General features: G+C 47.7%; 1 long non-coding RNA gene across 2 annotated transcripts; it reads left to right on the forward strand.

Annotated features, from left to right (window-relative positions):
- The first annotated feature begins 132,500 nt into the window (after positions 1-132,500).
- Positions 132,501-243,443, forward strand: LOC138292287 (uncharacterized). 2 transcript variants are annotated; one of them, XR_011202637.1, is made up of 4 exons: positions 132,508-132,565; positions 133,218-133,253; positions 166,634-166,737; positions 243,274-243,443. It is a non-coding gene; the product is annotated as an uncharacterized lncRNA (long non-coding RNA). The 2 variants fall into 2 exon arrangements; XR_011202638.1 differs by lacking the exons at positions 166,634-166,737; positions 243,274-243,443 and adding an exon at positions 156,024-160,216 and having other exon boundaries at positions 132,501-132,565.
- The last annotated feature ends 44,915 nt before the right edge of the window (positions 243,444-288,358 follow it).

Raw genomic sequence — 288,358 nt, forward strand, 5'->3', positions numbered from 1 at the left:
CACACACATTCAATCAACGTGCAGGCCATAGTCGATCACCAAGGACTGATCAGCAACATCGTGGCTAAATATCCTGGGAGTGTACATGACGCATTCATCTTCCGCCACAGCACCATCAACCAACACTTCCAGGATGGACGGTATGGCAATGGACTACTTGTTGGTAAGGACAAAAATCAAACTCATATACACACTGCACAGCAACCCTCTAGGACAAACGACACATACACCACATTAGCAACACCTAGCCAGGAACACACTGAGGTCCTCACATCACTAGCCATGTGTCATAAGTCACCATTGAACCTGTCGCACATTGAAATGTACTCCACAGCTTAATGTGAAGACATTAATGAGTGTGGTTGCCTAAATGTCACCTTGCAAATTGGAAGTGTCACAATAACCTGTACATTAACACATTGCATAAGTCTTAAGGTATGGGCTGTCCAGGGTACTTTCATATGAACGTCTTAACTACACTTTCATGTTTTAACTCTGTATGGAACTATCATCTCACCCCCAGTGAAGACACACGGACACGTGTATCACAAGTCACAATGCAAGGGAGGGCACTGATATGAAAATCAAAATACAGACTGCTGACAAACGGTTAGCTAACAAACACTTGCTCAGCCAAGGAAAAAACTCAATGCAAAACTTTTCCCCTACAAATATAGGTTGTCACATTAGTACACAAAAGAGTCACAGACAACACAAGACAACTACTGCCATCAAAGGTCTGTACAAGAGTGCTTTCTACATCTAATTGATCCCATTCTGTGTTTCTATTTCAGCTGATCAGGGGTATGGCATCCAGGCTTGGCTAATGACACCATTTGGGAACCCCACTACTGCTTCAGAGCGGGCATACAACGACGTCCATAAGAGGACACGCAGCATTGTTGAGCGGACCTTTGGGATCCTAAAGTCAAGGTTCCGCTGCCTTGACATCACAGGCGGTAGCCTACTCTATTCCCCAGAGATGGTCTGTAGGATCATACTCACTTGTGCCATATTGCACAACATTTGTGTAAAAAGGAACATTCCCCTCCTTGAACCAGACCCAGACATGCCTGAAGATGACGAAGAGGAGGATGCTGGCCTGCAACAGGAGGGGGAACAACCAAACACGGAAGCTGGAGTGCGTAGGCGCCAACAGCTTGTAAATAATTATTTTTCATAATTTCTTATATCAACACTTATTGCACAATTGTAAATAAACACAGATAACAAACACCACATCATGCTTTGGCCTATTCATTTCTGCCCACCTTTAGTTTGAAATTGCTGAAGAAGAATGTCGTCTCATTGAGCAATAATGACATAACACTCATCACACAAAAAATATACACCACAAATGTCTGCACAGAGGGTAGGATGTTACATGATACATTACCATCCACAGAGGCCAACAGGAGTACAAATGTGGCAATGACACATGCCTGATCCAGACACCTGAGACAGTCTCTCACTCAGCCCAAAAATGTAGATCATTTGAAAGTCTCATTACACGTGTTCAGTGACAGGGTGGGACCATCCATGTGTACGTGACCATGTCCTCAATGGCTTCTCTCAATATTTGATATAAACAATACCCAATTGGAACAACATTAGCTGCCACTAACTCATGAGGAGACCTTGAAGTTACAGTGACAACATACACCCAGACAGTTGATAGTGGATCCACATTCGCACACACATATAAACATATGTCATCCAATCAACCAAATATTTGCAAGCAGCCCATCACAGTAGTGTCCCAGTTCGAACCTAGCAGGAAGAATGTAACATGCCACTAAACCAGGTAATGCATAAAGGGCCACATACATCAACAACCTATTTGTCATCAGCACATGAGGAACGCTGAGATTTAGCAAACATAGTCAGTGCAAAATGGTATGTCAGATTGCTCCAAATAATCAATAGGGCAAACGTCAAATGGGCTAATGAGATGAATGAATGGCTAACAGTGATTCATACCCTATGGCCTTCCATTAGCCTGCTGCTGCAGGTTTTGCATAACAGAATAAATGAAAGCCATGGATAAATTAGCAAATCTGGAAGGGCAAACCCTAGGGTGCTGCGGGCCTAAGTCCACCTCTACCGCCCCCCAAATATACAAGAATCATGTACTTGTGAAGTAAACACATGCATAAGGCGCATGTGTGGCCTACATGTCAAAAGTCAAACACAAATCAGATACACAAAATCATAATAGGACATGGTTAGCCCCATAAAAAGTGTAAGTGACTATTGCGCTCCCTGTTTGGACTATAAATAAATGCATTACCATGATAAATGTGGACACATTTTTGAGAAGGAATACATCATGGTATCCCATTCATCATTTCAAAATAGCCATCAGCAATTACCCAAAATATGTGTACAAATATGGTTAATACATTTTTTGAGGTATCATAAATATTACAGTGTGAATGCCTTCTATACATCCAATAAGGGACATGTGTCATAGCTAACCACAAATGTGTATCACATAGCACCGTTTGGTCATGACAAAGTTATTTTCTCAACTTTAAAAAATGAAGACATAATTTAAAAATGCGTCAAATTTCCACGAATACAGCATAGGCGTCATAATTTTTTCACGTACAGGAGTGCACAGAATGCAGTCAAAAAATATGATATGAAAAATAATAAATTAATAAGGTACATGACATGTCCACCATATTGTCCATGTAGCGTCAAATTTCCACGCATACAGCATGGGCGTCATAATTTTTTCACGTACAGGAGTGCACAGAATGCAGAGTCAAAAAATATGATATGAAAAATAATAAATTAATAAGGTACATGACATGTCCACCATATTGTCCATGTAGCGTCAAATTTCCACGCATACAGCATGGGCGTCATAATTTTTTCACGTACAGGAGTGCACAGAATGGAGAGTCAAAAAATATGATATGAAAAATAATAAATTAATAAGGTACATGACATGTCCACCATATTGTCCATGTAGCGTCAAATTTCCACGCATACAGCATGGGCGTCATAATTGTTTCACGTACAGGAGTGCACAGAATGCAGAGTCAAATATAAATTTTCATATATGTTTCTCATATTTGCCAGGAAATTATAATTCTACACTAGAACTGTAAACTCAGCCTCACATTAATGTAAGGGAACAATGAAGAAATTACTTTTGACTCTGCATTATGTGCAATGTTATGCGTCAAAAAATATGACGCACAATCTGTATGCGTGAAAATATGACGCATAACGGAAAAATAAAAACGGCAGCCATTTTATGCAGGAAGTGATGTAATAGTATATCCTGTTTACAAAATCTGTACTGTGAGTTTACTTTCACTTTCACTTTGCAGTCTCAGATTTATCTAGACTTTGTGGTTGTGTGAAAAGTGTAGTCCTGTGTTTAACTGCTTTTGTGTCCTGTGTACCTTGTATTTTGTGTTTTTGTGATCATAGTCTTGTTGTCTAATATTGTCTTAGTCTGTTTAGTATACTTTTGTCCAATCCTGTTTTTGTTTGTATTGTCTGTGGGAGTCTGTTCTGGGTAGTTTAACTTTGGGGTTAGTTGGGCTATTTTTCTTAAATTTTCTTTTTCCTTCACTACTCTACCTTTCCCCATTTCCCACTTTTACTTGTTTGTTTCATTTTTCACCTTTCAATTTGTTAATATGTCAGGTAGGCCTCGGCTTGGCAGGATGGGTGAGGAGGAATTGGGGGGATTCATTTGGCTTGTTTGCCATTTCCTCCCACTCATGCTGGAGGCTGGGGGCCGTGTGATACAGGGGTATCACACGGAGGCACGTAAAGTCCGGTGGGGGAAGGTGCGCCATCACCTGGTCCGGGTGTACAGTAGCATTAGGAATGAGAATTAACTAAAGCACCGCTGGGCTGATCTCATATCCAGGGAGCAGGACCTGCTGGACCACCTGGGAATCAGGATTGGTGGCCATGTTGGTGAGTACAAATCAATTACATGTGAATAATTGAAAGCTGTGTGGGGACATGTGATGATTGTTACCCAATCTGCTAGATAAGTAGCTGACTGTGTGTAATGCTAGGGAAACCTAATGTGTATTTGTTGCACAATGTGTAGGAAGACCAATGCTAGCAGTCAGATGGCTCATGTTTTCAACACATAACGGATGCCTGTAGCTGTATGTAATGTAGTGTTGCCTTTGTGTCAGACAAGCGACACGTTAATGCCTCTATTTGAACTCTACAGGTCATATTTGCCAGTGAGAAAGTTATGTTGAAACAACATACCTACATATGTAGGCGCCATAGCTAGACAGAAAATTGTAAACCCATGATGATGCTATAAATGTGTGGTGCCTTCACGTCACATGAAGTTAGCTATGTTGTCCACACATATGTCACATGTGTGTCTGGTTGCTGTGTGTTGAAAATGTCCACATAGCCTGTTTGTGTTTGAGGGGTCATGCAGTCGTCAAGTAACCAGGTTTTGGATGTCTCTCTGGGATGCACATGATGAGATGAATGCAAGCCATTATTGTTGGGGCATACTAATGGAGGTGTATCTTTGACAACACATGACTGTCCTGGCCACTGCATGTGTGTAGTAGGGTGTGTAACTGTAGCAGGAGACTCATCCAATGTTAATGTTGATTAAAAATTCATCCATGCAGTATGAGCATGTGTGAAAGTGTATCATTACCATGTCATATTCACACAGTGTCATAGTAACTGCAATTATTTGTCAGTGCACGGAGTCTGAGTATATTCTTCCTTTCATGCTTTACAGGTGGACCAGCACCGTACACTGTGGGAGAGGTGGCACATTTTGAGGACCCCGATACCTACAGTGAGTGTGGCCTGAGTGCTATTTTTATTGTTTGCTAGTGATGCATGATGGACTACTGTGTGTTCAACAGAATTCATGATTTGATGCGCTGCCCGTTCATTGGCATTGTTGCTTTAGTGGGATTTCAAATATCACTTCTGTTTCTGTAGACCAATACTTAGCCATCTCTCAGATTTTGGGGCTGTAGGTCATTCCAGTCGGCCCGCTATGGGGAATGGGATGAGTCATGTGGAATACACTGGTTAATGTAAGAGTTGCTCTGGGACTTGGCTTGAACTGAGTCTGCATATCAGACTGACATTCTCCCAGATAAATTTGGCAAATGGCTTGTATGAAATATGCAGCTTCCTAGTTGAGGATGCACTGTGTACACTGTAGGTTGGATCTTCCAGGGGCATGTACTTCCACAAGTTGAACTAGAAGTGTGTGTGACTAGAGTGCAATGGCCTAGGTGTTCAGTCGACTCATGATCATGGGTGTTCTTGCTCCTCTGTGTGTGTGGTAAAACATGCCTCACTGATAGTATGTGATGTTGGCCTGAGTCAGAGCATTTTGACATGTGTGGACCTTGGATATGACAATGTTTGGCTGACTCCAATGTGTTGCTAGCCCTTCATTGGTGTTGTGTGTGGAGGCAAATACTTGTTGACCTTTCTATACACTCCTGGGTGTGCATTGAACCTGGGATTGTTGGTTGTTCTTCCCACCCCACCCTCAAAGACTGCCATGTGATTGGGAATAGCGTACCTAGGACTGTAGCAACCAGTATGTTACACGTACTTGTGACCTTTTGCAACTTTGTTTAGAACCTAGTGTACACATTCGGTTATGGCCCATGGGTTCAATATTTGCAAACAACAAATTACAAATGGCATTGAGTGAGGGTTGTGATAGTTATCACATAGAGTGACATATGTAGTGAAGTCAGTATGCGGAAGAGGTTCAGCCATAATGTCAGCTGTATTAGGCATTATTTGGATGAGTAGTTTAGGCTGATGTCATCCATCATGTAGAGACATGGATATGCTAGGTGTGAGATGGCCTTATGTATGCAGGCTTCACATGTACTTCCTCTGAGACTTTAAATGAACTATGTTGTGACAATTGCTGTAACAAATACAGTACAAGTAATGTACAAATAACCCATTGTGCTATTCCACCCAATGCAATTCCCATGGTAAATATTTGCCATATCTCTTCACAGCTGCAAACATGAGTGCCGCAGATAGACACCAATTTGAGAGGCGTGCCATGCGATACCGGCACATCCTGCAGGTGCAGTCGGGGTACAGGAGGATGGCCTGAAAATACCAATCAGATCGGGCCTCCGGGGCATGGTGGGCCTCACCACAGGGTGGCCCTACATTGCCCACAACAGCCACCACCACATCCACCAGGTCTCCCCAAGTGGCCCCAGCAACGTCGGGCACAGTTGACCCTGGCTCCTCATCAAGACCTGGACCCAGCCATGTTCAACAACCAGGACAGTCCAGTGGGCATTCAACTGCTGGCACAAGGTCCACCTCGGCCGGCACACAGACTGCATCAGCCCCTCCTGTGGACCCAGCCGCATTCCTGGCATTGAGCCGTAAATTGGACAAGGTGTTTACAAAGGTGGACAAGCTAAGCCAGGATGTGGCATATATAAAAAAAGGGTTCGGTCCATAAGGCGGACCCTACGGAGGGCCAACCTCCAGGACATTTGCCATGTTTAACTTTTACCCCTCCCCTCTTTCCTCTTTCCTATTTTGTACTGATAGTTGGGTTTTGGGGATTAGTATTAGGTTAGTATAGGTAGTTAGCTTAGTTAGTGTTACCGAAGAGGGTGGGGGGTCCTTATTCTTTCTATCTTTATTTTTTGTGTGGGTGGGTGGGTGGGGGTCAATGTTGGGATTCCTGTTTGTTTAAAAAAAAATATTTAAAAAATATTTTTAAAAAAAACACTAAAAAATATGATTGTTTAGGATAGTATAGTATGTGTGTAGGTTAGTAAGTGTTGTCCTGCATGTGTCCTGTCTCATAATGGTGGGTGGGGGGTTGATGTTTAGATCGTTTAGTTATATGTGTAGAGTAAGTTTAGCTTAGGTTAGTTAGAGACAGTTGTGGGTTAGTAGTAGTCAGGTTAGATTAGTGTAGGTATTACTTTTCCCTTAGTTGCCTCTTGTGTGAATAAATAGTAATAAATATATAGTTAACCCTTTACATGATGCGTTAGGTGCTACTTTATCATGGCCTTGACATCAGTGTAGGTGAATGTTTTTGTATGACATTAGTGTCCTATGCTAGCCATCCCCAGAAAATGGAGGTTTAACATGCCAGCTACCCGTGTGATAACATGGTAAGTATCCACCATTTGGGAGACCCACCATTGGTAGTTTGCATCGATCACCAAGGTTTTGTGTTGGTGAGTATGTATTCTACTTCACAAAGTGTGCTTCCAGACTTGTTATTGTGGGCAATTTTATAGGTCGGACTGCAGTGTGATGTTCAGGGAGATCTTTGTAGATGAGGTGTTGTTAACGCTCTTGTCTTGTTGCCTTCATTGCTGACCTACATCATATGTGTACTAAATCAGCATGACTTTCCTTCATGGAAGTATACTCAGAAAGGGTGATTGATGCAGTGTTATTTTTTTATGTTTGCTTACATTTTGCAGCATAATTTCATGTTTTAGTATTGCATGGTGCCTACATATCTCAGCCACCATTAGTTGACTAGAATTGCTATAGATGGTGCATTATTCTGTACAACACAGCATGACTGTGTGTGGTTTGTCCCTTCATCAGTTATTCTCCTCAGTATGGTAAGGCTATGATGCAATCCTGGCCACTGCACAGATGTATCAGACTACATGATGTCAGGACAGTTGTATTGACAAGCTACATGGTTGCCACACAGGCACTTTGGAGTTATGTACTGCACAGTTGACGTGTGAAATAACACAGAGACATATTAGGTGTGCAAGTGCTATTTATTGATAGGTGCTGTAGTGCAAAATGTCCATTGTCCATGTTTGCTGGGTCCGTTCTGGTGCATTCTTACATGCTGATCCTACAGAAGGGGTGTGGATGAGGCTCCTGACATGCTGGGGTGATGTCACAGACAGTGCAGAGGGACAGGAATTGGCAAATAGTAGGAGAGAGACATTCACTGGCAATGGTGACAAGTCATACAGTGGATAGCAGAACAGTCATTGAGTGTAGTTGTAGTGAGACTGGCATTTGACAAAACGTAGGACCTTGGTCAAAGTAGGCCATGGTGCAGGGACTAGTGCTTCCGGGTACTCTTCCGTGAGAATGTGATCTGTTCCATGTCTTCTTCTTCTGATGTGTGTGTTGCCTGGTTTGTCCTTGTTGTTGTTGGTTGTGAAGGGGCAACACACACCTCAGTGTAAGAAAACGAGGAGGCAGACATCCCGGGGGCTGCTCCCTGTCGAGTTATTAAGGGCAGTACTGCAGCAAGGAGGGCCTGCTGGTTTTTGAGAATAGCAGCCACATCACGATGGTAGGCAGCCAGGTCTGCCCTGAGGGGTTCAATGTTGCATTCGTGCACACGTTGACTGGATTGCAGTTGTAGGTGTTGTGTCAACTGGATGACAGCTGTGCTAATTTCCTTCAGTGTTTTGGCAAGTTCCTGCAAGAGAGATGTTCGGGCTTCCATAGCAGCTGCCTGATCTGCAAATGACGTCATGCACGAACGCACCCCCTCAAGGCTGGCTGCCATGTTTTGCATCCCCACCCGCACCTCCTTGGCCAGCTCCCGCTGTACCCTAACTACAGTTCTTTCAAAGCTGGTGCCAGTGTCGTCAGAGTCCTCAGCTGTGTTGGTGCTGGCAGGTCTTACAATTGGGTGGGTGGTTCTTCTGTGATGGCTGCTTGTTCTGTGCTCCTCCTTGTGACTGAAGGTGGGGTCTGGAGGGTTTCAAGGACGTTTTGGATGGTCTCCTGGGAAATATTTATGGGCTCGTCATCCATGTCATCAGGGAAATCAGGGACAGGCATATCGGCAGGAGATCCATGTTCCTCTGCAATGAAACAGGGTACAATTAGTGTGTCTGTGTTGTGACAATTTTGCCATAACATGCAAGCCTTTGGATGACTTAACTTTGTGCTCTGGTTTGGTATTGGTATCTGCTGTCCTTCATATGGGCATTGTTATAGGCCTATGGGCCACCTGTGTGTCACATGTATGATATAGAGTTATCAGACTTGTCTGCCTAATTGCCTCTAGGTGTTGCTTTGTACCAATTTGGGAATAGCCATCTTTTTGTCCTACTCGTCCCTCCGTGTATATCTATTCTTATGGAGAGACATTTTGTCGCGTGGGCTCTCATTATCCTACATGAGATTACTGGCTTTCTAGGCAGCAGGATAGCTAATGGTGTGGGGGACTGAGTCTGACCCACTTGTAAATGACTCTGTCACCCTAATTCTTTCTTTTTGCTCTGGCTAACTAACAGTGCCTCATGTCTCCCACGGCAAAGAAATGATTAGACAGCCGAGCGCATGACATCTTTGAAACTTCACAGGGAAGTCGTGGTCACTCAGATCCAAACTAATTCTCTCTTTTCCAGTATGATCTCATATACAAATGACAAAGACAGTATTTGTTTTATATGATGATTTCATAAAACAACTGACTTTTAGATAATTAGGTGTGAGCCACAATAACCCAAACAATACAACATGGTAGGAGTGTAAAACATTTGAACAAAGCTATCATGGTGCTTAACTGTTTCTACTCTCCCTCTGCTTGTTCTATTTAGAGCACAGCATGTTAAGCTTCGAGCTTGCCTGTCTGAATCACTGGGGAGACATCAGCCCTCATATCTGAGCAATGGCCTGTGATCTGGTTCAGCATCTGCAGCAAGGCAGGCAGCGTCTAGTTGTGGTTCTCTGTTCGGAAACTCCCTCTTGCGTGTATTGGGACAAGGAAGTGATTTTAAAACTAACATGTCATCGTGATGACAAAATCTCCCTACGCAGGAATGCCAAATCTGAACTCCTACCACGTCTATCGGCAATGTACCAGACTGTATCCTTGACTGGAGCACAGAGTGAATATGTTATGGAGAACTCCAGTGCTGAAGTAGGCAAAACAGTGTGATATGAATAAAAAACAACACCGTAGAACTGGCTATTTGCAAAATAACTGATACGAAGCCTAATAAAAAGCATTTAGTGCAAAGTGCACAGAGGCTCTAAGCTGTTAGCAAATGAATAAAAGTACATTCATGGCAAAGTGCACAAAGGCATAAAGCCTGAAGCTAATGCGCAAAGTATACGTAAAACATACCACACTACACTTTGACTGGCTGGGGGTGTTGTGAATGTCCTGTCAGCACACTTGCCTCTCAGGACCTGCCCCAAACACTTTTTATTCACATTGACCTAAAAGTACATGTTATGTGGCATATCCTATGCATGGCAATGTTAGGATGTGGTATGGATGTAAACATTGTTGATGTTTCCAGATGATGTTGGGTAATGTGTGTTTAATTGGATTGCCCTGTTTATCGTATCAAAGTCCTATTTGGGTCTCAGACTGTGCAGGTGTGTTTCAGTGACCAGTTGCATGTGTCCCCTCCTCAATGTTGTTGTCTGAGCAGTATGACATTAGTGATGTTGCCTTGTTAGCCAGGCACGTGAGGGACCCTGACGTATGCAGCATGTGTGTGTCCTTAGTGCTGTGTGGCTCCTATTGCTGTTTACTTTGGCCGATGTATGTGTCAACTATGGGCATTGGCATTTGAGTGTACTGGTGCCTTTGTCTTATTTCTAGAAATAATTGCAGATGTCATCCTCACCCCCTAATTTAGGTATGTATGTTCCATGGGGAGGTTCCTGCCATTTGCTACTATAGCTGCACAGAGATCAGAGGTGTTATTGTCAACTGTTGTCACAGTTACATTGCAGTTGTTGTTTTGGCTACTGGATTACTGATAGAGACCTAGTTGATGTAGGATACATTTTGACTGACGAGTGCCTGGATGTAAGTTTGACGTAGTGGCCTTCCCACCTGTCGCTGCTTTCCCTTGGCTCCATTGTTGTAATTACAGGATGGCCCCATGGGACTGTTGTTGGTGCTGTATTTTGTCGTGCCCCAGCTTCAGTCTGTGCTGGCCATGCCCCCCTGCCGTGCCCCTTTACCCATGCCACTTCATATATATGCTGAGTTACATGCGTTGTGTAGTAGGTATTCCCGCCCCCGGTTGCAGTTATCATTAGTGCATTATTATTCCCCATGCAACTTACCATGCATATGCGTTGTGTCATGGTAGTCTGCGCTGTCCTGTCCTTGAATCCCTGTGACGATCTCCTCAGGGATGACGGCTGCGACCATCTCCTCCATGTGGTCCAGGGCCTCCTGGTGTGCTCGACTCCCCCCGCACAGCGCATCGAAATGGCGTTAGCCGGCATTAAAAATTTTGCCGCAAAGCTGCGCCGGCGCAGCTTTGCGTCAAAAAGTATAAATATGGCCTTTGGTTTTTGTTGTAATTTGTCTATTTAGTAGGCCATTCGGTGTGGTTGGTAAGTCAAGTAAGTGAGTTAAATTGAGTGTTTGGGAATTTTCGACTGAGATTTGGTGAGTTCTATGTGCACCAGGACTGTCTCCATTGATCAGTTGAGGGTGAAATTTGCAGGTCGAATTTTGCTCGCGAATCTGGGGAACCGAGGAAAAAGAATAACTGCAAGAGCGAAAACCGACAGTGAAATTTAGAAGGTTCCTGAAATGACTGTGTTATCCTACCTTTAGTAAGTAGACAAATTAGTTTTTCTTGGTTTTGAAGAAGTGCTTGCAATGAATTTTTGCATTAAGTTTGAGTGCTTGTGAGTTTAGGAGGACAAGCTGCAAGACTTTGTCAATCGCTGTGTGTAAGTGGGATGTTAGTTTTGTGCCGTGCTGGGACAGGTTGGTTAGTGAGAAAGGTTGCGCACGGATTGGTGGACAACCGTGAAGTGTAATTGGATGAGAAGGGAGTTGAAGAGGATTGTGGGATTGTAGTCACTTCCTGATTATCGATTTTTTAAATAGATTTTGTGGAAAATTAAGTTTTTCAGAGCTTTAAAGAGTGCTCTTAGAGGAGATGAGTATATTCCAGCAAGAGAAGAAGAAATTTGCCCAACTGAAGGTACTCTGGCACATATCGTAATTGAGGAGAAAGGTACTGGAGCATGTCTTTAATTGTACATTTAATTTGAGAATTTTGGAGAATTTGAGACAGAAGATGTATGGTCTGAGACCTCCACCAAGACCAGCTCAGTTCGAAGCATTAGCGATCTGGGAGCTAGTAGCTAAACAACAACAGTCTCTGATATTTTAGAAAAGAATGAGAGGGCAGAAAAGTCACTAGCAGAAGCTAGATGGGACAGTGAGCAGAGACAGTGGAGACACGATACTTTACAGGGGGTTTGATTGTTTCCAGCAATGTCAAAAGACAATTAAAAGGAGACAAATAAGACTTTAAAGAAGTCAAGAAGTCTAAAAAGAGTTCTACAGCAATCGAAGAGCAGACATTAAAAGAGCCTAAAAGGGTTAATGATACAGGATTGCCGCCCAGAATAGACCCCCTGGTATCTTAATTAGGGAGACTTCCCCGACAAGCTACGCAAAGGGACTAAGAGATATTTTGATGAAAACCTGGGAAGTGTGACCTCGGCAGGAATACTCTGGGAGGCCTGCAAGGCAGTCATTAGAGGACAAGCACAGCCATTAATAGGAGGTCTCAAGAAGGAGTGTTGTCTCAAATGTGAGACAATAGAGGGCGAGGTCAGTACGTTGGAGGCAGAAATTCTACCCTGGGGCCCGATATAGCCGCACCACTGTCATAGTCTCTTATTTAAGCAGCAGGAGTTGAGGGACCTAGCGAACAATAAGGCATGCGGGCACGCTCTGGCCACGCAGCGACATCTCTACAACTTAGGGGAAAAGGCAAATAGGCTATTGGCCTGGCTGGGAAAATGAGACCGGGGTAGGAATTGGGTGATGGAGATTAGAGATGAAGTAGGCGGGCGACGTACCACAGAGGATGATATAGCCGAGGCTTTTGCCACATATTATGAGCAAGTCTATTTTGCAAAGACAGACTAACCATATGAAAACTGTATTAAACTCCTTGGTGACCTGCCGATGACGGAGCTCTGAGCAGACAATAGGGAGGTGCTTGACCAGGATATAACGGTAGAGGAGGTACAAGGGGTAATCATGGAGACAAGGTCAGGGAAAGCAGTGGGCCCCAAGGGGCTACCGGTACAGCTCTACAAGAGTATGCCAAATACCGTAGCGCCGCATATGTTGACAATGTTCCAGGCAGCTAAGGCAGAAGGTGTATTGCCTCTGGATCAAAGGATAGCAACTACTGTTGTTATACATAGGGAGGGCAAGCCACCCACCGAGTGTGGCTCATATAGACCTATATCGCAGTTAAACCTAGAGGCTAAAGTATTGGCTAAAATTATAGTGAAAAGACTTTGACCAGTAATGAATTACATGATGAATCGGGACCAAACGGGTTTTATGCAGCACAGGAATACTGGACTAAATCTGAGGCGCGTATACGGGACCCTGCATGAGACAGCTACCCCGGAGGTGGAGGAGGCAGCATTGCTCGCGATTGACACAGAGATGGCCTTAGGGCTAACAAGACTGGGCTTTGGCCCACAAGTATATGCATGGATCCAAGTGCTGTGCAGCGACCCGCAAGCACGGGTGAGAGTCAATAGGGTGACATCCCACGCTTTTGCCCTCCACAGGGGCAGAAGACAGGGCTGCCCACTGCCCCGTGGCTGTTTGCTTTGCCATTAGAGCTATGGGCCACCTGGGTGCGACAGGACCCTATTGTATGGGGTATTCCAGAAGGTGGATGGTGGGAAGCGAGGATCTCCCTGTATGCAGATGATATCCTTCTACATGTAATGAAACCCTGCTGCTCCATAGCCAGATTGTTGCACATTTTCCATCTTTTTAGAACATATTTGGGGTATCAAATAAACTGGGAGAAATTGAAAATATATCCATTGACAGACGGAGAGTTGAGCATCCTGGTAGGATGTGTGGCCTCACTGGAGAGGGAGGGATTCTTCTACTTGGGAATATAGGTAACAAGGCACCCAGAAGAATTTCATAAAAGGAACCTGTACCCACAACTTGATTGACTCCACAGAGATGTGTCGCATTGGCAGAGGCTGCCTCAATCACAGATGGGCCATGCCGCTCTTTTTAAAATGATGTTCCTACCGCGGCTACTGTACGTGCTCCAGAATACACTGTATAAAATGCCGCCGACCTTTTTTGCCCAGGTCAATAGGGAATTGCGCACGCTCCTGTGGAATGGGGACAGCCCCTAAATAGCACTAGGTAAATTGCAGAGGGGGGATTTGAAGGGGGCCTGGTGATACCTAACATCCAAGCATACCACTGGGCGGCTCAATTGATCTCAGTGAACGAGAGGGCATTCGCGGACAGGGAAGAACCGGCCTATAGAGTAGACCGAGCAGCCATAGAAGTGGGAGGGCACCTAACTGTGCTGCATGAGAAAAACAAAGAGGGCCAACGCCTGAGACACATGGAGTTAGTGGCACAAGCGTGGATAGAGGCCTCCAGGCTTCTGGGATGGGAGGGCAGACTAACAGACATGACCCCTCTCTGGACTAGTGATCAGCTTAGCGAACTCCATAGTTTAAAAGCTCTGCCGCTAGGGTCTTATCAGAATAGACATCTGGGGACATATGGAGAGCTGGGAGTCTAATCTGCCTTGAGGACCTACAACAGGAATACACAATGGTGGCGAAGATAGACTCCCAGTACCTTCAACTGAAGCATGCACTAAAGAAACATATAAAGGTGTATGAACAGCTCCCAGAGTCGGCTGCGCTCAAAGACCGACTGTTATCGGAGCCGCAGCCAGAAAAGGCAATCTCCCATACCTATAAAAAATGTACGAACAACGCCCCGGACCCCGGACGGTTTCTGCAGGAGGCTTGGGAGGGTGACTTAGGAGACATAGAAGAGGAGGACTGGAAGGAGTCCACGAGAAGTGGGAATTAGGGCTCGATTCCACCTAATACAATTTAGAATCCTCTATAGATATGGGCTGAAGTGTGTAGGCATTGTGCAAGAGGGTGTGTGGCATGGAGGGTTTCTTTTTTCATGTCCTGTGGAGCTGACCGTGCATACAAGACTTCCGGCAGTGAATAGTCTACCTCATGACTCGGGTCATGGGCCTGAGGATTCCGCTGGAGGCCCGTTGGTTAATATGGCATATAGCGGGCGAAGAGAGGTGGCAGCAATATCAGCGGATGTGGCTAATACTAGGGGCAGCTAAAAGAGACAAAGCGAGGGCGTGGGGAGCGGCCTAGCTACCAGAGATACAGGACTGGGAAAATATATTGGATTGGTGCCAGCGAGCAGAATAGGTGATTTACTTGAGCCGGGCGTGTCCCCAGAAGTATAATAAAGTTTGGTCTCAATGGGAGGGCTATTGGAATAGGTAAGGGCCGGAGCCAACGGGAAGGGCGTGGAGAAAAGAAACATGGACCTAGTATTCATCATCATGGATATGGGACGCAGCATATAATGTAGATTGTTGATGGGGAGAGGGGCATAAATTCAAAATGAGATATTGTATTGATGATACAGTGACTACTGTTATGTAACTAAGAAACACAACGCAATCCTGTGCAAACCCTTTGTGTAGAAGGTACTGTTGTGAGCAACTGTTGATACCAATAAAAAGAATTATAAAAAAAAGAGCCTAAAATGTTTTTGTTTAATGATGATGAATCAGACAATGATGAGTTTATTACACAGATATTGAGAAATTGTCCACCACCATATGTGGCTCAAGAAGGTTCTAGTATCAGTGGTATAAATCCTACTGCACAATATCAGCTGTAGTGTCACAGACCCAGTTCAGAGTGATCATAACACAGCTGAGAGTTCTGTATGGGTTAATTCTAATACAAACCAAAGTTCAGGATAGAGTTCACAGAGCTCAGGACAGACTAATCATTTAGTACAAATACCAATGCAGGATAGCTTTAATCAGTCAACAGACAATAGACAGCTACCAGAGATTAATGTTCCTGTGATTTATCCAGATGTTCCGATTGTGAAAACAACTACTAATTTAGTGTTATCTTCAATTCAGATTCCACAGGAGCTGAGATTGATACAGAAAAAGATGTACTCCGATATTATTTCCACAGATACAGAATATGGGAATAATGCAGTCTCATAATGTAGAAACCAGGATCCCAGATGCGATTTCAGTACCAATTACATTTGGTTCACCTATGCCTTTATGTGTTCAGGGCAACAGGGGTTTAGCGAATCAAGGAGTTTAAAGTCAGAATGGAAAAATTGGATTAATATCATCCATAGGATAGACTCTAAACAAGATGAGATCTTTAATAGATTTGACTCCTGTTAGAAAGTCTGAAATAACTGGATCATGCAGTGACCAGGAGAGGAGACTATTGACACCCCAATGTGTGAGTCAAATGCAGCAGCAGTTACAGAGTGTTCAGCCTGATATTTTATTGAAGGGTCTGACTGCACAGGAAATAACAAAATGGTTAGAAAATGTGAGTGTTTCAAAAGTCCCAGAGAATCAACGTAAGGGAAATTAAGTTTTAAACAAAACAAGATTGTCAATGGAAGCAGGTGAACTTCTTGAAGGAACAATGGGAGTAAATAGACTTGAATCATATAGTGAAGCTCAGTTGTGATAGTTGTGTCCATTAGTTAAAGAGGGTGCAGCTGAAATGCATCAGCAATTACAAGAACTATCAGAGAAATACGAAATAGATCTTACAAAAAAAAGAACCTGAAGAGAAGTTATAGATTACATTTTGAGACTGAAGATATTGAACACATGAGGTCTCCAGGGACGAAAACATATCTTAGAGGGTTACTTGAAAGAGTGCAAATTTGGAGAGCATTAGAAAAATGGGAAGGCAGATGGGTCAAGAAAAGAGAAAGGCAGAGGAAAGGTTCAGATATTCCTCTTGTAGATATATCACAGAATAAAGAGCTTGTAAAAATGTTGCCAATGAGAGAGACTCTGGAAGGGAATTTTGTACGTGTACCTTGGAGCAGAAGTGATATTTTGTCTTTTACAAATGATTATCCCAGGTTGAGAGAGAAACCAGTGAAATGGTATCAGCAGACAGATAGGTTTGAGAAACTTGCAAAATGCCTGTGGGAGGGCTTGAATACTCTTTTTGAGATAGTTGTTCCAGCAGATTTGTGGACTGAGTTTTAACAGAGTGTAGATTGGCCTACAAGTGTACCGCAAAGAGATCAGAAAACAGGTGCACCATCTCCTGAAGTAATAAAATATGACTATAAAGTCATTGAGTTTCAAGAATTTCACCGAAAAATATTGGTTGGTGTGAGAAAACAGGGCTGATTGCAGAGGCCCCATAACTTTTTGCCCCCATTTTCCTCTTTTTGCTGGTGTTTTCCTGACTTTGATGGTGCCCTGGGTACTGCTAACCAGTCCCAGGGCCTGTGCTCTGTGTAAAATGGATATGCAAATTAGCCTAATTATAATTGGCTAAGTTAACCTACCTATAAGTCCCTAGTATATGGTAGGGCATGTAGGTTTAGAGACCACAGCATAGGTGGTGCACACCTAGGTGCACTGCTGAGGTGCCCAGTGTCATTTTAAAAGCAAGCCTGCCTTGCTGGCTGCTTTTAAATTAAAGTTATATGCAAATTCGACTTTGGAATTAAAGGTACTTCCAAAGTCTTAAACTACCTTATTTTTACATATAAGTCACCCCTAAGGTGTGCCCTATGTGCCCCTAGGGCTGGGTGCCATGTAACTATAAGCAGGGACTTTATAAAAATAGATTTATAAGCCCTGGTGAGGTAAAAACAGCCAAATTTGTTTTTCCCTCATTGAAGTAAATGGCCTTCATAGGCTAGAATGGGCAGACTTTATTTTAAATTTTAAAGTCTCCTTAAATGTTACATACCAAGAATTTGGTATCAAATTGATTGTTATAATAAATCCCACAACTTCCAGTTGTTGGATTTAATATAACTAGTTCAGGTAAAAAGTTTAGACTTTACCTAAAAAGTTGCCAATTTCAGCTCTGCATTGTTTTTGCTGCTGTGCTCTGATTGGCCAGCCTGCAGCAGCTTCTGCCAGGCTGCCTTGATGAGGTGTGAAGTGGCCAGGCTTCACACAAAGGAATGTGCTTGGGGGAGAGAATCTCCCCTCAGCAGATGGTGAGGCAGGAAGGGGGAGGGCTGCCAAACTGGTCTTCAAAGGCAGAGAAGGACATTTGCAGCACCCAGCAACACCCCCACATTCTGCAACCCCAGACAATTAGGTGCCCCCTTGATTAGATTAGGAGAGGGCAGGAGAGGGGTGTGTTTATGATTTTTAGCCACACCAGTGGGTGGGCTCAGCCAGATGTAACCTCCAAAAATCAGATTCATCCATGTTGGATTTTTAGAGACTGTTGCCTTCTGGGATGGATTTTTGCCACACTTCCCAGGAAGTGGTCATCACAGGGGGACGACCCTGTCCCTGATTGGAGAACCAGGGCCCCCCTGCTTTTCACCCAGGAGCAAGGATAAAACTGGCAGACCTGCACCCACGCCTCAGATCCCCTCCAGAATTCAACAAGAAAGGAACTAAAGAAGAAGAAGGACTGCCCTGCTGGACCCCTGGCCTGCACCTGGACCCTGCACTCAGAAGGACTGCACCAGCTGCACACTTGGGCTTCACCACAAGAAGGACTTTGCCTGGCTTCAACTGGTTCAAGGAGGGACTCCCTGTTTGCTACAGGTGAAAAATTGCTAAACCAGAGTCCCCTGCACCAACTCCTGAAGAAAGCGACCAGCTGACCACCTTCCAGTGGCCAAAAAGGAGTTTGCGCCAGGTGCATTCTGGGAGTTGAAGTCCGTACCCCCCAAGGACCATCACAGAACTTCTGGACCCTTGGGGTGAGCTGTGGACCCCAAAAGAACCTTAAAAGAACATCTGGGTGAAGCCCCAGAAGTTTGGAAAAGATTTGAGAATTTTTGGAAAAAAGCTCCAGAGAGGGACCGACCCGCCGCGGAAATTCTAGCCGGCTTGCCTCAACCGCGACCCGGCCTGACTTCGTGGTTTGTCCCGGTAAAGAAAAACATCAAAAAAAGAGACTAAGTCCGAACGTAAAAAGTTGACCGGGACCTCCCAGCCATCGTATCCGAGAAGGGCTCCATGGACGTCGGATCAAGATCCAGGTTTACCCCGGTCGAAGGATTTTCATCTCGAAAAAACGACTAAGTCCGAAGGTAAAAGTCTCCACCGAGGAAACCCACATCGCGTATCTGGACAAGGGCTCCAGGAGGTCGGATTCAACTGGCAGGTTCGTCCCGGTGAAGAAAAACTTCAAAATAAAGACTAAGTCAGAAGGTAACTTTTTAACCGAGGCCTCCCGCGACCTGTAGCCGAGCAGGGCTCCATCGCGGTCGGCCTGAAAGTTTGACTTTGCCCCGGTCGAGGTGCAACCAGATGACCCGATTGGCGCTTTTTGTTTCTAAGCACTAGAAAGGTAATAATTCTTTAAAAATTCATATCTCCGGTTCCCCTGAACCGATTTTAATAGTTTTTGTGTCATTTTAAAGATAAAAATATAAACTATTTTTATAAATTGGTTTTGGATTTTTGAACTGTTTCCTGTGTTTTATTTAATTACTGTTTTGTGATATTTGAATGCTTTACACTTTGTCTCCTAAGTTAAGCCTTGACGCTCGTTGCCAAGCTACCAAGGGTTGAGCTGGGATTAATTTACTGAGACCTAACTGTACCTATGTGGAGGTTAGTGGCTTGTTGCTAGGTGTAGGTACCTACCTGCCCTACCAATAACCCATTTTCCAACATAATTGGAAGCAGCGACGGGATCCTGTACTTGTGTTCAATATCACGTTACAGTTTTAGGTAAAACAAATTAAAAATCCTTTAAATTGTCCTAGTGCAAAAATTGTTTTTAATTTTTAATTTGGATTAATTTCAATTATTGAATTTTTGTAATTTTTCTAAATTCTTGTTTCCAATTTTTGCAAAAAGTTTTTGTTGACACAAAACTAGAGAACCATGGAGCTTGATCTGGCTAGCCTACCCACACTGACAGTAGTCCAGCTTAGGGGGTTGTGTGTTGAAAGAGGGTTGCCTGCAACCACTGATCTCAGGAAGCAAATCCTGATCACATCCCTGACAGCATGGGCTGAGGCCCAAGAGGTAGAGTCAGAAGAAGCTCCAGAGGAGGGAGAAAGAAGGGAGGATGCAAGCTCTAACCACTCAGGGGAGGGAAGGCATCTGAGCCTAAGTGAGGATGAGGAAGAACGGTCCTCAGTAAACACAGTCACTAGGGGCAGATCCAAAGCTAGTGGTGGGAAGGGGGTCCTTTCAGGAGGAGAGAATCCAACTATCAGAGAAAGAGAGCTGGAAGCCCAGCTAGCATACATAGCTTTGGAAGCAGAGAAGCTGGCCCTAGAAAAGAAAAAGTGGGCATACAAAGAGAAAAGAGATGGAAGCAGCGATAAAGAAGCTGAGGTGTCCATGGGTGGGGGAGTTTGCCCCAGATTACCCAAAGGGGTGGTTCCTGCCTATGTAGAGGGGGATGACATAGATAAGTGGCTGGGGGCCTTTGAGAGGGCACTCCAAATGAGAAGGGTTAGGCCTCAATACTGGGGTTCCCTTTTGTGGGAGTTGGTCCCCAACTCAGGGAGGGATAGGCTTCTGACCTTAAGGGGGGAGGAGGCAGATTCATACCCTAGTATGAAGAGGTGCTTAGCCAAGAAGTTTGGTCTGACCCCAGAGCAATATAGAATGAAGTTCAGGGACACCCAGAAGGTCAGTACCCAGTCTTGGGTTGACTTTGTGGACATTTCACTAAAGGCACTAGAGGGCTGGATTATTGGTAACAAAGTAGATACTTATGAGGGGTTATACAATCTGATCATGAGAGAGCACATCTTGACCAATTGTACCCAAGAAAGGTTACGCCAGCATCTAGTGGACTCTAAGCAGACCAACCCTAGAGAACTAGGGGAGGCAGCTGATGAGTGGTTGAGAACCAGGGTGGTTGTCAAGTCCCAGGGGGGAGACTCCAAGAAGTGGGGGACAGGTCCCCAAAAACCTAAGGAGGGAGGTGGTAAGCCCACCACAGAGACTCCCTCTGTACCCCAGAACCCTAAGAAGGAGGAGAGTAAATCCCACTCCCACTCTGACATGCAGAGACAGGGAGACCCAGGGTTAAAAAAGCTCTTGGACAGTAGGGCTTGCTTTGACTGTCAGCAGACAGGTCACTTCAGAGGAGATGCAGCCTGTCCAAGGAAGGTGGTTAGCACTGGGCTGTCCAGTGTAGCCATAGAGGAGGATTCCTCAGATGATGAAGTCCTCCTAGCATTGAGCTGGGAGACAGGACCAGATGGTAAGCTGGTGATCCCTGAGGGTGGGAGTAGGCACTTCCACCACATTCAAGTGAATGGGATCCCTACCACTGGCCTGAGAGACACCTGTGCCAGTCACACTATAGTGAGTGACCGGTTAGTGACCCCAGACATGTATGTCCCAGGAAAGACAAAGAAAGTCAGCATAGCCACAGGGGAGGTCACCTCCAAACCTGTAGCCATAGTGCCCCTAGAGAGGGAGGGTATCCTTGACTGGATTAGGGTGGTAGTCAGTGCTGACCTCCCCCTAGATTGTATCCTGGGCAATGACCTCCCAGAGGTGAGTCTGGTCACAGATGGGGTGGTCGCCCAGGGCGCCCCCCCAACCCAAAGTCCTGGGGAGTCAGTCCCTACAGTTAGGAGACAGGGGTCCCCAAGAAAAGGAAAGAAGAAAAGGAAGGGTAGGCCACTCTTAAAGAGAGTTCCAGGGAGCCAAGGGCCCTCTGCCCCAGTAGGGGGGGAGCCCAGAGTTGGCACTGGTGAGGCCTCACCTGACCCCAAGGAAGTCCTGAGTAGTCAGGCAGCTGTCCAGATGCAAGGTGTTGCCCCTACACTGACAGAAGGGAGAGTGGAAGGAGGGTGTCTGCCACAGGAGGTGGTAGCCCCCCACTCTAGACAGCAAGAGGGGTGCCAGGACCCCAAAGATGCCCCTAAAGCAGCTCAGCCACCTGTCAGTGGAGAGCTTAGGGTGTGGTTCTGGGTACTGACAGCTGTCAGTAGCCTCTGCTGGGTGCTAGCCTTCCTGGCAGCACTGTACTTGGCCTGGGAGGCAGACCCCAGGGCCAATAGCAAAGTAGGCCCCCTGACCCTATTGGTCATGGTGGGGTTGCTCAAGTGTTGGGTGACCTCTTTGGGTAAGCTAGGTGTTGCCCTAGCAAAGTTTGGAGTAGGGGAGGTGGGCACCTCACTACCCAAGTTGGCAGAGAGAAAGGAGGAAGACCCCCCTAGAGGAAAGTTTCAGTTTGTGTTGGGTCCTTTTACTGTTGGGATGGCTTCACTACCCATAGGGAGTGACCCTGACAGGAGGAGATAAGGCAGAGTAGGCCCTGCAAAGGGACAGCCAGTTTTCTTCACTGTCTTCCTCGCCTAACAAGCCAGGAAGACTCTCCCAGGGTTGGGCTGAGTCTCCTGGGCGTGTGGGCTGGGGGGGGTTGTGTGAGAAAACAGGGCTGATTGCAGAGGCCCCATAACTTTTTGCCCCCATTTTCCTCTTTTTGCTGGTGTTTTCCTGACTTTGATGGTGCCCTGGGTACTGCTAACCAGTCCCAGGGCCTGTGCTCTGTGTAAAATGGATATGCAAATTAGGCTAATTGTAATTGGCTAAGTTAACCTACCTATAAGTCCCTAGTATATGGTAGGGCATGTAGGTTTAGGGACCACAGCATAGGTGGTGCACACCTAGGTGCACTGCTGAGGTGCCCAGTGTCATTTTAAAAGCAAGCCTGCCTTGCTGGCTGCTTTTAAATTAAAGTTATATGCAAATTCGACTTTGGAATTAAAGGTACTTCCAAAGTCTTAAACTACCTTATTTTTACATATAAGTCACCCCTAAGGTGTGCCCTATGTGCCCCTAGGGCTGGGTGCCATGTAACTATAAGCAGGGACTTTATAAAAATAGATTTATAAGCCCTGGTGAGGTAAAAACAGCCAAATTTGTTTTTCCCTCATTGAAGTAAATGGCCTTCATAGGCTAGAATGGGCAGACTTTATTTTAAATTTTAAAGTCTCCTTAAATGTTACATACCAAGAATTTGGTATCAAATTGATTGTTATAATAAATCCCACAACTTCCAGTTGTTGGATTTAATATAACTAGTTCAGGTAAAAAGTTTAGACTTTACCTAAAAAGTTGCCAATTTCAGCTCTGCATTGTTTTTGCTGCTGTGCTCTGATTGGCCAGCCTGCAGCAGCTTCTGCCAGGCTGCCTTGATGAGGTGTGAAGTGGCCAGGCTTCACACAAAGGAATGTGCTTGGGGGAGAGAATCTCCCCTCAGCAGATGGTGAGGCAGGAAGGGGGAGGGCTGCCAAACTGGTCTTCAAAGGCAGAGAAGGACATTTGCAGCACCCAGCAACACCCCCACATCCTGCAACCCCAGACAATTAGGTGCCCCCTTGATTAGATTAGGAGAGGGCAGGAGAGGGGTGTGTTTATGATTTTTAGCCACACCAGTGGGTGGGCTCAGCCAGATGTAACCTCCAAAAATCAGATTCATCCATGTTGGATTTTTAGAGACTGTTGCCTTCTGGGATGGATTTTTGCCACACTTCCCAGGAAGTGGTCATCAGAGGGGGACGACCCTGTCCCTGATTGGAGAACCAGGCCCCCCCTGCTTTTCACCCAGGAGCAAGGATAAAACTGGCAGACCTGCACCCACGCCTCAGATCCCCTCCAGAATTCAACAAGAAAGGAACTAAAGAAGAAGAAGGACTGCCCTGCTGGACCCCTGGCCTGCACCTGGACCCTGCACTCAGAAGGACTGCACCAGCTGCACACTTGGGCTTCACCACAAGAAGGACTTTGCCTGGCTTCAACTGGTTCAAGGAGGGACTCCCTGTTTGCTACAGGTGAAAAATTGCTAAACCAGAGTCCCCTGCACCAACTCCTGAAGAAAGCGACCAGCTGACCACTGTCCAGTGGCCAAAAAGGAGTTTGCGCCAGGTGCATTCTGGGAGTTGAAGTCCGCACCCCCCAAGGACCATCACAGAACTTCTGGACCCTTGGGGTGAGCTGTGGACCCCAAAAGAACCTTGAAAGAACATCTGGGTGAAGCCCCAGAAGTTTGGAAAAGATTTGAGAATTTTTGGAAAAAAGCTCCAGAGAGGGACCGCCCCGCCGCGGAAATTCTAGCCGGCTTGCCTCAACCGCGACCCGGCCTGACTTCGTGGTTCGTCCCGGTAAAGAAAAACATCCAAAAAAGAGACTAAGTCCGAACGTAAAAAGTTGACCGGGACCTCCCAGCCATCGTATCCGAGAAGGGCTCCATGGACGTCGGATCAAGATCCAGGTTTACCCCGGTCGAAGGATTTTCATCTCGAAAAAACGACTAAGTCCGAAGGTAAAAGTCTCCACCGAGGAAACCCACATCGCGTATCCGGACAAGGGCTCCAGGAGGTCGGATTCAACTGGCAGGTTCGTCCCGGTGAAGAAAAACTTCAAAATAAAGACTAAGTCAGAAGGTAACTTTTTAACCGAGGCCTCCCGCGACCTGTAGCCGAGCAGGGCTCCATCGCGGTCGGCCTGAAAGTTTGACTTTGCCCCGGTCGAGGTGCAACCAGATGACCCGATTGGCGCTTTTTGTTTCTAAGCGCTAGAAAAGTAATAATTCTTTAAAAATTCATATCTCCGGTTCCCCTGAACCGATTTTAATCGTTTTTGTGTCATTTTAAAGATACAAATATAAACTATTTTTATAAATTGGCTTTGGATTTTTAAATTGTTTCCTGTGTTTTATTTAATTACTGTTTTGTGATATTTGAATGCTTTACACTTTGTCTCCTAAGTTAAGCCTTGACGCTCGTTGCCAAGCTACCAAGGGTTGAGCTGGGATTAATTTACTGAGACCTAACTGTACCTATGTGGAGGTTAGTGGCTTGTTGCTAGGTGTAGGTACCTACCTGCCCTACCAATAACCCATTTTCCAACAGTTGGCAACGCATAGATAGAACAGCTCAGGAAGGGAAAGAATTGATTCATGTGTACTATCAAAGATTGCTAAAAGCGTTTAAACATTACAGTGGTACAGAAACAATCGAGCCGAAAGGCATGATTCCTTTTATGTTTAGGTTTGTTGAAGGATTGAGACTAGAGATTAGCCAGATGATTAAGGGGTCATTCCAACCCTGGCGGTCGGTGTTAAAGCGGCGGCCAACCCGCCAATAGGCAGGCGGTAAAAAAAATTGAATTCTGACCCTGGCGAGAACCGCCAACACAGCCCGCCACTTTAACACTCCGACCGCCACGGCGGGACAAACAAACAGCCCGGCGGTCACCGCCAACAGACAGGCGGCAGACAATGTACCGCCCACCCTATCACGACCCACCAATCCGCCACCTTTTCCAGGTCAGGAGCCCCGCCGATAAAAACACGGAGGAAACAGAGCACGAACGGGAAAACACTCACCTCTATACACTCCACGAGGAATCTGGACAGCATGGAACCCGAATTAAACATCCTACCAGCTATTGTCTACCTGCTCCTCTACCAGGAGCACGAACGCCGCCGCAGGAGACAACGGTGAGTACTGCACCTACGACACAGGGGAGGGGGGAGGAGAAAAGGTTACGGGCACACACATACGCGACACCCCCCCACCCCCAAATCCCTACACACCAATGCAGAGCAACAAGTCAGAGTGACACCCCCCAAACCCCCCGGAATAATGCAAAGACAAAATAAAAAGATCATTAAAATTGAAGTATATTATAGCATATTTGAAGTTAAGTGAAATATGAAATCTATAAAATAAATATATTACAACATGAACAATATACACATAGTCCAAAAGTCCGGTACATATTGGCAACATTCCATTGTTCGTGGGCCAATGTGCATAAACACATGGGCAAAGCCCATACACGAGACCCGATTCCATTGGAGAGAACACTGCTGGGGCATCAGATAATAAAACGACAGGCACCTCAGGGGGAAGGGAAGGGGGGGCACCTCAGCCACATGAGTCCACGACGCCAGATCCACGATGGGCCTCCATGCCCACTGTACCATCCTGGGGAGTGCAAAGCCACAGTCTCTCAAGTCTCTACAGTGGGTGGATTGCCCACTGTACCATCCTGGGGAGTGCAAAGCCACAGTCCATCAGGTGGATTACAGACTCCACTGGTTATGGAGGAGGCATGTTGGCCAGAGTGCTTCGTGAAGCCCTGCCCGACACAGATCCGGCCCTGCCAATGGGCCAGCGGTGCTTGAGATGAAGGGCCCAGCGGAGCGGTGCTTGAGATGAAGGGCCCAGCGGAGCGGTGCTGGAGTTGAAGGGCCCAGCGGAGCGGTGCTTGAGATGAAGGGCCCAGCGGAGCGGTGCTTGAGATGAAGGGCCCAGCGGAGCGGTGCTTGAGATGAAGGGCCCAGCGGAGCGGTGCTTGACAGGAAGGGCCCAGCGGAGCGGTGCTTGAGATGAAGGGCCCAACGGAGCGGTGCTTGACAGGAAGGGCCCAGCGGAGCGGTGCTTGAGATGAAGGGCCCAGCGGAGCCGTGCTTGACAGGAAGGGCCCAGCGGAGCGGTGCTTGAGATGAAGGGCCCAGCGGAGCGGTGCTTGAGATGAAGGGCCCAGCGGAGCGGTGCTTGAGATGAAGGGCCCAGCGGAGCGGTGCTTGACAGGAAGGGCCCTGTTCAGTGGTGCTTCTCACGGCGGGGCCCTGTTCTGCGGTGCTTCTCGCGGTGGGGCCCTGTTCAGCGGTGCTTGTCTTGGCGGGGCCCTGTTCAGCGGTGCTTCTCGCGGCGGGGCCCTGTTCAGAGGGGCTTCTCACGGCGGGGCCCTGTTCAGCGGTGCTTCTCACGGCGGGGCCCTGTTCAGCAGTGCTTGTCTTGTGTTCCTAGGGAACCAGATCTGGCCAATAATTCCCGCTCAGTCGCCATCCGACCTTTCGCTTGCGGGGCCCTCCTGTGCTGGAGTCCTGGGCCCGTGGGTGTCCTCCGTCACACCCCAAATGGGGCAGGTGGGGCCCTCCTGGGCAGCTCGCCTGCTGCCGGACTTCTTCGCCCTGCTGCCCTTGCCCTCCTTGGCAGAATCTCTGGGGCCCTTGCCTCCCTTTGTGGATGGGCCAGGTGACGGTGCAAGGCTGGTGTCCTTGGGGGCAGCTGTCTCAGGCCTGTCGCGCCGGCCCTTCCCTTTTTTGGTTCTTTTCCCAGGGGGTGGGCTGGCTGTCCCCTTGCTGCTGGACGATGTTCCTGCCCTAGGAGCTGGTGGACTCTAATAGCCCTGAACGATGGTCCTAGTAGGTGCAGGGCTTGTGGTGGCTGAGGTGGTGATTGGAGTCTTACGAGATGGAGGGGGTGGGTCAGTTGTTGGAAAGAGGTCAAGGTTGGAAAGGAAAATCCATTTAGAAAGACAGGGACGGGTAGTTGTAGTGGGTATGGGAGTGGAGGAAGAGGATGTGGTTGTAGGAGAGTCAAGTGTGCTGTCTTTGGGGCAGGTGCTTGTGACGGAGGCTGTCGTGAGGTGGATGGCTGTTGGGTGGGTGGCTGCCTGCGTTTGTGTGGTTTGGAAGAGGGGGTGACAGACACACTGGGAGAGGACACAGGGGACGTGTAAATGGCAGTGGGGGTGGTGACTGCACGTGTGCGGACTGTTCTGGTTGGTGTGGTGGTGATGGACGTACTGGCTGATGGTGGTGTGCATGCAGGTGTGAGTGGAGACGTCACAGGGAGGGAGGAGGGAGACGAGGAGGAGGGGGACACAGAGGAGGCAGTGGCTGTTGGCATGTCTGCATGTGGATGTTGCTTGTGTGAATGCTTGTGTGATCTGTGGTGCTCATGTCTGGATGAGCTGCCCTTGGGTGTTGAGGTGTGTGCAGGCTGGTCTGTAGGTGTGTCTGGGATAGGAAGAGGAACAGGGGAGTGGGACTGGGTTGAGGAAGTTGGAGGGGGGAGGCTAGACACAGGGACAATTGCTGCCGTTAGTGCTGAGGCCAGAGCGTTGAACGATCGCTGATGGGCAGCCTGACCCGAATGAATGCCCTCCAGGTATGCATTGCTCCGATGCACCTCCCTTTCTACCCCCTGGATGGCATTCAAAAGGGTAGACTGCCCAACAATGAGCGTCTGGAGGAGGTCAATGATCTCCGCTCTGAGGGCAGCAGGGGTAACTGGGGCAGGACCTGAGGTGCCAGGGGCGAAGGAGATGGCCGGCTTCCTGGCCCAGCGGGCACGGGGCGAAAGCTGAGGGGCTGCTGGGAGGGCGGAGATGGTGCGCTGGGTGGCGGCTGTACCTGTTGTTGCGGTGGGCACGGATGTTGCCGCCACCACAAGGGAGCTCCCTTCCGAGGACGTGTCGGTGTCGCTGACGTCTCCACGGGTCCCCGTTGTGGAGCTCCCCTCGCCCTCCGTTTCACTGGTTAAGTCCGAGTCGGTTGCAGGGCCCTCCGGGGCCATGTGAGATGAAGCTCCCTCGTGCGCCGATGCCACTTCTCCTCTGCCTGATGATGCTAATGCACACATGAACAGGAAAACCAAAAAAAAGGGGGGGGAGAAGAAAGAAAGACATGTTGAGTGCATGCATTGGCAGCACCGTTGGCGGAGAGGACAGACACAGAAGCCCCCTGCACTACGCCGCGCACTCGGGGTACACTACTCAATTATTGTGACTTGGCCTACAAGTCTAGGGACGACAAATGCACACATAGGTGAGCCCGGACCATGGATAGCTGTACTTAGCACCCTACAGAGGCGGGGGTGGGGGCACAGGGCCATGCCTAACGGAGGGCCTAGCCTAAAGAAACTGCCCTGGCCTAGAGATAGCCACAGCCCTCCTCCCCCACCCAGACACATCCACTGTGCGCTAATATAGCAGAATGTGCTGATACTCACCCCCTTGTGTCTGCTGTGATGTCCTCATGCGCCCATCCAAATCGGGGTAGGCCACCGCCAGGATCCGGGACATCAGGGGGGTCAATTGACGACTGGCACCCCTCCTGCGTTGGGAGGCCATCCCCAGCGAGCCTCGGAGGTCTTTCTGCTCCCGCGGCAGATGTCCTCCCACCTCTTGCGGCAGTGGGTGCCCCGTCTGTTGTGGACCCCCAGGGCCCGGACGTCCTTGGCGATGGCACGCCAAATGTCGATCTTCTGATGGGCGCTGACCTATGTGACATGTACAGGGTGGAAAAATAAATATCATCACTTTTCTGCATGGTCGATGTGAGTGGCCCCCCTCCCCAACCTTGCCATGTGGTACATGCTCTCATCTGTCGTGCGTTGCACTCCTCATTCGCTCCCCTCCCCACCATCTTACATCCACCCCACTCAACACAGGCATAGCCCATACTAAGTGCTCCCTGTGTACTTACCTGTTGGTCTGGAGGACCGTAGAGTAGCACATACTGGGGGGACCCCATCAACAAGTTTCTCCAATTCCTCAGATGTGAAGGCAGGGGCCCTTTCCCCAGTCGCAGCAGCCATTGTATCTTCCAGACCGAGGTCACAGCAGCACTTGCAGTATAGGTCCTCTCCTGTGGATGATCAGGTCTCGAGTGATTAAGCAGTTAGAAAATGGCGGTCACGCCCGCGGCTGTGCGTACCGCGGCGGTGCGGACCGCGACCGCCGGCGCTCATCGTCATTGGCTCCTGAGACCCATAGGGTTCAATGTTAACCAATGCTGCTTTGCGCCGCGGTCTTCGACCGCCTACCGCCACGGTGTGCCACGCCAGCGCATTGACCTCACATCCCATTGTCACACTTCACAGGTCAGGCAGCCACCATTTCAAGGGCCCACATGGCTTAATTTCTACTGCGTCACACAGGCCTAGGCCTTGCATTGCCACTCATACAAGCCATTCAATGGATAGCGAATCGTGCACTGTGCAAGCTGTGGTTACGTACCTGTGGGTTGCTTGACTCTGTGCTCCATGTTGTCCTTCCTAGGCACCGTCCGCTGGGACTTGCGAGGAGATGGAGAAATCCTCCCGTGTACAGACCGTTGGTGGACCTGTCGACAATGGAAGAAAGACATGTCATACTGACATACAGACTTGACCGAGCCACTATACAGGAACTGTGTGCCCAGCTGGAGCCAGACCTGATGTCCCCCATTCGCCAACCCACAGGGATTCCCCCTCTGGTGCAGGTTCTGTCAGTACTCCATTTTTTGGCAAGTGGATCATTCCAAACAACAGTGGCCATATCATCAGGGATGTCTCAGCTTATGTTTTCTAAGGTTTTGTCCAGAGTGTTGTCTGCCCTGATGAAATACATGCAGAGCTACATTGTTTTCCCTGAGGTGGGCGATTTGGCTACAGTGAAGGGTGATTTCTATGCCCTTGGACATATCCCCAACATCATTGGTGCCATTGATGGGACCCATGTGGCTTTGGTTCCCCCCAGTGGAAGTGAGCAGGTGTACAGGAACAGAAAAAGTTATCATTCGATGAATGTCCAGGTGGTCTGTTTGGCTGACCAGTACATCTCCCATGTAAATGCCAAGTTCCCTGGGTCAGTGCATGACGCGTACATCATGCGAAATAGCAGCATCCCTTATGTGATGGAACAGCTACAGAGACACCGTGTGTGGCTAAATGGTGACTCTGGTTACCCCAACCTGTCGTGGCTACTGAAACCAGTGAGAAATCCCCGGACCAGGGCAGAGGAACGGTACAATGAGGCCCATGGGCGAACTAGGAGGATTACAGAAAGAACCTTCGGCCTCCTGAAGGCCAGGTTTAGGTGCCTGCATATGACAGGTGGATCCCTAATGTACTCACCAAAGAAGGTGTGCCATATCATCGTGGCCTGCTGTATGCTTCACAACCTGGCTTTGCAACGCCAGGTGCCTTTCCTGCAGGAGGATGGTCCAGATGGTCGTGTTGTAGCAGCTGTGGAGCCTGTGGAGAGTGAAGAGGAGGAAGACGACGGGGACGACACAGACAACAGGGACACAGTGATACAACAGTATTTTCAGTAGCACACAGGTACGAATCAACCACGCCATTTTACATTTACTTAAAGTCTCCTGCCTCTCTACTGTCTGAGTTCCCCCCCAGTTCCTGTTAACTGAGTTGTGACTTTCCCTTCCGTTTTCAGAGCTGTGGGCCCCACTGCGTGACCTCTGCTTTGTTTGCCCATGGACTACAGCTGTGTGACAGTGGTATGTTGTCATCACAATGTAACTGAACATTTCTGCACCGTTATGTCTAATACATTTGTTCAAAATACAAGCAGACTCCAGATTTTTTAAGTGCAATAAGTGATTTAATTGAAGTGCTACATTTAGGAACATGATTGTAAAACGGTGATGGGTGATGGTGGAGTAATGTCCATGGCAGAGTCCAGTTCTCAGTCTCACAGGTGCATTGTCCATATGCCTGTGGAAGGATGGAGCAGGGGCAGTTCAAGGTTCGACAGGGTGACAATTTGGGACAGTGGGATGACATCAGGGGGTATCGTTTGCTGGCGGGGGTCTTGGCATCCTACTCTGTCTTCTTGTGAGATCTCAGGTTCCGCTTGCGGGGTGGTTCTTCTTCTGCAGGAGGTGGGGTTCTGGTGGCCTGTCGTTGTGTGGGGGCCTCCTGTCCACTAGCGCCGGCGGAGGTGGTAGGCTGTTCCTGGTCCAGGCTAGTGAAAGGGGCCCTTTGTGGTGCCACATGGTCCCACAATGTGGTGACTATCTGGTTAAGGGCCACTACGATGGTCCCCATTGCGGAACTAATGTTCCTCAGTTCCTCTCTGAACCCCATGTACTGTTCCTCCTGCAGTACCTGGATCTCCTGGAACCTGGCCAGTACCGTAGCCATCGTCTCCTGGGAGCGGTGGTATGCTCCCATGATGGAGGAGAGGGCCTCTTGGAGAGTCGGTTCCCTGGGCCTGTCCCCCCCCTGTCGCACAGCAGCCCTCCCAGTTCCCCTGTTTCCCTGGGCCTCTGTCCCCTGGACGGTGTGCCCACTACCACTGCCCCCAGGTCCCTGTTGTTGTTGGGGTGGTGGGTCAACCTGGGTGCCCTGTAGTGGTTAACACACCGCTGATTGACGTGTCCTGGAGACAGAGGCATGGGCCCGCTGGGTGAGAGCTGTGCTGGTGTTCCCAGAGGGGGTTGGGTCTGGTGTAGCCTGTGGCTGTCTGTGGGGAACCGACTGTCCCGAGGTCCCCGATGGGCCGGGCTGGTCATCTGGGTCCAGGGAGACAGAGCTGCTGTCATCACTGGGGGCCTCTTCTGGGGGTGGGATTCCCTTGTGGGGGCTTTTGTGACGGTGGCTTGTGGGGGTGATAGGTGTGTGCAGTGGGCATGCTTTGGGGATGGGTATCCATGCTTTGGGGACGCATGCAGGGCTAGGTTTTGGGATGGGTGGGATGTGATGGTGAGCCATTTGCAAGGAGTTGGTGTGATGGGGGTGGGGGTGAGGGTGGGGGTATGATTTGGCATGCAGGTGGGGTGGGGGCAATGAAGTAGTGGAGATTTGACTTACCAGAGTCCATTCCTCCGCCTACTCCTGCGAGGCCCTCAGGATGCAGGATGTGCAAGACTTCCTCCTCCCATGCTGTGAATTCTGGGGGAGTAGGTGGGGGTCCGCCGCCAGTCTTCTGCACCGCGATGTTGTGCCTTGATACCATGGAACACACCTTCCCCCGTAGGTCGTTCCACCGCTTCCTGATGTCGTCCTGATTGCATGGATGCTGTCCCACAGCGTTGACCCTGTCCACTATTCTTTGCCATAGCTCCATCTTCCTGGCAATGGTGGTGTGCTGCACCTGTGTCGCGAAGAGCTGGGGCTCTACACAAACTATTTCCTCCACCATGACCCTGAGTTCTGCGTCAGTGAACATGGGGTGTCTTTGGGGTGCCATGGGGTGGTGTGGATGAGGTGAGGGGTGGTGTATGTGTTGTAGAGTGTGGTGAGTGTGGTGGTGTATGGTGTTTTGTGCGTGGAAATTGTGTGGGTGATGTTGTGATTTGCCTCTGTGTGATGGTCTACTCTATGCTGTGCTCTCTCTCTCTGTCCTTCATTCGCAATTGTGGTCGTAAGGGTTTGTGGGTGATGTGGGTGTGTGTTTTATATTTAATTGGGTGTGTGGGAGTGGTGTGTGTATGTGTCTCAGGTGTGTGTATTTTGATTTGTCCAATGTGGTAGTGTTTTGTAAAGGTGTGTGTATTTTGAGCGCGGCGGTGTGTACCGCCAATGGAATACTGCGGTTGAAAGACCGCTGCGGGGATTTGTGGGTCGGAATGGTATGGGCGTATTTCTGTTGGCGTTACGGTGGAGGTTTGGTCATCGCCAGTTTCCCGCTGACCTTTGGTGTGGCGGACTTTTGTTGTTGTCGGGTTTTTGGCGGTTTGCCAGTTGCGGGTCAGAATGACCGTGGAGGTTTACCGCGACCACGGCGGTGTTATGGCGGTCTTCTGACCGGCGGTAAGCGCCTTTTACCGCCGAGGTCAGAATGACCCCCTAAGAGTCATTTGATTTGCTGGCAAGCAAAACCAATTGATGAAGTGCTGCAGTATGAAAAATACTGTAGTGATGAGATTGAATTGAAACAAAGAAAGTTAAAAGAGAAAGCGATAGTGATGCAGATTAAAGCTGCACAGACAGGGATTCAAGGAAATATTCAGCAGCAGCAGCTGCAGGGAAATGGTATGTTTCAGAATCAAGGCAGAGGTAGAGGTCGTGTTGGAATCACACTTCCGGTTGTTAATCGAAGTGTGGATTTGAATTCTGTGATGATGCAAGGAGAGCAGCAGGGAAAAAGGATGTTAACTTGTCACTTCTGTGGGGCAAATGGACATTGGAAACGGCAGTGCCTAATGGTAAGTCAAGGAGGTGTTGTTCAACAGACAAATGGTATCAATACTTTTCAGAGCATGAGAGGACCAAGAATGAGAGGTCAAATTCAAAATGTTCAGAATGATATAAATCCGTTGCAGGGTTTCCAACCCTTACAACCAATGCAGCAGGTGCAAAATGTACAACCAGAGGTACAACAAGTACAAATGCCCCAAGTACAGCAGATACAGCCACAAGTGCCAATGGTGCCTGCACAACAAATTCAAATGCCTAGACAATTACAAATACCGTAGAGCCATATGTATCACCAACAGGAGATGCTCTCGCAGGTGGTCACAAGTCAGAAATTAAACCAGAGTGACAAAACAGTACATCAATTTCCCATAGTGAGAATTAAATAAATGATGTATAGCTGTTGGATAGTTCAGATGAGGAGGCGTATGTGATGGCTGCATCATTAGAAGTGGATGAGAAAGGTCCTTATGTTGAAGGGAAAGTGCATGGTCACAAAGTTTCTTTTCTGGTTGATACTGGAGCTACACGCTCAACAATGAGATCTGCAGAGGTTCCAGATTTACCCTTGTCAAAGAAAACACTTTAGATTGTGGGAGTTGCAAACAAACATTTGATGAATCCCATTACAGAACCAGTTATAGTTAAGACTGGTAATTGTAGGGGTTTGCATAAGTTTGTGGTTTGTGACTCCTGGGTAGAGATCTTTTGTGTAAAACAAGATGTTCAATTACTTGTACAGATGAAGGAATTGAGATTCAGACACACAGTGATGATGAAGACCCAACACTTACTGTCAACAATGAGTCGGTGTCTGGGGAATTTCTTTTGGTTAGTTTCAATGAGCCAGAGGTTGAAGAAACACCTTTGATTAGTTTCTTTCTAGTTTTTGAAATAAAAGAACTTCTGGTTGATTTGCAGAAGACTGTTAAGTCTAAAGTTTGGGATCTTTCAGGAAAGGATATTGGGTTAATCAAAGGAGTATAACCAGTCAGAGTTGCAGTGAAGCTGAATGTGGTATTCCCTCAGACTCCACAATATCCGGTGACAATTGAGAGTGTAAGACCTTCAATAGAGCAGTCTATGGAAAAAGGAATTTTGAAAGAGGTGTTGAGTAGCCCATGTAATTCACATCTGAGAAAAACATGTGGGAAAATTCATCTTGTACAGGATCTGAGAAAAAAAAATGACATTGTGATTAAGTGTTGTCCAGTTGTGCCAAATCCAGATGTGATTATGTTTCAGATCCCATGTGATGCAGAATGGTTTACTGTGTTAGACTTGTGTCAAACATTTTTCCCCGTGCCTCTTTATGAGGACAGTAGATATATCTTTTGTTTTAAATTCTTGAGCAAAGTCTACTGTTGATATATAATTCCACAGGCGTTTTCAGAGTCACCATCAATTTTCAACCAAATTTTGAAAAATAATCTAGAGTCATTGTTGATGCCTTACCAATTGACATTGGTGCAATATATTGATGACCTATTGATTGCATCAAAGACAAAGGTAGGGTGTAAATATGATACGATTGCATTGTTGAATTTCCTGGGAGACAATGGTCATAAAGTGTCCCCTACTAAATTGCAGTATTGTCAGAGAGAGGTGAAACATATGGGTCATCTAATTGAGAAAGGAACTAGGAGAATTTCGAGAGAGATTTGCAACAATTTTGCAGATGAAAGTATCAAGTACACAAATGGATGTGAGGATGTTTTTGGGAATAGTTGGTTATTGTTGCCAGTGGATTGTGGATTTTTCAGTTCTTTCGAAGTCCTTACAGAGACTGACTCATAAAGATTTTTCCTATCCTATAATGATGGATGCAACTGGTATGAAAGCGTTTACTGATCTGAAGGACAGTTTGTGTCAAGTTCCAGCTTTAGGTCTGCCTGATTACACAAAGAGTTTTCTGTTGTTTTGCCATGAACGTGATGCATGTTCTTTGCCTGTTTTGACTCAGACACATGGTGGTGTCAATTGTCCAGTAGCATATTTTTCAGCTAGTTTGGATCTGGTCGCAGCAGCTTTAACAGGATGCTTGTGATCTGTTGCAGCAGTAGAACAGAACATCGCTCAAAGCAAAAACATAGTGATGGGTTATCCTCTTATTGTGATGGTTCCCCATTCAATAGAAATCCTACTGACCTGTTCAAAGACTCAGTATCTGACCAGTTCTAGATTGACCAGATATGAGACTGCAACCTTGGGGTCTCGGAACGTGATGATAACGAGATGTACTGTGCTTAACCAGCAACTTTACTTCCGATTGAAAATTTTGGTTCAGATAAATTGGATGATACTGAACATGATTGTTTGGAAATTACAGAATTATGCACAAAACCGAGAGCAGATATTAGAGACTCCTGCCTGGAAGACAATGATCAAATTATTTTTGTCGATGGTTCCTGCTTGAGAGATAATGTGGGCACTTTGAGAGCAGGATATGCAGTGTGTACTATCACTGGCATTCTGGAAGCTTCATGACTTCTGGGAGTGTTTTCTGCACAAGTAGCAGAATTGGTAACTCTTACCAGAGCATGGCAAATTTTGAGTCAGATGAAAGTGACAATTTACACAGATAGTCAATATGGATTCAGCATTGTGTATGATTTTGGCCAAATATGGTCACAGGGAGGTTTCTTAACTTACTTACTTCTTCTGGTTAATCAGTAAGAAATGGAGAGAAAATTCATGAGTTGTTGCAAGCTGTTATTGAAAGTTGAAGATGTTTTGAATTTTTTGTCTTTTGTTATTTGTTTGATTTTTGCTGCATAGCCATAATTTTGTTTACTTCTATTTTTTATTCTTTACAGACCATGGGAAACTTTAGTAAACAACACACTAAAAACAGTCGTTGTAATTGTATAGGTATTGGTTTGGCAATTGTTGGTGTGATAGTATGTTTGGTATTGATTGTGAGTGTGATTGTTTTTTAGATGAATGGAGCCAACCATACAATAGAAACACTCACAACTGTTAGTTCTACTACTACTTTTTCAGCAATAGATAGGTTTAGAATAGATGATACTTACACGGAGAGAAAGAACTTTCTTCTGTTTTCTATTGCTTATTGAGTGAGTATGTTGATTTATTGGATGCGAAAGATTGTTATGTCTGTAAGCAGATTCCAGCCTCTGTTGAGGAGGGAATTGCTTATCATAGTTTACTGCTTACTTATGCTTTTAGTTGTAGTCTTTTACTAACATGATACTATAACCAAGAATATATTCAATACTTTTATTCTAATATAGATGTTGTGCTTTCTTTTGTGCCTGTTATTAAAGATCACAACATAGAGATAGTGAAGGGTTTATTTGTACCTACATTAACATTTGAAACTGCTTTTGCGCACCGCAACAACCTTATCTGTTTAATAGAAAAGAGGTTTCGAGATAACAAAGAAGACGGGAGAAGAGCAATCAAGGCTTAGACAGATAAGGGAATAGTTCACCGTAGACCTGAGATTGATCATGCTTACACTGACATCAATAAACAAGGGAAGTTAGCATTAGATGCACAACTTGTAGGAAAGCTTTGTATATATAGGCCACAAAGTTACTTTGATAGAATATATGTGGGTACGAGTGAATGTAGACATGTGTTTTTGTTTCAGAGTGAATGGAATTTTATGTTAAATGGTCAGGATCCTCCTGTGCCTGGAGTATATTATGTTCGTGGGAAGAATGCTTATTATCGTCTTCCTAGAGGGTGGTATGGCACATGTTATTTAGGAATAGTCTTTCCGAAAATGTACTAGCTGGAAGTCTTAAGTAAGTTTCCTAACGTTACTGAAGTTCAAACAAGACACAAGCGAGAATCAGTTTCTAGCATTGTGGGAGACATATTTGGAGCTATAATTCCTTCAGTGGGAGTTGTTCTAAAATCAATAAAAATACAAAAGTTATCTACAGTTGTGGATAACATTTGAATGGATTATTCAGGAGCTATTCTTATCTTAGATACTGAAATGGCTACTACAAGAGCCGTGGCTCTTCAGAACCGCCTTGCGTTCGACATTCTTTTAGCAAAAGAGGGCGGAGTTTGTAAATTACTTGGTCCCTGTCACTGTTGTTCATACATACCGGACAATAGTAAATTAGTTACATGTTTGATTAACAATTTAACAAAAGATAAAACTGAACTAAAAGAATTAACTGAAACTACTATTTTGGAAAAAGCTGGCAAAGGAATTGCTTCAGTGGGAAATTGGCTTGGCAACTTGGGAGAAGATATTATATTAAAAATTAATCAAATGGATTTCGATTATTGTGTTTTGTCTAATTGGAATTTGGGAAATATATGCAATATTTCAAATAATTAAAAGAAGAAGATTTGAAAAGAATCAGAGAAGGATAGATGTTCAAATGGAAAAATTTTATGGGAGAAATTCAAGAAGAAAGAAAATGTATTTTAAAAAAGTGAATGAATCAAGATTCTGAATTATGAAATAAACACATTCATTTTGTGTATTTGTGTGATGACATTTATAGTCATCAGAGGAGGGATTGTGAGAGCTGAGATTTTCTTGATAAATGTTTAGTTTTTACGTAACTATACTTACAGATTAATGTGTTAATTAATTTAATAATATTATTGTGTTTATGAGAATTGTGACTAACTGAATTGCCACCATCTTTTGTAAGGCCTATAGTTTGTCCATACTAACGTAAGCTGATGAAATTATTTTGTCTTTACAAGAGAGTGTGTTTCTCAACTAAAATAAATGTTAGAATTAAATGTGTATTTAATGGCCTCTGCTGGACTGAAGTAGAAGCGGAAGCAAGGTCATTGTGCAATGCAAGCTGTATAAAATGTTTCTAGTGTGTTCCGTAGTTTGATTGACTTCATTGTGTGTAGTTATGTTTCTAACTTGTATGTCTTTCCTCAAGGGAAAATAAATGGTGTGGGAACTGTTGTAATTTATCATAAGTAATGTTTTGTATAAAATGTACATTCTCTATTTCCCCCTTCCTTTCATTGTGTACCCACCTGCCCGTAGGGATCCAAGTGTAACATTCCATTCCTCCCCATTTTCCCCTTGTCTTCCCAGTTGGTTCCTACCAGCATTCTATAACCGTTGCTGTGAGAGTTGACAGCTGTGAGGAGAAATGCTCGCTACCGGTTGTGGCTAGAGGCTGTTGTTAATTCATCTTGCCAATAAATTATTTCTTAAAGAAAATCATCTGAGTTAAAGAACATTTATAATACTGGTGACAAATTGCTGGTGGGGGACAGCAGTCACAGCCTCCTCCCCTACAATTTATAGCCACTCCTGTCACAGACGGACGCTGGGAAAAAACAAACAGGAGATCGAGAATAATTTCCCTGAGGTGAGCAGAACTTTCAGTCTGGAAATAATTTGAGAAAGTACTGTCTGTTTCTACATTTAACCTGCCACGCTGTCTAACGCAGGTTATTATTTTAAAATATACTCTCAGCATAAACACGTGAACCATCAAAACGAACCATTCTAGGGGTTTAGCTAAGCATTTTCAGTACAACATGACAATTAATACCTTCTAACGGCAAGTTTATATTTAACTTCAGAATTTCCTCTGTACTTTTTTCAAATTCAACCTGTCAGATCAGCAAATAAGGAAAATGTATAGCCCTTTGCTGGCAACAACCAGGGAACGTTATTAACCTTGCACTATCATCAGATATGACAGGCTCAGCTGATAAATGTGTCTTTCAAGGCTGAAATAATCTACTGATACACACTGCATTTCTCAACCGATTTTCAAGATTATAAACAGAATTGTATTCAGCTCAACTCTGGGAGCACAGACAAACAGAAACTACCGATTTGAATTGTTGCCTCTCAACATTTAATTAAAGGAGAAAGGCTCTTGTAAAACTTGTAAACCAATCCAAGAATCTTTCCATCTGCATGCTGACAGGCACAGCTTTAAAATAGCCTGTCAATGTTATCACCAATTGCATTTCTAGAAATAAATCCTTCTTTTACCTCACCTTCTGACTGGAATCCCTTCAGTTTTTGGAATCTTACATCGCAACTGAAGTCTTTTTCTTTATATGTCTGATTGGAGGGATGGGACAAGGAAAGCCAGCCCCTCCTGCAGGAAACTAGAGAATGAAGACTTGAGCGCACACCTTAAGAAACAACAACAAAATATAGTGCCATCTTTGATTTAGTACTATCGAGAGCCAGCACATAATCTTCACGCTGATGGGCACAGCTGTTAAACCTTCCTGAGCAAATCTGAATCTCATGTACATTCACTGGCAGACACAGCTTTTTTTTGCATAAGCTGATGGGAAAAGCTCCTTCATAAGCATCTTCTACCAACTTCACAAGAAGCCTGTCACGCTGATGGCACAGCTTATTTTAACAAGTTATAGTAGTTATTAATTGCATTTGTTTATGCATAAGTTTACTCTGTCTATTCCCTCCCATTTAAAAAGAGTATATGTCAACTGAGGGCACAGCTCAACAATGAACCCCTCCATTGTTATAGTAACATATTATAGATGATTTTATATGTCTTTCTATTGCTGAGGTAAACAGTGAACTTTAAACATTTACGAATATATGGCAGTGATACTAATTCTTTTCTGTGAGTATATTGAGTATATTGTTATCTGTTTACTTTATACATGTCAGCGACAAATATGTCTCAACCCCCACCCTTTTTGGATGAAGCAGGCGAAGCAACCATACCCTGGAAGGAATGGGAGAAAATATTCATCTCATATCTGATTGCAATAGGAGGAGGAAACAACACATATTACTTCACAACTTAGGTATTCAAGGGAGAAAAGTTTATGAGAATCTGCCAGATCCTGAAAGTGAGGATGAAGATGCAGATAGTGAAGCAGATGTTTACTATAAAACTTTCAACAAATTAGAGAAACATTTTGGTCAAAGAATAAACATTGTATTAGAAAGGCACAAGTTCTTTTGTAGAATACAAGGAAAAACAGAGAACATTTCTAGTTACATTGCTGTGTTAAGAGGTTTGGCTAGTATGTGTGACTTTGGCCCATTGTGTGATTCCTTAATTAGAGACCAGCTAGTTCGTTGCACAAACAACCACAAGATTCAAGAAAAACTATTAGCAGGAAATCCAGACTTAAAGGAAGCAATAGAAATAGCTAAAAGTATAGAACACACAGAAGAGTTCATTAGAGAAATGAAACAAAACAACAATTCAGAGACTATCCACTTAGTGAAAGATTACCCAGGCAAAGAAGGACAAGACACAGGAGAAAGGAAGAAAATTCCAGAGTCTCTCAATAAAAAGAAATTTGAAGAAGAGAGAAAAGACAAAATAAAATGTTTTCAATGTGGAAATTTTAATCATTTAGCAACAATATCAATTGTCCTGCACGTTCCATAGTCTGTAGGAAATGCAATAAGAGAGGGCATTATGCTAGACTATGTAAAAACCTAAAAGATGAAAGAAAAAGTGTACATGTTGTGGGAGATGTGGGGGAATGTACTAACAAATATGTTTTCCAAGTGGTAAGTGAAGTATCTACTACTGGGATTAGTTATCCCACTTGTGACGTAGTGTTGGATGGAGTATTGTTAAAAATGTATGCTGACTCATGCTCTCCCTACACGTTGATCAATGACAACAATTTTCAAGAAACATTTAAGGACAAAACGTATGTTATCCTACAACCTGATGTAGAACCTGGGGGGTACAACAATAATCCCATACCATTAGTAGGAATGGTGAATATGAATATAACCTTTAAGGACCATTCCATTGTGGAAAAGATCTATCTAACAAAAAAAGGATCTAATTTATTAGGTTGGGCTCACCAAAAAGCTTTAGGAATCAAACTTGATCCTAACAGCCAAGAACCTGTGTTATCAATTTTGGAAGGAAGAGAGAACTCAGGAGGGTATGAGAAACTATGTGAAGAGTTCTCTGAAGTATTTAATGATGATTTAGGCCATCTAAAAAATGTCCAACATAAAATCAAACTAAAAAACAACGCAGTACCAGTAATACATAAGGTAAGACCAATTCCCCATTTAATGCGTGACCCTTTACAAGAGGAATTGGATAAACTGGTCAAGCAGAAAATAATAGAACCTATAGAAATTTCTTTATGGCTTGCTCCAATTGTAGTCACCCAAAGGTCTGGAGGGAGGGGTCTTCGTCTCTGTGTCGACTTAAGAGATCTCAATGCAAATATTTGGGTGGATACATTTCCTCTACCCAGAATAAATGAAATGATCAGCGTAATTGGAGAGGCAAACCATTTTAGCGTAATTGATCTCTCCTCAGCATACCACCAGATAGAATTACACGAAGATTCCAAATCCTTAACCTCATTTATAACTCCATTCGGAGAGTACAGGTACTGCAGAATGCCATTCGGTCTTGCTTCAGCAGCTGCAGTGTTCCAGCGAGTCATGCAAAAATTTTGGGAGGGGAGAAAGAATGCTTTATGCTTCCAAGATGGCATACTTATATATGGCAATTCTACAACTAATCATGACAACTCATTAAGGGAAGTTCTGTCAGCACTCAAAAAAGCAGGTCTAGCCATAAGAAAAGACAAATGCCAGTTGGGAGTCCAATCAGTAGATTACCTAGGACATACGATTTCCAAACATGGAATTAAACCTAAAATTGATTTAGTCAACGCTGTAAAAGATGCTCCTCCTCCAACAAATAAGGAGGAATTAAAATCCTTTATAGGGTTGGTTGAATACATGACTAAATTCATCAAGAATTTTGAAGATATTTCTGCACCATTAAGAGCCCTCTTAAAAAAAATGTACTCATTTCAAATGGGACGGGGAATGCCATGAAGCCTTTGAGTCTATCAAAAAAGCCATTGTTAGCGCCCCTTCCTTGGGAAATTTTGAACACCAGACGTAAAACCATCCTAACTACTGACGCCAGTGAGAAAGGAATTGGAGCATCCCTAACTCAAATGGTGGAAGGCGAGGAAAAAATCATAGCATTTGCTTCCAGAGAATTAAAAGATACGGAATGTAATTACTCCACAGTAGAACGTGAAGCACTTGCATGTACTTGGGTTATTTCACACTTTAAATACTTCCTTTGGGGATTACCATTTACTGTACGCACTGACCATAAGCCTCTGATTTATATATTTTCAACGAAGGGGAGGGAGACCACCACTCCTCGAATAGCTAAATGGCTTGGTCCTATCACACAACCCCTAATTCAGTTACCCAGGTATGACCCTTCTTAGCGCTCAAAGGGAGGTTACCAGGCACCAAATTGACCCCCAACTGGCTGGGTGGAGGAGAGCCTAAATGGGTTCATAGAGATAAAATGAAGAATCAAGTCAAAACACATCAGGAAGGGTACAAGAAAAGATATGACCGAAAGCATGGTTCCATGTCAGGAGGATGGAATGTTGGCGATCGGGTAATGGTTAAACTACCAGACAATCGCCAAGGGTGTGAATCTAAATTCTCCAAACCTATAAATATAACAGAGGTGAAGAAAAATGTAGTAACATTAGATGATAGCAGAACGTGGAGCATGGATAGATTAACACCCCATTGTCTATCTCAAAAGTATTCAGGTATGGATGGAAAGGCAAAGGATGTATTGAAATATGATGGGAATAATCGCAGAGCTAGGGCTCGTGCAGTTCCTGTCTGGCACAAAGATTACATGCTCACTAGATTTCCCAACAGGGTATTACTTTCAAACATTCTATGAAAGCCTTTTATAGGAAGGAGAATGTTGTAATTTATCATAAGTAATGTTTTGTATAAAATGTACATTCTCTATTTCCCCCTTCCTTTCATTGTGTACCCACCTGCCCATAGGGATCCAAGTGTAACATTCCATTCCTCCCCATTTTCCCCTTGTCTTCCCAGCTGGTTCCTACCAGCATTCTATAACCATTGCTGTGACAGTTGACAGCTGTGAGGAGAAATGCTCGCTACCAGTTGTGGCTGGAGCCTGTTGTTAATTCATCTTGCCAATAAATTATTTCTTAAAGAACATCATCGGAGTTAAGGAACATTTATAATAGGAACATATTTTGTAATCGTTTACCTGTGACTTCGTATTCCGGTGGAGTGAAAACAATGGATCCACAGATTGAAGCAGGAGAAGAGGATATACAGGATACAAATGTATTAGTTTGGATTTTGTCAATGAAAAAACTGCAAATAGAAGAGCTTAAAGTAAACTAATAGTATAATTTTGATATCTGTTAATGTTCTGATTGGTCGTAACTTTCTCACCTCATGTTTTATCCAATCTTTTTCTTTTAACAAGTTTAATTTAATGTTCAGCCACCATTGATCGTGGGTCATTCTTCTTTGGGATTTTCGTGGATCTTGAGTTCTAGAGATTCTATTACTTTACGATCTGTCACTTTGACATTTCATGTTTTCCAGATAGTCTTTTGACATTCTGGTACTTCATTAGTTTACGTCTGTTTAATACTGAACCTATGCGTACATGGTTTAGTGTTTCATAGAGTCCAAATTCTAAACTATCAACCCCTACCTTTATACCTGTTCCTGTCTGATGTTGGTGCCTGATGTTGCTGTCCCACTGACAAAGCACATGTTGTTGCTGATTACCATAGTGATTTGGTAAATGTATGAGCTGCAAATTGTTATTTGTCTTTTGTTTTTCAGGTACCAGCATCAAATGTTTATTTATTGCTGCTTATTTTTGATAGCGCCATAGTTAGATGTTTTCTAAATTTGTGCTACTTAAACTTTTACATGAAGCCCACATGTTGATGCTAATTAGTGGTTAGTGAGGCGTTACTCACATACTCATGAATTGTCATTGATATTTTTGTCTTAGCATTATCAGATGTATTCAGTTACTTTTGCTCAGATTCTGTTGCTATGGTTTTGTGTAATAGCCATTGAGATAATTTGTCTGTTTGCATTGATTAAACTTAGATATATCCAGCGTTTGAATCAGCCTTTGTTGTTTCTCTATATGTATCATTTGTGTTTGAGAATTATTTATGTGACCTTAGCGTTGGTAATATAGGGAAATCAATTATTAACTTCTTAATAAACTGGTGTGGCTTTTAAAGTTGAATTGATCATCATATGTTATATGTGATGTTTATGACGTATTCTAAATGACATTTTTTCTAAACAGATTTGATTTGGTTCATCGACCTAGGGTGTGAAATCTAGACTTTTGTGACTAAAATACAACTAGGGTTTCTCCGCATTAACGTCGGCTTCTGTTATGTCCCGGGGTGCCCACCCCTGGGGCATAGCTGTTTCCAGTGGCTTGTATGCAGCTCTGAAGCTGTAGCCAAGCCACAGCAAACATTCCTCTGTTTGACAGCGGTAACCTGTAAAGCAGGTCTCGCTGTCAAACAGTGGTGCTTTAATCTCTGTTCCCTGCATGCATGCAGGAAACAGAGATGAAATTCTTCAGCAAGCAGGGAGCTGCTGTTAATGCAATGCTTGCTGAAACAATGGTACCACAAGGGAAGACTTAAGGCTTCCATCGCGGTGCCAGGTAGCCCATAAAGGGCATTTTCATAATTAATTAAAAAATAAATAAATGTGTAGGGACCAAGGGTGAGACCTTGTGGTCTCTCTCTTTGTCCCATTTAGCCCATAAAGGGTGAAAAAAAGAAGTAAGAATAGCTCAGTGTGAAGGTCGCAGACCTTCACACAAAGCATTCAGGATTCCAGTCCAGCCGGACTCGCTTCCCTCTTTTTTTTCAAAGTACAAATTATTTAAAAAAATTTAAAATGACAGATAATTTAATTTGTGCAGAAATATCTCATTCTAAGAATATCATACATCAAAGCCTAAAAACCTCTCTATCTCGCTCCCTCTCACTTTCTCTCTTTCTCCCTCTGCCTCTCTTTCAATCTATTTCTCCCACTCACACACCCACCCAGACACTTACGCACCCACTCACAGACCCACGGAGACACTCATGCACCCAGTCACAGACTTACTCAGACCCTCGTGCACCCACTCACAGACCCATTCAGACTCTCACAGACACACTCACGGACCTATTCACAGCCTCATGCACCCACTCACACACCTGCAAATACACTGACACACCCACTAAAACACTGATGTACGCAATCTCACACCCAGACAGACACTCTCACCCCCAGATACACCCTCTCACACCTATTCTTGAATGCAGAGAGGCTGCAGCCAACTCCTGCACCTGCAGTGCATGGCCAAAGGGCTGTGCACATTATAGGGTTGTGTGGTTATGGGGGTTGGCCGCAGGGTCTGGCTGCAGGCCACGTCTTACAGGCAACCTCCAGTGTGCACAGGTAAAGGCGCCACACGGTGCAAGGTTGGGTGCTTATAGCGGGTTGGCCAACTGCCGCCACACACGGCCGAAGGCCATGCGTGGCAGTGGTTGGATTAATGTGCAGTAATAAAAATTACTGTATGTTAAAAAAACCATAGTAATTCACTTAAAAACCAAAGGTTACAGGAAAGTTTAATTAGGCTCACATTTTAAACGTGCAAAACCATAGAAATTCACCAGTTATAGTTAACTCAAATAACTATAACTCGTGCCCTAAGGTAACTCTACGGTAACTATAACTTCCACCCTCGCCGTACACTTTTAATTAACCCACAAGATATGGCACTCATGACATCTTTGATAACATTATTGATAATATCAATGTATTATTTGCAGTACAAATTTTCATGAAAAAACTGTGCATGGTGGGGGCCCAAGTAACTGATATCTTAAGGCACGAGTTATAGTTATGTGAGGTAGCTCTAACTATAGCTTGGGAATTTCTATGGTTTTGTAAGTTGTGCTGAAAATAAGGAGGCAGCACCACTTCCTTGTGCAGTCTCACAGGGCTCTCCATTAGCAAAACTTGTCTGATCTTTTGCATTACAGGAGTCTTCTTATGCCGATGACACCCAGATCATCATTTCTACCATGGGATAAGGTGGCCGCTAGGTTTCGGGAAGCAGGAAGTGAGTGGTTGTATGGAGATGAATTGGCTGAAATTGAATGGTGAAAAAATTGATATTATGGTCCATCTGGAATGAGCAACGTTGGTCAGAGAGTTGTAGTACTTTACCTGTTCTGCTTACAGCAGTAAAAAATCTGGGGGGATTGTTTGATAATGACCAGTCATTTCATATTCATGTGAACAGAATGGTCAGCACATGTTTTTGGCTGATTTGCATCCTGATGAAAATTTTACAGCTGCTACCACAGGAATTCAGGGTTTCGGTGGTTCCAGCGCTTATAACACCTCAGCTAGACTATTCCAGTGCTCTTTATCTTAATATTAACAAACTCTCTTTGAATAAACTTGAAATGATCCAGAATGCAGTTGCTCGCCTAGTTCTCGGTTTGCCCAAAATATGCTTCCACGTCCATGCCAACTGCACTGGCTTCCGATTAGGAAACGTGTGTCTTTTAAAGCTCTTTGCTTGGTGCATAAAGCCCTTTACTCACATGGTTCTGGCTATCTGAAGGCCGCTATGAATTGGTATGGGCCCAAGCACTCACTGAGAGCAGCAGGCCATTTTATGGTAGGGATTCATTGGGCTAAAAAAGCCAGGTGGGGTGATTGGGCTTTCTCTGTGGTGGCGGTGAGGTTGTATAACTCTATCCCTGAAAGCATTGGTAGGATGGAGGGGCACTTATCGTGTTGTGAACAGCTTAAGACATGGCTGTTCACTTTTTAAGTGAGGTTTCTCCTTCCCCTTCCTCTTTTTAGGTGTCTTTAGGTCAGAGGTAGTCATTGTTCTGTGCAAGCCTGTATTTCCTCTTTGCTAGTGCTTCGATGCCTGTTGTTCTTGTGTGCTCTATAAATACTACGAATACAAATACTGTGTGAAGTACTGTCTTAAAAATGTACTGGGATTAAAGACTAAGGGCCTGATTTAGATCTTGAAGGGAGTTCTGTCATCCTGTTGCAATGCAGTTTCAAGTACTCCGTCAAGTTGACAGAGTTCCAACGCCATATTTAGATGTATGGCGGCTGAACCTCCATCCACTCCGACAGAATGGAGTCCGCCGTGTAAGCGGTCTCCCGCTGCTGACGTGGTGGACTCCAATGCTGGTTAACAATACTTCATCGCCATCAGGGTGGCAGAATTGTATTGACCATATTTAGGTATCACTTTTGTTCTGGTGTTGTTCTGGTGGGGATTCCTGACTGCTGGAGTTCGCAGTTTTGCGTCAAAAACTTTAACGTGGGCTAACGCCCTTTCTTAGCACCACAGTTGTGTCAAATTTATACTTTGATGCTCGGTGGCGTTGAGCAGGTGTTAGAGTCATTTTTTTTATGCTAACCATTACGCTGCGTCATAAAGCAAAATGACATTAACGCAGAGAAAATGACTCTAATCCAGTTTGCGATGTCACAAAACAGATATGCGCCATTTTCCACCGCAATAGCATCAAAAAGCAGCGCAAACGCAGCAAACAGTGCCAAGAAGCCCCAAAATGGATCCCAGAAGCCAGGAGAGACCCCAGGGAGATCCCAATCTACCAGGAACCGGCCAGGAGGAAACAGAAAGGACCCAGGGGAGAGACAAGAAGAAAAGGAAGTGTCATTTCAGCGCAGAGGAGCATGAAATACTGGTCAGAGAGGTGACAGAGTACCAGTATGAACTTTTCATTACCTCTAAAATGCCAATTGGGAGGAGAGAGGCAATGTGGCAAAATATTCTCGACAAGATGAACAGTGTGGCAGACGTCCGGAGAACTGTCCCGGAGTGCAAGAAATGCTGGCATGACTGCGAGCGCAGGACAAAGTAAAAAATGGCAAGGAACAGAAAGGCAGCACTGCTGACTGGAGGTGGGGTCCAGCACCGAAGGAGGCCCTGGATGAGATGGAGGAGATGGTTGCAGCCGTCATACCGGAGGAGATCGTCACAGGAATCGCAGGATAGGACAGCCCAGACTACCAGGAAACAATACATATGCAGGGTAAGTTGCACGGGGAACCAAAATGCCTAAATGTTAATTGCAAGCAGGGGGAGGTACATACATACTACACAATGCATGTCAGCCATGGAAATCAGGCAGTGGAAAGGGGAAAGGGGCACGACACAGGTGCATGAGCTGTGCAGGGGCATCCAGGGGCACAACACAACACCAACAACCTTTGAATGGGAGTACTCCGCCATGCCAAGGCTGCTGGAAATGCTGTAGCAGACCAGGAGGGTAGGGTAGAACGTAAAACTGGGCTGCTGTCACAGGACTGCTGGTATTGTCATAACGTGAACTAGTGGACAATGCCCAGTCTCAGGCCATTTCCTCAAGAGGTATTTACCACTGACAACAGTTGCCACTACCACCTTTGCTGTGTGTGCTGGTCAATTAGGAAATGGCAGTTAGGTGCCCATGGAACAAACACACACAAAATGAGGGTTCAGAATGATGACGTGATCAATCCCCTTCAATTCCTAACCAAGTGTAAATCCTGTCAAATGCTCATGTCTATAGGTGCAATAAACATCAGGTAGTGTTACTTACATTATGAAGTACACAGCAGTAATGTCATACCCATGCTGCCCATTCCAGGGTCTACCCCGTGCCTGTGTTACAATAGCTGCAATGCCACCTTGCAACATCTCAACTGTCATACTGCTAAGACAACAGCATTGAGGGGGAGGACATATGTGTCTAGCTAGTGAAAAACACCCGCACAGTCATAACAGGAAATGGAACATTTCCAGGCCCATCAGTGCAATCCAGTGTAGCACACATTGGCAAATATCAAAATGACACACTGCAAATGCTGACACCTGTATCGTGTCATGCCAATGGAATACATGGTATGTGCTAGGTCTCAACAATGTATAGGTGTATGTGAAATATCATAGACTGGGTCAGTCCCATATTGTTATGTGTGGTGCAAGTGGCATCAGAACACCAACAGTCATTGCAAGGCCTCACCATGCTGATGGAAGTAGAGGGAGAGTTGAGTAGGACAAGGTGGTGGCAAGACACAATTTGGACAGAACCTACACCTAGAGGATGTGACTCAGACAATTCCCCAAACTGCCCACACCACATGTGACATGCAGGTGGGGCATAGGCCTGTGAGAATGCTAATATCAATGACAGGAACAATGAACAGGAACCCAGATTACAATGTTCCACTAATAGGATTTTGGTCACATTACAAATGCTGCAAGTACTCAACATGTGCCAGGCCAACTAATCCCTATCTTTTGGATCAACTTCAAGGCACACAAGACCTGTGATTTGTGTATGGAACTGGCAGGATGGTATGCAGTTGGTAATCATAAGGGGTTATTGTAGTTTGGCACACATGAATGCTTGTATTACATGTCTGTCATCTACACTGTGGCCATCACACCTAGCTACATATATTTTCTCCTCCTAACCCTGTGCCTCAGGGTTATGGGCATGTAATACATTTTTCAAACGTCAAGGACAACCACAAAGCTTTGTCCAGCTGTACATGGATTTAGTCAGTGTGACACAGGTAAGGACACTTGCCATATAGGAGTGACTCAACCATTGGTCAATCACATCTACATTCATGTTTCCATTTGAGGACAACCATCAACATCAGATCTCACTGACACATTTCCTAAATCAACCACATTGATGCAAGCACACATCTAGCCTTGACCTACATGCACGCCTATAACATATCACTTAAGTGCCACGTAAATGGAGTACAACATGTGGGGCTAGATGCTGGGGGACAGTCACCCATACAGTCCTACATGTTCATTGCATTACAGGGATGCGCAAGTTTGTGTGTAAAACTGATGCATCACTGTTTTGTGTGAATTAGGGTATCACTTGCTGACTAAATTATGACACTGGCCATCTTCAAATCAATTGTGGGCATACATGTGGCTACAAATCACCATGTTCACCTGCCAATGCCTTTTACGCAGCACAAGACTCCCAATATATGACTCTCTGCCAGTGAATGTCTAACTCTTCCATGGAATACTATGGCAACCTCCTGTCAAGTCACATATCAGATCACGTGCCAGATCATTATATCTTGTAATGAGTCCAACACACAGGAGTCAATCACACAACAGCTTCAAACACAACACAGGACAAACATTTGCACACTTACTGGATACGTCTGGGTCCTTGAATCGAGCCACTTCACCTATAGTGTAGGGGGCTGGTCCACCTGTAAAACATGGAAGGGTGATATATGCTAAATGTCTGGTCACTGAACAAATGTGGGAACAACATATCACTGTGTATGACATTTTATATGATAGAGCTTTACATCAGGCATGTAGACACTCCAACAGATATACCACTGCAAACATGCATTGACTCTGTCATTCCAGTGAGTGATAGACACACATATCCACACATGCACTGGCCCTAACAATCATGTGGTGCCAAACCTGATTACACAATTTTGTGGATAATACATTCCATATGGTACTCCATTTCATCAAGTGTTATTGGGAGACAAATGCAATGCCACATTCCAGGTGCACTGCAATACCAGTGACTCAGGTATTGTGGCTTGTGCATCAAGAGACAATGATTAACTGTGTGATGGACATGTGGGTTGATTTGCTTTCAGGAATTATTGTGCTTTCAGTGGTCCATAATAGGTGTGCCAGTGTTGTATGTAGGTCACATGTGCCCCATTGGCAGTGTCCCCCAAGCCATATATGTCCCCTATGACAACATGATGGCAGGGATCCTGTGTATGAAATGATGACAATCTAGCGCTAAACATGGATTGGCCACTTTTCTGTTCCAAAACTGCAAATTAATGTATGCTGACAGTGTCTTAGTTGATCATTGTTGACAGAATGCATGGGCACAGGTGTAGTCTTTGCACCTGAAATGTGTCACTCAGGGCCATGTGTACATATATCAGATATTGTGAATCACACATTGAGAGATTCAGCAACTAGCAATTAGCAAGTTGGGCGATCAGAGGTAGTACACCCTAAATGACACTGATTGCAAATGAAATATGTTGTAGCAAATGTCCTACTTCTTCAATCATGATGAGGTAGGTCTCTATTTGAAAACCCCTTTCGGAATGGCAGCACTCACAGGAATGCTGGCCTTCTGAGCTCAGCAGACCACCATGTCTGTGACTGCCTTCATACTGAGATGTTTATATTTGTAGACATGCAGCAATATTTCTGCAGGGGTGTACAGAAAGTATTTTAACAACCTATTTCTTCACTAAAATAGTATTATGGAAGCAGTCAGTGGTCCCTTGCACAACTTCATGCTCGGAAATAGCTTGTGACCATGCAGTCACAAAGAGCAGGGATCCCATGCGGACCCTTTCACTTTTGAAAATGGGTTGGCACCAATGTGACAAAGATGGTAACTGCAATAGCTCAGTCCTGACAATTGTGCCCAAGCAAAAAATGTCGTAGGGGCAATGATAGGATTTCAACACCTAATCCGAAATGCCACTAGAAGACCCTGTTTTGTGATAGTGCAGTCTGGTAGCATTATGGCCCATTTGGGTTTGGCCATGTGAATGATTATTTGTCCTGACGTAAACACATGGAAACAGTGAACTTAGGCCCAGATGTATATTTTATTTACCGCTGAATTTGCTTCATTTTTTGACACAACAGCTGCGCAAATTTAAAAAAAAATGTGTATGTTGCAAGTGTGCGCTACTTTTGCATCCAGAAATAACACAAAAGCAGTGCAAAAATGTAGAAATATGGGCCAAGATAATAGTGAAGGTTATGAAGAGCTTGGTACGTATGGCCCTGAATACTGTTCGGACATGGTTCAACAAAACTGTGGACTGCATTGTTACCATGTATTACCATGTGTAATACATCACATTCCTAGTACACGTACAGTTTGTTAAAATTGCATTCCACATGCCCACAAACATTGCATGCAGCATGTCACAACATCTGCTACTGTCACTCCAGAGCATTGTACTGTACCCATTAGTCAATTTGGTACTCACCAACAGGGCCACCAATAACCACACCCAGGTGGTCCAGCAGGACCTGCTCTCGGGCCACCAGGTGAGCCCAGCGATGCTTCAGCTGGTGCTCATTCCGCTGCGTGTTGAAAATCCACCTCAGGTGGAACAGCACCTTTGCCCACCGCAGCGGTCTTGCCTCCGTGTGATGCCCCTGTATCACACGGCCCTCAGCCTCCAACATCATGGGGAAGAAGTGGCACACCAGCCACACAAATGACCCATGCTCCTCCTCACCCATGCGCCCCAGTCATGGCCTTCCCGACATCATACAAAACAGTATTTCCAAAGTAAAGAGGGAAAAACAGGGAAAGGAGGTAGAAAAAGGAAACTTATCTAACCCAAAAAAGCCTCAAACTCCCCTAACTAATCCTACCCACAAACAGTACAAATAGAAATCTAACTACAATTAAAGACACAGAAACACTTACACAGGATACAAAATACACTTACACCAAAAGACAAAATATAGACCACACAGGAGACAAAATCACAAAACCCACAGAGAAACAATCCAACACACAACCACACAGTCTAGAAAATTCACAGACTGCAAAGTGAAAGTGAAAGTACATCCACTGTACCATTTCTGTAAACAGGATATCCTATTACATCACTTCCTGTTTCATTTGCGGCCCGTTTTTGTCTTGTGTGTAAATTTTTGACGCATACGTAGTTTGCATCAACATTTTTTTACGCACATGCGTCAAAATCCCACGCATTCATGACTCAATACATTTTCAATTGATAGCCCCATGCCTGAGGTGCGCTGGTGGAATTACCGCTAGGGACCCATTGATGTATGTTGTGCGTTTGCGTCATTTTTTGAAGCGTTTGCGTCAATATTCCTGACTCAACCTTGTTTGTGTCATTTTGCAGCCTATAACTAGACAAAGATAGGATGGTATGACCTGCAGTGTGTGTTCTAGTGTTTGGGCACATGCGGCAGACCATGCTACTGTGGCCCATAATACGCATATCGTTGTGCAGGATTAGCTCTCTCAACTGACGCAACAGCAGCACAAACTTTGGAAATTAAAATTTAATTTTTAAGTTTGCACAGGTGTTGCATTAAGGCTATGCTACAAAAACATGAATCATCACCTGTGTGTTTTGTCTGTGAATTGACTATTAAACTATTTGTGTGCCTCTGTTGGAACTGTTGGAACGGCATGCAATACATTTGGCATATTGTTCATGTATGAACACCATCAGATGCAAATCAATTAGGTACAACAGTCATGATCTGTGTTTGTAATATCTGTTGGCTCTTTTGCTCTGTGTAGTTGCTTGACTTTGGGGACAATACATTTCCCATGACAAACAATACAGAGGAAAGATCGAGGACGGCTGATGAGGGCTATGTCAGATATGTTACCCCTCACATGTCATGAAATGTTGGCTACCACTTCATGGTCACTTGTGTGTATACTACCCATGAGTCAGGCATTTGAACATGTTAGGTAGCTACAGTGTTTGTGACACAGAGCCTCAAATCCAATCATAACATTGTTATGTATACCACAATTTGACTAATGTAAATGACCTATGTTCCTCCTGTGGCTGTGGTGGACCAGCAGCCCAGCTGCATGTGTTCACATATTTCCAGTGGTTCATTGCACAAAAGTGTCCAGTTCAAGTGTGTGGCCATGTGTACACTGTGTCAGTATTGGCCTCCATGGTGTAACGGTTATGTGCAGGTCAAGTCAGGAGTCTGTGGAGCCAACCCTTGAATTAACAGAGTATCCTTCAAAGCAGATTTGACCTAAAGCCAAAGATCAGCTAACGGCATACAAGGGGATAGGGCAGCTATGGTACAGCAGAAATCACAGAAGGGTGACGACAGAGCAACCTTGTTGTGGTCAAATATGTTATGGATCAGTAATAGACAAACAGGCAGGTTTCATCACTACATTTGTACACAGGGTAGGGCTCTGAACTTCCCACAGCAACAGGGAACATCAGTGCCTCTGTGCAGATTAATCTCACAGCTAGTCACCACGCAAGCCCCATCGAAAGGTGGCAGCAGAAGTGAATCAGTGTCTGGACCGTCAGAGCACAAACATGTATTGTCCTGACAGACAGATTAGCAGATCTTGTTGCTTGGGCTGGAGGCACAGTACCAAATCCAGGAATACAGCCATAGCACGCTGTCACTGTTTGGCACTAATGAATACATGCAAAACCAGACAAGGGATGGAGGCTGGATTCGCCCCCTGGAAAACATGTCCGGTACAAAAAAATAAGAAAACAAATTAAAGTATTCTATACAGTTGAGGACTGATCGTAAACTTACCAGACACAATACCCCAAGAGAAAACGGAGGGCATGGAAAACAATTGTAAGGCAAATGTAGGCACAGGTAATGTCTCTGGTTAACACAAAGACTGAAACCAGTCTGGCAAACAGGATGCAGGCTCTGTCAGGGACAAACATGAACAAGGCAGAAAAACAATGAGCAGAGTCTGACTGGAACAACACTGTGGTAACAAAGATCAGTTTCAGGTGTACTCAGCACTGTAACACAATCCAGCAAGGGCTCTGAAACACACATGAATTGTGCACCAATGCACAACAAGAAGCTTCAGGAAATGGCAGCTTCTAAGCAGTTCCAGGCAGCAGCAAGGGCAGGGCAGAGTTAAATGGCTGGGCTGCATGAGAGTGCTCACAGGTGTGTGCAGCTTCAGTCTCTCACAAGTCCTGGAGCTGAGAATCCAGTATAAGGGGCCAACTGGACTTTTCCCATGGGAAGTAATGGACAGCAGATTACAGGTCTTACCGACTACCAGGCAGTGCATCATGGTACCTGAAGTCCATGCAGGCTGATAAAGTAGAACTATGGCATGCCATACTGAAAAGGGAAGCACACAGGAGTCAGAATGGGAGTCTGGTGAGTGTAGATGATGTTTCCCAGGTTACAGATAGTCCATTTACAGTGCCCCTCCTAGAAAAGGGTGGGCAGAGACTTAAAACATGGCAGTGGCAGGACTTATTACCTCGGATGAACTGTGCAGGGCATGTCTTGTGAGCATTGCTTGTCATACTTGGAACACTCGTGCTATCCATTTACAGTATTGATGCTCCACTTGTCACCCAAGCTCCCTCACAGGTGTGTGCAGCTTCAGTCTGTCACAAGTCCTAGAGGTGAGAATGCAGTATAAGGGGTCAACTGGACTTTTCCCATGGGAAGCAATGGACAGCAGATTACAGGTCTTACCGACTACCAGGAAGTGCATTATGGGACCTGAAGTCCATGCAGGCTGATGAAGTAGAACTATGGCATGCCATACTGAAAAGGGAAGTACACAGGAGTCAGAATGGGAGTCTGGGTGAGTGAAGATGATGATTCCCGTGGTACAGATAGTCCATTTACAGCGCCTCCTAGAGCAGTGTGGGCAGAGACTTAAAACATGGAAGTGGCAGGACTTTATACCTGGGATGGACTGTGCAGGGCATGTCTTGTGAGCATTGCTTGTCATACCTGGGGCACTCGTGCTGTCCATTTTCAGGTTGGATGCACTTCCTGTCACACATTCTCCTTGCAAAGATAGCTGATGTCACACTCACTGCTGTCAAGGGTCTGGTCATACATTCCTGTTACCAGTGCAATTTCACATCCACTGCCTCATGTATGATGCAATGTTTTACCTTATGATTGATGGTGTCATAGTTGGGTGTCATAAGCTGCAATGGACCATGCTGGCAACATGGATGTGTCTCATAGCTGTGGTACTATGAATTTGCCCTTCAAATGTGAAATAGACAAGATGTATTTCATAGAAACTGTGTGTGATGTTTGCTGTACATTCATACCCATCAAATGTGATGTGGCATCAGAAGTATGCAAATTTGTCTTTCTGCAATGCTCCCAGAGGTAATATTCTGATTATGATTCCTAGAGATCATGTGATGCATAAATAATTACACAGAGCATGATTGAGTGATAAAGTAAGCTGCTTAATTCCATATCGTAACAAAGTGGTGATAGTGACTATTGTTGGAAAACATTTTGTACTATAGGTTGTCTGCGACGCAGTCCTACAGCTGTGTTAGGATGTTCCCCCTCATTTTCCCGGACAGCATCCTCCTCCTCTTCAGGCGATTGCTGTTCAGGTCCATATAGGGGAATGTTCCTCCTAACACAAATGTTGTGCATGACCATTTCTGGGGAATATAGGAGGCTGCCCCCGGTGATGTCCAGGTACCTGAATCTGGACTTCAGGATGCCAAAAGTCAGTTCAACTATGGTGCGTGTCCTCCGATGTGTCTCATTATAGGCACGCTCTGCTGCTGTGCTTGGGTTGGCAAATGGGGTCATGATGGCTGGATACCGTAACCCTGATCAGCTGAAACAAAAAATAGGAGTAAGTATTTTGTTGTTGCTTGCACCAGGAATGTAATTTTGCATGGCAGTTCTTATCTTGTGTCATCTGTGACTCATATGTGTTTGTGGTATTGTGTGGGATCCTAGGCTTCTGTGAGATTCTTTCTACAGTGGGTTGTTTGACTTGCAAAACTTGTGTTTTGTTAATTGACCTGATATCTCTGGTATATTTGAAAACTTGCTGTTCAGTGTGAATCTCCCATGCGTTATGTAGTGAGCAAGATGTTTTCGTGTGTATTCACTGGAGGTGGCATGATACTTCCACACACATAATAGATTCCATTGTGGTGGTAACATGGTTGCACTACATGGCCTGGGCATCCCATCCAATTAGACATATGTAATTGCAGATGAAATGCAACAGTGAGGCCCTTTGATTTGGCTGGGTGACAATGCACAACACATCTCCATAGGTTGGCAGCACTGAGGTGTTCAGTATTGACAATGCACAATTATCCCATGTCTGACTAGTTCTATGCAAACCTGTTTTTGTTCCCTCACCTGATAGGCTTGTGTGCAACGTTGCACCTACACTACTGAACTTGCTCCAGGTGAGCTGGCTAACTTGGTTATGGAGGTGGATGTATTTGTGTAAGAAGGTCCATATCCCAGTACATCTGTTATGTAGATGGGGAATTGTCTCTTTCAGTATGTGTAGCAGTGTGCACTTTGCATTAGTGTCACATCAACATGTTTTCATAGCACAGTCCACTTCCTTATTGCTAGCTGGCAATGTCACCCCAGGAGTGATGTGAGATGTTGGTACTGCCTCAATAATTCCATGTCACCTTCATTTGAGTCAGCGTCATCATGCTATGTGTCTCAGGGTGTTTGACCTGCAGCAACACACATTGCACACCCCATACACAGGACATATTGCTTGGAAGGGTGTGGGATTGACTACGTGGCCTTATGTGATATTGAATGGTTAATCTTCCAAGTAGTACTGCCAGTTATTGTCATTGTCACTGTGTGGTTTTAAATTGGTCCCTTGTGGCTCCAGAATGGCATCTATTGTTATTGGCAGCCGTCATTTGTCCATGGGTGTGAATCCCATTGAGTCAGGATATCAAACATAACTACCAGTGTCACACCTCAGTGTCTTCCTGCCCATGTGTCAATGTGGTGGTGTATGTCTTGTGTGTCCTACAGGGTTGCTGTGCTCTGTGTATATTACTAGGTTTCTGGACTTACCGACAAGAAGGCCATTGCCATATCGTCCATCCTGGAAGTGCTGATTGATGATGCATTGTCTGAAGATGAAGGAATCATGTACACTCCCAGGTTACTTTGCCATGATGTTGGTGAACAATCCCTGGTGATCAACAATGGCCTGGCCTGCACATTGATGGAGCGGGTGTACTTTCTGTTGCGGTATAGGTTCTCGGTTGCAGCAGGTGGCACAATCTGGATGTGTGTGCAGTCAATGGCACCAATCATATGCGGGCAGCCATTCATTTAGTAAAACCCCTGTTTGGTCTCCTGCTGCTTCTGCTGTGTTGGGGAAGCTGATGTGGTGGGGTGTGAGGGCGATATTGGCATCAAGTACCTTGGGAAGGAAGGTGGAGAATGAGGGCTGTGATACCCTAGCAACCGGGTCACCGGTAGTTTGAAATGACCCACTTGCCAACATGTGCAGGACAGCTAGCAGCTTGGTCTCTGGTGGAATAATGTGGGGTGTCTGCAGGCTGGCTGTTAACTGTGGCTCAATTTGGCACAGCAGCTGCTGTATGGCTTGCCAGTTGAGTCTGTACCTCTGGATGATATCATGTTCCCTGAGGCCCAGGAGGGTTGTCCTCTTCCTGAATAGCCTCTCCTGCCTTCTCCTTTGCCTTTGGGGTCCACGTTGGTGTTGTGGTAGCTGCTGCTGTTGGTCCTGTGCTCTGCGTCTTCTGGCTGCTGCATGAGTAGCACCTCCATGTCGTCCTTCTTGAGCAATGATGTTGCTTGTGTGAGTTTTCCTTAAGTAGTGGTGTGTTTGCCCATTTTAACCCCTGCCCTAAGCCAGGCATTAACATTTGACGCAAATCGGGATTTGCGTCATTTTCCGGGTCAGCTTCCCAGCTGTGCGTCATTTTTGCCCGGTTGGATAAATATGGCGCACAGGTGTTTGAGTCATTTTTTGGATGTGAACGCCTACCTCGCATCTCTTTGACGCAAGGTGGTTTCACACACCCAGAAAATGATGCAAAATCTGAAATTTTGACGCTAGACGGGTCTACCGACAAAATATAAATATGGTGTTAAGTTTGCGCCAGATTAGCATAAGAAAATGACGCTAATCTGGCGCAAAGGGAGTATAAATATGGGCGAAAATGTCTCAACCTTGAAATGACCAAATGAAGATGGCATAGCGAAGGATCCTAAAATAGAAAACCAAGAGCAATAACTTTATTTTACATGTCAAAATAGACTCAAATGATCAGTTCTGAGGACACATTCACCTCAAACAATCAGAGATAATCAATGTAAATGAACACAGTAGTCAATGTGTCAAAACCTTTATCAACAAAAATCTTTGCCCTGGAATTTCCTGAAAGCCTTACTTCTTCACAAATGTGTGTGTAAGCCAGTCTGTTTCAACAAACATGAATTTAGTAGGCAACCTTTATTAATTGAAACAGATCGGAATGTGTACATACTGGTGACAGAGTTCATTTACCCCAAACAACATTTTGTGTTCTTTGTTATGCTCAAATGACAAGTCAAAGTTGGAGCGGAGGAGTTTTTGAAAGGAACTTTTGCAGATGGACAATGTATGTCACAAAGTTTTTTCGCTAGATATTTATTTTTGTGACATGAGTTTGCTTTTCAAAACAACCAATCTGTAGCATTCAGATGTGTTAAACGATTTCAAGAGGAATAGGAAGTGTTTAAGTTAAATGATCTAAAATTAAATGGGACTACTGATGGTAATTTCCTGTGAGTAAATGGGTTTATAATATGCTCCTTACATGAATGGGGTAATGGTAAATTATGTTGACATTTTATAGCCTTTACACATGTGAAAAATTGAAATTAGGAAATGTTTTGTTAGACAACCTTGTTACCATTTTGATTTGCACAGATGTGATAAAAAATGTTGTATGTGTCTTTTCAGCATCTGCAGCAGCAGGTGAAGGAGACATTGGCCATGAAGGCGGGGAAGCAGCTAGCTACTGCGTAGCCAGCTGGAGAAACATCGGACACCGTATGTAGGACACAGTGGCATGGAGGGTGAGGGAACCTGTTCAATCTGCATCCTTGTCCACCACCTCTACCCTCCCTCTTGCCTAATCCATCTGGCCAAACCCACTCAGTAAAAGGGCTGGTGTCTCCTTTGCTGCAGGCACCCCCCCACCCCTATTACCCCCGGCTGAGCTCAGTGAAGAGGGTATTGTACTATTTGCGGCATCTATGTAAGCCAGACAGCAATTGTGAAAGGCATCCAGGGTCTTAGTTGCCAAATGCAACAGGTGGTTGCATTCCTGGATGCCGTTCATAGTTCAATGTCTGGCATGCAGAGATCGCTTGTGAAGATAGCCTCTTCACCCATCCCAGCTCCCAACCAGGTTACCCTTATTCCCGTACTCCTGTCATTTTCTCATCTCAAATGCCACCTCCCACCCCAATCCAAAGATCGCTGACTTTCTTGAACACATCCAATCCAACAGGCAAAAGCAGCATACCCACACACACACACATACCCATAAAAACAAACACTCCAAGAAACATAAACATACACCCATCCAACAGACACACACTACTGACACTACACCCACAGGCACCACAACAATTACCACCACAACCACAACACCCACAAACACAATCACCACACACAAAATTGGCACAACCACACCCTCAAGCACCACCACCACCACACCCACAACCACCACACCAACAGCCTCAACAGCCTTCACCAGACACATGCACCACCCCCACACCCACAACCACCACCACACCCACAAGCACCACAACCACAATATCCACCTGTACATCACACTCATCCAAACACACCCAATAACACACACACAAACCCACGCACACATCTACATGCACAACAACTTGCACATGCTCACAATCACCTCAATACACAACACCTAGAAAATCACACACATCCAAATATATACCAGACACACATACATATACAACACATACAGACACATGTACCACACCAACCACCTCAACAGCACACTCATCCAAACATACACACCCACAGAAAAGCACACATTAATATCCACCAAATGCACACAGTCACTCAAACACCACACACTATGAAAGACACACACACCCAAACATACACAATACACACCAGACCCACATGCACCATCACAACAGACACACACACAACACCCGATAAAGCTCCCTTACCTCCCAAACCCCATCCTCTCCCACCCATTCTACCCCTTTTCCTCCACCCACCTTTACTGCTTACCAGTCCCTCACTCCTGTGAAACCGAAACCCAGCACTCCCAAGCAAGATCATTGAGGTGCCTGCTCTGCCCACTAGATGCCCCTTACTGAGGAGGTTGTCCTTTACAGTGACATTAGGAGGCAAGTTCTGGGCCTGGAGCCCAAATTGGGTATCATTCTATTTGATGGACAATGTATTTCTTTTTAAATTGCAATGTTATTTATGAGAGCTGTATCTCATTATCTTGAATAAAATATCATGTATTTTCACAAACTTTATCCTGACATTATTTTTAATTTAACAGTAACTGATTGACAACAATGTTATCAATGCAACTGTGAGTAACGTACAATTAATTTCATTTATGACAGTGACAGACACAGATTTTTGTTTTGACATATTTGTATAATGTATACATTAGTGATGAAGATTTGTATGGACATGTTAATTTTGGTACAAGCATTCATCCTGATAATGGACATTTACACCAAAGATAGACATGTTTATATTTTTGATACGTGTAAATGCAGGTGTGTTCATTTAATCATGAAACGTGTTAATTACACTTGAAAAAAACATGAGTTTAATAAAATATGATGATTTATGGTAAATGCACTAGACAAGAGGAAATGTGACATTTATACATGTGTCTGACATGTTTTAACTTTAGAGGTGACTTTGCATGTACATTTCTTGTTCATTCACTTGTTGCATTGTGTAGTGCAATCACTACATTATATTGGATTTATGAAGTTCCAATATTGTGTAATGTTTATGTATCTGAAATGGTAGTTTAGGGTAAATGATTAGACACCCATGTATGGACACACTTTGAATTGGTATTAATGTGACGTTTTGTGTAAAGGCAGTTGGGACAAATTAGAAAATGTAAAAGTACTATTGCTTGCAAGTATTTTTTTTTAAATGTACAGGTCCAGAGATGAAGTATACAGGCAATTCTGAAGGTCAGGTAAAGCAGTCACTTACCTTCAGTTCTGGTGACAAAGGGGTTGATTTTCTTTGTGGTCCAGGAGCAGCAGCAAAGATAAGACTTGTACGATCAGGTTCATGGTGGAAAGGGAAGTGAGAAGTCAAAAAGGTAAGTTCTTGTGCTAATATGCCTTCTATTCTGCAAACTCAGGTGTGGAGGTTTAGCTGCTACAGTTACGTCAGCAGGAAGGCACATCTTGATGAGCCTTGTTGTTAAACTGGCTGGAGTCCTGCAGCCAGCTGCTTTTGCCTATGGTGCTGTCAACGTGGGTGAAAAATTATGCGGTTAAGGTGGTTCCCCAACGGACTTTCATCTATGGGCCTGCCAGCATCAAAATAGAGTGTGCAGACCGCCTAGTCGGCAGATGGATTGTCAAATGGAAAAACGACAGAGGGACCAATTCCGGCAAGATCTAAATCAGGCCCTAACTGCCAGTGACGACTACAGTCAAATGCTGGCAAACATTAAGCACTGGATCCATATGCTCTATGTCCTGAAGAGGTTTTTAAATAGAGCCCCACTGTGCAAACCAATCACACATAACCAGCGACCTACTCTATGCAAGGGTTTCCAGCTCATCATGTAATGGGCCTCTTTATAGGACTGCCTTGTGATGAGGTGTGAAACCATGTGTCACAAGCGGCACCGTTAGTTAAACAATTAAACAGAATCTGGTCTTAATAATCGTGCTTTCCGCATATTGTTTATCACAGCCACACCACAAAACATACATCACGTAATCAATGTTATACATAATCCCGTCCTTTATTGAGACCTCACTGCCCTAAAACGTGCAATATGTCCTCTGCTTTAATTCTTATCTGCAAGCTTGGCAAGAAGTGCACTTGGTAAAGCCCTTAGTATTCTGCTGTAATCAATTGTTACCCCCAGGGTCAAGATAACTACTCGCCAAGATGCCACCCAAGGATTTGTTTCTATTAGAGGTTATATGTGGGCCCACATGTGGTATACTCTTTAAGTGCTCATACTTACTCAACACAAGCCAATTTCTTTGAATTATCATTTTAGTACCCCTGAGTGTCCACTATTAACATGAAATATGGAGTTGGTGGCAGTCGGTTAGCTATGGATCCTAGTTATTAACTTCCCATCCAATCCACTTAATTCAACATCCAAGAAGTTGCGATGGGACTTCCTGTACTCACAGATAAAACAAATGTTGAAATCATTACAAATCAATTTATCAATGAAGCTGAGTAAATCTGTTTCATTTCCCTCCCATAGTATGAACAAGTCATCTATGAAGCGTGTCCATAGTGCCACCTTTACTATACAGTGTTCATTATGCTCAGCCCCGGCCACCTCTTCCTCCCACCACCCCATGAACAAATATATATATATATATATATATATATATATATATATATATATATATATATATATAAATATATATATATATATATATATATATATAAATATATATATATATATATATACGGTCGCCTGTAGTTAGTTATAGTTAGGACCTAGTTTCCATAGGAAAAATGTTTTTTGCTTTTCCAATAATGTTGCCCCCATTTGACAAATCTTGTCGAAAGAACTAGTACACCACTTACTTCAGCTACTGTCTTGAAAGTTTCAGTGTGATCCATCAAGTGGGGGCAGAGAAAGAGGGAGTTCTCAAATGCTTTTTCCACATGCAATTTCCATAGGGATTTTCAGACACAACTACAGCCCGAACCGCTGGACAGAATTACACCAAATTTGGCAGAAAGCTAGCTCTTGGTCCAGCAAGGGTGCCTTTTGTGATTTGGTGTAAATCTGTTCAGTAATTTTTGAGTCATTACAGAAAAAAAAAAATTGTACATCTAGGGCACAGATCCTCTATGATCCGACAGTCCCCATCCTGATATCTGATTGACTGCCAACAGTTCAACTAGGAGGTGTTGGCAGCCATTTGGGACTCAGGCTTAGCCGAGTCCCAAACATAAATGTAAAAAGAAAGAAAAGGGGCAGGCTAGGAATACCCTGATCCCCCTAGGCCTGGTGCTGGTGCCTCCAGGGAACCTGCTAAGGCTAAAAGGCATTTAAAAAAAAAATTCCTGTGAAACCTCATGGATTTGTAGATCCAGGAAAATGTTTTTTTTAAAAACAAGCGTGGTTTCTTGTGCTTGTTCTTCTTTCAGCCAGTGGGTTAGCCAGGTCCCAGGGGCATACTTAAATATTTTTAAAAAATGGCAGGGGGAGCACGCAGCCCCCTCCCCAAGGCCAGTTTGGGCCCTGGGGACCGCCACCTCCCCGGGGCTGTATGTGATCATAAAATAGGAGCCCCCCCTGCAAACCCTTAAAGGCCCCTGAGACCGCCACCTTCCTGGGGCTTGCCTTGAAAATAAGAGGAGGGGCGTGGGGACCCCCCTCGTGCTCTGAGGTAACTATAACTCGTGGTCCTGCCATGCACAGTTTTCTCATTGATAATTTGTCTACAAATATTGCAGTTATATTATCAATGATCATAGAAGATGTCATGACTGATGTAATATGTGGGGTAATTAGCAGGCCATGGCAAGGGCACGAGTTATAGTTACCTTAGGACATAAGTACTAGTTGCTTGAGATAACTCTAACTATAACTGCTGAATTTCTATGGTTTTGTGTGTGTAAATTCTGAACCTAACAATTATGTCCCAATAACGTTTGTTTTTTTAGTACATTTCTAAGGGTTTTAAAATTTTATTTCCAAACTATAAAATTCCCTGTAACCTTTGTTTTTAATGTTAAGTAATATTTAATTATCATATGGTAATAAACCCTCTGCTGTGCATGGTGGCCACAGGGTCTGGCCTGTGGCCAGGCCCTCCAGCCAACCCTCTGAATCCAGCCAATCACACACTGGGCATGGTGGCAAGAGAATGGCCCTGCAGCCAACAACCCTGAATGCAGCCAACACCATGCTGTGGGTCTGTGAGTAGGTGTGTGAGTGGCTCTATAGGCATGTGAGTGGCTGTGTGGGTCTGTGACTGGGTGTGCTAGTGGTTTTGTGGATCTGTGAGTGGGTGTATGAGTGTGTGAGTGGGTGTGTGAGTGGTGTTGTGGGTGTGTACGTGGGTATGTAAGTGGTTGTGTGGGTCTGTGAGTGGGTATGTGAGCCACTTTGTGGATGTGTGAATGTGTGGGCGAGTGTATGACTGGGTGTGTGAGTAGTTTTGTGGTATGTCCATGGGTGTGTGAGTGCTGGGTGGGCATGTAAGTGAGTTTGTGATTGGCTGTATCAGTGTGTGAGTGGGTGTGTGAGTAGTAGTGTAGGGTATATGAGTGTGTAAGTGGGTCTGTAAGTGTGTGTATTTTTTTCTATTGGGGCTGGATTTGTGGATCTCTTGCAGATTCACACTGGGGCCCCACTGAGCACTGCAATGGATCCAAGCATGTGGAAACAAATAGTTTTGAGCAATATCTTGCCCATCAAGGGTCCCACAGCAACCTCTCTATCACACCCATTAGTTCCAAGTACCTCTACCCTGACCTCTTCAATCACTGTATACTGTCATCTTGAGGCCCCAGGACCATGTCAGCCAGCCAATGATGGCATTGCGGTTGGTGGGTGGATCCACAGATCCACTGCAGTGGATCCATGACGGATCCGCGTCCATAGATATCTATATTTATTTTTCCTTTAATAACTCCAAAACTACTGAATGGATTTGCACCAAATTATGAAAAGTGTTCTTTCAGACCCAAGACCTAGCTTTCTGCTAAATTTGGTGTAATTCTGTTCAGTTGTTCGGGCTGTAGTTGTGTTCAAAGTCCCTATGGGAAATTGCATGTGAAACTGTGTTTTGGACCCCCCTTTTTCTCGAACCCCACTGGACGGATCACCTTGACACTTTCAGATAGCAGCTGAAGTAAATGGCAAACTAGTTTTGAAAATTTTGTGAAGATTCATTAAGCGGCACCACAGTTATTAGCAAAATAAATAATGCGTTGTCTATGGAAACTAGGTCATAATTCAATATGTGTATGTGTGTGTGTGTGAATCTTCCATAAACTTTCCAAAATGTCTCATCCACCTCAGCTCCTTCCTGGAAAGTTTCTGGGAAATCCATGAATTGGGGCAAAGAAAAAGGGGGCTCTCAAAATGTGTTTTGCTCATACAATTTTTCACAGGAAAATTGATCAGTGATACAGAATAAAAAATATGGAATTCCCCCAACTTTGGCAGAAAGTTAGATCTTTTAATTGTAGCTTCAGCAAAAACTGATGAACAGATTTACACCAAGCTTGACCTTAAAGTAGAACTTTACTGAAGAGATGTGCTTTTGTTTGATTGGTGTAAATTCGGTCAGTCATTTTTTGCAATATAAGCATTTGAAAAGATGCAGAATGGGCTTGAAAGGACTAACACTTCTGTATATCTTAGACATTTGAAATTTTTATTTTAAAAATTGCAGTTCCTGTTAATGACATTTGAATCTTTTGACAAATATGATTGACTGATGAAGAGGCTCAAAAATATTTATTTATCATTGTTGTGCTGTGGAAAACATTTCCAGAGTAAGGGGGCACTATTAGAGGTGCCTGGCCCCAGGGCACTGCTGGGGGAGGGGGTTTACTCAGAGGCATAGAAAATGGGGATCAAGAAACAAGAAAAACAGTCTGCTGTGGTATTCAGAAAACATCACACCATTTTGTCATATAAATCTTGATTTTCATGAAAAACATATATTTTTTTTAACAAAGAAAGGTACAGTTGAGCAAAGACCCTTGTATGATGCAACAGCAGGTGCTGCAGGTCCGGCCAATTTTGTGCACAGCATGAGTTCACTAGCCATGGTTGTTGGACACAGAGAACTTTTTCATGTGGTATATAGTAAAAACAAAAAAAAAAACACTGCGAACAAAATGGATAAAGAGAAGTCATGGTTACCTTTGGTGATAGCACCTTACATATATATAAAACAGCAGGCGGAAATTCAATAAAACACAGTTAAACAGAGTTAAAGTGTAGTTATGGTTGCAAATTAAAACTGAAAAAGAATGAAAATTCACAAGTTATAATTAGGACTTCATTCCATAACTTCCACAGCAGCCATGCAATCCATAATTCAGACACGAAATGCAATGATTATTACCTCACAATATTAATATCGATAATTTGACCCTGCTCTCTGCAAGAGCATGGTCAATAGGACATTCTGGTAGGAAACTGGGTTTTGGTTGCAGTAATCCCTCCACTTTTTGCCTGGTTTTAGTGCAACTTTGACTGAAGTGCACTGGGTTCCTGCTAACTCGGCCCCTAGTGCCAGTGTTCCTTCCCCAAAAACAAGACCACTGGTCACTTGATCCCCAAGTGACCAGACCTTTAGCACTTTTTGTAAGTCCATAGTAAATTGTACCTTTGGTGCCTAGGGCATAGGTACAAAAGGGGGTCCCTAAGAACTGCAGCATAATTTATGCCACTTTAAGGGACCCAACACTAAACTCATACAGACTGCCAATGCAGGCTGTATGACAAAGTGCTCCACAAAATGAAAAGACGACATGGCACACACTGGTGTGCCATGTCCCCTAACACTGTCTGTAATATTTGTAAGTCACCCCTACAGTAGGCATTACAGCCCTAAGGCAGGGTGCATTATATTACAGGCGAAGACAAATATGCATAAGCAAATATGCCCCTTCTATGTCTTTGTCGATTCACAGACTTAGTAAGTGAACAGGGAAGCCATTTTAAATATGTGATGGACACTGCTAAATAGTAGTTCCCCAGCTGCAGGATGACTTCACTAAACTTAGAGATGTTTGGTATCAAACATCTCGTATTAATAAACCCTTACTGACTCCAGTAATTGAATTATTAATACATGCGCCTAGAGGGTACTTTAGAGGTGCCCTTAAAACCTACCAACTGCTGGAGTGCTGACTGACTGGTTTCCACCAGTCTGCCACCAACAGACAAGTTTCTGACCCCCAAGGGTGACAGCCTTTGCTCTTGGGTGGTCAGGAACAAATCCTGGTCTGACAGGGGTGTTAATACACCCCTCCCATCAGGATGATTTTCAAATCTGCATTCCAAGGCAGGGGGCTTCAAGGAAGCCATCTGACTTCAGTATGCAGATCTGGCTTCCTTCAGAATGGAGATCCGACCTCCCTGACCCAGGGCCCATTTTCCACCTCGACAGGTGGGAAAATTTGGTATGCAGGAGGCCTTTGTACTGCCAGGCTGGACACACTGATATGAGACCAGTCTGACGTGAAGACAGTATTAAGAATTCCGTCATCTTGTGTGTGGTGGAATTGGAAATTCTGGGACAGGGTGATGCCCATTCCCCAAAGGAATTGGTCATCTAAGGGGCACAGCTGCCCCAAAGGTAAGTAGCCCATTGGCTATTACCCTTCACTCCTGTTTATTGAGTATTTAGGGGACCCGCTGACACCAGGACCTCATATCTTCACTGGACACAAAAGAAAGAGTGGACAAAAAAACCTGCTGACCCGCAAACCAAGGAGCACGATGGACTTGGCGTCAACCCTGCCAGTCTGCCTGCTGCACCTGACCCTTGTGGAGCAACTGGCCTGTCCTGCCGCTGCAGTCTACAAGAAATTGGGAGAGCTGCCAGTGTTTTGCAATTTGCCAAGAAGAACTCCCTTGGAGCCAAGGAGCTGCTTCCCTGCATCTACAGGCAACCACAGAAGAACTGTGAGGACCTGGGACCGGCAAAACCCACAGCCAGACATCACCACTGCACCTGAGCCACCTAGCCCAAGCTGAAGTGGGCCAATGGTGTCAGCATGGTTCCCAGGCCCTCCAAAGATCAAGTCCACCTTGAGCTCGCCCACTTTGAACTCCCTGATGATGCTTGGAGTCTCTGTCTGCCGGCCCCTCTCAACTGCGACTGCCTCCAGTGACGGAGACCCGACGGTCTGCTGCTCCTCTGCACCCCGCCGCCCTGAATGGAGGAGAAGAGGACCACTGATGGCCCTATGTCCTCAACCCTCGTGAGACCTGAGCCCAATGGTTGATTTGGTCAGTCTGAACCTCCAGTCCACACCTGCAGCCTGTCTCTGTGGAACCCCTCTACTACAACCATCCCGCCAACAGAAACCCAACGGTCCAAGATACGTCTGCACCTGATCACCCCGGATGGAGGAGAAGAGGACCACTGGTGTCCCTACATCCCTAAGCATCACAAGAACCGCACCCCCATTGACATGAATGGGACACCTGAGGCCTTAACACACCTCTGCACCCGGACGCCCCAGAGCCTCCAGCGGTAACCTGCTGGTGTGGCCTTGGACCTTACTCCATGCTCACTTTAAGTCCTGGAGCATAGTCCTGTAAGTTGCTATGGAGTACCTGTTTCCTGTACATGTTTTCTCTCTCGTAGGGTAACATTGCAGCTACAGAAAAATGCAGTTGACTTTGGAAAACTGTCAAAATTCATAACTCAAAAAGTACTCACCTGATTCCAATGATCTTGGTATTTAAATTTATATAAATGTACATGTTATTTTTATAAAATGGTGTTGGATTTCTTTATTGAGTGTGTGCCTCACTTCTTGCCTAGTTGTGGGTATTACATGCTTAGCACAACCCACAGATATGCCTAGATGCTCGGCCACACTACCACAAAAGAAAGCATTTGGGGTGTAATTTGTGCCTCTGTAATTCCTCTGGGGTTTACGTGGACTCTTCATACAGTGTACCTCTTACTGGTCCATTATATAGAGAGCCAGCTTCCTACAATTTTGTACAGAGAAAAGAAACAGTTCATGCCAACAAAGGAACCCCAGCTGATAGCATGTTCTTGCTAGTAACCATGTATGAGAAATTCTATCCAAGTGTACATAGCAACCTGTGTTACTTGTTTAATGTACAGGTTTCAAATGTCTGTGGTAAACCTCTAGGTATTTTCCATGCTTTTCCCACTCCATCGAAACCATGGTTGACCACCTCAATTGATTGTATTGTTTACTTACCTATTTCAAGCACTATTGGGTTGTTATTGACTCATTTACCTAAATAGGGTACTTTATAATTATGAAATCAGTCCCCACAGCTCAATCATTGTCAAAGCAATCCAAGTAGGATATTGTTCATCTGCATAGCCTACTACTATTATGTGTCTTACTGAGGCATGCAGTTTACTTCTAATTTCTCATCTACTTTAAAAAAAAAACTTCTAGGTGTGAACTTACATGAGCCCAGCAGTTGTGATCTACAGCCTGATGATGTGACAGAAAGAGTAAACTAAGCAATGGTAAATATGCCAATGCTTTGTAGCACAGTGCCTAGATGATTGGAATCTACTTCAATGTTTCAATGTCTTGTGCAATTTACTACATAGTTCTTTGAAATCATCACCTGTTAATTGCTCTTATGGATTTCAGCCTCAGATGCTACCCACTCATGAACCATATATTGAGTACAGTACAATCAGTTCAAACCATTTTTAATCTGTTCACAAAGTACAATAGAATGATGTATCACCTCTGAGTGTAGCTGAGAGAGTTTATAAATATTGTGCTTATCATTATCACCTACTTGCCCTATCCATAAAGTGGGAGATTCATTTTGGTTCGCAACATGTCATTTATGTTTTCAATGACACCATGTGATTTTCAAACCTAGATTTGCTGGTCCCTCTCCAGTTTTTTCCCCAGACAGACAACACAGTGGCTGTGTGCCTTCCAATACCCATTCATTAGCACTTAAATCTGCTTTTTCATGTCTCTTTGTTAAAAACCATTCCTTCCAGTCCACTTTGATGTAGGCCGCCACCTCAACCCAGTGCTTAATTTGTAAAATGGTGAGTGCAAGGGCCCAAAGAGCTATATAAAAGCCCATAACCAGCATTATTAAATGTCAGCATGCCGAATACCAAGGCTGCCAGTCCTGAATCCACCTCAGACCAATTAAATCCATGACCAGACACTCCCTCCCCTTTACCACATTCTAGTATTTTCCTGTTTTTCCCCGCAGTGAAGACTTTCCGGTCTTTCTCTTTATAATTCTTTCCCCTTTGAGTGTTTTACCCTCTCTTGCTCTCTGTAAAATATCTGATGGGGGAAAATAAGTGTAGGTCTAAAAAAATGAGGGCCGTTGGCTTCCCACTGATAGCCACTACCACAAATTAAGCACTTTGTCTGCCAGCACCTGGGCTGTCTTTCTGAGAGTCCTGACTTGCCAAGTGGTGTCAAATCCAGTTCCTGGGCCCTTGGGAGTGAGTTCTGAAGCAACCAAGAGAAAACCAAGCACATCGACTCCAGAGCGACTTCTGAACCAATGGCACTGTCCGACTCTGCGCCGCTACTGGCGCTGTGGTCCCCTCTGAGTGCAACGACCGCGACCGGCACTGCAGACACAATGCCGCCACAGAACCTCCAAAGAACAGCCATAGCATGAGTCTAGAGAGCCATGTCACCCACGTTCGTGACAACCGGCTCCAACACCGCCGCCGCACCTGTGGCCCTGTGGTATGATAGTGACACCATGTAGTTGGCAGCTCGCGTCTTGACCGGCTGGATCCATTGATCCCACCTTTTGGTAAGGAATCGCTGCATCACCTCCACTACAACCATAAGGAACCAACACCTCTCCTCCCCTCCCTACCAGTAGGGAACTGATGCCTCACCTCCCCAGAGGCAGTGAGTAACCGGCTGCAGAGATGTCTCACCTCCTCGACTCCATGCAACATCTTTGTTTTCTCATTGTCTTCCAAGGTACTGTATCCAGAGTCGGTGTGACTCTGTGACCGGCCCCCAGTCCTTTGCGAATGGTGTCAAACTGTTGGAAACGACTCTGTCAAGACGTCGTATTAGCTCCAGTTGGAGCAAATGTGTTTCTGAGCGCTTGTGTATGTTAGATTTTTGCTGTTTTGGTCTTGTTTTTGTCACATAAATATTGTTTTTTTTCTAAACAGGTGTGGAGTACTTTTGTGGTGTTTTCGCCGTGGTACTGTTTGTGGGAAGAAATACTTTACACATTGAGCATGGGTTATCTTAGCTGTGTGTCTCCCTTAACCTGACTAGAGTGAGGGTCTCTACTTGCACAGGGTGCAAACCACTGCCAACTAGAGACCCCATTTCTAAAATCAATGTATTCCCCTTTCCCTATCTTTTCTTTCTAAGTCAGCATTACATGTGCCCCCAAATATTTTGTCATTCTCTTGTTGGGAAGACTTTTTATTATTAGCTCCTCGATTTCTGCCCCCCTCCTTCTTATACTCTTCACCCTTAATGCCCTGGTCCTTGTCGCCCCGACATTCCCTGATGCTGTTGTCTTGTCCACTTCCTTCCCTGTCTCCCTTCTCAGCCCCTTTGGTGGCCACTTCAGTCACCATGTCCGTCCCCACCCCCATGTCAGTCACATACTAACCTCCAAACAAGTGCTCACCCTGTCCCTCAGCACTGCACCCTGCGTCCACACCCATGGATACCAACACTGGACCCTTCCTCGCCACATTACCCTTACTTAGCTCCAAGGTCTGTGCCTGTGCAGGTGCTTGACGCCTGGCCAGCGGCTTTCAAGTGTCTGTGACTGCCCGATTCTGTGCCAGCAATAAGCTAGACAACAAAACATCAGCTGTACCCCCCAACCGTGCCCCTGCCCTCCCTACTTCCATACTGTCATATACTCGCACCTCACCCTCTTCGAATCTTTCTTCACCGTAGTCCAACGTCGACACCCCAAAGTGTCTTCTTGGCTGGCCAATGCCGGCTCCTCCCACTCCCAAAGCTCGGGTCTCATGTGACTCCCCTGATGCGTGGGCCAACACCCGGTGACCAGGGAGGCTGTAGAGCCCCACCGTACTGGTCTGCCAGCACCCGCCATCCTCCATCTGTGCCAGAGGATGCCCCAGATCTACCTGCCGTAGGAGCCAACAAAGGCGTCTGGACCTACTTCTGCAGGCTGTGATGGGATCCCAAGCAGGCATCCATCGAACCGTTCTGGGCATGACCTTCTCTTCCCCTTGGTGTATTTAAGCCATGCCTACCTCTACTGAGTCTGGGAACCACTGAGGTTCCTCCCCATGCAAAAAAGAGGAGAGGACTGGTGTGCTGGCGACCCAGAAGTCCACGTCTTGCAGAGACTTGTTCCCAAGGCACCCCCTAGTGCCCCAAAGTCACTCTCCTGATCACGATTTTTCCCAATGGACCGTCCCCAACAACAGGGCTGGTATCGTTCCCTGCGGCCCTCAGAAGGCCCCTTTCCTCCTCATCTTTATCTCCACTCCACTCAAGCATGGCTGTTGTGATAGAGGAAGCAGCCTACTGAGTAGCAATTGGACCCTTCACCCCTACCTATTTGGCCTTGCAAGGCTCCTGCCCCCGAGCTCCATGGGTTCAACCTGCCCACTTGTCCCGCAAACCTTGGGGGGCCCTCTGAAGCCAGTACCACCATCCCATCCAGGGGTCATCCCCCAGTCAGGATGCTTCCTCCTGATCCACCTCTTCCAGGCTTGCTATATGGGGCTTCCCACTCCTCTAGGGCCACTGCATTTGCCCTTGGAATACCTTTTCCGAACCACTATCCAATTGTGGCCCACCGTGAAAGCATTGCCATTGGGCATGATATTCACTTCCCCTTCAATATTTATACTGATTTTCTCACATCGTGCCCCTGTTTGCCCCTCCCTCTACAGGGGATGCCTTTGCAGAGAGAGGTGCAGTGCGACCTCCCGCCTGCATGCTGCTGATTCAGTTTTGGATCCGCACACGCAGTGCAGGTGTGCAAAGGCCTTTGTCTCTTCAGAAGGGGAAGGTGCTGGCTTGTGTAATGAGGCCTCATCCCCTCTGTATTTTCCTCACGGGGAGACTAAAAAATGTTCTAGCTATCGTGACAAGAATTTTAGATTCTATTAAGGACACAGAGGCGAGTATTATGATTTCCTTCTTTGCTTTTATTATTAGTAAAAAAGACAGCAGCCAATCAAAATAATCTTTGCAGTATACCACATTTCCCATAAACACGATGTCATATCCACTGTGCCAATGATGGGCCGCGCCCTACAAATGCTTAGTCCGGCACCATAGTCCTCCTCTTTCTTTGCCTTGTGGCGTAACTTGAACTTAAAATTCACCACATGCTTCTGGCTTAGCTGGTACCAGAGATCGAATCAGCAGAATCAGAGCAGAAAGAACGTAACTGACGACCAACAGGGTCTGGAAAGCCCAAACAGGAAGAAAAAACGCATTCCTTCATCCATTCTTTTGTTCCAAATCTGTAAAGGAAATAAAAGAGGACCTGGTATTACCCAACCTCTGACACATAAGTCATCATAACAAACTACACAATGTGGGTGGGAAAAACATTCACCAAGGCATTTAACATTGCTGTTTCATTACAAATGTTATTGTGTAATGTTAAAGATAAATGAATGGAAGGGATAGTACTTGCTTCTGTGTCCTTAATAGAATCTAAAATTCTTGACGCGATAGCTAGAATTGTTTTTATTCTACGTCAGGACTGGAGGCTTCGTATTATGCTTGTTTAAACTGTTTTAAAACCAAAGAAGCAACATCTAGAATAGGTTTATAATAAAAGTTTTTTTTTTAAATTTAGAATCAGTAGACCAGTCTTCTGCTTTCATGATGTCATTTAACTGTGAAGCTAAGGAGTAAGACTTAGAAGCCATGGCTTCTCTCAATGAGTGTGGACCAAAAATATACGTCTATACCTGCTTCTGACAAAATCCATTTCACCTAGTGAGCTAACCTTGGCGGAAGATTCTGGATGAAAGGGTTTCTGAAAGGTCATCAGGAGTTGACCACTGCTGGATTGTTGAAATACACATGTGCGGTCTTCGTACTCTTTTAGGCAATGTACAACACAAAGAATCTGGTTTTCATGAAAACTTGAATAGGAGATCTGTCTGGTAAAAGTCTTTGGGCCTCATTATGACCCTGGCGGGCGGCGGAGGCCGCCCGCCAGGATGCCGCCCTCCAAAATACCGCGCCGCGGTCAAAAGACCGCGGCGGGTATTACAAGTTTTCCCCTGGGCTGGCGGGCGGTTGCTGAAAAACCGCCCGCCAGCCCAGGGGAAAACGACCTTCCCACGAGGATGCCGGCTCGTAATCGAGCCGGCGGAGTGGGAAGGTGCGACGGGTGCAGTGGCACCCGTCGTGTATTTCAGTGTCTGCAAGGCAGACACTGAAATACTTTGCGGGGCCCTCTTACGGGGGCCCCTGCCGTGCCCATGCCATTGGCATGGGCACGGCAGGGGCCCCCAGGGGCCCCGCGACCCCCCCTACCGCCATCCTGTTCATGGCGGCTTTCCCGCCATGAACAGGATGGCGGTAGGGGGGGTCAGAATCCTCATGGCTGCGGAGCGCGCTCCGCAGCCGTGGAGGATTCACACGAGCAGCGGAAAGTCAGCGGGAGACCGCTGACTTTCCGCTTCTGACCGCGGCTGAACCGCCGCGGTCAGAATGCTCGTTGGAGCACCGCCAGCCTGTTGGCGGTGCTCCCGTGGTCGGTGGCCCTGGCGGCCACCGGCCGCCAGGGTCAGAATGACCCTCTTTGTGTGCCTCGAGATGGAAAACAAGACTCCATCTGGAAAGAATACATGACCAGAAAGGTCCAGAGCCTTGACGTCAGACACTCTCCTGCATGAACTTAAGCATAGTAGAAGCGTTAATATGGCTGGAAGCTTTTTCCAGACAGAGCCACGTTACATGGCCAATGATGCAGGAATTTTAGAACAATGTTGACGTCCCAGAGCACAGAATATTAGAAAGGGGAGGATTAGAAAGGCGAATACTTCTCATGGCTCTACTTACCAGGGGATATTCTCCGATAGGCTTACCATCCAGAGAGACATGACCAGAGGAAATGGCAGATCGGTAATTGTTGACTGAATAATAACTTAGATCATTAGAGGCCATTTTGGCTAAGCAGTTGATGACAAAGGTAACAGGAGCCCCCATGGGATCAACATTCTCTGAGTCGCACCAACCCAGCCACCTTTGCCATGCTACGGCATATCTCTTGTGAGTGAATTCAGACCAAGATGTGGAGATGAAGTTAATAGCCTTTTCCAAAAGGTTTGGCACAAACCATCTTGTCCGGAAATGCGCCAGGCCATGAGTTGAAGGTCGCCCTGCTGAAGAAGAGGGTGTCTGCTGCCCATCGGGTCTGTCAAAAGATCTGGTAACTAGGGTATCAGCACTGGGCAACAAAACATGCACCTGTTGGGCCCTTATGAGGAAGTTGTCTAAATAAATTATGAGATGAACGCACCTGGAGTGAAGGGACTCTACCACACCATAGGGCGGATGATAGACCAAAGGGGTGAACTTTGAAATGGAACTAGGGCTGAGCCCTCCAAAGTGGAGTGATTAGAATGAGTTCTTGATGGAGGACTTTAGCTGCCACCATCTGGATCATGAAGAATGGGGAAAAGGCGTAATTTAGATGCCCCCCCAATGATGGAGAAAGGATCTGTGGCACTGGCTAGGGGATCCAGTCTCCAGGAGAAGAACCGGAGCAGATGATGTGATAGGTGAGATGCAAATAGGTCTGTGTGGCACAGACACCACCAATTCTGAAGAGCTTGGAAGACTGAATGGAGTATCTTCCATTCACTGGAGTCTCTGAGGTATCTCGAGTTCCAGTCCACCACCACATTGCACTGACCTTGGAGGTACCCTGCAGTAACTGAAATGTGGTGTTGGAGGCAGAACTGCCAAAGGCTCTTTGCTATGTACATCGGGATATGAAAGCTTGCTCCCCCCAGTTTGTTGATATAGCGGACCGCTGAGATGTTGTCCATCCACAGCAGAACGCAGCATTTGGAGAGGGGAGCCAGTGTCTGGATTGCGAAGGAACCAGCCAGGAGCTCTAAGCAGTTGATGTGTAGTTGCGATTCCTCTTGTGACCCTCAACCCCCGGTAAAGATGTCGCCGCATCTGGCACCCCAACCTCACCGATTGGCGTCTGGGTCCAGAACGACATCTGGTTGTGAACCAAAGATGGCCCTGGCCAACATGTGTTCTAGCCACCACTGAAGTTCAGCTCTTGTCTCGGGGTTGAGAGGTATGATATCTGAATACCCTACTCCCTTCTGGAGGTGCTTAATATTTAATCATTGGAGAGCCCTGTAATGTAGAGGGGCAGGAAAGATCGCCTGGATTGAGGATGCCAGGAGACCCACAATCCTGGCTAGGGACATGAGGGAAAATTGGTCTTTGTGTAGCACAGACTTTATTTCTTTCTGAACAGTTTTCAATTTTTGAGGTGGGGAGAGAGAGGAAAGAAGGCAGACAATTGATCTGGAAACCTATAAACTCTATGTAATGGGAGGAACAAAGGACCAATTTCTTCTTGTTGATATGAAGTGTAAATCTTGTAACAGCTGAACTATCCAATTCAGTTGCACCATGAAAGTGTGCAACTGTTGGGCCCTTATGAGGAAGTCGTCTAAATAAATTATGAGATGAACACACCTGGAGTGAAGGGACTCTACCACACCACAGGGCGGATGATAGACCAAAGGGGAGAACTTTGAAATGGAACTAGGGCTGAGCCCTCCAAAGTGGAGTGATTAGAATGAGTTCTTGACAGAGGACTTTAGCTGCCACCCTTGGGATCATGAAGAATGGGGAAAAGGCGTAATTTAGATGCCCCCCCAATGTTGGAGAAAGGTATCCGTGGCACTGGCTTAGGGGATCCAGTCTCCAGGAGAAGAACCGGAGCAGATGATGTGATAGGTGAGATGCAAATAGGTCTGTGTGGCACAGACCCCACCAATTCTGAAGAGCTTGGAAGACTGAATGGAGTATCTTCCATTCACTGGAGTCTCTGAGGTATCTCGAGTTCCAGTCCACCACCACATTGCATTGACCTGGGAGGTATTCTGCAGTCACTGAAATGTGGTGTTGGAGGCAGAACTTCCAAAGGCTTTTTGCTATCTCCATGAGGATATGAGAGCTTGCTCCCCTCAGTTTGTTGATATAGCGGACCGCTGAGATGTTGTCCATCCACAGCAGAACGCAGCATTTGAAGAGGGGAGCCAGTGTCTTGATTGCGAAGGAACCGGCCAAGAGCTCTAAGCAGTTGATGTGTAATTGGGATTCCTCTTGTCACCCTCGACCCCCGGTAAAGATGTCGCCGCATCTGGCACCCCAACCTCACCGACTGGCGTCTGGGTCCAGAACGACATCTGGTTGTGAACCAAAGATGGCCCTGGCCAACATGTGTTTTAGCCACCACTGAAGTTCAGCTCTTGTCTCTGGGTTGAGAGGTATGAGATCTGGGGACAACTTTGAAATGGAACCACTGACCTTTCCATTGAAATTGGAGACATTTCCGGCGAGGATGCCAAATTGGAATTGAGACATACAAATCTTTCAGATCCAAATGGACCATCCAATCGCCCTCTCGAAAGATATCCCCCAGAAAGTGGATTCCCTCCATTTTGAAATGGCAGTATAGAATCCAACCGTTGAAGTCTTTCAGGTTTATGACAAGACAGGAACCTCCCCCTTTTCTCATCACTACATAAATATTGCTGCAGAAACCGGAAGCTTCTGGAAGGCAGGGGCATATTGCATCTTTTATCAGGAGTTGATCTATTTCCTGTTGAGTAAAGACTTGAACTGTTTGGGAAAAATGGTGAGGGGGAGGATATAGAATTTGTTGGGGAACTCTGTAGAATTCTAGTCTGAAACCCTTGATCTCCCTCTGTAACAACCAGCCTTAGCTGAAAGGCACTGGATCAACACCTTTTGTATAGAGTTCTGAGTCTTGTCCAGGGTTGTAAAGATGTGACCAAATTTCCCGAGATCCTTCACAAATTTGTCACCCAAGAGTAACCCATTGGCTAGAGGTCCAGGTTCTACATGAACCAGTTTTGTCAGCTTGGGGTCTATGCACATGAGCACTGATCTTCTGTGGTCCACTGATAACGCACAGTTGGTGTTGACAAAAAGGCATAGAGTGCGTTGAGCCCACCCTGGTCATGTTTCAGGGTCGACAGGTGTGTCAGATTGTTTGGCTGTCACCGCCATGTCCAGGATTTTACAAAAGGGACCAGAGATATCTAATAACTTATCCTGGCAGGTCTTCCAGGATCTGTCAAGTCCCTTTCTAGGGTCTTTAGAGGAGTGTTTAAGAAAGGTGACCAGGTTTGCATTGAGCTCTTGGGTCTCAGCGACCTTGTGTGGAATGTCAGGGCGGGGGCATTCAGATCAAAGTCCGTTGCGGACTTCCTTGTCAAAAGCCTTACGAAGTCTGTCATGGGCATTGTCAGCTACAGGCGGAAGCGGAGACAAGTCTGAAGAGCGTGGGTGGACAATACTGTCCGGGTCAAAGTCAAGAGAGGAGCCTTGAGGATAAGGGGAGTTTGAGGGGGATGAAGTGTGGTCTTGTGGGTCCTGTTTATGACGTTTGGCGGCTCTGTATGAGTCAGCATCGTCGGAGTCTGAATTGTTGGAGTATGAGGCTCCTGTGTCACTGCCTGGTCGGAGATCATCAGGGGGGGCGGTGCTGGTGGACGCTTTGGGTGTGGAATAAGCGTGGTCTGAGGTGAAGCCTGGGAGATACGAGCCATGGTCTTGTCGTGGGGCCAGTTAGAGGGATGGGGAGCTTCGTCTCCCTAGGATATATGCCCCTCAGGATCAACCTGTAATAGCCTGCACTTGCCCTGGCGTAGGACGTATGGGAGATGTTGCCAAGCTGCCGAGGTGCAGATTATCGATGCGAGCAGAGGGCTCTGATTTACTGAGCCTAAGCGTGAAGCTCGCGTCACGATATGCTCTGGGGACCACCTGCCGTGAGGAGAATGTGCAGGGTGAGCTAGAAACAGGACTGGCTGTTCTCGCACTAGGGCGCATCGTCTTCTGCTGCCAGGCGCCCACGTCGGGTGCCGCTAGCGGCTCGGTGAGCGGAGCGCTTGGCCGAATGCAATATAATGTGTAATCGTTTATACCAGAAAGAGTTGAAACCAAAGAGAATGCACTTAGCTTTTCTCGTGGCAAAGAAAGAGGAGGAATATGGCACCGGACTAAGCATTTATAGGGTGAGGCCTGTCATTGATACAGTGGATATGATGTTCAGTTTATGGGAAATGTGGGTAGTTGCAAAGTTTATTTTGATTTGGCTGCTGTGTTTTTTACTAAGAATAAACAGCAAATAAAGGAAGCATAATACGAAGCCTCCAGTCCTGACATAGAATCCACTGACACCAGCACGGCAGCCTCCATTGCTATTAGCGGCTTTGCCTTACTGCCCCGCCCCTTGCACTGTTCTGAGGAAGGGTGCCGGCGCCCAACCGTCAATTGGGGACAGTTGTACTTCCTCAGAGGACACCCACATTAGAATGGAGTGGCCTTTCCTTACCTACACTCCTTCAGCCTGCAGTTTACAGGGGGAGTGGGCATGCCACCATGACCACTGCTACTTGCGCTAATGCCCTGGGCACAGGCCTTGCTTCTCTTGCGGCCTTTCCTTACCTGCACTCCTTCAGCCTGCAGTTTACAGGAGGGGTGGACATGCTGCCATGACCACCGCTACTTGCTCTGAGGCCTGGCACACGGGCCTCACTTCTCTCGTCCCCACTCCAGTCTTATTGACAAGGTCCATGCGGCCAGCCTTGCGCAGTAAGCGCAGGGCCTCCGCCACTTTCTCAGCTCTAGACGCCGTTATCAAACTAATACACTACAAATGAAAAAAATAGAAATTCTAACGTGAAAAACTATTGGGGTCTTTCCTTGGCCTTCACAATGTTGCTGGCAATGGAAAAGTGAGTGATTTAGCATCGACGCCTGTTACCAAGAGCAACAGAATGTTTCTGGAGATTATGCCTAAAAATCTCCAGACAAGTTCTAAATATTATCAGAAATTGTAACTTTGATACCAGATCAGTCATTTGAGCATTTTGTCTGGAAAGTTTAACTTTGTAACCTATGTAGAGTCTGAGGCTTGAGATCAGACCAGCAACTAGGCAAACTAAATAGGCAGATGGTATTCTCTGACACTCCAACGTATTTATTTATATTTAGATTTATTGGGCTCCAATGTAGCCCAAGAGCCTAACAGCATTTCCTAAAGGGCCGGTCAAGTTTGACTGCACCTCTTTCGTCAAAACAACAGGGGGCAGACCTCACTATGTTCGGCTGCCCTACAAGACTCAGGCCCCCATTGCTACCAAGAGTACAAGACAATTTCAAGGGGTGGAAACTGCACACAATACACAAACCTCTTGTACTCCTTTTCGAGTGTTACCCCTGACTTCATGGTCATGGATACCAAAAGGCGAGCCTACCTAGTGTTCAAGCAAAGACGGGGTTTGAGACTAAAGGATTCATTTCGGGTTTGATGGCGAGTAAGGCCCGCCATAAATCTGCAGATCATTACCCCAAACTGGCAGTACCCTACCACAGTTAGAGCTGGGGAAGCCACAATGTTCCTGAAAGCAGAGATTCTACTGGGTCTTTTGTCAGAAAACCTTAACCCGAAGGGCTGTCCACCAGAGGGCCATTGTGTCACAGTGAAGGATGCCCTTTCAATTTAATGCAGGGCATCTGACCCTGGTATTTCCTACCGGTAAACTCCATGTGGGATGTGCAGACAGACTGCGTCAACATGGCTACCATCCTGGCATTCATCTGGACTGAAAATGGATCTGCTGCATAGAAGAATGCCCTTTTGGGACAAAGATGCCACCTGTCAGGTAGGAATCTCTAAATAGGGCTGGCAGCCCTCCTCCAATGAGTAGAGACAAGGGCCTCTTCTGACATCCTGCCTGTCACACTGGAAAATGAGGCCCTGATTAATGTTAGGGTTTTACATAAGGCATGTGAAAGGCGCAGTGGACAGGCCGGGTGGCCTTTACCAGCTGTAGGCAATATGTCCTTAAGTACTTCTGTGAACAATCTCGCATTTTTTTTTATTTTAGTTTAAAGTTACAACCTGCTTCCTTGTTTACAGTTTACTTAGAAGTGAATCCTGATCGCGGTGCCAACAGGAGTTTAAGCAAATCGTACTTGTAAGTCACGTGATGCTTGTGGTACCCCACCACTCTTTTCCTCTAACAGATTTAGACAGTAGTGGCGTAACACGAAGTGATGTAGCCCATGAAATTCGAGTGCCTCGCAGATATTCATAGACGTTAAACAGAATGGGGCTCCCACGGCGTTGCAAGGGCCTGTGTGTTACAGTCCTGTTCAGCATTACCCCAGACGACATTTATAGGGCGGAAATGTGTCCCGGAAAGGCAAAATGTGCAGATTTTGGTTGCTAATAACAAATCCCTATGTTATTTTTAATTTTACTCTACAAAACTCGGACTAGGCGATATTTATTGCACTTAGCAAATACCTTACGCCGTGGCATTGGGATTTACTTGGTGCAATAAACACCACCCCCTATTTTGAAGTACTCATCGACTTAGGCCCTTTTTGCAACGGATCTGGGAAATGGTGAGTTATTTACTGCGTCTAGTAAACACCAACACCAGACGGTGCTGTATTTACCAGGTGCAGTAAAAAACTCGTTTCCATGTTTCCAGCTGGAAAATAAGAAATTACTTGCAGTCATTGTTTTGAATGTACTGAATTCGCAATATGTACAAATGTACATAGTTTTTCTCCGGTACATTTCTGCAGGTTTGACCTTCCAAAATGTATCATGGAAAAATTGTTAGTCTCTGCTGTTAATGGCGAATCTCGAAGTTTACACCTTGCCCTACCGCCATCCGCAATCCACGCATCACAAGAACGAGGACTCTGAATGGTCTTCAGAAGACCAGCCAGCATCCACATTCGAAGATGTTCACGTGGAACCAGTTGTAAAAAGGGCGTTATTTCTACATTTCTCTTTTGTTTTCACAGCTTGCTGCCATCACGGGGCCCGTGGGCAGATCCGGGGCAGAGTTGCCGAGGGTTGAAAACCTCACTCCTAAAGTTATGGGCCCTCCTAGGACCGCAGAGCCAGGGACTAAGTTTAGAAATCAGTGGGTTCCACAAAATGCCTAACTAAGCAAAATTGACCCGTCAAAGATGTCTGTCTGCCTGCCCGGCTGAGGTCAATCCTTGCTTTTAACTAGGCAAGGAAAAGTGGAAGCAGAAAGGCGAGAAGGGGTTGGGATTGTGGTGCAGAAGAAGGGAGGTAGAAAGGGACTGGAAAAGTGGGTGAACATGTAATGGACAAGAGAAACACAGAGGGGAGTGACAAAGTGATGTTTGTGCGTTGGGAAGGCAAGAAGATGAAAAAGGGAGGAGAGAAAGGAAAACGCGGTGTGTGAGAATGCAAATAGGATGGATTGAGAGAGAGAAAGAGAGAGAGAGAGAGAGAGGGACATGGGGAGGAAATGAAGTCCTAATGTGTAGTATGGGAAAAAAGAGCCTTCTGATGTGGGGCTCTATGATATAAAGTCGCTGACAAAAATATTGCAATAATAAGTATCGAGGACACACATATAGGCCCTCATTACAACCCTGGCGGTCGGTGATAAAGCAGAAGAAATACCGCCAACAGTTCGGCGGTAGGAAAAATGGAATTATGACCACGGTGGAAACCGCCAACACAGACAGGGGAGGAGGAAAAAGAGAGTCACACACACACACAACACCCAACCCCCCCCACCCCAACCCCCAAGGTCACCCCAACAAGATACACATATTCAGATGCAACAACATTACATATACACCCCGTAACCCTCAGGAATAACGTAAGGACAAAAGGAATGGGTTGGTGTAATAGTACAATTTTAGATAAATACGTCCTTAAATCTATAAACAGTATGCACAATATATACAAAAGGAGGGACAATGCCCATTCCAAAATGTCCTTGGCCCACGGGGCCCCATCACATAGGCCAAGACCACACTTGACTCCTGCCTCACTACGGAGAGAACACTGCAGGGGCATCAGGTCGAAAACACGCAGGCACCTCAGGGGGACGGGGAATGGGGGGCACCTCAGCCGGAAGATGGTACAACGCCACTGGCCTGGAGGGGGCTTCATGCCACAGTCTCTCCAGTGGGTGGTTTGCCCACTACTTGGTCCTGGTGAGCGTAAAGCCACAGTCTCTCAAGTGGGTGGTTTGCCCACTGCTTGCTCCTGGGGAGTGCAAAGCCACAGTCTCTCAAGTGGGTGGTTTGCCCATGCTTAGTCCTGGGGAGTGCAAAGCCACAGTCTCAAGTGGATGGCTTCTCCACTGGTTCTGGAGGGGGCTTTGTGCCTAGTGTGCTTCATCCTGGCAAGGATGCGGTGAGTGGATGCCTTCTTCCACTGGTACTGGAGGGGGCTTTGTACCCAGTGTGCTTCATCCTTCCAAGGAGGGGGTGAGTGGATGCCTTCTTCCACTGGTTCTGGAGGGGGCTTTGTGCCGTGTGCTTCATCCTGCCAAGGAGGGGGTGAGTGATACCTTCTTCCACTGGTTCTGGAGGGGGCTTTGTGCCCAGTGTGCTTCCTCCTGGATGGTGCAAGGTCACAGTCTCTCACCTGGGTGTCACACCGACAGGTGTTGCAGGTGCCAGGACGCACTGCAGCCCATGTAATCACTACTACACACTACTCGCCGGCAGTGATGGCTGCTCAGTGGATGGCAGTTGCGCTGCAGGTGGCGGTGCTGTCAGTGGTGTGGGGAGGCTCCAGTCCTTCCCCTGCAGCCTCGGACGGCTGCCCACTGGGGCTGCTGCTGCTGGCAGAGGTGCTGCTGGCGGCGGGGCAGGTGGTGGTGCTGACCACGGTGCAGGTGGCGGTGCTGTCAGTGGTGGGGGGAGGCTCCAGCCCTTCCCCTGCAGCCTCGGACGGCTGCCCACTGGGGCTGCTGCTGGCGGCGGGGCAGGTGGCGTTGCTAGCCGGGGTGCAGGTGGCAGTGCTGTCAAGTGGTGGGGGGAGGCTCCAACCCTTCCCCTGCAGCCTCGGACGGCTGCCCACTGGGGCTGCTGCTGCTGGCAGTGGTGCTGCTGGTGGCACATGTGGCGGTGCTGCCCGCGGTGCAGGTGGCGGTGCTGTCAGTGGTGGGGGGAGGCTCTAGCCCTTCCCCTGCAGCCTCGGACGGCTGAAGCGCCATGGCTGGTGTTGTGTGCCCCTTCCTGCCCTTGGCAGATAGTGGAGCCTCCTTACTTCTGCCAGCTGGTGTTCTTTTCTTGCCCCTGCTGGCTGGTGGTGCCTCCTTCTCCTTGCTGGCTGGTGTCCCCTTCTTGCCCTTGCTAGGTGGCGGCCCCTTCTTTGCCTTGGCAGGTGGTGCTGGCACACTAGCTGTGCTGACGGGTGCCTCTTTGGAGCCTCTCACACCTGCGGTAGCTGCAGAAACCACAGTGGCCGTGAACTGGGTGGCTGAGGTGTTGGGCTTGGTTCTGACCACGCTGGCCAGAAGTGAAGGATGGGGGGGAGGGGTAGGGAATAGGTCAATGGTGGTGAGGAAAAGCTTCTTAGGGTTTGGGAGTGGAGGAAGATGAAGTGGTTGTAGGAGGTGTCAGTCTGCTGTGTTTGGGTGCAGGTGCATGGGCTGGATGCTGTTGTAAGGTGGATGGCTGTTGGGTGTCTGAGTGCTTGCGTTTGTGTACTATGGGAGGAGAGGTCACAGACACAGTGGGAGAGGACACAGAGGGCGTGTGCATGGATGTGGGGGTGGTGACTGCCAGTGAGGGGCGTGTAGTGATAGGAGTGCTGGTGATGGAGGTAGTGGATGAGGATGTAGTGCATGCAGGTGTGAGTGGAGATGCTACTGGGAGGGAGGTGTAAGATGAGGAGGTGGGGGGCACAGTGGAGGCAGTGGATGTTGGTGTGTCTGCATCTGGATGGTGCTTGTGTGAGTGCCTTTGGGACGAAGTGTGGTGCTTGTGTTTGCCTGAGCCACTTCTGTGTGTTGATTTGGGTGTATGCAGGTCTGAAGGTGTGCTTGGGATAGGCTGGGGTTGAGGGGACTGGGTAGAGGAAGTTGGAGGGGGGGTCTGGAGACAGGGACAATGGCTGCCATCAGTGAGTTGGCCAGAGCTTGGAATGCTCTCTGTTGGGCCACCCTCCTGGGTGAGCGGGCACAGGAGACATACTGAGGGGCTTCTGGGAGGGCGGTTCTGGTATGGGGGAGGCGGCTGTCCCTGTAGTTGGGGTGGGCACAGGGGTGTCCGCCACCACCAGGGAGCTTCCATTAGAGGAGGAGTCGCTGTCGGAACTGTCCCCTCCTGTCTCCGTCGTGGTGCTCCCCTCGCCCTCCATCCCACTGGTGCCCTCACCGTCAGTGGATTTGGCCTCCAGGCCCATGTGGGAAGTAGCAACCTTCGTTGCCGGTGCCTCTGCTCCTCCGCCAGTTGATGCTAATGTACACAAGAACAGGGAGACAAAACAAAAAGGGGGGGGAAGAGACAGAGGATACACTTGGTCACAGCAACAACACTACTGTTGGCGTGCACAACTCAGAGGGAACAGCCCTATACACTAGGCCATGCACTACCAGTTACAATGCTAGTAACCAGCCCATGGGGTACAATGCCTAACGCCATTAGCTGCACACCTGAAACCCACAGGACCCTGCCCAGTAGTGGATGCCCACCAACATTATTGTGGTTGGAGTGCATCTGAGCTTGCCCATCATGGAACCCACCCTGCCATGTTCGCCCTGGCCTAGGGGCACCCACAGCCCACATCCCCCACCCAGGTAACACCTTAACACGTGTAAGGTCAAGAATCTGAATCTGTACTCACCCCCTTGTGCCTGCTGTGATGCCTTCAAGCGCCCATCCAACTCCGGATAGGCCACCGCCAGGATGCAGAACATCAGGGGGTCAGGGTACGATGGGCACCCCTTCCTCATTGGGAGGCCAGCCCCAGCTGGGCCTCTGCTGTCTTCCTTGCCCAGCGGCGCAGGTCCTCCCACCGTTTGCGGCAGTGGGTGCTCCGCCTGTCAAAGCCCCCCAGGGTCCGCACCTCCTTGGTGATGGCACGCCAAATACCCTTTTTCTGATGGGCGCTGACCTGCAGGAAATATACAGCAGAAAAGGGATTAGTCATACCATCCGGACTGTCATACTCATGGCCCACCATGTCTCGCCCATCCCCTTACTCACAGACATTGACCACAGACATTGAAATGCAGCACTCTGCCCAGGAACCCTCAGCCCCGCCCTACACAAGGCTTACACACACAGCACTCCATACATTCATGCCCCACGCATCATGCTGACAGTGTACTCACCTGTTGGTCTGGAGGACCATAAAGTAAATGGTACTGGGGTAGGACCCCATCCACCATTCTCTCCAACTCCTCCGAAGTGAAAGCAGGAGCCCTTTCCCCAGACACTCGAGCCATGGTCGCTTCCAGACACAGGTCACAGCAGCACTTGCAGTGTAGCTCCTCTCCTGTTGAAGGTCAGGTAGCAAGTGAGTGTACAAATAGAAAATGTCGGTCACGACGCGGCGGTGCGTACCGTCACCGCTGGCTTACGTCGCCATTGGCTCCTGGAACCCATATGCCCCAATGATAACCAATGCGGTGTTGCACAGCAGTCGTCGAGCGACGACCGCAAAGGCGCACAATGCCAGGGGAATAACCTCATTTCCACTTGTCCCTCCTCACAGCTCAGGCAGCCGCCATTTCAGGGGGGCACAGGCCATGGCACCTAACTGCGTCACAGCAGACATAGGCACATCAACTGACTTACAAGTTCACATACTGTTTCTGTAAAACAAAAATTGCATATTAATCTGAGTCTATGTTTGAATATGACCTTCTGCTCACCGTTTTTCAACCTAGGGTTCAACCACTGAGGTTGAATAGGAGATGGAGACATCCCCCATGTACGGACCTCTGGTGGACCTGGTGACAATGGAGGACAGGGACATTATCCTAATCTACAGACTTGAAAGGGCCACAATCCAAGAGCTGTGTGCCCAATTGGAGCCAGACCTGATTTCAGCTATCCGCCACCCCACAGGTATCCCTCATCTAGTGCAGGTCCTGTCAGTGCTCCGTTTCTTGGCAAGTGGTTCCTTCCAAGCGACAGTGGCCATGGCATCAGGGATGCACAGCCTATGTTCTCAAACGTGCTGACCAGAGTGTTGTCTACCATGATGAAACACATGCGTGGCTACATCGTATTCCCCCAGGTGGAGGATTTGGCCACAGTGAAGGCTGACTTCTATGCACTAGGACATGTCCTCAACATCATATTGCCTTTGCCCCCCCCAGAGAAATGAACAGGTGTTCAGAAATCAAAAGAGCTTTCACTCTCTGAATGTGCCGATGGTGTGTTTGGCGGACCAGTACATCTCTCATGTCAATGCAAAGTATCCTGGCTCTGTGCACGATGCCTTTATCTTGAGGAATAGCAGCATCCCATATGTGATGTCTCAACTCCAGAGGCACCGGGTGTGGCTAATAGGTGAGCTCATGATCCCCACCCAGTTGATGTAGGTATATGGGTGTGGGGTTGGCCCTAAGGGTGATTGTGTGGCTAACAGATATCCCTCGATATTTGCAGGTGACTCTGGTTACCCCAACCTCTCATGGCTGCTGACCCCAGTGAGGAATGCCAGAACAAGGGAATAGGAATCTGACGGTTGGACCCCTGTACTACTCACCCAAGAAGGTGTGCCAGATCATCGTTGCATGTTGCACAACCTGGCCTTGAGACGCCAGGTGCCTTTTCTGCAGGAGGATCAGCCTGGGGATGGTCGTGTGGCACCGATGGAGCCTGTGGACCGTGACGAACAGGAGGCAGAGGAAGAGGATGTGGACAGCAGAACTACAATAATCCAACAGTACTTCCAGTGACACACAGGTAAGACACTGTAACTTCACCTTCCATTGCAGTTTTGTGTTGGACATTGTACATGGCAGCCTGACTTCCCTATTTCTATGGCTACTTACTGTACCCTTTGGCATCTCTAATTTCAGGTATTTGTACCCCACTCTGGCTCCTGGTGTGTTTACTGCTACCCACTACAGGTCATACCTGTGTAAATATCATAGTACATTTGAATTGCAATGTTTACAGATTTTAAACGAATACATATTTCAATCAATTGACAAACTCTTGTATTTGTTCCAATGGTGTTTATTTCTGTGATAATAAGTGTAGGGGGTATTGCAGTGGGCTGGGTTGATGGTGGAGGAATGTCCAGGATAGAGTCCAGTCTATTGGTATCACAGGTGCATTGTCCAAGGGGGCATACGAAGTGGAGCAATGTCAGTTAAAGGTGGACAGGATGACAGAGTGGGACACAAGGGTGACAATCAGGTGAGTCCTATTTCCTGGCGTGGCTCTTGGCAATGTTCTCTGACTTCTGCCTGGATTGCATGGACCTTTTGCGTGGTGGTTCTCCTTCTGCAGGGGGTGGGGTGCTGGTGGCCTGTTGTTCCAGTGGCGGGGCCTCATGTCCACTAGCGTCGGCGGAGGGCTGTTCTTCGGTGAGTCTAGTGTCAGGGGCCCGTTGGTGTGCCACTGCCTCCCTCATGGTGTTGGCCATGTCTGTCAGCACCCCTGCAATGGTGGCCAGGGTGGTGTGGATGTCCCTAAGGTCCTCCCTGATCCCCAGGTACTGTCCCTCCTGAGGCTGCTGGGTCTCCTGCAGCTTGGCCAGTATCTGGCCCATGGTCTCCTGGGAATGGTGGTATGCTCCCGGGATGCTGGTGAGTGCCTCATGGAGAGTCGGTTCTCTGGGCGTGCCCTCCCCCTGTCGCACAGCAGTCCTCCCAGCTTCCCTGTTGTCCTGTGCCTCTGTCCCCCTGAACCCTGTGCCCACTGCCACTGACCCCAGGTCCCCGATCGTCCTGTGTTTGTGGGGTTGTTTGAGGTCCCTGTAGTGGTGGACATACTGCTGATTGACGTGTCCTGGGGACAGAGGGATGGGCCCAGTGGGTGGGTGCTGTGCTGGTGTTTCCTGAGGGGGGGAGGCTCTGTGGTGGTTTGGGAATGTGGCTGGGTCACCGACTTTCCAGAGGTCCCTGATGGGCCAAGTTGGTCATCCTGATCCAGACATGCACAGCTGCTGTCATCACTGTGGGCCTCTTCTGGGGGTGGACTGGATGTTGCTGGCACCTCCTTTCCGGTGACGTTATGTGGGGGGTCCTGTGGGTATGTAAATGCAGTGCTATTGTTACTGCGTGTGACATCTTGTGCATGGGTGTGTTTTCCTTTATGGTTGTTATTACCAAGGCAGCTTTGGCTTGTGTGAGTTGTAATTTGGTTAGCTAAGTGATTGCCACTACTGTGCATGCTGTGGTGATGGGTGTCCATGCAGGGCTGTGAGTGGTGTCCATGCATTGTTGTAGCATGCAGTTCTGGGTACTGGGATAGGTGGGTTGTGATGGTGGGGTGTATGTGAGGTGGTGGGGTCATGGGGTGAGGGTAGGGGTGTGGGTATGTATTGGCATGCAGGTAGGGGGTGAAAGTAGTAAAGATTTGACTTACCAGAGTCCAGTCCTCCTGCTACTCCTGCCTGGCCCTCAGGATGCATGATAGCCAAGACTTGCTCCTCCCATGTTGTTAATTGTGGGGGAGGAGGTGGGGGTCCACCTCCAGTCCTCTGTACTGCTATCTGGTGTCTTGCAACCACAGAACATACCTTTACCCGTAGGTCGTTCCACCTCTTCCTGATATCATCCCTTGTTCTTGGGTGCTGTCCCACGGCTTTGACCCTGTCCACGACTCTCCGCCATAGCTCCATCATCCTAGCAATGGATGTCTGCTGCACCTGTGATCCGAATAGCTGTGGCTCTACCCGGTTGATTTCCTCCACCATGACCCTTAGCTCCTCCTCAGAGAATCTGGGGTGTCGTTGTGGTGCCATGGGTGTAGTGTGAGTGGTGTGTGTGAGGGTGTATGCGGTGCTGTGTTGGGGTGTGTGCTGTGAGGTGCGTGGATGGTGTATGGATGATGGAGTTTTCTGGCTCTAATTCAATGGGTACTCCTGGCTTGACTCTCTCTCAGTTGTCAAATTATTTGGGTCGTAAAGGATTGGGGGTAGTGTGGGTGTGTGTTTTATAGTGTTGTGGGTGTGGTGTGTACATGTGTGGCAGGTGTGTGTAGTTTGACTTGTCCAATGTGGTGTTGTTTTGTATGTGTTTGTGTATTTTGAGCGCAGCGGTCTGTGCCGCTAATGGTTTACTGCGGTTGAATGACCGCTGCAGTGATTCGTGGGTCATGATGCTGTGGGCGTATTTCTGTTGGCGTAACGGTGTGGGTTTTGGTACTGTTAGTTCATCACTTACCTTTGGGCTGGCGGACTTGTGTGTGTTTCTGAATAGTGGCGGATTTCTATGTGTGGGTCATAATACCCGTAGCGGTATACCGCCGCAGTCGCTATGTTGGCGGCAGTCAGCATGGCGGTAAGCTGCACTTACCGCTAATGACATAATGAGGGCCATAGTCTTTATATACTTGCTATATAAAGTACAAAGATATCAACTACAAAAATATGGTGGACCAAAATACTGTAATTAAATAGGTATGTATATAAAATTTGAAATATTTCATGTTATATTAACCTAAAAAAATATATTATTAAAAAAGTGATAGATTTCAAAATATATAGACAACATCTAGAAAATATATACATGTTATACATTTACTAAAAAAGCATATATTCTTATGTAAATAAAAATGATAACATCTTCACATATTCAGAATGAATATATAAACATGTGTAATACAACAAGAAAATGCTAATATTAATTAAGAATAATTAAAAAATAAAAGGTATGATAAAATAATTATATACACTAAAATTATTAAAATTATTAAAATCGAATGCGGATGCTGGCTGGTCTTCTGAAGACTATTCAGAGTTCTCTTTCTTGCAGAGTGATGCATGGATTGCGGATGGCGGTAGGGCAAGGTGTAAACTATTAAAATACATACGTAGTTCAATAAGAAAATATTACAGCAAAAATATAAACATTCAATAAAAATTACAACTAAAATAACTTTTAAAATTGAATCACAAAAATGTAGGCTGAAGAATCAAATAAACAAAAAAATGTAGTTCAAATAACATACTCTTTGGAGGGCTCAAATTCATTTTCCCACTCCAAACTCAACAACAGTAAGGAAAGCGTTGGACTCAAGAGGTTTTGGATTTAAGATCAGCACTCTAACCAGAGTAGGGAAAGTGATGGACTTTGGAGGGATCATAGTTACAATTCCCACTCTAACTCGAGAAACAGTAAGGCAAGTGCTGGACTGGATGGAGTCATATTTCCTAATCCCATTCCAACATAAGCAAGGATAGAGAAAGTGCTGGACTTTGGCAGAGTCAGATTTACAGTCTTCACTCTAACCTCAACAACAGTCGGGAAATGTTGGACGCAGCACGTTCTGGTTGGTTGCAGCAAGGCCTCAGTCAAACATAATTTCACCACTCCCATCAGGGGTGGGTGAGTACGCCCACTGTAGAACCTATGCTCACCCTTGGGTAGATTAGCACACAGCAGTCAGGCATATCACAAAGACAATGTGTGAAGCAATGGCACAGCACTACCCCACCACAACCATGCTGAGTGGCACAAATAAGACTTCACAGACCGTGTGGGTATATAAAAATTTTATTCAACATACATATTGTCTACACAGCATCAGCATCATAGAAATCTGGGCATAAATCATGTTTAGCAATATCGTTCACAATATTCGGCCCAACTGTCTGTAACACCAATGACAAGTGAGAAAACAATATGTTCCCTCCCCGTACCTTCATGCAGTGCCAAACATTGTCAGCACAAGACCCATCCTATAGTTTACCAGCTTTGATGTTACAATTAAATTCAGGGTTCACCCCAGTTCCCAACGCTAGCAGCGATATGTAAATACAAGGGTTGTACACTTCCAACTAGCACTGCACCCTAGGCCGCAATAGTAAATCGTAATTGAGAACCTCAGAAGAACGTGACCAACAACACCACAGTACTGCCCCCGCATTCACCCACACATCCGCTCTGTACCACCGGGCGGTGCCGTGGGTATCAGTTGGCTCATGCACACACACTTGTTTGCACGAACTCCTGGTACCTAATGTGGTGCTCTGATATCCGACTAGTGGATGCTACTGTGTTTGCATGCACCCCGGGTCCCAAGCCACCCACCAACAAGCTTCAGCTATCCAACCCTACCTCAAACCATTGATTGCATCACCCTTTCCCCTGGATACTAGGCTGCTTGTGGCCCTAGTGCTTGATAATTTTGTTTCCTTATCACCCTGGAATGATGGCCAATATTGAGTGCATGATGACTTTAATCACACTAGACTCCCCGGTCACACACTTCGACCAAAGTTCATCGTACCATACGAGGCAGTATATTTCACAACTCCAGTTGCAACCCCACCTCTGAGGGTAGCAACCTATGAACCTATTAGCAGAGCACAGCAGGCAATATGCATTTATCTGAAGATCACACACGAGAAACGCAACTCACTTGACAACAGCAGGTCACACGGGGTCCAGCAACAGGTGATTCTGCTCACACCACAATATTTCTCGACATAAAGGAGTCCCCACGTTGAAGGGCCCCTCAACTAATTTGGGGGCAGTACTTGCAGGCTCCACACCAGGTACCTCCGGTCTCAAGACACAATAGTTTGTCTACACTCACAACGCTGCTGCCTGGTGGAGTCCAGTATACGATGTAGGTGCAGAAGAGGGCATCACTCTCCAGATGGTACTGACAGATGAAGTAAATCCCTTGCAGGAAGTCTTTGATGTCACTGAGACCTCTACAGAGAACATGGGGCAGTCAACCTGCCCTTGGAAAGCATACCTCGGGTTATGACAAGCAGGAGACAGTCTCCTCAGGCCAGCCACAATAGAGGAAGGGTGCACAGATCCCTTTCTCGGACTGTTATCTTTCTATGCAGACTCCTCTGGCAGTGCACACCACGTGGTCGAGAAGCACCGGTCCCGCATCACAATAGATGTAACTCTGTCTCGCTGAAAAACAGTACCCCTAGTTATCCTAAAGTGTGCCTTTGAAGTTAGGGGTGGTTCAAAGGGTACTCCTTTGAACCACCGATGTCTCCCCTAAATTTTTTCCATCCGCCTCAAGGATGTGGAATGTAGATCTTTATCTTTAGTGGGGCTATGTTCTAGCTTCGAGAGGCCAAGTGTCGGAAACCTCTCCCTTCAATTGATCTATCCAAGGCCCTGAATAGCAGGGGTCTGTCATTGTGGATGCCTAATTGTTATAGCTGTCGCTTGGGAAAATGCACAGATGGGCTCTTTCCCCGCACCCAGTGGAACAGGTTGAATTTATAAGAAACACAAAGCATTTTAAAATCTAGAAAAGCCCACATCCTAGAAGTTACATTTCTAGTGCATTACTAATAAAACCACCTTTAACAATAGAAGGGGTTCGTCACTCAGTCCAATTATAACGAACATCATGAGGCTGCTCCTCTGCTATTCACTATTCCAGCCTGACCTAATAGTACTCTTGTCTCCCATGTTATCTTACGGGCAGAGCAGCTCTCATGGGCAGTGCAAACATGCATGGGTGTTCTTCACCCCCTGGGCACCTGTGCCCTGGCACACATACGAGCCTGCAGAGGTATGCTGGACACTTTGGCTAGATCCATCATATTGGGGTTAAGTGCGCCTATGCGGGCCTGCACTATCAGGCTCAGCCACTACTTCAGATACCCGCGTGCAAGGTTCCACACCCTGGCAGAAGATGACAGAAGCCATATCTTTGTAGCAATCCATCTGTGTGCCAGTATGCGCCCACGGGCTAGCAACTATAGGTATGACTCTCTGGTACAGGTAGGCACCTCGAGTCCAGCTATGCCAAGCTCACTGTATATAAAACCCCGATCATGTAGGTGGGCACACCCTGGCCTATTGGGCCAGGCTCTGTGTCACAGAAGGTCCTCTGGTGCAGGTACAAACACTGAGGCCTGGCCAACAGGGGGACAGTGCCAGACCTACTAGGGTACCAGTCCATCCAATGGGTGTGCCAACACCACTAGGTAGGGGACACCCACATGGGAGTCTTCTCTACCAGAGCAGTGTACCCTTTGTATACCTGCCCTGCCCTATGCCTACCAACTGCCCTGTCTTCGGGGCCTGCCCGATGAGGCAGAAGGCTGGCTCAGAATTGGCCCCCGCATAGGGTCTGCTACCCTGAGGACAGGTGCACTAGTGCTCCCCCAACTGTCCCATCGAATCGGGCCTAAGACATGGTTGACAGGGTCTTCTAGGGGGTGACACGCACAGTCCAACGTCCCCCTAGTAACCAGGGCTGTACCAGCCCTAGGTATGCAGGGTACCTTGTTTGTAGAGACTTACTGGGTACAGCACCTCAACCATGCCCATACGTACTCCTCCCTAACATAGGTAAGAAGGGCACACACGTTTCTCCTGCCTTACAGGAAAGAGATGCACCCAGAAAAAAACTAAAAGTTTTAGGAAAATTCCACATGAAGTGCCATGTCCAACAGGAAAGTGTTGACGTTTGTGGATGTCTGACGTCTGATGCCATGACACGTGACAATATCGCGCCACAGGATCGCAAGGGCTGCAGATCGGCGGTCCGGTCTGCGAGCGTGGCAAGTTACAGATACCTGCTGGGGGCCTTCTCCCTGCCCTGCTGCCACGCCGCCTTGCTGCTTTGTCGTTCCGTTGCAGGCAAGGCACCCATCAGGAACCTGTGGTGGGCTGCGGAGGATGTGAGGGAAGCGCTGGTGGCGCTGGTGGAGCGACGCGCACTCGAGCGCGTGGAACTTGTGTTTCTGCAGTCATCACACCGCCTTGCCGTCCTGCTGTGGATCTGAGGATAGGAGCTGCATTTTGGCGTTTTGGACCTACACCACACCATATTGTGCCTCGAGGAGTGAGCAGTGAGGATCGCAGCTGGTGACCACGAGTGCGGTGAACTGCCGCATTTACTTCCATTGCCCCACCTTACCACAGTTAAAGAAAACTGTCAGGAATCCATGGAGGCTGTGGGCGATACACCGACGACATGGCACGGCGAATTGGAGCCCTTCAGACCCTCCAGTATTAAGAGGCGTGGAGGCATTGGGAGAGGCGCTGGTGGCACAACACTGAAAGGGCTGGGGTGCAACGTGCAGGGGCCGACCCCTCGATACCGCAGCAGGATCCACCCACTTGTGGCCATAAAGAAGAACTGGTGACATCAGCAGGACACTCCACAGGAGGCTGGAGGCAGACCTGTTGTTTCACCATAGGATCCACCTGCCCACCACTGGCCCCTCAAATCTCTGATCATATTCATTGAACTTACATTTTCAGGGAGTTGGAGAAGGTGCCTTTTTCTCCATTTGGTCATCCGGGCTAAGAGTTTCTTTGGGCCCGCTTTGCAAGAGTTGAATCGCCAGGCTCCCACAGAGGTTTTAGAAACGCCGCCGGAGCTATGAGGTACTGTTGGTCTTTTTAAATTCAACCCAAAATATTTATTTCTCCAACATGGTCACCCCCTTTCCTTAATTACCCAGGGAAGGCCTCATCTTTTTAGGGCACCCAGGGAGATTGCAGGGACGCTGTGGGAGCCACATGGTACATTTCCCATCTTAAAACAAGTGAAACATCAAGCATTGTATCATGGGGCACAATGACTGCAAATAAATTGAGTTCCAGCCGTCTGGTTTTGGGGAGATCCTGTTCTAAAATAAAATCTAATCCCTTGCGCAACAAAGCCACAAATACTTTAGGCCTAAAGTGCCGAAATCACATTTTTTCCCTATGGGACAAAGAGAAGGCTCCCTCTAATCCTTTAATGCGTGGCTCTTCAGACTGTAAGGGTTTTTTTTATCGGAAGAACCCCTTTCCTCTTGTCCTTATTCCAAGAAATCAGCCCCTCCTCACGCCTTAGCAGATCCAAACTGGAGTCCAGCCTTGTCTCACACATCTTCCTTTATTCTTGAGCCTTCGGCTTTTTGCAAAGCTTCTTCACCTGCTCCAACTATAATTCCACCATCAAATCATGACATAACCAGTCTGGCCTCTGTAAAGGAAACCTCATCTCTCGAACCTGGCCTTGACGCTCCCTTTCCATGCACCGACCTGGAGAATCTTCCTGGGGACTTCACTCTCCCTGACTCGACTTAGAACTTATCCAAAGATATGGATCACACCAGGAAGCAAAATCTCCCCTGCCATCGCTTCTACCGCCATCCACGGGTCTACAGCTCCTTAGCACACCCTCGAACCATTCCTCTCTTTGTTCTCATCTTTCAACAACACCCAACCTGAGCCTAAATATTAATCCTTCAAGCAGTAATCCTGATCAAAATGCTTTGGTCTCCTCTTTGCTCTTAAGCTTAGAACGTCTCCTATCCTCTATTTTGAACCTTTTAGAAAAATTGGTTGGTGGATCTGAGTGTATTCTTGATGCCGTAACGACCATTTTAAAAGAATTGACAACTGGCAATGGAGTATATCCTGGATTTCTTATGCAGTATCACAATCATCTCTTAGCACGGAATCCCACTATCATAAACAACGAAACACTTCTTGGCACTGACTTTTGCTCTCAGGCTAGGGCACCACAGGTGGGACTATCCCCTATGAATCTTAAGTCAATTGAGAGCCCAGTGAATTCCACTAGATTCAAATTAAGAGACTTTTCAACAGAGACAGACCTGGAACCAGTCTGCCAAAACTCTGAGAAGGTTATGTTTCCAATTTTCAAAGCTCGACCAAAGGCAAATATCTTTACTATTACCTTGGTACTCCTGTACAGCCTCCAATATATGAAAGGAAAAAAGTCAAAAGGTCTAAAAAATAAATCTGGAGACATCCCAAAAAAAGGTCAGAGAAAGATACGATTCTCCAAAGATCAATCTAGCCTGCAAGATTCCTTAAACCAGGAGGCTCCAGTCTTACATTTTCACCTTGCACCTACCGTCTCTCTGTCAGCGTGCAAACTCTATCCACCCATTGGCAACCCTGAAATGGTTAACCTAATTTTGGCTTGTGAGCCAACTATCTTTTAACCAATTAGGTCATCCTTAAATCCCTCTGCACAATCCTTTGAAGCTACCACAGGACTTATACCCGATCAGACTTGGCCGCAACCTATCAGAAGAAGACAGGGTTGCTACCCTGAGGATGCCTTAACTTTAGATTTTATGCTTTTATTTGTCAATTATCTCTTTTTTAACAGATCCCAATTGTAAAAATGTTTTTCTGATATTGAACCTCTTAGACTGATTGAAAGTAGGGATATACATTTGGGTGGTCATTACAACCTCGCCGGCCTTTTTACAAGACCGCCGAGGGACCGCCGTGCTGAGGACCGCCAGTGCAGGTGGTTTTCCGCTCGGCGCATTATCACTGCTGGCAGCCCTCCGTCCTTTTCCGGACGGAGATCCTCCAGCAGCCATACTGGCAGTGGGCGGGGAAGTGGTGGTTGCTCCACCTCCACCGCCACGTCAACAGAACACCGCCCACCGAATCATGTTCTGTGATTCGGCATGGCGGTGTTCTGTTGACAGGGTGCTGGCGGCGGAGCAGCCCCCATGGATCCCGTCCCCTCCCAGAGGATCAACGGACCAGGTAAGTTGATCGTCCGTTAGGGGGGGTGGGGGATTGTTGTGTGTTGTGTGTGTGCATGGGGGTGTGCGTGTGAGTATGTAGAGGGGTTATGTGAGTGCGTGTATGCATGAAGGGGGTGTTGTGTGTTTGGAAATGTGTGAGTGTCTGTCTGTATGTATGTCAGTATGGATGTGTGCGTGTATGTCTGAATGTGTGTGTATGATTGTGTGTGTGGCTGTTGGCATGTTTGTTGGTGTGTGTGCGGGTATGTGTGTTGGTGGTGCCTGCGTGCGTGTCTGGTGTGAATCAGTAATGTGATGTTGGAGATCCTGCCACCTTTCGGGGGTGGCAGGGGGGTGAGGGGTGTCGGGGAAGGATTTGGGATGGCGGTGGGGGGTGGGGGAGACCCCTATCAGTGCCAGAGAAGGAATTCCCTGGCACTGATAGTGCTCACCGCCATGGATTTCATGGCGGTTCCCAACCCCATGGAATCCATGGGGGTGAGCCGGGTCATGATACCGCCGGCGGTATTGTGACGGCTGCCGGGCTGGAGACTCAAGTCTCCAGTCCAGCCGTCATCTCCGCCCTGGCGGTCTGATCCGCTATGGTCATAATTCCAAATTTTTTACCACCAGCCTGTTGGCGGTAAAACCGCCACTTTTCGACCAACCGCCAGGGTCATAATGAGGTCTCTTTGAAGGTTGCTGACTTTGGTTTCTTGTCTTGTGTATAATTGTTCTCTAAATTGACTGTCAACAAAATCTTAAGTAATTTAGATTCTTTACATTGTAAAGGTATCGATGTAGTTCCTGTCTTGAGCGAGACAGGTTTAAGGTTAACCAAGTGGGACCTCCAATCTCCTGATGAGGTGTGGGAACCTTTTTCCCCAGTCATCCCTTTGGTTAAATATGACACTAATTCTCACACATATCAGGATTTAAAAATTCACCTGGGGGCTTATGGTCGAGAAGTACTATTTAGGGACTCTCCTGTTTGTCTGCCTCCTGATCTGAGCATCAATCCCCACTCTTGGAATTGGCTACCTGCAGTTTTATGCAGTTCTATCACAACCTCCAGGCTAACAGCACCATCAATGTAGCAATGAGCTTACCCTTATATCTTGGAATGCGGCAGGTATAAAGTCTAAAAGGGAAAAAAATGATTTTCTTAACTCCTTCAATCCTGATATAATTTGTCTCCAAGAAACCTGGTCTATTGGGGAGTTGCAGTTTAAAAATTATTATTCCTTTTGCTGTAAGGCTTTCCCCTCAACAAGGGGTCACGCAAAGGGGGCAGTTGCATGTTTGCTGTCAAATAGACTACATTGGCAGCATGAATGCTTTAGGGATCCCCGTTATTTGTTTTTAGAAGTAACTTTACACTGCTTTGGAGTTGGAGACAAGGTAATCTCCCTTACTTTGATTAACTCTAATGTTCCTCCTGGCATCCCTTTTAATAATCTCTTAGTTAAGGTATTTCTTTACATTAAGGAACTCTGTGGCAGGGACCAAGGAACCCAAATCATCATGGTAGGAGATCTAAATTGTAAGATTTCTAACCCGGGGCTTGCATCCTTCTGGGATGAGGAAAAGGAAGAAGCATTTGGATTACCGCCTTGTACTTTTCCTCACAAAACAAGGCTTGATAAGCACAGGAAGCTTTTTCTCGAGTACTTGAGAGAGAATGATTGCATTGTTGCTAATGGTAGACTCCAATCTGACTCCCCAGCCCATTCTACTCATAAATCGCCTAGGGGTGCTGCAATCCTGGACTACGTGATAACAAACTATCAGTCTTTTTAGCTGTTAAAGGACATAAAAGTAGTACAGACTACCCTTAGTGATCATAATGTTTTGGTAGTATCTCTTGATTTGAAGGCGTAACTCACTGATTCATGGAGTTTAGCAGGGCAGCACCCCCAGCTAAATGTTAAAAATGGTAGAACATATTGGTCCCCGAGTAACTTTAAGGAAGCTCAGAGAAATCCTGGAGAGAACCCTGAATGATCTTGGTATCTGGGTAGGAAAAGTAATGCAGAGTTTTACTAGTTGCATGCAACTGGTTGTTTCAATACCCAGTCCAAAGCCTCAGAATAAATATATAGTAAAACTGAGCTCCCTTTTATTAGTGAATAGAGAAATTAATGCTCTTATTCGAAAACAGTATTGGGATTATACATCTGTGAGGCAATCCCAGCTAGACATCTTAAAAAGAAGGAGGTTAAGAGTGCGCCTAAAAAATGATGCCACAGATAGATTCTGGGTTGCAATAAGAGAAGCAGCCTCTTCCGGCCACACTAGGTGGTTTTGCTCCTTGATCGCAGAGGTATGTGGTACCACAACCAGACCCCTCCCAATATCCATTAGTGAATTAAGATGGTCGACTTTTTTATCTGACCTTTATGCTTCTAATGGGACTACAGTGGAATTCTCTCAAACCAGATATGATTCCTCATACTCATGTCCAACCCTAAAGGAAATTGAGGCTGCTATAAGAGGAATGCGTTGTTCTGCCCCAATGGGACCGGATGAAATCCCAATATTGATAATAAAATACAGTATATCCTCCTGGTGTAGGATTTTATTCCTGGTGTTTCAGCACCGCTATGAAGCCAGGAATGTTCCTCAATCCTTGAAGGGTAGCATCATGGTCCCTCTGTATAAAAAAGGGGATCAAAATTGTCCTAGGAATTACCACCTGATTGCACTTTTGGATGTGGTCGGAAAAATCTTTACTAAATTCTTGTTGTCACAGATTAATGATTGGGCAGAAGGTACAAAATTATCCCCTTAGAGCAGTCAGGCTTCAGGAGAAATCATGGCACAATTGACAATATCTCTGTTTTGCAAGTAATTATTGAAAAATATGTCTCTCTGAAGAGGTAAGTGATCTATGTAGGCTTCATAGATTTCTCCACAGCATTTGATAAGGTAGACCGTGTCTTGATATGGAAGAAGTTTCTAAGATTAGGCATGACTGACATTCTCTTTGGCCTTCACTCCTCCACCTAGTGTAGAGTTTTGCTAGGGTGTGAACAAGGTCTGTCTCATGTAAATTCAACCACAAACGGCCTAAAACAAGGATGTATGTTGGCTCCATTGTTATTTTCCCTGTATCTTTCGGATTTATCAGCACATTTAACTCAATGTGAGGGCTTTGCTCCCAAATTGGGAGGTAGATCACTATGCTGTCTACTTTATGCAGATGACATAATCATTTTAGATCGTACCCCAAAGGGGCTTAATAACCGACTACAAGCCCTCAAACAATACACTGAAGCTCACTTTTTAAAGGTATATTGCTCAAAAAGCAAAATCTTGTGCTTTCATGGGAACAAAAGATTAAACTACAGCAATTTTAGCTGGACATTGGGAGCTCATCACCTTGAAAGAGTAAACTTGTATGCATTTTTGGGTAAAATTATCTGTGGGAGCCTTAAAGACAGAGAGCATATTGAGCATAATCAAAGGAAGGCCCAATCCCAAGCTAATGGTATGAATACCCTATATAGGGCAACGGGCAGAAGGCATTTTAAACATCGCTTAGAGGTTTATTGGGTGAATATACATCCATCTTTATTGTACGGTATAGAGCATGTTGCGATATCAAAGTGTATCTTTCCCGATAAACTCGAGGGACATGTCTTAAGGAATATTTTAACTGTAAACTCTGCCTTTTCTGTACTGTTATCAAAACTTGAGTTGGGCCTGTGTAGCTCTTTTATTCAAGGCCTGGCTGCGGTAATTCTTTGGATGGTTAATTTGATGACGTGCAGTGACGACTCTTTGCGGCCACTGCTGGAAAAATAAATATTAGCTGGTTATAAAGTAAAATATACCATCTGTAGGGACTTTTTATATGCCATGGATCATGTACAATTAGACCCCTCTGCAATTTACTCTCTCTCCAGCACAGCTTAAATCCACACTCAGGAAAGTAACTTGGGTAGTAAGTTTTTGCCAGGACAGCCAGGCCTGCGCACATAGACAGAGTTTTCATATAATATCTGATTCCTTAAGGCTAAGAATCACACAGCCCTACCTTATATGGAACTTGCCTCATGTGGTGAGAAGATTCTGGCTCCTGCTGCGACAGGGGCAGCTCCCCCTGAACACATTACAAGCAAAATGGTTTGGCTCCTCCGCTATTTGTAATTTATGCCATAATGGCATCCAAAATTTGAAACATGTTGTTTTAATTTGCCTGGCCCTATTGCCTTATCGTCGTAAGTGGCTGTGCCCTATTTGCCTTTCCTTTTCGTTTAGTACTGCTTATAATCTATTGCAAGCCTTATTCATTCCGCCTAATGAAATGTTTTGTGCTAGAGCTTTTAACTATTTTAAGTGTTTTTTTTACTGTGCATTTGCTTAATCAATTTGTTTATCAAGGTTTAATCTGTTTGCTACCAATATGATTCTTCTTTTAGTATATTTATGCATTATTTTATTTGGATAACCATCGGAGTTCCGTAACATAATAATAAACTTGAACTTGAACAGGAAAGTATTAGCTTTTTGAGAAGTCAGATTTACTATGCCCACTACACTTGAGCAACAGTAGGGAAAGGGACGGATTTTGGAGAAGGTCAGATTTACTATTCCCACCCTAATCAAAGCAACTGTACAGAGAGTGCTGGGCTTTGCAGGGGCAATGTTCACTTTTCCAGTCAAAACTGAGCACCAGTAGGGAAAGTGCTCAACTTTGGATGGGTCAGATTTACTATTCCCCCTTCAGTCTAAGCAGCAGTAGAGAAAGTGTTATACTTAGGAGGGGTGATATTCACCATTTCCACTCCAAACTGAGCAACATTTGGGAAAGTGTTGCACTTGAAAGAGTCAGATTTTCTCTTCCAACTCCCATCACATCAGAGCTACAGTAGAATAAGTGCTGGGCTTTGAAAGGTAAGAGTTGCTATTCCCAGTCCACCTTGAGCAACATTAGAGCAGGGAAAATGTTGGACTTTGTGGGAACATAGTAAATATTCCCATTCCAATGCAAACAACAGTGCAATGGTCGGGCAGTCAAATGGCAAAACCTTTGACAGCTCTTACTCTTTCGGGCTGTCAGAGGTGTGTGTTTTGGCGGAGATGGAGTAGTCTCCATCATCAACATTCTGAAGGTCTGCCAGACTCCAAATTAGGTGGGCGGACCTTCAGTTTGACAGAGAGGGTATTCTGTCACCATTGTGACAGAATACCCTTTCTGACAAACTCTAAATCGGGTCCTTAGTCCTTCAAGTCCCAGTTCACTACAGGAGTACACTTCTAGAGCACCCAAGACCTCAGTGGAGGCACTTAGAGATTTACAGGCAGAGGCCAACAGAATGGTCCACTCTGCTGGCAGTTACCACTGATCAGCTGATCTTGTAGCTTGTTGTATCCGTGTAGCTTGAACAGTAGATCAGCCTAATGTCCTTTGAAATCCACTTCTTTGTCCTAGGTACAAGAGAAAGAACGTACAGTCCTTTAGGGATCTTTTCAGGTCATAGACAGCAGGTTCAGTCCTCTTCTGAACTTCCTCCGGTCCAGAAGTGCACAAAGTGGGTGACTGGAGATGCCATATATGGGCATGCCCTAACCAATGGCATAAACACTTATGGGCCAAATCTTCTCAGTTTGGGCATTTTCAACATGGCAAAAGTCTTTGGCCACACTAAAAGTAGGCTCTGAGGGCTGAGGTTGTGTGGGGAGTGTACTATGGCAATCCTAGTGTCCTCTCACATATAACACTAAAATCTAGTTTGGACCACCGATTGCACCCACAATAAATACAGAGACGTATGTCTGGTGGAATAAAGCAGGTCTTTCAGCAACCAGTCAGTGGGTACACAAGAAATGTATTTCTGCATTCTGTTCTCTGTCTTTCAAGTAAGCCATCAAAGTGTTACATGAAACCCCCTGAGACAAACTCTGGTGAGATAAAGCAAGTGTTTCAGTAATCAGACAGTGGATTTACGAGAATCATATTGGCATCCTGTTCTCAGCCTTTGTCATGAGCTTTGGTGTATAACGGGCAGATTATTAATGTCAGTACAGTTAAAGAACAAAAGGAAAAATATATTGCTTCCCTTCACTTAATTGGTTACCATTTCATCACTTCTAATATAACCTGATACAGACATACCGAGACTTTTAAAGAAAAGCAATAGTTTCTGACACTTCAAATTCCATGATTCCTAGCAAGTACCATATTGGGCGTCTCTTCATATAAAAGGGGGCTAAGCCTTGGCTCACTCACACAGTGTGTTTCCAGTGAGAGGCAGTTGTCTTCTCTTGCAAGGGGTCAGAGAATCCAGATTCTTTGGAAGCGGCTCTGCGAGGAAGCAGCTTTCTTCCATGCCACATTTTAGACTTTCTCCTGACAGAGCGGCATTATCAGATAATTTAGTTCTTCAAGAACAGGTAAAAACAAGGCATCTACTTAATGGCTTTTCAAGATACATGCATATCTAATAGTTACCAAAACAACAAGTGTTAAAAATAAATAACTCCTCGTGACAAGGTAACAGTTACATTCTGAATATTAAAACAAAGGGCCTGATTTTGATCTCGGTGGAGGGGTTACTCTGTCACAAAGTTGACGGATACCCCATCTACTAAAATCTAAAAAACATTGTTTTCTATGGTATTTAGATTTCAGCGGATGGGATATCCATCACCACTGTGACGGAGTAACCCTTATGCCGAGATCTAAATCATGCCCAAAGACTTCAAAAAATAGGTACAAAAACCTGTGACTGAGAAAGAGGATGTTTTCAAAACTAATGCATATTTCTTAGTTATCAAAGCAAAAGTTATGAATACAGACTTTCTCGTGACATGATAACAGTTAAGACCTGATTATTAAGACAAAGACCATCAAAGAGAAGGTACAAGAACTCATAACTGAAGAAGAAGAAGAGGATATTCTTGAACATTCATTTGAGAAGAAGTTACGAAAGAAAATGAACTAAAGTCAAGGTTTAAAAACAAAACTGGTTACCTGAAAACTTTGTTTCAATAAATTTTTCTTGAAATTTTTCAAATATAAAACATGTTACACAAATTGCATTGCAATGTTACTATAAAATAAATATTTTCTGGTGTGTAACAAACATGAATGATGATGCATAAAGATTAATTTGTTGCAGCTGGTAATTGGCACTGGTATAAAATAAAGTATTTTAAAACTATATATTTGGTGACTTCCGTATGGTAAAGAATAAAAGAACAGGCTTGAAGACAAGATAGCATGTGTGCATTAGAGAGAGAAGAGAAAATACCATATGTTTAAGTTGTACGTGGGGGTTTGGCTGAATATAAAACAGTGGGTCACGTAGTATTATATAATGAAAGGCATAGTCTCCGAATGGGATAAATAAATACTAGGAGTAGGATGGTTTTGATTTCTACCAATAGATATCCAGTTTGCCCCATAGTTTACAGGGTGAGTTGGAATTGAAATCATTGTATACTGAACTATCTACCCTCCTTATAAAACAGACCCATGCCCTTAATGAACAGTATGGAATATTGTTCAAGTTCTTCCATTCAAAGAGAATGCTCTCCATGCCTAGTGTTTTTAGGCCGTCAAAATGTGGGATATGTGACTTAGATAAATATTTTGCTGATTGGCTAAACTGGTTTTCAGGGGCTACATTTATATGGTTTATGGAAATGTCAGAAAGAAAAAAAATATGTTTACTTCTACTGCAGACCAGAATGTTCCAAGATTCTTACCTTGATATAGCATGTGTTCTAGCATGCCCATTGCATTCATGCATTTCCAGCATTTGTCTGTATTCAATAAACCTGTTTTAATTTTTTGGGGGGTCCAAAAGTCCAGTATTTACATTGCATTAAAAAGGGTGATTTTTTCCCCCTGGGAGGAGTGTTCCCATCTATCAGGCTATTCCTTATCTGATGGTGATGGAGTATTTGTGTTGTTACAAATGTCAATTCACTTCTTTTGGATAACCAGGCATAAATTAACTTGACTGTGTTTCCAGTTCAAGAGTTTATTTATTTTCTCTTCTGTATTTCTTTGTATGTTGGGCTTCTTAAGAAGAAGTACGAGGTCTGGAATGTGTGGTTTCTTTTGTTTACCTAGGCATAGTTTCAATTTAAGAACATCATAAAAATCTAAGCTGGAGAGTTGGTGTTTAGCTTGTAGTTGAGCTAACAATAGGTACTTCCATGGGGAGCCTAGATCACTCATTCATAATAGCCCCTTCTCTTACCAATTGTCCCAAGTATGCATTTTCTTGTTTACCTCAATTTGTACATTCCTCCATAGTGAAGCTTAAGCGGACCCTCGAAGTTCATTTTTTATGTTTATTGTCCATTTTTCTTAGTGCAAGAGTTGTGTCTTTAACTATGTTGTAGGGTTGAGGGTTATTGAATTTTTTCACTGTTAGAATGAAAGCCAGTAAGTATGGTCCTACCACATCTCTCTCTATTAGAACCCACGGAGGGGCAGAGGTCTGTGCTAATGGACTTACACGACCATAATGCTTTTTTGACTAAGCATGATCATTAATAATTAAAGACATTGAGTGGGACTATTCCTTCTAAACGGATTACTGTTGCTTTTGTCTGAAACACCACTAAACACTACTATTTGAAACTATAGTGCATGGCCTGCTCCTGCAGCGTGGGACGCAAACGCTGAACAGGGGAAGCCTGAAATACAACCTCCAGTGACACTTGCACTGGGTGGAGTGCTGCATTGTCAGAGATGCACCTGGAGGCGCATATAGTGCACGGCCCGCTCCCACATTCAGATGTGGCTGGGCTGAGCCCTGTCTCTTGGTTTTGTATTTTATTTATTTTGAGTTTTAAGTTTTTAGATTTCTAGTACTTGATGACTCTGAATCCTATTTAGAGCAATGGGCAAAAGAAAAGTGAGCGCTTTTGGCAGCTCTAAAGACACTAACAAAGTCTCAATAGCGTCATTTCTCACTACGACCATGACTCATTAAATACCAAAATTGAATCGGTTGAAGGGATACTGGGGCAGCAAGGAAGTCTCTCACCCACCCTTCCCAGCCCCTGGCCAAGACCGGCAATCATTCAGTCCTGGAAAAGATAGGGATGGGTGCATGATACCAAACCACCAAAATGGCTGTGTTTTAAATGGGGAATTAAATATCTCAACCAGTGGAGAGGGTAATCAGGCCACTAACTACACCAATGTACCACTGGAAGATATTGTTTTTCCACCTACTAAGTGAAAGAAGTCTGCCCCTACAGACACGAAAGACCTAGGGTGCCGGGAAAAGACAGATGGATGATCCAACAGGAACCAGAGATTCTTAGGGTAGCTGTTTGGACAAAGTCTTTGTGGAGGCTATTTTAGAAATAGCACCTAAACCTCTGGTGGATATATTGAACAGTATTGACTCCTCCTCAAAATATCTTGTGGAGTCCGCAAAACATAAATCATCACTCATCAGGAATGTGGAGGTAGACATGAAGTCCTGCTCTACAGGACCACCAGCAGAACGCCATGTGATGGTACAAAAAAGGACTGATCAATCTAGACCTAGATTGGTTTACGCAGTCAATAACCACCCCCATGGATCAACCAGTTAACAATGTTGAGATTCCTCCAAAACCCATAACTGTACCCTTAGGAAATTATGGGAGATGGAGGGCTTTTGGGAGTGAAGGGTTGCAGAGGTCTGAACGCAATAGCTTTCCCAAGGGAAGGCACACGCAAGTTTTGCATTTACCGCCCAGTGCACCCCATATGTTATTGTTTTAAAAAATGTTCCTGAATTATTTAACAACGCTATTGGGCATGAGTAAGAACTGAAAAACAAAGTGGTTTTCTGGTTAACAAATTCACTGGGGGGGACAAATACTGAGTGTTTCTGGAATGGTATTATTGGAGTGAGGAGGGTACAATGGGTTGGAACCAGTAGGAAAAGACTCCCGGGTGATTGTGTACTGGTAAATTTTAGAAGCCCCCACCAGGCAGCATGACCCTGCAGGATAGTGATCTCAATATTCAGGTGGTCCCATTGGGATATGTTTATCAGCCCTCTCAATCCGAGCGTAGTTGACTAGGGAAAAACTCTAAGGCCCATATTTATACTATTTTAGCGCCGCATTTGCGTCATTTTTTGATGCAAAAGCAGCACAAACTTGCAAAATACAAATGTATTTTGTAATTTTGCGCCGTTTTTGCGTCAAAAAGTGGCCTAAGTTTGGCGCTAAAAAAATATAAATACTGGCCTAAATTTTCAATATCCACTCAGAATTGCTATGGCCCCTTGGGCTCTGGTTCGGAGGAAGTAGATTGACCAGGGGAGAGAAATGTGTTTTTGACTCAGGCCCATTTTGAAACCCTGAGACAAATGCCCTCCACTGAGATGGTGGGGCCTAAAAGTAGTGATGTGAGTGATGATTTGGAGGGAAAAGGTTATGGAGAGAAAAAGGGTAACTTACTCCCCCGGAAATTAGAGTGTATGAATGCTGATCCTCATGAACCAAACTCTGTGATGCAATATTTGGAGGGTGGAGGGTCCTCCAACCATCCCTGGCAAATGTTATTCTGTAATGTAGCTGGTATTTGGGAGAAATATCATGATAATAATTGGCTTGCCCTGGTAAAGTATAAACAGGAAGTTTCACTCCAGGAAACGTGGGCGAATAGAGATATCTTTATCAATGGTTTTCAATCAGTTACAACTCTGGCAACATGTACATCTGAAGGGCGAAGTAGTGGGGGTTTGTTGACCTTGATTAATATAGCCTCAGGAGCTAAACTGATCAAATATCGAACTGACTCCCCTTACTACCAACTACTAATTTTATCAGTGAAGACTAGCCCGTTATTGTTATTAGTCAACTTTTACCATGATAATTTTGTGAGATCTAATGTTGAGATCATCTATGCCCTAGACAAGGCTATCGAGGAGATGGTAGACTCCATAGATAAGGATTTCATAATTGTGTGGGGTGGGGATTTTAATGTCTTTCTTTGTCCTATAGGGGACGATTAGATCTTTTGATTAGCTTGTGAGGATGGTGGTAATTACTCGCACTTTACTCATAAACCCTGTGGGGACACGTTAAATAACTTGATGAAGATCTATGATTTAGCATTGACAAATGATATCTCAATTAATTACACCTTCCCTGACATTACTTTTACAAAGAGGGGCGGGGGTCAGTTATTGATCATAGCAAGATGTCAAGGTCATGGTTGTACAAATTAGGTGCTTTTTAGGTATTCCCCAGGGGCTTTATTGATCATAATCCACTGGCCTTAACAATTTATAATGGCTTTAAGGACAAAAGTTTTCCGAAAATGGGAGGTTCCATCAAACATCATAAGTATAAAGGTGTGTTATGTAAATGGCGTCAGGTGGATACAAAGGTTCTGTTATCTTCCATATTGGCCAATAATGTGATACATTTTGAAGACTGTTTAAATACTGAAGTATCTACAGCCAAGGTATTAGGTGCTTTTGTGGAAATCTGTGTGTCAGCAAGAGTGCATCTAACCCTCCCAATTCACTCTGATACAGTCAAACCAGTAAAGTGGTTTGACAGGACATGCGCACATGCCCATGCTAACCTCATATGGGCAATAAAGGCTATCCCGGGGAATCAGCCAGAAATTATAAGGTGTAGAACACAATATAAGAAAGCAGTTGCACTAAGGAAAAAGGTGATTAGAGAAGAGGCATGGGAGCAACTAGTAGATGCCCCAACTGGAAATGATAGGGCTCAGTTTTGGAAAGTAGTTAATACTCCTTTCTTCACCCCTGATATAAATAATGGAGTTGAGGCGCACATTCCAGAAGATAGCTGGATCACTCACTTTTCAAAGATGTATGCTAGTAATGTGGAACAGTGTGAAAACACTGCTGTAAATGGTCTTGATAACCCCATTACTGAGGAACTGGACATACAATTAAGTGAGGTGATATCAGCAATTAATGGTTCATCTCTATTAAGGCCCCAGGACCAGATGGTGTCCCAGCTGATCTCTTTAAAAAACAATTTAGAGCTGTGGGCCCCAATTTTGGTTTTAGAGCTGTCCTAAGCTCTGCCACTCCTCCAACATGGTCCAAAGCTACCATTGTCCCAATCTTTAAAAAGGGGAATCGGAATGACCCTACGTGCTATCGCCCAATCTCCCTTATTGATGCCACTGCAAATATATTTGGGAGGGTCCTTTTGGACCACCTGGAAGCGTGGGCTTTTGATAACAATATAATTTCAGATTCCCAGTATGATTTCCGGAAGGCGGTGGGAACAGTTGTTCAATGTCTGAATCTTCATTTGCTTAGAGAAAAGTATGAGGGGGCTAAACAAGGTTGTTTATATTTGGCCTTTATGGACCTCTCGGCAGCGTTTGATAATGTTGTGAGAAGCAAATTATGGGCAATGCTAATTAACAAAGGAGCAAACCCAAAGATAGTATCTCTGCTGGCCCAACTTCACAGTAACATGGAAGCTAAGGTTAGATTTGGACAACAGGGAGAATGTACTAGCTCGTTTAAGGTTGGTAAAAGGGTAAGACAAGGATGTGCCTTAGCCCCCCTTTTTGTTGACATTTTATGTAAATGTCTGTGCTGGGCTTAACTACTAACAAAGCAAAATCACACAGTATGGTTAGTGGCCTCCCGCAAAGTAGAGTGCCCCAGTTTTACATTTCAGGCTCCTGTCTGAATTTTGTGAATACATTCACATATTTGGGGATCCCCTAAGATAATGGGGGTAAATGGAACCATCTCAAACAGATTAAGAACATGCAATACAATCAGGTAGTTGTAGCTCTGTGTAAATTTAGTTGGCTGTGCTTCATTAAAGCCTATTACTACCATCTATAAAGCAACGCTGACATCAATGGCGAGATATGGTGCCAGAGTGTGGGTTATATGGGTGCACCTGTGTTGCAAATCAGGAAAATAAATTCTTGATAAGTTTACTCTCACTTCCCTCCAGTGTACCTGCCATTATTCCACGAAAAATTGGGACTTCCATTTATTGAGGATTTGATTAAGTTGGCCCCTTTATCCCTTTGAATGTCCGTTTGGACTAGACCTGAACCAGCCCTTACCAGTCATTGCTCACAGACTGCATGAGACTAGACGGAGTACAGAGGTGCACGTGAGTTATGTTTGCTAAAGATAGTCTGGGCAGTCTTAATAGAATAAATCTATTTCTTAACACTAGGTCTTTAACCAAACAGGACGTTATGGTGGTTAAAAATGAATTTCATGAAAACAATTATGGATGATAGATGGAGGCGCAAGCTGGGGAAAGGCATGGTGGCAGCCTACCTTCCCCTGTGCACTACCACCAAAGAGTGAACCCTATCTGTTAGTTAGTTCCACGCCAGTACAGATTTTATTTGATGAGGTTTCATTTGGGGCTGGGTAACTTCTTGGTGGCTTATCCACCTAAGGTATATCGCCCAAAGGATTTAATACTCTGCCCATGTGATGGACGTTCAGAGCAATCACAACTGCATATGTTTCTATTTTGTACATTTTATGAAGAGCAGAGAAGCAAAAAGAGAGTGACACACACACACACATGCAACACCCCCACCCTCACTCACAACACTGTTGTGTAGCCATTTTAGTTATAGCTCCATGCACGTTAGTTTAACACACTAGGCCGCTGTGCACTTTGACCTAGATATATTTTATTCGGCTTTGCATTGTTATTTTTACAATAACCAGTTTTACAGTCTCGTTTTAATTTCTTCTATCTAACTGTTTTGCTTGGCCCAGCACTGTGTTCTCAAACAAGAAATTCTTAATCACTTTGTGCTTCAGTCAAGGCTACAGTTTGGTACATTGCCGGTGAATGTGGTAGAAGTTTAGTCTCCAACATTCATAGAAAATACACATCCTTACATGGGGACATTTTCTTAGAACATTAGCTGAGTTATTATGAAAACACTTCCTATTCCTATTTCACATTAAGAGGGAGATTCCAGCTAGGGAACCACGCCAGTATGCTGATTGCTGAATGCTTTGCTGCAGATGCTAATGCAGACTACAGGCCTTTGCTCAGATATGAGGATCGATGTCCTCCCGGGGGAACCTGAAAGGCAGGATTGGAGCTTAACATGCTGTGCTCAAATTATGACTCAGGTAGAAAATAGTCCATCGATTCTAGTGGCAATATGATAGCGTTATTCTTATGCTTCACTCTCATCGTCACCATTTTAATATTGTCATGTTGTGTCATTCTGGTTATTGCAGCTCACGCTTTGCTAACTAAAATGCAGTTGTTTTATTAAACCAGTCTTTAAAACTTATACTGCTTTCATTGTCATTTATATATGAGACCGAATTGTGGATGAGAGAACCGGATGCAACCTGAGTGACCCCGACTTCCCTGTGAAGTATGATATGTCATGTGCTCGGCTGCCCTATCATCTCTACCTTTCAGGAGAGACAAGGCACTGCTAGTTAGCCGGAGCAAAACCCAGATTTGGAGTGACAGGTGTCCCCCACTGTGGGTCAGACTCAGTCTCCCACACTGTGGACGATCTTGCTGCTCAAAATCCAGTAGTCTCATTAGAATAATGGGAGCCTACGCGACAACACCATATACAAAAACACATGCAACAACATTATATATATGCCCCGTAACCCTCAGGAATAATGCAAGGACAAAAGGAATGGAGTCAAATGGGTGTAATATTAGTAATACCTAGAAATACGTTCATAAAGCAAAAACAGTATGTACACTATTTACAATATATACAAAAGGCGGGACAATGCCCACTCAAAAATTGTCCGTGGCCCACTGGCCCAGAACACATAGGCCAAGCCCACACTTGACTCCTGCCTCAATGCGGAGAGAACACTGCAGGGGCATCAGGTTGAAAACACACAGGCATTTCAGGGGGAGGGAGAATGGGGGGGCACCTCATCCGGAAGATGGTACAACGCCACTGCTCCTGGAGGGGGCTCCATGCCCACTGCTTGGTCCTTGGGTGTGCAAAGCCACAGTCTCTCAAGTGGGTGGTTTGCCCACTGCTTGGTCCTGGGGAGTGCAAAGTCACAGTCTGTCTAGTGAGTGGTTTGCCTACTGCTTGGTCCTGGGGAGTGCAAAGAAACAATCTCTCTAGTCTCTCAAGTGGGTGGTTTGCCCACTGCTTGGTCTTAGGGAGTGCAAAGCCACAGTCTCTCAAGTGGGTGGTTTGCCCACTGCTTGGTCCTGGGGAGTACAAAGCCGCAGTCTCTCTAGTGGGTGGTTTGCCCAATGCTTGGTCCTGGGGAATGCAAAGCCACAGTCTCTCTAGTCTCTCTAGTGGATGGTTTGCCCACTGCTTGGTCCTGGGGAGTGCAAAGCCACAGTCTCTCTAGCCTCTCAAGTGGATGGTTTGCTCACTGCTTGGTCCTGGGGAGTGCAAAGCCACAGTCTCTCAGGTGTGTGGTGTACCCACTGCTTGGTCCTGGAGAGTTAAAAGCCACAGTCTCTCAAGTGGATGGTTTGCCCACTGCTTGGTCCTGGGGAGTGCAAAGCCACAATCTCTCTAGTGGGTGGTTTGTCCACTGCTTGGCCCTGGGGAGTGCAAAGTCAGAGTCTCTCTAGTGGGTGGTTTGCCCACTGATTGGTCCTGGAGAGTGCAAACCCACAGTCTCTCTAGTCTCTCAAGTGGGTGGTTTGCCCACTGCTTGGTCCTGGGGAGTGCAAAGCCACAGCCTCTCTAGTGGATGCCTTCTTCCATTGGTTCTGGAGAGGGCCTTGTGCCCAGTGTGCTTCATCCTGACAAGGAGTGGTGAGTGGATGCCTTCTTCCACTGGTTCTGGAGGGGGCCTTTTGCCCAGTGTGCTTCATCCTAGCAAGGAGGGGTGAGTGGATGCCTTCTTCCACTGGTTCTGGAGGGGGCCTTGTGCACAGTGTTCTTCATCCTGGCAAGGAGGGGTGAGTGGATGCCTTCTTCTACTGGTTCTGGAGGGGGCCTTGTGCCTTGTGACGCAGATGTTTTGGAGTGCAAGGTCACAGTCACGACAGCCTTTGCAGGGGCCAGGATGCACTACAGCCCATGTAGTCACCACTTCACACTGCTCTCCGGCAGTCACGGCTGCTCAGTGACTCACAGTTGCGCTGCAGGTGGCAGTGCTGGCAGTGGTAGTGGTAGCCTCCAGGCCTTCACCTGCAGCCTCAGACAGCTGCCCACTGGGGCTGCTGCTGCTGGCAGTGGTGCTGCTTGCGGTGGTGCAGGTGGCGGTGCTGGCAGCGGTGCAGGTGGCGGTGCTGGCAGCGGTGCAGGTGGAGATACTGGTGGTTGTGGTGCTAGCCTCCAGGCCTTCATCTGCAGCCTCGGACGGCTGAGCACTGGGGCTGCTGCTGCTGGCAGTGGTGCTGCTTGCGGCGGTGCAGATGGCGGTGCTGGTCGCAGTGCAGGTGGCAATGCTGGCTGCGGTGCAGGTGCCGATACAGGCGGTTGTAGCCTCCAGGCCTTCACCTGCAGCCTCAGACGGCTGAAGTGCCATGGCTGGTGTTCTGTGCCCCTTCCTGCCATTGGCAGATGGTGGTGTCTCCTTGCTTCTGCCAGCTGGAGTCTTTGACTTGCCCTTGCTGGATGGTTGTGTCTTCTTCCCCTTGCTGGATGCTGTCCCCTTCTTGCCCTTGCCAGGTGGCGGAACCTTCTTGGCCTTAGCAGGTGTTGGTAGCACACTGGCTGGGCTGACGGGTGCCTCCTTGGAGCCTCTCACAGCTGCAGAAACCACAGCAGACGTGAACTGGGTGGCTGAGGTGCTGGGCTGGGTTCTGGCCACCCTGGCCCCAGGTGAAGGATGGGGGGTGGGAGAGGTAGGAAAGAGGTCAATGATGGCGAGGAAAAGCTTCTTAGGGACACTGGGGCGGGAAGAGGGTGAAGGTTTGGGAGTGGAGGAAGAGGGAGTGGTTGTAGGAGGTGTCAGTCTGCTGTGTTTGGGTGCAGGTGCATGAGCTGGATGCTGTTGTGAGGTGGATGGCTGTTGGGTGGGTGTGTGCTTGCATTTGTGTACTTGGGGAAGAGGGGTCACAGACACAGTGGGAGAGGACACAGGGGACATGTGCATGGATGTGGGGGTGGTGACTGCCAGTGAGGGGTGTGTAGTAGTAGATGTGCTTGTGATGGAGGTAGTGGATGAAGATGTAGTGCATGCAGGTGTGAGTCGATAGGCTACCGGGAGGGAGGTGGACAACAAGGAGGAGGGGGACACAGTGGAGGCAGTGGATGTTGGTGTGTCTGCATGGGGATGGTGCTTGTGTGAGTGCCTGTGAGATAAAGTGTGGTGCTTGTGTTTGCCTGAGCCACTCTGTGTATTGATTTGGGTGCATGCTGGTCTGAAGGTGTGCTTGGGATAGGTTGGGGTTGAGGGGATTGGGACTAGGTAGAGGAAGTTGGAAAGGGAGGCTGGAGGCAGGGACAATGGCTGCCATCAGTGCGGAGGTCAGAGCCTGGAATGCTCTCTGTTGGGCCGCCACACCAGAGTGAATGCCCTCCAGGTATGCATTTGTTTTTTGCAAATGCCTTTCGACACTCTGGATGGCATTCAGTATGGTTGACTGCCCAACAGTGAGGGATCTCAGGAGGTCAATAGCCTCCTCACTGAGGGCAGCAGGGCTGACTGGGGCAGGGCCTGAGGTGCCTGGGGTGAAGGAGATGCCCACCCTCCTGGGTGAGCGGGCACAGGAAACATGCTGAGGGGCTGCTGGGAGGGCGGTGCTAATACGGGGGTGGCGGTTGTACCTGTTGTTGGGGTGGGCACAGAGGTGTCCACCACAGCCAGAGAGCTTCCATCGGAAGAGGAGTCGCTGTCTGTAGTGTCCCCTCATGTCTCCGTCGTGGTGCTCCCCTCGCCCTCCGTCCCACTGCTGCCCTCACCCTCGTGGATTCGGCCTCCAGGCCCATGTGGGATGCAGCTCCCTCCGTCGCCAGTACCTCTGCTCCTCCGCCAGATGATGCTAATGCACCCAAGGACAGGGTGACAAAACAAGAAGGGGGAGAGAGAGACAGAGGACACACTTGATCAATGCCAGCAACAACACTACCGTTTGCGTACACAACACACAGGGATTAGCCGTATGCACTAGGCCATGCACTACCAGTTACATAGCTATTCACCAGCGCATGGGATACATTGCCTAACGCCATTAGATGCACACCTGAAACCAACAGGACCCTACCCAGTAGTAGATGCCCTCTAACACTATTGGGATTGGAGTGCTTCAGAGCCTGACCAACAAGGGACCTACCCTGCCATGTTCGCCCTGGCCTAGGGGCACCCACAGCCCACATCCCCCACCCAGGTTAAATCTTAACGCGCGCAAAGTCATGATTCTGACTCTGTACTCACCCGCTTGTGGCTGCTGTGATGCCTTCAAGCACCCATCCAACTCCGGGTAGGCCACTGCCAGGATGTGGAACATCAGCTGGGTCAGGATACGACGGGCAAACCTTCCTCATTGGGAGGCCAGCCCCAGCTGGGCCTCCGCTGTCTTCTAGCCCAGCGGCGCAGGTGCTCCCACCGTTTGCAGCAGTGGGTGCTCTGCCTGTCAAAGACCCCCAGGGTCCACACCTCCTTGGCGATGGTACACCAAATACACTTTTTCTGATGGGCGCTGACCTGCAGGAAAATATGCATAGAAAAAGGGATTAGTCATACTATCTGGACTGTTACACTCATGGCCCACAATATCCCTCCCAGCCCCTTATGCACAGACATTGACCACCAGACATGCCCACAGTGCCCAGGACCCCTCAGCCCCCCCACACGAGGCTTACACACACAGTAATCCATACATTCATGGCCCACACACCATGCTCACAGTGTACTCACCTGTTTGTCTGGAGAACCATAGAGTAAAGTGTACTGGGGTAGGACCCCATTCACCAGTCTCTCCAACACCTCCGAAGTGAAGGCGGCGGCCCTTTCCCCAGACACTCAAGCCATTGTCACTTCCAGACACAGGTCACAGCAGCACTTGCAGTGTAGGTCCATTCCTGTTCAAGGTCAGGTAGCAAGTGAGTAAACAGATAGAAAATGGTGGTCACATCAGCGGCGGAGCGTACTGTCACAGCCGGCATACACCACCATTGGCTCCTGGAACACATAGGGCCCAATGATAACCAATACGAAGTTGCGCCGCGGTCGTTGTCCGTCGACCACAACGGCGCACAACGCCAGCAGAATTACCTCATTTACACTTGTCTCTCCTCACAGATCAGGCAGCCACCATTTCAGGGGGGCACAGGCTATGGCACCTAACTGCATCACAGCAGATGTTGGCACATCAACTGACTCTCAAATTCACATACTGTTTCTGTAAAGGAAGAAATGCATTTTTATTTTCACATATGTGTGAATATGACCCTCTGCTCGCCGTTTTTCACCCTAGAGTTCAACCGCTGAGAATGAATAGGAGATGGAGACATCCCCCTGTGTACAGACCCCTGGTGGACCTGGCGACAATGCACATTATCCTGACCGACAGACTTGATAGGGCTACAATCCAAGAACTGTGTGCCCAATTGGAGCCAGACCTGATTTCAGCTTATCCGCCAGTCCACAGGTATCCCCCCCTCTAGTGCAGGTCCTGTCAGTGCTCCATTTCCTGGCAAGGGGTTCCTTCCAGGCGACAGTGGCCATGGCATCAGGGATGTCTTAGCCAATGTTCTCCAATGTGCTGACCAGAGTGTTGTCTGCCCTGCTGAAACACATGCGCAGCTACATCGTATTCCCCCAGGTGGAGGATTTGGTCACAGTGAAGGCTGACTTTTATGCCCTGGGACAAATCCCTAACATCATTGGTGTCATTGATGGTAAACATATAGCATTTGTCGTCCCCCCCCGTAGAAATGAACACGTGTTCAGGAATAGAAAAAGCTTTCACTCTCTGAATGTGCAGATGGTGTGTTTGGCGGACTAGTACATCTCCCATGTGAATGCCAAGTATCCTGGCTCTTTGCATGATGCCTTTATCTTGAGGAAGAGCAGCATTCCATATGTGATGTCTCAACTCCAGAAACACCGGGTGTGGCTAATAGGTGAGCCCGTGGTCCGCACCCAGTTGATGTAAGTATATGGGTGTGGGTTTGGCCCTAAGGGTGAGTGTGTAGCTAACAGGTATCCCTCGATATTTACAGGTGACTCTGGTTACCCCAATTTCTCATGGCTACTGACCTCGGTGCGGAATGCCAGGACAAGGGCAGAGGAATGTTACAATGAGGCACATGGCCAAACAAGGAGGATAATTGAGAGAACATTTGGCCTCCTGAAGGCCAGATTACGGTGCCTCCATCTGGCAGGTGGATCCCTGTACTACTCACCCAAGAAGGTGTGCCAGATCATCGTTGCATGTTGCACAACCTGGCCTGGAGATGGTCTTGTGGCAGCGTTGGAGCCTGTGGCTAGTGACGAGGAGGAGGCAGAGGAAGAAGATGTGGACAACAGAAATACACTCATTCAACAGTACTTCCAGTGACACACAGGTAAGATACTGTAACTTCACCTTCCATTGCAGTTTTGTGTTTGACATTGAACATGTCAGCCTGATTTCCCCATGTCTATGGCCACTTACTGTATCCTTTGGCATCTCTATTTTCAGATCTCTGTGCCCCACTCTGGCTCCTGGTCTGTTTACCGCTGCCCACTACAGGTTATACCTATGTTAATATTACAATGTTTACAGTTTGTGAAACTACTACATGTGTCATTTAATCCACAGACTCCATACTTGAATTTGTTCAAAGGGCATTTATTTTGGTGCTAATAAGTGGAGTGGGTATTGCAATGGGCTGGGTTGCTGATGGAGAAACGTCCAGGGTAGAGTCCAGTCTATTTGTATCCCAGGTGCATTGTCCAAGGGGGCATAGGAAGGGGAGCAATGGCAGTTCAAGGTGGACAGTTTGACAGAGTGGGACAGAAGGGTGACAATCAGAAGATTCTTATTTCCTGTCGGGGTCTTGGCAATGTTCTCTGGCTTCTGATTGGATCGCAGGGACCATTTGCGGGGTGGTTCTCCTTCTGCAGGGGGTGGGGTGCCAGTGGCCTGTTGGTCCTGTGGCAGGGCCACCTGTCCACTAGGGCTGGCAGAGGCGGAGGGCTGTTCTTCGGTGTGGCTAGTGTCAGGGGCCCATAGGTGTGCCACTGCCTCCCTCATGGTGTTGGCCATGTCTGCCAGCATCCCTGCAATGGTGACCAGGGTGGTGTGGATGTCTTTCAGGTCCTCCCTGATCCCCTGGTACTGTCCCTCCTGTTGCTCCTGCAACTTGTACAGTATCTGACCCATGGTCTCCTGGGACTGGTGGTATGCTCCCACGATCCCTGCAAGTGCCTTGTGAAGAGTGGGTTCCCTGGGCCTGTACTCACCCTGTCGCACAGCAGTTCTCCCAGCTTTCCTGTTGTCCTGTGCCTCTGTCCCCTGAACTGTGTGCCCACTGCTACTGACCCCAGATCTCTGATTGTCTTGGGTTTGTGGGGTTGCCTGGGGTCCTTGTAGAGGTGGACACACTGCTGATTGACATGTCCTGGGGACAGAGGAATGGGCCCCCTGGGTGGGTGCTGTGCTGGTGTTTCCTGAGTGGGGAGGCTCTGTGGTGGGTTGGGACTGTGGCAGGGTAACTGACTGTGTAGAGGTCCCTGATGGGTCAGGTTGGTCATCGTGATCCAGGCGTGCAGAGCTGCTGTCATCACTGTGGGCCTTTTCTGTGGGGGGACTGGATGTGGCTGGCACCTCCTCTCTGGTGACGTTGAGTGAGGGGCCTGTGGGGATGTAAATGCAGTGTTATTGTATCTGTGTGTGCCACCTTATGCATGGATATGTTTCCCTCTATGGTTGTTATTAGCAAGGTAGCTTTGGCTTGTGTGAGTTGTGCTTGGTTTGGCTAAGTGATTGTCACTAGTGTGCATGCTGTGGTGAGGGTTGTCAATGCAGGTCTGTGATGGGTGTCCATGCATTGGTGTTGCATGCAGGGCTTGGTATTGGGATGGGTGGGTTGTGATAGTGGGGTATATGTGAGGTGGTGGAGTGATGGTGGTGAGGGTAGGGGTAGGAGTTTGTGATGGCATGCAGGTAGGGTGGGGGATATAGTAGTAAAGATTTGACTTACCAGAGTCCAGTCCTCCTGCTACTCCTGCAAGGCCTTCAGGATGCATGATCGCCAAGACTTGCTCCCCCCATGTTGTTAGTTGTGGGGGAGGAGGTGGTGGTCCACCGCCAGTCCTCTCTACAGCTGCCAGGTGTTTGCAACCACGGAATGCACCTTCCTCCGTAGGTCATTCCACCTCTTCCTGATGTCATCCCTGGTTCTTGGGTGCTGTCCCATGGCGTTGACCCTATCCCCTATCCATGACTCTCCACCATAGCTCCAACTTCCTAGCAATAGACGTCTGCTGGACCTGTGATCCGAATAGCTGTGGCTCTACCCGGATGATTTCCTCCACCATGACCCTTAGCTCTTCCTCTGAGAACCTGGGGTGTCTTTGTGGTGCCATGGGTGTAGTGTGAGTGGTATGTGTGAGGGTGTATGGTGTGATGTGTTAGGGAGTGTGCTGTGAGATGCGTGGATGGTGTATGGGTGATTGTGTTATGTGGCTCAGATTCAGTGGGTGCTCCTGGCTTGTCTCTCTCTCTCTCAGTTGGCAATATTTTTTTTTTCATTGTAAGGGTTGTGGGTATTGTGGGAGTGTGTTTTATATTGGATTGGGTGTGTGGTTGTGGTGTGAGTGTATGAGTGTCAGGTGTGTGTAGTTTGAACTGTTCAATGTGGTGTTGTTTTGTTAGTGTGTGTGTATTTTGAGCGCAGCGGTCTGTACCGCCAATGGTTTACTGCGGTTGAATGTCTGCCGCGGTGATTTGTGGGTCATGATGCTGTGGGCGTATTTCTGTTGGCGCAACAGTGTCGGTTTTGGTACCACCAGTTTATCACTGACCTTTGGGCTGGCGGACTTGTGTTGGTGTCTGTATAGTGGTGGATTTCTCTGTGTGGGTCATAATATCCATAGCGGTATACCGCAGTGGTCATGGTATGTTGGCGGCTGTCAGTACGGTGGTAGGGGGCATTAACGCCAATGTTGTAATGAGGGCCATTGTTTTGTTTCATCCAGGTTCCTTTTGAACCAGATGCCTAGATACTAGTTTTGGTTGCCATTTTAGTCTGTATTTTCAATTATCAAGGGGTAACAAGGGGTAACAAGAGGAAAAAACATTTGTTTTATCCTGATTCAGGAAGTATCCAGAGACATCTGAATATGTGTTCATTTTACAAAGGATCTCTGGAATAGCTCGGACAGCGTGTTCAGTGAAAATGATGTCATCCTCATAAGCAGCCTCTTTATGTACTTTTTAGGGAAAAGTTATCCCTTTTATGAGTGGGCTTGAAAGAAAGGCAACAAGTAGTGGTTCGATGGCAAGAAGGAACAGTAGGGGAAATAGCAGACGTCCATGTCTGGTAACCTATAATAGAGATATTTTCTATGGGAGTTGTCCTTTAGCTCTAAGGGGGGCTGAGGGTTGGTTGTATAAAGCTAGGGACAAATGTTCACATTTTTGTCATAGGTTAAATATTCTGGATCGTTGACCATTGGAAGGACACAATACTTTATCAAAGGCCTTCTCTGTTTCCATGACCATGGTCATTGCGGAAGAAACTGGCACTTTAGCTTTCTTTATTTTGTGTCAGAACATTCTAATGTTGTCAGCAGCAGATATGCCCTTAGGAAAAGCAGTTTGGGAATTATACATCAGTTTAGGGAGGATTTTCTTTAGTCCTAAAATGTTGGCATAAATCTTACAATCATCTTTAAGTAGGGAGATAGGCCTATAGCTTTTTGCTTCTAAGGGGTCTATGTCCTCTTTATGTTTCTTTATTTCTTTGTTTGATTTGAGCCAAACAAGGCTCACATACATATTCCATATAGTTTCACATACAATCAATTAAGACCACAACCATGCAATTAATCAAACATTCCCATTCCTCTGTTCCAGTAAACTACTCATTTGTCGACTTGCTATAAAGTGACCTTGTACATATATTATAAATAGAATAAATAAAATTATCAAAATACCATTTAATTTAATCAAAATCATGTTAAAGTTAAAAGCAAAATCATTATCATTATAACATTAAAATATTGGGAATACACAGGATTTATATCATACTTTGTATTGTTTATCACCACTGGCATTGGCCATTAATCTAAATACAATATACCTTCTTTACTCAACCTACTGTTCACCATCTCTAAAAGTTTGCCCTCCCCTGTAGCATAGTTTGGTGTTGCTACATTCAAATATTAGAGATAATAAATCTTGGGTGTGTCATGTCAGAAGCTCTCTAAAAAACAGTAATAAAATTTTCTTTCTTTCAGTTTTAAAACCAGTGCCAAAAATACAAATATGACTTAGGGCCTCATTAGGACCGTGGCAGGCACATTACAACCCTGCCAGGCGGGCCTACCAGGAAACTTCTGTCTCCACCATGAAAAACGTTCCCAACGGGCTGACGGAGGTCTGTGGTGTACTCAGCTATGGCGCACTGAACCCAGCGCTGCTGTGCTGATTACAACTCTGCTTTCAGGCAGTCTTTCCATAGCGGTCACCACACCATGGAAAGACTGGTGGAAAGTCAGTGCCAGGGGCCCCTGCACTGCCCATCATATGGGAAGTGCGGGGACCTCCCTGACCAGCACCATCAGACAGACTGTACGCATTCCGATGGAGCAGTAGTGCTACGGTATTGGCCTTGGGAGCCGATACCAATATTGTAGCACTGTTCCCGTAGGTCAGCCCGGCAGAAACATGTACTACAATGTTCTCGGCAGCCAGCCCAGCGGGAACATTCTAATAGGCTTGGGTGGATCGATGGTGTCCTCCCGGCAAGTTTGCCGTTGGTTTGTCTGACCACCAAACTCATATTGAGGCCCGTAGACTTAAATTGTGTTATGCGCAACATGGACAGAGATCCTATATTTAGTAGTCCATCTTAGAGTTCTCAGGTTTGTATTTCCATTTAATGAATGATGGCACTTAACCCATTCTCAACTTAAATATCCAAAGTTGTGTATTTGGTGCTTTTATATCTTTTAATTACTGTTGTAACTTGCCTTTTGTCATCTAAGTGTAAGAAATGTACAACCTATGGTATCTTCCTGCAATTTGTAATGTTAGCTTGCAGAGAGTTTATGGGTTAACACTAAAGACAAATTTGAGGCCTTTAAGATATTACATAAATTCATAATCCAGGGGGTTGCATCCCTCATTGGTAACTGGCATTTTAGCAGATACCTAAATGACCCCATTGATGATGACTATAACTTCACACCACAGTTTAAAATTCTCTGCCAGTATTTTCTTTGTTTAATGTTCACAAGGCCCAGTTGCAGCCTAAGTGCACTAGTAATTGAGCCTTTTGGTAGGTTTAACCAGTTTTTCCAAGTTACCATGTCTATTGAGTGCAGGGGTAGAAGATCGATTTCCACCATAATTTCCAATCCCTATAGCAATAAGCTCACTATTTTTAGGATGTGCGTTTCTTTTAATATTTCGACAAACTTGTGACCCAGAGCAGAGTTCATTATTTTAAAGACCAGGCGACAGAACTCACCCTCTGCTCCTGGGAGGCTATATTTGCCTTAAAGTTATAATTATCTTTCAAAAGTATACCCAAATATATGTATTCCTTTCCTACCTCTAGCTTATTGGATCTGAGCCACCATTTTAACTAATTTAGCTTTTTCCTTGATTTTGAAAATATTATTCCTTTTGTTTTTGCAATATTAATTTTTAAATCATTTAGTAGCCAATGGATTGTAAAATAATCCAACTGCTTCTGGAGGAATAGTGTACGATCCAACAAAATGGTGTTGTCTTCATAAAATATCGATGAAATTGCCCCCCCTCCTAATTTGGTGGAAATGTACTGCTGGGGCATAAGATCGCTATGATATCTGATATAAATATATAGCGATCATGCAATCTTGGTGCAACCCATCCATAGTGTAAATTTTCCTTGTTAAGGCTCCGTTGTTTCCCAGTTTAACTTGGGTCCAAGAACCATCATGTAATTGCAAAAAGTAAGGTACACTGTTCCAAAAAAAGCAACAAAAATAAAGACAGAAAAACACAGAAAACATCAGGTGCCTCAGGTATATGTAAATTCAGAAGCAAGGGCCCTCATGTTTCATCATTGGGCTTGCTCCACGTCAGACCGGCACTGCAAAGTCTGACGGGGCCCTTAAAGGGGCCTCTTTGCAGGAGATCTTGTACTAAGGGAAAAAAAGATGTAGGTTACAGCAAGAAAAGGAGAACAGCTGGAGAGAAAAATGCTAAAATTGGCTCAGTCGTCTCCTCGAAGAACCAATTTTATTAGGCGAGAGAGGAACCGGTCAAGATTAAAAATACATGTAGAGTGAAAGGGAAATAATGGTCCCATGCTCTACCCAACGAAGGGAAAAAGTATGATAACTTTAACCACTATGGAAAGTCAACATGTATCGCGCCTTGCAACGTCCAAACGGATCACCTGGCGCTTCATCAGGACTAGACACAATCTTCTCCAAAGCTTTTAGTGTGGAAGTACACTATGTTCATTGACTATTGAACATATACAAGGAAGAAGGAGTAAAGGTTTATTCACATCAGTTCATGTCTACTAGAAAAAACTGAGAGATACCTGTGGAGACCCAAAATAGACGAACCACATTCATGCTGGTTCTATTGTAGGTAATACACAATTAGTGTGATGATGTTAATGTGACGTGGTGTTCATTGCTAGAGCAAAATTTGCTCAGTGGAAACAAACATATAAAAAATTATGCTTACCGTCCTTAATTAAATGCAGGGCTCCATGGGAAACACATGCCTATAGTCAATCGATGTTTCAACAGCGACATATTGCAGGAAGGACTTATATAAGTCAGTCAATTATCGAAACAAAGGAGAATACTCTGGACTAGTAAGTATAATCACCAAAGATCTAATGGTGAATGAGACATCCATTGTATATTGGAAGAGTGCAAAAGGAACAGTGGTAAGGATTAAAAAATGCAGGTTCCATATTCACAAATCAGCTTGTGGTGCCGAACATTGACAATCACGTGGCTGTAGAAAAGTCAAAAATAAGCATGCAGTCAGCGAAGAAACTGACATAAAGGTCAAAACCAGAACTGCATTATGGAAAAACTAAAAGTACAGGCATAGATTTCAATATATACTGGAATCGAAATCGGCAGAGGAGCATGCAGCAAGTACAAAGGAAAAGCGAACTTAAAACAATAAAAAGGAGTGACAAGGAAGCGTTCTATTCAAACCGATTAACTCACAGTAACACCGTCATTAGTGTGTTGCAGGACTTCGTCGGGCCGCGTTCCCAAAAAGCAGGAAGAGTACGCGGTCCCAAGGAGAAGAAGGATGATGGATGAGCAGGCAGCCAATCAGTGTGGAGATACGGTGGTGCCTGGGACCGCCCTTCATCAGTGGATAGAAGAGAGATAGGACTAAGAGACCCTTCATGTCCGTCCTACAAGGGAAATAGAAACAAAAAGTGGACAAATGCCGACATTGCGGACGATTGGAGGGAAACTGGAGTCACATGAATTACATTGGTGCAGACAATAAATGATAAAAGTCAAAATGTAAAAATAAAAAGGAATGTAAATCAAAGGGAAAGAATGCTAGTGAAAAAATAGATAATAATAAAAAATATATGTAAGAAATAAAAAATAAACAATAAAGAGAAAAAACAAGATAGAAGAAAAGGAAAATAACGAAAAAGGCAAATAAACAAAAAATACAAAATATACAAAATAGAAAGTAAATAAATAAATATCAATACAACAATAAGGCAATACAAATAAAAATGAAAATAGTAATACAGATAGAGATAGAAGGGACTAAATTAGGTCCCTGATGAAAATCAGTTGCCCCCCAAAAATACAGCCTCTATATGATGAACGTTGTACGTTACTTGTCATCAAAAAGAGGAGAATATCAAAAAATTAAATGAAAATCATGGGCCACACACAGTGTTTACATAGGAGGTGAGTCAGGCTTGCATAGGCCAATAAATGACACTCTATGACAAGGATACAGGAGTAGGAGGGGTTTATCTCATGCAGGCTGAGGCACTCATCCATGGTGTAGCATCATTTAGTCCATGTATATGGGTTCCCAATTTGAACACCCAATGTTGTTCTACTTCTAGCAGAGTTCTGGAAGAAGGTTTCACAGTCTCAAGAACGATCCACTACAAGTCGTCAAGAGTGTGTTGAACATCACAATAGTGAATACTCAATTTAGTAGTAAGGCATCCACATCTAATATTACTACGGTGCTCATTGATTCTGATTTTCACCGGTCTTGTGGTCATTCCAGTATATCACAAGTCGCAGGGACAGCCAATCATATAGATACAGTTACAAGTGTTACAATTGTTATGGCTCAGAAGTCGCCAAGGGCCAATGAGTTCCAGATGGATAACGCTCATGCATTTAGTCAGAGAGCATGCATTGCAGTTGCCACATGGGTGGTGACCCGTCACAGGTGGAAGGACCCAAAGTGTCATTTGGTCAGATTCCTTGATGAGCGTCAGTGGTCTAGTGCAGTGGTTCCCAACCTTTTGACATCTGTGGACCCCCATTTTATCATTACTGGAACCCGGGGACCCCCACTGAATCATAATTGGAATTTGGGGACCCCCACTAAGTCATTACCGAAAGCTGGGGACCTAATCTGTTAATATTATTTAATTTTCTAAGCAGTCGCGGACCCCCTGAGGAGGGTTTGCGGACCCCCAGGGGTCCCCGGACCACAAGTTGGGAACCACTGGTTGTAGGAAGTTGGCTCTGTATGCACTATTTCAAAGTAAGGAATAGTATGCACAGAGTCCAAGGGTTCCCCTTAGAGGTAAGATAGTGGCAAAAAGAGATAATACTAATGCTCTATTTTGTGGTAGTGTGGTCGAGCAGTAGGCTTATCCAAGGAGTAGTGTTAAGCATTTGTTGTACATACACACAGGCAATAAATGAGGAACACACACTCAGAGACAAATCCAGCCAATAGGTTTTGTTATAGAAAAATATATTTTCTTAGTTTATTTTAAGAACCACAGGTTAAAATTCTACATGTAATATCTCATTTGAAAGGTATTGCAGGTAAGTACTTTAGGAACTTTGAATCATTACATTAGCATGTATACTTTTTACATAAAACACAATAAGCTGTTTTAAAAGTGGACACAGTGCAATTTTCACAGTTCCTGGGGGAGGTAAGTTTTTGTTAGTTTTGTCAGGTAAGTAAATCACTTACAAGTCTCAGGTTTGGGTCCAAGGTAGCCCACCGTTGGGGGTTCAGAGCAACCCCAAAGTTACCACACCAGCAGCTCAGGGCCGGTCAGGTGCAGAGGTCAAAGAGGTGCCCAAAACGCATAGGCTTCAATGGAGAGAAGGGGGTGCCCCGGTTCCGGTCTGCCAGCAGGTAAGTACCCACGTCTTCGGAGGGCAGACCAGGGGGGTTTTGTAGGGCACCGGGGGGGACACAAGTCAGCACAAAAAGTACACCCTCAGCAGCGCGGGGGCGGCCGGGTGCAGTGTGCAAACAAGCGTCGGGTTCTCTGTAGATTTCAATGAGAGATCAAGGGATCTCTTCAGCGGTGCAGGCAGGCAAGGGGGGGGCTCCTCGGGGTAGCCACCACCTGGGCAAGGGAGAGGGCCTCCTGGGGGTCACTCCTGCACAGGAGTTCCGTTCCTTTAGGTGCTGGGGGCTGCGGGTGCAGGGTCTTTTCCAGCCGTCGGGAAATGGAGTTCAGGCAGTCGCGGTCAGGGGGAGCCTCGGGATTCCCTCTGCAGGCGGCGCTGTGGGGGCTCAGGGGGGACAACTTTGGTTACCCACAGTCTCTGAGTCGCCAGAGGGTCCTCCCTGAGGTGTTGGTTCTCCACCAGTCGAGTCGGGGTCGCCGGGTGTAGTGTTGCAAGTCTCACGCTTCTTGCGGGGAGTTGCAGGGGTTTGTAAATCTGCTCCTTGAAACAAAGTTGCAGTTCTTTTGGAGCAGTGCCGCTGTCCTCGGGAGTTTCTTGTCTTTCTTGAAGCAGGGCAGTCCTCAGAGGATTAAGTGGTCGCTGGTCCCTTGGAAAGCGTCGCTGGAGCAGGTTTCTTTGGAAGGCAGGAGACAGGCCGGTAGGACTGGGGCCAAAGCAGTTGGTGTCTTCTGTTCTTCCTCTGCAGGGGTTTTTCAGCTCAGCAGTCTTCTTCTTCTTGTAGTTTCAGGAATCTAAATTCTTAGGTTCAGGGGAGCCCTTAAATACTAAATATAAGGGCGTGTTTAGGTCTGGGGGGTTAGTAGCCAATGGCTACTAGCCCTGAGGGTGGGTACACCCTCTTTGTGCCTCCTCCCAAGGGGTGGGGGTCACATTCCTATCCCTATTGGGGGAATCCTCCTTCTACAAGATGGAGGATTTCTAAAAGTCAGAGTCACCTCAGCTCAGGACACCTTAGGGGCTGTCCTGACTGGCCAGTGACTCCTCCTTGTTTTTCTCATTATCTCTCCTGGACTTGCCGCCAAAAGTGGGGGCTGTGTCCAGGGGGGCGGGCATCTCCACTAGCTGGAGTGCCCTGGGGCATTGTAACACGAAGCTTGAGCCTTTGAAGCTCACTGCTAGGTGTTACAGTTCCTTCAGGGGGGAGGTGTGAAGCACCTCCACCCAGAGCAGGCTTTGTTTCTGTCCTCAGAGAGCACAAAGGCTCTCACCGCATGAGGTCAGACACTCGTCTCTCAGCAGCAGGCTGGCACAGACCAGTCAGTCCTGCACTGAACAATTGGGTAAAATACAGGGGGTAAGATGCCCTCTGTGTGCATTTTTTAATAAATCCAACACTGGCATCAGTGTGGGTTTATTATTCTGAGAAGTTTGATACTAAACTTCCCAGTATTCAGTGTAGCCATTATGGAGCTGTGGAGTTCGTTTTTGACAGACTCCCAGACCATATACTCTTATGGCTACCCTGCACTTACAATGTCTAAGGTTTTGCTTAGACACTGTAGGGGCATAGTGCTCATGCATTGGTGCCCTCACCTATGGTATAGTGCACCCTGCCTTAGGGCTGTAAGGCCTACTAGAGGGGTGACTTATCTCTACTGCATAGGCAGTGTGAGGTTGGCATGGCACCCTGAGGGGAGTGCCATGTCGACTTACTCGTTTTGTTCTCATCAGCACACACAAGCTGGCAAGCAGTGTGTCTGTGCTGAGTGAGGGGTCCCCAGGGTGGCATAAGATATGCTGCAGCCCTTAGAGACCTTCCCTGGCATCACCAGGGGTACCAGTTGCAAGGGACTTACCTGGATGCCAGGGTGTGCCAATTGTGGAATCAAAAGTACATTTTAGGTGAAAGAACACTGGTGCTGGGGCCTGGTTAGCAGGGTCCCAGCACACTTCTCAGTCAAGTCAGCATCAGTATCAGGCAAAAAGTGGGGGGTAACTGCAACAGGGAGCCATTTCTTTACACTGGTCTAGTGCGTACCACTGCATCCTTGATGTTAGAGGATCTTTTTAAAGCAAATAGAGGTTTAGGTATCGCCACTCCCCCACTGGTAAGGATAGACCAACGTTTATTAATGAGTTTTTTGAGAGTATTAGATACTGGTGAAAAGGTGGAAATGCAGGTCAATCGGGAAATGGTGTCTTTTTGTGCAGAGGTCAATAAGGCTTCTCTATTGTTGTTACGAGCCCGTTTGCGGGCTGAATTAATGATTTTTTGTGGGTAATGTCTCTCAAGGAGCTTTGTTGCTAGATAGTTAGCTTGTACTTCATAGGAGGAAATATTGCTACAGGTACGACGTAGTCGCAAGAACTGGCCTTACAGTAGATTGTCTCATAGAACTTTGGGGTGGTACCTCTCATATAATAGTAAACTGCAACGATCATTCTTTTTTTGATAGATACAAGTTTGCAGTTTACCATTTTTGATGGTAATAGTGAGATCCAAAAGGGAAATGCTGGTTGAAGACACTGTAGAAGTGAACTTTAAGAAAGGGTAAGGACTATTGATCCAATCAGTGAAAGAGTCAACTAAGTGTACCTCACCCTGCCATATGATGAGGATATCATCCATATATCGATGCCATAATCTGATGTTATCAGAAAAGGGGTTGGTGATATTAAGAATGAAACGTTGTTCAAAATGGTACACATATAAACAGGCTAGACTAGGGACGAAGGTACTCCCCATTGATGTCCCGCGAGTTTGATGGTACAGCTGATCTTCAAATTGAAAAACATTTTCAGTCAGAGCTAATGAAGCACATTTCATAATAAAATGAACAGGAGTAGGTGTACTCAGTGCTCTGTTCAGTAGGGCCGCCTCAATAACTTATAATGTTGCTTCTTGTGGGATGTTGGTATAAAGGGATTCAACATCGAGGCTAATCAGGGCTTGTACCATATCCGTATCATTGATGGATTTAATCAAATTCAGGACCTCCTTAGTGTCCTTCCAAAAAGGTAGAATATTCTTTTGCAATGGGTTGTAAAAAGTAATCACAGAAGATGGAGAGAGGTTCTAACACCGACCCTATACCAGAGACAATAGGTCGTCTGGGGGCGGGGTAATTTGCCCTTGTGAATTTTAGGGAGACAGTAAAAATAAGGTATACATGGGTTGGTAGTATCCAAAAATTCTGCCTCTTTATGGGATATCCAAGAATTAGATTCTGCCTCATGGATCAAGGAGCGAATCTGCAACTGTAACTCTCAGTAGGGTCACGTGAAATGAGAGTGTAATAAGTCAAATCACTCAAAAGACGAAGGCACTCAGTTCTGTATACTTGGGAGTCTAGAACAACAATCGCTCCACCCTTATCTGCTGGTTTAAGGTTATTGGATCTGCTGGGATAAGGGTGGAGCGATTGTTGTTCTAGACTCCCAAGTACTGTAAGAAGTAGAACAACGTTGGGTGTTCAAATTGGGAACCCATATACACGGACTGAATGATGATATACCATGGATGAGTTTCTCAGCCTGCATGAGATAAACTTCTCCTAATCCTGTATCCTTGTCATAGAGTGTCATTTATTGGCCTATGCCAGCCTGACTCACCTCCTATGTAAACACTCTCTGTGTAGCCCATGATTTTCATTAAATTTTTTGATATTCTCCTCTTTTTGGTGTCAAGTAACATACGACGTTCATCATTTAGAGGCTGTATTTTTGGGTGCCACCTGATTTTCGTCAGGGATCTAATTTAGTCCCTTCTATCTATATCTGTATTACTATTTTCATATTTATTTGTATTGTCTTATTGTTGTATTGTTGTTTATTTATTTACTTTTTATTTTGTATATTTTGTATTTTTTGTTAATTTGCCTTTTTCTTTATTTTCCTTTATTTTCCTTTTCTTCTATCGTGGTTTTTCTCTTTTCTCTTTATTATTTATTTTTTATTTATTATGTATATTTTTTATTATTATATATTTTTTTTACTACCATTCTTTCCTTTTGATTTACTTTCCTTTTTATTTTTACATTTTTACTTTTATCATTTATTGCACTGATGTAATTCATGTGACTCCCGTTTCTCTCTACTCCTCCGCAATGTCGGTGGTTGTCTTCTTTTTGTTTCTATGTCCCTTGTAGGATGACACGAAGGGTCTCTTAGTCCTACCTCTCTTTCTTCTATCCACTAATGAAGGGTGGGCCTGGCCACCACCAGATCTCCACACTGATTGGCTGCCTGCGCATCCAGCATCCTTCTTCTCCCAGGGACCGCATAATCTTCCTGCTTTTTGGGAATGCGGCCCCCAAACACACTAATGACGGGGTTACTGTGAGTTAATCGGTTCGAATAGAACGCTTCCTTGTCACTCCTTTTTATTGTTTTAAGTTTGCTTTGCCTTTGTACTTGCTGCATGCTCCTCTGCCGATTTCGATTCCAGTATATATTGAAATCTATGCCTGTACTTTTAGTTCCTCCAAAATGTTGCAGTTCCGGTTTTGATCTATATGTCAGTTTCTTTGCTGACTGCATGCTTATTTTTGACTTTTCTATAGCCACGTGAGTGTCAATGTTCGGCACCACAAGCTGATTTGTGAATATGGAACCTGCATTTTTAATCCATACCACTGTTCCTTTTGCACTCTTGCAATATATAATGGATGTCTCATTCACCATTAGATCTTTGGTGATTATACTTACTATTCCAGAATATTACTCCTTTGTTTCGATAATTGACTGACTTATATAAGTCCTTCCTGCAATATGTCGTTGTTGAAACATCGAGTGACTATAGGCATGTGTTCCCCATGGAGCCCTGCCTTTAATTAAGGATGATAAGCATCATTTGTGATACGTTTGTTTCTACCGAGCACATTTTGCTATAGCATTGAACACCATGTCACATTAACATCATCACACTATTTGTGTATTACCTACAATAGAACCAGCAAGAATGTGGTTTGTCTATTTTGTGTCTCCACAGGTATCTCTCAGTATTTTCTCGTAGACATGAACTGATGTGAGTAAACCTCCACTCCTTCTTCCTTGTATATGTTCAATAGTCTATGAACATAGTATTTTTACACACTAAAAGCTTTGGAGAAGATTGTGTCTAGTCCTGATGAAGCACTAGGTGATCCGTTTGGACGTTGCAAGGTGCGAAATATGTTGACTTTCCATAGTGGTTAAGGTTATTATACTTTTTCCCTTCCTTGCATAGAGCGTGGGACCATTATTTCCCTTTCACTCTACATGTGTTTTTAATCTTGACCGGCTCCTCTCTTGCCTAATAAATTTGGGGGCATATTTATACTCTGTTTGCGCCGGAATTGCGTAATTTTTTTTGACACAATTCCGACGCAAAACTAACTCCATATTTATACTTTGGCGTTAGACGCGTCTAGCGCCAAAGTCCATGGAGTTTGCGTCATTTTTTAGCGTGGACACCTACTTTGCGTTAATGATATGCAAGGTAGGCGTTCCCGTCTAAAAAAGTGACTCCGAGGCATGTGCGCTGTATTTACACTCCCGGGCAAAATTCACGCCCGGGAGTGGGCGGGTCAAAAAAAATGACGTCCAGCCGCTTTTGCGCAGTTTTTTTGCGCCTGGACAAGGCAGGCGTTAAGGGACCTGTGGGCTCGGAAGGAGCCCAGAGGTGCCCTCCCATGCCCCCAGGGACACCCCCTGCCACCCTTGCCCACCCCAGGAGGACGCCCAAGGATGGAGGGACCCATCCCAGGGAACTTAAGGTAAGTTCAGGTATGTATTTTTTTATTTTTTTATTTTGTGGCATAGGGGGGCCTGATTTGTGCCCCCCTACATGCCACTATGCCCAATGACCATGCCCAGGGGACAGAAGTCCCCTGGGCATGGCCATTGGGCAAGGGGGCATGACTCCTGTCTTTGCTAAGACAGGAGTCATTTCAATGGGGGGTGGGAGTCGAAAAAAATGGCGCAAATCGGGTTGAGGCGAAAAATTTGCCTCAGCCTGACTTGCCCCATTTTTTGGCGCCCAAGCTCCATATTCCCCTACGCCGGCGCTGCCTGGTGTACCTCATTTTTTTTCACGCACACCAGGCAGCGCCGGCGGCTAACGCCGGCTAATGTCATTGAATAAATACGGCTCCCGCATGGCGCTTCAGAATGGCGTTAGCCGGCGCTAATTTTTTGGACGCAAAACTGCGTTAGCGCAGTTTTGCGTCAAAAAGTATAAATATGGCCCTTGGTTCTTCGAGGAGGCTACCGAGACAATTTTTGCATTTTTCTCTCCAGCTGTTCTCCTTTTCTTGCTGTAACCTACAGCTTTTTTTCCCTTGGTACAAGATCTCCGGCAAAGAGGCCCCTTTAAGGGTCCCGTCAGACATTGCAGTGCCGGTCTGACATGGAGCAAGCCCAATGATGAAACATGAGGGCCCTTGCTTCTGAATCTACATGTACCTGAGACACCTGACGTTTTGTGTGTTTTTCTGTCTTTATTTTTCTTGCTTTATTTGGAACAGTGTACCTTACTTTTTGCAATATTAAGAATAGGGAGGGTGTACACAGGACCAATCAATCTCCCTGCCCCCCCTTTTTTTGATGCCATCATGTAATTGGTCAATCTACTTCAGTAAACCAGGGGGTATAATCCATTTCATAAGCTTTTCCCAATGTTTACCTCTATTGATCGTATCAAAAGCAGTGGCTAAATCTATATGTACTATATAAATTGCTTCATTTCCTTTTATGGCATAATCTTCCACTAGCAGTTTTAATGCAAAACGCCCATCTGCAGTTGAATGGTTCCCTCTAAAACACAGTTGGACTTTAGGGAGGATATCATCTTCTTCTACCCAGGATTCTAAGGTCTGCAGCAGGTGTTTTGCATAGATTTTTCTTGGAATATCCAAAAGAATGATCATTTTATTGTTATTTAACAATTCTCCTGACCCTTTCTTAAAAACTGGAACTGAGATACTCCCCTGCCAAGAATACGGTATTCTATTCCAGTGAACTGTGTTAGTAACCAGAAGTATAAACACTTGGCACACAAGTTGGGATCCGATTTTATTATGTCAGTTGACAATCCATCTGGTCCCTGGGCACGCAAATTCTAAGTTCTTTATTATAGTTGTCACCTCCTTTATTGAGGGTCTTAAATTAATCTCCTTCCTCCTTACATTCATGACACCCGAACAGCTGCCCAAATATTTCTGCAATTCCTTTACATTGTTTCATTCATTCTTAATGCCATAAAGGTCTGTGATATACTTAACCCACTGATCTTCATCTACTGAACAGGCCTCAGGTTTTTTTTAATAACCCCAAGGCTCTACTCAGAATTTTCCAAAAGATTATGATGTTAGCATTGCGCAGGGATGAGATGACTTAGATCTATAAAGACTCCTCATCCCAAGCAATCTTTCTTATTTCCTTTCTAAAGTCTCTCCTATACACTGTAATCTGCCTGTTTCTGCTTTTAGGGTCCAATGTATGTGCCTCCCTTATTTTCCTATTTAAAGCTATCTTTGCTTTCAATTGTTTGCCCGCAGGCCCTGATTTGGCTTTGCTGTTTTCATTGATATTTCTAAATTTGACAGATAATTAGCAAATATCATTTATCAATTTTTCATATTCCAACAATATATAGGCTTCCACAATATAGGAATGAAAGGTTCTGTACCAATTGTTTTACGTTATTCTTAATTTTTACTGACCATATTACTCTATGGACATTTTTATAATGACTAAAGCTGGGTTTCATGACATCTCTCTTTCTTGGGCCACCCAGACAAGTGTCAATGGCGGGGTCCAGTGATCACTGCCAGGTAATTTCCCTTTAACCAAATCTTCAACTAGACAGAATTTGTCAATAGATATTATTGCATAGTAAATCAGTGAAGATGCTTTGCCATTATCAAAAGTAGGTTTACCTGGTTGATCTCCTTTACATCTTCCATTATCAACTTTCAGACTAAATGCATGTAAAATATCCACAATTTCCCTCCCTTTGGCGTCACCAGTTGTATTTGCTGAAATCTGGGATGGAATATTTTAGCTTGCCTCCCTTTTCACTTGATATTCATCATCACAGAAACTGAGATTAGGGGTTTTAGCATCAAAATCCCCAAATAGCAATATTATGCACTAGGGCTATGTTATATTTATCTTGTCCAGGAGGAATGCCAATTGTTGAGTTTGCTTAACCTGATTGCTATTTAGTGCAAAATATGTATTAATAACAATAAAAGCTTTGTCTCCTATAGTTTTAAAAAGATCCTTCTGATTGGGCACTGTTATTAAAACTGTTGAAAAATCTGTACATTCCATACATATCCTTTTTGACCTTATGTTTCTCTTTGTGGATATTAATGCTAGAAGACTACCTGATGTGCTACCAAATTGCCCTTTCACCACATTCATCACCACATCACTTTACTTTCTAAATTTCCTGTAACATTAGTAATGTCCATGTCCTTCAATTTCTGAGTAGTAAAATAATTCATCACCGCATCACTTGACTCCTAAGTTTCCTGTAACATGAAATTGGTAATGTCAATGTCCTTCAATTTCTGAGCAAGTGACCACCAATTCCTTCTTTATCCAGCAATATGCCAGGACATGCAACATATAAAATCATCTCTGTATTTTCCAAGGTGGACATTCAGGAATCTGGTTTTCCAAGTTTATTGCAGTCACAAACCAGTTCCACTTGTTAATTGTCACCAAGTACTATTTTTGCAGTCCCTACATATCAGTCTTCTCTGTTTTTTGTTAGCACAATTCACTCACATTCTTCAAAAACATGTTTCACACCTTTGTGGCCATTGTCCATAATCCAAGCATTTTCTACTTGATAAGCTAGACCTTGGCCTTTCTTATACCTCTGGTTATCATTTAAACACGTGACAATGTTTTTGTTATTTTCATAGACATCATAACTGAAGTGTCACAGATCATCAATACAGCCTAGGACCAACTCTGCTGCTAGACTTGATTGGAAGTATATCACTGCAGTTTTTTTTTTTGGCCTCTATGTCTCTGATTATTGTGTTTAGGTAATGTAACAAAGGATATACTTTTGGATGTTATCTTTGATAGTTTTGGGAGTAAGCTAAACTTTGTCAGAACTCTTGATCAATTTAAAACCACTCCTGACCTCAGTCACCAAATATGTCCACCAATAACATTATTCTATCATCAATTTCCTGCTTTTTATACTTTGAGTTGCCTAAATATCCCTCTACACCATTATCATGGCATCTTGATTTAGTGCCTGGGAACTCCTCTTCTACTGTATTCTTAGTTACAGGCTTGAGTGGTGGGTTATAGGTGACCCAAGGACCAGGAGTATTGTTTTTCAATATCTAAGGTGACACTTCCACTAGTTCTTCAAATGTTGTTACATTTGTCCAATTTTAAACACTGGTGCCAAAGATTTTATTTTCCTCCTGCTTTTCCACTAACATTAACTTGAGACTAGCCCCCTCACAAGCGTCCGACTTTATTTCCTTCAAGTTTACGTCACCCAGGGAACAAGTGTCCTCTTTCCCTAGCTGGGATGAAATCTTAATAATTTTCCTGCCCTTTTTCGTTATTCTTCAATTCTTCCTTTTTTAAATCATTTTTGGTAGCTCTTTTTTGGACTCTCTTCTTTTTGAAGTTTGAAAAAACATTTTCCTGACCCTTATTTTCTTTTCCATCCTTATCCTCAAACTTACAAGCTTCACTGGCCCCCTCAATATCATTAGACAAACTATTTATTAATTCTTTGCAGGGCTCATACCTGTCCCTGGTATCCTCCTATACTAAGGCCTCCATCAAAGCAGAACATCTGTTCTCTAGCATTCCTACTATATCATTAGTATAATTCCAGCTTTGAGGTTGTTTGGTAACATAGCCTGCAATGTCCAATTTGGTGAATTTATCTGGCAGGATTCATGTACATGGATGAAAGGCTCTTGTTGCTGGAAGTGGGAAACAGACTCATTATTGTTTGGTAATTGATTCCTGGGTCCAAGGTTTATGAGGTGTTGTAATATTACCATATTTATGTTTCTGCGATGGTCAATGTCATTAACGAGTCTTGCCAGCATTAGGGCTATAGATTCCAGTGTATTACTCAGAAAATGCAGCCAGTTGGTGTTAATGAGCATTTCACCCCCTTGCAGAGCTTTATCTTTAGTCCCCTGATCTCGTTCCACTCCTGTTTCGGTGACCAGCTCAAAAGCCTCTTCATCTTCCATTGAGGACGAGACACTCTGGCAGAGGAGAGGACTACCTGGCCTATCTATCTTCCACAGTATCAGGTTTACCTCTTTAACTTTTATAAGGCAAGAGGATCTTTCCAACTGTTGAATATTCTCTGGTAACATGGAGTACAATAACATCTCATATTGGCCTATTATATCCACATTCATACCAGTGAGGAAAGACTTATCACTTACCACATTATGGGCCAGATGTAGGAAGCCGTTTGCATGGTGCAAACTGCGAAAATCGCAGTTTGCGCCATGCAAACAGCCTAACGTGATGCTCATTCACAAATTGTGAGTCGGTACCGACTCGCAATTTGTGAATGCGACTCGCAAATAGGAAGGGGAGTTCCCTTCCTATTTGCGAGTCGCATCGCAATGCAGAATTGCTTTGTGACCGCGAATACGGTCGCAAAGCAATTCTCAGTTACCACCAGTGTCACACTGGTGGTAACTCATTCGCAAAAGGGAAGGGGTCCCTATGGGACCCCTTCCCCTTTGTTAATGTGGTCATAAAGGTTTTTTCAGAGCAGGCAGTGGTCCAATGGACCACTGCCTACACTGAAAAAACGAAACCAAATGGTTTCGTAATTTTTTTCATTTTGCAACTCGTTTTCCTTTAAGGAAAACGGGCTGCAAACTGGAAAAAAAAAACTGCTTTATTGAAAAAGCAGTCACAGACATGGACGTCTGCTGACTTCAGCAGGCCACCATCCCTGTGAGTGCAGGGACTCGCTATGGGGTCGCAAAAAGCGACCCACCTCATTAATATTAATGAGGTTGATCTTTGCGACCCCATAGCAAGTCACAGACGGTGTCTGAGACACCGTTCTGCATCCGATTTTGGGAATCGGAAATTGCGAGTCGGACAGACTTGCAATTTCCGATTCGCAAAATCGGTATTTGCTACATGTGGCCCTATATTCATTATATTCTTTATATTCAACTCCAGCGTCTAAGTAAGACCATTTCCAGCTTCATGGGACCTTATGTCCAACCCTAGGTCTAATTCTGTGCTACATGCCCAGGGGACTCACTAATAGTCCAAGACGAGCCACTATTTCTGCCACTGTGATCTTGTGCTTGCACTTTTACTTGCATGCCAACGCAGGGTACCTTTGTGACCCTATAACAATTCCTCACAGTTAAGCTCTATCAGGCTTGTCCTCACCCAAGACTTATATGGCTTTTGTGGTTTCCTGAAATACTGATTCATTTTCATACGCCTCAGATAGACTATTAAGAGCCTTATTGCCTTTAACTCCTAGAGGAACCTTTTTAGTCTCCAACTTCCTACTATTCACCATTGTTGTTATATATTAACTGATTGAACTCATAGTTATTCTTATGGCGTCTGGCTTAAGGCTCATTTCTTTTTTCTTTATCATTCGAGAACTCAGTGTTCATACCAGATTCTGAGAGATTCCGGACTCTCTTTTACGTTCCATCTGTGCACCCTATTTCCTAATGGCAACCATTCCAACTCCTTGACAGGTAGCTTGTTAGAGACCTCACGACCAAAGTATTTAACACCTCTGACAGGCTCCTATTGACTTCTATTTGCAGATCTACAACTCTGCTACAAAAAGACAACAAATAAATAGGCAAATGACCAAAAACCAGCAGTAATCACTATTCCAGATGTCCTGGACAAACAAGAAACATGCACTTAGGATGTCCTGGATGCATTCAGGGAGCTTGTAGGCAGATTGTCACTAGAATGACACTAAGGTGGTCATTCTGACCTCGGCGGTAAAAGGCGCCTACCGCCGGTCAGAAATCCTCCATAATCCCGCCGCGGTCGCGGAAACCCGCCACGGTCATTCTGACCCGCAGAAGGCAAACCTCCGAAAATCCGACAGCCACAACAGACCGCCAGACCAGCGGTCGGCGGAAAAGTGGAGGTGACAAAACCTCCACCGTCACGCCAACAGAAATACGCCCATGCCATTACGACCCACGAATCCACGCGGCGGTCTTTCAAACGCGGTATTCCATTGGCGGGACACACCGCCGCGGTCAGAATACACACAAACGAAAAAAACTCAGCCACATTGGCCGATTTGAATTCCACACACCTGATACACATACACACACCACTCCCACACACACAATACAATATAAAACACACACCCACATCACCCACAAACCCCTACGACCAAAAATTCAGAAAGAAGGCCAGAGCGAGACACCACCATCCACAAACTAGCAGCCACAGCCACTCAACACCATCACCCACACACTATCCACACACAAAACAACACACACCACCACACTCAACACACTTAACTACACATACTCCACCCCACACATCATACACACCACCCCATGGCACCCCAAAGACACCCCCGTTTCTCAGACGAAGAACTCAGGGTCATGGTGGAGGAAATCGTTCGGGTAGAGCCCCAGCTGTTCGGCACACAGATCCAATACACCAGCATTGCCCGGAGGACGGAACTATGGCAGAGGATTGTCGACAGGGTCAACGCTGTGGGACAGCACCCCAGAAATCGGGAAGACATCAGGAAGCGATGGAACGACCTACGGGGGAAGGTGCGTTCCATGGTATCCAGGCACAACATCGCCGTGCAGAAGACTGGCGGAGGACCCCCACCTCAACCCCCACAATTTACAACATGGGAGGAGGAAGTCTTGAACATCCTGCATCCTGACGGCCTCGCAGGAGTCGGCGGAGGAATGGATACTGGTAAGTTGAAGCTTCAATACTGCTTCCCCCCCACCTGCATGCCAAATCATACCCCAACCCTCACCCCCATCCTCGAACCCCACCCTCACCCCCACCCCCATCCTCACCCCCACCCTCACCCCCACCACCATCCTCACCCCCACCACCATCCTCAACCCCACCCCCAGCACACCTATTCCCTGCCAATGTCTCACCATCACAACCCACACATCCAAAAACCTAGGCCTGCATGCGTCCACTAAGCATGGACACCCATCACCAAAGCATGCCCAATGCATATACACATCCCCCCCACAAGCCACCCTCACCAAAGCCCCCACACACGAAAGCCAGCACTTGGGGACACGGGAACCCACAGATACACCCATATGCCACACATTGAAACTATAACCATACCTCTATACCCCTGCAGGACCCGACCGTCAACACACCGCCGCGGAGGGCCCAGAATTCTCCACACCCCCCACCCAAGAGGCCGTCAGCGATGACAGCAGCTCTGTCGACCTGGACACCGATGACCAGCCCGGACCATCGGGGACCTCTGGACAGTCGGTTCCCCTCACACAGGCCCAGGCCACTACAGACCCAAACCCCTCTGGGAACACCAGCACAGCTCCCACCCAGCGGGCCCATGCCTCTGTCTCCAGGGCGCGTCAATCTGCGGTGTGTCTACCACTACAGGGCACCCAGGATAACCCACCACCCCAACAACAACAGGGACCTGGGGGCAGTGGTAGTGGGCACACCGGCCAGGGGGCAGAGGCCCAGGGAAACAGGGCAACTCAGAGGGCAGCTGTGCGACAGGGGGGGGACGGGCCCAGGGAACCCACTCTCCACGAGGCCCTCACCACCATCATGGGAGCATACAACCGCTCCCAGGAGACGATGGCGACGGTACTGGCCCGGTTCCAGGAGATCCAGGTACTGCAGGAGGAACACTATCGGGGGTACAGGGAGGACATCAGAGCCCTCACCTCCACCCTGGTTACCATGGTAGGGCTGCTGCAGGACCTCATCAACACCAGGACGGACACTCAACAACACCAAAGGGCCCCTGCCACTAGCCTGGACCAAGAACAGCCAACCACCTCCGCCGGCGCTAGTGGACAGGAGGCCCCCGCACAGCAACAGCCCACCAGACCCCCACCTCCTGCAGGAGAAGAACCACCCCGCAAGAGGGCCCTGAGATCTCGCAAGAAGACAGAGTAGGATGTCAAGACCCCCGCCAGCAAAGGATACCACCTGATGTCATCCCACTGTCCCACATTGTCACCCTGTCCATCCTTGAACTGCCCATGCTCCATCTCTCCACAGGCCTCTGGACAATGCACCTGTGTGACTGTTACTCTGGACTCTGCCATGGACATTCCTTCACCATAGCCCCCACCCACTTGAAACCACCCATCCCATTTTGAGCACTTAAATAAACACCTATTTTGCACAAAACTATCTGGAGTCTGGCTGTGATTTCAAAATATTGTAATTGACATGACAGTGCAAATATGTCCTTGTACATAGTGAAGTCAACAAACAGCTGCCACAAAGCTGTAGTCCATGGGGAAACGAAGCACAGGACTCGTAGTGGGGACCCCAGATCTGAAATAGGGAGGGAAAAGCCACAACTCAGTCATCATACACTGGGGCAAATAGACAGGCAGCAGAGATGCAGGAGAGTAGTTCACATTTACTAAATTATCTTTGAATTGTTACCTGTGTCCTATTGGAAGTACTGTTCAATGATTCTGTCCCTGTTGTCTGTTTCAGCCCCGTCGTCTTCCTCCTCGTCACTCTCCTCAGGTTCCACCGCTGCCACAACACCACCGTCTCGACCATCCTCCTGCAGGAAAGGCACCTGGCGGCGCAAAGCCAGGTTGTGAAGCATGCAGCAGGCCACGATGATGTGACACACCTTCTTAGGTGAGTACATTAGGGATCCACCTGTCATATGCAGGCACCGAAACCTGGCCTTTAGGAGGCCAAAGGTGCGTTCGATCACCCTCCTAGTACGCCCATGGGCCTCATTGTACCGTTCCTCTGCCCTGGTCCGGGGATTCCTTACTGGGGTCAGTAGCCACGACAGGTTGGGGTACCCAGAGTCCCCCAATAGCCATACACGGTGTCTCTCTAGCTGTTCCATCACGTAAGGGATGCTGCTATTCCTCAGGATGTAGGCGTCAAGCACTGACCCTGGGAATTTGGCATTTACATGCGAGATGTACTGGTCAGCCAAACACACCACCTGGATGTTCATTGAATGGTAACTTTTTCTGTTCCTGTACACCTGCTCCCTGTCTCTTGGGGGAACCAAAGCCACATGGGTCCCATCAATGGCACCAATGACGTTGGGAATATGTCCAAGGGCATAGAAATCACCTTTCACTGCAGCCAATTCGCCCACCTCAGGGAAAAGGATGTAGCTCCTCACGTATTTCATCAGGGCAGACAACACTCTGGATAACACCTTCGAAAACATGGGCTGAGACATCCCAGAAGCAATTCCCACTGTTGTCTGAAATGACCCACTTGCCAAGAAATGGAGTACTGACAGGACCTGCACCAGAGGGGGAATCCCTGTGGGTTGGCGGATGGGGGACATCAGGTCGGGCTCCAGCTGGGCACACAGTTCATGTATAGTGGCACGGTTAAGACGGTAGGTCAGGATAATGTGGCGTTCTTCCATTGTCGACAGGTCCACCAGCGGTCGGTACACGGGAGGATTCATCCGTCTCCTCGCCAAACCCAGCGGACGGTGCCTAGGAAGGACAACATGGAGCACACAGTCAAGCAACCCACAGGTACGTACTCACAGCTAGCACAGTAAACGATTCTCTATGCAGTGAATGGCGTGTCTGAGTGGCTATGCAAGGCCTAGGCCTGTGTGACGCAGTTGAAATTGAGCCATGTGGACCCTCGAAATGGCGGCTGCCTGACCTGTGAAGTGTGACAATGGGATGTGAGGTCAATGCGCTGGCGTGGCACACCGCGGCGGGCGGCGGGCGAAGACCGCGGCGCGAAGCCGCATTGGTTAACATTGAAGCCTATGGGTTTCAGGAGCCAATGGCGAAGGGCGCCGGCGGTGGCGGTACGCACCACCGCGGTACGCACCGCCGCGGACGTGACCGCCATTTTCTATCTACTTATCCACTTGCGACTTGAACTTTCACAGGAGAGGACCTATACTGCAAGTGTTGCTGTGACCTCGGTCTGGAAGGGACAATGGCTGCTGCGCCTGGGGAAAGGGCCCCTGCCTTCACTGGAGAGGAGTTGGAGAAACTTGTGGATGGGGTCCTCCCCCAGTATGCGCTACTCTACGGTCCTCCAGACCAACAAGTGTGTTTAATTCAATCTGGATTTGGGGCCACTGGCTTGCTTGGGGGCCTGGCGGGGGGCCTGGCGGGGATGGGGGGGCATGTTGGGGCTGGCGGGGGCCTGGCGGGGATGGGGGGCATGTTGGGCCTGGTGGGGGGCATGGCGGGGGGCCTGGCGGGGATGGGGGGGCATGTTGGGGCTGGCGGGGGGCCTGGCGGGGATGGGGGGCATGTTGGGGCTGGCGGGGGGCATGGCGGGGGGCCTGGTGGGGATGGGGGGCATGTTGGGGCTGGCGGGGGGCCTGGCGGGGGGCCTGGCGGGGATGGGGGGCATGTTGGGGCTGTCGGGGGGCCTGGCGGGGATGGGGGGCATGTTGGGGCTGGCGGGGGGCCTGGCGGGGATGGGGGGCATGTTGGGGCTGGCGGGGGGCATGGCGGGGGGCCTGGCGGGGATGGGGGGCATGTTGGGGCTGGCGGGGGGCCTGGCGGGGGGCCTGGCGGGGATGGGGGGCATGTTGGGGCTGGCGGGGGGCCTGGCGGGGATGGGGGGCATGTTGGGGCTGGCGGGGGGCCTGGCGGGGATGGGGGGCATGTTGGGGCTGGCGGGGGGCATGGTGGGGGGCCTGGCGGGGATGGGGGGCATGTTGGGGCTGGCGGGGGGCCTGGCGGGGATGGGGCATGTTGGGGCTGGCGGGGGGCATGGCGGGGGGCCTGGCGGGGATTGGGGGGCATGTTGGGGCTGGCGGGGGGCCTGGCGGGGATGGGGGGCATGTTGGGGCTGGCGGGGGCATGGCGGGGGGCCTGGCGGGGATGGGGGGCATGTTGGGGCTGGCGGGGGGCCTGGCGGGGGGCCTGGCGGGGATGGGGGGCATGTTGGGGCTGGCGGGGGGCCTGGCGGGGGGCCTGGTAGGGATGGGGGGCATGTTGGGGCTGGCGGGGGGCCTGGCGGGGGGCCTGGCGGGGATGGGGGGCATGTTGGGGCTGGCGGGGGGCCTGGCGGGGATGGGGGGCATGTTGGGGCTGGCGGGGGGCATGGCGGGGGGCCTGGCGGGGATGGGGGCATGTTGGGGCTGGCGGGGGGCCTGGCGGGGATGGGGGGCATGTTGGGGCTGGCAGGGGGCATGGCGGGGGGCCTGGCGGGGATGGGGGGGCATGTTGGGGCTGGCGGGGGGCCTGGCGGGGATGGGGGGCATGTTGGGGCTGGCGGGGGCCATGGCGGGGGGCCTGGCGGGGATGGGGGGCATGTTGGGGCTGGCGGGGGGCCTGGCGGGGGGCCTGGCGGGGATGGGGGGCATGTTGGGGCTGGCGGGGGGCCTGGCGGGGATGGGGGGCATGTTGGGGCTGGCGGGGGGCCTGGCGGGGATGGGGGGCATGTTGGGGCTGGCGGGGGGCATGGCGGGGGGCCTGGCGGGGATGGGGGGCATGTTGGGGCTGGCGGGGGGCCTGGCGGGGATGGGGGGCATGTTGGGGCTGGCGGGGGGCATGGTGGGGGGCCTGGCGGGGATGGGGGGCATGTTGGGGCTGGCGGGGGGCCTGGCGGGGATGGGGGGCATGTTGGGGCTGGCGGGGGGCATGGCGGGGGGCCTGGCGGGGATTGGGGGGCATGTTGGGGCTGGCGGGGGGCCTGGCGGGGATGGGGGGCATGTTGGGGCTGGCGGGGGGCATGGCGGGGGGCCTGGCGGGGATGGGGGGCATGTTGGGGCTGGCGGGGGGCCTGGCGGGGGGCCTGGCGGGGATGGGGGGCATGTTGGGGCTGGCGGGGGGCCTGGCGGGGGGCCTGGTGGGGGGCCTGGTGGGGATGGGGGGCATGTTGGGGCTGGCGGGGGGCCTGGCGGGGGGCCTGGCGGGGATGGGGGGCATGTTGGGGCTGGCGGGGGGCCTGGCGGGGATGGGGGGCATGTTGGGGCTGGCGGGGACCTGGCGGGGATGGGGGGCATGTTGGGGCTGGCAGGGGGCATGGCGGGGGGCCTGGCGGGGATGGGGGGGCATGTTGGGGCTGGCGGGGGGCCTGGCGGGGATGGGGGGCATGTTGGGGCTGGCGGGGGCCATGGCGGGGGGCCTGGCGGGGATGGGGGGCATGTTGGGGCTGGCGGGGGGCCTGGCGGGGATGGGGGGCATGTTGGGGCTGGCGGGGGGCCTTGCGGGGAAGGGGGGCATGTTGGGGCTGGCGGGGGGCCTGGCGGGGATGGGGGGCATGTTGGGGCTGGCGGGGGGCATGGCGGGGGGCCTGGCGGGGGGCCTGGCGGGGATGGGGGGCATGTTGGGGCTGGCGGGGGGCCTGGCGGGGATGGGGGCATGTTGGGGCTGGCGGGGGGCCTGGCGGGGATGGGGGGCATGTTGGGGCTGGCGGGGGGCATGGCGGGGGGCCTGGCGGGGGGCCTGGCGGGGATGGGGGGCATGTTGGGGCTGGCGGGGGGCCTGGCGGGGATGGGGGGCATGTTGGGGTTGGCGGGGGCATGGCGGGGGGCCTGGCGGGGATGGGGGGCGTTGGGCCACTGGCAACGAAAATGCAGACAAACTTGAACGTGGTATTTCTCCCTCCCTGTACGTGTCACATAGGTCCGCGCCCATGAGAAGATCGGGATTTGGCGTGCCATCGCCAAGGAAGTCCGGACCCTGGGGGTCCACCATCGACGGGGCACCCACTGCCGCAAGAGGTGGGAGGACATCCGCCGCGGGACCAAGAAGACCGCTGAGTCTCTGCTGGGGATGGCCTCCCAACGTAGGCGGGGTGCCTGCCGTCAACTGACCCCCCTGATGTTCCGGATCCTGGCGGTGGCCTACCCTGATTTGGATGGGCGCGTGAGGGCAGCACAGCAGACACAAGGGGGTGAGTACAAGCATTATCTACTCTGTTGTCGCGCAGTGGAGGTGTCTGGGTGGGGGAGGAGGGCTGTGGGTCCCCCTAGGCCAGGGCGATATCTGTAGGCTGGGCACCCCCGTAAGCCCCTGTGTCCCCAGCCACCACCCTCAGTAGTTTGTCAGTACAGCCATCCCTGGGCCGTGTCATCCATGGGTGCAGTTGTCAACTCTAGGCGTGTAGGGCATGTTCCACGGAATGCGTAGCGGACCCCAAGTGCACAACTTAGTGCAGGGGGCATCTGTGTCTGTCATGTCCGCTAACTGTACCGGAGATCCATGTACTCAATATCCCTTTATTTCTCTCTCCCCCCCCCTTTTTGTTTGTCTTTCTGTGCTTGTGTGCATCAGCATCATCAGGCGGAGGAGAAGTGGCATCGGGGCAGGAGGGAGCTGCATCTCACATGGCCCAGGAGGGCCATGCCACAGAGTCTGACTGGACCAGTGAGACGGAGGGCGAGGGGAGCTCCACAACGGGGACGACTGGACCCTGCAGCGACACGGACACGTCCTCGGAAGGGAGCTCCCTTGCGGGGGTGGCACCATCCGTGCCCCCCGCCATTACAGGTACAGCCGCCACCCAGCACACCATCTCCGCCCTCCCAGCAGCCCCTCAGCGTTCGCCCCGTGCCCGCTCTGCCAGGAAGCCGGGCATCTCCTTCGCCCCAGGCACCACAGGCCCTGCCCCTGTTACCCCCGCTGCCCTCAGTGAGGAGGTCATTGACCTCCTCCGAACGCTCATTGTTGGGCAGACTACCCTTTTGAATGCCATCCAGGGGGTGGAGAGGGAGGTTCATCGCAGCAATGCGTACCTGGAGGGCATTCATTCGGGTCAGGCTGCCCATCAGCGATCGTTCCAGGCTCTGGCCTCAGCACTGACGGCAGCCATTGTCCCTGTCTCCTGCCTCCCTCTACTAACTCCCTCCTCCCAGTCTCCTGTTCCTCTGCCTGTCCCACCCACACCATCAGACCAGCCTGCACACACCTCAACACCCAAGAGAAGCTCATCCAAACATAAGCACCACAGATCACGCAGACATTCACACACGCAACATTCCGATGCAGACATGCCAACAGTCACTACCACCTCTGTGACCCCCACCTCCTCGTCTCCCTCCTCCCTCCCTGTGACGTCTACACTCACACCTCCATTCACCTCACCATCAGCCAGTGTTTCCATCACCAGCACACCCTCCACTCCAGTCCGCACACGTGCAGTCACCACCCCCACTGCCATTTACACGTCCCCTGTGTCCTCTCCCACTGTGTCTGTCACCCCCTCTTCCACACCACACAAACGCAGCCACCCACCCACCCAACAGCCATCCACCTCACGACAGCCTATCCCTCCTGCACCTGCACCCAAAGACAGCAAACGTGACTCACCTACAACCACATCCTCTCCCTCCACTCCCATTCCCACTGTACCTACCACTCTCCATTGTCCCAAGAAACTCTTCCTCGCCACTGCTAACTTCTTTCCTGACCCTGAGCCCCCCCTCCTTCTCGTCGGGGTAAGAAGAGCACCTCAGCCACCACCAGCCCTGCAGCCCCCTTGACAAGGGTGCAGGGGTATTGGAGCCCACCAGCCCGCATGTCTGGATCTTCGCCCAGCAGCAAGGCCACCCCCTGGGAAGAGGAGCAGAAGGCGGAAGGGGCGCCGCAGGAGCCCGGCTTCTACATCCCCCCCGGACACCACCCAGACACAGTCACCAGCCACAGCTCCAAAGGGAGGAAAGGGCCACAGACTCCCGACTAAGGAGGGCAAGGGCAGCAAGTCGGAGAGGTCAGGCTGCAGGCCTGCTGCCCAGGAGGAGCCCACCACCCCCATAGCCGCTGCCCAGGGAGGACCCAGCCCAGCTGGCCAGGAGGGCCCCACCACCCACAGCCCAGGTGGGCATTGAAGGAGCACCATCCCCGCTGCCCAGGAGGGCACCACCAGGCAATGAGCAGTTGGCCATAGACCGGCCGCCGTCTCAAGCACCGCTGAACTGGGCCCCGCCGTCTCCAGCACCGCTCCGCTGGGGACCGCCGTCTCAAGAACCGCTGAACTGGGCCCCGCCGTCTCAAGCACCGCTGAACTGGGCCCCGCCGTCTCAAGCACCGCTGAACTGGGCCCCGCCGTCTCAAGCACCGCTGAACTGGGCCCCGCCGTCTCAAGCACCGCTGAACTGGGCCCCGCCGTCTCAAGCACCGCTGAACTGGGCCCCGCCGTCTCCAGCACCGCTCCGCTGGGGACCGCCGTCTCAAGAACCGCTGAACTGGGCCCGCCGTCTCAAGCACCGCTGAACTGGGCCCGCCGTCTCAAGCACCGCTGAACTGGGCCCCGCCGTCTCAAGCACCGCTGAACTGGGCCCCGCCGTCTCAAGCACCGCTGAACTGGGCCCCGCCGTCTCAAGCACCGCTGAACTGGGCCCCGCCGTCTCAAGCACCGCTGAACTGGGCCCCGCCGTCTCAAGCACCGCTGAACTGGGCCCCGCCGTCTCCAGCACCGCTCCGCTGGGGACCGCCGTCTCAAGAACCGCTGAACTGGGCCCCGCCGTCTCAAGCACCGCTGAACTGGGCCCCGCCGTCTCCAGCACCGCTCCGCTGGGGACCGCCGTCTCAAGAACCGCTGAACTGGGCCCCGCCGTCTCAAGCACCGCTGAACTGGGCCCCGCCGTCTCAAGCACCGCTGAACTGGGCCCCGCCGTCTCAAGCACCGCTGAACTGGGCCCCGCCGTCTCAAGCACCGCTGAACTGGGCCCCGCCGTCTCCAGCACCGCTCCGCTGGGGACCGCCGTCTCAAGAACCGCTGAACTGGGCCCTGCCGTCTCAAGCACCGCTGAACTGGGCCCCGCCGTCTCAAGCACCGCTGAACTGGGCCCCGCCGTCTCCAGCACCGCTCCGCTGGGGACCGCCGTCTCAAGAACCGCTGAACTGGGCCCCGCCGTCTCAAGCACCGCTGAACTGGGCCCCGCCGTCTCAAGCACCACTGAACTGGGCCCCGCCGTCTCAAGCACCGCTGAACTGGGCCCCGCCGTCTCAAGCACTGCTGAACTGGGCCCCGCCGTCTCAAGCACCGCTGAACTGGGCCCCGCCGTCTCAAGCACCGCTGAACTGGGCCCCGCCGTCTCAAGCACCGCTGAACTGGGCCCCGCCGTCTCAAGCACCGCTGAACTGGGCCCCGCCGTCTCCAGCACCGCTCCGCTGGGGACCGCCGTCTCAAGAACCGCTGAACTGGGCCCCGCCGTCTCAAGCACCGCTGAACTGGGCCCCGCCGTCTCAAGCACCGCTGAACTGGGCCCCGCCGTCTCCAGCACCGCTCCGCTGGGGACCGCCGTCTCAAGAACCGCTGAACTGGGCCCCGCCGTCTCAAGCACCGCTGAACTGGGCCCCGCCGTCTCAAGCACCGCTGAACTGGGCCCCGCCGTCTCAAGCACCGCTGAACTGGGCCCCGCCGTCTCAAGCACCGCTGAACTGGGCCCCGCCGTCTCAAGCACCGCTGAACTGGGCCCCGCCGTCTCCAGCACCGCTCCGCTGGGGACCGCCGTCTCAAGAACCGCTGAACTGGGCCCTGCCGTCTCAAGCACCGCTGAACTGGGCCCCGCCGTCTCAAGCACCGCTGAACTGGGCCCCGCCGTCTCCAGCACCGCTCCGCTGGGGACCGCCGTCTCAAGAACCGCTGAACTGGGCCCCGCCGTCTCAAGCACCGCTGAACTGGGCCCCGCCGTCTCAAGCACCACTGAACTGGGCCCCGCCGTCTCAAGCACCGCTGAACTGGGCCCCGCCGTCTCAAGCACTGCTGAACTGGGCCCCGCCGTCTCAATCACCGCTGAACTGGGCCCCGCCGTCTCAAGCACCGCTGAACTGGGCCCCGCCGTCTCAAGCACCGCTGAACTGGGCCCCGCCGTCTCAAGCACCGCTGAACTGGGCCCCGCCGTCTCCAGCACTGCTCCGCTGGGGACCGCCGTCTCAAGAACCGCTGAACTGGGCCCCGCCGTCTCAAGCACCGCTGAACTGGGCCCCGCCGTCTCAAGCACCGCTGAACTGGGCCCCGCCGTCTCAAGCCCCGCTGAACTGGGCCCCGCCGTCTCAAGCACCGCTGAACTGGGCCCCGCCGTCTCAATCACCGCTGAACTGGGCCCCGCCGTCTCAAGCACCGCTGAACTGGGCCCCGCCGTCTCAAGCACCGCTGAACTGGGCCCGCCGTCTCAAGCACCGCTGAACTGGGCCCTTCAAGGCAAGACCCGCTGAACTGGGCCCTTCAAGGCAAGAAGCGCTGAACTGGGCCCTTCAAGGCAAGAAGCGCTGAACTGGGCCCTTCCAGGCAAGAACCGCTGGCCCTTTGGCAGACGTGGCAGGGCAGGATCTGTCTCGGGCAGGGCTGCAGGATGTCCTCTGGCCAACATGCCTCCTCCAGTGGCAGTGGAGTCTGTTATGGACTGTTTGGACTGTGGCTTTGCTCTCCCCAGGATGGCCCAGTGGGCAGGCCACCCACTGTATGGACTGTATGGACTGTGGCTTTGCACTCCCCAGGATGGCCCAGTGGGCAGGCCACCCACTGTATGGACTGTATGGACTGTGGCTTTGCACTCCCCAGGATGGCCCAGTGGGCAGGCCACCCACTGTATGGACTGTATGGACTGTGGCTTTGCACTCCCCAGGATGGCCCAGTGGGCAGGCCACCCACTGTATGGACTGTATGGACTGTGGCTTTGCACTCCCCAGGATGGCCCAGTGGGCAGGCCACCCACTGTATGGACTGTATGGACTGTGGCTTTGCACTCCCCAGGATGGCCCAGTGGGCAGCCCACCCACTGTATGGACTGTATGGACTGTGGCTTTGCTCTCCCCAGGATGGGCCAGTGGTCATGGAGTCCCCTTGTGGATCTGGCGTCGTGTACTCAAGTGGCTGAGGTGCCCCCCATTCCCTTCCCCCTGAGGTGCCTGTCCTATTTTCTTTCTGATGCCCCTGCAGTGTTCTCTCCGTGGAGTTCTTGTCGTGGGACTGGGCCTTGCCCCTTTGCACAGGACCCCTGTGGTCCACGGACAGTGGTTGGACTACATTTAGTAGCTGTATATATTTTGTACATAGTTTATTTATTTATTGGGATTACTGGTGTCCATATTTCAATATATCTGCCCGTTTATGATCTCTTCTTTTGGTCTTTGCATTATTTCGGAGGGGGGGGTTTGTGGGTTGTGACAGTGATCTGTGGGAATGCATTGATGTGTGTGTTGTAGTGGGTATGGGTGGGTGGGTGTGTGCCGGTAATCTTTTCCCTCCCCTGTGTCGTAGGTGCAGTACTCACCGATGTCTTCCGCGCCGCCGGGCGTGCTCCTGGTACAGGAGCAGGTATAGGAGTGCGGGGATGACCTGCAACTCGGGTTCCATACTGCCGGAATCTCGCGTGGAGTGCGTAGAGGTGAGCGTTTTCCCGTTCGTAGTCTGTTTCTGCCGTGTTTTTATCGGCGGTGCTCCCGCCCCGGAAAAGGTGTCGGATTGGTGGGTCGTGATAGGGTGGGCGGTACATTGTCTGCCGCCTGGCTGTTGGCGGGGACCGCCGCGCTGTTTGTTTGTTCCGCCGTGGCGGGCGGAGTGTTAATGCGGCGGGCTGTTTTGGCGGTTCCCGCCAGGGTCAGAATTGCATATTTTGGACCGCCGGCCTGTTGGCGGCTTGGCCGCCGCATTATCACCGACCGCCAGGGTCAGAATGAGGGCCTAAGTTGTCTATAAATTGTCAGTAACTCCTGACCACTCAACAACCCCCTCTGGACCTCTATATAACTTTCCTCTTCTGCCCCTCAAACAAAATAACTTCTGCTTCAACCACAGAGGGTTGCAGGGGTGCCCACCAAGGCAGGGCAAAAATCAGGTGTAGGCGTGGATACAGGTTTAGAAAATGATGCAGATCAGTGTCCAACCAATTGCTGGCACTTGTCCAACTCTGTTCCATAATCGTAACTAGGACCAACTAGAATCAAATGTACAGAATCAAAGAGAGTGGGAAACAATCCTCACTTCAATGTGCAGTCTAGAGTGGCAGCTGCTGCCAAGTCTCAGAGACAAAGAAAAGGTGTATGGAAGTGTATATCGGAATACAAATACTCATACCCATATTTATACTTTTTTAACGCTGCATTTGCGTCATTTTTTTACGCAAAATCGGCGCAAACTTACAAAATACAATGGTATTTTGTAAGTTTGCGCCGATTTTGCATCAAAAAACGACGCAAATGCGGCGCTAAAAAAGTATAAATATGGGCCTCAGTTACTTAGAATTCCCCAGTATGTCAAAGCAGTGTTCCTAAAGCCCTTGCAGATTATCCTCCATTGCAAGAATAAATAGGCCATCCACTTTAATGTCCCACCAGACGCACCAACAAATGTACTCACTTAATTCTTTCCTCTCTACCATTCCCCCTGCCCCCGCCTCCATCGACCACCAGGTATCAAAGTACTGTCGTGTAGGTTCTCATTATTCCAATGAGAGTAACGGATTCGGGCGGCAGAATCCCCTGTACTGCAGGGGACTGAGTCTGATCCCGCACCATGTGACACCTGTCGGCCTAATCCGGCTTAGTTCCGGATAGCTAGCAGTGCCTCATCTCCACCCAAGAGCAGGGATGATTGGGGCAACCAGGCCATGACATACATGACTCCTAAGGGGAATCGTGATCACTCAGATCTCATCCGTTTCTCTCAGTTGCATTAGTCTCAGTCTCACACATGCAAGGACAATCAGAGGCGGAGTATAGTCCAATAAGGTTTTATTGAAGTAACATCACCTTAGATAATAAAGCATGTATTGCAATAACTAGGACGATGAAGCACAATAAGATTAAGATTGTGGCAAGGAGAGTAAAACACAAAAATAACGCTACCATACAGTCACTAAGGTTTGTAGAGAAACTTGCTATGTTAGAGCACAGCATGTTAAGCTCTAATTCTGCCTTTCAGTTTACCCCTGGGAAGACATCATGCCTCATACCTGAGCAAGAGGCCTGTAGTCTACATCAGCAGCTGTAGCGAAGCAATCAGCAATTAGCATATAGTTGTGGTCATCTGACTGGAATCTCCCTCTAATGTACATGGGTCAAAGTAGTGTTTCTATAATCAAACAGCTGATGTTCCAAGAAAGATCCCCACGTAAGAGTGTGTATGTTTCTGTGAACATTGGAGACAAAGCGTACAACTTTTGCCGGCAACCAATCTTACTGCAGCCTTGAGAAAAGCACAGAGTAAGAAAAATGTCTTGTTTAAGAATGCAGTGTTGATCTAGGTGAAGAACATCTAGACAGAGAAAATAAAACAAGACCAAAAATATTGGCTATGTTAAAATAATAAAACAAAGCCAAATAAAATATCTAGGTTAAAGTGTACAGCGTCAGGCCTAATATGCTAAAATAACGTGTATAAAAATATAGCTAAAAAGGCTACACAACAGTACTAGTAACCCTACTTGGGCATACATCACTCTACTCCCTTCCACGATTATTTACATTGTTTGCATTGTTGTGCTGTTTCTCTCTTGTTCTTTATTCTCCAGGACCCAAGTATTGGTACCACGTGTGCCACAGACAAGCCTGTTTAGGTGTGCCTCATGGACATCAGAATGTTGATTAACCTTGCATTGTGCTGGCCCCTCCGAAGAAGCACACTGCCCTGCCACACAATAGACCCTGCGCCTCCCAGCTGAGAATGAACACAGTGGTAATGGGCTGCTGTGGAAGCCAGATGCCCACCGGCAAAGAAAAAGAAGTAAAATGTCTCAGTGAAGGGGCATGGAGAATAGGTGAGGGGGTCAATGACTCAACAACTAAAGACAACTGTGGGCTTGCAGCACACACGGCCCTGAGGGTCCATGGGTCCAGGAGTTTTACTGCTCCCCCCACGCTCTTCCAATTAACTACCACAGCAGGATAATAACAGAGTAAATCAGAGGTATCTTCCATCAACACCCCGACAGGTTTAAAGGGTTTCTGCTTTCAGCTTTCCAGCGTCGAACCATCCCTTCAGTGCATCTACTTATCCCAGAGAAAGGAGGTTGTAGAACGTTGTTAGAATGTTGTTAGTCTGAGGTTCAGCGAGTTCACCGAATTCGGCAGACATGAGAATTGAAGCAGCCTGTATAGTGGGAGGAGCCCTTTAGCTGCTTCTGAGCTTTTCTTTCTATATTTCCTGATTCTTCAAATTTAAGCAGCAGTTTCTCCAAATCATCTAGTTTTGGGCCCTGGAAAGACTTATAGAAACTTGCAGGAAAGCCATAATGGTTAGGTCTGGGCTGAATTATTAATTTTGCCAGCACATTGGAGGAATTTGGTAATTCTGTATTACTCTTACTAGTCCTGGCCCCTTGATATAACTCCATAATTTTTTTTTATTTTTGATTTGTGTTTTTGTATCAGCAGAGAAGAAATGTAGCTTGGGTAGACATTGCTAATCCGGTCCAATTATTTCTGGACAACATTTTTAAAAATGGCATATTTCTTGCAGTGTTGATGTAATATTTCAGGAACCATTAGGCCTATATACTTCGTTTTGTTGTCAAACATTGTGTTTTGGGGTCAAGTAGTCTTACAAAGACAGAAAATAACTCCTCAGCGCAATCCTTCTGCCATTTTCCAAAATGGTGGCTCTATAAAGATGTGTTTCAGCCATCATATTGGTAATTTATTATATATTGTTTTTGTTTCAGGTTTTCCATTGATTCAAATTCGTAAACATAAGCGAAGCAGGTGGTAGCAGAGGATCTTTAACTCCTGAAAGAGTTTTGCTAACTACAAAATGTGAGGACTCCTTCAACAAAGAAAATGTGTTATATGCCAAGCTTATCCGAAAGAAAAGATAACATCAACTGCGACAGGATAGAAGAGAGTTCAAGAAGCTGCAGAAATTCAGCAAAAGTTCACAAAATATTGAAACTGATAGGTGAAGAGGATCAAATATTTTATCATTATCACAACAAGTGCTACAAGTTGTATACAATGGAAAAAAGCCTGGAAAGAAATTGTCAAAAAATAACAGAAACTAGTGAATCACAATAAGAATCTGAGTCTTCTTAGAAAGTGTCAACAACCAAGCCCAATGCCCATCCACTTAGAAGATTGATGGCTACCCCTCGTCCACCTCCAACAACTGATCAGAAAGTAGAGGATCTTCAATGTGTTATCTGTGGTTTAGCCAGAACAAGGGCCAAAGAGATTGATGAAAGAACAAAGTACAGAGTATTTGAGTCTCAAAGGGCAAACATGTTTTTATCTGCAGCTAGTTTCTCACCAGATGAAGTTTTCAGCCGAGTAGCTGATCCAAACAGCGAGGTGAGTCTTTTTGCAGCAGATTTACATGCCCACCCGAAATGCATGTTGCATATATTTGAAAATATGAATGTACAATGACCTCCCAGCAGCAATGTAACCGCCAGCGATCAGTTAGGCTTCTACTCTTTGAAAAAGCAACTTACATTTTAAAGCCACTCTTGAGTGCTGGCTACGGGTTCACACTCAGGGAGATCAGAGAAATAATGGTCAACATTGATGAAATTGTATTGATCCATAATAATGAAATTATGATTTTTCTGGTGAGAATGTTCAAAGACAGAATTTGTTTTTGTCAGTCTAACCAAAAGAATGAGCCACTTACGACATCCTCAGTTGTTTTGACTCCTGAAGTTCTTGCTGCCAAAATAGGATCACAGGATGCAGTAAAATCAGCAATAACCATTTTAAGAAATATCCTGAAAAATTTGATTTTGGACTTAATGACACATTTGGTGATGCCCCAGAGCTCTGCAAATCATGGGAGTCAACATGAATGCCTGTAGCAAAACTGTTACAAACTAAAGTTCTTGAGTTCGGAACAGAAGCCAACAATTTTGATTATGGCTTTGAAGATATAAGCGAAGAAGTGAAAGACAATCTCATGAACTGGCATGCTTATGCTGTGCAAATGTACTGTCTTTTCCAAATCATGTTTTATGAATTACATCAAAGGGAAAATAAAGACTCTGCTACACATGATGACTGCCCACGCAATCTATGACAAGTACAAAAGTGGAGAGCTAAAAACTTCAATGTATAGGATTGGTGTATCAACAAGTTAAAATGACAAAGTACAGAGAAGGAACTCATTAGCAGCTCATGCTGTAAAATCTTGTGAGTCCGACAGCACACCACTTCCAAGTCACTTGGCCAGGAATGGCTTTACAATTGCTGCTCTGGATAATTTTGAAGACAGGTTTTCTTTGTCTGGAACATCTAGCATACAGGACACTGCCATGGTGCTTTTTCAAGACTGTACCAATGAAGTAGCTACTGGAAAACAAGTTGTGACAGCTGTAGGAATAAACAAACAAAGCTGTAAACTTATAACCCAACTGCCTTGCTAACTTGTGCAAAATCACTATAAGCCATCAACACATCCCAGTCTACCAGAAAGTTTCAAAGTAGCTGAGGACATGGATTTTCTTCTATCTGATGCTGCGGTCCGCAAAGCTGATTTAACTGAATTTATCATATCGCTTATTCGGCATGGACTGAAGGCTGAAGAAAAGCCAATTCCTCCTTAGGGTGGAACTCATGCTCTGATCTCCCAGAATACCATCCCACTGAAGAAGGTTGGGTTTTTAACAGTAAAGCCACCTACAGTTACAAACTATGCAACAATACACACAGATCTACAAAATTTTCAAAATGTGTATGCTCAGCTTAAAGACAAGCCTATCAAGCTAATTTTCTTATGGTGTTCCATATTGTTGCTGACATTTTTATGAGCAATAAGTAGCATTTGATGATCTTTAGTCAATGATGGGTGTTTTCAACATGACAAAAGTTGTGTTGCAGCATGCAGGGATTTATCTCAGTGGATGTGGCATAGAGAATGCACTTATTGAAGCTGAAATATTTGAAAGCAAAACTGTCCAGTCAGTATTGAGCGAAACTCATTATCTTCATTCATTACAAGGTATGCTCATCATAACTGAGGCTACAGAAACATTTGAAGCTCCATTGTAAGATCTTATAATTCAGCTTCACCAAGACTCCACTACCAGAGTTCGTTATTCAATAAATGGGGACTGCACCGGCCCGTTTAGGGTGGCTGGAGGAGACAGACAGGGTTGTATTCTCGTCCATTTTCTTATTTTATTTTACATAAATTCCCTAGACACAGCAATGAGGAAATGCACTGAAGACATTCCTAAGATTGGAAATCAAGCAGTACAAGTATTGCTGCATGCAAATGATGCGGTCCTTTTGGCACGTACAGTAAATGGGCTTTAAAGACTTTTAGACTGCAGAGTGATATGCAGCATTTTCTAAAGTTTAGAAACCACTGCATACTGCTTGGCTGTGGTGCCCTTACATACTCTGCAGTAATCAATGCAGAATACGTAAGGGCACCAAGGGGTATGCACTGCTAAGCTATGCAGTGATTTTTAAAAGGACCAGAAGATAAAACAGCCTTTCTAGGTTTAAAAAGCACTGCAGTTTTAAGTTTATTCTGCAGAGGTTTTAAACCTAGAGGAACTGCTTTGTTTAAAAAATTACTGTAATCACTGAAGAGTATGTAAAGGAACCGAGTGGTGTTTGGCTGCACAATTTTCTTAGCGCAAAATGCATCCTTGCATCCATTTTTGGATATAAGGGTGCATTCTGCGCTAAGAAAATAGTACCAAATGCCCACTCTGCCCATCACAGTATTCGGCTGAATCAATTTTCACCAATTCCATCCACCCCTAATATTGGTCTGGTGCTTTCTTTCATTCAGTTAATTTATCACTTTCACTACTTAAGTTCTTACAAAGTGTTTAATGAATTGTTGTTTACTGATATTATTTATCATTGGGAGTTTTAGATTCTCTAAATACCTCAGACAACCTTCAGTGGATGTTTCTTTCATTGACTTATATAAATTTGAGTAAAATCATTGAAAGGAATCAGGAATGTGAGTTGACTCTGTTTGTGTAATTCCTGTTTAGTTTTTAATCGCTTAATTTGATACTTTGCCTCTTTAGTTTGAGGTGGTTTGCAAGGATCCTACCTGCTTTATTATACTCTGCCATCTTTTTTTCTTTGATATTTTTGACCCAAATGTGGACTCTATTACTAATTATTGTATTATACTTGTATTTTAAGGGTTTCAGTTTGCGAACTTTATCTCTATTCTTAGAATTATCAGTTCCAATTCTAAGGTTTAATTTTGTTTTCAATTTCATTCAATTTTAGGCCTCTTTTTTGTTCTTATTTGATACCATTTTAATCGTTTCTCCCCGCTTTATTGCCTTCATGGCATCCTGTCCAAGATCTGGTGAGCTGTCTTCGTTGTTGTTTTCTTAATATTTACTCATTCACTCTCCTGATCCTATCTTTTGAAATGTTTTTGGTTGTTTCTATCTCAACAGAGATACAGGCATGATCTGAAATTAATTTAGGTTCAACTTTACGATTTACTCTCTTTGCAGTGAAGGAATCGTTTGTAAAAAGGTAATCAATTATGGAAAGCATTATTATGCGGATGGGGACAGAAAGTAAATTCACTTCACTTCCGTCAGGTTATGTAAAAGCCAAATGTAATTAATATGGTTTTCTTCACAGAGATTTTTCATTTGTTTATGTGCTTTGTTGTTGTACAAACATAATTTCTACCTAACAGTATGTCAAGGGTAAATCGAAGACGCCATCAAGAATTATATCTGATTTGTGTGGTAGCTCACATAATTGTTTATTAAGTGTACCCAAAAACTCAGAATCGTTTCCTGCAGTAGCATATGTATTTATTATGTAAGTATTGTCAGCACTACCATCAATTGCTATTTTAGTAATAAACCACCTATAGTCTCTATTATGGTAGTTAATGATTATTTTGATACCAGCACTTTTAGAGAATAGGGTTAGCACACAATTTTTTTATTTATTTGCAGAGAAGCATGATGATTCTTGGATCCAGTTATAGTACACAGAAGCATATTTAAGAGCCTCTAACGCCTCCTTGCGCCACATTAGCATGAGGCCGAAATCCCTGCACCATATTTACAAAGTGGCATAACCCTTTATGCTACATTATGCCTGCACCAGCATAATGTATGCAAAGGGGGAGTTGAGAAAATGGTGCAGAATTTCTTTGTGTCCTGTTTTTTGGCACTTTTAATGCTCAGAGCAGACATTAAAAGGATGTACAACATTGCTTACAATGGGCCTCACTGAGCTTTGCAGGATTAATGTAAAAAAAAATTACGCTAATCCTGCAAAGCTCCGGACTAGCATAAAAAATTCTGACGCTAGTCCCCTAAATACCGCCATGGTGCGCCGTATTTTAAATATGGCGCAAACATGGTGCGTGGGGGTGGAGCTAAAGGCTGCAAGACAAGTGGCACTGTACTGTGTGCAACGCTACTTTTCTTACATATGCCCCTCAGTTTTTGCTTCTTATGGTCAACTTTTGGACTCTTCTAGGCAAATAATAATGCCTTTGAGTTTATGGCAAGAGTCTAAGGGCCTGGTTTTGAGGCTGGATGTCCAAGGACTGTCAGTATCGCAGTGAAAGTAGGACTGCCGCAACTGTGGCGGTCCGACTGCCCCATTACCACCCTGTCGGGCAGACCCACCTAAAGACATGGTTCCTGACGTGGTGATGGCAGCCTGAGTTGTACTCAGTCAAGGTGGTGCTGAATTTAGTGCTGCCTGGCTGATTACAACTCAGCTGTCCACCATGAAAAGGCTGGCGGAAAGCCAGTGCCGGTGTCCATAGGGGGACCCCTGCACATCCATGCCCATGGCATGGGCAGGTCAGGGGTCCCGCTGCCCAGCCCCATTTAAAGGTTCACTGTCTGTACACGGTCAGCCCGGCTGGAACATTGTAATATGCTCTTGTGGGACGTCACCGCCATGGCAGTGGCGTCCTCCCTGCAAGTTAGACAGTCCCGGGGTGGGGCCACCAAACTCATCATGAGACTCTCAGACTTTTTTCCTTTTAACTGGGTGACTTAGCCCTTTTGTGTTCAGAAATGGAACATTTAGGCGTTTATTTGAAAACATCATAATTTATCAGATGACAAATCATATACAAAAGTCATTGACTGGATTATTATATTTATGTTATTCTACTACATCACTCTCTATTACTTTAAACCTAGGTTATGTCTTGTGTGGTAGATTAAATTGGAGTGTTCAGCCACATTGACAATTGTGCTCTGATACTATATATTTGAGTCTGTCAAAGGAGAAAGGATAACAGAAAAAAAAACAAATAACGTAACAGAGTCACCTCACAAAAGTAAGAGAGCCGAAATTAACCAACATCCCCTCCCACACCCTTCCATTCCTCCTCAACATTGTTCATGTAGGAACTGTGAAGTCCCCAAGATGCTGACTCGCATAAAATCCCACCCAGTCCTTAGAGGTATCTGCTAATTTCTTGTTGAAAAGCAACTGATAACCTTAGAGGATAACATCCTTTTTTCTTAATAAGCATTGCAACAGATACGTGAGTAAACAATCTTTGTAACGAGCACAAGCTAATGTATCTAATATTTCCTAGTATAAGGTAGCGAAAATCTTGCTGGCTAGAATCAAAAGTAGGATTAGTAACGAGCAAGTATTTTATAACAGATAATAGGAAGACATAATAACCTGTACTCTGCCGTTTTAGTGGTATGTGAATTGCTATAAGGATTGTTATGTTTGTTATAGTGTGTTGTGGTAGCCTGTATTATATTCCTGTGTTACTAGTGATAAACTTCATAGTGTTAGGAGAGTTGTTGTGCATTGAGAAAAAAATTGTATCTTTTAAGAACGATTTATAGCACTTGTGAAGCATCATGACCCCATTGTACTATGTAAATATCAGTCTCAATAAAAATCTATATAATAATTTCTACGGACGTCAACAAGACAGCATTCCAAATTAAAGGAAATATTGTGTACAATATTTCAAATCTGTTGGTTTATTGGATACTAGTGTTGTCTCCCCGTCTATTATTTTTATTCTGAATGGCCCAATGAAGAAGAATTGGATGTTCAACACCCTCATTCTGTCTCTTAATTTCAAGAATCCTTTCCTGCATATGATGGTGTCTTTAGCATAGTCTTGCAAAATGTCTCTCTTTCATTTGGACCAGTTATTTGTTTTATGTTTCCTAGGGCCAGATGTAGCAAAGGTTTTTACCCATTCTGTGTCTATGGGAAAAAGTGTTAGTACATATGGCCCCTAATTTCTTCCAGGATTCTTTCAGTGTGTGGATATCTTAGTGGCTTGGAAATCATTGGCCTGAGGCTCATAGAGTGATGAATAAGTGTGAAAGGGACCTTCTGATTCCTTTATATCACAAAGTCTTTGTCAACGTTAATACATAGGGTTTGCAGATTCAATTTTTCGAGAATGTGCTTCTTTCTCTATGTTTTCCAGAGGACCAGAAATTCTTGGATTACCTCTTCTGTTTCTATCATCTACATCAGTAATGTCTCTTTTCAGCATTTCAATCTTCTTGGTATTAGTGTCAGGTTTTATCAACTGAATATTTGTCAAGTCTTCCACTCCATTTACTCTTGATTTGGCCTCTTCTGTTGGATAGACCTTTATTATTGATTCTCAAGAGCTAATATTTCTGAATTCAGGAGGCTTGTTTTTGTGCTCAGGGTTAAACCCTCAAGCATACGTAAGTGTTGCAGAATCAGATCCATGCTCAAACTTAGAAAATAATTTCCTTCATTAAGCAATTCTGGAATGGGCGGCTCAGATTTCGTTCATTTTTGTCCCAGTTTTTGTTCTTTTTTGTATTTCATTTCTTTCACTTTTTCTTTAAGACACCTTTCGGGCCAAACAGGTCTGTAATATTAATGTTTGTTTTACTGCAATACAGCATAATTTTTAACCATACTTGCACAGGTTTGTGAAAAATACTCACTTTAATTATCCTTCTTTTCACGACCCTTGCACCTAAACATTCACTCTCATCAGAATGATTAAAAAGATAGCTGCAGATGAAAGGAGTTTGTAATCTCTATTGTCATAATACTTGTATTTCTATTAGGTGAGGCAGAGAAGCATATGTTCTGCGCGTTTGTATGTGCAATCCAATCTTAAGGACTCATCATATTTTGTGAGTCAAATATTCTTTCTTATCTGTAACAGGCTCTTTCTGATTCTTTCAGGTGCTGAATACTTCCACTTGGAGACAGCACCATCAATAGAGACAACCAATATGAAATTCTGGCAGCAGGGGGTCAAATGGTATGCATTAGGCCCAGATCAGGATTCAGCTTTCCGTCAAAAGATGAATTCCCTTCTCTATTAGGGTATTGAGTTTAGAGTGCTTTGTTGAGAGTGCTAGCGATGGGGTTGGGACAACTGTAAGAAGAACAGCACGGGTGAATTACCAGGATGAAAAGAAGGAACATAATTATTGTAAAAATAATAATGCATTGCTGAAGTGTGAGAATAATCTTCAATGAACCGTCCATATTTTCTGTGGTCAATTCCCAACAAATAATAAGGTATATTTAAGAGGAAGGGAGGAAGCATGTCAGGGAATTGTGTTGTCTGGAGGTGTGACCACACTGATCATTCTGACAGGCTATCAAGTGTTATATGTAAACCCAGCAGACCTGTCAAGCAGGCTTTGACACTCAAGCAAGATTTGACACTTTGATGTCAGAAAGATGTTCACAGCCCATTCTTGCATATATGGTGAAATTCACAGGAGTCGTCTTTGCCTATTCAGTCCAGCCTATTGTTTACTCCTGAGAAGCTTTTCACACTTTTTCATACCTATTCAAATGCTAAGCTCCGGCTGGCATGAGACGTTTGAGAGCAAATGTAAATTAGTCTCTTGGAACTTCAGCCAGTGAAAAGGTAACCTTCTAAAAGTTACTTTTCCTTAATGTTTTTTACATATCTGACTTCATCATTGAATTTGATTTTACTAAATATTTAAAATAATAATTTATGTATTTTTCTAGCTACTCCCATTTCTAAGATACAGTACTAGGATTTTGAATTCCACTCTGGTTTTCTACATGGGACAGCTAGGCCTGCCACAGTGACAAAACGCTTTTTGCCACTAGTAACCGTAACAACATGTTAACATAACATTTTCACAAGTCCTACTTTTGAATATTATGCACCCTGTCTTGAGGACTACATGGCCTACATAAAGGTGACTTATTAATATTTACAAGGTAGGTTTTGACATGTCAACTGTATTTATTTTGACAGGTTGCATTGCAGTTTTTATACTGTTACTGCCTGGCTTCACTGGTAAGCCTGAATCCACGTTTACACTGCTGATATCCAATAGGGGCATTTAACTTCCATTCTCTGTGTACATCAGTATTATATACAGATAATGTATGTGCAAGTTCAGGAGACAAGTTAAGAGTATAACATTCTTGCATGTTTCACGGGGAGTGCAGATGCTTTATTGCTGTTTAGCAGGGGTAAAAGGCTCTGGTTCTAAAACCAGCAAAAAAATACGGTCCACTAAAAGGCACAAAATCAGACTGATCCCGCGAAAAAAGCAGATTTGCTACAGTGATTAAAGTCAGCAAAACAAAATATATGGTATTGAATGCAAACTACCCCCTGAAGAACTGTAAAGGAAGTTAAGCTTAAGTGATGGGAAGCAGTGATTACTTAGGTATCATGATAGACCATGGCCTGCCCTCGGCCCACCAAAATGATACAGCTGTGGGTACTTAGAGAGGAATTGCAGGTGTGGTGCTAAGGTGTAAAAACAAACTGCATGGTGATCCTCTAAACTCAATCATTCAGGTGGATCGAGCGAAAGCGTTGGGATGCCACTGTGTCTGGGGGTGAAATATTGGGTTATATGAAAACCAATGTATTCAACTGCCGGAAAAATTGTTTCTTGGGACCTTCTTTGAGAGTGTCTGGTAACTCCATTGCAGCACAGAGGGTAAAACTGTGCCTGAACTGTATATCTGGCATATGTGCCCTATGCCCTATCATGCTGTGAATTAGGCTACAGGTTAACCTTCACACAAATACTATGGCATGGTACTTTTCATTGTATCAATTATGGAAGATTCCAGAAGGTACAACTGGTTAGCTCCTGTAGAAAAAATCTTTCAGGAGATTGGCCTAGGGGCAAACTGGACAATTCCAACATAGTAATTCATCTACTCCTGGGGTCGTGAGTGGTAATCATTGACAAAGAAGAAGTTCAGCTATACCAAAACATCAAGGGGAGCTCCTGTAATCGCTGTTTATATGTGTTAAGATGGATATAGGATTTGAATCTTAGCTAAATAAGATAACCTCAGAGCTAGCACTATGTGGTACTTTAGGTCGGCGCTTAGCACCCTCCTATTATGTGCATTTGTATTAAACTGGGAGTGATCACGTGCACTTTTAATTAGATTAAGGCAAAATGGTTGACAATGTTATGCACTTGCACTATGCTATTTTGTTAAAAAATGGTATGATGTGTTCTAGATTTTATAGTTTATGTGCTATGTAGAGTGTGTTTATTTCTTATTTTATTTTTAGAAACAATGAATGATTGATTGATGCCAGTGTAAAGTCTGTGGAAAAGCAACAAGCTTTTGTGGATGTGTGCTACATGGTATGCAGTCTTTACTCACACAGGGCCAGATGTACGAAAGGATTTTACCCATTCTGTATCTATGGGAAAAAGCTTTCGTACATATGGCCCACAGTCTTTAACCCACAAGAACTTTACCTCACAGGTATCACTGAGGTAAGTACCATGCAGGCCCCTTTTTGGTCATTTGTACCAAATATCGTAGAACTCAAAAGGTAAAGGTAGGCAAGGGTTATTTGAAAAAACAGAGTTTGAGGGCTAAGCCCCAAAAACAGAAAAGGAAAAAAAGTATTTAAAAAAGTTTGGAAGTTAGCCACCATCCAAAAAATATATAGTTTAACAATATATACTTAAATGTATTTTGAAGGAGTTCCAAAAAGCATAATTTGGCCTCTTTCAGAGGCCCTCTATGGTAGCACAGCCAAAGAGGAAGGCAACACATAAAAACGTATATTAATATAAATCCTCATATTTGGCGAAGAGGCAGGTCTTCAAGCTGGTTTTGAGCTTTATGAGGTCGTCCATGAGATGAAGAGATTTGCCTGAGGAGTTCCACTTGCAAATATGGCGCGTCATCTTTGGTCTTCTAATGCCACATTAGCATCAAAAGAATGGCGCTAATGTGGCATTAGAATGGCGCAAGGCCCTCTTAAATCTGGGACATAGTACTTTTAGTGTTGGCAGCCATGAGAGTGCTTATCTTACCAGTTTTTTTAAGTCTGTATGTTTATTTGCATTTTCTTAATCAGGATTTGGCAGTTGTAAAATGGTAAGTGACTCGTTGTGAAACCATGGAAAAAGACCCCAAAACAAGAAAGAAGATGCAAGATGTTTGGAATTCTTTGAAAAAAAGGTGAGGAAAAAATAAATTAAACACATGATTGGTTACTGAACTTGTGTGAAAGAGCAGCAAAAAACTCGTAGCCGCATGAGACAAGTGAGGCTCTTCTTGTTCTATTGACCAATGTGGAAGGAATTGTATGCATGTTCAATGTCAACCTATTTCACACGGATGATGTGAAATCTGACCAGAAATAGTTATGATAAAGTTACCTACTTTGGGGCATCTTTAAGAAAAGTGGCAAAGCACACATTGCGGAGCCACTTTTCTTGCACCCCTTAGCACCGCTAACGCCACCATGCGTGCGCCGTATTTAAAATTTGGTGCACCATAGCAGTTGTTGGGGGACAAGCGTCAGAATTTTTGACACTAGTCTGGCGCTTTGCAGGATTAGCATAAAAAATTCTGATGCTAATGTTGAGCAAAACTGCCAGAGGCCCATTGTAAGCAATGGAACACTCCTTTTAACGCCTGAGCAGGTGTTAAAAGTGCCGAAATATTGGCGCAAGGAAATCTCTTAGATTTCGTTGCACTATTTTTATGGCCCCTGTAACAGGGGAATGCCTCCTTTGCATACATTATGCCTAGAACAGGCATAATATAGCACAAAAGGCTTACAATTTGGTCCAATGCAAGCAAGTCATCTCTTTTTCCTTTTGAAAAGAGCCTATCTCTGTGATATTTTTGCTGTTGTCAGATAGGTTATTTAGAGAATGTTGGAAACTGCCTTGGGCATGGGCAGGTCCTTAAGGCACGCCCTTGTAGCCCCTGTGATGAAGGGTTGCCCCAAACCCTCTAGTGGGCGGGTAAAAAATATCTGTGAGATATGAGAGATTCAGGTACCCCTCATCACAGGCCTGATGTACAAAGCTTTTTTCTGTGCGCAAACGGGCAGATTCTCAGAATCGGGCCGTTTGTGAACAGAAAAAAGCATTTTGGGATGTTCAAATTCTATTTTTTAATTCAGTAATCTATTATCGAATCACAAAATAGGTTTGCATGTCGGTTTTAGGGAGGGAGTGTCAATGACGGCAAAGCAGTTACAAAACATTCTCAGTTACCACCTACTTCAGGTTGGTGGTAACCCATTTGCAAACGAGAAGGGGTGCCCAAGGAATACCCTCCCACCTGTGAATGGGGGTTAAACATTTTTTAAGAGCAGGCAGTGGTCCCACTCTCAAATAAATGAATAGAAAACTTTTCAGTTTTCTTTTTGTAATGCATTCCTTTTTCCTTTTAGGAAAACGAGCTGCTTTACAATAAAAATGCTTTATTTAAAAAGGAAAAACAACCATAGTGGTCTGCTGACCCCAGCAGGCCACCATCCCTGTGATTGTAGCTATTCACAGTGGGTTGCAATTTGCGACCTGCCTCATGAATATTGATGAGGCAGGTCCATTTGCGACCCATTGCTAAACACACTGTTGTACATCGCATAATGTGATTTCCTAATAGCGAATCGCAAAAATTTGCAATTAGGAAATCGCAAACCCGCAATTTCATACATCTGGCCACATATTCTGCGGGGGAGGCAATCATTTTGATTTACACCTATGGGCCTGGGGTAACAACCATTATCGCACAGTCTTTACCATGCATATGCTTTTACTATATATGACTTTATCACATGTATGCCTTTACCATGCATGCCTTCACCACACATTGGAGGAGTATATAGGTAAGTATATGTAATTATGGGCAGGGTTTTGTTTTGAGAATTTGTTTAGTATTATAAAATACACATATATATATAATATGTTTTGTATATAGGTTTATATATGTTACATCTCTCTCTCTCTCTCTATATATATATATATGAATTTAATGAACCAAAGGTTGCAGGGATGTTATAGTTAGGTTCTAAATTTACTTGCACAAAACTACAGAAATTCAGCCGTTAGAGTTATTTCAAGTAACTATAACTTGCGCCCTAAGGTAAGTATAGCTTGCGTATAGAAGAATTGTAATGATTGGGGGAGATTAAAAATGTAAGCTCTAAGTAGGGAAAAAGGTATGCGATGGAAATAAGAGAATGGAACAGCGTTGATTACGGTGGATTTGATAGATTGTCTCCACAGGGAATTGATTGTGTCTTAACCTGATGACCTATTGAGTAATGATTGAACCATCATTGATATGATAGCACTGGCCACCTTATGATATAATTACACATGCCACTTTCCGACATTGCGTTGATAGGAGATTGTGTTTTAATCCATTGTATATTTGCGTGGGAATACAAATGGATCAAAATATGACTGATGTGTTGACATATGCCACTTTATGGAATTGTGTAAAGGTACTCCGATCCAGCTGTGAGGTCATCTAAATCCTTATTATGATGTGCTTAAATGAAATATCATTTGTCAATTCAGAAACAGTTTATGTGCAGTAGGAGTTTAGTACATAGGACTGGCAGAAAGTTTGAATGGATAGGCCAGCCTTTGATCACACTCTGTTGAACATCAGTCTGTATATGAACTGTACATGTCACTTTAGTCTCCCTAGTATCATGCCCATGATAACATTAGCTTTGGCTGAACAGCATGTGTTACTTTTTTGGGGCTCTGAGGGTATACTGACCTTGGCCTGTGCACTACTAATAAGAACTTTTTATGAACTGTACATATCACTTTATTCTCCTTTATATCATGTTCATGATAACAGTAGCCTTTGCATGTGTCATGTTATTGGGGCTCTGAAGGTATAGTGATCTTGGCCTGTCCATTATTAACTATGATTTTTTACGAACAGCGCATGTCACTTTATTCCCCTTTACATCATGTTTATGGTAACACTTAGGGGCATATTTAAGAGCCCCCAGCGCCACGGAGTGTCACTTTTAGTGACACTCTGGTGGCGTCATGCCCTGCTCGGTATTTACGAGGTGGTGTTTAGTCACTTTTTGTGGCTTGACACCACCTTGTAAATACAGCCCCTACACACACAGCCCTTTGCATGGAAGGGGCATGCAATGGGTGTTGCTGTGGGTGTGCCACAGCAAAACACTTTGCATTTTGATTCTCCCACCCTCGGGATTATGACCCCGCCTACCGCCATGGTTTTCGTGGCAATTTTACTGCCACGAAAACCATGCAGAAAGCACTATCAGTGCCAGGGATTTTTTTCCCTGGCACTGATAGGGGTCTCCCCCGCCCCCTTCCCCAGAGTCCTCCCCCACCCTCCCCCCACCCCCGACCCCCCGACATCCACACACCCACACGCGCACACATACACACTCATACACACATGCATATCCACATCCACCCACGCATGCACACATACATACCCACACCCCGTAACACACACTAACATACAATGTAACACACATGCATTCACAACACACAACATACACGTACACTCACATTTCTTCATTCACACCCGCATGCATGCATACAAAAACAGGCAAACACGCCCCCACACACACACAACACCCATCACCCACCTCTCCTGTCGGAGAACCCGACAGGGGTCCTCCAGCAGGAGACGGAATGAGCCTCTGCTGCCAGCAGCAGCGTCCACCAGCAAAACACCGCCAGGCCATATCATGGCTCATGATATGGTCTGCGGTGTTTTTGAGGCGTGGCGCTGCTGCTGGCAGCAGCGCCACCTTTCCGCCGTCCGCCACCATGACCATCGACGGAATACCGCATATTCCGTCTACAATCATAATGCGGCTGGCTGCTGGCGGCTGGCGGCTGGTAGCCATGGCGATGGTATGTTGGCAGCTGTCGCCGTGGCAGTAGGCAGCATTTACCACCAATGTTCTAATGAGGGCCTTTGTCCCTATCAAGCTCAGTGTGGATAGCACTGCGCTAATCCTATGCTTCAAAAGAAGTCTCTGGGAGTGCTGCGATTTAATTTTGATGGTGAATTGTTCACAGAGAAATGGTCCATCCCTGACGCAGACACACGCTGTTGAGCGTGACATGAGATGAGTGTTTGGACTTTTTTACACATATATATATATATATATATATATATATACACACACATATATATGTATATTCACTTAAAAGACCATGGTGGTCATTACAACCCTGGCGGTCGGTGTTAAAGCGGCAGTAAGACCGCCAACAGGCCGGCAAAAAAAAAAAAAGGGAATTACGACCGTGGCGGAAACCGCCAACAAAGACAGCCACTTTAACACTCCGACCGCCACGGCGGTACAAACAAACAGCACGGCGGTCACCACCAACAGACAGGCGGGAGACAATGTACCACCCACAGTATCACAACCTACCAATCCGCCACCTTTTCCGGGGCGGATTAACTGCGAACAAAAACACGGCAGAAACAGGACTTCGAAGGGAAAACGCTCACCTCTGCACACCCCACGAGGAACCTGGACGCCATGGGACCAGAGCTCCACATTTTTCCAGACGTTGGGGGTCATTCCGACCCCGGCGGGCGGCGGGTGCCGCCCGCCGGGCGGAAACCGCCAAAAGACCGCACCGCGGTCAAATGACCGCGGCGGTCATTCTAACTTTCCCGCTGGGCCGGCGGGCGATCTCCAAAAGATCGCCCGCCGGCCCAGTGGGAAAGCCCCTGCAAAGAGGAAGCCGGCTCCGAATGGAGCCGGCGGATTTGCAGGGGTGCGACGGGTGCAGTGGCACCCGTCGCGATTTTCAGTGTCTGCAAAGCAGACACAAAAAATCTTTGTGGGGCCCTGTTAGGGGGCCCCTGCACTACCCATGCCAGTGGCATGGGCAGTGCAGGGGCCCCCAGGGGCCCCACAACACCCGTTCCCGCCATCCTGTTCCTGGCGGTAAAAAACGCCAGGAACAGGATGGCGGGAAGGGGGTCGGAATCCCATGGAGGATTCCCTGGGCCAGGGGTAAACCGGCGGGAAACCGCCGGTTCCCCTTTTCTGACCGCGGCTTTACCGCCGCGGTCAGAATGGCCCAGGAAGCACCGCCAGCCTGTTGGTGGTGCTTCCGTGGTCGTTGGCCCTGGCGGTCGGTGACCGCCAGGGTCAGAATGACCCCCTTTATCTTCTTGCTCCTCTACCAGGAGCACGAACGCCGGCGGCGAAGACCACGGTGAGTACTGCACCTATGACACAGGGGAGTGTGGAGGGAAAAAACAGTGACACACACGCAACTCGCAACACCCCCACCCCCACCCACACCCACTACAACACACACACCAATACAGCATGATACATTACAGTTACACCCCCAAACCCCCCAGAAGAATGTAAAGACAAAAGGAAATGAGCTGAACGATTGTAATATATTAAAATTCAGTAGTCAAATAATATACATACACTATTTACAAATATATACACCAAGAATATTAGTCCAGGGTATTCCACCCTTAAAGTCCATGGACCACTGGGCCCACACTGCATGGGCGAGGCCCACATAAAATATCCGTACGTGACGGAGAGAACACTGCAGGGGCATCAGATAGAAATAAAACAGGCACCTCAGGGGAAGGGAAAGGGGGGCACCTCAGCCGGTTGAATGCACGATGCCAAATCCACGAGGGGGCCACATGCCCACTATTCAATCCTGGGGAGTGCAGAGCCATAGTCTCTCAAGTCTCTACAGTGGGTGGTTTGCCCACTCTTCAATCCTGGGGAGTGCAAAGCCACAGTCTCTCAAGTCTCTACAGTGGGTGGTTTGCCCACTCTTCAATCCTGGGGAGTGCAAAGCCACAGTCTCTCAAATCTCTACAGTGGGTGGTTTGCCCACTCTTCAATCCTGAGGAGTGGAAAGCCACAGTATCTCAAGTCTCTACAGTAGGTGGGTTGCCCACTGTTCAATCCTGGGGAGTGCAAAGCCACAGTCTCTCAAGTCTCTTCAGTGGGTGGGTTGCCCACTGCTCAATCCTGGGGAGTGCAAAGCTACAGTCTCTCAAGTGGATAACAGTCTACACTGGTTCTGGAGGGGGCTTGGTGCCCAGAGTGCTTCATCCTGCCAAGGACAGAGGTAGTGGATGTGATACTCCACTGGTTCTGGAGGGGGCTTGGTGCCCAGAGTGCTTCATCCTGCCAAGGACAGAGGTAGTGGATGTGATACTCCACTGGTTCTGGAGGGGGCTTGGTGCCCAGAGTGCTTCATCCTGCCAAGGACTGAGGCAATGGATGTAACTCTCCACTGATTCTGTAGGGGGCTTGGTGCCCAGAGTGCTTCTTCCTGCTCGTGGCCGTCTCAGTAGCGTCAGTGCATTTGGAGCTCATGGGCCTGCGGTGCTTGTGGCGGTCCTGTCTTTGGCAGCGGTGCTTGTGGCGGTCCTGTCTTTGGCAGCGGTGCTTGTGGCGGTCCTGTCTTGGGCAGCGCTTCAGCTCCTGGCGGACCTCTCTGGGCCAGTGGGGCTGCTGGCGGTTGCCTCCTGGGCAGCGGGGCTGCTGCTGGCGGTCCTCTCTGGGCCAGCGGGGCTGCTGGCGGTTGCCTCCTGGGCAGTGGGGCTTCTGCTGGCGGTCCTCTCTGGGCCAGTGGGGCTGATGCTGGCGGTCCTGTCTGGGCCAGCGGGGCTGCTGCTGGCGGTCCTCTCTGGGCCAGCGGGCTGATGCTGGCGGTCCTGTCTGGGCCAGCAGTGCTGATGCTGGCAGTCCTGTCAGGGCCAGCAGGGCAGCTGGCGGTCTTCTCCTCCGTGGTGGTCTTCCCAGACTTGCTGTGTTTCTTGTTTTTTGGACACACTGGGCCGGGTAGCTGGAGGGGGTTTGGAGTGGAGGAAGAGGTTGTGGTTGTAGGAGGTGTACGTTTGGTGACTTTGGGTGAAGGTGCATGCGCTGGAGGCTGTTGTGAGGTGGATGGCTGTTGGGTGGGTGTGTGCCTGCGTTTGTGTACCTTGGGAGGTGGCGTCATAGACACACTGGGAGAGGGCACAGGGGATGTGTGAATGCTAGTGGTGTGGTGACTGCACGTGAGCGGGGTGTGGTGGTGGGTGTGCTGGTGATGGACGTAGTGGTTGTAGATGTAGTGCATGCAGGTGTAGGTGGAGACGATACTGGGAGGGAGGAGGGAGACGAGGAGGAGGGGGACACAGTGGAGGCAGTGGATGTTGCTATGTCTGCATGTGTGTGATGCGTGCATGAATGCCTGTGGGATGTGTGGTGCTTATGTTTGCCTGAGCTTCCCTTGTGTGTTGAGGCGTGTGCATGCTGGTCTGATGGTGTGCTTGGGGTAGGCTGAGGTACAGGGGATTGGGTCTGGGTGGAGGAAGTAGGAGGGGGGAGGCTAGAGACAGGGACAATGGCTGCCATCAGTGCTGAGGCCAGAGTCTGAAAAGCTAGCTGAAGGGCTGCCTGACCAGAATGAATGCCCTCCAGGAATGCATTGGTTTGCTGCAACTGTCTCTCTACACCCTGGATGGCATTCAAAATGGTAGACTGCCCAACAATGAGGGACCTGAGGAGGTCAATGGCCTCCTCACTGAGGGCAACAGGGGTGACTGGGGCAGGGGCTAAGGTGCCTGGGGCGAAGGAGATGCCCACCCTCCTGGGGCAAAGGCTGAGGGGCTGCTGGGAGGGCGGTACTGGAGGGGGGGTGGTGGCTGTACCTGTAGATGCGGGGGCACAGATGGGGCCGCCACCACAAGGGAGCTCCCATCAGAGGACGAGTCCGTATCGCTGGTGTCAGCTCCTTTCCCTGCTGTGGAGCTCCTATCGCCCTCCGTCCCACTGGTGAAATCAGACTCCGTAGTGTCGCCCTCCAGGGCCATGTGGGATGCAGCTCCCTCCTGCTCCGGTGCCACTGCTCCTCCGCCTGATGATGCTAATGCACACATGCACAGGGAGACCATAAAAAGGGGGGGGGGAGACAGAAGAAAGACAAATTGAGTGCATGCATTACCGCTACCATTGGCGGACACGACAGACACAGAAGCACCCTGCAGTACGCCACACACTTGGGGTCCACTATTCAATGCCTGGTAAATGGCCTTCAAGGCTATGGCCGATATCCACACACATGGATGTCACAGGAGCTTGACTAGGTGTAGTTGGCACTGTACCCAGGTGGGGAAGGTGCCACAGGATCTGCCTGAAAAAGGGGACTTAACTAGCACACTCGCCCTGGCCTAGGGAAACCCACAGCCCACCTTCCCCACCCAGACATCTCCACTGCGTGTTGAATCAGCAGAATGAGAGTGTACTCACCCCCTTGTTGCTGCTGTGACGCCCTCAAGCGCTCATCCAACTCCGGGTACGCCACCACCAGGATCCTGAACATCAGGGGGGTCATGTTGCGACAGGCACCCCTCCCACGTTGGGAGGCCATCCCCAGCTGGGCCTCCGCCGTCTTCTTGCTCCAGTGGCGAATGTCCTCCCATCTTTTCCGGCAGTGGGTGCTCCGTCTGTGATAGACCCCCAGGGTCCAGACATCCTTGGCGATGGCACGCCAAATATCCTTCTTCTGGTGGGCGCTGACCTACAGGAATTGTACAGGGAAAAACGAGAAGTTATTACCAACTACACCGTCACAGTCATTGGCCCGCATCCCTATCCTTGCCATGTGGCACATGCACTCACCGTCATTTCATGTACACATCATTCTCCCCCCCTCTCTCTTTCATCCACCCGACTCCACACAGGCATTGCCCGTACAGCATGCTCCCAGTGTAATTACCTGTTTGTCTGGAGGATCATAGAGTAGTGTGTACTGGGGGAGGACCCCATCCACGAGTTTCTTCAACTCCTCAGTGGTGAAGGAAGGGGCCCTTTCCCCAGACGCACGAGCCATTGTTTCTTCCAGACTGAGGTCACAGCAGCACTTGCAGTGTAGGTCCTCTCCTGTCCAAGATCAGGTATCGAGTGATTGAACAGATAGAAAATGGCGGTCACGTCCACGGCGGTGCGTACCGTCACTGCCGGCGTACATCGTCATTGGCTCCTGGGACCCATAGGGTCCAATGTTAACCAATGCAGAATTGCCCTGAGGTCTTTGACCGCCTACCGCGACTGTGTACAACGCCAGCGCAATTACCTCACATCCCATTGTCCCACTTTACAGGTCAGGCAGCCGCCATTTCAGGGGCCCACATGGCTTGATTTATAACTGTGTCACACATACCTAGGCCTTGGCTCAACACTCATACAGGCAAAATTCAGGTTATGAATGGTTTTCAGAGTAATCTGTGTTTACGTAGTTGGTTGACTCTGTGGTCGCTGTGTACTTCATAGGCACCGTCCGCTGGGACATGTGAGGAGATGGCGGCATCCTCCGGTGTACAGACTGCTGGTGGACCTGTCAACAATGGAGGAAAGACATGTAATCATCACCTACAGGCTTGATCGTGCCACAATCCTGGAACTGTGTGTCCAGTTGGAGCCAGACCTGGTGTCAGCTATCCGCCATCCCACAGGAATCCCCCCTCAATTGCAGGTGCTGTCAGTACTCCATTTCCTTGCAAGTGGGTAATTTCAAACAACAGTGGCCATAGCATCAAGGATGTCCCAGCCTATGTTTTCCTACGTGTTGTCCAGAGTATTGTCAGCCCTGCTGAAACACATGCGGAGCTACATCGTGTTCCCTCAGGTGGAGGATTTGCCTACAGTGAAAGGTGACCTCTATGCCCTTGGACATATCCCCAACATCATAGGTGCCATTGATGGGACACATGTGGCCTTGGTCCCCCCGGCAGGAGTGAACAGGTGTACAGAAACCGGAAGAGTTACAATTCGACGAATGTGCAGATGGTGTGTTTGGCAGACCAGTACATCTCCCATGTTAATGCCAAATTCCCTGACTCAGTGCATGACGCTTACATCCTGTGGAATAGCAGCATCCCTTATGTGATGGGGCAACTCCAGAGGCACCGTGTGTGGCTATTAGGTGAGCACCTGGAACCAAATCGTTGGGAATAGTTGTCTGGGTCTGGGGATATCCCTACAGGTTTGTGTGTGTCTAACAGTTGTCCCTCACCATTTACAGGTGACTCAGGTTACCCCAACCTGTCATGGCTACTGACCCCAGTGAGGAATCCCAGGATAAGGGCAGAGGAAGGCTACAAAGAGGCCCATGGGGGAACTAGGATGATTATAGAGCGGACCTTCGGCCTCCTGAAGGGCAGGTTCAGGTGCCTCCATATGACAGGTGGATCCCTATTCTACTCACCAAAGAAGGTGCGCCAGATCATCATGGACTGCTGTATGCTTCACAACTTAGCTTTGCGACGACAGGTGCCTTTTCTGCAGGAGTATGGTCCAGATGGAGGTGTTGTGGCAGCTGTGGAGCCTGTGGACGGCGAAGGCGAGGAAGCAGAAGAAGAGGACGTCGACAACAGGGACTCTGTGATTCTGCACTACTTCCAGTGAGACACAGGTAGGAATACAAACCTACCTACTACATGTACTTTAACACTACTACCTCTCTACTGTCTGTTCTTTTCACCCAGTGTATGGTCACTGAGTTGTCAGTTTCCCTTACGATTTCACAGATGTGGGTCCCACTGTGTGACATCTGCTTTGTTCCCTCATGGACTAGAGCTGTGTGACATAGGTATGTTGACATTACAATTGAAAGAGCATTTTGTCACTATGGTGGTCATTACAACCCTGGCGGACGGTGTTAAAGCTGCGGTAATACCGCAAACAGGCCGGCTGACAAAAAAAGGGAATTACGACCCTGGCGGAAACCGCCAACAAAGACAGCCACTTTAACACATCGCCCGCCACGGCGGTACAGACAAACAGCGCGGTGGTCACCGCCAACAGACAGGCGGAAGACAATGTACCGCCCACACTATCACAACACACCAATCCGCCACCTTTTCCGGGGCGGATTCACCGTGGATAAAAACACGGCGGAAACAGCTCTTGCTATGGGAAAACGCTCACCTCAACACATCCCACGAGGAACGACGACTCCATGGACCCGGAACTACAAATCTTACCTGCCCTTGCATTCCTGCTCATCTACGACCAACAGCGACGTAGGCGCAGAACATACCGGTGAGTACTGCACCTACGACACGGGGGAGGGGGGAGGCAAAAGTTACGGGGACACCCACCAAACACCCCCACCCCCACCCTCGTATATTACAACATACACACCAATGCAGTCACAAAAATCACAGTAACAACCCACAACCCCCCCGGAAGAATGCAATGACAAAGCGAATAGCGGTCAAACTTTGTATTGTGCCAATATACTACTCATTAAAAAATATACGTATATATATCACAAAATCTGTCAAAAATAAATGTACAAAACAAGAAGTAGTGCAGATATGTACACAACAATGTCTGTGCATCAACAGTCCAAAAATGCATGGGCGACGCCCACAATAGATACCTGACCAAAATCCGAGAGAACTCTGCTGGGGCATCAGATAGAAACACTACAGGCACCTCAGGGGGAAGTGAAGGGGGGGCACCTCAGCCACATGAATGGGAAGCCAGATCCACGACGGGGCTCCATGCCCAATGATGTATCCTGGGGAGTGCAAAGCCACAGTCTCTCAAGTCACTACAGTGGGTGGTTTGCCCACTGTGCCATCCTGGGGAGTGCAAAGCCACAGTCTCTCAAGTCTCTACAGTGGGTGGCTTGCCCACTGTGCCATCCTGGGGAGTGCAAAGCCACAGTCTCTCAAGTGTCTACAGTGGGTGGATTGCCCACTGCGCCATCCTGGGGAGTGCAAAGCCACAGTCTCTCAAGTCTTTACAGTGGGTGGCTTGCCTACTGTGCCATCCTGGGGAGTGCAAAGCCACAGTCTCTCAAGTCTCTACAGTGGGTGGATTGCCCACTGCCATATCCTGAGGAGTGCAAAGCCACAGTCTCTCAAGTAGATGCAGGTCTCCACTGGTTCTGGAGGGGGACTGGTGCCCAGACTGGATGAGTCTCCCCGTGAAAGTACCTGTCCTGTCACTGTCCCAGCTGCACATGGGAGAACGATGCCTGATGTGCCGGACTATTCATACCCACACGGTCTTTGCCCTGTTCAGCGGTCTTCACCATGGCGGTCTTGGCCTTGTTCAGCGGTGCTTTGCCATGGCTGCCTATGGACTGTTCAGCGGTGCTTTGCCATGGCGGTCTTTGCCCTGTTCAGCGGTCTTCACCATGGCGGTCTTGGCCTTGTTCAGCGGTGCTTTGCCATGGCTGCCCATGGACTGTTCAGCGGTGCTTTGCCATGGCGGTTTTTGACCTGTTCAGCGGTCTTCACCATGGCGGTCTTGCCCTTGTTCAGCGGTGCTTTGCCATGGCTGCCTATGGACTGTTCAGCGGTGCTTTGCCATGGCGGTCTTTGCCCTGTTCAGCGGTCTTCACCATGGCAGTCTTGGCCTTGTTCAGCTGTGCTTTGCCATGGCTGCCTATGGACTGTTCAGCAGTGCTTTGCCATGGCGGTCTTTGCCCTGTTCAGCGGTCTTCACCATGGCGGTCCTGGCCTTGTTCAGCGGTGCTTTGCCATGGCTGCCTATGGACTGTTCAGCGGTAGCCTAAGATGGCGGTTCAGATACTGACATTGGTGTGTGGCATGACGATCTCCACACTGGACATTGGTGTGTGGCATGACGATCTCCACACTGGACATTGGTGTGTGGCATGACGATCTCCACACTGGACATTGGTGTGTGGCATGATGATCTCCACACTGGACGTTGGTGTGTGGCTTGACGTTCCATCATTGCCCAGCGGGGCTGTGGGATTCTGGACCCTCCTGGGCTGTGACTCCGGTGGTGGCGGTGGTCTCCTGACCAGTAACGATACTTGAGCCCTCCTGGGCTGTGACTCCGGCGGTTGCAGTGGTCTCCTGACCAGTAACGATACTTGAGCCCTCCTGGGCTATGACTCTGGCAGTGGTCTCTGGACCAGTGACGATACTTGAGCCCTCCTGGGCTATGACTCTGGTGGTGGTCTCTGGACCAGTGACGATACTTGAGCCCTCCTGGGCTATGACTCTGGCGGTGGTCTCTGGACCAGTGACGATACTTGGGCCCTCCTGGGCTATGACTCTGGCGGTGGTCTCGGGACCAGTGACGATACTTGGGCCCTCCTGGGCTATGACTCTGGCGGTGGTCTCTGGACCAGTGACGATACTTGAGCCCTTCTGGGCTATGACTCTGGCGGTGGTCTCTGGACCAGTGACGATACTTGAGCCCTCCTGGGCTATGACTCTGGCGGTGGTCTCCTGACCAGTAGCGACGGTGCTGGCGGTTGTGTCTGGACCGCCGGAAATGATGGCGCACTTCTCTGCCGTGACACTCACAACAGGTTGGGGAGACTTCCTCGGGACCTTCCCCACCTTCTTTTGAGTTACAGATGACTCACCAATCACCTTGGATCCCATTTCACTGTTTGTACCACCAGGAGTCTTGACACAATCCCGCCGTCCAATCTCCAATTTCGGAGCCTTCACAGGGGGTGGGCTGACAGTGCCTTGGCTCCGGGTCCTACGGCCTGCCCTGGTGGACGGGGCACTCCAAAAACCTGGAACACGCACCACTGGTACTGGAGGCTTTTTGGCTGAGACGCTACGACGGGACTGTTGAATTGGAGGGTGGGGGCAAAAAGGTCAATTTGACATAGGGACAGTTTCTGACGTACACTGGGATGGGTAGTTGGAGGGGCTCTGGGAGTGGAGGAAGAGGAGGTGGTTGTAGGAGGTGTCACTTTAGCTGTTTTGGGTGCAGGTGAGGTGGATGGATGTTGGGTGAGTGATTGCCAGCGTTTGTGTACTTTGGGAGGGGGTGTCACAGACACACTGGGAGAGGACACAGGGGACGTGTATATGGCAGTGGAGGTGGTGAGTGCAGGTGAGCGGCTTGTGGTGCTGGGTGTCCTGGTGCGAGTCCTAGTGCCTGTAGATGTGGTGCATGCAGGTGTGTGTGTGTAGACGAGACTGGGAGGGAGGAGGGAGAAGAGGAGGAGGGGGACACAGTGGAGACAGTGGATGTTGCTGTGTCTGTATGGGTCTGATGCTTGTGTGAGTGCCTGTGGTGTGTGTGGTACCTATGTTTGCTTGAGCTACTTTTGGGTGTTGACTTGTGTGCATGCTGGTCTGTAGGTGTGCTTGGGATGGGCTGGGGTACAGGGGATTGGGTCTGGGTGGAGGAAGTTGGAGGGGGGAGGCTGGACACAGGGACAATGGCTGCCATCAGTGCTGAGACCAGAGATTGCAGGGTTCGCTGAAGGACAGCCTGACCAGAATGAATGCCTTCCAGGAATGCATTACCGTGTTTCAACTCTCGTTCTACACCCTGGATGGCATTGACAATGGTAGACTGCCCAACAGTGAGTGACCTGAGAAGGTCAATGGCCTCCTCACTGAGGGCAGCAGGGGTGACAGGGGCAGGGCCTGAGGTGCCTGGGGCGAAGGTGATGCCCACCCTCCTGGGTGAGCGGGCACGGGGCGAACGCTGAGGGGCTGCTGGGAGGGCGGTGCTGGTAGGGGAGGTGGCGGCTGTACCTGTAGAAGTGGGGCGCACAGATGGTGCCGCCACCACAGGGGAGCTACCATCGGCGGACGGGTCCGTATCACTGTTTGGTGATCCTGTGGCCGACGTGAAGCTCCCCTCGCCCTCCGTCCCACTGGTGAAATCAGAGTCTGTGGTGTGGCCCTCCATGGCCATGTGGGATGCAGCTCTGTCGTGCCCCGGTGCCACTGTACCTCCGCCTGATGATGCTGATGTACAGAAGGACAGGGAGAGCAGAAAAAGGGTGGAGACAGAAGAAAGAGAGTTTTAGTGCATGGCATACCGCTACCGTTGGCGGACAAGACAAACGCAGCAGCCCCCTGCATTACGCCGTGCTCCTGCCCTCTGCACATGCAATTCCTGGGAAATGGCCTACATGGCAATGGTAGACATCTGCCCACATGGATGGCAAAGGGGCAACTATACATCAATTTGCCTTTTTTTTGAGCTGGGGTAGAGTGCCACATGGCCTACATAACGGAGGGGCCTTGCCTACCTAACTCGCCCTGGCCTAGGGACACCCACAGCCCACCACCCCCACCCAGACAGCTCCACAGCACGCAAAGTCCATTGCATGAGGTTGAACTCACCCCCTTGTGTCTGCTGTGATGTCCTTAAGCGCCCATCCAACTCCGGGGAGGCCACCGCCAGGATCCGGAACATCAGGTGCGACGGGCACCCCTCCCACGTTGGGAGGCCATCCCCAGCTGAGCCTCCGCCGTCTTCTTGCTGCAGCGGCGAATGTCCTCCCATCTCTTCCGGCAGTTGGTGCCCCGTCTATGGTGGGCCCCCAGGGTCCGGACCTCCTTGGCGATGGCACGCCAAATGTCCCTCTTCTGGTGGGCGCTGACCTACATGACATGCACAAGGAAAGAGGAACAGTCAATACCTACTGCACCGTCGTTGTAATTGGCCTCCTCCCAACTCTATCCCTGTGGCCCATTCATCCCCATGCATGACTGTTCTATGTACTCTGCCCCCTTCCCTCATCCACCCAGCCTTCTCCACCCAGGCCTAGCCCATACAACGTGCTCCCTGTGTACTAACCTGTTGGTCTGGAGGACCGTAGAGTAGCGTATACTGGGGGAGGACCCCATCCACAAGTTTCTCCAACTCCTGTGCAGTGAAGGCAGGGGCCCTTTCCCCAGACGCAGCCGCCATCATCGCTTCCAGACCGAGGTCACAACAGCACTAGCAGTGTAGGTCCTCTCCTGTCGAAGGTCAGGTATCTAGTGATTGAAAAGATAGAAAATGGTGGTGACGTCCGCGGCGGTGACGTCCGCGGCGGTGCGCATCATCACCGCCAGCGCACCTGTTCATTGGCTCCTGGGACCCATAGGGTCCAATGTTAACCAATGCAGCATTGCGCCGCGCTCTACGACCGCCTACCGCGACGGTGTGCAACGCCAGCGCAGTTACCCCACAATTCCATTGTCCCATTTTAGAGGTCAGGCAGCCGCCATTTCAGGGCCCCACATGGCTTCATTTACTACTGCATCACACATACCGAGGCCTACACTCAAAACCTTTCCCGGATGGGTCAATTGTCTGGTGTAGTCTTGTGTATGACTGTGGGTACATACCTGGAGGAATGCTGACAGTTTTTTCGCTGTTGTCCTTCTTAGGCACCGTCAGTTGGGACATATTGGAAGATGGCGGAATCCGCCGTTGTACTGACCGCTGGTGGACCTGTTGACAATGGAAGAGCGACATGTCATAGTGACCTACTGGTTTGACCGTGCCACAATCCGGGAACTATGTACCCAGTTGGAGCCTGACCTGATGTCACCAATCCGCCATCCGACTGGAATACCCCCTGACATGCAGGTGCTGTCAGTGCTCCATTTCATTGCAAGTGGGTCTTTTAGACAACAGTGGCCATGGCATCAGGGATGTCCCAGCCTATGTTTTCCAATGTCTTGTCCAGAGTGTTGGCTGCCCTGCTGAAACATGTAAGGAGATACATCATTTTCCCTGAGGTGGCGGATTTGCCTACAGTGAAAGGTGACTTCTATGCCCTCGGACATATCCCCAACGTCATAGGTGCCATTGATGGGACCCATGTAGCTCTGGTCCCCCCCCCCGCAGGAATGAACAGGTGTACAGGAACCGGAAGAGTTATCATTCGATGAATGTCCAGATGGTCTGTTTGGCAGACCAGTACATCTCGCAGGTAAATGCAATGTTCCCTGGCTCAGTGCATGACGCCTACATCCTGCGGAATAGCAGCATCCCTGATATGATGGGTGAACTCCAGAGGCACCGTGTATAGCTATTGGGGGACTCTGGTTACCCCAACCTGTCCTGGCTACTGACCCCAGTGAGGAATCCAGGACCAGGGCAGAGGAACGCTACAATGAGGCCCATGGGCGGACTAGGAGGGTAATCGAGCGGACCTTCGGCCTCCTGAAGGCCAGGTTCAGGTGCCTCCATATGACAGGTGGGTCCCTATTCTACTCACCGAAGAAGGTGTGCGACATCATCATCGCCTGCTCCATGCTCCATAACTTGGCATTGCGACGCCAGGTGCCTTTTCTGCAGGAGGATGATCCAGATGACGGTGTTGTTGCAGCGGGGGAGCCTGGGGAGCCTGTGGACAGTGATGAGGAGGAAGCTGATGAAGATGAAAACGACAACAGGGAGTCAGTCATACAGAAATATTTTCAATGAGACACAGGTGAGTACAATTTCATGTTTCACATTATATTACATTTCACACGTCTACCTCTATCCTGTACCTACATTTCACTCCCTATTTGTTAACTGAGTTGTCCCCTTCCATTTCAGTTTCACTAATGTGTTGACCTACGTGTCAACAGTTGCACCCTTGAAAGGCTTGTGATGTGTGACATTGGTATGTTGACCTTCCAATGGGTAACCTTTTTTAACACTGTAATTGACAATACAAAGTTCACAATCATTGACTGACTCCAATATTATTAAGGTTTCAAGGGTGTTTATTGAAGTGCATAAAAATGTAGGGGGGGTGTGAAATGGGGAGAGGTCATGGTGGAATAATGTCCATGGCAGAGTCCAGTCTATTAGTCTCACAGGTACATTGCACATCTGGCCATTGGAAGTGGAGCTGGGGCAGTTCCAATCTGGACAGGGTAACAAACTGGGACAGTGGGGGGACAATCAGGGTAGTCTTATTTTCTGGCGGGGGTCTTGCCATCTTGCTCTGTCCTTTTCCTGGATCTCAGGGCCCGCTTGCGTGGTGGTTGTCCGTCTGCAGGGGGTGGGGTGCTGGTGTGGTGGTCCTGTGGCGGGGCGTCCTGTCCACTAGCGCCGGCGGAGGTGGTGGGCATTTCATCGTCCTGGCTAGTGTCAGGGGCCCCTTGGAGTGCCACGGTGTCCCTCAAGGTCTTTTGAATGTCCGTCAGCACCCCTACGATGGTGGCCAGGGCGGAGCCGATGGTCCTGAGCTCCTCCCTGGACCCCAAATACTGCTCCTCCTGCAGACGCAGGGTCTCCTGCAACTTGTCCAGGACCGTTGCCATCATCTCCTGGGAGTGGTGGTATGCTCCCATGATGGAGGATAGGGCCTCGTGAAGAGTGGGTTCCCTTGGCCTGTCCGCCCCCTGTCACACAGCAGCCCTCCCAGTTCCCCTGTGTTCCAGTGCCTCCATCCCCTGGACCGTGTGGCCACTACCACTGCCCACAGGTCCCTGTTGTTGTTGGAGTGGTGGGTTAGCCTGGGTGCCCTGTAGTGGTGGACACACCGCTGATTGACCTGTCCTGGGTAGGGAGGTATGGGTCCGCTGGGTGGGTGCTGTGCTGGTGTTCCCAGAGGGTGGCAGTTCGGTGTTGGGCTGTGGCTGGGCAAGGGGAACCGACTGTCCTGAGGCCCACGATGGTCCGGGCTGGTCATCAAGATCCAGTAGGGCAGAGCTGCTGTCGTCACTGTGGGCCTCTTCTGGGGGTGGAGTGGTGTTGTCTGGACCCTCTGGTGTGGTGACGTTCCTTCGGGTTCCTGCAGGGGTATGAGAACATGATTATTGCATGTGTGTGTTTCATGGTGTGCAATGGTTGGGTGTGCGTGAACCCCAGTGCAGGCATTCCTGTGTGGGGGCTTGTGTGGTGATGGTTGAGGGGTGTTGTGGGTCTGTGCAGTGGGCATGCTTTAGTGATGGGTGTCCATGCTTAGTTGTGTCATGCAGGTCTTGGGGTTGGGATGGGTGGTTGGTGTTATGGGTAGATTAGTGAGGAGTTAGGGTGATAGGGGAGGGTGTGAGGGTGGGGGTGTGTGATAGCATGCAGGTAGGGTGAGGGATATGATAGTGAAGATTAGACTTACCAGTGTCCGTTCCTCCGACGACTCCTGCGAGGCCCTCAGGATGCAAGATGGACAAGACTTGCTCCTCCCATGTTGTTGGTTGTGGGGGAGGAGGTGGGGGTCCGCCGCCAGTCCTCTGTACCGCGATGTGGTGCCTGGATACCGTTGAACGCACCTTCCCCCGTAGGTCGTTCCACCTCTTCCTGATGTCCTGCCTATTTCTTGGGTGCTGTCCCACAGCGTTGACCCTGTCGACTATTCTTTGCCATAGCTCCATCTTCCTGGCTATGGATGTGTACTGTACCTGTGCGCCAAATAGCTGTGACTCTACCCTGACGATTTCCTCCACCATGATCCTGAGCTCCTCCTTGGAGAAGCTGGGGTGTCTTTGGCGTGACGTGGGGTGGTGTGTGTGATGTGTGGGGTGGTGTATGTGTTGATGAGTGTGGTGAGTGTAGTGGTATGTGGTGTTTTGTGCGTGGATGTTGTGTGGGTGATGTGGAGTGTTGCTCTGTGTGATGGTGTTATCTATTCTGTGCTGTCTCTCTCTGGCCTTCGTCTCTAATTTGTGGTCGTAGGGGTTTGTGGGTGATGTGAGTGTGTGTTTTATATTGTATTGGATGTGTGGGAGTGGTGTTTGTATGTGTATCAGGTGTGTGTATTTTGAATTGTCCAATGTGGCGGTGTTTTGGAGAAGTGTGTGTATTTTGAGCGCAGCGGTGTGTACCGCCAATGGAATACCGCGGTTGAAAGACCGCCGCGTGGATTCGTGGGTCGTAATAGCATGGGCGTGTTTCTGTTGGCGTGGAGGTGGAGGATTTGTTTCCGCATATTTATCGCTGACCTTTGGTGTGGCGGACTTGTGTGGGTGTCTGAATTTCGGCGGATTCCGTGATGTGTGTCATAATAGCTGTGGCGGTCTCCCGCCGCCGCCGCGGTGTATTGGCGGTCTTCTGCACGGCGGTAAGCGGCTTTTACCGCCAATGTTGTAATGACCCCCTATATTTGCTAATACAACATTTCGAAATCAGAGACAGACTCCAGATTGTTTTGTGCTTTCAGGGTGTTTATTTAAGTGCTCAATATTGGAGGGGGTGGTAAACTGGTGAGGGGTGATGGTGGAGGACTGTCCATGGCAGAGTCCAGTCTATTAGACTCACAGGTGCATTGTCCAAAGGGGCATAGGAAGTGGAGCTGGAGCAGTTTGAGGATGGACAGGGTGACAAGGTGGGACAAAAGGATGACATTCTGGGCGGTCTCATTTCTTGGCGGGGGTCTTGGCATCGTGCTCTGTCTTTGTCCTGGATCTCAGGGACAGTTTGCGGGGTGGTTCCCCCTCTGCAGGGGGTGGGGTGCTGGTGTGTTGGTCCTGTGGCGGTGCCTCCTGTCCACTAGCGCCGGCAAAGGGGGTGGGCAGTTCATCGTCCATGCTAGTGTCAGGGGCCCCTTGTTGTGCCACAGTGTCCCTCCTGGTGTTGAGGACTTCCTTCAGCACCCCTACGATGGTGCCCAGGGTGGAATTGATGGATCTGAGTTCCTCCCTGAACCCCAAATACTGTTCCTCCTGCAGCCGCTGGGTCTCCTGAAACTTGGCCAGCACCGTTGCCATCGTCTCCTGGGAATTATGGTACGCTCCCATGATGTTGGAGAGGGCCTTGTGGAGAGTGGGTTCCCTAGGCCCGTCCTCCCCTTGTCGCACAGCAGCCCTCCCAGTTCCCCTGTTTTCCTGGGCCTCTGTCCCCTGGACTGTGTGCCCACTGCCCCCAGGTCCCTGTTGTTGTTGGGGTGGTGGGTTAGCCTGGGTTCCCTGTAGTGGTGGACACACTGCTGATTGACGTGTCCTGGGGACAGAGGGATGGGCCCGCTGGGTGGGTGCTGTGCTGGTATTTCCACAGGGGGGTGGCCTGTGACTGTGTCAGGGGAAGCGACTGTCCCGAGGTCCCAGATGGGCCGGGCTGGTCATCTAGATCCAGTTGTACAGAGCTGCTGTCATCACTGTGGGCCTCTTCTGTTAGTGGTGTGGACATGCCTGGACCCTCCTGTGCGGTGACGTTGGGTAGGGGTCCTGCAGGGGTATAAAATCATGATTATTGCATCTGTGTGTGCCATGGTGTGCAATGGGTGGGTGACCGTGTACCCCAGTGCTCGCATCCCTGTGTGGGGACCTTGTGTGATGATGGTTTAGGGGGATGTATGGGTATGTGCAGTGGCCATGCTTTGGTGATGGGTGTCCATGCTTTGTTGTTGCATGCAGGGCTTGGTGTTGGGATGTGTGGTTTGTGATATTGGGACATTTGTGAGGAGTTGGAGGGATGGGGGGTGAGGGCAAAGGTGGGGGTATGTGAAGGCATGCAGGTAGGGTGGGGGATATAGTAGTAAAGAATTGCCTTACCAGAGTCCATTCCTCCATCTACTCCTGTGCGGCACTCAGGATGCAGAATAGCCAAGACTTGCTCCTCCCATGTTGTTAGTTGTGGGGGAGGAGGTAGGGGTCCGCCGCCAGTCCTCTGAACCGTAAGGTGGTGTCTTGATACCACGGAACGCAACTTCCCCCGTAGGTCGTTCCACCTCTTCCTGATGTCATCCCTATTACTTGGGTGCTGTCCCACTGCGTTGACCCTGTCCACTATTCTTTGCCATAGCTCCATCTTCCTAGCTATGGAGGTGTGCTGCACCTGTGATCCGAATAGCTGTGGCTCTACCCGGATGATTTCCTCCACCATGACCCTGAGCTCCTCCTCAGAGAACCTGGGGTGTCTTTGCCGTGCCATGGGGTGGTGTGGGTGATGTGTGGGGTGGTGTGTGTTTTGATGTGTGGGGTGATATTTAGTGGTGTGTTGTGTGAGGTGCGTGGAAGTTATGTGGGTGATGGTATTGTGTGCCTGTGGATGCTTGGTTGTAGTTTGTAGTGTCTCTCTCTGGCCTTCTTTCGGGATTTTGGTCGTAGGGGTTTGTGGGTGATGTGGGTGTGTGTTTTATATTATATTGGGTGTGTGGGTGTGGTGTGTGTATGTGTATCAGGTGTGTGTATTTGGAATTGTCCAATGTGGTAGTGTTTTGTAAATGTGTGTGTATTTTGAGCGCGGCGGTGTGTACCGCCAATGGAATACCGCGGTTGAAAGACCACCACGTGGATTCGTGGGTCGTGATAGTGTGGGTGTATTTCTGTTGGCGTGACGGTGGAGGTTTTGTTTTCGCCAGTTTATCACTGACCTTTGGTGTGGCGGACTTGTGTGGGTGTCTCAATTTTGGCAGATTCCGAGCTGTGGGTCATAATGACCGTGGCGGAATTCCGCTGCCGCGGCGGTGTGTTGGCAGTCTTCTGCACGGCGGTAAGCGGCTTTTACTACCAATGTTGTAATAAGGGCCCATATGTTACAGGGACATTATAGCTAGGTTCTGAATTTACTCACACAAAACCACATAAATTCAGTAGTTATATTTAGAGTGATTTCAAGTAAGTATAACTCGCACCCTAAGCTAAGTATAACTCGCGCTCCCACCTGCATTATCGCCCAGGGAAGGTGGTGGTCCACAGGGTTAATATAAACACTAGGTGGGAGCCCTGTGTGCCCCACTCCTTTTTTAAGTCCCCAATGGCCCTGGGACCTGGCCCATCCACGGGCAAAAAAATGAAAAGGGCGGCAGACCGCCCTTTTTAAAAAAAACATATTTATCTTGGCAAAATCAGCGGATCCATCTGTGGATTTTTCTGGTACTTAAAAAAAACGCTTTTTAGCCCTGGCAGGGTCCCTTGCAGACCCCTGAACCAAGGCTAGGGGCTCAGGGTGTCATTGAATTTGTGTGTCAGGATAAATTTTAGTAAGTGTAATAATCATCTGTAATTCAAAGACAATTATAATTTTCCTAGAACTTTAATTCACTGTTATGGATTTTATTACTGGTAAAAAAATCAGTGTAAATTGAGGATTGCTTGTCAGGGACTAAACTGTATACTAATAGGATGGTAGTGTTGTTAATGTTGTCATGAATATTGTACATTTGAGCGAATGGATGGGGAGTTGACCTAAAAGTTCTATCTATCATCCAAATTTCAGTATTCTCCAGGGTTGCTAAATTCTAGACTGTACTAAAGATTAGTAATCATTTGAGAGGGTTCTACTTATCATACAATAGTAAAGATTCATTAGTAAAAGAAACTGTAAGTTCAGGGGTGATGTTAATGTCAGAGTAGGATTGTGGAGTTATTCTTTGGGGATTACTCACCTGTTTTTGTCTCTGAAACATTCTCCTTAGATTAGGTATTGTGGTCATACTACTGGCAACATGCATAGGGATGTTTTGAGCTACCTCCCTTTAAACAGCTACAGGGTATATTGGAGGTGGCTGCTAGTATTTTTGTTTGCTGAGTATTTTCTCTAACTTCAGTCCCCATTGTAGAGGCAGACTGGTTATGCTCTGTAGTCCTTTCCATAGTGTCAGCTAGAGAATCCACTTTGTGTTTGCAATGGGAAGAAAAATACTCAACATACCTTCAATTACTCTTGGCTCAATTAATCTCTCTTTACAATAAACACAGCCACCAAACTTTAACAGCCTATTCCCACGCCTGGATTAAATGTAGCTTGCTTGTCTTGATCTGTCCATGCTTCACTGATCTGTTAGTAAAAAAGAAGGAAAAAATATGAGTGCAATGTAATAAAACTGTGATTTAATTTTTGTCGACGAAATTCTGTCTGCTAAGAAACAAACAGGTATGGTTAATTTATGCAGACCGTTGATTGGGGAAATTGCTTAGTTATCCTGAAATGTAGGGCTTGATTAGGAGTTTGGCAGTCGAACTGTCAGACCGCTACAGTGGTGGTCCCTAGAAGACCGGTGTGCTGACGGTCTCCCTTCTGCCGTATTATGATGTATGCAGCCAGAACCGCTGACCACGTTGACAAAGTGCTTCTTGTCAGCGGCGCAGCGGCCTGCAATGTTGGTGGTGCATACTCTGTTGTCATCATGGTCGCTGCTAAATGCCAAGCCGATTACGAAAACACAGTCATTCCTGCGGCAGTTACCTGAGGGTGGTAGGTCGTCAAGGTACGCTCTCAGCAAAGTACCAGAACAGTGCATTTTGGATGGATTCAAAAACAACAATGATGAATGATGGATGAAATTCATTGGCCTGTTGGACACACCTGCAAATCAAACTTTTGGGAGATTAGGAACCTCTTTTTTCCCATCCCATTTAACACTTTCCCACACTTCTTATCTTTTTTCCCCCAATATCACTTGTCTTGTTTTTTATTCCTTCTCATCGACATTAATTTACAGTCATGTCACATTCTAAAAATCCACATTTGCCTGATGCTGAGTTGACAGTCATGGTGGGTGAAATCATCAGTGTAGAGCCACAATTGTTAGGATCCCAAGTCCTGCATACTCCTCTCAGTAGGAAAATGGAAATTTGGCAAAGGATAGTCGGCAGAGTGAATGCTGTATGCACCAACTTGTGTATAAAAGAGGATAGTAGGAAGATGTGGAACAACCTAAGGGGGAAGGTGCATTCCCTGGCCTCCAAGCAACACATAGAGGCCCAGAAGACTGGTAGTGATCCTCTTAGTACCCCATTACAACTCTTTCCCTGGGAGGAGAAGGTCTTGTCCATCCTGCATCCTGAGAGATTGACAGAAATAGCTGGGGGAGCGAAGTCTGGTAAGTTACACAATAACTGTCACAAATCCTCAATGTCCTGTGTACACTCATCTCAGGTTTTGCCATTGTGCTGTCCATCTACTTTTCTAACATGCAATATCCAAAGTATCAGAGACGTTACATTGTCAAGGTGTATTGTTGTATATGACAGCACATGTATCAATCTCAATTACATGGAGTTCTTTGAGTTCTGTAAGTGGGTTACTAGTAGAATATCATCCAAAGACACATGGTATGTGTCTATATGTAAATGTATTGTCCAATCTAACTCAAGGTTGGCAACAGGTATGCAAGACTAACCATTTGTCTTGTATTGGGAGTTAGAAAGTGACATGACTATGACTACCATGAGGACCTGTTTCCTCAACTCAAAACAAGAGGATATTGTGCTCCTACCCATTTTCACTTGTTTGCCAGGTCTCATTTGACAGTTACTTATCATGGACTGTGAAATCTACATATCATGCTCTTCTCAGCCGTATCTGCCTACCTAGCTTGATGTCCTGTTCTCCTCAATTGAAACTATTGATGGCATGAATGACACCTTACCAAGAGTGTACATCAATTATGTGTGAGGCTTAGGCTGCTTCAGCCAATTGGAAGTGGCAGGTACTCCACTGACTCTGCACTGCACACATGATGACAAATGCTACACATACAACCAAGTTGTGTGTTCGCCTGTATCATACACAACTCAGCCTTCCAATAGTCAATACACACTCTACTTCCCCGCTGTGTTGGTTTAATTGTTTGTGATATGTCATGTTCATTCCATCATCTAAAATGCAACTTTTCAGCACATATAATGAGCTGCTCAATTCCAATTCATTTTTTCAACCTCTACAAATGTCTTGTCAGCACGTTGAATATCATGGAAATATATCACAATTGGAAAACCTATCCATTAAGATTTTCCTACGCCTCTACTTACTTTAACACAATACATTTTGATGTAGATTCCACTCTTCCACCAATAACAATGTTCTCTACTTCACAAAGGTCGATCTGGCAGACACCTGGGCAGAGACTGTCCACCAAACAGGCTCTCACCCCACCCCTGGATGTAACCCTCAGTGATGATAACACTCCTGGACGTGGATGATGGACATGGCCCATCTGGTCAGCCTGCGCAGATGGCAACAGTGAGCCTCACTGTGCCCACACCAACACCTCCCACCCCAATTACAACATTTCAGCCAGCATTCCCCCTAACCTGTGTACCTAGCACAATTAGTCAAATATTGTGTCCCCCTGTCTTAGATCCTAAAGTGCAAATCATGAGCCCTAACACAGAGGGACCAGGACCACATTGGAAAGGGCACTCTGGGCCAAGGGCACAGAGTCGTGGGGCTGGGGTCTGTGGGACGGATGCTGTGGACCAGAAGAGTGATGCCACTCGGGTCACTCATGACCAAGACACCATCAGCCAAGTCTTGGGTGTCTATCATGAGTCCCAAGGCATAATGGGCCAGGTACTTACCAAACTCCTGGAAATGAAACAGCTACAGGGGGACATGTACCAACAGATGGAGGCCCATAACTTCAACATGGGCTCCTAACCGGGGTGCTGATGGATATCCATACAACCCTTAGCAGGGGTTTTCCACTACCATCTACCTCTTCCTGTAATGCAACTACATCACACACATCTACATATGTGGCAGCCACAGGAAGGGAGGACCTGACAGAGGAAGAAACACCTCCAGACATCCCTGCCTCTGCAGCAGCTAAAACCCCTCTGCCCTCGCAAGCAGGGACATCCATGGAAATATCCAGGAGGTGCGGATGGCAAGACACACACCACTGCAAGCAAGAAACCTCAACCTTAATGTCCTCCATTGTGTGTCACACATTAACTCTGTTAACACTTTTCCATTACTGATGGGAGGAGTAATCTGGACTTTGGATTTCAGATAATTTGGCATCTACATCTATGGTTCCATTCACCATGACTGACTACTCCACTTTTCTTTTAAGTTGGTTTTTGCATGATTGTCTTCATCTTTACCACTTCAATACGTTCACAAGTCACAAACTCATTGTAATATATTTCACATTTAGCAATGTAGATATGTAGTGTCACGTGAACTATACAATGACAAAACAAGCTACTTGTGTAAGCATCGATATGTTGCATGTACACAATGTTTACCTCAGGATCACAACTTTGCCACACCAACACATACATACAAGTGTCTTGTCTTATAACATTTTTATTACATTGTTCAAACTGTAGGCTGGCAAGATGTCAGAAACATACCAAATCATACACGACTGAATTATGCTGTGTAAGCAATCACATTTACAGGTACAGACTTCCAGAACATGAAAAGAGGGGAAATATCAGACATTGTCCTGTAGAATATGGAAAAATGAAATTGGTTGAGGTCATCAGCTAGAGCCATATCACCTACCTCACAAAGGAAATCCTACATCATGTAAAGCAAGACTCAGAAAGATGGCAGTACAACAGTTTCTGATCCCAGGGTCATTACAATCCTGTGCTACTACATCTGGTGGTATGTCACAAACAAATGTCAGTGATGTGCCACATGCACTTTGGCCTACAATGATGAAACATATTAACAGACGCATACGGTTCATATAAAATGAGTAGTTAGCCAATGTGAAAGGAAACTAACATGATTTGGAACTACAACTACATATTGTCTGAGCACATGATGACACAACTAATGCATTATGGCCATCACATGACAAAGAACAAGTCCAATGGAGTCTCCTAAACTTCCATCCTATCACTGTGCAAGCTTTCTTGACGCAGGCTTTGTACATCCAACATCTATGACATACATTCCCAGGAACAATCCATGTACACTTTGCATTTCCCAACAGCATCATATACCTGCTAATGTCACAACTCTGGAATGTCCAAATGAAGATGCCATGGTGAAGGTAACTAAAAAACACAAAAAAAGAGATTAGCTATGAAACCTTACATATGACACAATTCACTGAGGAAACTTATAGAGAACGCAGTCCATGAGAAAAATATGACCTAAACAAAACAAAATTGACAAAATGAGAATGTCTCAAAACCTTCCTCAAAATCCCATTGCTAGATTGTGTCAGGGCTTCAGTTAGCTAACATTTTCAACAAACATACACCTCATATCATCACAACAAGTTGAGTTGATTGGATGCTCAACGTCATGACATCTTATGACATACATTCATGAGAAGAAGCTGTCAATGACATCTTGTCGCAAGCCAGCTCCATCCTGTTCACCACTATCATCATCATTTGGCATTTCAGGATTTTCATCTGGTGGCACTTCAGGCTCTCCCTCTTCTGCCGTGTAAGGGATGTTCTGTTGCAGGGCTATGTTATGGAGCATGCAGCAGGCCACAGTGCTTTGACACACCTTCCTGGGTGAGTAGAGGACGGCTCCCCCAGTCTTGTCCAGACAGCGAAATATGGCCTTTAGGAGCCCAAAAGCCCATTCCACTTGCCGCCGTGTTCCTCCATGGGCCTCATTAAAGCGGACTTCCCCTGGCGTAGTTGGATTCATCAACACTGTTAACAAGCAAGGATGGTTGGGATTTGCTGAGTCTCCTGATTTGTAATAAGTCATAAGTGTATGTGTATTTCTGATTGTAGCACCTGACATTGCATGCACAAAGTTAGGACAGATCTTACTTCCCAACAAGCCAGGCCCTCTCCGGTTGTAGTTGTGACATCAGCTGGGGTGCGGTGCAGTTCCGCATTACAAAGGAATCATGGGCTGAACCTGGAAACCGGGCAAATATGTTTGAAATATACAAATCTGGCGAGCAGACAACTTGCACGTTGATGAAATGGAAGTGCTTCCTGTTTCGATATACTTGTTCACTGGCTTGTGGTGGTACTAATGCAATATAGGTGTTATCAATGGCTCCAACCACATGTGGGAGACATAGAAGTTAACCTTCACATTGCCTAAATCCTCACTTCCGGGGAACCTGATATAGCTCTCAATGTGTTTCATTATTACTGATAGCACATCTTTTAATACACCACTGAACATAGGTTGTGACATACCACCAGATACAGGCATTGTATATTGAAAGGATCCAGTGGCCAGAAAGTGTAATATTGCCATGAGTCTCACAATAGGTGGTATACACGTTGGGTTAGTGTTTTGAGGGGTGAGATCAGGCTCCAACTGACAACATAAATCTTGTATTGCTTGCCTATTCAGTCAAAATGTCTTTATAACATCCCTTTCTTCCATGGTCAGAAGGTCTGTAAATGGGTGGTACACTGGAGGTTGTCATATCCTCCCTCACCCAGGGTACCTATGTGTGGACTCAAATAAATTGGTGTATTGGTCACAGTCTCCAGAGTAACATATGTGATGAGTAAGCCAAACGTCATGTGACAAAACATAACTGGCTCAAAAACCATTACACATATTTCACATTTCAATTGTCTACTATCTAAATTCCAGCTATAATCCCCATTATGGTCCATACGTGTCGATAACATATATATGTACATTATACATCTAAATGTTTCTGATGAGCACCTTGATATTGTAAAGTTTAATTTGTTCTTGCAAAATACTGTCACCGGCTGTGTACAGTGCACCACGGTTATGTGGAGTTTATGACCAGTTACGCACTACACTGATGATTGTGTAAAATAAATTACAGATCAATGGAGTAGTACATATGTAAACATGTTATAACACGTTTGTCGTGTTGGTGTCGCATTTACCAGCCAACAATACTGTAGTTTCAACTGCTAAAATGGCGAATGCCTGACCTCGTATATAGGACTTTTGGAGGCTGCCACTGCCGGCTTAAGTCAACTGCGCAGTGGAAAGTTTCTCCCACTTTGAACACAGCCATAGGCTAACGATGTTGACTGTGATCTTCGCGAGCCAATGGCTGTGCCCCACAATGCTGATGACCGCTTATGTGGCGTACATGTGCTCCGTGGTTTGAAAAATAACTTACTTGGCCCTTGACTCCGCTGCCATCAATACCTCATCCACTTTAGCTGCTGTATGCCACCTCTGAGAGCAATCATGCCAGGCCAAGCAGACAAGAGGGCCCCTGTCCTCTCTCCAGAGGAGCTGGAAGAACTTGTTGAAGAGGTCCTTCCCCTGTATGGTCAGGTCTATGGCTCACCAGAGGAACTGGTAACTTTCTCATATACATATTTGACTCTGTTCAACACCATCATTTCTTTTCTTACAGGCTACAATGTGCCTCTCAGTTCCAGAGAGATTTTTAGATTGCTGTACCTTGAGCTCAGATACAGGATAGCCACAAGATAAACATTTAAGTATTGAAGTGATGGAAGTGTGATGTTCGTGTGGGTTCAGTATTCTCAGCCTGCAGAGAGCAAGGCCTGACTAAGAGTTTTGCCCATTATGGGCTATTGCCCAGGCTGGGGCTGAGTTACTGTGGTAATACAACTGATGCGCAGGGTAATCTCCCTGTAGACCTGCAGATGCTTAGATGTTCCCAAAATGAGTCTTCTAAACCAATATCAGCCCTGAATGTTTTTATATAGACTACGGTGGTCATTACAACCCTGGCAGACAATGTTAAAGCGGCGGCAAGACCACCAACAGGCCGGCGGTAAAAAAATTGCAATTACGACCGTGGCGGAAACCGCCAACAAAGACAGCAACTTTAACACTCAGACCGCCACAGCGGTACAAACAAACAGCGCGTCAGTCACTGCCAACAGACAGGCGGGAGACAATGTACCGCTCACATTATTATGACAGGCCAATCCGCCACCTTTTCCGGGGCAGATTCACCGCGGATAAAAACACGGCGGAAACAGGAATTTCGAAGGGAAAACGCTCAACTCTACACACTCCACGAGGAACGAGGACACCATGGAACCAGACCTCCAAATCTTACCTGCTATAGTCTTCCTGCTCCTCTACCAGGAGAACGAACGCCGGCGGCGAAGACCACGGTGAGTACTGCACCTATGACACAGGGGAGGGGGAAGGGAAAAAACAGGGACACACACACGCAACACCCCCACCCCCACCCTCACCCACTACAACACACACACTAATGCATATCAATACATCAGAGTTACATCCCCCAAACCCCCCCCGGAAGAATGCAAAGACCAAAGAAAATGAGTGTAACCATCGGAATATATTACAAACAAGTCAGCAGAAATATATATATACACCATGTACAAAATAAATACCAGGCATAGTAGTCCAGGTACTGCACAAAGAAAGTCCGTGGAACACTGGGACCACACGGTATGGGCGAGGCCCACACAAGATCCCCGACCATGATGGAGAGAACACTGCAGGGGCATCAGATACCAAGAAAACAGGCACCTCAGGGGGAGGGAAAGGGGGGGCACCTCAGTCGCTTGAGTGCACAACGCCAAATCCATGAAGGGGCCACATGCCCACTGTTCCATCCTGGGGAGTGCAAAGCCACAGTCTCTCAAGTCTCTACAGTGGGTTGGTTGCCCACTGTGCAATCCTGGGGAGTGCAAAGCCACAGTCTCTCAAGTCTCTACAGTGGGTGGCTTGCCCACTGTTCAATCCTGGGGAGTGCAAAGCCACAGTCTCTCAAGTCTCTACAGTGGGTAGGTTGCCCACTGTTCAATCCTGGTAGTGCAAAGCCACAGTCTCTCAAGTCTCTACAGTGGGTGGTTTGCCCACTGTTCAATCCTGGGGAGTGCAAAGCCACAGTCTCTCAAGTCTCTACAGTGGGTGGGCTGCCCACTGTTCAATCCTGGGGAGTGTAAAGCCACAGTCTCTCACGTCTCTACAGTGGGTGGTTTGCCCACTGTTCAATCCTGGGGAGTGCAAATCCACAGTCTCTCAAGTCTCTACAGTGGGTGGTTTGCCCACTGTTCAATCCTGGGGAGTGCAAAGCCACAGTCTCCCAAGTGGATAACAGTCTCCACTGGTTCTGGAGGGGGCATGGTGCTCAGAATGCTTCATCCTGTGAAGGACAGAAGTAGTGGATGGATCTCTCCACTGGTTCTTGAGGGGGCATGGTGCCCAGAGTGCTTCATCCTGTGAAGGACAGAGGTAGTGGATGAATCTCTCCACTGGTTCTGGAGGGGGACTGGTGCCCAGAGTGCTTTATCCTGTGAAGGACAGAGGTAGTGGATGGATCTCTCCACTGGTTCTGGAGGGGGACTGGTGCCCAGAGTGCTTTATCCTGTGAAGGACAGAGGTAGTGGATGGATCTCTCCACTGGTTCTGGAGGGGGACTGGTGCCCAGAGTGCTCCATCCTGTGAAGGACAGAGGTAGTGGATGGGTGTCTCCACTGGTTCTGGAGGGGGCATGGTGCCCAGAGTGCTTCATCCTGTGAAGGACAGAGGTAGTGGATGGATCTCTCCACTGGTTCTGGAGGGGGACTGGTGCCCAGAGGGCATCACTCACCCCGTGACGGACCCAGTTGCGTCAGTGCCCCTGCCGCTCATGGGCTAGCGGTGCTTGAGTTGGCGGTGCCCTGTTCAGCGGTGCTTGACTTGGCAGTGCCCTGTTCAGCGGTGCTTGAGTTGGCGGTGCCCTGTTCAGCGGTGCTTGAGTTAGCGGTGCCCTGTACAGCGGTGCTTGAGTTGGCCGTGCCCTGTTCAGCGGGACGTGAGTTGGCGGTGCCCTGTTCAGCGGTGCTTGAGTTGGCGGTACCCTGTTCAGCGGTGCTTGAGTTGGCGGTGCCCTGTTCAGCAGTGCTTGAGTTGGCGGTGCCCTGTTCAGCGGTGCTTGACTTGGCAGTGCCTGGTTCAGCGGTGCTTGAGTTGGCAGTGCCCTGTTCAGCTGGACTTGAGTTGCCAGTGCCCTGTTCAAGCGGTGCTTGAGTTGGCGGTGCCCTGTTCAGCGGTGCTTGAGTTGGCGGTGCCCTGTTCAGCAGTGCTTGAGTTGGCGGTGCCCTGTTCAGCGGGGCTTGAGTTGGCGGTGCCCTGTTCAGCGGTGCTTGAGTTGGCGGTGCCATGTTCAGCGGTGCTTGAGTTGGCGGTGCCCTGTTCAGCGGGGCTTGAGTTGGCGGTGCCCTGTTCAGCGGTGCTTGAGTTGGCAGTGCCCTGTTCAGCGGGGCTTGAGTTGGCGGTCCTTCATGGCCCAGCGGGGCTTGTGCTGGCGGTCCTTCATGGCCCAGCAGGACTTTTGCTGGCGGTCCTTCATGGCCCAGCAGGGCTTTTGCTGGCGGTCCTTCATGGCCCAGCTGGGCTGGGGCTGGCGGTGGCCTCCTGGGCAGCTGGGATGGGGCTGGCGGTGGCCTCCTGGGCAGCGGGGCTGGTGCTGGCAGTGGCCTCCTGGGCAGCTGGGCTGGGGCTGGCGGTGGCCTCCTGGGCAGCTGGGTTGGGGCTGGCGGTGGCCTCCAGGCCAGCGGGGATGATGGCGGTCTTCTCTGCCGTGCAGCTCTTCCCAGACTTGCTGGGTTTCTTGTGGCCCTTCCCCACCTTGGAAGGTGTCACAGCTGACTCCACACTCCCACCAGGACCCCTGGGAGTGGCTTTGGTGGCTGGAGTCTTCCCCCTCTCCCGCCGGGCACTGGCCAACTTCTGATGCTTCACAGGTGGGGGACTGTCTGTGCTGTTGCTCCGTGCCACACTGGCTGTCCTGGTGGCCGGTGCACTCCACATACCGGTGACCTCAGGCACCACTGGTGCCGGAGATGTTTTGGCTGAGGTGCTACTTCGGGACCTATGAGATGGACGCGGTGGGGGAGGTGTAGGAAAAAGGTCAAGGCTGGACAGGAAAAGTTTTTTCGACACACTGGGCCGGGTAGCTGGAGGGGGTTTGGGAGTGGAGGAAGAGGTGGTGGTAGTAGGAGGTGTTCGTTTGGTGACTTTGGGTGAAGGTGCATGTGCTGGAGGCTGTCATGAGGTGGATGGCTGTTGGGTGGGTGTGTGCCTGCGTTTGTGTATCTTGGGAGGGGGCGTCACAGACACACTGGGAGAGGACACAGGGGACGTGTGAATGGTAGTGGGGGTGGTGACTGGACGTGAGCAGGGTGTGCTGGTGGGTGTGCTGGTGAGGGACGTAGTGGCTGTAGAGGTAGTGCATGCAGGTGTGAGTGTAGACGAGACTGGGAGGGAGGAGGGAGACAACGAGGAAGGAGACAAAGTGGAGGCAGTGGATGTTGGTGTGTCTGCATGTGTGTGTTGCTTGCTTGAGTGCGTGTGGGATGTGTGGTGCTTATGTTTGCCTGAGCTTCCCTTGTGTGTTGAGGTGTGTGCAGGCTGGTCTGATGGTGTGCTTGGGATAGGCAGAGGTACAGGGGATTGGGTCTGGGTGGAGGAAGTTGGAGGGGGAGGCTAGAGACGGGGACAATGGCTGCCATCAGTGCTGAGGCCAGAGTTTGAAAAGCTCGGTGAAGGGCCGCCTGACCAGAATGAATGCTCTCCAGGAATGCATTAGTTTGTTGCAACTGCCTTTCTAAACCCTAGATGGCATTCAAAATGGTAGACTGCCCAACAGTGAGGGACCTGAGGAGGTCAATGCCCTCCTCACTGAAGGCAGCAGGGATGACTGGGGCAAGGCCTGAGGTGCCTGGGGCGAAGGTGATGCCCAACCTCCTGGGTGAGCGGGCACGGGGCGAAGGCCCAGGGGCTGCTGGGAGGGCGGTGCTGGTAGGCGGGGTGGCGGCTGTACCTGTAGATGCGGGGGGCACAGATGTTGCCGCCACCACAAGGGAGCTCCCATCAGAGGACGAGTCTGTGTCGCTGGTGTCTGCTCCTGTCCCACTGGTGAATTCAGACTCCATAGTGTTGCCCTCCAGGTCCATGTGGGATGCAGTTCCCTCGTGCTCTGGTGCCACTGCTCCTCTGCCTGATGATGCTAATGCACACAAGAACAGGGAGACCACAAAAAGGGGGGGGGGGACAGAAGAAAGACATGTTGAGTGCATGGATTACCGCTACCGTTGGAGGACACGACAGACACAGAAGCCCCCTGCACTACGCCACGCTCTTGGGCTCCATTGTTCAATTCCTGGGAAATGGCCTACAAGGCTATGGACGACATCTGCACACATAGATGACACAGGGGCATGACTAGGTGTACTTGGCACTCTACAGAGGTGGGCTGGGGTGCCACATGGCCTGCCTTACGGAGGGCCCTTGCCTACGGAACTCGCCCTGGCCTAGGGAAACCCACAGCCCTCCTCCCCCACCCAGACAACTCCACTGCGCACAAAGTCAGCAGAATGAGAGTGTACTCACCCCCATGTGTCTGCTGTGATGCCCTCAAGTGCCCATCCAACTCCGGGTAGGCCACCGCCAGGATCCTGAACATCAGGGGGGTCATGGTGCGACGGGCACCCCTCACACGTTGGGAGGCCATCCCCAGCTGAGCCTCCGCCGTCTTTTTGCTCCAGTGGTGAATGTCCTCCCATCTTTCACGGCAGTGGGTGATCCGTCTGTGGTAGACCCCCAGGGTCCGGACGTCCTTGACGATGGCACGCCAAATATCTTTCTTCTGGTGGGTGCTGACCTACATGAAATGTACAGGGAAAGAAGAGAAGTCATTACCAACTGCACCGTCAAAGTGATTGGCCCCCATCCCTACCCTTGCCATGTGGCACATGCATTCACTGTCTTTCATGCACGCAGCACTCTGCCCCCTTCCTTCTTACATCCAGCCCTCTCCACACAGGCATAGCCCATACAGCATGCTCCCTGTGTACTTACCTCTTTGTCTGGAGGACCGTAGAGTAGTGTGTACTGGGGGAGGACCCCATCCACAAGCTTCTCCAAGTCCTCCGATGTGAAGGCAGGGGCCCTTTCCCCAGACGCCTGAGCCATTGTCTCTTCCAGAGCGAGGTCACAGCAGCACTTGCAGTGTAGGTCCACTCCTGTCGAAGATCAGGTATCGAGTGATTGAACAGATAGAAAATGGCGGTCACGTCCGCGGCGGTGCGTACTGTCACCACCGGCGTACATCATCATTGGCTCCTGGGACACATAGGGGGTCATTCTGACCTCGGCGGTAAAAGGCGCCTACCGCCGGTCAGAAATCCTCCATAATCCCGCCGCGGTCGCGGAAACCCGCCACGGTCATTCTGACCCGCAGAAGGCAAACCTCCGAAAATCCGACCGCCACAACAGACCGCCAGACCAGCGGTCGGCGGAAAGGTGGAGGTGACCAAACCTCCACCGTCACGCCAACAGAAATACGCCCATCCCATTACGACCCACGAATCCACGCGGCGGTCATTCAAACGCGGTATTCCATTGGCGGGACACACCGCCGCGGTCAGAATACACACAAACGAACAAAACTCAGCCACATTGGACGATTTGAATCCCACACACCTGATACACATACACACACCACTCCCACACACACAATACAATATAAAACACACACCCACATCACCCACAAACCCCTACGCTAAAAAATTTGTCAAGAAGGCAAGAGCGAGACACCAGCATCCAAAAAATAACAGCCACAGCCACTCAACACCATCACCCACACACTATCCACACACAAAACAACACACACCACCACACTCAACTCACTTAAATACACATACTCCACCCCACACATCATACACACCACCCCATGGCACCCCAAAGACAACCCCGCTTCACAGACGAAGAACTCAGGGTCATGGTGGAGGAAATCGTTCGGGTAGAGCCCCAGCTGTTCGGCACACAGATACAATACACCAGCATTGCCCGGAGGACGGAGCTATGGCAGAGGATTGTCGACAGGGTGAACGCAGTGGGACAGCACCCCAGAAATCGGGAAGACATCAGGAAGCGATGGAACGACCTACGGGGGAAGGTGCGTTCCATGGTATCCAGGCACAACATCGCCGTGCAGAAGACTGGCGGAGGACCCCCACCTCAACCCCCACAATTCACATCATGGGAGGAGGAAGTCTTGAACATCCTGCATCCTGACGGCCTCGCAGGAGTCGGCGGAGGAATGGATACTGGTAAGTTGAAGCTTCAATACTGCTTCCCCCCCACCTGCATGCCAAATCAGACCCCAAACCTCACCCCCATCCTCGAACCCCACCCTCACCCCCACCCCCATCGTCACCCCCACCCTCACCCCCACCACCATCCTCACCCCCACCACCATCCTCACCCCCACCCCCAGCACACCTATTCCCCGCCAATGTCTCACCATCACAACCCACACATCCCAAAACCTAGGCCTGCATGCGTCCACTAAGCATGGACACCCATCACCAAAGCATGCCCAATGCATATACACATCCCCCCCACAAGCCACCCTCACCAAAGCCCCCACACACGAATGCCAGCACTTGGGGACACGAGAACCCACAGATACACCCATATGTCACACATTGAAACTATAACCATACCTCTATACCCCTGCAGGACCCGACCGTCAACACACCGCGGCGGAGGGGCCAGAATTCTCCACACCCCCCACCCAAGAGGCCGTCAGCGATGACAGCAGCTCTGTCGACCTGGACACCGATGACCAGCCCGGACCATCGGGGACCTCTGGACAGTCGGTTCCCCTCACACAGGCCCAGGCCACTACAGACCCAAACCCCTCTGGGAACACCAGCACAGCTCCCACCCAGCGGGCCCATGCCTCTGTCTCCAGGGCGCGTCAATCTGCGGTGTGTCTACCACTACAGGGCACCCAGGATAACCCACCACCCCAACAACAACAGGGACCTGGGGGCAGTGGTAGTGGGCACACCGGCCAGGGGGCAGAGGCCCAGGGAAACAGGGGAACTCGGAGGGCAGCTGTGCGACAGGGGGGGGAGGAGAGGCCCAGGGAACCCACTCTCCACGAGGTCCTCACCACCATCATGGGAGCATACAACCGCTCCCAGGAGACGATGGCGACGGTACTGGCCCGGTTCCAGGAGATCCAGGTGCTGCAGGAGGAACACTATCGGGGGTACAGGGAGGACATCAGAGCCATCAACACCACCCTGGTTACCATGGTAGGGCTGCTGCAGGACCTCGTCAACAACAGGGCGGACACTGAACAACACCCAAGGGCCCCTGCCACTAGCCTGGACCAAGAACAGCCAACCACCTCCGCCGGCGCTAGTGGACAGGAGGCCCCCGCACAGCAGCAGCCCACCAGACCCCCACCTCCTGCAGGAGAAGAACCACCCCGCAAGAGGGCCCTGAGATCTCGCAAGAAGACAGAGTAGGATGTCAAGACCCCCGCCAGCAATGGATACCACCAGATGTCATCCCACTGTCCCACATAGTCACCCTGTCCATCCTTGAACTGCCCATGCTCCATCTCTCCACAGGCCTCTGGACAATGCACCTGTGTGACTGTTACTCTGGACTCTGCCATGGACATTCCTTCACCATAGCCCCCACCCACTTGAAACCACCCATCCCATTTTGAGCACTTAAATAAACACCTATTTTGCACCAAAATATCTGGAGTCTGGCTGTGATTTCAATAGATTGTAATTGACATGACAGTGCAAATATGTCCTTGTACATGGTGAAGTCAACAAACAGCTGCCACAAAGCTGTAGTCCATGGGGAAACGAAGCACAGGACTCGTAGTGGGGACCTCAGATCTGAAATAGGGAGGGAAAAGCCCAAACTCAGTCATCATACACTGGGGCAAATAGACAGGCAGCAGAGATGCTGGAGAGTAGTTAACATTTACTAAATTATCTTTGAAATGTTACCTGTGTCCTATTGGAAGTACTGTTCAATGATTCTGTCCCTGTTGTCTGTTTCAGCCCCGTCGTCTTCCTCCTCGTCACTCTCCTCAGGTTCCACCGCTGCCACAACACCACCGTCTCGACCATCCTCCTGCAGGAAAGGCACCTGGCGGCGCAAAGCCAGGTTGTGAAGCATGCAGCAGGCCACGATGATGTGACACACCTTCTTAGGTGAGTACATTAGGGATCCACCTGTCATATGCAGGCACCGAAACCTGGCCTTTAGGAGGCCAAAGGTGCGTTCGATCACCCTCCTAGTACGCCCATGGGCCTCATTGTACCGTTCCTCTGCCCTGGTCCGGGGATTCCTTACTGGGGTCAGTAGCCACGACAGGTTGGGGTACCCAGAGTCCCCCACTAGCCATACACGGTGTCTCTGTAGCTGTTCCATCACGTAAGGGATGCTGCTATTCCTGAGGATGTAGGCGTCATGCACTGACCCTGGGAATTTGGCATTTACATGTGAGATGTACTGGTCAGCCAAACACACCACCTGGATGTTCATTGAATGGTAATTTTTTCTGTTCCTGTACACCTGCTCCCTGTCTCTTGGGGGAACCAAAGCCACATGGGTCCCATCAATGGCACCAATTACGTTGGGAATATGTCCAAGGGCGTAGAAATCACCCTTCACTGTAGCCAATTCGCCCACCTCAGGGAAAATGATGTAGTTCCTCACGGATTTCATCAGGGCAGACAACACTCTGGATAACACCTTCGAAAACATGGGCTGAGACATCCCAGAAGCAATTCCCACGGTTGTCTGAAATGACCCACTTGCCAAGAAATGGAGTACTGACATGACCTGCACCAGAGGGGGAATCCCTGTGGGTTGGCGGATGGGGGACATCAGGTCGGGCTCCAGCTGGGCACACAGTTCATGGATAGTGGCACGGTTAAGACGGTAGGTCAGGATAATGTGGCGTTCTTCCATTGTTGACAGGTCCACCAGCGGTCGGTACACGGGAGGATTCATCCGTCTCCTCGCCCAACCCAGCGGACGGTGCCTAGGAAGGACAACATGGAGCACACAGTCAAGCAACCCACAGGTACGTACTCACAGCTAGCACAGTATACGATTCTCTATGCAGTGAATGGCGTGTCTGAGTGGCTATGCAAGGCCTAGGCCTGTGTGACGCAGTTGAAATTGAGCCATGTGGGCCCTGGAAATGGCGGCTGCCTGACCTGTGAAGTGTGACAATGAGATGTGAGGTCAATGCGCTGGCGTGGCACACCGCGGCGGGCGGCGGGCGAAGACCGCGGCGCGAAGCCGCATTGGTTAACATTGAAGCCTATGGGTTTCAGGAGCCAATGGCGAAGGGCGCCGGCGGTGGCGGGACGCACCGCCGCGGTACGCACCGCCGCGGACCTGACCGCCATTTTCTATCTACTTATCCACTTGCGACTTGAACTTTCACAGGAGAGGACCTATACTGCAAGTGTTGCTGTGACCTCGGTCTGGAAGGGACAATGGCTGCTGCGCCTGGGGAAAGGGCCCCTGCCTTCACTGGAGAGGAGTTGGAGAAACTTGTGGATGGGGTCCTCCCCCAGTATGCGCTACTCTACGGTCCTCCAGACCAACAAGTGAGTTTAATTCAATATGGATTTGGGGCCACTGGCTGGCTTGGGGGCCTGGCGGGGGGCCTGGCGGGGATGGGGGGCATGTTGGGCCTGGCGGGGGGCCTGGCGGGGGGCCTGGCGGGGATGGGGGGCATGTTGGGCCTGGCGGGGGGCATGGCGGGGGGCCTGGCGGGGATGGGGGGCATGTTGGGCCTGGCGGGGGGCCTGGCGGGGATGGGGGGCATGTTGGGCCTGGCGGGGGGCATGGCGGGGGGCCTGGCGGGGATGGGGGGCATGTTGGGCCTGGCGGGGGGCCTGGCGGGGATGGGGGCATGTTGGGCCTGGCGGGGGGCATGGCGGGGGGCCTGGCGGGGATGGGGGGCATGTTGGGCCTGGCGGGGGGCATGGCGGGGGGCCTGGCGGGGATGGGGGGCATGTTGGGCCTGGCGGGGGGCCTGGCGGGGATGGGGGGCATGTTGGGCCTGGCGGGGGCATGGCGGGGGGCCTGGCGGGGATGGGGGGCATGTTGGGCCTGGCGGGGGGCATGGCGGGGGGCCTGGCGGGGATGGGGGGCATGTTGGGCCTGGCGGGGGGCATGGCGGGGGGCCTGGCGGGGATGGGGGGCATGTTGGGCCTGGCGGGGGGCCTGGCGGGGATGGGAGGCATGTTGGGCCTGGCGGGGGGCATGGCGGGGGGCCTGGCGGGGATGGGGGGCATGTTGGGCCTGGCGGGGGGCCTGGCGGGGATGGGGGGCATGTTGGGCATGGCGGGGGGCATGGCGGGGGGCCTGGCGGGGATGGGGGGCGTTGGGCCACTGGAAAGGAAAATGCTGAGAAACTTGAACGTGGTATTTCTCCCTCCCTGTACGTGTCACATAGGTCCGCGCCCATGAGAAGATCGGGATTTGGCGTGCCATCGCCAAGGAAGTCCGGGCCCTGGGGGTCCACCATCGACGGGGCACCCACTGCCGCAAGAGGTGGGAGGACATCCGCCGCGGGACCAAGAAGACCGCCGAGTCTCTGCTGGGGATGGCCTCCCAATGTAGGCGGGGTGCCTGCCGTCAACTGAGCCCCCTGATGTTCCGGATCCTGGCGGTGGCCTACCCTGAATTGGATGGGCGCGTGAGGGCAGCACAGCAGACACAAGGGGGTGAGTACAAGCATTATCTACTCTGTTGTCGCGCAGTGGAGGTGTCTGGGTGGGGGAGGAGGGATGGGGGTCCCCCTAGGCCAGGGCGATATCTGTAGGCTGGGCACCCCCGTAAGCCCCTGTGTCCCCAGCCACCACCCTCAGTAGTTTGTCAGTACAGCCATCCCTGGGCCGTGTCATCCATGGGTGCAGTTGTCAACTCTAGGCGTGTAGGGCATGTTCCACGGAATGCGTAGCGGACCCCAAGTGCGCAACTTAGTGCAGGGGGCATCTGTGTCTGTCATGTCCGCTAACTGTACCGGAGATCCATGTACTCAATATCCCTTTATTTCTCTCTCCCCCCCCTTTTTGTTTGTCTTTCTGTGCTTGTGTGCATCAGCATCATCAGGCGGAGGAGAAGTGGCATCGGGGCAGGAGGGAGCTGCATCTCACATGGCCCAGGAGGGCCATGCCACAGAGTCAGACTGGACCAGTGAGACGGAGGGCGAGGGGAGCTCCACGACGGGGACGACTGGACCCTGCAGCGACACGGACACGTCCTCGGAAGGGGGCTCCCTTGCGGGGGTGGCACCATCCGTGCCCCCCGCCATTACAGGTACAGCCGCCACCCAGCGCACCATCTCCGCCCTCCCAGCAGCCCCTCAGCGTTCGCCCCGTGCCCGCTCTGCCAGGAAGCCGGGCATCTCCTTCGCCCCAGGCACCTCAGGCCCTGCCCCTGTTACCCCCGCTGCCCTCAGTGAGGAGGTCATTGACCTCCTCCGAACGCTCATTGTTGGGCAGACTACCCTTTTGAATGCCATCCAGGGGGTGGAGAGGGAGGTTCATCGCAGCAATGCGTACCTGGAGGGCATTCATTCGGGTCAGGCTGCCCATCAGCGATCGTTCCAGGCTCTGGCCTCAGCACTGACGGCAGCCATTGTCCCTGTCTCCTGCCTGCCTCTACTAACTCCCTCCTCCCAGTCTCCTGTTCCTCTGCCTGTCCCACCCACACCATCAGACCAGCCTGCACACACCTCAACACCCAAGAGAAGCTCATCCAAACATAAGCACCACAGATCACGCAGACATTCACACACGCAACATTCCGATGCAGACATGCCAACAGTCACTACCACCTCTGTGACCCCCACCTCCTCGTCTCCCTCCTCCCTCCCTGTGACGTCTACACTCACACCTCCATTCACCTCACCATCAGCCAGTGTTTCCATCACCAGCACACCCTCCACTCCAGTCCGCACACGTGCAGTCACCACCCCCACTGCCATTTACACGTCCCCTGTGTCCTCTCCCACTGTGTCTGTCACCCCCTCTTCCACACCACACAAACGCAGCCACCCACCCACCCAACAGCCATCCACCTCACGACAGCCTATCCCTCCTGCACCTGCACCCAAAGACAGCAAACGTGACTCACCTACAACCACATCCTCTCCCTCCACTCCCATTCCCACTGTACCTACCACTCTCCATTGTCCCAAGAAGCTCTTCCTCGCCACTACTAACTTCTTTCCTGACCCTGAGCCCCCCCTCCTTCTCGTCGGGGTAAGAAGAGCACCTCAGCCACCACCAGCCCTGCAGCCCCCTTGACAAGGGTGCAGGGGTATTGGAGCCCGCCAGCCCGCATGTCTGGATCTTCGCACAGCAGCAAGGGGACAGCCAGCCCACCCCCTGGGAAGAGGAGCAGAAGGCGGAAGGGTCGCCGCAGGAGCCCGCCTTCTACATCCCCCCCGGACACCACCCAGAGACAGTCACCAGCCACAGCTCCAAAGGGAGGAAAGGGCCACAGGCCCACGACTAAGGAGGGCAAGGGCAGCAAGTCGGAGAGGTCAGGCAGCAGGCCTGCTGCCCAGGAGGAGCCCACAACCCCCATAGCCGCTGCCCCGGGAGGAACCGGCACAGCTGCCCCGGGAGAGCCCACCACCCCCATAGCCGCTGCCCAGGGAGGACCCAGCCCAGCTGGCCAGGAGGGCCCCACCACCCACAGCCTAGGTGGGCAGTGAAGGAGCACCATCCCCGCTGCCCAGGAGGGCACCACCAGGCAATTAGCAGTTGGCCATAGACCGGCCGCCGTCTCAAGAACCACTGAACTGGGCCCGCCGTCTCAAGAACCGCTGAACTGGGCCCTTCAAGGAAAGGAGTGCTGAACTGGGCCCCGCCGTCTCAAGCACCGCTCCGCTGGGCCCCGCCGTCTCACGCACCGCTCTGCTGGGCCCCGCCGTCTCAAGAACCGCTGAACTGGGCCCTTCAAGGCAAGGAGCGCTGAACTGGGCCCCGCCGTCTCAAGAACCGCTGAACTGGGCCCTTCAGGGCAAGAACCGCTGAACTGGGCCCCGCTGTCTCAAGAACCGCTGAACTGGGCCCCGCTGTCTCAAGAACCGCTGAACTGGGCCCTTCAGGGCAAGAACCGCTGAACTGGGCCCTTCAAGGCAAGGAGCGCTGAACTGGGCCCCGCCGTCTCAAGCACCGCTCCGCTGGGCCCCGCCGTCTCACGCACCGCTCCGCTGGGCCCCGCCGTCTCTAGAACCGCTGAACTGGGCCCTTCAAGGCAAGGAGCGCTGAACTGGGCCCCGCCGTCTCAAGAACCGCTGAACTGGGCCCTTCAAGGCAAGGAGCGCTGAACTGTGCCCCGCCGTCTCAAGAACCGCTGAACTGGGCCCTTCAGGGCAAGGACCGCTGAACTGGGCCCTACAAGGCAAGGAGCGCTGAACTGGGCCCTTCAAGGCAAGGAGCGCTGAACTGGGCCCCGCCGTCTCAAGAACCGCTGAACTGGGCCCTTCAAGGCAAGGAGCGCTGAACTGGGCCCCGCCGTCTCAAGAACCGCTGAACTGGGCCCTTCAAGGCAAGGAGCGCTGAACTGGGCCCCGCCGTCTCAAGAACCGCTGAACTGGGCCCTTCAGGGCAAGGACCGCTGAACTGGGCCCTACAAGGCAAGGAGCGCTGAACTGGGCCCTTCAAGGCAAGGAGCGCTGAACTGGGCCCCGCCGTCTCAAGAACCGCTGAACTGGGCCCTTCAAGGCAAGGAGCGCTGAACTGGGCCCCGCCGTCTCAAGAACCGCTGAACTGGGCCCCGCCGTCTCAAGAACCGCTGAACTGGGCCCTTCAGGGCAAGAACCGCTGAACTGGGCCCCGCCTTCTCAAGCACCGCTCCGCTGGGCCCCGCCGTCTCACGCACCGCTCCGCTGGGCCCCGCCGTCTCAAGAACCGCTGAACTGGGCCCTTCAAGGCAAGGAGCGCTGAACTGGGCCCCGCCGTCTCAAGAACCGCTGAACTGGGCCCCGCCGTCTCAAGAACCGCTGAACTGGGCCCTTCAGGGCAAGAACCGCTGAACTGGGCCCCGCCGTCTCAAGCACCGCTCCGCTGGGCCCCGCCGTCTCACGCACCGCTCCGCTGGGCCCCGCCGTCTCAAGAACCGCTGAACTGGGCCCTTCAAGGCAAGGAGCGCTGAACTGGGCCCCGCCGTCTCAAGAACCGCTGAACTGGGCCCTTCAAGGCAAGGAGCGCTGAACTGGGCCCCGCCGTCTCAAGAACCGCTGAACTGGGCCCTTCAGGGCAAGGACCGCTGAACTGGGCCCTACAAGGCAAGGAGCGCTGAACTGGGCCCTTCAAGGCAAGGAGCGCTGAACTGGGCCCCGCCGTCTCAAGAACCGCTGAACTGGGCCCTTCAGGGCAAGAACCGCTGGCCCTTTGGCAGACGTGGCAGGGCAGGATCTATCTCGGGCAGGGCTGCAGGATGTCCTCTGGCCAACTTGCCTCCTCCAGTGGCAGTGGGGTCTGTTATGGACTGTATGGACTGTGGCTTTGCTCTCCCCAGGATGGCCCAGTGGGCAGGCCACCCACTGTATGGACTGTATGGACTGTGGCTTTGCTCTCCCCAGGATGGCCCAGTGGGCAGGCCACCCACTGTATGGACTGTATGGACTGTGGCTTTGCTCTCCCCAGGATGGCCCAGTGGGCAGGCCACCCACTGTATGGACTGTATGGACTGTGGCTTTGCTCTCCCCAGGATGGCCCAGTGGGCAGGCCACCCACTGTATGGACTGTATGGACTGTGGCTTTGCTCTCCCCAGGATGGCCCAGTGGGCAGGCCACCCACTGTATGGACTGTATGGACTGTGGCTTTGCTCTCCCCAGGATGGCCCATTGGGCAGGCCACCCACTGTATGGACTGTATGGACTGTGGCTTTGCTCTCCCCAGGATGGCCCAGTGGGCAGGCCACCCACTGTATGGACTGTATGGACTGTGGCTTTGCTCTCCCCAGGATGGCCCATTGGGCAGGCCACCCACTGTATGGACTGTATGGACTGTGGCTTTGCTCTCCCCAGGATGGCCCAGTGGGCAGGCCACCCACTGTATGGACTGTTTGGACTGTGGCTTTGCTCTCCCCAGGATGGCCCAGTGGGCAGGCCACCCACTGTATGGACTGTATGGACTGTGGCTTTGCTCTCCCCAGGATGGCCCAGTGGGCAGGCCACCCACTGTATGGACTGTTTGGACTGTGGCTTTGCTCTCCCCAGGATGGGCCAGTGGGCAGGCCACCCACTGTATGGACTGTTTGGACTGTGGCTTTGCTCTCCCCAGGATGGGCCAGTGGTCATGGAGTCCCCTCGTGGATCTGGCGTCGTGTACTCAAGTGGCTGAGGTGCCCCCCCTTCCCTTCCCCCTGAGGTGCCTGTCCTATTTTCTTTCTGATGCCCCTGCAGTGTTCTCTCCGTGGAGTTCTTGTCGTGGGACTGGGCCTTGCCCCTTTGCACAGGACCCCTGTGATCCACGGACAGTGGTTGGACTACATTTAGTAGCTGTATATATTTTGTACATAGTTTATTTATTTATTGGGATTACTGGTGTACATATTTCAATATATCTGCCCGTTTATGATCTCTTCTTTTGGTCTTTGCATTATTTCGGAGGGGGGTGGTTTGTGGGTTGTGACAGTGATCTGTGGGAATGCATTGATGTGTGTGTTGTAGTGGGTGTGGGTGGGTGGGTGTGTGCCGGTAATCTTTTCCCTCCCCTGTGTCGTAGGTGCAGTACTCACCGATGTCTTCCGCGCCGCCGGGCGTGCTCCTGGTATATGAGCAGGAATAGGAGTGCGGGGATGACTTGCAACTCTGGCTCCATACTGCCGGAATCTCGCGTGGAGTGCGTAGAGGTGAGCGTTTTCCCGTTCGTAGTCTGTTTCCGCCGTGTTCTTATCGGCGGTGCTCCCGCCCCGGAAAAGGTGGCAGATTGGTGGGTCGTAATAGGGTGGGCGGTACATTGTCTGCCGCCGGGCTGTTGGCGGGAACCGCCGCGCTGTTTGTTTGTACCGCTGTGGCGGTCGGAGTGTTAAGTTGGCGGGCTGTGTTGGCGGTTCCCGCCAGGGTCAGAATTGCATATTTTAGACCGCCGGCCTGTTGGCGGCTTGGCCGCCGCTTTATCACCGACCGCCAGGGTCAGAATGAGGGCCATAGGGTCCAATGTTAACCAAAGCAGCATTGCGCTGCGGTCTTCGACCGCCTTCCGCGACAGTGTACAACGCCAGCGCAGTTACCTCACATCCCATTGTCCCACTTTAGAGGTCAGGCAGCCGCCATTTCAGGGGCCCACATGGCTTCATTTTCAACTGCGTCACACATACCTAGGCCTAGACTCAACACACATACAGGCCACCTTTTGTGTATGATTGGTGTTCTGGGTAAACTGTGGGTACACACCTCTGAGTTGTTTGACTCTGTGCTCGCTGTTGTCCTTCATAGGCACCGTCTGCTGGGACATGTGAGGAGATGGCGGCATCCTCCGGTGTACCGACCATTGGTGGACCTGTCGACAATGGAGGAAAGACATTTGATAATCACCTACAGGCTTGACCGTGCCACAATCCAGGAACTGTGTACCCAGTTGGAGCCAGACCTGATGTCAGCAATCCGCCATCCCACAGGAATCCCCCCTCAAGTGCAGGTGCTGTCAGTGCTCCATTTCCTTGCAAGTGGGTCATTTCAAACAACTGTGGCCATGGCATCAGGGATGTCCCAGCCTATGTTTTCCAACGTATTGTCCAGAGTGTTGTCTGCCCTTCTGAAACACATGCGGAGCTATATCGTTTTCCCTCAGGTGGAGGATTTGCCTACAGTGAAAGGTGATTTCTATGCCCTGGGACATATCCCCAACATCATAGGTGCCATTGATGGGACTTATGTGGCTTTGGTCCCCCCCACAGGAGTGAACAGGTGTACAGAAACTGGAAGAGTTATCATTTTATGAATGTACAGATGGTATGTTTGGCAGACCAGTACATCTCTCATGTGAATGCCATGTTCCCTGGCTCAGTGCATGACGCCTACATCCTGTGGAATAGCAGCATCCCTTATGTGATGGGTCAACTCCAGAGGCACCGTGTGTGGCTATTAGGTGAGCACCTGGAAGCTAGTCAGTGGGAATGGTTGTCTGGGTCTGGGGTTATCCCTCCAGGTTAGTGTGTGTCTAACAGTTGACCCTCGCCATTTGCAGGTGACTCTGGTTACCCCAACCTGTCATGGCTACTGACCCCAGTGAGGAATCCCAGGACAAGGGCAGAGGAACGCTACAATGAGACCCATGGGCGAACTAGGAGGGTGATCGAGCGGACCTTCGGCCTCCTGAAGGCCAGGTTCAGGTGCCTCCATATGACAGGTGGATCCCTATTCTACTCACCAAAGAAGGTGTGCCAGATCATCGTGGCCTGCTGTATGCTTCACAACTTGGCTTTGCGACACCAGGTGCCTTTTCTGCAGGAGGATGGTCCAGATGGCGTTGTTGTTGCAGCTGTGGAGCCTGTGGACAGTGATGAGGAGGAAGCAGAGGAAGAAGACATGCAGAACAGGGACTCAGTGATCCTGTAATATTTCCAGTGAGACACAGGTAGGAATACAAACCTGCCTACTACATGTACTTTGACACTACTACCTCTCTCCTGTCTGTCGTTTTCACCCAGTGTATGGTCACTGAGTTGTCACTTTCCCTTACGATTTCGCAGATGTGGGTTCCACTGTGGGACATCTGCTTAGATTCCTCATGGACTAGAGCTGTGTGACATAGGTATGTTGACATTACTATTTAAAAATATTTTTGGGGGTCATTCTGACCCTGGCGGTCATTGACCGCCAGGGTCAACGACCACGAGAGCACCGCCAACAGGCTGGCGGTGCTCTCAAGGGCATTCTGACCGCGGCGGTTTGGCCGCGGTCAGAAAGGGAAAACCGTCGGTCTCCCGCCGGTTTTCCGCTGCCCTCAGGAACCCTCCATGGCGGCGCAGCTTGCTGCGCCGCCATGGGGATTCCGACACCCCATCCCGACATCCTGTTCCTGGCGGTTCGCCCGCCAGGAACAGGATGGCGGTATGGGGTGTCGTGGGGCCCCTGGGGGCCCCTGCAGTGCCCCCGTAAGAGGGCCCCACAAAGAATTTCGGTGTCTGCTTAGCAGACACTGAAATTCGCGATGGGTGCAACTGCACCCGTCGCACCTTCCCACTCCGCCGGCTCCATTCGGAGCCGGCTTCCTCGTGGGAAGGGGTTTCCCGCTGGGCTGGCGGGCGGCCTTCTGGCGGTCGCCCGCCAGCCCAGCGGGAAACACAGAATCACCGCGGCGGTCTTCGGACCGCGGAGCGGTGTTCTGGAGGGGGAACTCTGGCGGGCGGCCTCCGCCGCCCGCCAGAGTTAGAATGACCCCCTTTGTCACTGTAATTGCTAATACACTATTTCGAAATCACAGACAGACTCCAGATCATTTTGTGCTTTAGGTGTATTTATTTAAATGCTCAATATTGGAGGGAGTAGTGAAATGGTGAGGGGTGATAGCGGAGGAGTGTCCATGGCAGAGTCCAGTCTATTAATCTCACAGGTGCATTGCCCATATGGGCATAGGAAGTGGAGCTGAGGCAGCTTAATTATGGACAGGGTGACAAAGTGGGACAGTAGGATGACAATCAGGGTGGTCTCATTTCTTGGCGGGGTCTTGGCATCGTGCCCTGTCTTTGTCCTGGATCTCAGGGACCGTTTGTGGGGTGGTTCTCCCTCTGCAGGGGGTGGGGTGCTGGTGTGGTGGTCCTGTGGCGGGGCATCCTATCCACTAGCAGAGGTGGTGGGCAGTTCATCCTCCATGCTAGTGTCAGGGGCCCCTTGTTGTGCCACAGTGTCCCTCCTTGTGTTGAGTACTTCCTTCAGCACCCCTACGATGGTGCCCAGGGTGGAGCTGATGGTTCTGAGTTCCTCCCTGAAGCCCATATACTGTTCCTCCTGAATGCGCTGGGTCTCCTGAAACTTGGCCAGTAACGTTGCCATCGTCTCCTGGGAGTGGTGGTAGGCTCCCATGATGGAGGAGAGGGCCTCGTGGAGAGTGGGTTCCCTTGGCCTGTCCGCCCCCTGTTGCACAGCAGCCCTCCCAGTTCCCCTGTGTTCTTGGGCCTCCGTCCCCTGGACCGTGTGCCCACTACCACTGCCCCCAGGTCCCTGTTGTTGTTGGGGTGGTGGGTTATCCTGGGTTCCCTGTAGTGGTGGACACACAGCTGTTTGACGTGTCCTGGGGACGGAGGTATGGGCCCACTAGGTGGGTGCTGTGCTGGTGTTTCCAGAGGGGGGAAGGTCTGTGATGGCCTCTGCCTGTGTGAGAGGAACCGACTGTCCAGAGGTCCCCGATGGTCCGGGCTGGTCATCTAGATCCATTTGGACAGAGGTGCTGTCATCACTGTGGGCCTCTTCTGTTGGTGATGTGGACATGTGTGGACCCTCCTGTCTGGTGACGTTGGGTAGGGGTCCTGCAGGGGTATAAAAGGATGTTTATTACATCTGTGTGTGTAATGGTGTGCAATGGGTGGGTGACCGTGTACCCCAGTGCTAGCATTCCTGTGTGGGAGCTTGTGTGATGATGGTTTAGGGGGGTGTATGGGTATGTGCAGTGGCAATGCTTTGGTGATGGGTGTCTATGCTTTGTTGTTGCATGCAGGGCTTGGTGTTGGGATGTGGGGTTTGTGATGTTGGGACATATGTGAGGATTTGGGGTGCTGGAGGTGAGGGTGAGGGTGAGGGTGGGGGTATGTGATAGCATGCAGGTAGGGTGGGGGATGTAATAATTGAGATTTGACTTACCAGAGTCCATTCCTCCACCTACTCCTGCAAGGCCCTCAGGAACAGAATCGCCAACACTTGCTCCTCCCATGTTGTTAGTTGTGGGGGAGGAGGTGGGGGTCCGCCGCCAGTCCGCTGAACCGCCAGGTGGTGTCTTGAGACCACGGAACACACCTTCCCCCGTAGGTCGTTCCACCTCTTCCTGATATCCTCCCTATTTCTTGGGTGTTGTCCCACTGCGTTGGCCCTCTCCACTATTCTTCGCCATAGCTCCATCTTCCTTGCAATTGAGGTGTGCTGCACCTGTGATCCGAATAGCTGTGGCTCTACCCGGACGATTTCCTCCACCATGACCCTGAGCTCCTCCTCCGAGAACCTGGGGTATCTTTGCGGTGCCATGGGGTGGTGTAGGTGATGTGTGGGGTGGAGTGTGTGGTGATAAGTGTGCTGATATGTAGTGATGTGTTCTGTGAGGTGCGTGGAAGTTGTGTGGGTGATGGTGTTGTGTGCCTGTGGATGCTGTTGTTCTTGCTGGTGCTGTCTCTCTCTGGCCTTCTTTCTGAATTTTTGGTCGTAGGGGTTTGTGGGTGTGTGTTTTATATTGTATTGGGTGTGTGGGAGTGGTGTGTGTATGTGTATCAGGTGTGTGTATTTTGAATTGTCCAATGTGGCTGTGTTGTGTAAAAGTGTGTGTATTTTGAGCGCGGCGGTGTGTACTGCCAATGGAATACCGTGGTTGCAAGACCGCCGCGTGGATTCGTGTGTCGTGATAGTGTGGGCGTATTTCTGTTGGCGTGACGGTGGAGGTTTTGTTTTTGCCAGTTTATCACTGACCTTTGGTGTGGCAGACTTGTGTGGGTGTCTGACTTTTGGCGGATTCCGAGATGTGGGTCATAATAGCTGTGGCGGAATTCCGTGGCGGTGTGTTGGCGGTCTTCTGCACGGCGGTAAGTGGCAATTACCGCCAATGTTGTAATGACCACCTATATTTGGAAAAGTGACTGAGGTAACACTTTGACCTGGTACATCTTCCCATTTACCCACATTGTCAATGTGTTACATTTACTAATGACAGGCCCCTTGCTCCCACAGGTCTGTTGTCCCATTTCCATAAGTCATGTTTGCACTGAACAGGCCTATTGCACAAGTGACAAATGTACAGTGCAGATAGTTGGTTAATTCTGAAGATATCATTACATGTGAATCACTAGCTTTGTTACATTCAACCAATCAAACAAAACTTAACATGGTATGTTGAATGTTATCTCTGAAACAGTTGCACATATGGTAAAAGGTGTGTCCTGTGATTCCAATACATACCACACAAACTCAATCAGACTTATTATGATATTCCATTAAGTAGTCCATTTGTCCAGACATCCCCAGAGAGGTAGCTCTCAGTGACACACGTCAGCCCTTTTATTGTGATCTAAGTCGTAGGAAATAGTCTATACTATGGTAGTAGCCTGTATGGACCATATGCAACAAGTCAATGGGCCTGGCTGCAGAGGTGTCTGTACAGTCATGCACAAGTAGTTTACCCTTCAGAAGGTCACAATGGTGTATTGTGTTTCATAGTAGCTCACATCAATGTACATGTCGGTTGGCCCTGGGCTACATGATGTTAGTGGGCTGGCTTTGTCAGTGTAGGCCATGACCAGGGTTGAGGATAGTCAGTAGATGACTACAAAGTGTGTATTTATGTCCCTGTACTTTTCAGCATGGGACAATTATACATGTAGCATGGTAATTTAAACATGCTTGTGCTAGGTCTAAACACAATGGGGGTCATTCTGACCCCGGCGGGCGGCGGGAGCCGCCCGCCTGGAGGGAACCACCAGAATACCGCTGCGCGGTCAAAAGACCGCCGCGGGTATTCTGGGTTTCCCACTGGGCTGGCGGGCGACCGCCAAAAGGCCACCCGCCAGCCCAGTGGGAAACACCCCTCCATGAGGATGCCGGCTCCGAATGGAGCCGGCGGAGTGGAGGATGTGCGACGGGTGCAGTAGCACCCGGCGCGAATTTCAGTGTCTGCTAAGCAGACACTGAAATTCAGGGTGGGGCCCTCTTACGGGGGCCCCTGCAGTGCCCATGCCATTGGCATGGTCACTGCAGGGGCCACCAGGGGCCCCACGACACCCCATACCGCCATCCTGTTCCTGGCGGCCGAAGCCACCAGGAACAGGATGGCGGTATGGGGGTCAGAATCCCATGGCGGCGCAGCAAGCTGCGCCGCCATGGAGGATTCTACAGGGCAGCGGAAAACCGGCGGGAGACCGCCGGTTTTCCCTTTCTGGCCGCGGCTAAACCGCTGCGGTCAGAATACCCTGGGGAGCACCGCCAGCCTGTTGGCGGTGCTCCCGCCGACCCCGGCGGTCCTTGACCGCGGGGGTCGGAATCAGGCCCAATGTGTATTAACCAAACAGATATCCTAAAATATGCATTTAATGATCTCTTTATTCATCTAATGCATCCATACAGGTCAACGCCCATCAGAAGCAAGCAGTTTGGAGAGCCGTTGCCTGGAAGGTGCGGATCCTAAGGGGTCTATCGCCAGTGCAGCATCCATTGCTGGAAAAGGTGAAAGAACCTAAGAAGCTGGGCCCAGAAAATCATGGATGTCCAGCTGTGGGAGTCCTCCCAAAGTGGACAGGGCCCGCGCTGGACCCTGACCCCCTATTGGCCCACATACTGGCAGTGGCTTGATGGGCGATTGAGGAACTCACAGCAGCTACAAGGGGGTGAATCCTGGTCAGAATCATACATGTTACATTGCCAACTTTGTGTGTTACAGGCTGGCATCTTCCCATCAGTATGAACACACAAGAAGAGTAATTGCTTGCGTAGGTCTTGAAGTTGATGCATGCTGATGTGCTTTGCCTATTGTCCTTATGACTAGGAGCACAGCAGAGTCCAGTCCACTAACAAATTATTGTCTTGAGCAGACGCATGGCTGAGTAGAGTTATTAATCAGCTCATGTTGTTTGATGGTGTGGATGACATTTGTACCCAACAGGCCACTTGTCTTCAGTGTTTCAAGTGTAATGCTACCTTACTACTGTGTCTTATGTGATGGTGGCCCTCTTACATGTGACATAGAATACAGTGCACTTTGGGTGCAGTCACTGAGTAATACTTCCCCTTGGTTAGTGGTGAATGTACACTTACATGAGTGAGCAAACATCACTGGTGCCATCAGTATTTGTGCCTACATGTTGGAATGTATACCTTCCATTTTTATAGTATCATTTACACTACTGCTTCACACACGATCAACATGTCTTCATGGGGTGATGTCTGATCCATTACATAAGTGTGTATAGGCCAAACTGTATTTGAAAATAGTTATGTGATGGGTAAACAGTTCATGTGTTACCACAGACAGAAGTGTGTAAACATTGGCTTATGGGTCACACATACCCTAAGCTATTACTCAATGTCATTAGTCAAGTCAATTTCTGAAGCAATGAAGGACATGACAAGTAGACATACAGTAATTTCTCACAATGTGAATTTTCATACCATTAATGTGGATTTATTCAGCTAAGAGATTTGTAAATGTGATTTGGTGAAGGTTCATTAACTGACTGTTGACATGCATCAGAGAATGACTTGCAGAAATGTGGGAATCATATGTGAGCGTGTACACTCAGTAATACAATGGAATTTGTGTGTGCATGAAAAAAGGTACAGTAATGTGCCTTCCATTAGGAAACAGATTAAACCTCATCTTCAGGTAATGTGCATTCCATGTGCCTCATTCAATTAAATATTGACTTTTAGTTATGCAATGTATGCAATGTTAGAATGGGATTCTCACCAGTACCAGTCTGGACTGTTGATTTCCCTAGGCCTAGCTGATTCTTTATGCTGTGGATATTTGTAGACAAATCTCTCAGACATTTTGCCCAAATTGTCTTCAGTCTACTTTTCTGTGTGACATGTGGTACATAGCAAAGTTACATCAGTACAGCTTTCATGAAACTATTCTGACAATGGACATACTAGGAAGTTACCATTAGGAACTTTCAACAGTGTGACATGAGGTTTTCCATGTCACCTTATTCCTGCTACTGTACATATTGCAGCAACATAGCTGTATTAGTTGACCATAATTTCATCATGTTGTGGTGTTAGGTATATGTAGGGCCTTGTATGGAATCTGTAGTAATGAATTTGGCATTGCCACAATACTTTATAAAATCAGGGAACTGAGGTATGTTACAAGAGCCGAAACCATTCAAGTTGATGAGGTCTCCTACTTGATACATTGGTATTGTGATCAGACATCTTCACTCATGCAATTGGAGCTGTTTGTGAATATTAATTTACTGTGAGCAACTGTTTACAAGTAATGTAGTATGCATGCATATCGTCTTGCCAATGTTGAAGCCACTTTAGTGGACCTTGTAGCTGAGGTGTACTGTACATTTTAGTAATGTTCTGTGATCAAAGATGTTGGTCAAGTGTGTTCTGACACATGCAATAAACCCATTTTGTATTTGTCATTTCAGCATCATTCCAGGCAAGCAGGGGAGACAGGTCCGACCTCTGTGGAGAAGCAGCTGGCCACGGTATCTCTAATAGTGACACTACAGACACGGAGGGACCCAGTGGCCCAGAGAGTAAGGGGGGTACCATGCAGGACACAAACCCAACATCTTCGTGATCAGAGTCATACTCAAGTGGACACTCTAGCGGTGGCAGAACACACAGGACCAGTTCCTGCACCATCCTTGTCCGCCACCCACACTACCATCTCTACCCTACCTGTTGCTCCCCAACCAGTTGGCTAAGCCCGCTCATCTAAGAGGGGAGCCATCTCCTTTGCTTCAGACACTTCACACCCTGCCCCTGTTAATCCTGCTGCCCAGAGTGAGGAGGCTATTGACCTCCTGAGAAACATCTCTGTGGGTCAAGCAGCACTACTGAATGGCATCCAGGTGCAGGGCAGCCATCAGCAACAGACGGTGGCCTACCTGGAAGGCATTCATAGTGCTATGTCTGTCCTACAGAGATCTTTTCAGGCTCTGACCTACTCCCTCACAGCAGCCTTACACCCATCCCAATCTTCCACTCCACCTCCTGCCTCTTCCCCATTCAATTTTCCTATTCCCATACCTGTCTCAAGCACACTTTCACATAAGCATGCACACAGCTCAACAGCCCCAAGTGGCACATGCAAACATAGATACCACAAAACACAGAACCACTCATCAGACAGTCACCCCCTCACCACCACCACCCCAACATACTCCCAGATACCACAACCACACCCGAGACCCATCCACCATTCCCAACATCCCGCCAGACACCACACCCACAGATCCATCCACCACCCCACCATTCCCTCAGACACCACACCCATACCGGCAGACCCATCCACCACACCCAGCATGTCCACATCACACACCACCAAAAAAATGCAAACGCCTACACTCACCCACACAACAGACACAATACTTCAGACACACAGACAGCAGCACCAAAAACACACCCACTCCCTTAACTTCCCAACCACTAATCCCTTCTGGACATTCTTCCCTTTTTCCCCCAGAAGAGTTTATTATTTGCCATCACCTTTACCCTGTCAAATCCACCCTCCCTCTCCAAGCCCAAGGGACCCCTTTTGCATCCTAACCCTTCCCTTCCACATCCAAATCCTCCCATGTGAAACCTGATCCTCCATAACTAAACCCAGCCATACCCCACAGAAAACCAAAACCACTCTCAAAACCAAGGACACCCCTCCTAAAGTCAGGACCACCCCTCCCAAATCCAAGTACAACCCTCCCAAAGTCAGGTTTGCCCCGCCAAAAACCAAACCTACCCATCCCAACACCGACCACACCCCTCCCAAATGACATCATTGAGGTGCCTGGACTGCCCACAAGATGCCCCTTTCTGGGGAGGTTCCCATGGCAGTGTTCTTAGAGGCAAGGGTAGTGGCACAGCAGTGTGCTGGACCACATATTGTACCATTGGATTGACCATTGGCCTGTACTACATGTGTTTATTGTTTTCAATTAAAATGGAATTTGCTAGTTTTATTACACAGGAGTCCTTACATTACTTTTCTACCATTTTGATGTTCATGGATACTTTGTGATGTATGACTACAGTTGTGTTTGATGATCCATTTGATGTGGTTCGTATGATCTGACGTTGGAACCAGTGCTGGAGTCGTCATCCAGGACAAGGGAAAATGTTCAAAGTATGGATATGTTGGATGCTATCCAATTGAGGCTGACATTGCATTGGATGGTATTCCATATGGTAAGTATTTTTTCTTGGCTTGGCCAATGTCAACATCTATTGGATTGCATTACTCCCTGTGATGTAGCTTGGATAGTTGTTTAATGTGTGCAAGCTAGAGATTTGTTTCTCCACACATGGAAGGCATTCAATTGTCATACCTTTGCAGACACTTTAATGGACATGTGACCATTTTCATATGTGTACCTAACACCTACTTCATCTAAATGTGTGACCATGCTGTTACTGCGGTGTTTGCTTTCATGACTTGCACTTACACATTCCCACCATATGCATGGCACTTGGTTATACTTTTGGCTGTCCCTGATATATTTCAAAGCCACAAGTCCTCTGTAAAAAAGAGGTTTGAGGCATGTACAAAGTGGATTTTGGCCCAGGTGGCCAGCATTCCAGAGGTCCCCAAGGTAGAGGCATACCTATTCAGCAGGTTACCTTTACATTGTGACCTTTAAATGTTTCTTATAATTGATTATTTTGCATCCCATTCACCTAACATTATCTTGAAATGTGGGTGATATGTGAAAGTCCATTACAGAGATTTAGCAGAGACAGTGTGTTTCAGTTTCATTACACATCTGTACAGGTGTATCTTTGATATTACAACAGGCCATAGCATGTGAGCAATATGAGTGTGTCACTTAGATTAATAGGTGTGATTTTGATGAGGAGGTGCTGTTGTGTCGCACAATTTAATGCGCACATCACTATCCCTGATTATGGGATGTACACACATATCAACATTTGTAGGGATTTGGCTGTGCAGTGTCAGTGACCTGGCCAAAGGGGGTATGATAGAAATGTGACTGGGTCATAAATTGAGAACAACTCTGAACAGGGGCCCACTAAATATGCTTGGCCCAGGGACCACAAACCCCTTTACCAGGCCCATGTTGGGGCATCTATTTGCTGAGGATCTCATGGAAATGGGTGCGTGTTTAGCTTACCGTTGGTTGTGTCCACAATGGTGTCATATTTGGGTGTCATCAAGGAGCACAAGCAGCAGAAGTACATGTAAATCGGCTCCATGGTGGCACAGGAAGTGTGGGAAGCTGAGTACCAGTGAGTTTCAACCTTGCATCCCTCCATTTCCAGAAGTGGTGGTTGGACCGCCACAGTTACTTCAGCATGAAGGCACTTCGGGATTGGTCCGGTGGTAACACTGGTGGTCCTCCTTCTGAAAGATGCACTGGCCTATCTCGCCATTGCCACGGTTTGGATTTGCTTGCTGTGTGGGTAGGACCAAGGCGGTCTTTTGTCTTTGCAACCGCATGCATTGTGATATGGCGGTCAGACCACCAACACTGCGGCGGTGTATCCTGTGCCGCCACCACAGCGGAATCACGACCACCAAACTCATTACCGAGTCTTAAGTCTTTATTAAGGTAGGATTCTGTGAAAAGAAAGTTGTTAGCAATGGCAATTTATATTTATTGAAACAAATTACCTGGAGATTAGTTTTTGGTTCCTGTGTGGTCCAAAAAGTTCTGGTTGGAATTGGAAAGGTATTCGGGTCTTGTTCTTTGTTAGATATCTATTTAAGGTTAGAATGAAAATGGATAATATTTGCTGTTTTTCATGAGCTTCTGATTTCTTTGCATTTTTTGAATTACTAAATGTTGTACTGCTGATTTTCTTTGAGTGAAGGTCCTTAAATTTGCAATGTTTGTTTTTGCTTTATTTTCCCTCTTTACAAGGTATGTGCTTTGTTTTTTATGTTATAAGGAAAAAAGAGGTGGACACTTGGTGGAGTTAGAGTAGTAATTTTGCTTCCCAGTCACTGTCAAGCACCTACCCTGAGGTAAAAACTTGGGGGAGATACAATAGTTATTTTGACCCCAGGCGCTGTCAAGCACCTTCCCTGAAGTAAGTACTTGGCAGAGTTAGAATAGTAATTTTGCCCCTCAGTCACTGTCCTGTACATTCCCTGAGGCAAATACTTGGTGGCGTTAGATTAGTTATTTTTCCCCGAGTCACAGTCCAGCACCTTCCCTGAAGTAAGTATTTGGCAGAGTAAGAATGGTAATTTGGCTGACCAGCCATTATACAGTACCTTCCCTGAGGTAGGTACTTGCCGGAGTTAGAATAGTAATTTTGCCCCCCAGTCACTGTCCTGTACCTTCCCTGAAGCAAGTACTTGGCAGAGTTCCAATAGTAATTTTGACCCTTAGTCACTTTCCAGCACCTTCCCTGAGGTAAATATTGGCAGTGTTACTATAGTAATTTTGTGCCCAGTCGCTGGCCAGCATCTTCCCTGAGGTAAGTACTCGGAGGAGTAATTTTGCTCCCTTTTCACTTTTCAGCACCTTCCCTGAGGTAAGTATTGGCGGTGTTAGAATAATAATTTTGCCCCCCAGTCATTGTCCAGCACCTTCCCTGAGGTAAGTATTGACAGTGTGAGAATAGTCGTTTTTTCCCCAGTCAGTTTCAGGCACCTTCCCTGAGGTAAGCACTTGGCAGTGTCTGAATAGTAATTTTTCTCCCAGTCGCTCTCCAGCACCTTTCCTGGGTAGTTCATATTTTTTAATTGAATTACAAAAAAAATTTTAAAGCCTCCATGATAACTTACATTGTTGTATTAGTAATAAATGTACCCAAACTGTGGATTGGAGATAACCTTGACAATTTCTGAAAAATTAAAAACATTTATGCATAATTATTAGTTCTTGTGATATAGTTAGTAATTTTAGAGGGTGCTAAACTTTGAGGTTATACTTACTTCTGTAGGTAGATTGCAGTATTTGGAAACAGTTGTCCTTCACTCTCCTGGTCTCTGTGGTGAGTATGGTCAATACAGAAGGCAGTGTACCAGTGAATTCAAAAGGGTGGATGGCTGTTTTTATATGTTTTTAAGTGGTATTTTATTCATAATAAAATAGGCAGAAGAAAATATTTTTTGTGAATGAAATCGTGACTAAAGGTGTAATTATTTTATCTGTGAGAAAATAATGCATTTTTGAACTTCTTCTCAATATGTGACAGCCATCTTGGTTGGGGACAAGGGTTTCTGCATAAGAAGAAATAAAACAAAGACAGATGTTTATACACTTAGAGCCTGATTACTACCTTGGCAGATGGGATAGATATCCCGTCAGCTGTATTAATAGTTCCATTATATCCTATGGAACCTGTAAAACAGCGGGCAGGGTATCCGTCATGTTTGTGAAGGAGTATCCCATTCTCCAAGGTCATAATCAGGCCTTTAGACTGTTAAACAACTCTATAGAATGTCTGTACCATGTTGACGTGTTATTTCCTTTCTGGAAATGTGAAAAAGAAAGTGAGGGCATTTCCGTATTTTGCATTGTGTTGCTTCAATATATAATTATGTTTTAGTAATTTGCTTAGTGTTGCGTTGTTTGGGTTGTGTTGCTTGGCAGTATCATGTTCGAAAAAATTGTGTTAGGTTGCGATGCATTGTGTTGATTTGTGAGGTGTTGCACTGTGTTGTGTTCTGTTGCTTGAAGATACTGAATGCAAAATTGTTTTATTCATAAAAATGTTTTTTAAAGGATGATATCTCGCATCATAATTATATTGTTTTATAAACATATTTGAATTTTTTGTACCTATATTATTAGCACTTTTTATAATAAAAAAGTGTGTGTGGTAAAGGTTTTCCATAGTATGCAAGTTGTTGTAATGGTACTGATGAAGCAGGAAAAGAGAGACTAACAAACATTTATATATCATGTAATAAAATCGTATAGGAAAATGTGATTTTAGCAAAGAAAAAATAATGTGTGTAGAAAATGTGCCCACGAAGTAGTTTGCCATTAGTAAAAACGAGCTTGATTAATCATGAAGAATTCGACAATGTAGTAATTCGTCATAATTGCAGCTGTATTTTATGATTTTCTCGTTAAACTGTTATATGCTTAGCTTAAATTTAGCAGAGGCTTTGGCCTAGTTGCCTGGTCTCAATTTTAACTGCGTAGTCTTCACTTGTATTAACAAAGACATGTTTGAAACTTTAAAAGCTGTATTTTTCCAGTAGAATGACTAATACACTTATCTCAAGGTTTCGTGCTAGGCAAGTTTCATCCCCTTCGAAGCAAGGTCAGTTTCTGCAGGTGCAGACAATAAGGACACTGATACAGAATTAATTGGCAACTTTGCTGCTACTTGTGTTCCAAAACTCCAAGGACACCTTATGCATAAATGAGTACTAAGAGAAAGACACTATTCATTGGTCAAAGAGAAACCACCCTATGAACCCTCCAATGGAAGACCCTGAATAATTTGGAACGTTTTCTTACTTAAACCCACCGGACAAAGAGAAGTCAGCCATTTTCTTTGATGCCATTTTGAAGCCAGATTCATGACACCATTTTAAATGACACTTTGATGCCTTTTCTCTATCCCAGAGAGAGAGACTTTGAAGAATTCTCACCCTAGAGACTTTAACTTTAACTTTACCCCGTCTTGCCCATGCAATAACTTTTGCTCCCCCCCATTTTCCTTGCTGCTGCAAGGAAACTTGCCTTAAACCTTGCCCCTTTGAAATCTGCCCCATGCTGATCCAACCGGTACCTGAAGGACGAAGACTTACCTTGAGTGCTGATTGTATTTGGTAATTATGAAAGGATAAATGTATTATTCATTGTATTTTCCTTCTTAGGTACCAACTGCTTATTTTGACAGAGCCTAAGCTAGAAGTTTTCTAAATTTATGTTGATTAAAATCTTTTGCATGAAGCCCCACATGCCAATGCTAATCAGAGGATAGTTGAGGTATTCACTTGATGCACCACGCTGAATTGAAATCTTGTTATGCTGACCAATGTATGCAATTAGTTAAATTCAGTTACTCTTATTAGTGATTTGCATTGCTATAACCGAGTGCATTATAATCCAAATCTTGCGTAGATTGCGTTTCTTCCGTCGCTATGGACAGTTAGTAATGTTTGTATATGTATACCATTTGATTTTGAGACTTACTTATTTTGTGCTAGCTTTGTTAATATAGGGAAATAAACTCATTAACTTTTAATAAACAGGTGTGGTTATTCATGACTGAAAGGTCATGGTGTGACCAATTACTGAATTTCTGTTTAACTAATTTGTTGTTTGATTACTAATTGAGTATTGGTTATTGATTATAAAGGGTTATTGATTATTGATTTGAGGGATCTGACAGTTCTTTGGATGAGGAGAACCCAACCTGGTCAAAAGGTTCACCGACCTCCGGCATGTCCCAACATAAGTAATTTATACGGACTGGACGCGCTATCAGTAGATGGTGGCAGATATTGATGGTTTGGCCCTTTGGGACCCCATTCGAACAATAGACGGATTCAAGTTAGAATTTTCTTTGATAAAACAAGTTGGAGAGATGATGATGCCCTAAATCCCCAATGACTTTCCCGGAATCTCGGAGCTTGCGAATGGAGGAAATGGAGGTGTGAGAAAATTTTCGGCGTTTCTAGTGACGGTATGAGTGAAGTTAGGGTTTTTACGCTTGCATAGCTTATGCCGCAGAGGAATTGTGAAGTTTGTGAGTATTCTAGGGGGTTACGAACTCCAATCAAAATTTTAGAGGAGTGATACTCCAGAGTGTGAGAGTAGGGAAGTCGTCCAACTTCATATGAGTGTAGCGCTTTGAGCAAGAAACATTGTCCACGTGGTTGTTGATGTTGAGAAGGCCCCTGAGAGGTCAAGAGACTCCGGAGTATGTTGAAAAGTGTATGAGACACTTGATTGATGTTGTAATTTGTTCGGTTTAATAGGTTGATCGGGCGTGGTCAACAAGTCAGTATGAATGTTGAGGAATACAAGAAGATTTTCGACTTTGAGATTTGACGAATTCTAAAGTGCACTAGAATAGTTCATTGATCAGTTGAGAGTAAAGTTTGCAGGTCAACTTTTGCTTGCGAAAGTGGGAAACCGAGAAAGATGGAATAACTGCTGAGGCAAGTGAAAAATCCCTAAGGTTTCTCAAGCGATTGTATTACCTTTCCTGTAGTAAACCAACAGATTTGTTTTCTTCTTTTTGGATTAGTGCTCGTGATATATTGCAGAAGTTAGTTTTGAGTGAAGTTGAATGAAGGAGGCAAGTCGCAAGACTTTGTCAGCCGCAGTATGTGAGTGTGACGTCACTAGGAGCCGCGCTGGGATAGGTTGGTTGGTGAGAAGGGTCGTGCACGGATTGGATGCAGTCCGTGAAGCGCAATTGGTGGGGAAAGGCAAGCGAAAAGTATTCTGGGAATTAAAGTCACTTATTGATTACATTTTAAGAAAATAAAAAGACGGAAAGATGAAATTTTTCAAAGCACTTAGGAGTGCCTTGAGGGGAGATGTATATATTAAAGCAAATGTAGGAGAAGAAACACTGCCTGAGGGTACACCAGCTTACATCGTAATTGAGGAAAAGGGTGTCGCACCATGTCTTTGGTTAAAACAATGGTGTAAATTAACAGAAAAGCATGGAAGTGTAGCATTTCCCATCCATGGGACATTTAACCTAAGAGTCTTGGAGAATTTGAGATTTGCGCTATACGACATGAAAATACCTCCAAGACCAGCACAGTTTGAAGGGTTAGCAATTTGGGAACAAATGGCTAGAAGGTAATTACAAAAGAAATTTGAGACAAGAGTGAGAAAAGTAGTAAAGACACTAGCGGATGCTAGATGGGATAGTACTCAAAAGGTTTGGAGATCAGACCTATTGCAGGGAATTAAATTGTTTCCAGCAATTACTGACGAAGCAGAGATGGAAGGAAGGAAAGCTACTCATAAAACAAACAGGAGTCAGTCCAGAGATAGAGAAAACAAGAGAAACTCGAAAAGGTCAGACGAATCAGATGATGAGGAGTTCATTCTGCAATTGCTAAATGACCGTCCACCACCATATGTGGAAAACTAAAATGGCCCAAGCACTAGTACTGCCCCTCCAGAACCAATACAGGGTACTGTAACCCCGAATTTGAGAATATTGCAGAGGCTAAGTAGTCCCGTTATGCCTTTTACACCAGAAATACCACAAGTTCAGAGAATATATCCTGACATGACTAAACTGAAACCTGTTAATGATTATCAGCCACAGGTCCAAAGACGCTATTATGATGAGCATAATTTGGAAATGACCTCTAATTTAATGGTGCAGGGAGGACAGAATAACCAAAGACTGACATTGATTTAAACCGAACCAACACAAATCTTGATGTCTCAAAAGCAGATGCAAGACATGCCGAAGTACATTCAAAGTGCAGAAACACAGTTAGACATGCCAGCAATGATGAACCATAATGTGGGAATTAACATGCCACAGAATTTGGGTAACAGACAGAATCCGGATGCAATATCTTTGCCTATCACTGTAGGTCCGCCATTACCATTATATATACAAGCAAAGCCAAATGTATGCGATCAAGGAGTAATAACGCAGAATGAGACAGGAAGAAGATACATAGAAAATATCCAAGAGACGACTCCCGTAGGAACACTGTCAAATAGATCTGGGTCTTTGTTGGAATTTAGTCCAATTCCAATCTGTGTTCCGTCAACTGTGGTAAGGTCAAGTCCACCACTGATAGTACCGCTAACTTCAAAAACAGAAACATTACAGAAACCCTCAGTAGCAGTAGACGTAGATGCCACATTAATGGGACTAAACGCACAGCAGTTAACACAATGGTTGAACAGTCTGAATTCCCCACAGAGTACACCCAAAGGGAAAGGAGAAGAATATTTGAATCAAATAAGATTGGGCATGGAAGCAGGTGAACTCGTAGATGGAACGATGGGTCTGAACAGGTTAGAATCATACACAGAAGAAGAGCTGAGATACATTTGCCCTAGAGTTACAAGAGAAGTAAGCAGCATACATAAGAGGTTACAAGAAATTGCAGACAGACACAAAATAGACATAAATAAAACAAAGCACATGAGCAGAAGTTACAGGTTAGACTTTGAGACAAAAGATTTTGAACACATGAGGTCTGCAGGAATGAAAACACACCTTAAAGAAATACTGCAAAGTGCGCAGGTTTGGAGATGTTTAGACAAGTGGGAGAGTAGGTGGGTTAAGAAAAAGGATAAAAAGAAAGAAAGTACCCCAGATCGGAATGAGAAAGTACAACAGAATGATGATCTGATAACCATGTTACCAATGAGAGAAACAGCAGGGGGAAAACTTATCCATGTACCATGGCACAGGTGTGACATTCAATCTTTTACGGATGATTTCCCTAAGTTAAGAGAGAAACCGGTCGAATGGTATCAACAAACAGATAGATTTGTGAAACTCGCAAAATGTCTTTGGGAAGACCTGAATACTTTATTCGAAATTGTAGTTCCGGCAGATTTGTGGGAAGATTGTAAAAGGGCTGTAGATTGGCCACAAGTGAACCAGAAAGAGATAGGGACACAGGTGTACCATCGCCTACGGTAATGAGTTTATACCATAAGGTGATTGAGCATTTGAAAACAAAAGTTGCGTCGAAAAATGTAGATTGGCAGAAAATTGACAGAACAGCACAAGAAGTTAAAGAGTCAATACATGCATACTATGAGAGATTGTTGAAAGCATTTAAAAATTACAGTGGCACGGAAACGATTGAGGCAAAGGACATGCTCCATTTTGTATTCAGATTTGTGGAAGGATTGAGACCCGAAATTAGCCAGATGATTAAAATGCATTTGATTTGTTGGCAGTCAAAATCGATCGATGAAGTGTTGAACTATGCAAAATGATTGTACGACGAAACAACGACTTCAAAAACAACTACTGCCTTAACAACGAGGTCGGACCACCGACCTCGTTGCTACTACTAATGATTTTACCACGAATGCCTTAACAACGATATTTCATTGTAAAGGAATTCCTGATAAAAGCATTAGCAATAGGCACCATTCACCCTACATCCCCCACCCCCCCAAAACCTAAAACCCCCTGACCCCCCACCCCCTCCCCAAAACCAAAAACGCCCCACCCCCCCAACCCCACCCCAAAACCTAAAAACCCCCTGACCCCCCACCCACTCCCCAAAACCGAAAACGCCCCACCCCTCAACCCCACCCCAAAACCTAAAACCCCCTGACCCCCCACCCCCTCCCCAAAACCAAAAATGCCCCACCCCAAAACCTAAAACCCCCTGACCCCCCCACCCACTCCCCAAAACCAAAAACGCCCCACCCCCCCAACAACACCCCAAAACCTAAAACCCCCTAACCCCCACCCACTCCCTAAAACCAAAAACGCCCCACCCCCCACCCCACCCCAAAACCTAAAACCCCCTGACCCCCCACCCCCTCCCCAAAACCGAAACCCACCACTTACCTTCGCCAACTCCCTTCTTTGTACCTTAACAACACATGTTCGTTGTTCAGAACATACGTAGTTAAGGCACAAAAAACCGGAGTCGTGGTTAAAAAAAGTGTTGTTGCGCTTTCGTTAACCACGACTTTCGGAAAAAAAAAAGGTAAAAAAGGATGTTTCCCATGCAAAATACTGCAGTGATGAGATTGAGACATAGCAGAAAAGGTTGAAAGAGAAAGTGATGGTGAAGCAGATTAGAGCAGCTCAGTCAGGGTTACAAGGTTTTCAACAACATTTGCCGCAGCAGCAACAGCAGGGAAATGCTATGTTTCAGCCACAGATGAGAGGCAGAGGCCGAGGAGGTTTTGTGAATAATGGTCCTGATTTAAATACTGTTGTGATTCCTAATGGTAGAGAGGCAATGAAGAAGGTGATGCCATGTCACACGTGCTGAATCGTCGGACATTGGAAACGGGAGTGCCCAATGTTGGTGCAGGAAGGTGTAGGTCAGCAGAACAATGATGTCAATACTTTTCAGAATGTGAGAGGACCAAACTTGAGAGGTCCAAACCCAAATTTCCAAAATAATGTAAATCAGATGCAGGGTCTACAACCTGTACAACAACAGCAGTGAAAATGCCCTGTGTACAAATGGCACAGTTACAGCCAATGCAACAGCAGTTTCCTGTGGTACCTAATCAGCAATTGCAAGTACCCTTAGCACCAATGAATCAGCAACAAGTAATGCTTCCTCAACAGGTCACAGGTCAAGGAATGAATCAAAGTGACACAGTACACCAATTCCCGTTACACAGTGAAAATGGAATAAACAATGTATGGGAGAGTGAAAGTTCAGATGAGGAGGGAAATTGTATGCTTGCGGCATCTTTGGAAGTTGATCAAAAGGGACCATATGTGGAAGGAAGAGTTATGTGTCACAGCGTTTCATTTTTGGTTGACACAGGAGCTACACGCTCTACAGTTAGAAGCATTGAAGTACCAAATTTGCCACTTTCAGGGAGAACAGTTCAAGTAGTGGGAGTGGCAAATCGGTATCTGACAAACCCAATTACAGATCCAGTACAAGTCAAAATTGGTAACTTTCAAGGGTTACATAAATTTGTGGTGTGTGACTCGAGTCCAATATCCCTATTAGGGAGAGATTTATTATGCAAATTAGGATGCTTGATTATGTGCTCACATAATGGAATTAAAATTCAGACAAACAGTGATGAGGAAGAAGACGACAGTTTAGAAGAAGACGAAATGGAAACTGTCGATGAAGAGTATCCCCTGATTACTCTTTATCCTATGCTCACTGAAGCAGATATTCCCGCTGATTTACAGGAAACTGTTGAAAAGGAAGTGTGGGATATGACAGGGAAAGAAGTAGGATTGGTCAAAGGAGCAGAACCAGTAAAAGTGACTGTAAAACCTAATGTAAATTTTCCTCTGACTCCGCAATACCATATGTCACAAGATACTCTCATGAAAGTCGCCCAGCTCATTGACGAATTTGTGAAACAGGGAGTACTGAAAGAAGTACTAAGTAGTCCATGTAATTCACCAATCATGTGACTAATAAAACCAAGAGGAAAGGTCCGAATTGTTCAAGATTTGAGAAAAATGAATGGCATAATAGTCAAATGTTGTCCCGTAGTACCAAATCCAGCTGTAATAATGTTTCAAATTCCCTGTGATGCAGAGTGGTTCTCAGTCATCGATTTGTCACAAGCATTCTTTTCTGTGCCTCTTCATGAGGACAGCCAATTTCTCTTTTGTTTAAAATTCCTGGACAGGGTCTACAGTTGGTGTCGAATTCCTCAAGGGTTTTCGGAGTCACCATCAATTTTCAATCAGATTTTAAAGAAAAATCTGGAATCACTGGAATTACCCTTTGAATCAACCTTAGTACAGTATATTGACGATTTACTGATTGCATCCAAAACAGAAAATGACTGTACAGTTGACACTATTGCCTTACTGAACCATTTGGGAAGGAATGGACACAAAGGGGGTCATGACAACATTGGCGGTAAAAGGCGCTTACCGCCGTGCAGAAGACCGCCAATACACTGCCGTGGCCACGGAATTCCGCCACAGCTATTATGACACACATCTCGGAATCCGCCGAAATTCAGACACCCACACAACTCCGCCACACCAAAGGTCAGTGATAAACTGGCGAAAACAAAACCTCCACCTCCATGCCAACAGAAACACGCCCATGCTATTACGACCCACGAATCCACGTGGCGGTCTTTCAACCGCGGTATTCCATTGGCGGTACACACCGCCGCGCTCAAAATACATACACATCTCCAAAACACCGCCACATTGGACAATTCAAAATACATACACCTGATACACATACAAACACCACTCCCACACACCCAACACAATATAAAACACACAGCCACATCACCCACAAACCCCTACGACCAATATTACAGAGAGAAGGCCAGGGAGACTGCACAGCCAAGACAACACCACCATACAGAGGCACACAACACCATGACCCAACCCACATCCACGCACAAAACACCACACACCACTACACATCACCACACACATCAACACTCACACCGCCCCACACATCACACACACCACCCCATGTCACGCCAAAGACACCCCCCATTCTCCGAGAAGGAGCTCAGGGTCATGGTGGAGGAAATCATCCGGGTAGAGCCACAGCTATTTGGCTCACAGGTACAGCACACATCAATAGCCAGGAAGATGGAGCTATGGCGAAGAATCGTGGACAGGGTCAACGCCGTGGGACAGCACCCAAGAAATAGGGAGGACATCAGGAAGAGGTGGAACGACCTACGGGGGAAGGTGCGTTCAACGGTCTCCAGGCACAACATCGTGGTTCAGCGGACTGGCGGCGGACCCCCACCTCCTCCCCCACAACTAACAACATGGGAGGAGCAAGTCTTGACCATCATGCATCCTGAGGGCCTCACAGGAGTCGGTGGAGGATGGGACACTGGTAAGTCAAATCTTAACTATCATATCCCCCACCCTACCTGCATGCTCTCACACACCCCCACCCTCACACCCTCCCCTATCACTACAACTCCTCACTAATGTACTCATAACACAAACCACCCATCCCAACACCAAGCCCTGCATGACACAACTAAGCATGGACACCCAGCACTAAAGCATGCCCACTGCACATACCCATACAACCCCCTAAACCACCATCACACAAGCTCCCACACAGGAATGCTTGCACTGGGGTACACGCTCACCCACCCATTGCACACCATTACACACACACATGCAATAATCATGCTCTTATGCCCCTGCAGGAACCCGAAGGACCGTCACCACACCAGAGGGTCCAGACAACACCACTCCACACCCAAAAGAGGCCCACAGTGAGGATAGCAGCTCTGCCCTACTGGATCCTCATGACCAGCCCGGACCATCGGCGGCCTCGGGACAGTCGGTTCCCCTTGCACTGGCACAGCCCAACACCGACCTTCCACCCTCTGGTAACACCAGCACAGCACCCACCCAGCGGGCCCAAACCTCCCTACCCAGGACAGGTCAATCAGCGGTGTGTCCACCACTACAGGGAACCCAGGCTAACCCACCACCCCAACAACAACAGGGACCTGGGGCAGTGGTAGTGGGCATACAGTCCAGGGGACGGAGGCACAGGAACACAGGGGAACTGGGAGGGCTGCTGTGCGACAGGGGGTGGACAGGCCAAGGGAACCCACTCTCCAAGAGGCCCTATCCTCCATCATGGGAGCATACCACCACTCCCAGGAGACAATGGCGACGGTCCTGGACAAGTTGCAGGAGACCCTGCGACTGCAGAAGGAACAGTATTTGGGGTTCAGGGAGGAGCTCAGGACCATCAGCTTGGCCTTGGGCACCATCGTAGGGGTGCTGAAGGACATACAGCAGACCTTGAGGGACACCGTGGCAGTCCAAGGGGCCCCTGACACTAGCCAGGACGATGAACTGCCCACCACCTCCGCCGGCGCTAGTGGACAGGACACCCCGCCACAGGACCACCACACCAGCACCCCACCCCCTGCAGACGGACAACCACCACGCAAGCGGTCCCTGAGATCCAGGAACAGGACAGAGCAAGATGGCAAGACCCCCGCCAGGAAATGAGACCACCCTGTTTGTCCTCCCACTGTCCCACCTTGTTACCCTGTCCATACTTAAACTTCCCCAGCTCCACTTCCTATGCCCAGATGGGCAGTGCACCTGTGAGACTAATAGACTGGACTCTGCCATGGACATTCCTCCGCCATCACCCATCCTCATTTTACAACTTCTCCCATTTCTGAGCACTTCAATAAACACCCTTGAAACACAAAACAATCTGGAGTCAGTCTGTGATTTAGTAAATATGTATTATCAATGACAGTGTCATAATGCTCACAAAACCCTTCCTGTATGTGTGTTGAGTGTAGGCCTAGCTATGTGTGACTCAGAGGTAAATCAAGCCATGTGGGCCCCTGAAATGGCGGCTGCCTGACCTCTAAACTGGGACAATGGGATTGTGGGGTAACTGCGCTGGCGTTGCACATCGTCGCGGTAGGCGGTCGTAGACCGCGGCGCAATGCTGCATTGGTTCACATAGGACCCTATGGGTCCCAGGATCCAATGAACAGGTGCGCCGGCGGTGATGATGCGCACCGCCGCGGACGCCACCGCCGCGGACGTCAACGCCATTTTCTATCTGTTCAATCACTAGATACCTGACCTTCGACAGGAGAGGACCTACACTGCAAGTGCTGCTGTGACCTCGGTCTGGAAGCAACGATGGCTGCTGCGTCTGGGGAAAGGGCCCCTGCCTTCACTGCACAGGAGTTGGAGAAACTGGTAGACGGGGTCCTCCCCCAGTACACGCTACTCTACGGTCCTTCAGACCAACAGGTTAGTACACAGGGAGCACGTTGTATGGGCTAGGCCTGGGTGAAGAGAGCTGGGGGCTGGTTGGAAGAGGGAAGGGGGCAGAGTTCATAGAACATTAATGCATGGGAATGAATGAGCCACATGGCCAGAGTAGGGAGGGGGCCACTCACATCGACGGTGCAGTTGGTAATGACTGTTCCTCTTTCCTTGTGCATGTCATGTAGGTCAGCGCCCACCAGAAGAGGGACATTTGGCGTGCCATCGCCAAGGAGGTCCGGACCCTGGGGGCCCACCAGAGACGGGGCACCCACTGCCGGAAAAGATGGGAGGACATTCGCTGCTGCAGCAAGAAGACGGCGGAGGCTCAGCGGATGGCCTCCCAACGTGGGAGGGGTGCCCGTCGCACCATGACCCCCCTGATGTTCCGGATCCTGGCGGTGGCCTACCCAGAGTTGGATGGGCGCTTGAGGGCATCACAGCAGACACAAGGGGGTGAGTACACTCTCATTCTGCTGACTTTGCGTGCAGTGGAGGTGTCTGGGTGGGGGAGGTGGGCTGTGGGAGTCCCTAGGCCAGGGCGAGTTCGGTAGGCAAGGCCCCTCCGTAATGCAGGCCATGTGGCACTCTACCCCACCTCAGCAGAGTGCCAAGTACAGGTTTAGTTGCCCCTGTGGCATCCATGTGTGCAGATGTCCACCATTGCCATGTAGGCCATATCCCAGAGATTGCATGTGCAGAGGGCAGGAGCACGGCGTAATGCAGGGGGCTGCTGTGTCTGTCTTGTCCGCCAACGGTAGGGGTATGCCATGCACTAAAACTCTCTTTATTCTGTCTCCCCCCCTTTTTCTGCTCTCCCTGTCCTTTTGTACATCAGCATCATCAGGCGGAGGTACAGTGGCACCGGGGCACGAGGGAGCTGCATTCCACATGGCCATGGAGGGCCACACCACGGACTCTGAATGCACGAGTGGGACGGAGGGCGAGGGGAGCTTCACGTTGGCCACCGGATCACCAAGCAGCGACACGGACTCGTTCGCCGATGGGGGCTCCCTTGTGGTGGCGGCACCATCTGTGTGCCCCACTTCTACAGGTACAGCCGCCACCTTCCCTACCAGCACCGCCCTCCCAGCAGCCCCTCAGCGTTCGCCCCGTGCCCGCTCACCCAGGAGGGTGGGCATCACCTTCGCCCCAGGCACCTCAGGCCCTGCCCCAGTCACCCCTGCTGCCTTCAGTGAGGAGGCAATTGACCTCCTCAGGTCACTCACTGTTGGGCAGTCTACCATTGTGAATGCCATCCAGGGTGTAGAACGAGAGTTGCAACACGGTAATGCATTCCTGGAGGGCATTCATTCTGGTCAGGCTGTCCTTCAGCGAACCCTGCAATCTCTGGCCTCAGCACTGATGGCAGCCATTGTCCCTGTGTCCAGCCTCCCCCCTCCAACCTCCTCCACCCAGACCCAATCTCCTGTACCCAGCCCATCCCAAGCACACCTACAGACCAGCTTGCACACAAGTCAGCACACACAAGTAGCTCAAGCAAACATAGGCACCACACAACCCACAGGCACTCACACAAGCCTCATCCACGTACAGACACAGCAACATCCACTCCCTCCACTGTGTCCCCCTCCTCCTCTTCTCCCTCCACCCTCCCAGTCTCGTCTACACACACACCTGCATGCACCACATCTTCAGGCACCAGGAATCGCACAAGGACACCAAGCACCACGAGCCGCTCACCTGCACTCACCACCTCCACTGCCATTTACACGTCCCCTGTGTCCTCTCCCAGTGTGTCTGTGACGCCCCCTCCCAAAGTACACAAACGCGGGCACCCACACACCCAACATCCATCCACCTCACGACAGCCTCCAGTACCTGCACCCAAAACACCTAAAGTGACACCTCCGACAACCACCTCCTCTTCCTCCACTCCCAGACCCCCTCCAACTACCCATCCCAGTGTACGTCAGAAACTGTCCCTCTGTAAAGTTGACCTTTTTGCTCCCACCCCCCCTCCAATTCATCAGTCCCGTCGTAGCACCTCAGCCAAAAAGCCTCCAATACCAGTGGTGCCTGTTCAAGGTTTGTGGAGTGCACCGGCCACCAGGGCAGGCAGTGTGACCCGGAGCCAAGGCACTGGCAGCCCACCCCCTGTAAAGGCTCTAAAATTGGAGAGTGGACGACGGGACCCTGTGAAGACTCCTGGTGGGAAAACAACTCACATGGGTTCCAAGGGGATTGGAGAGTCAGCTGTGACTCCACCAAAGGTGGGGAAGGGCCAGAGGAAGTCTGCCCAGCCTGTTGTGAGTGTCACGGCGGAGAAGGGCGCCATCATTCCCGGCGGTCGAGACACAACCGCCAGCACAGTCGTCGCTGGTCAGGAGACCCCCGCCACCGCCAGAATCATTGCCCAGGGGGGCCCAAGTATCGTCACTGGTCAGGAGACCACCGCCAGAGTCACAGCCCAGGAGGGCCCAAGTATCGTCACTGGTCAGGAGACCACCGCTAGAGTCATAGCCAAGGAGGGCCCAAGTATTGTCACTGGTCAGGAGACCACCGCCAGAGTCATTGCCCAGGAGGGCCCAAGTATCGTCACTGGTCAGGAGACCACCGCCAGAGTCACAGCCCAGGAGGGCCCAAGTATTGTCACTGGTCAGGAGACCACCACCAGAGTCACAGCCCAGGAGGGCCCAAGTATCGTCACTGGTCAGGAGACCACCGCCAGAGTCATTGCCCAGGAGGGCCCAAGTAACGTCACTGGTCAGGAGACCACTGCCAGAGTCACAGCCCAGGAGGGCCCAAGTATCGTCACTGGTCAGGAGACCACCGCCACCGCCAGAGTCACAGCCCAGGAGGGCCCAAGTATCGTCACTGGTCAGGAGACCACCACCAGAGTCACATCCCAGGAGGGCCCAAGTATCGTCACTGGTCATGAGACCACCGCCAGAGTCATTGCCCAGGAGGGCCAAGTATCGTCACTGGTCAGGAGACCAGCGCCGGAGTCAGTGCCCAGGAGGGCCACGGCTGCCACAGCCCAGGTGGGCTATGATGGAACGTCATGCCACACACCAATGCCCAGTGTAGGGAACGTCATGCCACACACCAATGCCCAGTGTAGGGAGCGTCATGCCACACACCAATGTCCGTACCAGAACCGCCATGGCAAAGCACCGCTGAACAGTCCAGAGACCGCCATGGCAAAGCACAGCTGAACAGTCCAGAGACCGCCATGGCAAAGCACCGCTGAACAGGGCAAAGACCGCCATGGCAAAGCACCGCTGAACAGTCCAGAGACCGCCATCGCAAAGCACCGCTGAACAGTCCAGAGACCGCCATGGTGAAGACCGCTGAACAGGGCAAAGACCGCCATGGCAAAGCACCGCTGAACAGTCCAGAGACCGCCATGGCAAAGCACCGCTGAACAGGGCAAAGACCGCCATGGTGAAGAGCGCTGAACAGGGCAAAGACCGCCATGGCAAAGCACCGCTGAACAGTCCATAGACCGCCATGGCAAAGCACCGCTGAACAGGGCAAAGACCGCCATGGCTAAGCACTGCTGAACAGTCCAGAGACCGCCATGGCAAAGCACCGCTGAACAGGGCAAAGACCGCCATGGCAAAGCACTGCTGAACAGTCCAGAGACTGCCATGGCAAAGCACAGCTGAACAGGGCAAGCACCAGGTAGGAATGAATAGACCGCCACATCAGGCATCCTTATCCCATGTGCAGCTGGGACAGTGACAGGACAGGAACTTTCACGGGGAGACTCATCCAGTCTGGGCACCAGTCCCCCTCCAGAACCAGTGGAGAGATGCATCCACTACCTCAGTCCTGCACAGGATGAAGCACTCTGGGCACCAGTCCCCCCCAGAACCAGTGGAGAATGTTATCGACTTGAGAGACTGTGGCTTTGCACTCCCCAGGATACATCAATGGGCATGGAGCCCCGTCGTGGATCTACCTTTGCAGTAATCCGGCTGAGGTGCCCCACATTCCCTTCACCCTGAGGTGCCTGTAGTATTTCTATCTGATGCCCCGGCAGTGTTCTCTCCGATTGAGGTCAGGTATCTTTTGTGGGCCTCGCCAATGCATTTTTGGACTGTTGGTGCACGGACATTGTTATGTACATATCTGCACTACTTCCCGTAATGTATATATTTCTGACTGAATTTCGTATATATCTGTATATTTTTGTAAGACATGTATATTGCAACATTACAATGTTTGAACGGATTTCGCTTTGTCTTTTCATTCTTCCGGGGGGATTGTGGGTTGTTACTGTGATTTTTGTGGATGCATTGGTGTGTATGTTGTATTATGCGAGGTTGGGGGTGGGGGTGTTTGGTGGGTGTCCCCCTAACTTTTGCCTCCCCCCTCCCCCATGTCGTAGGTGCAGTACTCACCGTTGTCTACGACGCCTACGTAGATGATGGTCGTAGAGGAGCAGAAAGACAAGGGCAGGGAGTATTTGGAGTTCCGGGTCCATGGAGTCCTCGTTCCTCGTGGGATGTGTTCAGATGAGCATTTTCCCATTGCAAAAGCTGTTTCCGACGTGTTTTTATCCACGGTGAATCCGCCACGGAAAAGGTGGCGGATTGGCGGGTTGTGATACTATGGGCGGTACATTGTCTTCTGCCTGTCTGTTGGCGGTGACCGCCGCGCTGCTTGTCTGTACCACCGTGGCGGGCAGTGTGTTTAAGTGGCTGTCTTTGTTGGCGGTTTCCGCCTGGGTCATAATTCCCTTTTTTTATCCGCCGCCCTGTTTGTGGTATTACCGCAGCTTTAACACCATCCGCCAGGGTTGTAATGACCACCAAAGTGTCTCCTTCGAAATTGCAATACTGCCAAAAGAAAGTGAAATATTTGGGCCACCAAATAGAAAAAGGGTCGAGAAGAATCATGAAAGAAAGAATAACGAGTGTACTTAAAATGAGTCCACCCAAAACGAGAAAAGAGGTGAGAAAGTTTTTGGGACTGGTGAGCTACTGTCGCCAATGGATTCCCAATTTCTCGACTCTAGCCAAACCTTTACTGAAACTGACCCAGAAAGATGCGCAGGATGAAATAGTGTTGAAAAGAGATGAAATGGATGCATTTATTGAATGAAAGGAATGCATGTGCAGAGCTCCAGCTTTAGGTATGCCTGATTACACAAAGCCTTTCACATTGTTTTGTCATGAACGTGATGTATGTTCCTTGTCTGTCTTGACTCAAGCCCATGGTGGTGTAAACAGACCGGTAGCCTATTTTTCAGCTACTTTGGATCCAGTCGCAGCAGCCTTACCAGGATGCTTGCATGCTGTAGCAGCAGTTGGTATAAGCTTAAATCAGAGTGAGGGAATAGTAATGGGACATCCTTTAACAGTTATGGTCCCTCACTCAGTCGAAATACTTTTGACACGTTCCCGAACACAGCACATGACTGGTGCTAGGCTTACAAGGTACGAGACAATAATTTTGGGATCACCTAATGTGCAGCTGAAAAGGTGCACTACGTTGAATCCAGCAACTTTGTTTCCCAGTGAAAATGTTGAAATTCAGAACGCCGAAGACATCGAGCACGACTTTCTTCAGGTGACTGAATTTTGTACTAAACCAAGACCTGATATCAAAGATACTCGATTGGAAGAAAATGATCAAATTATTTTTGTTGATGGTTCAAGTTTAAGAGATACCATGATTAGATTATTCAGAATTGATTGGTTTAACCCCAAATTTCGCCAAGTTGCTGAAGCAGTTTGCCATTATTGCTTCATTTGCCAACAAATGAACGCAGGGAAGGGAACCGTAGTAAATTTGAGCCTCATTGGACAAGCAGGTGGGCCATTCAGCAGGATGCAAATGGATTTCATTGAGATGCCTATGCGTGCAGGCTTGAAATATGCGTTGGTGATTGTGTGTATTTTTAGTCACTGGATTGAAGCATACCCTACACGCAGAAATGACAGTCTCACAGTTGCAAAACTACTCTTGAGAGAACTAATACCACGTTTCATATTCTCGATCTCTTTAGAATCAGATAGGGGAAGTCACTTCAATAACGAAGTAATCAAATTACTATGTGCAGCATTGAACATTGAGCAAAAATTGCACTGTAGCTATCGCCCTGTAGCATCAGGACTAGTGGAGCAAATGAATGGCACGTTGAAATTGAGAATGGCGAAAATATGTGTATCCACAAACTTGAAATGGCCTGACGTGTTGCCCTTGGTGTTAATGTCAATGAGAAACACACCTGATAGAAAAACCGGACTATCACCACACGAAATTCTCATGGGCAGAGCCATGAGACTTCCAGCAGTTCCTGCAAATGCTCTTGTAAATATTACAGATGATATGGTATTAGACTACTGTAAAGGTCTGGCTGATGTGGTCTGCTCTTTTTCTCACCAGGTGGAGGCAACCACCTTGCCACCGATCCAAGGTCCAGGACACGCACTGAAAGCAGGCGACTGGGTGGTGATAAAAAAGCATGTGAGGAAGTCGTGCTTGGAACCCCGTTTGAAAGGACCTTTTCAAGTGATTCTGACAACTACCACCGCTGTGAAGTGTGCAGGGGTTCCCAACTGGATTCACGCCAGTCACACGAAAAGGGTGACGTGTCCCACGGAAGAGGAAATTGAAGCACTGAAATTACCCACAACTGACAGGAAAGTAGCAGGCACTGAGACAGAACGAAGGGAGCCTGAAAGTGAACAAGAAGAAATTGAAACAGAAGAAATATTCTCTGAAGAAGACGAAGTCGATCCTTTTGTGGACAACAGAGAAGAAGCCTCAGAAGGTGACAAAGATCCTATCTCAGGTGAAGAAGCAGGAGAGCCTGATAAGAGGAGGGCTTTCCCAGAAGCAGACAATACGGGAAAAGAAGGAGAAAACCTGATTGACCTCCTCGAGGAAGGAGACAAGACAGAGCAAAGCGAAATTGTTCCAAATCTTCCAGAACCGGTTGCAGGTCCATCAGGTAAAAGCAACGCGAAACGGAGAAAAAGCATATCTCCAGTGAAATCAAAGACTAAAGAAACATTAAATGAAAATGAAGGGCCAAAGCTGAAGGAGAAAAGAAAGGAAGTATCTTTCATAACAGCATTGAACGAAGAAAAAGAAACAGCCAAAGAACAAGACATAAGCGAAAGGGATTCGAAAGGAGATGCAAAATTGAAAAGGAAAAGAATACCGAGCAGAAGCTATTCTGGTCCAGAATGGGCATATACAGCCACTAACGATTGGTCTGACGAATTTCTATCTCTTAGTCTTGAAAACGAAGAAGCATAACGACACTTTGGTACTTAAAAAGTGAAATTTTATGAACATTACCGAATAAGACATTGATAACCTAATTGACTTTTGAACCGAATAAGACATTGATACCCTGATTGACTTTTTGAAACAGATTTTGAGACAAAGCTGCTAAACCAATAAGAGACTAAGCTGCTAAAGAAAACAGTGTAAACTTTGACCTCGTTCATCCTTTATATATATAAATATCTGCAAATCTGATTTGATAACGTGTCTTCAGCTTTCTGATTCTATATAGATCATGGCAGACAATACTACACAAGGACATAAAATGAAATATTGTAAATACATGTGTATAGGTCTAATAATTGCATGTGTACTAATAATTATGGCAATAATTCTTGGAATGCATGGAGGGAATGAAAGGGACGCGAATGATGCTTCTACCTTTAAAATTACTACTGAATTAACTCCTTCGAAGAAACTCGAACAAGACGAGAAATATTTACATGACAAGAAAGAACTCTCCTCTAATGTTTTCTATCGCTTGCTGAATGAGTATGTTGAGACAATGGACGCGAAAGACTGTTATGTGTGTACACAAATACCTACCTCAGTAATAGAAGGAGTGACATATCATAGCATGACTCTTACATATGGAATAACATGTAGTTTGTTACTAACCAGATTTTATGGCCAGGAGTATATTCAATACTTCTATTCAAATCATGATTTCGTATTTTCATATGTCCCCATAATAGAGTACTTGAGTAAAGTAGCAAGAGATTATTATATAAAATTAGTTAGGGTTATCTTTAAACCACTATAACCTTTTTCCACAGTTCAAGCTCATAAAGAAAACCTTACATGCTTGCTTTCACCGGTAGAGAAAAGCTTTTTAGATCACACTGAAGATAGAAGGAAAATGGTAAAGGAAAAATTAGAAAAAGAATTACACAAAAGGACATCTGTAGATAACTATGCTTTTGCCGCAATAAAGACACAAGGGAAACTAGCTTTAGACGCAATACATATAGGGAAGCTTTGTATATATAGACCTAAATCATACTATGACACAATCTTTGTAGGAACGAGTGAATGTAAACACGTGTTTTTGTTCCAGAGTAAATGGACGTTCATGTTAAATGGCCTAGATCCAGCTACTCCAGGAGTATATTATATTTGTGGACTCAACGCCTATTATCGTCTTCCAAAAGGATGGTATGGGAGATGTTATTTGGGAATAGTATTTCCAAAGATTTATCAACTAGAAGACTTAAAGACATTTCCAAAGCTGACTAAATTACATTGTATTCAGAAAAGGGAGACAGCTTTTGGTGTGTTAGGAGATATATTTGGAGCAATGATTCCTTCAGTAGGAGTCATATTGAATTCAATCAAAATACGAAAGTTGTCTACTATTGTGGATAACATGCTGACAAAATTCTCAGGAGCAATGATCCTGATAGATACTGAACTTGCGGCAGAAAGAGCTATGACTCTTCAAAATCGGCTTGCTTTAGACATTCTTCTAGCAAAGAATGGCGGCGTTTGCAAAATGCTTAGTGCACGTCACTGTTGTTCATATATACCAGACAACAGTGGGCAAATTAGGAATATGCTTACAAATTTAACTAACGATAGTGCAGATTTGAAAGAATTGAAAGAACCAGGAGTATGGGAAAAGGTTGGAAAAGGATTTGCTTCCGTGGGAAATTGGCTCAGCAACATTTGGAATGGATTATTACTGAAAATAGTAAAAGGAATATTAATAATATTAATTTGTTTAATAGGTATATGGGGGAATATGGAAAGCTATTAAAATATTGAAATTAAGAAACAAGAGAAGGATTGAAAAGAAAGAGCAAAAAAGAATGGTAGAAATATACAGGGAAAAATCAAAAGGAGTGAAGAGAAAAAGGGAATTTACTGAAATGTCAAATTACTAAAACAGAATTTTAATGAAATAAAATTTGTGATGGAAGATTTAATGTGATGACATAATTAGTCATCAGAGGAGGGATTGATGAAGCAGGAAAAGAGAGACTAACAAACATTTATACATCATGTAATAAAATCGTATAAGAAAATGTGATTTTAGCAAAGAAAAAATAATGTGTGTAGAAAATGTGCCCACGAAGTAGTTCGCCATTAGTATAAACGAGCTTGATTAATCATGAAGAATTCGACAATGTAGTAATTCATCATAATTGCAGATGTATTTTATGATTTTCTCGTTAAACTGTTATATGCTTAGCTTAAATTTAGCAGAGCCTTTGGCCTAGTTGCCTGGTCTCAATTTTAAGTGCGTAGTCTTCACTTGTATTAACAAAGACATGTTTGAAACTTTAAAAGCTGTATTTTTCCAGTAGAATGACTAATACACTTATCTCAAGGTTTCGTGCTAGGCAAGTTTCATCCCCTTTGAAGCAAGGTCAGTTTCTGCAGGTGCAGACAATAAGGACACTGATACAGAATTAATTGGCAACTTTGTTGCTACTTGTGTTCCAAAACTCCAAGGACACCTTATGCATAAATGAGTACTAAGAGAAAGACACTATTCATTGGTCAAAGAGAAACCACCCTATGAACCCTCCAATGGAAGACCCAGAAGAATTTGGAACGTTTTCTTACTTAAACCCACCGGACAAAGAGAAGTCAGCCATTTTCTTTGATGCCATTTTGAAGCCAGATTCATGACGCCATTTTAAATGACACTTTGATGCCTTTTCTCTATCTCGGAGAGAGAGACTTTGAAGAATTCTCACCCTAGAGACTTTAACTTTAACTTTACCCCGTCTTGCCCATGCAATAACTTATGCCACCCGCCATTTTCCTTGCTGCCGCAAGGAAACTTGCCTTAAACTTTGCCCCTTTGAAATCTGCCCCATGCTGATCCAACCGGTACCTGAAGGACGAAGACTTACCTTGAGTGCTGATTGTATTTGGTAATTATGAAAGGATAAATGTATTATTCATTGTATTTTCCTTCTTAGGTACCAACTGCTTATTTTGACAGAGCCTAAGCTAGAAGTTTTCTAAATTTATGTTGATTAAAATCTTTTGCATGAAGCCCCACATGCCAATGCTAATCAGAGGATAGTTGAGGTATTCACTTGATGCACCATGCTGAATTGAAATCTTGTTATGCTGACCAATGTATGCAATTAGTCAAATTCAGTTACTCTTATTAGTGATTTGCATTGCTATAACCGAGTGCATTATAATCCAAATCTTGCGTAGATTGCGTTTCTTCCGTCGCTATGGACAGCTAGTAATGTTCGTATATGTATACCATTTGATTTTGAGACTTACTTATATTGTGCTAGCTTTGTTAATATAGGGGAATAAACTCAGTAACTTTTAATAAACAGGTGTGGTTATTCATGACTGAAAGGTCATGGTGTGTCCAATTACTGATTTTCTGTTTAACTAATTTGTTGTTTGATTACTAATTGAGTATTGGTTATTGATTATGAAGGGTTATTGATTATTGATTTGAGAAATCTGACAGTTCTTTGGATGAGGAGAACCCAACCCGGTCAAAAGGTTCACCGACCTCCGGTGTGTCCAAACATAAGTAATCTATAAGGACTGGACGCGCTATCGGTAGATGGTAGCAGAGATTGATGGTTTGGCCCTTTGGGACCCCATTCGAACAATAGACGGATTCAAGTTAGAATTTTCTTTGATAAAACAAGTTGGAGAGATGATGATGCCCTAAATCCCCAATGACTTTCCCAGAATCTCGGAGCTTGTGAATGGAGGAAATGGAGCTGTGAGAACATTTTCAGCGTTTCTAGTGACGGTATCAGTGAAGTTAGGGTTTTTGCGCTTGCATAGCTTATGCCGCAGATGAATTGTGAAGTTTGTGAGGATTCTAGGGGGTTACAACTTCAATCAAAATTTTAGAGGAGTGATACTCCAAAGTGTGAGAGTAGGGAAGTCGTTGAACTTCATATGAGTGTAGCGCTTTGTGCAAGAAAAATTGTCCACGTGGTTGTTGATGTTGAGTCGGGCCCTGCGAGGTCTGGAGACTCTAGAGTATGTTGAAAAGTGTATGAGACACTTGATTGATGTTGTAATTTGTTCAGTTTAATAGGTTGATCGGGCGTGGTCAACAAGTCAGTACGAATGTTGAGGAATAAAATAACATTTTCGACTTTGAGATTTGACGAATTCTAAAGTGCACTAGAATAGTTCATTGACCAGTTGAGAGTAAAGTTTGCAGGTCAAATTTTGCTTGCGAAAGTGGGAAACCGAGAAAGATGGAATAACTGCTGAGGCTAGTGAATTACCTTTCCTGTAGTAAACCAACAGATTTGTTTTCTTCTTTTTGGATTAGTGCTCGTGAAATATTGCAGAAATTAGTTTTGAGTGAAGTTGAATGAAGGAGGACAAGCCGCAAGACTTTGTCAGCCGCAGTGTGTGAGTGTGACGTCACTAGGAGCCGCGCTGGGATAGGCTGGTTGGTGAGAAGGGTCGCGCACGGATTGGATGCAGTCCGTGAAGCACAATTGGTGGGGAAAGGCAAGCGAAAAGTATTCTGGGAATTAAAGTCACTTATTGATTACATTTTAAGAAAATAAAAAGACGGAAAGATTACATTTTTCAAAGCGCTTAGGAGTGCCTTGAGGGGAGATCTATATATTAAAGCAAATGTAGGAGAAGAAACACCACCTGAGGGTACACCAGCTTACATCGTAATTGAGGAAAAGGGTGTCGCACCATGTCTTTGGTTAAAACAATGGTGTAAATTAACAGAAAAGCATGGAAGTGTAGCGTTTCCCATCCATGGGACATTTAACCTAAGAGTCTTGGAGAATTTGAGATTTGCGCTATACGACATGAAAATACCTCCAAGACCAGCACAGTTTGAAGCGTTAGCAATTTGGGAACAAATGGCTAGAAGGTAATTACAAAAGAAATTTGAGACAAGAGTGAGAAAAGTAGAAAAGACACTAGCGAATGTTAGATGGGATAGTACTCAAAAGGTTTGGAGATCAGACATATTGCAGGGAATTAAATTGTTTCCAGCAATTACTGACGAAGCAGAGATGGAAGGAAGGAAAGCTACTCATAAAACAAACAGGAGTCAGTCCAGAGATAGAGAAAACAAGAGAAACTCGAAAAGGTCAGACGAATCAGATGATGAGGAGTTCATTCTGCAATTGCTAAATGACCGTCCACCACCATATGTGGAAAACTAAAATGGCCCAAGCACTAGTACTGCCCCTCCAGATCCAATACAGGGTACTGTAAACCCGAATTTGAGAATATTGCAGAGGCAAAGTAGTCCTGTTATGCCTTTTACACCAGAAATACCACAAGTTCAGAGAATATATCCTGACATGACTAAACTAAAACCTGTGAATGATTATCAGCCACAGGTCCAAAGATGCTATTATGATGAGCATAAGTTGGAAATGACCTCTAATTTAATGGTGCAGGGAGGACAGAATAACCAAAGACCAACATTGATTCAAACCGAACCAACACAAATTTTGATGCCTCAAAAGCAGATGCAAGACATGCTGAAGTACATTCAAAGTGCAGAAACACAGTTAGACATGCCAGTAATGATGAACCATAATGTGGGAATTAACATGCCACAGAATTTGGGTAACAGACAGAGGGGGTCATTCTGACCTCGGCGGTAAAAGTCGCTTACCGCCGGCCAGAAGGCCGCCATAACACCGCCGGCCAGAAGGCCGCCATAACACCGCCGCGGCCGCGGTAAACCGCCACGGTCATTCTGACCTGCAACTGGCAAACCGCCAAAAACCCGACATCCACAAAAATCCGCCACACCAAAGGTCAGCGGGAAACTGGCGATAACCAAACCTCCACCGTCACGCCAACAGAAATACGCCCATGCCATTCCGACCCACAAATCCCCGCAGCGGTCTTTCAACCGCGGTATTCCATTGGCGGTACACACCGCCGCGCTTAAAATACACACACCTTTACAAAACACATCCACATTGGATAATTCAAAATACACACACCTGAGACACATACACACACCACTCCCACACACCCAATCCAGTATAAAACACACACCCACATCACCCACAAACCCCTACGACCACAATTGCGAGTGAAGGACAGAGAGAGAGAGCACAGCATAGAGTACACCATCACACATAGGCAAATCACAACATCACCCACACACTTTTCACGCACAAAACACCATACACCACCACACTCACCACACTCTACAACACATACACCACCCCTCACCTCATCCACACCACCCCATGGCACCCCAAAGACACCCCAGGTTCTCTGACGCAGAACTCAGGGTCATGGTGGAGGAAATAGTTCGTGTAGAGCCCCAGCTCTTCGGGGCACAGGTGCAGCACACCACCATTGCCAGGAAGATGGAGCTATGGAGCAGAATAGTGGACAGGGTCAATGCTGTGGGACAGCATCCACGCAATCGGGACGACATCAGGAAGCGGTGGAACGACCTACAGGGGAAGGTGCGCTCCATGGTATCAAGGCACAACATTGCGATGCAGAAGACTGGCGGCGGACCCCCGCCTACTCCCCCAGAATTCACAGCATGGGAGGAGGAAGTCTTGCACATCCTGCATCCTGAGGGCCTCGCAGGAGTAGGCGGAGGAATGGACTCTGGTAAGTCAAATCTTCACTACTTCATTCCCCCCACCCCACCTGCATGCCAAATCATACCCCCACCCTCACCCCCACCCCCATCACACCAACTCCTTGCTAATGGCTCACCATCACAACCCACCCATTCCAAAACCTAGCCCTGCATGCCTCCCCAAAGCATGGACACCCATCCCCAAAGCATGCCCACTGCACACACCCATCACCCCCACAAGCCACCGTCACAAAAGCCCCCACAAGGGAATGCCAGCACTGGGGGACACGGCCACCCACCCATTACACGAAAGGCCACACACAGAAGCAATAACCATACTCTTATACCCCTGCAGGACCCAAACGCCACCACACCGCCACGGAGGGTCCAGAGATGTCCATCCCACCCCCAGAAGAGGCCCCCAGTGATGACAGCAGCTCTGTCTCCCTGGACCCAGATGACCAGCCCGGCCCATCGGGGACCTCGGGACAGTCGGTTCCCCACAGACAGCCACAGGCTACACCAGACCCAACCCCCTCTGGGAACACAGCACAGCTCCCACCCAGCGGGCCCATGCCTCTGTCTCCAGGACACGTCAATCAGCGGTGTGTCCACCACTACAGGGCACCCAGGTTGACCCACCACCCCAACAACAACAGGGACCTGGGGGCAGTGGTAGTGGGCACACCGTCCAGGGGACAGAGGCCCAGGGAAACAGGGGAACTGGGAGGGCTGCTGTGCGACAGGGGGGAGACAGGCCCAGGGAACCGACTCTCCAAGAGGCCCTCTCCTCCATCATGGGAGCATACCACCACTCCCAGGAGACGATGGCTACGGTACTGGCCAGGTTCCAGGAGATCCAGGTCATGCAGGAGCAACAGTACATGGGGTTCAGAGAGGAACTGAGGAACATCAGTTCCGCAATGGGGACCATCGTCCTAGCCCTAACCCAGATAGTCACCACATTGCGGGACCATGTGGCACCACAAAGGGCCCCTGTCACTAGCCTGGACCAGGAACAGCCTACCACCTCCGCCGGCGCTAGTGGACAGGAGGCCCCCACACAACGACAGGCCACCAGAACCCCACCTCCTGCAGAAGAAGAACCACCCCGCAAGCGGAACCTGAGATCTCACAAGAAGACAGAGTAGGATTGCAAGACCCCCGCCAGCAAACGATACCCCCTGATGTCATCCCACTGTCCCACATTGTCACCCTGTCCAACCTTGAACTGCCCTTGCTCCATCCTTCCACAGGCATATGGACAATGCACCTGTGCGACTGAGAACTGGACTCTGCCATGGACATTACTCCACCATCACCCATCCCCGTTTTACAATCATGTTCCATAAATTTAGCACTTGAATTAAATCACTATTTGCACTAAAAAAATCTGGAGTCTGCTTGTAATTTGAACAAATGTATTAGACATAACGGTGCCAAAATGTTCAGTTACATTGTGATGACAACATACCACTGTCACACAGCTGTAGTCCATGGGCAAACAAAGCAGAGTTCACGCAGTGGGGCCCACAGCTCTGAAAACGGAAGGGAAAGTCACAACTCAGTTAACAGGAACTGGGGGGGAATTCAGACAGTAGAGAGGCAGGAGACTTTAAGTAAATGTAAAATGGCGTGGTTGATTCGTACCTGTGTGCTACTGAAAATACTGTTGTATCACTGTGTCCCTGTTGTCTGTGTCGTCCCCGTCGTCCTCCTCCTCTTCACTCTCCACAGGCTCCACAGCTGCTACAACACCACCATCTGGACCATCCTCCTGCAGGAAAGGCACCTGGTGTCGCAAAGCCAGGTTGTGAAGCATACAGCAGGCCACGATGATATGGCACACCTTCTTTGGTGAGTACATTAGGGATCCCCCTGTCATATGCAGGCACCTAAACCTGGCCTTCTTAAGGCCGAAAGTTCTTTCTATAATCCTCCTAGTTCGCCCATGGGCCTCATTGTAGCGTTCCTCTGCCCTTGTCCTGGGATTCCTCACTGGGGTAAGTAGCCACGACAGGTTGGGGTAACCAGAGTCACCTATTAGCCACACACGGTGTCTCTGTAGCTGTTCCATCACATAAGGGATGCTGCTATTTCGCATGATGTACACGTCATGCACTGACCCAGGGAACTTGGCATTTACATGGGAGATGTACTGGTCAGCCAAACAGACCACCTGGACATTCATAGAATGATAACTTTTTCTGTTCCTGTACACCTGCTCACTGCCACTGGGGGGAACCAAGGCCACATGTGTCCCATCAATGGCACCAATGATGTTGGGGATATGTCCAAGGGCATAGAAATCACCCTTCACTGTAGCCAAATCGGCCACCTCAGGGAAAACAATGTAGCTCCGCATGTGTTTCAGCAGGGCAGACAACACTCTGGACAAAACCTTAGAAAACATAGGCTGAGACATCCCTGATGATATGGCCACTGTTGTTTGGAATGATCCACTTGCCAAAAAATGGAGTACTGACAGAACCTGCACCAGAGGGGGAATCCCTGTGGGTTGGCGAATGGGGGACATCAGGTCTGGCTCCAGCTGGGCACACATTTCCTGTATAGTGGTTCGGTCAAGTCTGTATGTAAGTATGACATGTCTTTCTTCCATTGTCGACAGGTCCACCAGCGGTCTGTACACGGGAGGATTCCTCCATCTCCTCGCAAGTCCCAGCGGACGGTGCCTAGGAACGACAACATGGAGCACAGAGTCAAGCAACCCACAGGTACGTAACCACAGCTTGCACAGTACACGATTCGCTATGCATTGAATGGCTTGTATGAGTGGCAATGCAAGGCCTAGGCCTGTGTGACGCCGTAGAAATTAAGCCATGTGGGCCCTTGAAATGGTGGCTGCCTGACCTGTGAAGTGTGACAATGGGATGTGAGGTCAATGCTCTGGCGTGGCACACCGTGGCGGTAGGCGGTCGAAGACCGCGGCGCAAAGCAGTATTGGTTAACATAGAACCCTATGGGTCTCAGGAGCCAATGACGATGTGCACCGGCGGTCGCGGTACGCACCGCCGCGGTACGCACCGCCACGGGCGTGACCGCCATTTTCTAACTGCTTAATCACTCGAGACCTGATCATCCACAGGAGAGGACCTATACTGCAAGTGCTGCTGTGAACTCGGTCTGGAAGAGACAATGGCTGCTGCGACTGGGGAAAGGGCCCCTGCCTTCACATCTGAGGAATTGGATAAACTCGTTGATGGGGTCCTCCCCCAGTATGCGCTACTCTACGGTCCTCCAGACCAACAGGTAAGTACACTGGGAGCACGTAGTATGGGCTATGCCTGTGTTGAGTGGGGTGAATGTAAGATGGTGGGGAGAGGAGCGTATGAGGATAGCAACGCACGACAGATGAGAGCATGTGCCACATGGCAAGGTTGGGGAGGGGGGGCCACTCACATCGACCATGCAGAAAAGTGCTGATATTTCTTTTTCCACCCTGTCCATGTCACATAGGTCAGCGCCCATCAGAAGATCGACATTTGGCGTGCCATCGCCAAGGACGTCCGGGCCCTGGGGGTCCACAACAGACGGGGCACCAACTGCCGCAAGAGGTGGGAGGACATCCGCCGCGGGAGCAGAAAGACGGCCGAGGCTCTGCTGGGGATGGCCTCCCAACGTAGGAGGGGTGCCAGTCGTCAATTGACCCCCCTGATGTCCCGGATCCTGGCGGTGGCCTACCCCGATTTGGATGGGCGTGTGAGGACATCACAGCAGACACAAGGGGGTGAGTATCAGCACATTCTGCTATATTAGCGCACAGTGGAGGTGTCTGGGTGGGGGAGGAGGGCTGTGGCTATCTCTAGGCCAGGGCGGTTTCTGTAGGCTAGGCCCCTCCGTTAGACATGGCCCTGTGCCCCCACCTCTGTAGGGTGCTAAATACAGCTATCCATGGCCCGGGCTCACCTATGTGTGCATTTGTCGTCCATAGACCAAGTCACAATAATTGAGTAGTGTACCCCGAGTGCGCGGCGTAGTGCAGGGGGCTTCTGTGTCTGTCCTCTCCGCCAACGGTGCCGCCAATGCATGCACTCAACATGTCTTTCTTCTCTCCCCCCCTTTTTTTTGGTTTTCCTGCTCATGTGTGCATTAGCATCATCAGGCGGAGGAGAAGTGGCATCGGCGCACGAGGGAGCTGCATCTCACATGGGCCCGGAGGGCCCTGCAACCGACTCGGACTTAACCAGTGAGACGGAGGGCGAGGGGGGCTCCACAACGGGGACCCGTGGAGACGTCAGCGACACCGACACGTCCTCGGAAGGGAGCTCCCTTGTGGTGGTGGCACCATCCGTGCCCACCGCAACAACAGGTACAGCCGCCACCCAGCGCACCAGCTCCGCCCTCCCAGCAGCCCCTCAGCTTTCGCCCCGTGCCCGCTCGGCCAGGAAGCCGGCCATCTCCTTCGCCCCTGGCACCTCAGGTCCTGCCCCAGTTACCCCTGCTGCCCTCAGTGAGGAGGTCATTGACCTCCTCCGGACGCTCATTGTTGGGCAGTCTACCCTTTTGAATCCAGGATGTGGAAAGGGAGGTGCATCGGAGCAATGCATACCTGGAGGGCATTCATTCGGGTCAGGCTGCCCATCAGCGATCGTTCAACGCTCTGGCCTCAGCACTGACGGCAGCAATTGTCCCTGTGTCTAGCCTCCCCCTCCAACTTCCTCAACCCAGTCCCACTCCCCTGTTCCTCTGCCTATCCCAGACACACCTACAGACCAGCCTGCACACACATCAACACCCAAGGGCAGCTCATCCAGACATAAGCACCACAGATCACACAAGCATTCACCCAAGCAACATCCACATGTAGACACAGCAACACCCACTGCCTCCACTGTGTCCCCCTCCTCCTCATCTCCCTCCTCCCTCACTGTGACGTCTCCACTCACACCTGCATGCACACCACCATCAGCCAGTACGTCCATCACCACCACACCCACCAGAACACTCCGCACACGTGCAGTCACCACCCCCACTACCATTTACACGTCCCCTGTGTCCTCTCCCAGTGTGTCTGTCACCCCCTCTTCCAAACCACACAAACGCAGGCAGCCACCCACCCAACAGCCATCCACCTCACGACAGCCTCCGTCACAAGCACCTGCACCCAAAGACAGCACACTTGACTCTCCTACAACCACATCCTCTTCCTCCACTCCCATACCCACTACAACTACCCGTCCCTGTCTTTCTAAATTGATTTTCCTTTCCAACCTTGACCTCTTTCCAACAACTGACCCACCCCCTCCATCTCGTAAGAGTCCAACCAGCACCTCAGCCACCACAAGCCCTGCACATACTAGGACCATCGTTCAGGGCTATTGGAGTCCACCAGCTCCTAGGGCAGGAACATCAGCCAGCAGCAAGGGGACAGCCAGCCCACCCCCTGGGAAAAGAAGCAAAAAAGTGAAGGGCCAGCGCCACAGGCCTGAGACGGCTGCCCCCAAGGACACAAGCCTTGCACCGTCACCTGGCCCAACCACCAAGGGAGGCAAGGGCCCCAGAGATTCTTCCAAGGAGGGCAAGGGCCCCAGAGATACTTCCAAGGGAGGCAAGGGCCCCAGAGATTCGTCCAAGGAGGGCAAGGGCCCCAGAGTCACTTCCAAGGGAGGCAAGGGCCCCAGAGATTCGTCCAAGGAGGGCAAGGGCCCCAGAGATACTTCCAAGGGAGGCAAGGTCCCCAGAGATTCGTCCAAGGAGGGCAAGGGCAGCAGGGCGAAGAAGTCCGGCAGCAGGCGAGCTGCCCAGGAGGGCCCCAACAGCCCCATCTGGGGTGTGACGGAGGACACCCACTGGCCCAGGAGTCCAGCACAGGAGGGCCCCGCAAGCGATAGGTCGGATGGCGACTGAGCGGGAATGATTGCCCAGATCTGGTTCCCTAGGAACACAAGACAAGCACCGCTGAACAGGGCTACGCCGTGAGAAGCACCGCTGAACAGGTCCCCGCCGTGAGAAGAACCGCTGAACAGGGCCCCGCCGTGAGAAGAACCGCTGAACAGGGCCCCGCCGTGAGAAGCACCGCTCCGCTGGGCCCCGCCGTGAGAAGAACCGCTGAACAGGGCGCCGCCGTGAGAAGCACCGCTCCGCTGGGCCCCGCCGTGAGAAGAACCGCTGAACAGGGCCCAGCCGTGAGAAGAACCGCTGAACAGGGCCCCGCCGTGAGAAGCACCGCTCCGCTGGGCCCCGCCGTGAGAAGAACCGCTGAACAGGGCCCCGCCGTGAGAAGAACCGCTGAACAGGGCCCCGCCGTGAGAAGCACCGCTCCGCTGGGCCCCGCCGTGAGAAGTACCGCTGAACAGGGCCCCGCCGTGAGAAGAACCGCTGAACAGGGCCCCGCCGTGAGAAGAACCGCTGAACAGGGCCCCGCCGTGAGAAGCACCGCTCCGCTGGGCCCCGCCGTGAGAAGAACCGCTGAACAGGGCCCCGCCGTGAGAAGAACCGCTGAACAGGGCCCCGCCGTGAGAAGCACCGCTCCGCTGGGCCCCGCCGTGAGAAGAACCACTAAACAGGGCCCCGCCGTGAGAAGCACAGCTGAACAGGGCCCCGCCGTGAGAAGAACTGCTGAACAGGGCCCCGCCATGAGAAGCACCGCTCCGCTGAGCCACGCCGTGAGAAGAACCGCTGAACAGGGCCCCGCCGTGAGAAGCACCGCTCCGCTGGGCCCCGCTGTGAGAAGAACCGCTGAACAGGGCCCTGCCGTGAGAAGAACCGCTGAACAGGGCCCCGCCGTGAGAAGCACTGCTCCGCTGGGCCCCGCCGTGAGAAGAACCGCTGAACAGGGCCCCGCCGTGAGAAGCACCGCTGAACAGGGCCCCGCCGTGAGAAGAACCACTGAACAGGGCCCCGCCGTGAGAAGAACCGCTGAACAGGGCCCCGCCGTGAGAAGAACCGCTGAACAGGACCCCGCCGTGAGAAGCACCGCTCCGCTGGGCCCCGCCGTGAGAAGAACCGCTGAACAGGGCCCCGCCGTGAGAAGAACCGCTGAACAGGGCCCCGCCGTGAGAAGAACCGCTGAACAGGGCCCCGCCGTGAGAAGAACCGCTGAACAGGGCCCCGCCGTGAGAAGAACCGCTGAACAGGGCCCCGCCGTCTCTGCACCGCTCCGCTGGGCCCTTCATCTCAAGCACCGCTCCGCTGGGCCCTTCATCTCAAGCACCGCTCCGCTGGGCCCTTCCTCTCTAGCACCGCTCCGCTGGGCCCTTCATCTCAAGCACCGCTCCGCTGGGCCCTTCATCTCAAGAACCGCTCCGCTGGGCCCCGCCGTCTCCTGTCAGGCACCGCTCCGCTGGGCCCTTCATCTCAAGCACTGCTCCGCTGGGCCCTTCATCTCAAGCACCGCTCCGCTGGGCCCCGCCGTCTCTGCACCGCTCCGCTGGGCCCTTCATCTCAAGCACCGCTCCGCTGGGCCCTTCATCTCAAGCATCGCTCCGCTGTGCACTTCCTCTCAAGCACCGCTCCGCTGGGCCCCGCCATCTCTGCACCGCTCCGCTGGGCCCTTCCTCTCAAGCACCGCTCCGCTGGGCCCTTCCTCTCAAGCACCGCTCCGCTGGGGCCTTCATCTCAAGCACCGCTGGCCCATTGGCAGGGCCGGATCTGTGTCGGGCAGGGCTTCACAAAGCACTCTGGGCACCATGCCTCCTCCATAACCAGTGGAGTCTGTAATCCACCAGATGGACTGTGGCTTTGCACTCCCCAGGATGGTACAGTGGGCAATCCACCCACTGAAAAGACTTGTGAGACTGTGGCTTTGCACTCCCCAGGATGGTACAGTGGGCAATCCACCCACTGTAGAGACTTGTGAGACTGTGGCTTTGCACTCCCCAGGATGGTACAGTGGGCAATCCACCCACTGTAGAGACTTGTGAGACTGTGGCTTTGCACTCCCCAGGATGGTACAGTGGGCAATCCACCCACTGTAGAGACTTGTGAGACTGTGGCTTTGCACTCCCCAAGGATGGTACAGTGGGCATGGAGGCCCCTCGTTGATGTGGCGTCATGGACTCATGTGTCTGAGGTGCACCCCCTTCCCTTCCCCCTGAGGTGCCTGTGGTTTTATTATCTGATGCCCCAGCAGTGTTCTCTCCAATGGAATCGGGTTTCGTGTGTGGGCTTTGCCCATGTGTTTATGCACATTGGCCCACGGACAATGGCATGTAGCCAATATGTGCCGGACGTTTGGACTATGTTCATATTCTTCATGTTGTGATTTATTTGTTTTAATAATCTAATATTTCACTTAAGTTCAAATATGCTTTAATATACTTCTATTTTAATGATCATTTTATTTTGTCTTTGAATTATTCCGGGGGGTTTAGGGGGTGTAAATCTGACTTGTTGCTCTGCATTGGTGTGTGGGGATTTGGGGGGGAGGGGTGTCGCGTATGTGCGTGCCCGTAATCTTTTCTCCTCCCCCCTCCCCTGTGTCGTAGGTGCAGTACTCACCGTTGTCTCCTGCGGCGGCGTTCGTGCTCCTGGTAGAGGAGCAGGTAGACAATCGCTGGTAGGATGATTAATTCGGGTTCCATGCTGTCCAGATTCCTCGTGGAGTGTATAGAGGTGAGTGTTTTCCCGTTCGTGATCTGTTTCCGCCGTGTTTTTATCGGCGGGGCTCCCGCCCCGGAAAAGGTGGCGGATTGGTGGGTCGTGATAGGGTGGGCGGTACATTGTCTGCCGCCTGTCTGTTGGCGGTGACCGCCGCGCTGTTTGTTTGCCCCGCCGTGGCGGTCGGAGTGTTAAAGTGGCGGGCTGTGTTGGCGGTTCCCGCCAGGGTCAGAATTCCATTTTTTTGACCGCCTGCCTGTTGGTGGGTTGGCCGCCGCTTTAACACCGACCACCAGGGTTGGAATGACCCCCAGAATCCGGACACAATATCTTTGCCTATCACTGTAGGTCCGCCAGTACCATTATATATACAAGCAAAGCCAAATGTATGCGATCAAGGTGTAATGACGCAGAATGAGACAGGAAGAAGATACATAGAAAGTACCCCAGAGACGACTCCCGTAGGAACACTGTCAAATAGATCTGGGTCTTTGTTGGAATTTAGTCCAATTCCAATCTGTGTTCCGTCAACTGTGGTAAGGTCAAGTCCACCACTGATAGTACCGCTAACTTCAAAAACAGAAACATTACAGAAACCATCAATAGCAGTAGACGTAGATGCCACATTAATGGGACTAAACACACATCAGTCAACACAATGGTTGAACAGTCTGAATTCCCCACAGAGTACACCCAAGGGGAAAGGAGAAGAATATTTGAATCAAATAAGATTGGGCATGAAAGCAGGTGAACTCGTAGATGGAACAATGGGTTTGAACAGGTTAGAATCATACACAGAATAAGAGCTGAGATACATTTGCCATAGAGTTACAAGAGAAGTAAGCAGCATACATAAGAGGTTACAAGAAATTGCAGACAGACACAAAATAAACATAAATAAAACAAAGCACTTGAGCAGACGTTACAGGGTAGACTTTGAGACAAAAGATTTTGAACACATGAGGTCTGTAGGAATGAAAACACACCTTAAAGAAATACTGCAAAGCACGCAGGTTTGGAGCTGTTTAGACAAGTGGGAGAGTAGGTGGGTTAAGAAAAAGGATAAGAAGAAAGAAAGTACCCCAGATCGGAATGAGAAAGTACAACAGAATGATGATCTGATAACCATGTTGCCAATGAGAGAAACAGCAGGGGGAAAACTTATCCATGTACCATGGCACAGGTGTGACATTCAATCTTTTACGGATGATTTCCCTAAGTTAAGAGAGAAACCGATCGAATGGTATCAACAAACAGATAGATTTGTGAAACTCGCAAAATGTCTTTGGGAAGACTTGAATACTTTATTCGAAATTGTAGTTCCGGCAGATTTGTGGGAAGATTGTAAAAGGGCTGTAGATTGGCCAACAAGTGAAACAGAAAGAGATAGGGACACAGGTGCACCATCGCCTACGGTAATGAGTTTATACCATAAGGTGATTGAGCATTTGAAAACAAAAGTTGTGTCGAAAAATGTAGATTGTCAGAAAATTGACAGAACAGCACAAGAAGTTAAAGAGTCGATACATGCATACTATGAGAGATTGTTGAAAGCATTTAAAAATTACAGTGGCATGGAAATGATTGAGGCAAAGGACATGCTCCATTTTGTATTCAGATTTGTGGAAGGATTGAGAACCGAAATTAGCCAGATGATTAAAATGCATTTGATTTGTTGGCAGTCAAAATTGATCGATGAAGTGTTGAACTATGCAAAATACTGCAGTGATGAGATTGAGACAAAGCAAAAAAGGTTGAAAGAGAAAGTGATGGTGATGCAGATTAGAGCAGCTCAGTCAGGTTTGCAAAGTTTTCAACAACAGTTGCCGCAGCAGCAACAGCAGAGAAATGCTATGTTTCACCCACAGATGAGAGGCAGAGGCCGAGGAGGTTTTGTGAATAATGGTCCTGATTTAAATACTGTTGTGATTCCTAATGGTATGCAGGTAATGAAGAAGGTGATGCCATGTCACACGTGCGGAATCGTCGGACATTGGAAACGGGAGTGCCCAATGTTGGTGCAGGAAGGTGTAGGTCAGCAGAACAATGATGTCAATACTTTTCAGAATGTGAGAGGACCAAAATTGAGAGGTCCAAACCCAAATTTCCAAAATAATGTAAATCAGATGCAGGGTCTACAACCTGTACAACAACATAAGGTGCAAATGCCCCGTGTACAAATGGCACAGTTACAGCCAATGCAACAGCAGTTTCCTATGGTACCTAATCAGCAAATGCAAGTACCCTTAGCAGCAATGAATCAGCAACAAGTAATGCTTCCTCAACAGGTCACAGGTCAAGGAATGAATCCAAGTGACACAGTACACCAATTCCCGTTACACAGTGAAAATGGAATAAACAATGCATGGGAGAGTGAAAGTTCAGATGAGCAGGGAAATTGTATGCTTGCGGCATCTTTGGAAGTTGATCAAAAGGGACCATATGTGGAAGGAAGAGTTATGGGTCACAGCATTTAATTTTTGGTTGACACAGGAGCTACGCGCTCTACAGTTAGAAGCATCGAAGTACCAAATTTGCCACTTTCAGGGAGAACAGTTCAAGTAGTGGGAGTGGCAAATTGGTATCTGACAAACCCAATTACAAATCCAGTACAAGTCAAAATTGTTAACTTTCAAGGGTTACATAAATTTGTGGTGTGTGACTCGAGTCCAATATCCCTATTAGGGAGAGATTTATTATGCAAATTAGGATGCTCGTTTATGTGCTCACATAATGGAATTAAAATTCAGACAAACAGTGATGAGGAAGAAGACGACAGTTTAGAAGAAGACGAAATGGAATCTGTCGATGAAGAATATCCCCTGATTACTCTTTATCCTATGCTCACTGAAGCAGATATTCCCGCTGATTTACAGGAAACAGTTGAAAAGGAAGGATATGACAGGGAAAGAAGTAGGATTGGTCAAAGGAGCAGAACCAGTAAAAGTGACTGTAAAACCTAATGTAAATTTTCCTCAGACTCCGCAATACCATATGTCACAAGATACTCTCATGAAAGTCGCCCAGCTCATTGACGAATTTGTGCAACAGGGATTACTGAAAGAAGTACTAAGTAGTCCATGTAATTCACCAATCGTGGGACTAATAAAACCAAGTGGAAAGGTCCAAATTGTTCAAGATTTGAGAAAAATAAATGACATAATAGTCAAATGTTGTCCCGTAGTACCAAATCCAGCTGTAAAAATGTTTCAAATTCCCTGTGATGCAGAGTGGTTCTCAGTCATCGATTTGTCACAAGCATTCTTTTCTGTGCCTCTTCATGAGGACAGCCAATTTCTCTTTTGTTTTAAATTCCTGGACAGAGTCTACAGTTGGTGTCGAATTCCTAAAGGGTTTTCGGAGTCACCATCAATTTTCAATCAGATTTTAAAGAAAAATCTGGAATCATTGGAATTACCCTTTGAATCAACCTTAGTACAGTATATTGACGATTTACTGACTGCATCCAAAACAGAAAATGACTGTACAGTTGACACTATTGCCTCACTGAACCATTTGGGAAGGAATGGACACAAAGGGCCTCATTCCGACCACCGCCGCCGGCCTGGCGGGGCCCGCCAGAATACCGCTGCGCGGTCAAAAGACCGCTGCGGGTATTCTGGGTTTCCCGCTGGGCTGGCGGGCGACCGCCAGAAGGCCGCCCGCCAACCCAGCGGAAAACACCCTTCCATGAGGATGCCGGATCCGAATGGAGCCGGCGGAGTGGAAGGGGTGCGACGGGTGCAGTTGCACCCGTCGCGATTTTCAGTGTCTGCATGGCAGACACTGAAAATCTTTGTGGGGCCCTGTTACGGGGGCCCCTGCAGTGCCCATGCCATTGGCATGGGCACTGCAGGGGCCGCCAGGGGCCCCACGACACCCCATACCGCCATTCTCTTCCTGGCGGCCAAAACCGCCGGGAACAGGATGGCGGTATGGGGCTCGGAATCCACAGGGCAGCGGAGAACCGGCGGTACACCGGCGGTTTTCCGTTTCTGACTGCGGCTGTACCGCCGCGGTCAGAATGCCCAAGGGAGCACCGCCAGCCTGTTGGCGGTGCTCCCGCGGTCGTTGGCCCTGGTGGATTTTACCGCCAGGGTCAGAATGACCCCCAAAGTGTCTCCTTCGAAATTGCAATACTGCCAAAAGAAAGTGAAATATTGGGCCACCAAATAGAAAAAGGGTCGAGAAGAATCATGAAAGAAAGAATAACGAGTGTACTTCAAATGAGTCCACCCAAAATGAGAAAAGAGGTGAAAATGTTTTTGGGAATGGTGAGCTACTGTCACCAATGGATTCCCAATTTCTCGACTCTAGCCAAACCTTTACTGAAACTGACCCAGAATGATGTGCAGGATGAAATAGTGTTGAAAATAGATGAAATGGATGCCTTTATTGAATTAAAGGAATGCATGTGCAGAGCTCCAGCTTTAGGTATGCCTGATTACACAAAGCCTTCCACATTGTTTTGTCATGAACGTGATGCATGTTCCTTGTCTGTCTTGACTCAAGCCCATGGTGGCATAAACAGACCGGTAGCCTATTTTTCAGCTACTTTGGATCCAGTCGCAGCAGCTTTACCAGGATACTTGCGTGCTGTAGCAGCAGTTGGTATAAGCTTAAATCAGAATGAGGGAATAGTAATGGGACATCCTTTAACAGTTATGGTCCCTCACTCAGTCGAAATACTTTTGACACGTTCCCGAACACAACACATGACTGGTGCTAGGCTTACAAGGTATGAGACAATAATTTTGGGATCACCTAATGTGCAGCTGAAAAGGTGCACTACGTTGAATCCAGCAACTTTGTTTCCCAGTGAAAATGTGGAAATTGAGAATGCCGAAGACATCGAGCACGACTGTCTTCAGGTGACTGAATTTTGTAATAAACCAAGACCTGATATCAAAGATACTCAATTGGAAGAAAATGATCAAATTTTTTGTGTTGATGGTTCATGTTTAAGAGATGCCATGATTAGATTATTCAAAAATGATTGGTTTAACCCCAAATTTCGCCAAGTTGCTGAAGCAGTTTGCCATTGTTGCGTCATTTGCCAACAAATGAACGCAGGGAAGGGAACCGTAGTAAATTTGAGCCACATTGGAAGAGCAGGTGGGCCATTCAGCAGGATGCAAATGGATTTCGTTGAGATGCCTATGCATGCAGGCTTGAAATATGTGTTGGTGATTGTGTGTATTTTTAGTCACTGGATTGAAGCATACCCTACACGCAGAAATGACAGTCTCACAGTTGCAGAACTACTCTTGAGAGAACTAATACCACGTTTCGGATTCCCGATCTCTTTAGAATCAGATAGGGGAAGTCACTTCAATAACAAAGTAATCAAATTACTATGTGCAGCATTGAAAATTGAGCAAAAATTGCACTGTAGCTATCGCCCTGAAGCATCAGGACTAGTGGAGCAAATGAATGACACGCTGAAATTGAGAATGGCGAAAATATGTGCATCCACAAACTTGAAATGGCCTGACGTGTTGCCCTTGGTGTTAATGTCAATGTGAAACACACCTGATAGAAAAACGGGACTATCACCACACGAAATTCTCATGGGCAGAGCCATGAGACTTCCAGCAGTTCCTGCAAATGCTCTTGTAAATATTACAGATTATATGGTATTGGACTACTGCAAAGGTCTGGCTGATGTGGTCCGCTCTTTTTCTCACCAGGTGGAGGCAACCACCTTGCCACCGATCCAAGGTCCAGGACACGCCCTTAAAGCAGGCGAATGGGTGGTGATAAAGAAGCATGTGAGGAAGTCTTGCTTGGAACTCCTTTGGAAAGGACCTTTTCAAGTGATTCTGACAACTACCACTGCTGTGAAGTGTGCAGGGGTTCCCAACTGGATTCACGCCAGTCACACAAAAAGGGTGACGTGTCCCACAGAAGAGGAAATTGAAGCACTGAAATTACCCACAACTGACAGGAAAGTACCAGGCACTGAGACAGAACGAAAGGAGCCTGAATGCGAACAAGAAGAAATTGAACCAGAAGAAATATTCTCTGAAGAAGACGAAGTCGATCCTTTTGAGGACAACAGAGAAGAAGCCTCAGAAGGTGACAAAGATCCTATCTCAGGTGAAGAAGCAGGAGAGCCTGATAAGAGGAGGGCTTTCCCAGAAGCAGACGATACGGGAAAAGAAGGAGAAAACCTGATTGACCTCCTCGAGGAAGGAGACAAGACAGAGCAAAGTGAAATTGTTCCAAATCTTCCAGAACTGGTTGCAGGTCCATCAGGTGAAAGCAACGCGAAACGGAGACAAAGCATATCTCCAGTGAAATCAAAGACTAAAGAAACATTAAACGAAAATGAAGGGCCAAAGCTGAAGGAGAAAAGAAAGGAAGTACCTTTCATAACAGCATTGAACGAAGAAAAAGACACAGCCAAAGAACAAGACATAAGCGAAAGGGAATCGAAAGGAGATGCAAAATTGAAAAGGAAAAGAATACCGAGCAGAAGTTACTCTGGTCCAGCATGGGCATATACAGCCATTAACGATTGGTCAGATGAATTTCTACCTCTTAGTCTTGAAAACGAAGAAGCAGAACAACACTTTGGTACTTAAAAAGTGAAATTTCATGAACATTACCAAATAAGACATTGATAACCTGATTGACTTTTGAACCGAATAAGACATCGATAACCTGATTGACCTTTTGAAACAGATTTTGAGACAAAGCTGCTAAACCGATAAGAGACTAAGCTGCTAAAGAAAACTGTGTAAACTTTGACCTTGTTCATCCTTTATATATATATATATCTGCAAATCTGATTTGATAACGTGTCTTCAGCTTTCTGATTCTATATAGTTCATGGCAGACAATACTACACAAGGACATAAAATGAAATATTGTAAATACATGTGTATAGGTCTAATAATTGCATGTGTACTAATAATATGGCAATAATACTTGGAATGCGTGGAGAGAATGAAAGAGACGCGAATGATGCTTCTACCTTTAAAACTACTACTGAATTAACTCCTTTGAAGAAACTCAAACAAGACAAGAAATATTTACATGACAAGAAAGAACTCTCCTCTAACGTTTTCTATCGCTTGCTGAATGAGTATGTTGAGACAATGGACGCTAAAGACTGTTATGTGTGTACACAAATACCTACCTCAGTAATAGAAGGAGTGACATATCATAGCATGCCTCTTACATATGGAATAACATATAGTTTGTCACTAACCAGATTTTGTGGCCAGGAGTATATTCAATACTTCTATTCAAATCATGATGTCGTATTTTCATATGTCCCCATTATAGAGTACTTGAGTAAAGTAGCAAGAGATTAGTATATAAAATTAGTTAGGGGTTTCTTTGAACCACTATCACCTTTTTCCACAGTTCAAGCTCATAAAGAAAACCTTACATGCTTGCTTTCATCGGTAGAGAAAAGCTTTTTAGATCACACTGAAGATAGAAGGAAAATGGTAAAGGAAAAATTAGAAAAAGAATTACACAAAAGGACATCGGTAGATAACTATGCTTTTGCCGCAATAAAGACACAAGGGAAACTAGCTTTAGATGCAATACATATAGGGAAGCTTTGTATATATAGACCTAAATCATACTATGACACAATCTTTGTAGGAACGAGTGAATGTAAACACGTGTTTTTGTTCCAGAGTAAATGGACGTTCATGTTAAATGGCCTAGATCCAGCTACTCCAGGAGTATATTATATTTGTGAACTCAACGCCTATTATCGTCTTCCAAAAGGATGGTATGGGAGATGTTATTTGGGAATAGTATTTCCAAAGATTTATCAACTAGAAGACTTAAAGACATTTCCAAAGCTGCCTGAATTACATCGTATTCAGAAAAGGGAGACAGCTTCTGGTGTGGTAGAGATATATTTGGAGCAATGATTCCTTCAGTAGGAGTCATATTGAATTCAATCAAAATACGAAAGTTGTCTACTTTTGTGGATAACATGCTGACAAAATTCTCAGGAGCAATGATCCTGATAGATACTGAACTTGCTGCAGAAAGAGCTATGACTCTTCAAAATCGTCTTGCTTTAGACACTCTTTTAGCAAAGAATGGCAACGTTTGCAAAATGCTTAGTGCACGTCACTGGTGTTCATATATACCAGATAACAGTGGGCAAATTAGGAATATGCTTACAAATTTAACTAACGATAGTGCAGATTTGAAAGAATTGAAAGAACCAGGAGTATGGGAAAAGGTTGGAAAAGGATTTGCTTCTGTGGGAAATTGGCTCAGCAACCTTTGGAATGGATTATTACTGAAAATAGTAAAAGGAATATTAATAATATTAATTTGTTTAATAGGTATTTGGGGATTATGGAAAGCTATTAAAATATTGAAATTAAGAAACAAGAGAAGGATTGAAAAGAAAGAGCAAAAAAGAATGGTAGAAATATACAAGCAAAAATCAAAAGGAGTGAAGAGAAAAAGGGAATTTACTGAAATGTCAAATTACTAAAACAGAATTTTCATGAAATAAAATTTGTGATGGAAGATTTAATGTGATGACATAATTAGTCATCAGAGGAGGGATTGATGAAGCAGGAAAAGAGAGACTAACAAACATTATCATGTAATAAAATTGTATAAGAAAATGTGATTTTAGCAAAGAAAAAATAATGTGTGTAGAAAATGTGCCCACAAAGTAGTTCGCCATTAGTATAAACGAGCTTGATTAATCATGAAGAATTCGACAATGCAGTAATTTGTCATAATTGCAGATGTATTTTATGATTTTCTCGTTAAACTGTTATATGCTTAGCTTAAATTTAGCAGAGGCTTTGGCCTAGTTGCCTGGTCTCAATTTTAAGTGCGTAGTCTTCACTTGTATTAACAAAGACATGTTTGAAACTTTAAAAGCTGTATTTTTCCAGTAGAATGACTAATACACTTATCTCAAGGTTTCGTGCTAGGCAAGTTTCATCCCCTTTGAAGCAAGGTCAGTTTCTGCAGGTGCAAACAATAAGGACACTGATACAGAATTAATTGGCAACTTTGTTGCTTCTTGTGTTCCAAAACTCCAAGGACACCTTATGCATAAATGAGTACTAAGAGAAAGACACTATTCATTGGTCAAAGAGAAACCACCCTATGAACCCTCCAATGGAAGACACTGACGAATTTGGAACGTTTTCTTACTTAAACCCAACGGACAAAGAGAAGTCAGCCATTTTCTTTGATGCCATTTTGAAGCCAGATTCATGACGCCATTTTAAATGACACTTTGATGCCTTTTCTCTATCCCAGAGAGAGAGACTTTGAAGAATTCTCACCCTAGAGACTTTAACTTTAACTTTACCCCGTCTTGCCCATGCAATAACTTCCCCCCCCCCATTTTCCTTGCTGCCGCAATTAAACTTGCCTTAAACTTTGCCCCTTTGAAATCTGCCCCATGCTGATCGAAACGGTACTTGAAGGACGAAGACTTACCTTGAGTGCTGATTGTATTTGGTAATTATGAAAGGATAAATGTATTATTCATTGTATTTTCCTTCTTAGGTACCAACTGCTTATTTTGACAGAGCCTAAGCTAGAAGTTTTCTAAATTTATGTTGATTAAAATCTTTTGCATGAAGCCCCACATGCCAATGCTAATCAGAGGATAGTTGAGGTATTCACTTGATGCACCATGCTGAATTGAAATCTTGTTATGCTGACCAATGTATGCAATTAGTCAAATTCAGTTACTCTTATTAGTGATTTGCATTGCTATAACCGAGTGCATTATAATCCAAATCTTGCATAGATTGCGTTTCTTCCCTCGCTAGGGACAGCTAGTAATGTTCGTATATGTATACCATTTGATTTTGAGACTTACTTATATTGTGCTAGCTTTGTTAATATAGGAAATAAACTCATTAACTTTTAATAAACAGGTGTGGTTATTCATGAATGAAAGGTCATGGTGTGTCCAATTACTGATTTTCTGTTTAACTAATTTGTTGTTTGATTACTAATTGAGTATTGGTTATTGATTATAAAGGGTTATTGATTATTGATTTGAGGGATCCGACAGTTCTTTGGATGAGGAGAACCCAACCCGGTCAAAAGGTTCATGACCTCCGGCGTGTCCAAACATAAGTAATTTATAAGGACTGGACGCGCTATCAGTACCAATAATGTACCCCATGTATGTTCGTGGTAAAGGCATGCATGGTAAAGTTGTGCATGGTAATCGTATATGTGTGGTAAAGTCATGTGTGATGTCACACATCTGGTCTGAGGTAACAGATTCACAAAAAGCATTTGCTAGCAATAAGAATTGAAGACGGTTATGTAAAGGCAGCATGTTAGTAACTTCTAGGATAACTTTGTGGAATTGGTATGGTGTGTTTGGAAGGCCTGTGGACTAACCGATGTACATGCCTGGAGAACATTAAAAAGCTGCCTTGCTCTTTATCTACTCTGTTATCCGTGTCATCCAAACTAGTATCAAGTCTTGGTCAAAAGTTCTGATGCTAACTTTCTTTGCAGGAGGCACATAGTGATGGCTTAACTAGGGAGCTTTCACGGTTCCAGGGACCTGCTGGGGTAGACACTATAGAGTTTTGTGGCACGGGGGTCCCAGAGGCTACTTGACCATTCCTGTCAGATTTTTGCTCTAGTTCGAGGGAAAGACATTCATAAAATAAAGGGAGCGAAGAGTTTGTTGGCAAATGAACCTCCTGATTTTTTTGATTCAACTATGTCTTGGCCCCTGCCGAGGCCTGAAGTGGTCCTTATTGGGGTATTCTCCAAACAAGGCACACATAACTTGTTGAGTCCAGCTTCTGAAAACTGTTTATGCCGCAACAAGCATAGCTTAAAACCCAGAGTGCGTTCTACAGGCCGCTTGAGCTAAAGAGGCTGAGGAATTAAAAATAACAAGCATTGGCAAAGCAATAGGTCGCATCTATACAAGGGCTATTGGCTTTCTCAATGTATTTTAGCAATGCTGTATCTCAGTGCGGCTGCTGTGCGACATGTCTAAAATTTAGAAAATTAAGCGCTATGATGCAACCAGCACTGGCTGGGTCATAGCGTTTTTTTGTTTTGGTGAGAGGGAGGGGTGCAAGCAGCAATCATGAGTGGGAGGGAGGGGCGGCAAGCAACATCAACGGGAGGTGGAGTGGAGCAAACAATAACAGGAAGGCAAGCAACAATGATAGGAGGCAGAAGGGACAGGAGGCAGGGACCACAAAAAAGTATTGCCTCTCAGGCACATCGCCTACGTGCAAAGGATAGTGCAAATATGAAGAAAGAACAGAGGGAGGCAGTCTTTATGAGAACAGGGAAACAGCAAGGCCCATATTTATACTCGGTTTGCACGGAATTAGCGTCATTTTTTTTAACGCTAATTCAGCGCAAACCTAACTCCATATTTATACTTTGGTGCTAGACATGTCTAGTGCCAAAGTTTTGGAGTTAACGTCATTTTCTGGACGTGAAAACCTACCTTCCGTCAATGAGATGCAAGGAAGCCGTTCCTGTCCAGAAAAGGATGATATGGCTTCAGCACCATATTTATACCCTCCTGCTAAATCCAGCACAGGGGGATGGGGGCCTTAAATAATGGCGCTAAGCTTGCTTAGCGCCATTATTTAACGCCTGGGTATGGGCAGGCGTTAGGGGATCTGTAGGCATATTTACATGTCAGAGACCATGGAAAGAGCCCACAGGTGCCCTTCCCGGGCCCCACGACACCCCCACCCACACCAGAGGAACACCACAGGATGGGGGTCCAATCCCAGGTAAGTCCTGGTAAGTATTTTTTTTTTCACGCTCAGGGGCCCTGACTTGGGGCCTATTCCATGGCACTGACCCCAATGGCCAAGCTCAGGGGCATGGCCATTGGGGTGGTGGGCATGGCTCCTGTCTTTACTAAGACAGGAGCCATGTCCATGGGGGTTGTGCCCCAGAAAATGGTGCTACACTGCTTAAAGGCATTTTTTGCCTCTAAACAGTGTAGCATCATTATTTGGCACACAAGCTCCAGTTACCCCTACGCCTCCACCACCCTGTTAGCATCCTTTACAAGGATGCTAACTGGGCATTAGTGCCGGCTAGCGCAATTCCATAAATATTGCACCTAGCCAGCGCTTGGAATGGCGCTAGCCACAGCTATACTTTTTCACGCAAAACTGCGCTAATGAAGTTTTGCATGAAGAAGTATAAATATGGGCCCAAATGTTTAAACCAGGAATATCAGAGCAGTGGTAGCTGGGGAATTTTTTCAAGTGACATGGTATATATACCTGCCCTAAATTGCAATTAGCGAATATGCAATGTTTGAAAACTCATATTCCAAGAATATATGTAGGGTTTAGGGGTTATGCCAGGTGTTACAGGTTTGGAGGACACCTCTTATACAGATAATCCAGCCTATGCTCTCAGCCTGCAGGAGTGATTAATATTTAAACATCAGCCTTAAATATATAGTTGAAAATGCAAACATTTTCAGTTTTACAGTGAATAAAAATTGTGCACACTTTTGCTTTTAAAAATATTCTTTCATTTTAGGGATATATACTTAATTGCACAAAGCAATCATTTATCAGTTTTACGAAAAATACTCTTTTTTGTCCCAAAGTACTAGGCTTTCATTTTTAACAAATGCATATTTTGTGCCTCTGCATTGAATTGTCATTTTCATCACGTACTCATGTTCTAGTGCCACTCATGGATAGATTATAACTTTCATGTCCACTAATCATTGGCATACAATGGATGCATATAGTATGTCAGGAATCAACACTATTATGCCGGAGGAGCAAAAACAACACCAGGTGTAGGTGCATCACACAATCAGCCTTAGACATGCTCACTCATACATTCCTCAACCCTTACATACTCACGCCCACAGACAGACACAGACCATTCAAGCCATACACATATGGGAAATATTATACAGTTCACTGTGAAATAGGGTTTTCAGCATCAAAATGGCATCCCCCCAAACCACTCTGCAGAGCTTTAACATTGTCAAATCTATTAGGATTATGTGGCAAGGTTATGTAAATTATTCAGCAAGGTTATCCAAATTATGTGGCAAAAGCTTCACTTTCTGTGACATATTCTCTGGCAGCATTTTCATCCATTTGACCTAGAATTTTTTTTTGTGAAATCTGTAAATGGGAAATCTGTTAATTATGCACATTATGTGGCGAATTAAATGGCAGGTTCTGTAAATCCATAGCTATGTGGTGGACATTGTCCCAATCTAGTCACATAAAGCTACTGACCTTCACACTAGTCCATTGCTTTATCAACAATGTATTCAAGAAAGGTAAACAAAATCTAAATATTATAATTCCAATCAGTGCCCACTGATTGCTGCAGTTTGATAAATTGTTTTTTCAAGGTAAAACACCTAACTCAAACATGTAATATAAAAACATAAAGGGTGAAATATGCAAAGCAGCCCTATTTTGTCATCTCCAGATTCTGGCAACATTCACAAACCGCTCAGCTGTTGCTGGTATTTGCTTTTCTCACAACAACTCACATGCAATATAGTGCCAAATAACACAGCTAACTGTTGGGTATTCTCTCCTCTCTCTTTCTCTCTCTCTGACATCATAAACCACATGGGCAAGGACGAGTGCTTTGCAAATTGTTGCCGGAATCCTAAAATAGACATGTTTATGTTTATTGAATGAATAGATTGTAGAATAGTCACAACCTGTGGAATTATGCTATTCTGGGTCTGCAGACTATATTGCATAATGATGGTTTAACCAGATTTGCACATAATTTGCTGCTTTTTCTAGATCAATAACATAATATTGATGCACACAATATTCTTTCACAAAATATATAAGTGAAATAATTATTATTCACAAAAATATTGCCCTTCTATACTTAACTGATAAAAACACAAATAATGAGAACCAAAATATCACTGGTAAATATGGTGGTTTTCAGTAATATCAATAACAAAAATATGAACAACAAAAATATCCTAACCTTCAAATAAACAAATAAATAGTCAAAAATATCACCTAACAAAATATTGACTGTGTTAATATCTCCAAAATAAATACATTATAATTACAAAACATAAAAATTATATTTTATGTTAAAGAACATATGAAAATGCACATTAGGAAACAAATAAATATTCTAACAACATTATAATCATTTTACATGACTAAAATAAATATAAATCACCCAAACAAACCTTAAAACATCAACAAAAAAATAAAACTATAATCCCAATAACTACAAAAAATTTATCAATTAATAATTCTTCAAATATATGTGTATACTGAAATATAATATAATATATATATATATATGCATATATATATATATATATATATATATATATTCAATGACAAAAACTGAAATGTGAGCCTAACTATATTGTCCCGCGTACCTTTGTTTTTTCCAGAGAATTTCTATGTTTCTTAAAAAATCTATTTCCTAACTATAACGTTCCTGTAACCTTTGTTTTTTTCAGTGAATTTCTATGTTTTTTTAGAGTATAGTAATTTTAATTACTATACGGTAACCCAACCACCATGGCCATGCGTGGTGGTGGCTGGCCAAAGGGCCTCCGGCCAGGCCCTGTTGCAAACCCCATATAAGCACCAAAACTTGCACCGTACGCAGCCTTTACCAAAGCGCAGGAGAGGTTGCCCGCAAGACCTGACCTGCAGCCAGACCCTACAGCTAACTCCCCCTAACCACTCAATCCAATGCTGTACACGGGTCTTCGGCCAATGTGCAGCGGAAGCTCTCTGCAGCCTCTCAGGGTGTGAGAATAGGTGTGAGAGGGTGTATCTGGGTGGTGAGAGTGGCTGTCAGATTGTCTGTCTGGGTGTGAGAGTCCCCATACATCTGTGTTTTAGTGGGTGTGTCAGTGTGTGCACGGATCTGTGAGTGGGTGCACGAGGGCGTGAGTGTGTGCATAAGTGTCTGAGTTGGAGAAATTGATTGAAGGAGAGAAAGAGAGAATGAAAGTGAGAGGGAAAGAGATCGAGGGCCTCATTACGAGTTTGGCGGTCTCAGGACTGCCATAGTGGCAGTCGTACCGCCAACAGGCTGGCGGAGAAGACCTCCAAATTATGACCATGGTGGTATTCCCAATAGAATACAGCCGAAGCACCACTGGCACCGCCACTGAGGTCAGACCGCAACGGACAACGAAAGGCACCTGCAGGCCAGTGGATACCCTATTTCCAACTGACAGATTACGAGGCAGTGCACCGCCAAGGTTTCTGTCGCAGTCGCACCACCACGGAAACCCAGGCGGAAACAAACTGCATAAAAGGAGACACCCATCTTCAGGAAGCCATATTCATCCGGAGCCGCCATGGAAACAGAACTAAACGTCATCCCGCTGCTCCTCCTCTTACAAAGCCTATGGAATCTTCACCGCCGCCGACAACAACAACTGTAAGTACACACACTTACCTGTTACTGTTGTTTATTGTCTATGTATGTACACTCAAACAATATACCATCTGCAAGGGGGTGCAAGGGTGACAACCACATGGTGCTACACACTGACATGCACACTTACACACAGCCATACACACACGCACATACAAAGTACACGCACTATGGCCAACACACATGCACACATCAAAAGCAAACACGCATGGAAACACACCTCAGCCCAGTCCCACACAATTACACACAACACCACAACACGTCACAACAACACCCCAACCACACCATCGTTAACACATTGGCAAACACTCACAATAGACACTATCTAGGGACACATCAAACATACAACACAGCCAACAACCAACAGGCAGCAAACACACACAATCAGACAACCATACAACTTACCAATCAACATACACATCACACACAGCACATCGTATCTATCAGACCATGCACTAAACACGCACACTGTCAAAACACAACAATCCACACAACACAGCAACAAACACATATCAACACAAACACCACTTAATAGCATGACAACAAAATGTTTTGAACAGGCACATGCCCTATCACTGTGGGACAAAAGTACTGCACACAACCTCACATACTACCCAAACAATAAAGGTAGCACAAGCACCACACACACACAATTACTGACACACAACCAATCTCAGCCGGGAAAAACTCCATACCAGAAAAATAAATGCATGACAAAGATGTAACCACTACAGGTTGGTTTTAAATATATTTAAACATTCTGAAATTGGAAACTCAAAGACCATAGGCCAGTCCTGGTAAAAAAGTTTGTGTGGACACAGGGCACATATTTGTGCCCCAAACTTGACTCCTGACTGCCATGTAACCGCCACAGGTAGGGGCATCAAGGGGACAGGCAGGCACCTCGGGGATTATCAGGGGTGGCAGGGGGACTTAGGTTTGGGAAGGGGGCCTTTGGGTGTAGCTTGGGGTTGGGGGGTTTAGGTTTAGGCTTAGGGAAGGGTTGGCTTTTTTTGGGAGGAGTAGACTTCTTGGCAGGGCAAGGAGTTTGGGTACTTGCAGGAGGGGCAGGGGATGCCTTGGAGGTGGAAAGGTCAGACTTGGGAAGGGAAACAGACCATTGAGGGGTTTCACAGGAAGAAAGGAGTAGGGAAAAGGGCAAACTACGAAAGGAAGGCTCTTTTTGACACATGGAGACAGTTACAGCAAAAGGGTTTGGGTGTGGAGGAAAAGGGAGTGATTGTAAGAGGTGTTGGTGTAGATGTGTGGGGTGCATGTTTGTGCGAGGTATGCTTGATGGTGCACAGTGTCTGTTGGGTGGGTGAGTGAGGGTATTTATGTATCTTGGGATGAGGGGGATGGAGATGCCAGGGGATGTCGTGGTGGGTGGGTAACTGTCTGTTGGGATAGTGACTGCAGGTATGGTGGATGTGCTGCATGTAGGAGTGTCACTGGTTGTGGTGGCTGTGGGTGTGGTGACTGTGGTGGAAGTCTGATGGTCTGCTGTGGTACTGTCTGTGGGTAGGATAGATGTAGTGACTGGATCTGTGAATGTTGGTGTGGTGTCTGCAGGTGTGTCAGGAAACACAGCCTAGAACTTGATCTGGAGGTGGTCTCTCTTTTGCTGTTCCCATTCCCCTTTCTCCCTAGTGGATGCAGGGTTCAGATAATCAGTTAAAGTCTGAGCACGCATCTCTTGGAGGGAGTTGGGTAAAAGGCATCTGCTCCTGTGGAAGTTTGATTTAATGTGTAATCTTCTGACACCAACTGGATAGGGCGCTACAGGGAGGGTGGTGGTACAAAGTGGGATGGTGGACAGAGATGGCGCTGGGGTGGTCCCAGATGGGTCCGCTCTACCATGGAGTGTCCACTGGAGGAGGATTCCGAAGATGATAAACTGGATCCTGCCTCCGCTGTGGCACTCCCCTCGCCTTCCAGGCCACTGAGTCCCTCAGTGTTTGTGGTATCATGACTTGAGGTCCCGTGCCTGCAGCTTCCCCCAACTCGGATGTGCCCTGTCTCCTTTGCCTGCCAATGCTGATGCTGGAAAACAGAAAGAGAGGTAGGGTCATCATATTCTTTTCAAACACTAACATCACACTGTACACATCAATCACATTACAACCACTTGTAATACACCCCCAGATAGAACAAGGTTAGTGCCAACATCATGTCACAACCAGATACCATATGCACTGCTACATTACAACAATGTCACACACCAGCTAAGCTACCTATCACACACCTACTATACCACAGTATCAGTAGAGCCATCACAATAATCATTCCATGACAACCTAACTTTCCAACATGAATCTGACTCCCTAACCACAACAACACAATCAACCAACAACCAAGCAATGGGAAATAGTGGTAACATTCATTTCAACATATCACATACACAAAATCCACACATACCTGCATTTTTAGATGATGTAATGAACCAGGAAAGGAACCTCATCATATGCCAGACATAAGACAGCATTTTGCATACAAGCCAAAACCATTTCATTTCAGAGTCCACAACCTTCACAATTAACATTTGCAAACATGCCACAACTATATTTGCCTTTTCATAAATTGGAGTATGATAGAGTTTAAACACATCACCAACACATCTCCCAATAGTCGTGAACAAAAGCATGAGACATACTCAGTGAAGCTACTCATCTTAGTCATTCTCCACCTGTAAACAAAGTCCTGTACACTGATAGGGGCCAACTTAGCCCACAGGATTTTCCCATAGAGAACCCCAGGTACCATATCAACACCTTAAATACAATGTACAGCTGTCATGTGCATGAAGGTCACATACAGTACAACTAATCATGATGAGTGGCAACATCAATAGCCCATCATACAAGTGGCAACATCACCATCCACTCTTCAGACATGAGCAATCTTAGATCTGAATATGAACAGTACAATGCCACAACACACTTCTGAGCTTAACATGATAGAGACATACACCTTGAGGCAAGCCAAATGTCTGACTACACATACCATTCCAACAACATGTGAAGGTGAACTACCACACCTGCAACACATTTAAGTCAGTACAAACAATGGGATTCCATACCAAAAGCCTTCAAAACATAGCCACAATAGCAAAAGTAAGTATGTGTAGGTTGCATCATAATGTTGAGAATGGCTGAACCTAACAAAGTACACATGATTTTGGCAAAAACCAGTGTAGATTGTACCTATTACTAAGATGTTGTTGCCTATTTAGCATGCCCACAACACACTGGAATAAGAAATTGCTGTGTAGCCACTTACCAACCAGGGAACATGTACATGGTACTAATATTCTGAGCTCTCATATTAATGATATGGGTTGCACTAGGAGTCTAGTTATACTACCATGGTTTGATACATGCAGGATGTCCATTCTGATGAAACATCACACGTGCCAATGTGAAGTCTTCACTTACCAATGTGGACACCTCTTAACAGGTCTGAGCAAGTGTAGAAAGTATAGCATGTGAAATGTCAGATTGAGATCACAGCCTCACAATAAGTTGAAAGGCCTTGGAAACTTCAGGAATAGTAGGCATGTTCTCAATTTGTCAGACTCTATGTTTCACATAGAGATGGATCAAGGGGCATTGGAATGAACAGAGGGCAAAGACCAGGACAACTTACCATCAGGATATTGGGAGTTTGGATCTGTTGGCGGCAAGGTACAACCAGCAGAGTATTAAGAGCAATATAGTGGTACACATATGACACAGTCACATGTGCATCATCATATGCTACTGTACAGAAAGGATGACATAGGTGAGTAATATGTCCTTATACACAATGCAATGTGCACACCTATGTACCAGTGTTGAGGACTCTACATCTAGGTGTTCCTAGGAGACATTTAACCTTCCCCACTTACCACATTGTCACAGCTTAGAGTATTTCACATCATACACTGACCTTGCAGAGGAATGTAAATGAGTGTAGTCAGTAATCACCCCCTTGTGGCTGCTGTGCTGCCATCAAACACCCATCCAACTCAGGGTAGGCCACTGCCAATATGCAGGCCATTAGTGGGGTCAAGGCCCGACGGGCACACCTTCCTCTTTGGGAGGTTATCCCCATCTGGGCCTCAGCGGTCTTACGGGCCCAGTGTCTCAGCAATTTGTTCCAATGGCAATGTCCACTGCGGTTGTAACCGCCTACCGCCAGGACGACATCCGCCAGCGGAGTCAGGTTACTTCCTGATGTCTTGTGCAGTAGGTCAGGCAGCTGCCATTTTAGGGCTCATATATGTATGATGAAGTTATTAAAGTTGTGTCATTTACTGAAAACTTCTATCTATGACAATGTGTGACATGCAGGCTTACTGAGTATCAATGTGCATGTCAATAGTAGAGGAAGTAAAACAAGCTATTTTTCTGTTATGTATATGAAACAGTGTCATCACCATACAAATGACAATCAGAAGAAGGTATAGGTGCAACAGATAGGTGTTACATGTCAACTAAGTTGATGTAACTTTCACAGTCAGAGACATGTATCTCCATTTAGATAACATGCAAGGATTTAGCGTACTTGAATCCGGTACACTTTCATATTTTTCCTCGCTATGAGCTGAATACCACATATTCTCTGTTTCATGTGACATGATTTAGATATATATGTGACGCTGATGTGATCATACTCATGATGTATAGATTGAGTCATTCACATACATTCTGGTGTTGTCCCACATAGTTACCCTGGCCTGAGGAGAGCAAGACAACCTTCAGTGTACCGTCCACCAGCAGAAGGGCAAACCATGGAGGTGCGACATGTATTCCAAATATATCGCCTGGATAGGCATTCAATTATGGATCTATGTCATCAGTTGGAGCCAGATCTGATGCCAGCCATTCACCATCCCAATAGCATACCTCCCATCATTCAAGTCATGTCAGTGCTGCACTTCCTGGCCACTGGGTCCTTTCAGAATATAGTGGCTGGTGGTAAGTCCTATATGTCATGTGTGTCTGTACCTTTTTTTCAGCTACCATATATGTGGATGCCCAAGACTAAAGTTTGGATTGGTGTAACTATACCCTACAGGGAACACTGGCTATGCAAACCGTCCTTGTTTTTGGACAACAGTGAGGTGCCCATCCACGCCAGGGGAAGTCTGCTTCAATGAGGCCCACGGAAGGACAAGTTGTGTCGTGGAGAGTATTTTTGGGATCCTGAAGGCAAGATTTTGCAGCATAGACAAATCTGGAGGAGCCCTCCTATACTCACCCTATAAGGTATGTCAAATTATTGTTGCCTGCTGCAAGCTCCACAACCTTGCCTTGAGACGTCAGATACCATACATACCAGATGAGGGGGAGCCAGCTGATTCTGTGGGTGGAAATGCAGATTTTCCAAGTGAGGATGAGCATGATGAGGATGAAGCAGGAGACATCAGGGCAGATGTCATAAATCAGTACTTCAACTGACTCAAGGTATGTGATGTGATGTTACAATAGAGATTCCAAGGAGTATTGTTGAGGTTATGCATGCCATGTAATGTTCCTTTTACCACCATCAGTGGGGTCTTAAGTGGCTCCAAAGCCCATGACTTAGCTATGCATGCAGAATGCTACTTAGAGTTGTGTACATGACTGTTATGTACATAGTCTATTTTTTAGAAATTGCACAATCAATGTCAGAATTGTAGTTATGAATAGACAATGTGATGTATGTGTTCCACTCTGGCCTATACCTTAACTTTGTCAATCACAGATTTGCAGATTGGCTGTTTGGCTCATCCTCATTTGACAATCTCAGACAGTGTCACAGGCAGATGGGTTTTGCAGACTGACATGAAAAGTAGACATGGCTTAAACCAGGTACTGTTTAGCATGAGATTTGTGATGTGTGAGTTCTATGCCCAGACTGTCTGGACAGTGGTTTGGAAGTGTCCTTTTCCACAAAAAAGACCTATTTGTTATTGGAGGTGGCTCAAATGGTGCCATGTTTGTGTCCATTTGTGTCTAACACATGTCATAATGTGGTATTCAGACTCTCCACCATCATTATGGTTTGTGCTGAATGTGACCTAACTTGTGCACAGCTGTCAGTGTGTTTCCTCATTGCAGGCCAATGTGCATGTGTCTGAAGACTGGCATAGGTGAGTGGCATCACTACAAATACCTGACCATGGTAAGTGGAAGGTTCCATGACTGGGAGATTAGTGCTGCCTAGCGTCAGTTTCATGGGGTATGGTTGTTTGGGAGGATAAGGTATGGGTATATGATAAGGCTTTAGCTGATGATGCATTGAACCAATCTGTCTGCCTCCTAGGATGGTGATAGACTGACATGCCCATAACATCTGTATTCAGTGGGTTGGTAGTGAATGACACCTAAGCTGAAACACTGACGTCCACAGCATGACTTCACAATGTGCTGATTGCCATTCTCCAAATAAATATGTGGAGATGTACAATACATGTAACTTGTGTCATGTTTATGCTACAATCCCAATGCAATATGTATCCTTGTTGTCCGGTATATGTGTGATGACCATAACAAAGGTATAAAATTGGAGAGGAACATTTTGGTATGACAGTTGTATATGGTTGATAGGGTTCGTGGTTAAGTGGTAATTATTGGGGCGCGCACAACAAAATGAGTGATTTGAAACATAAATGACAAAAAGTTAACAGTGAAGGGTTCAGTCATGGTGGATGAAATCATCAGGGTATCTGCTTTGGAAACACAAGTCCAATGTCCTTGCACCATTGGAAAATGGAGTTAGGTATCAGAACAGTCAACAGGGTGTATCAGTGACACACAAGGGGAATCAATCAGGAGAGGTTCACTTCCTGGCAGTGGGTTTAGTCTTGGCATCTGCTCCTCCTGGATGTTTGGGTGGATGTGCAGGTTTGTGGGGGGTTCTTCTGCTACAGAGGGTGGGGTGTCTGAGGCATTCCCTTCCCCTGACAGGGCCTTATTTCCACTAGCAGCCACAGATGTCAAGGGGCCTGATGTCTCATTGCTAGTGGAGGAGGTCTGATGTTGGGTGCCAGCCCTACTCAAGGTAGTGTTCGTGTCCCTCAGCACCCCAGCAATGAAAGCCAGGATGGCATTTTGGGCCTGCCACTGCTGCATGGCTTCCTGGTGGTTGTCCCTCTGCTGCTGTCTGATCTCCCCCATCATTGTCAGTACCTGGCCAATCATGCCTCGGGAAAGTTGGTAGGCACCCAAGACTTGGGAGATAGTCAACTGGCCAGTTGTGTCCCTTGGATCCTCCATCCTCTGGCCCAAACCATACCTCCCTCTCACCCTATACCCAAACACGGGTGCCCCTGGCACAGTGTGACCACTCCCACTGGTGGTAGGACCATCATTTTCAGGGGTGACAATAGGAGACTCAGATACCTGTTCTGGGGACACGCAGTTGAAGAGACTGCCCTTGGGACACAGCTTCGGGGGTGAATGGTTGCCTGCCATGAAGTTGCAACAAGGCTGGGAGGAGTCGTTGTGGGCAGGGTGAGACTGATGGTTTTTGAATGACCATGTGTCCCTGATGAGCCAACTTTGTCCTCCGTGTGCAGACACCCAAGGGTGTTTCCTCACTGGGGCCTTCATGCAGAGGGTTAGTGTCAGTCTCTGGTGTCCCCTCTATGTTAGGGATGGCAAGGTTACCTGTAGGAGAAGTGGAACACAGTTGGTGTAAGAGAAGCAACAAGTGATGTATACATTAGACAACTAAACAATATGTGAGATACACACACTGCCTTAACATGATCCCCCGAAATGACAATGACAGCTGCTACTTAATCTGGGTCAGTGCAATGTGGGACACAGAGATTTGCAATTGTATACAGCATGCTCCAAGCTCTTGAAGTATGTTGGTGTTTAGATAACTGCTATTACCCTCATATCTTGTCTGAGTAAAGACATGACAATGTACATTTCTCTCCTAGTAAGGTGTATGGCATCATTGAGTCAACTAGAAGCTGAACAAAGCACAATGATATCAGAACTGGCACACAATAAAGTTGTTACAATTTTACCTGGGCCTCTGTCTGGATGTACTACTGCAAGTGCGTCCAATTTGCCATTTAGGTGTCCAACCAGGTGAGTATATGACATTATTAGGGAGTTTATCTCAGAGTTTAGTTTGGTATGGGACACAGCTGTAGCTGTGATTTACTTGGAATGGTACTGGTGGTGGGCCACTGTACTGCTGCCATTGCCATGAACTGTTAAATGGTGGACCACTCAAGATGGATTACTTTAAATAATAGTTTCACATACAAGACATTCAAATTGAGTGCACTGTTCTGGGTTTGTTAATGGTGGACAAGTGCCTTCTGGGAGTTGTAGTGATGTCAGTTCCCAGGACTTCACATGCCCTTCCCAAACACTGTGGCCCGAGGTGAGTTTACTTGACATGTGGCATGGCAGTGAGGGGTATTTGGAGATTTGAACAGAAGGGTGGTGGGTAGTTTGGTCATTGGGATGGGGAAAGGTGATGAGTGAGCATGCAAGACAAAACTGGTGACATGAATGTTTTGTAACTTACCCAATTCAACTCCCCCAGGTATTCTTGTCAGGCCCTCAGGAGGCAGGATGTCTAAAACCTTCTTCTCTCATGATGTGAACTGTGGGGGAGAAGGTGGGGGCCCACCGCCAATCTTGAGGACCGCCAGCTGTTACCTGGATGCCATGGAACGTACTTTTCCCCTGAGGTCGTTTCACCTCTTCCTGCTGTTCTCCCTTGTGCGTGGGTAACTGCCTACTGCATTTACCCTGTCAACTATCTTTTGCCACAACTTCATTTTCCTGGCTATTGATGTTTTCTGGAACTGTGCTCCGAGAAGATATGGTTCTACCCTAGCGATTCCATCCACCATGACCCTCAACTCATCATCAGTGAAACGTGGATGTTTTTGTGGGGACATGGTAGTGGTAGTAAAGATGGTAAGGTAGTGAAAAAGGGATGAAAAAGTTTTGTGATGAGGTGTGGGTGCTGTGATGTGAGTGGGTGTCGGTTGTTGTTTATTGTGTGGTTTTGAAAATGGTGTGTTGTGCATGTTGTGCAAGTGTGGGGTGTATGCGGAGTGTAGTGTGCACGGGTGCCTATTGTTTGTTTAGATAGATATAAATGTCTTTGCTAGTGTCTGGCTGTGAGTGGCGATCTGGTTGCAAAGAATTTTGGGTTGTGTAGGGGTGTGTTTTATAGTGGAGTGTGTAGGTGTATTGGGGGTATGAATGTCTGTCAGGTGTGGGGTATTCGAACTATCCAATGTGGTGTAGAGTTCTGACTGATGTGAGTTCAGACCGCCGTACTCTGCACTGCCAATGGTTTTCCGCCAGGGAAGAACCACTCTTGTGATTTATGGATCATAATTTGATCGGTTAGTTTTTGTCGGTATCCTGGTGGTTTCGGGAACTTGTCGTTTTTTTGGTGGTCTGAGCTGCGTGCCTCTTAATACGGCGGTTGGATGACCGCCAACTTGGTGGTCATTTGGAGGCTGTCACAGTGGTGGTCTTACTGTCAGACCGCCAAAGTCGTAATGAGGCCCAGAGTTAGAATGAGATATTTGTGTTCAATTTAAAATAAAATGTATTTATTATTTTTAATAAAATATTTTTTTTTTTTTTTTTTTAACGGAAATGAGTCTATCTGGGCTCAAACCCCCAGATCGCAGTGTAAAGGTCTGTGACCTTCACACTGAACTATGGGATTGTGTTTAAAAAAAAAAAATTAAGACCTTTCAGGGATATCTGGGACCGCGAGGGAGCCATCAAGGGCTTCCTCGCGGTCCCTATTTATTTATTTATGTATTTTTTTCATTTACATATATTTTTTTTTTAAAGCCCTTTACAGGCTACCTGACACTACAGGGGAAGACTTAAAGCTTCACCTGCAGTGCCATTGCTTCAACATGCAGGGAGCTTCTTTGACAGCAGCTCTGTGCTTGCTGAAGCACTTCATCTCTGTCCCCTGCACATGTGCAGGGGACAGAAATGAAACTTTAGATTTTGACCTCGGGACCTGCTTTAAAGGTCCCGCTGTCAAACCCTGAAGTGTTTGCTGTGGCTGGGCTGTGTGGCTTTGCTTGTGTGCATGTCGGCAGTGTGTCTTGTGGTACTTGCGTTTGTCTGAGCTACCCTTGGATGTTGACGTGGATGCATGCTTGTCTGTCTCTGTGCTTTGGTTGAGTCAGGAAAGAGGGGTTTGACATTGGGAAGAGGAAGTTGTAAGGCGGGACCGAAGACAAACGGTGACTGGCTGCTGTCAGTGTAGAGGCCAGAGCCTGAAAATACCTCTGTAGGGTAGCCAGTGCACCGTGAGTGCCCTCCAGGAATGCATTACTTTGTTGGACATGAGTTGCTAGTCCCTTGTGGGTCGTTGGACCCACAGACATCGACCTCAAGAGGTCAATAGCCTCCTCATTGAGGGCAGCAGGGCTGACATGGGCAGGGGAAGGGGTGTCTGTGGCAAAGGAGACACCCACCCTCTTAGGTGAGCAGGCACGGCCAACTGGGTAGGGGGCTACAAGGATGGCGGTGGTATTAAGGGGGATGGCGGACAGAGATGGTGCTGGGGTGGTCCCAGAAGGGTGTCCACTGGAAGAGGATTTTGATGAAGAAGACATGGATCCTGTCTCCTCTGTGGCACTCTCCTTGCCGTCCAGGCCACTAGGTCCATCACTGTCAGTGGTCTCAGCACTCCGGGTCCCATGGCCGGCAGCTTCCCTACTCGGCTGTGCCCCATCTCCTTTGCCTGCCAATGCTGATGCATGGAGAGAGAGAGGGTCATCACATTCTTCACACACACATACATTACAACATGCACCACAGTAACAAACCATCTCTTGCAAATAAAGCCCCAGTTAGAAACCATTCAGAGCCTCCGGCATGTCACAACAAGATACTTCTAACTTTCCCATGACAGCCTCACGCACAACATAAGCCAACCATCTGACCACTACTTCACCATTCCATCAATTCAGCTTCAAAAGCATCACCCACAAGATGGATTTGCTACATCAAAAATCTATTGCCATACAGTCCATCACTGTCCATCATCATATCAGTCTAAGGAAATGCAGTTGACTGATAACACAATATCATGCCTACTCCTACTCCACACATGCCCAGTCCATCACCAAAACTCATGTTCCATGAAAGTAAACTCATCTCAATTCACATACGACATGGCATGTTGCTTTCCAATCACATGCCCAACTGATCATTCTGCACACAATTCGCACCATGGCAAAAACCTCAGATGGATACACTACATGTAGCATTCCCATTCAGTGTGCATCACAAAATGACGTAGCATGTGATTGAAACAGTGTGGATAAGATGACCACCGCATAGTAGCCTTTCTCCGAGCTCCGCCGCAGGCCGTGTGGAACACCAGCCTGTGCACCCCCTCGTACCCCCGTGGGCTTGTGTGATGCCCGCTGGTACTGCTGGCGTCCCTGAATCAGGCCGCAATATCAGAGCGTGCCCCGGCAGCTTGCAGGGGCGGGCCTGAGGCGTGGCACCAGGGGCACGCAGGCCGCCCGGGTATTGGCAGGAGGAAGACGAGTGAGGGGCCCGGTCGGCGAGGGCACGCTGTGTTGGACAGCCCTGAAGCAGGTCTCCGTGGCTCAGTGGAGGTCCTCTGGAGCCCGGGGCGATTGAGCCGGGTCACAGGCCCGGGACGCTGGAAGGTGGCACGTCGGAGCGGACTCCGGAGGACAATAGTGACGCTGGACCTGCTGCAGGCCCTCGCGGCTTATCCGGATGACGAGCGGTGGCCCAGTCGAACCCCCCTGGTCGTGGCTCGCCATTCTGGAGAGGGAGACGCTGAGGCGGCACTGACCCTGGGGGAGCCCTGGATGGGTCTAATGGAGTGTGGGCCCGTGGGCGCTCGTTAGGCTCTGGACAAGGTAGGAGGCGGTGCTGGCAAAGACGGAGAGCGGGATCGGGTCGGAGCCCGGTGGCGACAGGAGCAACTGGGTCGTGGCTCCGGCCTTTGGACGCCTGGGACCACTGGGGCCCCTAGAAGACATGAAATGAGAGAGCCTGTGCTGCGCTGACAGAAAAGTGAGCCTACCTCCCACAGGGCGGCCTACCGTTCAGAGCAGAGACTGCCCAGGGCCCAGGCCCACGAGTGAACGGCAGGAGAGAGAGGGCGCCCCCCCCCGACCCGAAGAACTACACGCCTGTTATACCCGATCACCAAAGGCAAGACAGGTGTCTGTGGTGGGTCATTCCTGGGCACCTTGAGCCCAACACGAGAACTACGACGCGGGCCAGAGTGTGGGGTGCCCCTGGAACTGGCAAAAGCACAATCTGTATGACCCGGAGACTGGTCTGAGGGCCATTCCCCGTCCTGCCAACTCAAACATCGGCAATGGAGCAGTAGCACTCCAAGAGGACGTGGCTGTTGGACTACATCCTTGATAAAGTCGGTGTTTGCCCATGGGATGGTGGCAATGACATCCCAAAGACATAACTAGAAGGAGGGCTCCCTTAAGGACCTCTTTGCCAAAACCGCCATCAAGAAGGTGCTACTGGGCAAGCTCCCAGCGATGGAGGGTGGTGACGCAGTTGACCAGGGGTACGGGGGGACGGAGAGGCACACCTAACCAGGTCCTTCATGGAACAGCTATTTGGGCCCCTACACAGAGACTTTGCCACCTTGAAACAAGAAATAGCGGCAGAGGTCAAATAACTTAAACAAGAGGCCGTTGAGCTAGGGCAATGGGTAGACACACTGGAGCAAGCTCAGGATGAACGGGAGGAAGAGTTGGACTGCCACAGGAGGGAGCTTCTTACCCTACAAGGCAAGAATCAAGAACTGCAGTACCAAATTGAGGGCCAGGAGAATAGGTTACGGCGTTCAAACATCCGAATTAAGGGCGTACCATCGCAGGCTGTGATAGGAAAACTGGAGGACTTTGTGGTGCACCTCTTCCACCACGTGGCACCAGACCTAAAGGACCAGACTGTGGTACTCGATAGAACACACAGGGTTGGCTGTCCTGACCGTTTGCCGGGTCAAGCCCAGGATATACTGACATGCCTGCACCACTACAAGCAAAGGGAGACCATAATGGCAACGGTCCGGGACCAACCATTATTTGATTTTGAGGGTTTCCAAATTGGCTTATTCCAGGTCTTATCAACGTTGATGATGCAGCGTCGTAGAACGCTCTGACCCGTAGCGGACTTCCTGCGAGAAAGTGGTATTAGATATAAGTGGGGCCATCCTTTCTGCCTCCAATTCGTCTGGCAAAATGTAACTCGCAGCGTCCGTACATTGGAAGAGGCATAGGCTTTGGAGGGAATGCTACCCTGCCTTGAAGACACAGTACAGTCTCCAAAGGAATGAGAACAGTGACCACGTACTGATGGGGGCCGCTCCAAAACTCAGGCCAGACTAACCAAACAGCATAAACCCTCAATGGCAGAGAGCCAAAAACAGAGGGTGGCGTTGCTTACTATCCCTCGCTGATGGAGAACAGCGTCCCAATGGACAGTTAGAGCGTCAGCACATGGGCTGGTGAAGGTAAAGCTTCACCTGCTTGAGGTGGCCGTGTGGCGGAGCTCCGAGCCCTTCCAGAGTGGTGATCGCCTTACGACGGCATGAAGAACGTACTCACCCACAGTTTGTTCCACATTTGTTCCCAGGCGGGGAACACTTTTCACGTTTAAACCTCACTGTCTGTTCTTTCCT

Source organism: Pleurodeles waltl, chromosome 4_2 (assembly GCF_031143425.1).
Source record: "Pleurodeles waltl isolate 20211129_DDA chromosome 4_2, aPleWal1.hap1.20221129, whole genome shotgun sequence".
Taxonomy (NCBI): domain Eukaryota; kingdom Metazoa; phylum Chordata; class Amphibia; order Caudata; family Salamandridae; genus Pleurodeles; species Pleurodeles waltl.